The 256,470-nt window shown below is 41.7% G+C and overlaps 5 protein-coding genes across 26 annotated transcripts; 3 read left to right on the top strand and 2 right to left on the bottom strand.

Moving 5' to 3' along the window:
* Positions 1-700: 700 nt before the first annotated feature.
* LOC122772623 (matrix metalloproteinase-17-like) lies at positions 701-9,808 on the bottom strand. The gene is made up of 3 exons (XM_044030810.1): positions 9,789-9,808; positions 8,072-8,388; positions 701-939 (listed from the first exon to the last, which is right to left on the bottom strand). Exons 1-3 carry the CDS (start codon positions 9,806-9,808, stop codon positions 701-703), a joined length of 576 nt encoding a protein of 191 aa, XP_043886745.1.
* An 8,846-nt stretch (positions 9,809-18,654) lies between these two features.
* Positions 18,655-20,595, top strand: LOC122772624 (trans-1,2-dihydrobenzene-1,2-diol dehydrogenase-like). The gene is made up of 5 exons (XM_044030811.1): positions 18,655-18,663; positions 18,875-19,127; positions 19,506-19,630; positions 19,754-19,904; positions 20,281-20,595. Exons 1-5 carry the CDS (start codon positions 18,655-18,657, stop codon positions 20,391-20,393), a joined length of 651 nt encoding a protein of 216 aa, XP_043886746.1. The 3' UTR covers positions 20,394-20,595.
* A 1,221-nt stretch (positions 20,596-21,816) lies between these two features.
* On the bottom strand, positions 21,817-36,241 carry pkma (pyruvate kinase M1/2a). Of its 4 annotated transcripts, none has more exons than XM_044030536.1 (11): positions 31,777-31,946; positions 29,173-29,354; positions 28,365-28,456; positions 26,850-26,981; positions 26,555-26,741; positions 26,154-26,424; positions 25,862-26,012; positions 25,578-25,730; positions 23,474-23,640; positions 22,201-22,382; positions 21,817-22,090 (listed from the first exon to the last, which is right to left on the bottom strand). In XM_044030536.1, the coding sequence occupies exons 1-11, from the start codon at positions 31,929-31,931 to the stop codon at positions 21,984-21,986; spliced, it is 1,779 nt and encodes a 592-aa protein (XP_043886471.1). In that variant the 5' UTR covers positions 31,932-31,946; the 3' UTR covers positions 21,817-21,983. The 4 variants fall into 4 exon arrangements, with proteins under 4 accessions (XP_043886471.1, XP_043886470.1, XP_043886472.1 ...); XM_044030535.1 differs by lacking the exon at positions 23,474-23,640 and adding an exon at positions 23,982-24,148 and having other exon boundaries at positions 21,818-22,090; XM_044030537.1 differs by lacking the exons at positions 23,474-23,640; positions 31,777-31,946 and adding exons at positions 23,982-24,148; positions 36,195-36,241 and having other exon boundaries at positions 21,819-22,090.
* Positions 36,242-37,343: 1,102 nt separating this feature from the next.
* On the top strand, positions 37,344-57,613 carry LOC122772319 (protein mono-ADP-ribosyltransferase PARP6). 10 transcript variants are annotated; one of them, XM_044030267.1, is made up of 24 exons: positions 37,346-37,652; positions 37,738-37,794; positions 39,105-39,255; positions 39,613-39,730; positions 41,939-42,033; positions 42,938-42,998; positions 43,203-43,293; positions 43,478-43,544; positions 44,290-44,439; positions 46,080-46,230; positions 46,601-46,732; positions 47,012-47,107; positions 47,242-47,334; positions 47,530-47,655; positions 47,798-47,863; positions 48,589-48,656; positions 49,162-49,210; positions 49,369-49,481; positions 50,793-50,865; positions 52,372-52,441; positions 53,750-53,844; positions 54,111-54,174; positions 54,903-54,987; positions 55,503-57,613. In XM_044030267.1, the coding sequence occupies exons 4-24, from the start codon at positions 39,623-39,625 to the stop codon at positions 55,603-55,605; spliced, it is 1,956 nt and encodes a 651-aa protein (XP_043886202.1). In that variant the 5' UTR covers positions 37,346-37,652; positions 37,738-37,794; positions 39,105-39,255; positions 39,613-39,622; the 3' UTR covers positions 55,606-57,613. The 10 variants fall into 10 exon arrangements, 9 of the variants coding, with proteins under 9 accessions (XP_043886210.1, XP_043886202.1, XP_043886207.1 ...); XM_044030272.1 differs by having other exon boundaries at positions 39,653-39,730; XM_044030266.1 differs by lacking the exon at positions 37,738-37,794.
* A 37,304-nt stretch (positions 57,614-94,917) lies between these two features.
* Positions 94,918-213,016, top strand: celf6 (CUGBP Elav-like family member 6). 10 transcript variants are annotated; one of them, XR_006360816.1, is made up of 14 exons: positions 94,919-95,317; positions 104,314-104,396; positions 174,123-174,171; positions 184,535-184,663; positions 188,504-188,583; positions 196,131-196,304; positions 197,178-197,325; positions 198,518-198,667; positions 199,472-199,534; positions 200,119-200,199; positions 202,792-202,935; positions 206,252-206,401; positions 209,622-209,689; positions 211,974-213,016. XR_006360816.1 is itself a non-coding variant. In XM_044031048.1 (13 exons), the coding sequence occupies exons 1-12, from the start codon at positions 95,068-95,070 to the stop codon at positions 206,377-206,379; spliced, it is 1,476 nt and encodes a 491-aa protein (XP_043886983.1). In that variant the 5' UTR covers positions 94,918-95,067; the 3' UTR covers positions 206,380-206,401; positions 211,974-213,016. The 10 variants fall into 10 exon arrangements, 9 of the variants coding, with proteins under 9 accessions (XP_043886983.1, XP_043886981.1, XP_043886984.1 ...); XM_044031048.1 differs by lacking the exon at positions 209,622-209,689 and having other exon boundaries at positions 94,918-95,317; positions 200,122-200,199; XM_044031046.1 differs by lacking the exon at positions 209,622-209,689.
* The last annotated feature ends 43,454 nt before the right edge of the window (positions 213,017-256,470 follow it).

The following is a 256,470-nucleotide window of genomic DNA, read 5'->3' on the forward strand; positions in this document are numbered from 1 at the left end:
CTTAGCAGCTACAGTATAAACCTTTGAACAATGTGTGTCTTCTTGTCTGCGTCTGCTCATCCCTTATGATCTGCTTAGTTTACCACTTTAGCCGCCAGTCAGACAGAGGACAGAGTGACTCCAGAACACTACTTTTCAAGTGCATCTAACAAGTGCAATTAAAATGTGAACAAACATAAACAGATATACAATTCAATTGTTTTTATGTATTGTGTTAGCCTGTATAACCGAATGAAGTTTGTAACCCTGAGTGTACTTTACAATGACAGAAGACAAAAAAATTCCAACAATTAATCCAACAATTCCCTTGTTCTCATTTTTCATACATGATCCTAAATCTATAAACTGCCAGTTGTGTGATCCACGACGTGTTCTTTTCAATACTTTGTTCAGCCATCATGATTCATTCACCATGCTTTTTGTTATTACACCAGTGCAATCAACTGCATTATCTGCAACTGCACTGTTTCAGTCACAGTAACTCTCTCTCTGACCCTGTGCAGGTGTTAGCTTATACAGAATAGACAGTAACATTACTCATGCTCCTTTGGCTGTTCATCTCCTCTATCACCCATTCCCCTCCCTTTCCAACTCTAGCTATTGTGCTGGCCTTGATAAAGCAATACTTCAGCATATCATCCACCCACATTGCCATAAACGCTACATCCACCAGTGAGGTTCACACATTTAGAAAGTGTTGCTAAGGCATTTTGGAGTGTCTCAGATGTGATTTGCCGTTTGCATTACTTTCCTCGTGCCAAATGGGCACACCACTGCAGCGGACCTTGTCTTCATAGGGCAGGTCGTACTTCAGAGGGTCTCCTACCGGACCCTGGTAGTACGGTCTCATGATGGACTCTATAGCCGAAGTGTGGACCAGGCCGATGGCGTGACCAAACTCGTGGACTGCAACCGCAAACAGGTCCATCCCGTGGGAGTCTGAAGGAGAGAAAGACGGAAGGAGAACATTTGAACGAACAGCGATATCGTGTGTTTCCTATAACTTATAGGCTATATAAATGATAGTTAAAGGGCCAGAATCAGGCATTTACAGTGAGGTTATGTTTCTCCGTTTATGAACAACTCAAAAAAAGTTAAGGACATATTTGGATGGGATTTTCTGACGAAGGTAGACAGGAAGACATTTTACATTTTGTGCTGGTGATTCGGAAACAGAATTGTGAGAAGTGAGTGGCCTTGGTGGAGGACTGTGCTCTCCAGGTGCTTTCTCAAGAGGAAACAACGTGCAGAAAACAGGATGTGTGTGTGTTTAACCTCAAATATCAACAGAGAATATTTCTGAATGTATGCTGAATATCAGCTGTGCACCAATTTCTGTCTATGAAGGTTTTGTATACTCATAAATTCAAGCTTGAAACAGGTACTGGAATAAATGGCTCAATCCTCAGAACAGCTCCTCCCCCTCACTCTTCACTTTCAAACAAAAATAAACCTCCAATCCTTTTAGTAAACAACAAGGTAATTCAATTTTCCAACGTGACACGACATTATCCCGTTTCATATTTACGAGCAAACGCTGCCAGTCTAAGCGTTAAGCTCTCTCAGCTCTGACAGACAGACAGACAGACAGACAGATCACCTTTGCCGCTTAACGTTTGCGACTCGTGTCAGACGTGCGCGACCCCCATTTGCATGTTTATCCTTTCCTGTATGAGTGAACCCTGTACGTTGTAAGTTAAGAGGCATGACAGACGGCTCTGGTGGCTGTGAGTGCTGTTAGGCATGTGGTGTGGTGAGATAACTACGGTAATGCTGCCTGAGTCCTTGGGCTGCCAATCACAACCTGAGCGCAGAGAGGGGGGGAAAGAAAAAAAAACACCTTAAGAGGCTGCAGGCTGTTAAAGCACATTCCCCCTCGATGTTTCGGCTAAGAAAGAAAAGGAAAAGCCTCCAAAACTCCTTGTCTGGCGCTGTGAAGCAAAACAAAACCCCTGGCTTGGAGATTTGGATTTGCAAAAAAAAAAAAAAAAAAAAACAAAAAAAATGGGAGTGCTGGTGTGTCAAGCCAAGCTGGCTTAGAGTTCCTGGGTGGCTAGGCTCAAGACTGCCTACTGTTAACCTCACGTTAGCCCGGACTCTGGAACATCTCAGCATTGTGCGCCGCGGAAAGACAAAGGGACAATCTGAGACGCACACTTGTGCTCACAAACTCCTGGGACACTCGCAAAGTCAAGTGCCAACTCTAATCTGTGCCGGCGCACACGGCGCAGGGAGGAAGGGTGGATCAAAAGGATGAGGGATTGAGGGTGAGAGAGAACAAGGGTTCGGAACTAAGTAGGCACCGTGTCATTGTATTTTACGGTCCGTGCGAGGGTTGACCTGAAAAATCAAAAAATCCTAATGCCAGTTGGAGCTGAGCGATCGACTGAGACACCTATGGCAGAAAGAGACAGTGTGAAATAGCAGATTCCGTAGAGAACATGACTGGATTCCCGGGTCAACTGTGGAATATGTTGCTTAAAATGTCTGAACAAGATTTTCCTTTGGAATAAATGACACAATTCTCGTTAGACAAACGAGATTACAGCCTTTTTGGGGAGGTTATTTTATAGTATATTTAAAAGCAAGCAGAATTGCCGTGCTTCTTATTTAGAAGTCAGAGGTCTTAACTCGCAGAACACAGAGCGTTTTGGCTGCTTTTTTTCCATTACTATATATAAACGTACAATATATACAGAGGCTATTCGAATAACATTTGGAAATATGTCACAGTTCAAAGTCGGCTTGTTTTTATGAACAAAAAGAAGAAAAATACGGTCTAATTTTGTGACTTCTGCACAGTTATTGCTATTTTAGATCACTCCTAACAACGCGATCTAAAACACATAAGAAGATGAAATAAACACATTTTTTAAAGCCTGAATATGTGACCTATAAACACACACACGCCCCCCAGGATGTCCATATAAGGAGTTCAGTATTATTCCCACAGCAATTTACTATGGGACTAAGTGTTAAAGGCAACTTATTTAGAAGTCAGAGGTCTTAATTTGCTCAGCTAAGAACAGGAATCCTTCACTTTGCCCTCAAGGTTGGCAAATTTAAAAATAAATAAATAAATAAATATATATATGTATATTTTGTCTGGATTACATGAATTAAGTGAAATTGAGACAGGCTAAGTAGACCTTGACTGAATGCCATGGCGCACCGATGCAGACAGCATGATATGTTTGTTTGAGATTTGTCTGAAAGTTTACTACCCATGAGTTGAAAAGCCTGGAGGAAAATGTCAGAAAGGTTTATTTGTTTAATAATATTTGTAACTTATGTTCTACTCTGGATTGCCGGTCTGCGTCTCTAAATAACCGAGACTGGGCGTATGGCACAAGAATCCAAAAATAATAATTTATCAACCATTTGACATCACTGCAGCGCAGAGGGCGCGATCGGTGACACATATACGACGACTAAACTGTATTAAAAAGAAATAAAAAAAAATCTGTTATTCTGAAGCACAGCAAACTAAGGGGCTCCTTTTTACACGATGAATCCAGATTGCTACAAACACTGCCTGTAGCGTTTGGTTAAAAGTTTAATAAGGACAGCGTTGATGAAAAGAAGTGGAAGCGCTTCTCGCCGAGGGCTATGCTTCTCGTTTGATGTGTCCCTGTAGTGCTGTGACCGCGCGGCACTCTGCGCTGTAGTCACTCTCAACTCCATATTTCCATTATAATATTTGAGGTTAATGATTGTTTTTTTAAAAGCAGGTGATACCAAGGCCTGGGACGGCACATTCATTGTCTTTTCATTTCATGGATTTCATTCATCAGAGGATGAAGCCATTAAAATTTATACTTTCTGCCGCACTACTCAACAAAACATTAGCCCTGTGTTTCTCTGTCAGTGTTTTAATGCCGCCACTGTGGCTACGTCGACGTGGGTGAATTTAATTTGAGATGAAATTGATCTCTGTCCAGACAAAAGCTTTCGACTCTATAATGAAGTTCAAATTATTATTATTGCAGGAGCTTTTTTTATGTGACGTCCACAGAAATTTGAGTAACAGCCTGCTGCCGAAAATGTCTGTAATTCCGCCACTTTTCTTTTCTTACTTTCTTTTTTGTAGAAAAAGTCATGTGACGTGAAAGCTTTTTCCCAAAAGTCTCTATGGCAGAACAAGGACACAACAGATGGATGACGCTCTTATCTTTGGACTATCTGTCCTGCAGTTTATTGATCTTAATCTCTTTGGCCAACCAATCAATCAATCAATGAATCAATGAATAAATAAATAAATACATAAACAGAATCCTCCGTGCCAAATCGGTTGGTTGAATTAGACGTCGTAACTGTCCCCTTTCACCTGTTTTTCTGCGCATTTGAACACAACTTCTCCTTCTTTGACTTTGGTCTGCGTCAGTAGTGTGTGTTAATTGTTCAATTTAAAGTTCATTTAATAAGTAGTTTTTTTAAAGGTTTCATGGCCTGCAGTGGGCTTACCTCAATCATCAGCATCACCATTTATGTTCGCAGCAGGTAATCGTTTTCATGTAAAGCTAAATAAAAACATAACTCAGGCTCCAGATACAGCATTGTTGCTTGCTTGTGGTGAATTAAGCAAATAAAAAGTGTCGTAGCAACTTTATCAGAATCAGATTCATGTCAAATAAAGAGTATAAATCTGATCAAAACTGCATTTGTGATACTGAGAAATAAAGTAGCATCTACTGCAATTATGATTTCTGGTGCTTTAGTCCAGGGGTTTCAAACTTGCGGCCTGTGGGCCACATGCGGCCACATCCAGTTGATTTCCTGTGGCCCACCACTTCATACCAAGTTAGAATTTGCATTTATTTCTGCATGAAGATTAACTTTACACCATGAATACATTTTTATTTTTCAGTTATATATATTGTTCCATGTGAAATATCATCAAAAATATTGCTATTGCAATATGTTTGACATAAAAAGTTGGGAAATAGACCGGGCCCCTCCTGACCAGACTCAGTGCTCAGTGGCCCCCAGGTCACTTGACCTTGAGACTCCTGCTTTAGTCAAAAGAAAGTTGAAATTCCACAATTAGTAAAGCAGCGTTTGGACCCAGAGGTGAGTTTCAGATTGCGAAACACGTTGGGGAAGACGGTCAGAAACAGTATGAGTGTCAGAAAGATTGCAAATCAAAACACCGCTAAACAGCGTGGCCTTGTTTTTGTTGACACTGATTGGCCGTGGGAAAGAAACAGAAGGGGTTATTTAGGCACAGCCAAAGAGCAAAAGTCGGATGTGTTTTATTTCGGTATACATCTCACTGCTCAAGAAAGAAGCCTCGGAAGCAGAAACATCTAACGAGGGGGAAGAGGATTCACAGCCAGGAACCTTTCACTCTCAGTCAAAGCGCTGTGTTTTAACCCTATGGCTGTCTGCCACCGCGCCGCTGAAGAATTTATGAGGAGAATCAGGTTTTCTTTGTTCTATTTCTCCGCTTAAATCAACTATAGTCTGTGTTAGCGTTGTTCAAAAGACAGAAATAGATTGCCGTCGATAAATAAAGGAAACGCCTCCGACTCCTCCCTCCCTCCCTCCCTCCTCTTCCCTGCTCCCATTAATCAAACTCCCATCTGTGCCGTTAATGCAGTGAACGAGTGCGGTATTAAGGCATCATGTCCTCACACTGGACTGTGGAGAGGTCTCACTGAAGTGGACCGAGCTGTGGTCGACAGCTATAACCGGGCTTCAAACGCGTGTCCAAACTTCATCATAGCACACTCTGCTGCTACAAGCGCTTATTGAGGAGAGGAGGAGGACCTTTCATAATCAACAGCATTGTTTATTAAAGGGAGAGTTAAGTTTCCTCTTACTCTCCCGCACCAAAGTCCGTGGAGAAAATCTACGATTTTAAATTACAGCCACAAAGCAGTTGCTAATCCACTGCTGCCTGTCAGCGAGTTCAAATCATGTCATTTTGTGATTTCGGTGTGTGTCCAGATTTGCCTAAGCCACACAAACCTACCAAAGCATCAGCGGAGATCGACAGCTCCTGTGTTCCCACAGGCTAAAAATGCAGATTTTCTTTATGGAATTTGGTGCAGGAGAGTGAATGGTTTGTGATCTGTAAGTGGAACATATTTTTTCAAGATATCGCTATACCACACGAGAGGACATTTGGACAGATTTAGGTCCCGATCTGGCCCTTCCGACAATCGTGTGTCTATTGATTTTAGGTTGATTTAAACAGATTATTGGCCAAATTATCCTGTAGTGTGAGGGATTAAAACACGCGGTTTTAACGTCATCGGAGGCATCAGAGTCTTCCCGATTTCAAATCATAAGTTTTACATTTACTAAGTGCAATTCTACCTGGAGTTTGCATGTTCTCCCCATGTGATTAGGTAAATCGGACACTTGACCATAGGTGTGAGTGTGAGATTGAATGGTTTGTCTCTTTGTGGCCCTGCGATGGATTGGCGAACTGTCCAGGATGTACCCCACCTATTGCCCTATGTCAGCTGAGATTGAACCCTCATGTGGAGGACAAAGCGGTAGAAGATGGATGGATGGATGGATGATAGATTTATGTCTGAACAGCGATTGGAGCATGAGCAAAACCTCAAGATATCCAATGAGAGTGAGTTGACGGGAAACGGATGTTACGTACTTGTTTACGACCGTAACTAGTATAAACCAAGTTAATTCCATCTTCTCAGCCATGAATTCATCCGTATTTTTTTGCATTTCTCCGCACAACACATTGCATACAAAACAGCTACGAACTGATGACACAGACAGTTAAATCACAAGGGGGGGTTTCTGTGAGATCCCAAATCCCTGGAATCCCCTGGACACTCCTCCCTGAAAGCGTGTGGTCCAGTGTCTGGAGTCTGGATCCGCGCTTTCTCAGGATTAAAACACTGAAAATCGTTGACAAAGTGCGTTGTGTCTGTGGGTCTCCCACGTTTTTTGTTAAATGGCAGAAAAATCAGTTTGCGCCCCTGATCTCCACGATCGAACTGGATTCAATCTGAGAGCCGTCGTGTTGTGAAGTCCCAGCGCTATCCGTCTTAATCCTCTAACTTAATTCATTCTGAGCCATATGACATTTCAGGAGACAACTGTGTCAAAGATTTCAACGTGCTAACTACGGCTGCCAAGAAATAAAGACAACATAGAGAAATATGTCTCTGTAAGTGCAGCGCAAAGTAAGAAAAAAAAGACTTACAAAATGGAAAGACCGGAGTACATTAAAAGCTCACTTGCTTGACGAGGCGACTTTCCACCTCCTCTTCACTAGACAGACTGCTATTTCCGTGTGCCCACAACTCTGTGAATCTCATCCCTGTGTCATTGTGTCCAAATCACTCTTCTATCGATTGCCATAGGAGCAGCTGTTAGCTGACCTCGTGGATTAGTGTAGCTTTGAGGCCTTGAAGAGACATATTACTCTCACTCATTGCCACGAATCAAAGGAGACATTTCGCTGTCAGGTAAGAATACCTCGTAAAGTTGTGCTTTTCTCTCGCTCTTATTCTTTGCCGTCTGTTGAGAAACATTAAGAGACTAATTGTGATGAAAGTGTATCCATCAGGTGAGACCATCACATAAGCAAAATTCCGCTTCTTTCATGAATCGCTAAAAGAAACATGATATTTGAAGTGATTGTTTGCTAAGAGGAAAATGAAATGACAACTTTTATGCCTGCTTAATTACCACTGCTTTATCCCCCACTGTGTCCTGTACCTGAAGCCATGTTACATTGATTGTTCTAACGCATTCATTATTAATCACTGAATCTGGAGCATGAATAAAAGGTAGAGAGGCGCAGCGTGGCTCCCCCCCCCCTCAAAAAAAGCAGTCAGCGTTCTAGTTTTCAGATGCAGAAACCATTGCAAGCGGAAGGGGTTCAAACAGTGTGGAGGCGCTCTTTCATTTTGCTTGACAGTGACGGTTTAAATCTCCTGCCTTTGCAGCGTTGCAGCTTCTTACGGCGCGGAGAGATTCGGAGACATTTTTGGAGACAAGCTTCCCAGAATATCCACGTTCCCTCTTCCATTTTCTAACTTCTCCCACTAATGAATGCGATACATGCGTATTCAAGCGCTTGTGCATTCACCTGGTGATCTGAAGGTCCACGCCTCGTCGTCATCAAAGTGTGTATCTCCGGCTGTGAACCTCTCGCCGGGAAAGAACGCGTGTGCCACGGTGCCGCCGGGCCCATCGAAGGGGTATCCGTCATCGTGGTCGGCCTTGGTGAAGTCGATCTGAATGTCCGCATCGCTGCCGGCCACCTCGTGGAAGTTGAGGGGCGCGATGTCGCTCCAGACCTTCAAGGCGTAGTACATGAGGGCCCGGACGGTGTCCCTGCCCAGCAAGGCTGAATCCTTAGGGAAGGTTCTCACTCTGAAGGAACACAAAGAAAAGAGAAAGAAACTATTATTGGTATAAAACCATCTTAAATTCTATGTACATATTTAAATTGTCCTCTGTACCTACACATCTCATGAAAGTCCAGTATGCGAGGGTCTATGGAATTAGCATTAACGGAGAAAACAACACTTTTTAAGAAGCAAACTAAATATCGATTTAATCATTCATCGTCCATCTGGAACTCGCTCCCCAAGTTTTCCCTGTCGACATCCGACAAAATAATTCAGAAGTGTCCAACTTGTGTCAGTTTATAAACGTTAGATACTTACAGACAAATTATTTTGTCGGATGTCAACGGGGAACGAGTTCCAGACGCACTCCCAGTCCATGGAGCTGTCACTCCAAAACTCAGTAGCCAATCAGCAAGGCCTGCTTCCTAAGGCCCGCCCACAAACCATGGCGCAAAAAACAAAATCACGGAGCGCAAAGAAGAAGAGTATTTTCAAACAATAAAATACGATATTTTTGAATGATTAAATCGATATTTTATTTGCTTTTTAAAGGTGACATAGAATGCTTGTATCACACATATATGTTAGTTATGGAGGTCTACTTATATATATTAACTTGTTTTCATGGTTAAAAACCTCCTAATCGCTGCAAACGAGCCGATCAAAATATCTCCTCACTGACGCTCTCGTCAGCCGCGCTGTTTCAGACCAAAACCACACCCCCAGAACGTGGACTGTGTTGTGATTGGCCAGCCAACGAGAGCTTACCTACTGTCCTGTGATTGGCCAGGTACCTGGAAGTGACGTAATAGATAGGCCAGCTCTCAGATACACAGCTCCCCCTCTGGCAAGGTGGATGCTCTGCATCTCAGCAGCTACAACGAGAGTAGTTCTTCTTCTTCTGCGGTTGAATGTACGCAACCGGATGTGCCCGGACTAGTGCCCGCACCAGGAGACGTGGTGAGGATTTCTGATGACGACATCAAATTACGGAAGTGCCGATCCGCTTCGCAGAGCCCAGGAAAACAATACAACACTATTTACTCAGCGTTAGCTCAACTGATTGTTCTGAAACTTTAGGGCTTCATAAACGAGGTAATGACGCAGATACACACACAAAAACAGCGTTAATTGGAGCTTCCGGTCTATGTCGCCTTTAAAAAGTGTCGTTTGAAAATACTGACACTAATTCCATGAAGGTCTATGGGCAGAAACGTACAACCCATAATTAGGTTTGTAATTGTGTACAACTGCTTTAAAAAAAATAACTCACTTTCTTTCTTGTGTACACACACACACACACACGCTGGCAGCTCTGTCTGTAGTAGACGAGCGCTCCACTCGAATTCCATTCTAGCAGCGATTGTGATTTCCTCTCCTGGAGTTTGTGCTCTTTTATGTGTCATTGTCGTCTGTGAAAACTGACTCGTATATTTGTGGAAACCAGCAGACCTCCTCACGGTGACCGTCATCTTTATTGTCTCTTTTGACCAAAAAGAACAAAAAGCGTGTTGTTGTTAGTCCACACAGGGGACACGTACAGAAAAGGTCGGATGAAAAAAAAAAAGACATGCCACATGGACAAGGATTTATATGTAATTTGGACTGTGGAAGCAGAGTCTCATCATAAAATGTAATTAATTTTTACGCACTGGGCCTTTAAATTGCCTCAATTTTCCTGGAAAAGTAAAATACATTTCACCATCTTTATACTTGACCTCAAACATTGACATGCGAGCGAAGAGAAGACCTGTCTCCTTTCAGATCACGCTCGTTTAATGGAGCCTTTGACTGGATGAAATTTTTTTTATTTCGTAAGAAAAATACTTTCTAATACTTTCTAGTGATCTAATTCACTGGCGCGAGTGTTAAATAATGAACCCAATAAACGTTAACAGAAGTTAAAGTATGTTTGATGGGATGTCTCTGACCTTGAAAATGGCTGTGAAAGTTATTTTTTTTAACTATCTGCAAAATTAAAAGGTACGAGGTCACGTTTATTTGAAGGATTTGTGCGTGAAGGACAAAATGAGCATGGATTTTAGACAGGAAGCTGATTTACATCATTTTAACTGTTGTCTAAATGATTTAGACAATGAATGAATGTACAAGGAATCTACATTTTAACTCTGACTTTTTAACCCTTTAAAACCAAATCTTTTGCTTCTTTTAACCATGAAAGGGCCAGAAAATGCCCAGTGAGTTAATGGTTTTGTCCATTTTTATTGGAATTTACAGTAATTTACTGCATGTTAAAATAGTGTATTAACAATTTGAAATGAAGAAAAACTAAAAGTTTTGGCGTGTTAAATTTGACATTTGAACAGTATAAAGCATCTTTAAAGTAAATTTTTGTTTGAGTTTTTGTCTCCTTGTCCAAAAACAGGCTAAATGGAAAATATGTGGGCAGGCATTTTTGCAACTCTCTTTGTCTAATTTGTCTATTTCTCAACGGCTTCCTGCAACAGCACGCGTGAATTTACCGTCATAACCACACATTGGTTTTGACATGTGGTTGTTCAGAAACAGTGGTAATTACGGTAATGCAAAGTGCACCTCTGCAAAACACAATCTGCAGATTATTTTCTCGATTCGTCGAGTACTTGTTTGGTCCATTAAATGGCATAAAATGTTGATCGGTGTTTACCAAACGTGTAAATGATGATGTTCCCAAATGTCTTTAATTCAATTTTTAATGATTTCTTTGTTATATGGTACAAAGAAAGCAGAAAATATTAAAATTGAAGACGATGCAAATCAGAAAAATGGTTTTAACTATTGAGAAAACACTCAAACGCAGCCCTAATGTCAATCAAAAGCATGCACTTTATTTGAGCGGTGCTTACTTTAAAGGATTGATTCAAGTCAATTTATTCAATTCATTTTATCACTTAACTTATTACATCACACATCATTATTATGAGCATTACATTTTGAGTACAGCCTTTGAAGCTGTGTTATTGAAATGAGATATATCGACAATAACACACATTATTAAGTGATGAAACGCCTCCTTTGTGCCAGGTCTGCAGAGAGTCGACCTGCAGCTGAGTTTCACGTGCAAAAGATAACAAAACTCATCCAGTTCCCTCAACAAGACATCTTAAATAGTGGAATCCGGTTCAAAGCCAGGTTTAACCTCGCATGACCTGATGATGTTTTTATTTTCAGGAGTTAAAAAAAAATAGAGATCAAAGAGCTATACCGAGTAAGTTCTCGAGTCACAACTTTTGCCACCAGCTACATTTCAGGCCTTTCATCCCCACATGAGCCGGAGCAGCAGCTGTTTCAACGACTCAGCTTGTAGCTGAGGGTGACCGGACCTTTACTGTCAGACTTCTGAGCACCTGCCAGAGGAGCTCACACCAGCAAGAGCTCTTTAATCTTTAAAACCACTTCTCACAAGGAAACACTTGTACTGCCGCCGTCTTTGCTCCGTCTCTGTATCACATGTGCTCCCAATTACCACTGCTTACTGCTTAGCCATTTCACGATATTTGGTCATTTTATATGTTTTACTTCGTTTTGTTTGATTTGGTGATAAACCTCATACCTTTAACTGCCTTTTTTTCCCCCACATTTCTTCCCTCTTCCCCTCTTAAATACAACAGTGTATTATGGCCAAATAAAGACACAAGAGTCACAGGCCTTGGGGAAGTATAAAAAGTATTATAATGGAGATTTTCTGAGGAGGAGAGGAAAAAAAGTGCAAATTTACCAACCCTCCCACATCTGCAGGGTTTACATTTATTAGATTTTGTGCATTAGAAACTTCAGCTGAATGGACATATGTTAGCTTCTCGCTCATTAAAGGCAAATAATGGGCAATTCAAATGGTATTTTCTTCTCTCTTTTCTTAATATACACTGTTTCCTCGAGCTTCAGGATGTTTCCCTGCTTGTCTCGCTGCCTTCTACACCTGCCTCAGTGTGCCCCCCCCTTGCTCCTGAACTCATTCTCTTGCCTGCTGGTTAGTCACACAACTCCTCTCGCAGCTCAACCCTCTTTGGCTCCGTCCCGCAAAAAAACACCATTACCTCTTTGCCCTCAGCCTTTGTCTGCCCGAACACTCATCATCCCAATAAATCTTCATTTTATTACAGCTACCTGTGCTCTGCAATAAAGTTCACCCACTCAAATGTAACTGATACTGGGGCAGTATTTTCTTCACTGCTAAATCGGACTACAACGCTTTTTTTGAAAGCTTTCTTGTTCTCCTTTTTAAACCTTATGTCAACCTTAAAGATGAAGGGTTCCACAACAACCTTATTATTCTGTCATGCACTCAGTTTTCAGACACGGACTTCAGACCATGTCTGGAGCATTGGGTTTCGGACATCCTCTGAAGTTTGACATTCATGTATGAGGAAAGCAGTGGGAGATTATCCGAGTCAGGTGTGTTTGCAGCATCATAGCGAGAGGTGGCTTGATCTTTTTCCAAGAGATATGACGGGGCAGCTGGCAGGAGTAACTCTGGAGAGTGTCCAGAGTGACTCTTGCAGACATTTGTGGTGTCACATTCAGCCCCTTTGTGATAATATCTGGAAAATGTCCAAACTTGAGTCCATGGCTGGAAGCAGTTATAGGGTCTATGGAGACACCAATAATGATCCAGTAAATGTTGTGTAAAAAATGAACATGTTCATTTACAATGAGGTAAATGAACATGTTCACTTTTTAACCAAAGACCGTAAATAAAACTGGACATTGTTTTCTGGTTGAAGTGAAGTCCATGTTAACCACTGGGGGCGACTCTTGCTGGTTTGTAAAAGGACTATATACGAGGTCTATAGGAAAATGTTCCTATTTCTCACTTGATTTATAACATCAGTAATGGTACCTGACAAAGTGATACACAATACATGGTCCACAATACCAATATTATCACGATACAACAATTCTGTGATTATCAATATATTGCACGACAATCCTATAGCGATACATCGCAATATTTGTCTTAACTGAAGAAAACAAAACGTCTATGAAAAGTTAAAAGTGCATGGAGCATCTCTTAACGTAGCTTTCTCTTCTATTATCCCCCTTCTTCAGCCAGGCAACTTCTGCCCAAGTTTCCGCTCATTCATTTGAACAGCGCCCCCTTGAGGAGACATGAAGTAGTGATGCCCGGTCTCAAACTGGCGGGGACTGTTTACTTTAGAGCGTCTTCATTTGTCAAATAAAGTATCGATATTTACCTTGGTGTATCGATTTGTGCGAAGAAGGACTATGATATGTCACCATATCAATATTATGACCAACCCCAAGAAGTTAAGGGTATCGTATATTACACATCGTATATAACAGCTGGTATTGTCCAATAAGACCAATAGGTTTCTGGTTGCAAGAACTGATGTGACTTGCTGGTTAAATCACTAAGTCCCTATGTTTTTTTTTGTTTTTTTTTAATTAACTGACGTTTTCATCATCTTCATACACTCAAAACCCGAGCGGCGTATTGTGCTGCAGTTAGCATAATTGTTATGGACGCTCCCACTGATTAAAATGAGTCTATTAAAGCAGCAAATGCAATGCGTTAAATAGCAAACAACTCCATATCAACATAACACTGTCACAAAGTATCAGTAATCGTGAGGAAGCAGTTTTTTTTTAATTTTCCTCATTAAGGTGGAAATTTATGCCACAGGTCACACAATCTGATCAGATCACCTATCCTTAAGGTAAAGTATGAATTTTTCATGCCTTGAATTGTTCACTAAAATGTGGCTACACAGTCAATTTATTCACACTGACTGAATGCATGACCCCCACTGTTAGCCAAGGTCACTGCAAATAGCTCAACCGCTTATTAGTCCTAATTCAGAGGAACGAGGGAGGGCGACAGTGTATATCTGTGTAGCGGTGCGCGTATGTGTGAGAATGTTGATGAGAGAGAAAAGATGGAGAGGCAGAGAGCACTGTTTTGTCATTGTGTAGCCGTGTATCTGCATCCAAATGTGTGTGTATTGGTTTGGAATTGTCATCAACCAAGGTCGGCGCATTGGATTGGTGCCCTGCCTCTTATGTAAAGTGAGGAGTTCCAGGGAAGTGCAGAAGTGTTAAGTGCATAGAATATAGGTTTTTGACGGTGGAGGCTAATTAGGAAGTAAGACTGGATAGCCACCAGGGGGTGACTCTTCTTGCCCATGGAGAATTTAGCCTAATGTATGAAAATCACAACATTTCCCTGAGTGTGGCTCTCTGTTATTTACATTATTATGTGTGAGTGCTGTGTGTTTGCACACAGGTATTTATGAGACAGCTCCCCACGGAAGCGGTGGGCACTATAAATCTGCAGAGAGAGGGGAGACAGTAGAGTCTACCTCATGTACAGTAGAGTTGCTTGTATGTTGTCCCCGCTGCTGCAAACTGCAGCTGACACTGTCATTTGATACGGTAGGAAGCATCCCACGTTCGAATATAAATTAGAAATTTGGACATCGGTGTGATTGACAGCTGGTATCATCCAATCTGTGTCTGGTAGCAGGTGACGTCCGTAAATGTCTTACTTGCAAAACCTCGACCTGTCATCGACCCAATCGCAAATCTCAGGCTTTTACAGGTGACACCGCGACCAGTTGCCACTTGGTCATTCCTCAATGGTCGCCTCCACTCCATCTGAATGACATTACCCACCATAGCAGGGATTCTGTAAATTTTTTTTCTATTTAAACAACCTCATTGACTATGTTTTAATCAAGCGACCAACTGCGGTCAGAGCTCATGTTTATTAAAGAGCTCGTCCTCATCAAGTTCTCGCTGGCGTTTTTTTCCCTTTTAATCCATTTGTTCTGTCTTTTTTTCTCTCCGCATAAACTGTAACAAACAAACATAGACATAAACATTATACGTCATGGACCTCATATTATGTTCCTGTCAACCATTTGACGAATAAAGCTGTTCTTTCCAGTCAGTCAAATTCAAAGCCTGTTCCAAACTGAACTGAACCCACACTGAGATAGACCATTTATTTAGCATAGATAGATAGATGGTAGTTAACTGGCTAGTTAGCTATTTGGCATAGGTAGATAGATGATAGTTAGCTATTTGGCATAGGTAGATAGATGATAGTTAGCTATTTGGCACAGGTAGATAGATGAAAGTTAGCTGGGTAGTTAGCTATTTAGCATAGATAGATGATAGTTAGCTATTTAGCATAGATATATAAATGATAGTTAGCTGGGTAGTTAGCAATTTAGCATAGATAGATAATAGTTAGCCATTTAGCATAGATAGATAGATGATAGTTAGCTGGCTAGTTGGCTATTTAGCGTAAATATATAAATGATAGTTAGCTATTTAGCATAGATAGATAGATGATAGTTAGCTGGCTCGTTGGCTATTTAGCATAGATAGATAGATAGATAGATAGATAGATAGATAGATAGATAGATAGATAGATAGATAGATAGATAACACTAATGACAGTCAAAGGTTGTGGTGAGGCTTTCATGTGAAACACTGTTGGAGATAATTTCATTGTGTAGTTTTCTCTGCTCAACACGGAAACAATAAACTTGAAGCTGATCAGGCTGATGGCCTGTGTGATCACAGCGTGAAATGTTTATTTTCCACGTGACTGTGACTGATGAGCGGTTAGAGAGTGATAATCACACGAGCCAGCAGAGTTTGGAGGTTAAAAAAAAGTGCAGATGTAAGTGTTTTTAGCTGCGGCGTACAGCAGGAGCCATCAGTGGCTAAGGGGCTGTTAAGCAAGCGACACAGTGTGCATCAGTGACTCACAAATAAATATCTGAGAACAGAGTGTACTGTCAGACGTTTCCACATCAATCAAATATAATACCTACATAAAGAACTGCTTAAATCAAAGAGCCCCTCTGACACTACTGAGCAGGCAGTCATGGACAGCGTGTAAATCTTGCTCTGTGGTGCTGTACTGACAAGCTGAGGATGGAAGATGAGAAAACAGCAAGGCTAAGAAAAAGAGGAGAGTGAAAAGGGTTTTGTTTCCAGCTGATGGGAGCTGCATGAAGGTGTAAATAGAAAGAGAGGCCCAAAATTGGAAACACTTTAAAATACAGTATAACAATATAGTGATAATGTGGTAGCAATAGGTACATAACAGTACAGTAATAACATCTTATTTCTATAATTAATCACCACGTAATAGCTTATGATAATGTAATAACAGCTTGGTAATATCACCTGGGCAGTATTATGTGCAACTGCTTTAAATATTACATCATTGATTATCTAAGACAGCTTTGTGCTCCTGCAGACAGCTACACCACTATAAATTTAAATAGTCAATTCCATAATTGGCAGAAAATAACAGTCGCAAAACATGAATCATTTCACTCAAAGCCATCTCAGTATGACGGATAGCAGAACCAACAAAATAACACAGAATCACAATTCTAATGGTTTAGAATGAGCCACATTCATTCACATTTTACAGAATCATTATATCACAAAAATTATTTTATTGCCAAATCCTTACTTATAAACGATTTAAAATGAAATTCAAACTTGATGTTTTCCACATTTAATAACTGACGGAAATAATATCACACAGCCTCGCTCTATTGGATTTGTTTAAATCAGATCAATTAATGATTTTGTGGGATATTTTCCTTTTAATGTGTTTCCTTAAGTAGAAGCTCACACTTGAATGGGCTTTGGAACTACAGTGAAACAGTAGTTGTATTATTCTGGGTTCAGCAACACACGAGTGTAACATTGACTTTTCCACATAAAAATACACACAAAGATATTTACCAGATCATTTTCTTATTTCTCCACAAATACCATGCCAACAGTGGTAATCTGAAAGAAGTTGTTCCTGCTCTTATTTTGAAAAAACAAAACAAAAAAGAAAATGGACTTTTCAGGTTGGTGTTTCTTATCCCCCCCCCCCGTGTAATTAATTATTTGTGCAATTTAACAGCTGCCCATAAGGAAAAGTACGTAAGCCTAAAATGTGCACGTATAATTAAAAATACTCAAGAGTCCAGATAATGAGTGGAAAAATAATAGCATTTATACCAAGTTAATTTAATAGTGCTTCTACTTATCATTAATCCTGTGGTGGTGAGGAGTTGGGACGTGTTTTTCTTTTGGCAGAAATAAAACTTACACTTGTGAAAATTTCTCATTCTCCCTGCAAACTCAATTTTGTTAGCATAATGCAATAAAAGGGGGAAACTTTTTGCCATTACAGGCGTCAAGATGCAATAATCGTAACCCTGGGTGAAAGTGTTGAAAAAGTGCACTTACAAGCTTTTTGTTTTATATTGCGATCACTGCATCAGCTCAAATGTTGATGGAGGCGTGTTGCATGTCAAAGTAAAAGTATCTGTGCTTCTGTTGCAGATGAATCTGAATGTTCTCTGTGGGGCATCAGCAATATAGGAACCTTAAAGGGTAAATAAAAGCAAAGCAGACAATAGAAGAAGTAAAGGGTGTTGAGATTGCTGAAAGTTTGTGTGAGTATTTCTTTTTCCACAGCCATCACCTGCACACCAGTCTACCACATCACAAAGAGCGAAGCATAAGACGTAACCATATATTTCACACATTAAACAGAGAAACAGAAACTATCCTTCTAATGCTTTGCACTGAACCACTTTGCCTTAGATGACACTCAAACAGCAGGACCGTATAGAATATCAATGCGTTCGACAAACCATACCACATGGAGGCCTCGCAACGTGTAACTGAATATGAAATCAATCAGAAAATCCACACGTTTACAATAAAAGCACACCTGCTCCATGTTCCCGGCCGAGAGACGACACAAAAGACCACAAGGTTCATATATAGATCTCTTTTTTTTCCCTCTCTCTCCATTGAATCTTGGACTCCTTGAGCTGCTGTGTACAAATGTGAGAGCTGTGAATAGAAAGGTGTCTCGCTGGACTGAAAAGACGGGGCACCCTTTTATTTTTGCAAAGCCGAGTGAGGCCAAGCTCAATGCAGTGGAAGGCGTAATAATTGGCAGCAGTGGGGTTGGCAGTGGTAGAGCAGATAGAGGTAAAGAGAGCCAGGGATGAAAAAAAAACAACCCCTGCAACGTTCCAGTCATAAAACAGCAGGTCCTTACAGCAGCATGTGCACGCTGGTCCCCTCAAGCAGATGTGGACTCCATACAACACTTTTCTGTGCAGTGTAATCCTGGATTGGCGCCACCTGCTTTTCCAGGTCAGACGACACCTACGAGGCCTCCGATTCTCTGACTGAAAGCTCGCGATGGGTGGATGTGGGAGATTATTTCGTCAAGGCACACATTGAAAAGGCAAAACATGATGTCATGCCTGGGAAATGCAAACGTCCAAGATCTCAAGGACAATCACTTGGCCAGATGCAGAACGTGGGCGCCGATGGGAGAAGCAGCTCTTAAAAGTTGCCCTCCCATCTTAAGCTGTCAGCAGTCTGTCCTTAAATTTTAGGGAATTGGTCCTGGAAAATACTTAAAAAGTAATTTTGAATTTGAATATAACAAAACAAAAAAACCCAGAAATAACCCTTGAATGAAAATGGTAACTATATGAACTGCCTCCTGTTCTGTCCTTTTTCTCCAGGCTGTTTGGACCCGTTTCTTCCCAGCCTCTGTGGAGATCAGAAGGCTCCTGGCCCAGCAGCAGTTGGGGGAGGTGCAGATGGTCAGATCAGAGTTTGGTGTCCCTTTGATGCATGTACCGAGATCGTATCAGAAGGAACTGGGTGGTGGAGCAACGCTCGATCTTGGCATCTACTGCCTGCAGTTCATATGCATGGTGTATGGTGGAGAGAAGCCCGAGTGCATACAAGCCACAGGAGTCTGCCAGGAGACAGGTAAGTTTGGGTTACTCTTCTGTGCCAGTGTGCTCTACCACTGTTTCCAAATGGGAGTGTACAGTATCGGCACAATAAAACTTATCTTTGAACTTGTGACTGTCACTTCTTTTCTGTGTCAATGAGCACAATAAAACTCTGTAAATAGTATCAGTCAGCCAGGTCACGGTGTTTCTACGTGCTATATAAAAAGAGCTGAACTTGCTTGAGGTCATTGAAGACGTTTCTTTTTTTTCCCGTCTTCTTCAAGAGACTCCTATGATAATGTAGTGTATTTATTTTTGATATTACGTTTGTTTAGAATGTCCTGTAAACACTGCGACCAACCTCTTTTTATTCATCGAAAATGAATCATATTGTTTTGACATGTTGTTCCAGGAGTCGACGAGACTGTGGTCGTCACTCTGAAGTTCTCCAAGAACAGATTTGCTGTGTTCACTTGCTCCTCGAGGATACCGCTGCCCAATGATGCCATTATTATAGGTACAAAGGGCACAATCAGGGTAGGTCATCATTGGGGCTGGGCCAGGCCACATCATCAAAGAAGCATAGTGTGAAATGCAAATAATAGGATATCTACTGTACTGTATATGCTTTAGTGACATATTTACTGTTGCCGTTTATAGGTCCCTGGCCACATGTGGTGTCCCACATCGTTAGTGGTGAATGGTGAGGAGACTCGGTACCCAGTGCCAGAGCCGCATTTGCCTCTGAACTTCATCAACAGTACGGGGATGCGCTATGAAGCGGAGGAGGTTCGACAGTGTTTGCTCAAAGGTACGGTGATGTTTGACCAATTTCACTCTGCATCCGTATCGTATACAATTCAGCACTTATACTTATTATTATTTATGCAGACATCCACTTTTTAAAAAGAAAAGTCTGGGGCATATGTGCAGTATTTTAAGTAATAGATCATTTTTAAAAATCTTTTTCCATTTTCCAGTGTTATTTTTCAGGTTAATTTCATAGTATTACTGACATATTTATGCCGTACAGTGACATGGATTTGTGTTCAGGGCTGATACTTGTAATACATACTTCCAACACATGGTGGCATAAGAAACACTGAACTCTCCATAGCCATTTACTGCTTTAACACAGGCTTCATTATACACTGTATAATATCTCACACCTTGTTTTCTCTATGTAGGGCTGAAGCAGAGTGCAGTTATGTCTCATGCCGACTCTCTTTTGCTGGCTGAGGTTGAGGATGAGATCCGGAGGCAGGTGGGGGTGGTGTATGACCAGGACCAGGACCATTAACTGTTTGACATACACCCAGACTATATTTACCTCAAGTGTATAACGTACAATAGTTTACATTCACGTTGTTTGTGAGCACGAATGGTCAGTGGTCTTAAAAACCGTGGAATATTAAGCTCTTTCAAGTTAATTAAATAGAACCAGAACCTCAATGCACTGTTGAGCTTTGATGATTTGAAATAAAATTTCACTTGCATTATTACTTGGCTTCGTCTTAGTCTCTATATACTCCAGTTGAACCCATTGCTTCATGTACAATGTACTGCAGTGCCATTGTTACTCACTCTCCAACACAACACGAGTAGGCAGAGTGAAGGTAGGTGATCATCTCTTTTATTGATGGAAATCCAGTCTTGTTGGACACATCAGGACCCCTGCTAGTCTTTTTATAGAATACACCCTTACATTTAGTTAGATGTTGGACTCTAGCATTACAATCAAACGCATGTTAGATGCACAAAGAAAGCTACAGTGGATCACTGATGGGAGTTCTATCAATCTGGGAGAAGTGAGCTTCATCCCTGCACCAGTAACCCCTAGAAAATAAACAAACCTAAAAGTGCTCTTTCATATCAGACAACTTTCTTGACCCACAAATTTCTTAAGTGCTTACCGAGATATGGTCCAAATGCAAAGAAATTTAAAAGCCTCGACAAGTTTAATAACACAAATACAGTAACTATCTCAAACACCTCTGGAGAGGACATCCAAAACTAACATTTCTCTATAATCAGACAAAAATAAGTAGTATTGGATGTCCCGAGACAAGACACAAAAGTCAAGTATAATATATATATATATAGTGTAACATTGTCTGAGTAGATTAGGAGTGCAACACTTACAGATACACTTAAATACAGTGAAAGCTGGCATATGAGAGGACACTTCACAGACGACACTACGCTTGTGGTGGAGGGGGAGGTGGGGCTGCACTGTGGGAGAAGCCCTTCTCATTTTTGAACGCGACTAATTTGTTCTCTCAGGCTGGTGGAGGAGTGGGATAAATAAACTCTTGATGGAGCTCTATTGTGATAACTCCGCCCCCACCGGCAACCCCACCTAAATAAGAGCAAGTATGCACATGCACACAAAACCAGGAAGCATTCACTCTGGAACAATACAAGTGTCTGAATGAATGAATGAATGAATGAATGAATGAAGAAATACAGCAGTTTTGTAGTTGGGTGTATTAATCCGAGGCCTGAAGACTGGTGTGAGAGAATTGGTGAGAAAGGAATGGAGACAAAGTGGAATTATACTGAAGACTATACTCTCTCTTTATATATATATATATATATATATATATATATGCATATATGTATATATATGTATGTATGTATGTATGTATGTATGTATATATATATATATATATATATATATATATATATATATATATATATATATATATATATATATATATATATATATATATATATATATAATTTATTTTTATTTTTTTTTGCCTATATGATCATCAGAGGTTGGAATGTGTGGTCCTGGAGAGTGGATGTGAAAGGCTATGAGCTGGAGTGTGGGGTAGGGAACACTGAAAGATGGATGAAGAGAAAGTAAAGTGGTCCCGTTGGTTATTTAGACCACTGGAACCACACGCATGGTGTTGGTGTAACCAGAGCCTGGACGCCAGCCGGTCAAGATGATGACAACATCTCCCACTTTGAAGAAGCCACGAGCTTTGCCTGCAACACACACACAAAAAAAAAAATTCTACCAAACTGTGCTTATATAAGCTTGTTCTTATGCATTTTTTAAAACCACAGTGTCAAATAGTCACTAAGCGTTACTCAACCCATATCCAAGGCAAAGTTGACACGCATGTCTACGTCCTCTGCCCACACGTCATGGGAGGGATTAGTGTACATGACGGGGAAGATGCCGCGGTACAGGTGAGCTTGACGGGCTGTGCGGGCGTTACGGGTCACGGCGATGATGGGGGCGCGGGGGCGGTACCTCGAGACCAGGTGGGCAGACCTGCACAGGAGGAAATAAACTTGAGCATATTTTTCTCATTTCATTCCTGTATGAATATTTACTTCAAATAGTGATTATAACAGCATCAGCCAAGGACAACATCTGCTTAGTTTACTACACAGAGACAAGAAAAAAACAATATAGTATTGTACCTATATGTAGAGCTGGGCAGTATTTCAGTAACACATAGTATTTTGCAATATAATCTTAAACCAATATTGCCATTAATGCATTGACTTAGAAAACACTTGTTAAATGCACTAATGCACTGCCTGCTCAAAAAAAAGTCACCACCTACAAAAACACACACACTAATATTTTGTTGGGCCGCCTTTAGTTGTGATTACGGCACTCATTCGCTGTGGCATTGTTTGGATAAGCTTCTGCGATGTCACAAGATTTATTTCTGTCCAGTGTCGCATTCATTTTTCACGGACCACTGCGCAAAGCCTTCTCCAGCACATCCCAAAGATTCTCAATGGGGTTAACGTCTGGACTCGGTGTCGGCCAATCCATGTGTGAAAATGATGTCTCATGCTTCCTGAACCACTCTTTCACAATTTGAGCCCGATGAATCCTGGCATTGTCATTCTTTGGGCACATAATGCTGCTGAACCTAGACCGCACCTATTTGCTTAGTTAAATCCAGGTGGCGACTTTTTTTTTTTTTGGCCAGGCAGTGTATTTTGCAAATCTATTAAAGCTCCAGTGTGTAACTTCTGTTGCCAAAACCCTCCCCCCATTATTGGGTTTCTAATAATCTGCTGGTATGATTTGATATTACATGAAACAGTATTAAGTCAATTAAATCTTGTCCAGTTCCATTTGAAGCATTCTGAGCCTTACGTATACACCCTCCTGAAGAACCTGAGCTACAGTATATCTAGGAAAACTGAAGAGGAGACATTGGGACTGAGCTAATAACAAACCATTCTCACAATTTTTTGGTCTGTCACTACTTTAAAGCACAACAGACAGAAGCACATTCACACACTCAAACATAAGAAGAAACCTGAAAGTCCACATCCGATGCTGATGTGTCCTTTACCTTCAGGACCAGATCACTTCACCTCTAGCCTTTTCTTTCTTACCTCCCGGTCTTGGTGAGAACAATGATGGCACTAGCACAGCATTTAAAGGAGGACTCGACAGCTCCGACAGCGACAGCCTCTGTAGGGTCTCTGGTCAGTTGGGAGTGTCTCCTCAGCTCCTCGAACAGCTGTCTGTGAAAGATGGCTGCCTCGGCCTCTCGAGCTATCTGAGGACCGGAGGACCGTCGAGGGAGGAAAGGAAGGGTATGGAGGGGGTTTGAGTTACTCTCAGTCACACACTCACACAACCACCACCACTACAGCATGCTATATCGTTCACACTACTGGGAGAGACTGGCAAATACTGAGCTACACTCTAGTCTAACCTCCTCAGACAGCATTTTGCTCTTTGAAATTTGTTCACAACTAGTTGTCAGCTCAAGGTATTTGCTAGGCTCGCCCAGTTCACTTCAGTCCCTGTCTGGCCCTACTCTCCCTATCTCAGACTCCTTGAAACCCGATATCAGCGTGTCCTCATTGACCTGCCAGGATCAGGTGACCCGCCTACCTTCCAGAGCCCGTGAGCACAATGATAGCGGAGGCTAAGCTCTTAAAGGAGGCCTCGACCGCGCCGATCGCAATTGCCTCGGCGGGGTCTTTGCAGTACGGTGTGGAACGACGCAGGTCCTCGAACACCTGCCGGTGGAACATGGCCGCCTCGGCTTCACGAGCGATCTGGCACAAGTGAGGGCAAAATGTATCAAGCAACACACCCACACCAATCACATGCAGGTGTGTGATGAGGATGAATGGGGGTGGGGGGTGGGGAGAACAGGAACATGGAAAACAGGTAAACCATGTGACACAGACACACACATACACACAGGAAGAATAGGAGGGACATGGAGTGAACAGAGGAATGAGGGTGTGCAGTTAGTGTGGGAAACGGACACAATTCCACATTAATACATATCTAACATTATCTAACCCATAATTCCATATACCAAATAAGGTAAATGTTTATGACATGAAATGGTGAACACAGCACATTTTCCCCTGATTTTAAATAGAGAAAATTATGTATATATGTATATGTATATATATATGTATGTGTATATATATATATATATATATATATATATATATATAAAAATATATATATATATATATATATATAAACATACATATATATATATATATATATACATACATATATGTATATATATATATATGTTATACACACACATATATACATATATTTATTTATTATGTGTACACACAGGTGCTTTCGTGGAGATAAAAGGCAAGCTGGGAGTTAAATGTTCAATGCACAAGGAAAAGGGGTGGTTAGAAATAGTAGGAATGAACAGCAAAAGTGTTGGAAAGACTTCAGTGAATAAGAAAAAGATGAAGCTTGATAAAAAAGAAATGGAATTAAAAGGGTGAGTCCTTAATAAGTTAACAATCGAGTGTGGCCGAGGACCATGGAGGTTAGTCATGACAGGCCTGAACAATGGAAGACATGCCAGATAGCTGCAGTAGCCAATTATAATATATTTGCATGTAATCATTTATTGAGAATATGACTTAAAAAAAAAAAATAAAAACCTGTATTACTTCAGTCTGCCCCTGACTAATAGTTAAGAATACACATACATCATTCACAGGCGCGAGTTTAGTCACTGTAAACAATAATCACAGAGTGACTGTTAGATAAAGGGATGAAGGAAACAGGCATTTACATCAGTTCTGGTCGAGTCAAACATCCTAACTTGTCATTTAATTGTTCTCTTACTGTACAAACACTTATTATTGCAACATTATGGAAATTATGTAGGCCAGTGATTTAAACTCCACACAACTGGAATAAATGTGTTCACGGTGAATACTGGATAAATGATAAGCACTTCCATTTGGCCCAGCACTCCTTCTCTGTTTGAGCAGCTCTTGGGTCAAGTGGAAAAGAGATGCACCATTAGGCTTAGCTGCCCAACGGTGCATTAGAAGATGCATTCAGAAGAATCAGAAAATTAAATGTCTTTTCAGCAGATTAGTTTAAGGAATCATGCAAAATAAGTCGTGCAACATTTCAGAATGTGCAACCCCAGCCCGACCTCAAACCAGTTTTCATTATGGTCCCATGTATGATGTCGTTTTAACTCACCATGTGCTGTGTGCGCACTGCCTCCAGAGGGTAGTCTCCCTTGGCAGTCTCTCCACTCAGCATGATGCAGTCGGCTCCGTCCAAGACAGCGTTGGCTACGTCACTGCCCTCAGCGCGGGTCGGCCTGGGCTTCTTGATCATGCTCTCCAACATCTGAATGGTGGTGATTCACAGGATGACAGACAAATGTCAACAAAAGAGCCTTTGATCAAATAATACACTAAAGAAATACTATATAACGTGTAGGCTAATAGGATATAGAACATGCTTTGCCAGTTTCTGACCTGAGTGGCACATGTAATTGGCTTTCCAGCTTTGTTGCAGCGACCAATCATCATCTTTTGGGCTAGGAAGACCTTTTCTGTGGGGATCTCAATACCCAGGTCACCACGAGCAACCATGATGCCGTCGCTGGCCTCCATGATCTCATCAAATCTGCACCACAGAGATTATTTTAATAACAGTTTATGATTACAACTGATAAACGGCGATTGATCACAGACGGAACTTTGTCTTCAAATATCTAAATGACTGGACTGTAAAAACGATTGAATCTAAAAACACACACACACACACCTGCGTACACCCTCGTGGTTCTCAAGCTTGCTGATGATCTTAATGTCTTTGCCTTTCTCTCCCAGCACCGCCCTGACTGCATGCACATCTGATGCTTTACGGATGAAGGAGGCGAAGACCATGTCGACTCCCTGCTCCACGCCGAACTGCAGATCCATGACGTCCTTCTCCGAAACAGCAGGCAGGTCCACAGCAGCACCGGGGAGGTTCACTCCCTTCTTACTGCCCAAGGTGCCACCATTCTCAATCTCGCACAGGAGGAAATCAGACCCTGAAGGAAATAAAATTAAACACTGATGAGCTGGACACTTTCATTTGGGCATGTGGATGCCAGCAGCATTTTCACAGGAGATTGCACGGGCCAACCTTATTGACCGTTATGTGTATGGTCCTCAACTCACCAATCTCCTTAACCTGCAGGGACATGAGGCCGTCATCAATGTAGATTTTGCTGCCGATTTCTACCACATTGGTAATATTCTTGTAGTCGAGCCAGAGGATCTCGTCACTGCAGTTCTCCTGGTAGGCATCGTCCAAAGTAATCTTGATGATATTGCCCTTCACCAGCTCCACCTCAGCAGTGCCACTCTGTCATTTCAATTGACAGGCATCGTTTTACTTTCTTACAGGTCGACGTTCATGCATTATATTCCCAATATTTCTGGTGCCAAGTGTGAGAAATGATGCTAAACTCACTCCTTTGATGAGGCCAGTCCTGATCTCTGGGCCCTTGGTGTCCAGAGCGATGCCAATAGGCCTGTACTGGATACTGCCGGGCTCAAAGCTCTCACACGCCTCACGGACATTCTTGATGGTCTGTGCATGGTACTGCAGGAAGGGAAAAAGAGAGCATTGTAACAAATTATAAAAAGAAAAAGAAACCTTGAACGAGTGGACTTTGAACGCTCTTTGTATCCAACCCTCAGCTATAATGCACACACATAAAAGAAGTCACAGATTGTCTGTAGTGCTGGTGTAAGAGTAAGGTTTTATAATAGCATGACACTTCACACACTTACAAACAGAAAATGAAATCTCATTAAGTATAAACATCTGGAAAACAAGAAAACGGAGAAATGGTTGCAAAAATGCACTGAATGGGCAGAAGTGTTTTGATGCAGGAATTATCGAAAGTAGACAGCAACTGCAGATAAGGATATGGTTCAGGACGAGTTCAGTAAAATGGATGCAGCCAATTCTCCTTTCACACGGTTATCATTTATACTGGACAGACATAGCACTTCCTGGATTTTCTTGTATAAACACAAACTTTCAGAGTCCAGGAATGCAAGGTGGGGCAGGTCGCTACAACTGACACATTTATTGTCATTATACAACAAAGATCTAGTTCCCTTTGCAGTTTTCTGAGCCTTGACTAACCTTTGATATTGTATAAACTACACCCACACAAACCATAAAACATTTAAATATCTCAAACGGTTTCTTCCTGGACTTCCTTGAGCCAAATCCATTTTTGTAAGTTTTTGTTTCGTTCCCCATTTTCATGTTTTCGTGTGCTTTCTTTTAACTAGTAAGGCAACATCAACAATAGTTAATTCTTGTTTAGATGGATTTTTCCTACACAAGATAACTTTATTCTGTAACCTTTTCAAAGTATCTGTGTGGTGTGTCCACAAAGTGAACTTACTTTTAACATATCTGGCTTTTGGAGAAACTACACCAACAGATGACAAATTGACTAAATCTTATTCGTCTGTTTTTAAGATCAAATATGTATATAGTCAAAGAATCTTTGAGATTTGTCTTTGAATTTTACTTGAGCTTACTTATTAGTGTTCTCTGATGACCATCTGATTAGTTGTTGGGCAGATGACCCAAACATAAATCTTATGAAAGTAGCCCTACTATTTTCCCCCCATTCATGTGTAGCTTTGTTTAGTTTGAAAGCACCAATGTGATTGCATTTCACACTGAATTACGTGCTCAGTTACTATAGGCTTTGTTCACCGTTTTCTTTCAACATCCTTATTTTAAGCAAAAACTTGCCAAACCCGTGTGAAAATGCACCTAACAAAAGGGGAAGCAAAGATTTCCACACCAGCAAACCAACCAATGGAATTCTATGATAAAGCACAGAGCCATGTTTGGTGCAAACTATGAGCACAGTTTCTACGTGACTTTAACAGTCTGACTTGAGTCGAGTGCACCAGACGTGTTTCACAGTAGTGAGAGAGCTGTGGAAAGACCCACCTCATGTGTGCCGTGTGAGAAGTTCAAGCGAGCAATGTTCATTCCGGACTTGATCATCTCCTTCAGCAGGTCCACAGATCGGGAAGCCGGCCCTGCAGTTGTTGAAAAACAAAAAAAAAAGGAAACGACAGTCATTATCCTCCACATGAGGGTCTCGGGACCGCTGGAGGCAATCATAGCTGTCCAAAGGGGCGAAAGGCAGACTATTCACTCTCACATTCACACCTGATTGACATTCTGATATTTAATTCATCTGGTAAAATGGCTGCAAAATCTACTGTGTAGCAATTTTGTTTCCGAGATCAAGATCATCCAATCCAAGTGCATTATGTTTCTTTTTTCTGTACATAGAGCCACTTTATTCAGTCACATGTTTGTTATATCACCTTGTCCAGTCTTACTTTTATTAGGCCTGTACCAAAAATGTATTTTCAATTGATATAAATGGTCAATTATTTTCATGACGAATCAAAAAATTCACCAGGAACAACAATGTCCTCAAATGTCAAGTTTTGTCCACAAACCAAAAACAATCTATATATCAGCAAATAAAATCAGCTAAAAGTCATAGTTGAGGAGTCTAATGAAATACAATGACTGATGATCACTTATTATCAACCTCATGTCTCAGTAATTAAATGGACAAATATATATGTTTTGATTTAAATGAATAACCTTTTATTATGCTATGACTATGTATTTTGGGCAATAACGTGCAACAGTGTCACACAGAGGAGGGCAAATGTTCATTGTGTGTGAACAAAAGTAGAAGTTCATGAGTTGTTATGTGTGCAGAGTGCAGACCCACCAATGGTGCAGATGATGCCAGTGTTGCGCGCAGTGGTGGGCTCAGAGTCGATGTCCAGCAGGCACATGTGTTCAAGGAACGTGTCGGCCATGGCAGCGTTGAGCTGCTGTGTCTGGATGAAGGCAGAACCCATGTCTTGAGACTTTGACTGAGGCATTGCAAACAGTGTTCCTGGATTAGTCCTGCAACAAAAATGGGGGGAAAAAAATGTTAATTTAGAGAATATCAATCCAATACAGGGATAAACAGTTAATGAGATGTTCAATTGTGGTACAACAAGGAGTACGAGGGAGGCCGCTATACTCCCAGTTGATTTAACTTTCACTTCACCTGCCTATGCTTGGCGGTATCGCTTTGACGCCATGCCCACATGAGTGTAAGGAAGGGAGGTGCGTGAATGAGTCATTGCACAACTATGTCTATATGGCATTATCCTACCATGCAAGAACTTAAACAGTTATATGTATGATATGGTGCAACACAGCCCTAACTTCATTGTACATTCTGTTCCATCACACTTCTCCTGTCTGTCACCCATGGCAACAGCACCATCACCAAACTAATCCACCAGACCAGAACAGTAATCAACTCCATGGAACCCAGAGAAGCAAAAGATACCAGAACATGTGAATTTCCCCAGAAAATCCCCTACTTGTGTCTCTACCAAAGCCAATATCAGCCAATACTAATATCATGTGATAATATTGTGCATCCCTGCCGTGCATTGAAGTGTGACTTTTATCCTTTGATCTAACAATGAGAGAATTATGAGAGGCATTGTACATGCCATCAAGGCATGTTTCAACAAACAGCCAGCAGAGTTTGTGTATTTGAGTGTATTTCTCATGATGAGGAATGCAGCTACTGCTGATAGGGCAGCGACTGATGTGTTTACATAACTGCATAACTGAACAGACAGAGATGAAAACGGGTGATGTGAATGGGAATGTGTGTGTGAGTCAAGCAATAATTTAATCCAAGACCTAGCAAATATGCAGCTACATCCCATTCACTGATTTGCACTGGTTATGCAACTGTGCACATATGGGGAGAGTTGCACACTAGCCACCATTGACATGTTTTCATTAACAATATGTATTGAAGGTGAGGTTAAAATTTGACATCTCTTTCGCTTAACCACCTGTCCTTTCTAATTCCTTTGGCTCTCTTGGAATATAAGCAACAGCATGTCACAGCTAGGGCACCTGATGATAATTCTTGCACATGAATTATCAGTTACCAAGATGGAAAGTATCTGCCAAGGACACAACTACAAGATTGATGAATAATTCACTACTAAAAACACAACCACGGTTGCTTCCAACCATCTGTGACAGATGCCACTAACACCTTGAGGCCCAACTTCTTCTAACTCATCACATTCTAATTACTAATGGTGGGAGGTTCATGGAACAGCCACTGCCACAACAAGCTCCTTTACCAGGAGCCACTGACTAATGATGTAACAACTGAGTCAATGGGGCTGCCACAGCCAGACCACTGCTCTACGTGAGCTCTGTCACATCCAAAGTAGTGCAATACACAACCATGAAAAGGACAGAGGCAGAGGGGGCTCGTATGTCTGCACGGGGGAAACCACAGGCAAAGATTTCAGAGGGGTGTTAAGAGCTGGAATTGCCCTCAGTTACAGTAGAATTCAGTAATATCATGTCTAGAGTTGCTCAGTTAAACCATTTAAGATAAACATTTAAATATAATCAATCAATGCTGCCAACATTTACTGAGGGGAAAAAATGCATATATAATCTACCCACACATATCTTGAAAAGGAAATGGGCAGAGATCAAGTTTCAAGCCGTGCTCCTTACATGAGGTGTTTTGCCACTTGCTCCTGTGTACAGACAGGTGACATGTTTAACCTGTGGTACCACAGACCCCGGCTGGTCTCTAATGTCATGTAACAGGACACAAGCATTTAAAATGTGTATATTTGGCAACCCAAGGTGCTCCCACACATTCAGTGCTGTACTAATTTTTTCCCATTTCCCATGTGTTAATCATTATCTGTGTAAAAAGCAGGGATCACATTTAGCCAACATGTCATAGCCTTTATTCTTGATTGATTGTAATGTGTCATGTTATGGCAAATCAACCAGCTATACTAGTCTAGCTCCCCATGTAAGGTAGTATTTTGTAGTGAGGGGGAATATCACCTCACACCAACCTCTCTAAACTAATTTGCCAGCTTCAGGTTATGATTAAACAAAATAACAGCACTGACTAAAATGGTTAACAGAGACCGGGATAGCAGGCAAGTGAGCAGCAGCCACAGGCCAACAACAGCCATAGTAACCCCACCACAGGGCTAACTTTAGAAGTGGCTGCTAATAATCCACTCCAATCTCTTCCCCACACATCCTACATTCACAACACACTCTTCTTGTAACCCTTCATAGCAATCATGAAATATGCCGGTGCAATCATTAGCAATAATAGTAGCATTTCTCTCAGGTTCACATGACATTTACGATCATCTGCTATAGATGTTATGTAACACTGGGCTTTTCCAAGATGGCTCACAGTATGTGGGTTTTCAATCAGTCTCACTCAACCAAGCCACCATTTGAAGGATGCACTACATACCCCCAGTAGATTTTCCTGCTCCGTCTGAGGACAAACGGGCACGGCAATACCAAGGACCTCAACAACACACCCAGTGCACTGGAACTTGCACTGGCAATGACCGGACTGCTCCCAGCAACAGCAGTCCAAGCAGACCTCACCGGGGCAGCGTGCATACGTACGTAAGACACAAGAGTAAATCCTTTCAGCAAGGATAAAGGACACGGAGGATGCCTGCTCTGAACAGGCAATCGCCATGATCTGACACAACCGACACGCATGAGACTGCACGACGACTCACTAGAGTAGTGCCCCACCACTATTACAAGGCAAGGTCATACAACACTCCGGGGTCTAAAAACAGAGACTTGACTAATTATAAACACGCAGCATATAGAGTCTGTTTGTAGACACCTAATACTCAGAGTGTACGATGGCACTTAGGTCCAACTCCAACACAACCATCAGATTGCTTATTGTAAGGGTTTCTGAATAGCACAAAATGTAGCTTAATATGCATGTATTGTGTATTTAACAGACATCCTAAATAATTTGGCATCAATTTACTGATTGAATCAACTTACATCAGACTGGGTGCACAATGTTTAGTCGGTGCAGTTATTTGAATCAGCATTTACCAGTAACTACATACAAATAATTATATACAGTTAGTTAAACACTGCAGCTCACTGGGGTGGGACTGAATGGAAGCACTTCCATCTGCAAAATGCCAACTCTCCTGCACAAGAACTAGTTTAACAACAACAGCAGCAGCAGCAGGTCAAGGAGACCTCCATCAGAAACAGACAATAAATGGAGTAGTTTTCCTCCTTTTTCGTCTGCAAATGCCCAGCTGCCTCTTGAAGTAGACAAACAAATGCAACTAAAATTACAACACAACCAATCAGTCAGAAAAAAGTATTCATTTTGTGGACGGGTGCATTTATATACTGTTCATGTCACCGCCTGTGGAAGAACCCCTTTCAGCAGAGTTTGCTGAAAATGTAGAAACCAGGGGTGTAATCAAATGTGTTAAGACATTAAGATCCAGTTGGGAATGTGGTGTAATTTAAGACAACCAAGGCTTAGCATCTATCTGCTGAGAATACTTACTACTCCTAATCAGCAGCCTAACTTTATGTTTTAGGCATTATGACACTGAGCAACCTACGTGCTTAAGCTCATCACTTCAGTTCTTAGTCACTTGAAAGTAGGAACTGAATCATTCCCTGGGATTACAGACTCCATTTTGTCCACAGGGCCTTTGACAAGTCTTCAGAATTTTACTATGCACAAACCAGATACCCATCACACCATATATAGAGCTGTAGCGCTGAATATACGTGTATTCTACACCTAACAGTTTGAAAAGGGACAGGACATACTGAGGTAACATGCACATTTTGACATTTCATCTTCTTTCTGCTTTGAAGTAAAGAAACAGACAAACAGAAAGTGAAAAAAAAAAAACACAACTAGTGATGCAGATGGACACGTGCCTTGCTTCTCATTCACTCACAGGTACACCTGTTCAACTGCAACCAACTCAAAGTATTTACACATGGGCCAAACATGTACAGTAAAACATTTATAAAACAAAACAAAGAATGAATGTCTAGACTGTAAAGATGCAACTAACAATTATTTATATTCTCGTTTAATTAAGTACTTGTCTGGCCCCTGAAATGTCAGAACTTGTCAAAAAATGTTGATCAGTGTTTTTCAAACCTGGAAATAATGATGCTTTCAAATGTCATGTTTTGATTGATTGTTTTGGATTTCTTTGTCAGCTGGAGCAAAAAAGCCAGAAATTAATCCCTTTTAAGAAGCTGACAAAACTTATTTTAATAATGAAAACAAAATCTTATCTATCAATTAATTTAGTAATCGATTAATAGAGTAACTGTTTCAGCCCTACGTTATGAATTGAAACAAAAGAAAAGCAACATAGGTAACCACTTGTCACAACCACATGCAGGTAACTACATAGGAATACACGTGTCGACACTTCAAGCAGATGGGCCACTTCATTGAGTGACCTGTGTGCCCAACAGTGGTCAGTGAATGAATGAGAATATCCACTGTCATCGCCTGCAGTAACCACTGCAGCACGACACTGCAGTGACGCTGCTGAGGCAACGCAACACGGCACAACACATTCTTATAGATGGATATTTCCGACAACACAACCAACATGGCTCAACAGTGTTTCTGACTCAATGACACTGAGGACAGAAACATTCATTAACATGTTGTATGATATATACGATGAGCTAAACTGCTACATGACGGTTGTTTTTACAAATATATAGAGAGTTTGAGTTTTATCTCCGGTGAATTAATGTCATTTTTTTTGTACATCACGATGTTGTTAAACACAGACGATGCGCCACAGATCACGTTCTCATCCTGCGTCACATTTTCCCTGCTCTGTAAACGTCAAGGTGACGGACCAATGGGTGAGCGAGGAGGTAGCAACCCCGCACCCACAACAGGAAGTAACTCGGCAACGTTCTTAACTTCACCCATCATATTTTGTCGCATCGTGTAAGTCGTTTGTACGACTTGTATTTACGTTGATTAAAAAAAAAGAACAATACAAAGAACTGTAATCGATCCATTCTTCCATGATCCGCATTACAAACCACCATGATGTTGAACACGCACTGCGCCGACATCAGGGAACTTACATCCTATACCTGCGTATGTTACGACTATTTTACAATTAAATTTACTATACTGTATTTTAAAATACCACTAATATTTAAAAAAAATGGAAAAGATAACGAGGAGGGGGAAAAAAAGAGTTGGAAACGAGTTCGTTACGTATCCCCAGTCTAACCAGTTGACAGGATGTTGCTGCAAAAGTACTAAAGTCAAAGCGGTTAACGCAGCACAAAAGTCAGCTCAGGTGCCTCACACGCTATCAGGTCAGTCCGTGTGACTGGGAAACTGCAGACACACCTTACCTTTCAGTCAGTGCAGCTCGAATGGACCACTGTAACCGTGGCTGCTCAAGGTGATCTTCTGCTAGACCCACTCACTCCGCGGAACTACTTTCTAGGGATGCTGAGACATATCCGTCCGAGGTTATAGCGTTACACGATAAATGACACAGCAACTCTGGTTTCTTATCCACCTATATAATCCTATCCATCTAACCAACCATGCCTATTACCCACTGTTCAAATATGTGTTATATGTGAGTATTAAGCTCGCGCGAAATCAGGAAATGGGAGGAAAAAGGTGAAAAAAACGCCGCGGAAGGATCCACAGAGACGCGGTGGAAGTGCTGGGTGAAGTGAAGGAGCCAATCGTGGCGAGCGAACGCATCAGATGAGCACAACATGTGACTGTTGATGTAGTTCCGTACATCCGAGTGGTTTTATTCAGGGTTACTGGGTTTAGTTGCTGCTGGTGTGTCTCTGTGTCACTTATTGTGACTTAGTGTAATAAATAGCCCTTATTGTTACTATGTAAGTACGAATCACAGTACTATGAGCGTCCTTTGCAGTAAGTGTCACGTCACATATCTCAAGTAAACGTTTGAAAAGTAGCACACAAATGGAAAACAAACAAACTAAAATTCCAGCAACAACAGCCCCCGTGTCTGCGTTAACAGATGCTTGAATGATGATGAGTCAGTGTGAGGATGCCTTCCTCATGGTACCTCACCACAGAGTTTGAGTCCATACTGCCCTCTAGCGATGGAAAGGTGGTGTAACAACTTTAGATGCTTATGAACATAAAGAGTATTTCAAAAATGTCACATTTTAAGTTCACACAATTATAGACATGACATGAAAGGACATACATCTGATTATATTTATTAAATTCATTTAACCTGCCACATTTAATGGCATAGTTAAACCACATTGTACCACATGTTTACGTTGAATATATAGAATATAATATAAAGTTGCATATGATTATTAATGTGATTTGAGAAAAACAAAGCATTTTTCACCTTAGAATTTAACTTAAAATATAAATGGCTGCTCTAAAGAAAGCCACTCCAATGTAGACAATTATACATGAATGGATTTCAAAGTAATTTTATTCGAGAGAAACTTTCTGAAAGTCTTGCTTTTCAGTATTGACATGTGCTATTATGTTAGTGATGGACAATAACAACAGTCAGAGTGGCAGTGTGCTCAGTGTAGACATAATAGACAGCGCTGTCACAAATGTTGGATTAATTCTGTTGCACTGATAATCAGCTATGCCAAGGAGATGTCAGGCGTCCTTGACATAAACACAAATACCAACCAAGTCTCAGTCATAGCGACATTCACATTAGCAATAGTCAGACTCTGCAGGGGATTAGACATACTAATATTAATGCACTTTTACCCTGCACTGTTATCTTTCTGGGCTCATTGTGGCATACGATAACATAAGCCTACATCCCTTCTCTCATACTCACATTTTGCTCTCACCTCTTTGCAGCTGTGGTGCTTCCACTGCCCATGTTGCTGTCTCACCGGCTGCTGGCAGCCTGTCTGGATCCACTCCACTGCACTCCACTCCAGGATACCTGAGGCCTGTTCAGAAAAGGAAAGGACAGATGTCCTGTCTGTAGGCCAAGCCCCAGACTGTCAGTCAGCATTAAATTTACCCATGGGCCATGAGGTACTGTAAGACACTGTGGGAATATCCTTGGATAAATCTCACAGATGAGACATGGTGCTCCAATTCTGAATGTGTCATTACTGCCCTAGTGCAGTGTTGGTAGTATTCTTTAAAATAAAGGGCCAAAGCAACCAAACCTGCACAATATTAGATAATCATTACATTATGAGGATACTACTATGCAACTGTAACAGTGTTTTCAGTGGTGCATAGTTAGCAATCAAATAGAAGTGGAACAAGTTAACTTACCCCAAGAGGTCTACGGTATTTCTGTTTTCAATCTGCATTTCTAAAAATAACACAATGCTGCTGCTTTGTAGATAAGAGTGTTTGCACTATAAGGCGTGTGGAATATCTTTATTGATAACACAAACAAACAGGATGTACAGCATGTGTCCTTGGCAGACAAAGTAAACACTGCATTCCACAGCCTTTGTGTTTTCCAGATACATGTGTGAAGAGCTGGGCTGCTTTCCTGTGTACAGACAGTTGGCCTAACACCTGCTCATTAATCTGCACGCTCTTTATGTCAGTCCTTACTGATACCTTAAGACAATAGAGCTAATACTGATTAGCTCAAAGGCCTACAACCTCATTGCAATGACACAGTGTACCATAGATACAGATGGTAGTTATGAAACATGCTACTGAAACACAATTATATTATTGCAATTCATAGTTTATATTAATATAATAGAGAAAAAAAACGGTTTATAGTGGTTAGCAGTATTTAAACATGTAGACCGCAATTGCAATAATCTAATAATAGACAGTGACTCATGTAGAGTAGAGCAGAGTCTCTCTCTCTCTCTGTCTTACACATGCACACACACAAAACAAATACATGCAAGTAGAGGCTAATGCAGGAGCAGGGCCATTTTTCTTCCTATTTCACAGCAGCAGTGCAGTCAGCTGCAGGTCACATGACTGGCTTGGTTGTTCTCAGTGAGCATGCTCAGACCCCTCAGTGTTGTCAGGCAAAGTATAAGACAGCAGCAGCAAGAGCAGGAGATCTGCAATAGATAAACACACAGACTCACACAAACCAGCTTGCTCACAGACACACTACCACAGACTGAGAGATAGACGCTATAGATTTTAGGGAACTGAGGCTCTGGTTTCTCTGATTTCCAATTTTAATGGGCTTACACTCATCCACCGTTTCAGTGGAAAACAGCCACCGAGGGAGAGAGCGGCAGGTGCGCCCTTTAAGAGGGGGAGCAGCTGAGGCAAGGACAGCATCCAAGTCTCCATCCTCTGTGGAGGTAAGTGCTGAGGGATGGGTCGGGGGTGCAGAGCGTTGGGGGAGGGGGTAATCCGCCTGACTGCATCTGTGTTTGTGTTAAACAGTTATCAGAACGAGGAACGGGGACAGTGGTGGTGGTGGTTGGGGGTTGGAGTTTATTGGTATGTACGACGATGGAGACCATGGCATGGCGAGGGTGGGGTGGGGGTGGAGGGATGTAGATGCTAGCTGGGTTGAGAACATGGCTGAGCAGCAGACATAAACAGGAAAGAAAAGGAGAGGAGCTAAAAACCTAAAGAAGCAATAATGACTAGGAAGCCATGTCGAGCTGGGTTCAGTGAAATGGTGATTTTGGAAAAGATGCGAGCCTATTCCCAGCATAAAAAGAGACATATTTCAGACAAAAGGATTAGATTTTTTTTTAGACATGTAGAAATTTGCATGAGCCCATCGTCCTAAAAAATCAAATGCAGAAGCTTAGTCGAAATGGATAATTAAGGCTTCTGTAATTATAGTGTATTTCATGCGTGACTGTTATGTCAGCCATTCTGTCTTGCAGTGCTGAGCTATGTTGCTATTCAGTCTTTGTGCAAGTCTCAGGATCCGGTCCTGAGACATGTAATAAATTATGTATAGTTTTTGGCTTGATATGCACTAAAATGTGCAAAAATGCAATTTGCATTGTGACGTTGCAGTGCGACGTTAAAAAAATAAGTATCTCTTCATCTGCATCTTCATATGTTGTTGAAAATACATCAGATGTGTTGTGTACATGTCTGACACTTAATGTGATGGGCCGCTATAAAACACAGAGTGCTCTTTTGGTGCCTATGTTATATCCGTAATGTAACCCTTGCATTTATTCTTCCAAATCTTTTGACAGTATTTCAAAATGCACAAAAACTGTAACTGATCCTTTATTTGGTCATTTTTATAATTGATTATTATTTGACTTAACGTAGTGTCGTCACATTGTTCTGTCCTCATGGGCACACGGGAAATCACAAAGCATATTTAGCAGCGCAAAAATATCCTTGTATTTGTTTTTGACAGGCACATAAAAAGCAACAGTTTAATAATGCACTGACATCAGCATTATGTGTTGTTTTTGCTGCACGTCGTTATTGCTCAGCCAACCTTTTGTGCTTCAGCATTAAGAGATGAATTTAGTGTAAAAAAAATAAACACACACACAAAACAAAGAAATGGAGACATCTTGCCTGGATCCTAAATGTACAGCACATATCTCCCACACATTCTCACCACAGTGATTAATGCCACTCTGAACAGAGGCAGAGATGGCTGTTGCTAGGATACATGGCAAGGTGAATTGCAGACATTTTAAAGGGGAAAAAAAGAAGGAGGAGGGCACCATTTACAAAGCATGGCATCACTGGGTACGGTCGCTTTGTTTCACATTTTCAACCTTTATTGATTTTTAATTTCTCGTTCTACTTTCTGTTTCTCTGAGGTCGTGCAGTCCTTTACGGTGCAAGACAGAGAGACGGAGCTCTCTGGTTTTTCTTTTCACGCTCCTTCAACGTGGAAGTAGGCTGAAATGGTTGGCAGTGTTCTCAGGCCTAAACCTGTCTGAGTGAGCCCTATGAACACAAGACCCAATGGTAAGACAGCCAGGATTGTATCGCTGTAATTACTGCGTCTGAATACTAACGGACGTGCAGACTAAATTTAATTTCTAATCTAAATATATTACATAAGCACTGTCGATTTGTTTAACTTGAGATCTGGGGTTCAGGCATAGTTATTTTTGGTTCAGCCACTTCTTTTTTAATTCAGTTGAGTATTCTTTTGAAGGCTGAATTCATGTCTTTTGGAAATAAACCCTGCCTCTCTGTCTCTCACTTTGAGATGCTAAATAAAGCAGTGTTTTGATGCCCTTGAACAGGAGGCTAAATATGGACATGTGAGAAAGGATGTGAGATGAAGGGATGATAGAACGACGGTGCACTTTCTTTCAGCTCTACAATAATGGCCTTTGCACGTTCTGTGGGCCCACAGGACATCAAAGGCCAGTGTTGGACAGACGAGGAGTCGGACGGAGAGAATGAGTCGGAGCAGTTCCTGTATGGCATTCAGGTACAGAGGAGGCTATTACCCTTCTATAATCTCTATGATATGATGTGCTTTTAGAAGTGATACTAGTAAATGTTAACACATCTCAGTCATAAAAGCAATTTTCTGTAAAAAAAAACCCAATCGCAGTAAGCTCAAACTTGTTTATCATAAGGATATTGTTATGTATTGGATTATCAATATTATTTTCAACTGTAAAATGTTGACAAAAAGAGCCATGATGTGTTCAACTCAGAGATGATAGTGTTGCTCAAGCCTGATAAATACATATCATTTTAATCTGTGGATTATAATTCAATTCAATTCAATTTTATTATGTATAGCGCCTAATCACAACATACATTATCTCAAGGCACAGAAGCAGAGAAACCCAACAATTCACACAATGAGTAAACACTAGGCATCAGCGGAGAGAAAAATCTCCCTTTTAACAGGAAGAAATCTCTGACAGAACCAGATGTGCGGCCATCTGCCTCGACTGGTTGGGGTGAAAGGAAAAATGGGGGACAGAAAGGGGGCAGAGAAAGGACAAGAGGGAAGTGAGGTAGAGACCAGCAGCAGATATACAACCCATTTTAAAACCATCCACAAAGCATTACTGTAAGTGATGATCAAACCTTGTGCTCATTTGTTATACAGATTATGATATAGTTGTTCATATTGTAGCCCGATGGTGACACGACTTATCCACCTTCTTACAAACGTGAATAACCACTTAAGTCTTTTGACATATTTAAACTGATGGTGGTGCTGGACAATAAGTCAGACAGTAGTTGGTCACTGTAGTTTGGTCAGTAAAGGTTGAGATATCCTCTTCTGGAAATGTAGCACAGAAGGACCAGCTGCATGATGCCTTTCTGCATTAGGATACATATATAACGGCTTCTGGGCTTTGTATTTGTAGAAAACTGTCAAATATGATTTTAAACACTGAAGTGTGACTCAAGGAGCCACAGTACTATTTAAGTGTTACCACCCTACGCCACCTTTAGCATTTATCACAAGCAAAGCGATCAACTTCGTTTTCTATGGCCACCATTTAATGTATCATTTCATCTCGTTAAGTTCAGTGCCTCACTTCCAAATGGAGATATTAATCTGTTAGTCATCCTTTTTTTACTGTTATCTTCCCAGTCTTGTGATTGGAATTTAAATCCAGTCAGGGACTTAAAGCTCATTTCTGTGCACCCAGAGAACATAAAAGCAGTGGAGAGAAGATAAGGATGAAAATGTGGGATCTGCCCTATACACACGAAGCGGAGGAAATGAGTGTTAAGACACCAGAAGGATGTGTGACATGGGACTTGGGTCAACCATTACTATTGCAACACTCTACTCTTCATTCTCTAAATAAAATACAGTATACACATGGTTTGACTTCCGGGGTCATCCTTCCTTGTGTCTTCTTTTTATGGCACATTGTAAACTATGCAGCTGTCTGATTTTATTGCTGACATAAGATGTGCTTGATGTTGCATCACACCTGATGACGAGTGCTGAGCAGATCTAATGAATTACAAGCCATGCTGAACTGGACATCCTGTAAAAGACCATTCAGTTATTTTTACAACCATCTTGTGTCAAAAACCATGAGAATATGTTGGTTGTTGTTACTGGTAGAGAAAAAGCTATAGTAACAATTATGATGCATGTATCTGAATGTTACCGCTATCTTATTCTCATTTAACAGTATATTACAAAGAATACATTTACAATAATAAGCAATAGTTTGTCAAATAATAGAAAACAGGTTGAAATATTGATGATGATGATGAATGAAATTATGTATGAACCTTTGGAACCAGCTAATAAATGTAGGAAGAGACATTGGTGACAATTATAATGATAACAAATAAAAAGAAAAACAGTAGTTGGGAATCACTCACTCAGTATTCCAAACTAATAATTGTGTAAAAATATAACTATCACCAATTATGAGGTGTTGCTTTATGGCTAAGGATTATGGTTGAAGGTCAGAAATTAACAGCAAATTTAGCTTATTCAGCTAAATTGTTGTAACATCAACTTAATTCAGTTGGTAAGTTTGAGTAATACAGTTGTTTTTAAAACGGCTAAATGAAACCAATATAATACAATATCATTTGTTTTTATTATATTGATCAATATTTGTGGTTATTGTCTTGTGTGTAATAAAAACTAGCAAAAAGTTTCAAAGACCACATTTGGAACAACATATACTGCTTGTTGCAGGGGAGCTGTGCCGCTGACCTGTACCGTCACCCTCAACTGGATGCAGACATTGAGGCAGTGAAAGACATTTACACTGACAGTGCTGTCTCTGTCAGGTATGACACACACACACACACACACACACACGTTTGATCTTCATACATAGTGAGGACCCTCGTAGACATAAGCCCCTTACCCTAACCATCACAACTAAATGTCTAACCCTGACCCTAACCTAAACCCAATTTTGACCATAACCATAAAACCAGGTCTTAACCCCCAAAAAGCCCTTTAAAGATGAGTGAGGACCAGCCAAAATGTCCCCACTTTGCCCAAATGTCCTCAGTCCATATGGTTTATACAATTTTTGGTCCTCACCATTTCCTAGCCCCTTACCCTAACCTTAACCATCACAACTTAATGCCTAACCATAAACCTAAACCATACCTTAACCTATACCCAATCCTAAACCTAACCCATTACCAAATCTTAACCCTCAAAACGGCCTTTAAATTCATGAGGACTTAAAAAAAAATTGTCGTCACAGGCTACTACATGCAGTACATTTTAATACACCTGTCTTAGTGAGGACACAGTACCTCAGTAATACATTCCCCAGCCCCTTACAGTAACCAAAAGCATAACAGATAATTGCCTAAACCCCTTAATCTAATCCTAATTCTAACCCTAAAACAGGTCTTAACACATTAAGGTGTGGCAGAATGCAAGGGCCAGCCAAAATAAGTTTTTTGGTCGTCACAAAGATATAAAGGTTTACCTACACACTTACTATATGCAAAATATTTTTTGGGGTAAAAAAAGATGAAAATCTGCTGACTTTTCTTTATAGTACACAAGGGAAAAGTTCAAAGAGTACACATTCATTTATAGTATGTACTCACTATCTGGTGAAAACAGGAAAAGCACACAGTGTTTTCCTCTTACAGGGTTAATTAGGAGTGTAACGCATCTCCTTACTTTTGATAAATTGGCTGTATCTCTTGTTGTCTCCCTGAACAGAGAGTATGGAACCATCGATGATGTGGACATCGATCTTCACATTAACATCGGTTTCTTAGATGTGAGTCGGCATTATTCTTCTTGTGCCTACATGCCTCCTCCATCTTTGCCCATTACTATTCTAATGACATTTTGCAAAGTAACACATCATTTATAATGCAGCATGCGCTCATCATTTATTTATATAATGAGAAATGGCCTTAATTAGGGTCCTAACTCTGCATATGTGTATGTGTGTATGTGTATGTGTGTGTGTCTGACTCAGGAGGAGGTTGCGACAGCTTGGAAAGTTATCAGAACAGAGCCCATTATTCTGAGACTGCGCTTTTCTCTTTCTCAGTACCTCGATGGACCTGGTGAGTAAAAGATGTCAAGTGTGGATGTTGGTTTTCTGGGAGGGACTTTAGATATTTGTGCTACTCACTGAGCGTGGGAGGTGAGTACACTATGTGCTACACGAGAGGGAGAGTGAAAGACAGTACGCTAGAGGAAAAGTGTGAATCTGTTCACTTTGTAATAATGTTAGTCATCTTCACTCAGAGCCGTCAGTAGAAGTGTTCCAGCCCTCCAATAAAGAAGGATTCAGCTTGGGCCTGCAGCTCAAAAAGTAAGTTATGTAATCTATTATGTGTAACTCCCCATCACGCTTCATTGGGATTCCACACACTGAAGATTTCACGAGTTTACCCTTTAACAACGAACCCTTAAAAATGTCCGTCCAGACTGTTTCTTCTTAATTTAACCATAAAAGGACCAGAAAATGTCCAGTGAGTAAGTGCTTTTTGCCATTTTTCCAGAATGACTCACAATATCTGGCAGTTATTTACAATTTACTGCATGCTATAAAACCGTTGTAATACAATTTAAAATGAAGTAAAACAAAAAGGTTTATTTAGTAAATGAACAAGATTTCTGCGTGTTAAAATAAATTGGAATTGGAACAGTATGAAACCTATTTACAATAACATTTCTTGAGGCTGCGTCTCTCAATGCGCAAAAAAATGCAACTATGTACAGGTGTACAGATGCTGACTCAACGCACAAACCGTAACTACGGTAATGCAATGTGCGGCGCGTCAGCAATACACTCGGTGTTAAAGGGTTAACCTTAGTTTCCTGTAAACAAAATAACATATTGCAAATTCAGAAGTTTTGCGACGAGAATTAGAAACAACCAAGCAAGTTACAAAATAGATGACTCATGCATAAATATTTAATGTTTTGTGTTGTAATCTCGTACTTCTTGGCCAGTCCTCTTACGCGGGACAACAATGCACACTACTGCAAAAACAGAAGCTCAGCCAGTTCTGCTCACCTTCTTTTCTCTGCTTGACGGTTTTGTAACACGTCAGGATCCTGAGCACGTTCACCTCACAGCAGTGGAAGCACCTCAGTAATGAGTTCCTCAAGGCTCAGCAGGAGAAGAGGCACAGCTGGTTCAAAGCCGGGGGGACCATCAAGAAGTTCCGTGCAGGGCTCAGCATCTTCTCCCCCATACCCAAGTAGGTCTCTCTCTTACGCTGTGTCACTTTGAAGGCATCCACCCCATCAGGCATGTGTGCTATCAGTTTGTTAAAAAACAATGGTGACATTTTGATGCAGGCCATTTTGTCCCACACGGGCATATTTAGTTCCTCATTATGATGCTTTTGCCAGACACATTTGCATAAGTCTGGAACCCCTAGGTTTATTTTCACTTTCGCTGGAGTGATTTACACACTAATTAGAGCAATGGCGTGACATTTGAATGTAAACAGACGACAGTGTACAGCAGCTCTCTGTCCCTTTCCTTCAATAATGTCTTCAGGAGTGATTCAGCAGAGGCAGCCATCTTGGTTGTGAGGGAAAATGATTCAGCAGCGCTGCCATTCGGCACTCTGTCATCTTATCAAACCTGTCCCATTTTAATTGAATGGGTCCGACTGGCCTGCATGAGCAATCACATATGTGTTTGCTAATGGTTTTGCAGAGTGTATTTATTTCTAAATACTGTATAAATCTATTTGTCATAGTTATTAAGCAGTTATATAGCTCGAGCATAACGTCGGCGACGTGTTCTTATATTTTCAGCATTTGAAAGTGTTCTTGTGACTCAAGCAGTTCTGCATGCCTCTTAATGTGTGTTTGTGTGTCAGGGGGTCAGGGGATTTGGGATGCAGCTGGGTAAAGATAGTGACAAAAACCTTTTTCTACCTGTAGGTGTGTCTGTGAAAGGTAAGGCATAAGATAAGACGCCATGACACAGCACACAGTACAGATTGACTTAAATGCAACCATTTCAACGTACTCTTCCTGGCCTTTGTCTTACTTCAAGTTGCTTTTACAGTTATGGGTGCGCAGGGACAGAGTTTCAGCCTCCTCAGTCGATGTCAGCCTCACTAACCTTTAGGTCATCTTGACATTGTCATGACTTCACAGAAGTCTCATATCAAGAGGGAACGTGGATAAAGTCCAATAGTGATGGTGGAAATGAACACTGGTATATGATATAATATGATTTAGTGTAATATTGTCAGTCTAGTGCGAGTGACCGCATTTCTTTAATGTATTGTATGTCACTATGCCATCATAACACAGGGCAGTCTTAGCTCACTGTGTTACATCCGAGGAGTTTTTGCAAATATGGCTGACAGTTGAAGCTGCAGTTTGTAACGTTAGGTGATTCATTTTGTTGTTGTTATTATTTTTCTGCCATTGTTTGGTCCTAGTGAACAGAACCTGACCGAGGGAGCATTTGTTTGTGTACACTAGCAGCGCAAGGGCAGACAGGGGCAAGGAGCTTGTTAAAATGCTGAACGCCTGGGTTTTTTTGAGCTGTAGAATTCACTTCTGCTTGCAATCATCTCGCTCTACTAGCGCGATGTTGCTGTTTCTCTTCTTCAGTAGTAAACTCTATTGTGGCTCAGTGCTATGGCACTGGACAGAACCTGTTGTCAAGTCAAGGCTCAGATTCAAAGTGTGCTTCTATATTAAGCTTGAGAAGAAAGACGGCCAACTGAGATGTCAGAAGAACAAAATCAGCACCAGCCGAAGCACAAGTGAATTGCTAATGTTTTAGGATAAAGATAACAATGTTAGCGTTTCCTCACAGACATGTGAATGATACAGTGATGCACATGTTTTGTGTCTTGCTGTTCAACAGGTCTCCAAGTTTTCCTCTGATCCAAGATACGGTTATTAAAGGGAAGCTGAGCGTCCCTGAGCTGAGAGTGACCCGCCTGATGAACCGCTCCATCTCTTGTACCATGAAGAACCCCAAAGGGGAACTGTTCAGCTATCCCCCAAACAGCCAGGTCAGTGCCAGACGGCACGATTGCGCAGCTGTAAAACCAGTCAGAGACCTCAGATTAGCTTTGTTGTTTCTGGAGTTTTGGATTGAAAACACTGCATTACTGACAGCAAATTGTAACATTGGCGATACTGATTCAATCATAATGGGTTCAGCATCATTGATGATTCTGCTAAATGTGACGAAAGAGGTATTCGCTGTTTTGACGGAACTGTATATTGCTCTTGTCTTTCTTAATCCACTGTGACCCAGTCTGACCCTCTGCTCAGTCACCTGTCATCTGCACTCTTCCCACTTGAGCTTTTCCCTGCCCCTACCGTTCCATGGCTGCTGCGCCGTTTCCCATAATGCTTTGTCTTCACTTGACTCATCAGACTGTGGCTGTCCCGGCGGCCAGGGCCCCAGCGCAGATTACCACGAGGCAGCTGATTGAATTGTTTTTCTCATCCCAGGCGGGCGGCCACTGCAAGAACATCCCTACCTTGGAGTACGGCTTCTTAGTGCAGGTTAGACCCTGAGGAGACAAGAGTTCACTAAACAACGCAAATGTACATCACATCCTTTGAGATTCCTCTCATCTCTGTAGTGTAAACACAAAACATCCTGTCTCACAATCTACGGCCCCAGTGTATTCGCTGTTTATGTTATAGCCTGTGCATGTGCAAAAGGGCTAACACTGCATTTTTGTGCCCACCAGAAAGTTGTGCTTTGTTACTACTCTTCTGCCAACCACTATATACAGCAGTGCTGGAGGTGGGAACACCACTGTGCTTTTCTCCTGACAGATAATGAAGTACTCAGAGCAGAGGATCCCCACACTCAATGAGTACTGCGTGGTGTGTGACGAACAGCATGTTTTTCAGAATGGATCCATGCTGAAGGTAACACAGAAACATTAAGTTCAGATTTATCAACCTTTTCTTCATGGTTTCCTAACATTTTTTGTGGGAGGATTGATTCATGTCCGTGTAGGTTTCTAATGTACATAATTCTTTGTCTGGGTGTGTTAATGTAGCCCGCTGTGTGCACCAGGGAGCTGTGTGTGTTCTCCTTTTACACTCTGGGTGTGATGTCCGGAGCTGCAGAGGAAGTGGCCACTGGAGCAGAGGTGACTGCAACACAACAGATAGTATAGGATAATAAATCACGGTGCAGTCATTAAACTTTTATTTCCCACAGAACACAACAGTCAAACACTGATGCTCCAGAGGGAGACACATTTCTGATTATGTGTTCTTTATATGTTTCACATATGCATCAGCTAAAGGCAGGAAATGGAATTATGTAAAATCTGTCCTCCCAGGTGGTGGACCTACTTGTGGCCATGTGTCGTGCTGCTCTTGAGTCTCCCCGGAAGAGCATCATCTTTGAACCGTACCCATCCGTTGTTGATCCCAATGACCCCAAGACTCTGGCCTTCAACCCAAAGGTCAGCGCTCCCTCTGCTTGAATCAAGATGAATAACAATGTCAATACACGTCAATACACGTTTTTGATTAATAATTTAACGTCTGTTTGTTTTTCCCTCTTTCATTGCATACAATGATGATTGGCTCAACCAATGAACACAGAAGAAGAATTATGAGAGACTGCAGAAAGCACTGGACAGTGTCATGTCCATCCGGGAAATGACCCAGGTACAAGTGGGAGATGGGAGGGGAAGAAGGGAAGGATCATTGAGATCTGTAAAGCTTAGAGATTGTTAACCCTTTAACACCGTGCACATTGCAGGCGACAGGTTTGCGCAAGTGCACTTTGCATAATTACCGTAATTATGCAGCGGTTTGTGTCGGATAAATTCCAACTGTTTCTGAAAGCTGAGAAGTGAAAGAAAATATGTGGTTATTATGGTAATTTTACTCACGCATAGTTTCCATTTTCTGGCCTGTTTTTGGACACTGGGCCAAAAACTCAAACAAATGTTACTTTAAGTATGTTTTATACTGTTCAAATTTCAAATTTAACATGCAAAATCTAGTGTTCATGTATTACTGCAGTGTTTTATTAAATAAAAGTAGTTTTTCTTCATTTTAAATTGTTAATACACTATATTAACATGCGGTGAATTATACATAACTGCCAGATATTGAAAGTTATTCTGGGAAAAATGGGCAAAGGCACTTACTCACAGGACATTTTCTGGTTAAAATAAGAAAAAAAGTCCTGACATTTTGAGGGTTTGGTGTTAAAGGGTTAACATGTGTCCACCATAAACTGTTGGTTATAAAGTCCTGCATTTAGTCTTTTCCTCTGTAGTACTAAACTTCATGGGTGCAGGCTTTGTGACAGTTACTGTTACTAGGTTGTCCCCCAAGAAAACCAAACATCTGACAACAACATGCGGCTTTTGTGGTTTTCTTAGGGCTCATATCTGGAGATCAAGAAACAGATGGACAAACTGGACCCTTTGGCCCATCCCCTGCTACAGTGGTGAGTAGACAGGACATCTACTAAAAGTGGATTTATTCCTTTGAGTATGTCAACAATTGCAATATTTGTATGTGATAGAGTCAGGATCAGACAAATACAACAGACAAATACATAAACTGTAATAATAAACTACTAAACTAAACCAAACCTTTAAACTTTTTTTTTAATCAGTTGATGTTATTTATATAATATGTAGTTAAGTAGTAAGTAGTAGTCTGTGTTGGTGGTGATGGTAAATGTCTTAAATTTAATACATTTGTCTCAATGAATTTTTAATTTTAATTTTAAATTGTCATAGCATTTATCAGTACATAGTTGAGAAGTAAATTTGGTTCATTTCATGATGAGTCCTAAAATGTTTTCAGTTGGGAGCACCAGTGGTACGAGTGAAAAGAGTTAGTCCAGAGGCCTGGAAAATAATATACATGACTACTGTAGTGTTCAGAGAGAATGCCAGACCTTATATACGACACTGTGATACTGAGACTTTCCTTCTTTCTTTCAGGATTATTTCCAGTAACAGGTCGCATATCGTCAAGCTGCCTCTCAGTAGGGTAGGACACCAGAGGGACATCCCCTCAAGTCTCTTTTATTAAATGGGTTGTTCACTGTGCCTCATTGCGTCGTTTGATGGTCAGTGCTCACTTCTTCTCTCTTTCTGTTTGTCCCTCTCTCGTGCTCTTACTCGTCCCGTGTGATCTCACTGTGGTAGCAACTGAAATTCATGCACACCTCCCATCAGTTCCTGCTGCTCAGCAGTCCCCCGGCGAAGGAGGCTCGTTTTCGCACTGCCAAGAAGCTGTACGGCAGCACCTTCGCCTTCCAGTGAGTCCACTTTGCACTATTTCAACATGGTTTACATTGTATGGCTATTTCAATAGCTAATTCATTCAGAACTATATAAGAAAAAAAAAAACTTCTCCTAATGTTTAGCTTGTGGCCCCCAGAGAAAATAATAATCTGAGACGATTCAGTTATTGCGTAGTGTAAATGATGATGCTTACTAAAATACATACATAATTTAACATAGCAGTGGTGCACACATAAGTATGTCTCAGTGTGACACCCCCTCATTATGTTGTGGACAGAGGCCCCACTCGAGCAGATTTTATGGAACTATAACAAACAACAACAGCACAGAGCTGTGGCCAGGACTGTGAAAGCACCTTGTTTAGCCAGCACTCAGAGCCAGCAATGACTGCAAGTTTGACATGTGTACTGTAGCAGATGGGGCTCTGCTGAATATTTTACATACACACGGCCTAACAGTCTCTCTGTCTGCTGATTAGTACTTCAAACTTTATCAAAAATATTATATAATTTTAAATGACAGTTGGGGGAGATTGAGAAGATAATCAATGAACTATAGTGACATTTGTCTGTGTTGTGGGTGTGGGAAGAAAAAGCATACACAGATTAAAAACTTATACTATATTATAAACTGTATACTAGAGATTCAGGATATTGGACTTTTTGCCAATATATCTTGAGAGCTTGGGCCGATAAGCGATATCTATAACCAATATGTATATATGTTTTTGTGCAGAGGTCATTTAGTCACATAATATCTACTCATGTCACTGCAGATGTAGATATAAATGTACTTCATTGAGCAAAATAAAAAGCATAGACGTCAAGGAGGTAACAGCCTGTTTAGTCTACTGTTGTTGTCATTAACCATATCGACAGATGTGTGTATTTGCTGATATCAGATAATACACATTTAAAGCCAATATCTGCCGATACCGATATCACGCCAATAATGTTGTGCATCCCTACTGTATGCCATCAATACATTTTAGACTAAAACAGTGATATCCTATTTGTCCTTGCACAAATGCTATACATCTATTTATACAGTAGATTGAATGTAGTGGGGTTTGAAAAAGCTGCTTTTATTTGGTTCAATTACATTTCAAACACCTATATTTTTTTTTTTACATTCCTTAGTGGAAGGATTGTACAATGAATCAGAGCTCACAAGATAAAATGCACCAGTACTATTTTATTAGTGTTCTTGAAAAGCATGGTTCCGGCCAATAAACGTCGGAGGTTGCACTTTGAGGTCCACATATTACACTACACTTCATTTTATGGCTTTTTGTTCTTATTTCTCCCTCTCTCAACTTGCTCCAGTGGCTCCCATATAGAGAACTGGCACTCTGTTCTGAGAAATGGACTAGTCAATGCCTCCTATACAAAACTGCAGGTACGTAACCCTGACAGTTGGCTGGAATTTATGATGCATCTCCTCTTGGACAGTAAACCTGCTTTTGGTAAGAGCAGGCTCATTGTCCGGGTCATTCATTTTTGCAGTTAATGGATGCCAGCTTCCCTTTTCAACAGCGCTGCATTTGGCACTATAGCGGGCAGGGCACACTGGGAGAGTTGCCTGGCCAAATGTCGGCTGCTCTCTGTCTCCTTCGCCGGCAGCAGCAGACGGCACGTTTCTTCCCATTGTGGGACAAACGGAGGGGACTGTGGTGTCAGCTGTGCTGTCAGGAGGCTGCCTTGTGTGTCCTGTAGGGGTTAATCACCTAGAGCATTACGTAGGATGGATCTAAATCTGAAGGATGCAAAGGACAAGCTCCATGACACTGTGTCCTTACAGTGTATGAGGAAGTAAAGAAAATGGCACCACTTGTTATTTATTCAGACCTGGGTCAAAAGGTTGTCTCAGATCAGTAAAGAGATCATTAATTGATAACCGATGGGTAAATGATTGACCAAATTGGAATGATCAAGATCACTTGAAGACAGAAAAAACATGAAAGGATACTTTTTTATAACGTAAATTAAGAAATGATGAGGTGTGAGCCAGAGGGAAGAATGCGGCGGATAATTGCAGCTTGGCTTTTCATTGTTTTGAAGATAGATTAAACACAATTACGTCTGAAATCTCAAGGATCTGTGCGACGTCGATGCTGGCCGTGAGCGCTGTATCATGGTGACGTGCCTCATTTTATGCCGTCTTTGTTCTCCAACTTTTTTGAACTCCTCAATCTTTGATCTCGCCTCAGCGCTCGTCTGCCTCCTCTTTCTCCTCTCCATTTCACCTTGAGCATTGACGCCCGCCTCCCACTCCCCACAGGCCATTGTGTTCCACATGAGGAGGAGGAGGAGGAGGAGGAGGAGAAGGTGGTGGTGTGCGCCTCCAGCGCCAGCCATCATCACACCAGTCTTTCGTTCCTTTTGATTTCCTCCCCGACTTGTCACATCCTGACCGCCATCTTCCTCCTATTTTTATTCCCAAACTGTTACGTTTGTCTTGGTTCCTTCTCTTGTTTCTCCATGTCACACCTGCGGGCGTACTGTTTTCGTCACATCGGACATCCTTGTGTGAGCGCTCGTCGGCGCCGTTGTCAATCATCCTCATATCATCATCTCCAAACCAGCCCCCGTTGTCTCATCTCTGACTTCAGCATTCCTTGATTACCTGAACGTTTTACTCACAAATTGTTCTCACACTGTAGACAAAAAGGTGTTATTGTGCGGATTGGTGGAGATCACTGTCGTATTTTTGTGTCTTCAGTTTGCATTGTAGTGGTAGACACTACCATTATGGTATATCAGTGAATTATGCAGTTTTTCTCTCTAATGATTGAACTACACTGTGTCTCTGTAAATGAGTTTACCACACACCATGTGTGTGTGTGTGAAGTTGTGTTGTACAAGTGCTCGGTGACTCAATCCTTCCTTCCTGCTCTTACCCAAGCTGCATGGGGCAGCATATGGAAAGGGAATCTATCTGAGCCCCATCTCCAGCATATCTTTTGGATACTCAGGTAGGAACGGCTCATTCCTCATCACTCAGGCCCGACGACCCTCCTTTTTTTTTACACCATGTTGGTTAACATGTGTTTTCTGTGTGTGACATGGCCTGCTTATCATCCTGGAATATTTCATTTTCACATGTGAGAACTGTTCATGTTATCGTCTCTGTTGTGCTGCACTGTGTTGTACACGTATGTCCATTTTGGGTGCTGGGCTTTGGGCCCCTAATCTTGTGCTCCACCTATTCATACCATGCTTTTTGTTGTAGATGTATGCAAATGGGCTTTTAGTGGATTTGTGTGCGTGTTTATTGGCTTATTTTCTTTACCTCTGACCACCTTTACCAAGGAGGTTATGTTTTCATTGGTGTGGGTCTATATGTAAGTTTGTCTTTCTGTTAGCAACTTCCTGACCACAGTTAGTTTTTCATGATAAATTAGTGACGATCGCCCAAGTATGATCCCAGTCAATTTTGGTTATAGTCTACCTAATGATGACTTCACAAAACATTATGACATTTTCAATAGGCAAAACTGTAAAATCTGAACTCTGTCAAAAATCAAAAAACTCAAAACAAAAATTGGATTTGAAGGAAATCTGTGCTTATGCAGGAATAGTTTCAATTACATCTGATCTGGTGGCAATTTGTTGATAGTAATTAAGCAGATAAGGTCTATATAGATCCAGAAAGTCTTCTCAGTCCAGTGGATCAAAATGTCAGGTCAAGGTGACAAAGTGTTAAACCCTTGGTGGAGGTCTGCGTTTTTTTGAGTGCTCTTGTATTTACATTGTTTTCCTTTTGTTGGTCAGGGGTGTACAACGATTTACAACAAACCTTAAGCACCATACATGTGCATTTCTACCAAAACACAAATTCAGGATGGATTTCTAATCCTATAAAATAGTGTGATGTTTGTCAGCAGGGCTCACCTTCCCATCATGCCTATGGTTTCAGGACTTGTTTTTGAAATGTAATCAGTTTCAGTACTGTGCCATACTTAAGATTACAATTGGTAAAACTGCACAAATTATCAAAACAATAGATTTAATGCTTCTTTACTAATAAAAAAAAGGCTAACTGCCCCTTTGTTTATGATCCTAAATGTTGACATTCATTTGGCAGCTCAGTTTCTTTAATGCAGAGTCACGTAGTAGTTTTGCGCTAGTAAACGTCATAAGAAGGTTAGCACTGTGGGCAATAATTTATCTTTAATAGACATTGAAGACCATTAGAGGGAGAGTTTTGCACAGCGTGACTGACTCGAGGTAAGGTCATTCTGACGGAGAGTTGTTTACTCTCCGTGTGCTGCTTCTTGCAGGAATGGGGAAAGGACAGCACCGCATGCCCACCAAAGATGAACTGGTGCAGCGCTACAACCGCATGAACACCATACCACCGGTGAGAGCACAAAATGTACTACAGTTTACATACTACCTTTATTTACAGAGTGATTTTATGAAGTAATATATTGTTGGGCAGTAAATCAAAGAGGATATGAAAATAAGTTTCATGTTATTCAATAGGCATGTATGTATTTTAAATTGTATACAGAGAGATCAGAGATGACTTATCATCACCATTTCTAATTGTTACCATCAGCTCACTTAGATTATTGGAATTACTGCGGCAGCTTTGTTGCTCGTCACTGTTCTCGCTGTTGTTTTTTGTTTTGTCAATAGAGCCGTCCGATACAATCAAGGTTTCTTCAGAGTCGAAATCTGAACTGCATCGCTCTGTGCGAAGGTAATAACGCTATTTGATTATTATATTGTGATTTGTAATAAAAACATAAAATGTAAAAAAAAAAAATATATATATATGTATACTAACTTTTTATTTATTCTAATTAAACAATGTCAGTGAACACAGTTCAATTAATCACAATTGTAAACCTTTCAGAAAAGACATCAAAACAGGGGAAAATCCCATTATCCAATAATCTGGTTATTTGTAAAATGCGACTTGAGTTTAAAACGGGCACTGTGATCAAAATTTAAACTGTTGCTCCTTTACCCCTACTCACCAGGGACAAAGGTCTGCCAGTCCTAGTCTGTTAATTAGATTTTAAATGGTGAATATACAGGCTGTACCATTGTCGGCAAAGCATTATTTCAAGTTTTCCTTAATCTCTGATGACATACCATGTTCATTTTTATTAATATTCTTATATATTGAATATATACATACAGCTCCTTTATATCAAAGTGGCCAGTGTATTATTATGCAAAAAAATGTGTCCTGTCAGTTATCACACTACTATTATCATCATCAAAATGGGGAAAACATTTACAAATATACAGATTAAATAGTGCATCGATCAGGATGATGAGTTTAAAGTGCATCTTAAATAGTTTTGATAAATACAAAAGAAACACTACTATTGCAGCAGGGATCAAATAGTAACATGATGATAATAATAATAATAACAATAATAAGTAATTGACTTTTCATGAAACATCTCTGTTTTACAGTTATCACATCTAAAGATCTGCAGAAACACGGGAACATCTGGGTGTGTCCAGTATCTGACCACGTCTGCACTCGCTTCTTTTTTGTGTAAGTATTCCCGACCCCTTTAACTCCTTCATTAATTCCACAGAATCTATGCCTAATTACTACTGGGCACAGCAACAAGGCAGAAGGTTAAACGAAAATCATTATCATCAACGCTTAAATTATGAAGCTCATTGCTCAGTTGCATTGTTTTACCAGCTATTATTAAACTGCTGGACAGCGGTTTAATAGCAGATTGTGGTAGATGCTGCTGTTGTCCCTCATCACTCATTATCATTTAAACGTGGTCCTGAATGTATTGTGCTCACGTCTGATTGATGTGACCCTTCCACTTTTGTGGCTCAGGAAGTTTTAAGGTAATGTTTGGAGCCCAATTATTTACCAAAACAACAAGATAAATCTTCACTGCCTGATGAATAATTATAATAATACTACTGCATTCACCTGGGCCCCTTATACCAACAAATAAAAGACTTGTTTCCCAGAACTATTAATTGTACTCAATGAAAGATTCTCACACGATATGCAAACTCCATGTATGTACTGTATGTGCGCAGGTATGAAGATGGCCAAGTAGGGGACGCCAACATCAACACCCAGGAGCCAAAGGTTCAGAAGGAGATCATGCGTGTGATTGGGACTCAGATCTACTCCAGCTAATGGAGATTCACCAGCGACACATAGATGGATTTGTCTCTCTGGAGGAGGCACGCAGGCAGACAGGCAGAGAGAGCGAATGTTCAGACAAGACGACCACAGGCGTGATAATGAAGCGACTGAGGGAGCTCTTCAGCACATTATGTCTAGAGTCTTCTTTTTTTTTTTGAGTCTGTCTCTCTTGTTTTGTTGCTATTCCTTCATCGGTTACACACTACATGTTTATTTAACCGTACTGTAACTCTGCAGAAAAAAGCAGGGTCATCAATGGCATCCACTCATACAGAACACACACTTAAGGTCAAATGCAAGCTTGTGTCTCTCTTGCTGCACCTATACTGATCTTAATGATCTGTAATTATATTTTCTCTTTGTGAATTTCAAGTTAAAAGAAAAGAAAAGAAAAAAAGAATCATTCCAAACAACAAATCCCTCTGTGGTTGATGGATTTACATGCACATACATAGTTCCCTTACTGTGTTTATAAAGGCATTGTTTCCGATCCGTTCGTTTAATTTTCTGTCATTAACGTCTTATAATTAAGGTCTGAGACATAGTTATCTGTGGGACAGGTACTGCTCTGTCCTTTAGTCCTTGTCCCCTGGATGAAGCTGCCAGAATCCAGTAAGCAAGGTGTTGCTTGAAGCTGCATACACTATAGGCACTTTGATTACAAATGTAAAAAAAAAAAAAATACAAAATCTATCAAATAATATCGTTGTCATTTTTACAAGTTTATGACTGAAAGATGAAGCACTTTCAAAATCTTACAGCAACAAATGGCTTTTCAAATAATAATAAAAAAAACCTCCCCTCAACTTTTATCTGACTGGACAGACATTGAACGTGACAAGTTAAATAAGAACAAGGGTCATAAAATGTCCTTAAATCTTAATTTCTTCATATACTTGTTAACCCTGTAATTTAAAAATAGTTTTTACTGCCACTGATTACACTGAAAATTATCGCCCACCTGATTTCCTATTTTTTGATTCTCTTAATTCCTTATTTTGGATTACTAAGGGTAACTTGCTTACTATCGCATTAATTTCACAGTTATTTTTTTGCTTTTTTGTGTGCACATCTTTTAGAAAAGCTGAAACTTGGCACTCGACTACAATAAAACTGGTATCTGGTGCTACACGTACTAGACAGGTTTGAGCAGCTTGATATTTTTGATACAGTGAAAAACCAGTTTGTTCAAGTACACATCATTTAATCCTATTCTGGAATAAATTCCTTTGTGTTTCAATAACAATTCTCATCAGAATCACAAGTTACAAAATTAACTGTACAGAAAAAAGAAATAAAAAAATCATGGACATAAGGTGATCTCACCCTGACCTAACACACACTGGAGGTAAATTAATGTGCAGCTCCCTGGTTTCAAAACGGAGAATGGCAACCTTGTATAGCTAATCAAGTTTATCAGTTAGTCATGTAATGTACGTATGTATGTTTGTATGTGTGGGTTTGTATTTTCTTGACATTATACTGGACATTGCACTTATTCAACGTTTGCCTAAGCTGGAGAAATGGACTTTCCTTGGACCTGCAGTAGACACACTGGAGGAAAAGAAGGAGGGAAAAAAATATTATTCATGGAGCCAGGAAAACTATAATATCCAACAACAACTTAACTATATCTACTAATATGGGCTTTCACTGTTTCCTGGAACTAAAAACCCTGACTACTGAATGGACTTTGCCACACAGAAGGAGAATGAACTGTAAATAAGGACACGGGAGAACTCGCCGAGATGTTTTTTTTCAAAGAAGGAGATGTAGACGTACAGTTGACTGCTCAAACAACTGATGTCGGTTTTTTGCTAAGAGGTTGGAGCTCCGAGTCTCTTTGAGAATCTTATTTTCTTGCTCCCTGTCTCTGGTGAGCGACGTTTTCATCAAAGATGATGCTGATGACGATGATGGTGATTGTGATTATTATGAAATGTGAGAATGCAGGAGGGAAAAAAAAAAATAAAATAAAGCCTGATTTTGCACAGTTTTACATACAGTCTCCTTTTATGTCTCTCTGTGGAAAAGAGTGTTATTGTTACACGTGGCTCACGCCCGGAGCTGGCGTTTCAGTCACAAGGGGGCACCATTCCTCCACCAATGTATCTTTGCACCATCTGAGACCTGTGATCTGTTAGTCTTCTCTGAAGATTAAAAAACAGACCTTTTTCCCTCCATATTCACAAAACTCAACAATTTCTAGTCAATAATGAATCTCAATCTAATACTACTACTAATAATAATAATAATAAGTAGAATTTGTCTACCCTTTTCATTCAAATCCTAACTTATCCCGCACATTTCAGGGGCGATAATCAATCTTCCATCAGCACCTAATGAGTCATAATGTTCTGCATTCGTTTGAAACGTCATAGACACTTAATTGAGTGTAATTTGAGTTTAACAAAGCACGTTAGTCACACAGAAGAAAATGAGGCCCATTCACTGATTTTAATGTGAAAATAAGACACATTAATGCTACCCCCAGAATGCAGACAGAAATTACGCTTTATAGTAATTACAGACTGATTTTGAAAACAAGCGCGACCATCATCATAATCACCCTCCTCACCGTAGACAATGAAATACCACGCGCATAAACTACTGTGCTCCGCTATAGGTTAGGTGCAAATTGAAATGTGCAAATGTAATTGATTTACCTCAGGAGGAAGTGGTGCGAGACAACTCAACGCGCTGCCATATACAGCAGATCGTTTAGGCCAAAACTACATCTTAATGTTTGCACTTTATTGCATCACAAATTGATTCAAGTTCGCATTGATTTCTTCAAATCTAATCTCCGTGTTTACATGTAGCAGAGCGTATCACTAATAGCTGTTGACCAGCCAATTGCTCACTCACTCACTGCTCCCGTGTTGCCCTGACCACAGAAAGCTCTCCTCTTTCAAACCAGCCAAAACACATCTCACTGCTGCTGCTGCTGCTGCTGCTGCTGCAGAAGTCCAGGCTGATGGCTGTTTTGGCACAGGAGGCCTTGTATGTATACAACAAGTGCTGGGTGTGTGGAAAGTGGACATAATCATTGGGAAGCTGAAGCACTCATGGACTCTTGAAAGGCACTTTGTGTGTGTATGTGTGTATTTGTGGCTACGGTAATTGGGCCCGTCCCTTTTATAAGCTGACCCATTTGACAGGGACAATGGCTGCGCTCTTGTTCTGATATTTGCATGTGTGTGTGTGTGTGTGTGACTAGTGGATGATGTGTATGGTTCACGTGCTCACAATGATCTCTGAAACCCAGCCCTCATGTTGGACATGGTCCCCTAGTTTAGCTTTGTCCCCCATTACCAAAGCCAGCTGGCCGGTGGCACACAACTGCACGTTGCTTAGATTAAGCCGTGGCTTTCTCTTGTGTCATTTAATCACCGACCACTGAGGGGAGCTCTAGTGTTATTCCACTTTGGTTTGTTTCAATGACTTTCTTTGCATACTTAATAGACACTCTGGCACAGGGCATTAGGACATACACACACACATGCTGGTAAACACACACACACACACACAGCAGAGTGGTTGTTTGGTCAGATAAGGGAGTGGTGACGGGAGGGCAGAGGGTCACAGAGGGTGTCTGGCCCTCAGCGGAAGGGACTGCTTCAGCCTCCCTCTTTCGTGCCTCCGTAGTAAGAGTGACCGTTTGATTCCTGCAGAAAAGGAGCAATTACAGGGAGTTGTTTAATCACCCACATTTTTATTGAGCTCGGGGTCTCTTAGCTTGCAGCTCAGGCCCCCATCATCGGCAGCAGCGGGCGACAGGAGTGACAGGGAAGGTCGGTGGTTTAACGGGGCGCGAAAGGGGTCTCGTTTGAGTTAAGACTTTGCAGACTACGCTGCACGATGTGGAGGCCCATGGGACAGAGGCAAAGAAGCAGACGAGACCAGAAGACTGGATGGCCAGCCAGGCAGAGCGATAGATGGACTTAACAGGAAGATGCAGACGAGAGGGCAAAGGGGGACGCACTCTATTCGCTAAGCGAAATAAATGTGCAGGGGGTTTCTCTCGGTTTGTGCTGAGCGCCAGACAAAAAATTTATACAGAGACACAAAAACAAAAGGAGGCATTCAGGTACACGACAGTGTCTCTGCATTTGTTGAGCAGGTGCGTTGAATTCCCAGGAGTGGAAGAGAAACTGGCGTCTAATGATTATAGACAGAAACACAACAGTGTGAACAAAGCACAGGCATGATTCCTGAACCTTACTGGAAGTGTAGCGCGCAAGGACTTATGTGGACACTGTGAGCACAGGGATGGCATACAAAAAGGTTTTTTTTAACAAGGAGAGATAGAAGAAAAACAACAGAATTCGATTTTCCTACTTTACAGTCATCCCAGAGCCCCAGTAAGCCCAAACTCCCATTCAAAACAGTACCAAGCTCTGTCAGCGTCAGTGCTTTTTATTGAATTTTCAGCTCGGGTGTTACTCTATATTTGTGTGCATGCGGAGTGCCTCCTCCTACCTCCCCTTCCCTGGATATGAATGATGGAGTACAAGTCCTTGTCTAGTCCCTCAGTGATGGAAAGGATGGTGGTATGAGGCGAAGAGTATAGCTGATGGTGGCGGTGTTTGGGAGAGGAAGGGGGTTGTTGAGTTAAAATGGCACAAACTGGGAAAGAACAGCACCACTGCGCGGTGACCAAAGGGAGAGGGGAGTGCGTGTGTGTGTGTGTAGGTGGGTGGTGGGTGGTGGGGGTTTGGGGTGTCGGAGGGAGAAGAGGGTAGAAAAAGACAGAAGAGGATGAGAGGGAGAGGGAGGGAGAATCGGCGTACACCATTGCTGCTCATAAAGCCAACAGCTGTGTGGGTAATGTTTTGTGACACCGAGCCTCTCTGAGCCCTTCTGTTTCTCAGAGAGCTGGGAGACGCCATATTCCGTCGTCACAAATGGCTCTGTCATTCACCCCCTAAGTCTTAATTATCGTTCCTGGTTTTTTGGCCACGTTTTGCTCAGGCGTATGGATCCATCTGCAAGCTGTATAATTCCACTCCACAATTTACAAGTGGCATTTATTACAATGGCCTCGGCAGCATTTCCTCTTTAACACTGGCAGCTCTTCCCAGAAAGATGAGGGGGAACAAAAGAGCAGAGCAATCTGGTAGCAACAGTGCCCGCCCTCCATTTCCTAAAATCTCTCTCTCATCTTTTTTTTTTTTTCCATCCGTACCCTTGCTCTCTGTATGACTATCTCTCTCCACCCCCACGCCACTAATTTTTCCACTTCTTTTCTGTGTGTGTGTGTGTGTGTGTGTTCCCTTTGTTATTAATTTAATTTTTATGGGATTCACAGTACTCGCACAAACCGCCCCCTATCTGCCTTGAAGCAGAGGAAAAGGAAATAGCTGATGTTGTTTCTTTTCCTCCTCTCCTCCTCTTCATAATTCATTTTGGATTAATTCTCCCCGTCTTCAGAGACGATCCTAATTCTTTATTATTTCCACTTCACAGGCTTGATGACATCCCCATATCCACATATCATATATGGGGGAAACTTTACACGCAGCAGACTTTCTTCTTTTCTCTTCTTTTTCCTGTCTCTCTCCTTCTGTCTAAATCATTCCATCTTTTCATTTCAACTCTCTTTCTCCTGTTCCTAGTATCTCATTCTCCTCAAATTGTATATAATGTCCATAAATTTTTTCTGTACATAATGCACATAGACTATAGTCCTTTTTTTCTTCTATTTTTACCTTTCATTAATCCCTTGCTTGTTCTGCTGCTGTAACAAGTGAATTTCTCCTTTGAGGGATAAATAAAGTTTATCTTATCTTATCTTTAAATTAGCTGTTAGTTTTTCCTGGGTTTCCTGTGTGCACACACAGAGACTCAGACACAGTCTGGTTTCCACTTTGACTTCCGAGGACATTACATTGACTTACATTAATTTCCTGGAGATTTACTCTAACCTTAACCACAACTACCCTAACCCGAACCCCAACCTTAAACTAGATAAATCCCCATAATCTGTGTAAAGAGATTTAGGTCTCCATAACATGAGTAATACCTGAAAAACACACACACTGTTTGACATGACTTCATAAGACTTTATTGACTTGCATTCATTTCCTGGAGACGTACTCGAACCTTAACCATAATTACTACTGTCCTAATCCTAATCCTGACCCTAAACTTAACCTAAATCTGACTTCATCCTGATTTTTGTCTTCATGTCTTCACCTTAAAATGTAGTAATATACGTTATGGGGACTTCCTTTTTGTCCCCATAAGGAAGACAAGTCCCTATAATGTGACTGTGTAAACAGATTTGGGTCCTGACAACATAAGGAGTACCAGGTACACACAAACACAGACTCAGTCAATTTCATAATGTGGGTGTATGCGCTGTCCATGTCACGTCAGCTCATCTATCTGTATTCATATGGGAATAAAATTACACCGAGCATGTCTTTGTCATTCACGTGCAAGAGGAGAAAAATCAACAGTCATTTACAACTTGTCTTCTCTCCTCATGCAAGTGCTGTGCAATGCTTCTCTTTCACTCCCTCACACTGCTAACGTGTCAATGTGCTGTACTCTTGGAGATGTTCATTGGCAGATGGACACTCAGCTCCTCGTATAAATGTTGCTGCTTCTTTGTGCTTTTTTTCCTCTCCCTCTGTCCCTCTGATGTTTTTTCTGCCTCATCTACTTTCTCTGTCTTTTTTCTTTCTTTCTTTTATTTATTTTTTACATTTTTAAAAAATCATTTTCACTGCTGCCATGTGCACGCTCCTGTGTCACACACCCATAGCTATTCTTCTTAGGACGCTGCACTGGCTTCTATTCATTTCCTAAACAAAGCTAACCATAACCTAACAACGATTTAAATCGAAGCCCTAACCTTAACCACTTCCTTACAAATTAGGCTCTGCCTCATTAGAACCAGGTTTTTGGTCTCGATGAGGACTGCTTGTCCTGACCCATCTCCAATTCACTATTAAGTGGTGCCTGAATTTCCCCTGAGCTCTGGTACGATGGAAGCCGCCTCAGGAGTCCGGCTGTGCTAGATGTGTGGTCTGCTCCCTTACCATTCAATTACCCTCCTGTAATCTGACAGGCTCCTCATGGCCAGCACTGGGACAATCATCAGTGTGTGTGTGTGTGTGTGTGTGCTGTTTGAGTGCACCGCTCTCCCTTTCTGTCTCGTCCCCATGTGTCTGCCTATTGTTGTATCTGTCTCTGTGAGTGTGTCCCCGTGTTTCAGGTGCAAATAGACGCCAGGACCTTTTTGCATCCTGTGCTTTGCTTTACATTGATTTTGTCTTCCGAAATAACTGTCACTTGACATGAGGCTGTACTCGCAGAAACACACACGGATGGAATGAAAACATTTTATTCTAACCACAAATGACCAAATGACCCACACTTTAGTCTTTTATCTGCTCTTATTTTTCTTTACCCCCGTGCCTCTCTCTTACCTCCGCAAGTTCACCTTCACTGTTTCTTTTAACATCATTTTTATTATGCTTCGCTAATCACTGTCCCTGTGTTTTTTTTTTGTATCTTCATCCACCCCTCCCTGTCTTTGTGAGGCAGGCTGGCTCACAGTGTTGACCTGAGAAGGACTGACATTCAGAGGCCGGTCCCCTGCCTGCAGCACTGACATTTCTGCCAGACTTTGATGGCGCCTTTGAACAGAGATGTGTAGAGGGAAGAGCTGCCTGCCTTCCAGCAGCTTGGGCTCTATAGGTCGCCAACACTCAGTAAGTAAGATGTACTGTAGCGGGGCTGCTCTCCCATCTCACATGTGGGCAGACAGGCAGAAAACACGTGCATGTGTACATGAAGAGAACTGTGCGTTCACCTGAAGTCATTTACTTAGCCTCATTTACTCAGGGACTGCTTGTATGCACACGTTAATGTTGCCATATGCACATACACCACAATCACACAGACAAAATCATACACCGCCTCCTCGGGCGCCTTCAAAGACCCTCATTGCCCGCCTAAAATAAAGCTGGTGCAGGGAGAAAGGCAGAGGAGCATGGTGTTGGATGGGAACTGGTTATCTCTTGTCTCCCCTATCAATCCAACCCCCTACACCCTGCCATCCTCACACTGTAGTTCCTTCAAAGACACTGTGTCACTCCAGTAACCCCGTAACTCATCTCCTCAGATTCTTGCCCTTCATCTTCTCGTCTCCGGTATCTTCCAATCTTCTCCAACTTCTCCTCTGTGCATCGTACTCCCTTTTTATTACCAGCTTATTACATGGTACAAAACACATGCGAGAAGATAAATAAATAAATAACTAAAGAGAGGGAGACAGGAAATTGCTTGATGTAGGTTGCTCTTCTGAAAATCATTACAGCGTAATGTAAAAAATTCAGTTTTTCATTAAATGCCAGTTCTCTGCCAAGCTGCCTGCTTTGGCAGATCCCCCCCTTGCTTTCTGTTGTCACTGAGGGAAATGGGATTTTTCTCTTTCATGGGTTGAAGGTAGGAACCAAAGCATGTGGTGCTCTGTGGGTCTAATTAAAATGACTTGGCTATTTTGCCATGCGATGGAGCCTATGAGAGGTGGATAAGAATTGAAACACTCAATTTTGTTTTGCTCGGTTCCTCCTCTCTGTGGAGCTGGACTGAAGCTGAGCCTTGATGAGGGTACGGATTTGACAGCTGGATGCATATTTCTGTGTGTGTGTGTGTGTGAGAGAGAGAGAGACAGACAAAGAGAGAGAGACAGAGAGAGAGAGAGAGAGATCAAAACGTTCCATATAGTGTAAAAAGTTGGTGCCCTTGCCAAGCAGTTTCAGCTGAGTTTGAGTCTCACGTTGATTTTATTGATCTCCCTGGAAAGAGGAGAAAGTGATCTACTGCCAAAAATGTCCATAATGTATTATTTCACCTTGTTATCGCTCTTTTAATCCGTTGTCTTAACAGTGAAACAGTTTAACTTTCAGGGGACAAATACACCAAATCATCCAAGTGGTTTCCAAGTTACTTGTTCCGAGGGAAAAGTGGAGAGGACACATGTGAAACTCTGCGCAACACAAACATTTAAATATGCACGCATTTGTCCGAATGAACACCAGACTTTTGTTAAATGAATGAATTCTAAACTCAGATTTGTAAAAGATATGTAATCCAGGTTATTAAATTTAACGTTAATATAGTCTAAGTCCCCATTCGCAGTCACTGATAAATACAGCTTTTATTTGCTAAGCTGGACTGGAGGGCAGCTCCCTCCTCCGAGGTTGCCAACAGTGCATTAATACTCTTCACTTAGTGCTTTGATTTTATCAGCCTGCATTTCCTTGTTTAAAAAGAGGCAGATTTGAAGACTGAATTCGCAAGGTGGGTGTAATCCTTGCAGTGTTCGTGAGTATATGTGTGGAACGAGTGGAAGTGACAGGTCTAGCCCTGTTCAAACAGCCCTCTGGCCTGGCAGCATGGCATGATACAACCTCAGCCGTTCATTGCTTGCTTCCTCCCTCTCCTCTCCTCACTCTTCCCTCCAAACTGGGGGCCCCTGGGTGCCTGCATCCTGTCTGTATGGGATATCGATTGGAAACAGGGCTGCAGCTCACCTGCTAATTGAAAGCCGATTGGGGCCCTGGGGCAGAGCTGTAAATCAGGTCCCACATGGCATTAAAAGCTGAGGGCTGACAGGCCACTGTAAATCTACAGCTGCTAATAGTGGTAGTGTCTTTCCATCTGTGTTAGGGCTGGATTTGCATGTGAGCATATGTGTGTGTGTGTGTGTGTGTGCGCGTTTGTATCTTTGTTCTACTGCATGTGCACACACACCCATGATGTGCTTGTAAGAGTGTGTGCGTGTGAAATGTTAAGTGTTTGCGTATAGATTGCTGTTATGTTTGTGTGTGTGTGAGACAGTCTCGTCTCCCACTGGAACAGAAGAACAGTCTCATCTGTAACGGACACGTCCTTTCGTCTTTCCTCAAACCTCCTGACAACAGCAGCAACAGCTCTCCATGCATCCTTTCCTCGCTCTCTCCTCCTCTAGGTGTCCCTTCTTTGTCTTTGCACAAGTCACACCTGTGATCCTCCGCTGAGATATCAGCGCTTGAGCTGAGGCTAATGTTTTTCTTTCTCCTATGATCCTATTTTCCCTGGCAGTCTGCCACCTATCTTGTCTCCTCTCATTTTATTTGGTTCATCAGTGTGTGCACATACTATTATGTATATAACGACACAATACATATATAGGAAAAATATGTACTCAAGTATAATAAATAGGGCTGAATTATGAGAATAAACTCGTAATACTATGAGAATAAAGTCTTAATATCATGAGAATACATTTATAATATTATGAGAATAAAGTCATAATCTTTCAAGAATAAATCATAATATTTTGAGAATAAAGTCATAATTATGATTCAAGCAAAATCTCAGATGATCGGCTGCAACCTGCATCAAGATGAGGAACGTGGAGCATTTTGTGAAGTTGTATTTTGCTTTAAGTTTCACAAATATGGAAATACTTAATCTTTTGGCTCATCAGCACCACATTTTCATTAGCATCAGGACCTTGAAAAGAATTGTGCAAGAAACTGTTTTGAAGAAAGAATCACACAGACTTGGAGGAAATCATCTCTCTTGTGGAGGAGGAAATGGCTGGAAGTGGTCGACTGTAAGGCTACGGGCTGGTTACATCTGCGTTCTGTTGCTATTTAAGAATAATATTAATAATAAATTTAATTAAATAACAATTAAAAAAAAATTTTTTTTCTTGTAATACCTCAACTTTATTCTCATAACATTACGATTCTGAATGATCATTTAAATATATAAATCATTGAGGTACGTATTACATTTCAACTGCATAGATCATACGACAAGAATAAATAAATAATTAGCAGGCTTTGCGATGTGCTAATTGCACTGTTTCAAATCGCCACCAGATAAGTTCTTCCGTCTTTGTCATGGATTTCACCCCCGTTTGGAATCATTACATGCATTTTCTAAAATATCACTGGGTGTTGCAATGTTAAGAATTCCCTAAATTGTAATTAATGGCCCTAGACCAACCTAGATAAAAAAAATATCTCATTATGTGCACAGGGGTGTCTCCGCACTTTTGACCATATAATATATCTATCCAGCCATCTTCAATATCTTTCTCCATGTCTCAATAAGTTTTTCCTTCATTAAATCCCACTCTTCTTCTTCTCCTTCTCCTCTTCAGCCTCGCTCCCTCTCCATCCCCCTGTCTGTCTCTCTCTGAGCAGTGTGATTGAGTAGGGAGGGTGCTGCCTGTCCTGCAGCATGGCGCGTGGAAACAGAGGTTAATTGGATTGTAATTAGAACGGAGGTGATTAATTGATAGCATCTGTAAATTTGGATGTTTTCATTGTAAATGTGACAAATGAGAGAGTGGCGGGCCGGAGGAGGAGGAGGAGGAAGGGCAGAGGGGGAGGAAGAGAGAGGGAGAGAAACTGAACCAGTGTGTACAGAAAAAACGGAGATGCAGATGAGGAGACAGTAAATGTTCACCCTCAACAAAAATTATGTTGAAATAATATTGTTGTTTGCGTGTCCATGAGTACGATGACAAGAAAGAGAGAGAGAAAAAAGAGAAGACAACATCTACATGTCCTTTGGACGGCTGTGCTGCACATTTCTCGTCCTGCTCGCTCAACGCGACACAATCATGGACACACTGACAGCGGTGCCGCGAATGGGCCTCACTATGCACCTAAACACCACGGCTGTAGGAACTGGGATAACATTCAGTAAAGGGAAAAGAACACGATGGCAACAGAACTGTTTGACATTTGGACCAACTTCAAACATGATACAGCTGTGAGAGAAAATGTGAGTGTAGTGGAGGGTTGTTTTTTTTTTTTTTCAGGAGAAAAGCCCCAAGGCTACAAAATAACTGGCAAGAAAGCCCACACACCTAAAGAGACACATTACTTTACTTATAAAGCCAAATTAAGCAAAAATACTAAGCTGTGTAGCATTATTTATTTGCATCGTACAACAACGGGACCAGATATAGATTTAATCTTACTGAAAGTCGATTGTTAGATAGCTAACACACAACTAAACTGCTACACATAATTCAATGTCAGCGACATCTATTGGTTATCATAATAAACTATGGATTATTTGTTGAAAAGTATCAGACACTTATTAGCTGTAACTATTAATCTCTTGGATTACAATTGTGTACAAGTAGCATTTTCTATACAAGTTGAAATGACAGTGTACAACCAATACACAACTACTTACAGAATAAAACAGTCCTGACAGAACTGAATATAACGGGATTATTTCTTTCAGGGCATTATTTTCTGATTTGTATTCTTAAAATCTGCAGGATGAAATGTTATTTGAAAGCACTTTCTTAAAAATGTTCATTTGAAGTCTGGATTAAAACTGGAATAAAAAGTTGATATGTTTCTCTTTGACTAAATAAAGACTGAAAATGACAAATACATAAAGGGTAAATGTTGAGTAAATATTATTCCAACTCACATGGGTATCTTGATTTATCTCAGGATTAAGTAAATAACTTCATTTAAAGACAGACTATAAACAAAACACAGAAACCGACTCTGCCTTACAAACTTGTTTGCTTTCTTTGGAAGTTTCTTTACAGTACATTCAGTGAAGTGGCTCGGAAATTATTCTGTGCTACAATCCAGTGTGATCACGCATTTATTGGGATTTGATTGGGTCTTCCAGTGAATAACAGCTGAACTCATTACTCTTTAAATTATTCCGCTATCTTCTGTGATGATTACAGAACAGAGAAATTACAGTTTAACAACACAAATTGAAACGTTACCTCTGCTGTAAACAGTGTTTTAGAATCTCAATTGCATTGAATTGTATTATAATACAATACATGTATACATGTTTTACAAAACATTGTGATGTAAGAAAAGTGGCTTTAAGTTTAACTTTACTGTTCTTTTTTTAATATTATACTTTATTCATGGTTTTCAGTTCTTTTGCAAAAGTAATAATAATAATACTTTGTTATGTGTGGGGGATTCACGGCTATGTTTGATTGTGTTTGTGCCGCTGTGACTCGCTGCTATTTTTCACATGGAGCTACATATATGCTGAAATGTAACATGTGGGGAAAGATGGACCTTGATGATGAGTGTGGGATGACTTCATCACCAGAAATGTCTGAGCTTGTGCTGAGAAGCTACTCAGACCTCAGCCTTTCGCCAGGCCTCATTATATTTAACACCTACAGCGAGATGAAATGCTTCCAGGGGGGAATAAAACTGGCATGCACGGGAACGGACACAATGCAAGTTATCACCAGTCACACTGAGAAAACACAAGACCTGTACAAGCCATCAAATTAGGGCATCGTTCAAGCAGAGAGACATTAACATGGCTGTTATTTCCATCATGTGAGCACAGAATAAATGAATAACTTTTTATAGTCGCAAGTGCGCCGATGTTATTTCTCGGGCAGGTGTCAAAACTAATCAACCTTTGTCACAGAACGCTCGGCCGTCTCAGTCACCATCACTCGACAGAGCAAATTGTACATTAAATGTAGGCCTAATGCTTCAATAAATGCTCCACAAACATTGCTGTGGTGGTCCACACTAGGAAGGATGGAAGCTAATCAAATAAGCCTCCAGTCAGGTCCTATCAGACAGCTCCAGACTGCACCAAATGAGCCCACGTCGCAAAATTTACATTTCATCTTCCTCAGGGGACTGGTGGCATCCCGCCTCCCCACCATCCCCTCCCCAGCACCCAACAAGCATCTGGCTCCTGGAGGTAAAGGGTGGGAAACAGAGTGGAAAGAGGGATACGCCGGATCCTGGCTAAACCATGAAGCTGCAGAACCTTTCCTGTCACTTCCTGGGCACGCTTCCGATGAGTAAGGGAGAGAAAATGGAGAGGATGACAGCAGGGGAAATATTTGCTGTTGTGGCTAGTGCACCATTCAGATCCCCAAGAATGAGAGCCGGGTATATTTGCACAGCTGTCCATCTTCCAAGCGCTGAGTGTATGAGTTTGTGCCCAGTGCAGTCTATTTGTTTGTCAAAGTCACTATGCCTGCGTAAGTTATTTGTGCCTCTGCTTGTGTGTTACCCTATATGTGAAGTTATATATGCATGGGAATTACGATGAGTGTTTGTGTGTGACTGTTTTTGTTACCTATTCAGGACGTTTTCTGGCATAAACACTGACTTTGTCAGGACCAGTAGACCCCATAGGGACCAAAACCTGGTCCTAATGAGGTAGAACCTTACTTCTGAGTGCAGGTTTGAGGCTAAGACGTGAATGGTGGTTAGGTGAGGGTGCTACCCCTAACACTGTTTAGGCAATGCAGTGTCCTTTTAAGTATAGCTTCTCAAGCCTGTGTGTGTGTGTGTGTGTGTGTGTGTGTGTGTTTGAGGGTGTATCCAGGGAGAAACAAATCCATCTGTCTTTTTCGGATAAACATGCCAGAAAAGGAAGGAGAGATTCTGCTACAAAAGAGGCACCAAAAAGGAGAACGAAAAAGATGCCCTTCTAAGTCCTAACTTGTCACCTTGTAGCCTCTCTCCTTCCAGATGTTTACAAAATTCCCTTTTTTACATGGCATATACTGACCTACAATCACAAAAGAGAAATTATCCAGCTCACACAAATAAGTTATTTTCATATTTTGAGCTCATGACACAAGACATTACTGCAAACATACAACTCTTACTGTATAGTTTCATAATTAACCATATTGTCCTTTTTGTACAGTAGGAAACCTGCTGTACTGTTATTTTAGCCGACTGTGAGAAATGTGTATCCCAGCAAACTTCTCGGTTTGTTTTTAAATTGATTTCCCCCCCATGCAAATATTGATTCTTACAGTCTCAGAGTTGTTCCGTGGGATTTTTGTGCCACTTAAATTTTCATGCCCGTAACCTGATGACCTGCGATCCCACTGTGCCAAAATCAAAATCATCATACGGAACGTTGTAAATAATGCATCAGAGCATCAGATGTAGTCAACACAACTTCATTGCTGGTTAATACATTATTAATGTATGCTTATGTCATGTTTTTTAATGTATGAATAAAGACGTGATCACGGAGGATCCTCCCACAGAAGGTTTGAATCCCATTAATGCAATTAACACCTGCAGACTTGATACTTGATTAAGGATGACAGAATTTAATAGTGACTTCCTTTTTACACTATACAAGACTGGCTTCAGGACAGTCGATAACAAAGGGTTGTTAATTTGTCACTTATAACCATCAGCCATTAGGAGGGTTGCATTAGGAAGGGCATCCTTCATAAAACCTTTGCCAAATCAATTATGCAGATCACTGCAAACAGTGCTACCATACCGGATCGGTTGAGACCCGGGTTAACAACAACCGCCATCAGTGCTGATGGAAATTGGGCTAAAGACAGAAGAAGAGAAGAAGGGGGCGTGTTAGGAGGCAGCAAGACAGAAGGAGGGAGTGCGGAGGTCAGAGTAGGGACTTTAAATGTCGTGATTCTGACTGGTAAAGGGAGGGGGCTGGCTAATATGATGAGAGAAGGAAGGTTGGTATTTTTTCATTATTGCAACAGACCAGGTGGAAGGAAAGCAAGGCCAGGGGCATCAGCGGTGGATTCAAACTGTTGTTGTTTAGATAGAAAGAGGAATGGTGTATGAGGTCATCTTGAAGGAAGAGTTTGTGAAGAGTGTTGTGGAGGTGGCAAGAGTGTCAGACAGAATCATGAGTTTGTAGCTAGAAATTGAAGGTGTGATGTTGAATGTTGTTAGTGCTTATGCCGCACAAGTTGGTTGCCAGTTAGAAGAGAGAAGGGAGTTCTGGAGCAAGTTGGATGAAGTGGTCGAGAGTGTTCCCAGGGAAGAGAGAGTGGTGATTGGTACAGACTTAAACTGACATGTTGTTGAAGGGAAACAGAGGTGATGAAGAGGTGGGAATGGGGTTAAGGAGAGGAATGTAGAAGGACAGACGGTCGTCGCTTTTGCAAAAAGGATGAAAATGCCTGTGGTGAATAAGTAGTTCAGGAACAGGGAGGAGAATATGGTTGGCTATACCTATAAGAGTGGAGGAAGATGCTCACAGGTAGAATATTCTAGATCGAAGATCGAATCGGATTGTAGTCTGTAGGATGACTTTGGAAACCAAGAAGAGGAAGGCAGAGCTAAGGATTAAATGGTAGCAGCTGGAAATCGATGAATGTTGTGCAGAGTTTAGGAAGGAGTTGCAGGCTCTTAGAGGTAGTGAGGAGTTACCAGAGGATACAGCCAAGAAGATGTTTGGTGTTTCCTTTGGTCAGAGGAGAGATGACAAAGAACTTGGTGGTGGATTGGAGGATGTACAGGAAATGATCCAAAGGAAGAGGATGACATACAGTGGTACTGTATGGGGATGTTGGGAGTGGTAGAGACAAATGTGAGGGTGGTGCAGGACAGTGAGACAGTGGTGAGGTGTGCAGTTGGAGTGACGGATGGGTTCAAGGTGAAGGTGGAATTACATCAGGGATCAGCTCTGAGCCCCTTCGTGTTTGCAGCGGTGATGGACAGGTTGGCAGATGAGGTCAGGCAGGATTCTCCGTGGACTATTTTGTTTGCCAATGATATTGTAATCTGTATTGAGAGTAGGGGACAGGTGGAGGAGAGGTGAAGGTATACACTTGAGAGGGGAGGAATGAAGGTTAGTAGCAGCAAGACAGCATACCTGTGTGTGAATGGCAATGAGACAGGTGGTACAGTGAAGATGCAAGGAGAAGAGGTAGAGAAAATGGACGAGTTATGGGGTCAACCATTCAAAGCATTGGACAGTGCACTAGAAAGGTGAAGAAGAGAGTGAAGGCAGGGTGGAGAGGGTGGAGATGAGTGTCAGAGGTGATGTGTGACAGAAGGACAGTAGCACAAGTCAAAGGGAAGGTCTACAAGGTGGTAGTGAGACCCGCTATGATGTATAGTTTGGAGACAGTGGCACTGTCTAAAAGACAGGAGGTAGAGTTGAAGGCGGCAGAGCTGAAAATGCTGAGATTGGTTGAACTGTTTGGAAATAAAGTAAGAGACTCAGGCGGTTTGGTCACATGCAGAGGAGGGATAGTGATTATATTGGACAAAGGATGTTGAAGATCGCAGATAATATTCGTGGATGTTGTGGAGGAGGACACGAGGACAGTCGGTGTAACAGAAGAGGACACTAAGGGATGGGGCAAGATGAAGGGAGACGATCCACTGTGGCAACCCCTAAAGGGAGAAGCCGAAAGAAAGATATGCCATGATCATAACCTGGAAATCCTGACATTTATCTTCAAACATCTATAATGATGCCATAAAACACTCTGTTCCACTGTGGGAAGTAACCATTTTAGAAAATGACATGCAGTGCTAAAGGCAGGGAACACTTTTAAACAACAGAGCAATATACATGATAAACTATACATTTTACTATTATGGGCTCACCACCTGCAAGGGCAAGAGAAGGCGTCGCATGTATTGCCAGTGAGGCATGTTAAAAGATTTGACTTCCGTTTTATAAACTATGACAGGAGCTCTTAATAAGTAAAAAATGATGTGCGTAAATGAAAACATTAAGGAGTGTCTAAACTCTCTGTTTAAATGAGAACCAGTCAGTATTGACTTAATGACATGCCAATCTCTTCTGAAAAATGAGGCTGAAGAGAAACTTTCCATAGTGGTTTACACTGCACTTGGCTTTCACCGAGCTAATCTTGTTAGGAAGCTTGATGAGAAAATTTGCATAACAAATTAGCACTGACAAATTACCCATTATCAAGTTTAAATATGTTAACAGCCCGGTGATAGGTTTGAGCTCCCAAAGTTGTCAAACTGTGTTTGGCATTCACCGATCATACTTTAAACACATCTTCTTTGCAAATGCAATTCTCTCATAGCCACACCTATCTCCACGCCAGCGCACCACAGGAGAATGGAGAATAAATGATTGATATTGTCCGTACAGATTAGCCCCTGGATTATGTTTTTGCGTCCTTGGTGCAGTTTGGACAAATATGACCTCCGACATTGCACCAAACTTGTAGTTAAAAACCCCTTAATGTACCCTCTCTTTATCTCAGTTACAAATAATCTGAATTATGTCGGCCCTAACATATTATTGTGGTACAAAATAACAGAAAAACATATATCTGCCTTGGTTTTACTCATTGTCGAGGCAACAAGGAAAAATTGTAGTTTTTGGGGGGAAATGACTACTCAGTTCACAAGCTGCCACTTTTTCCTCCTGCATTCTAATATCTAATTTGTGGAAAGCAATACAGGAATTATTATGCGATGCACATTTGTTATGAAAGCTTTCCAGTATCACTTTGTGAAAAGTTCCATTTACAGCTATAGTTTCCTGTGCTTTCTTTCTCCTCTGTTATCTCTCAGGTGGTGTTGATAACTTCCTAAGGATTCAGTGTTGTGCCATAATAAGCCCAATTTCTTTTGGAGTAAAATATCTGTTTCCTTAGTGACCTCTACTGCTGCATCGTTATGCCGGTGACCAACTATTAATTACACCTAAATACCATTTTACATGCCACCCACAGCAGATTGCAATCAGCTCTGACAGCACTGTTGGCCATATTGCAACATGTGGTAAAGTTAATGTGGCATAGTTTTGTTCCAGCGGGGAAAGAAAACTATGTTTTAAAGGCCAGATGTGGTCAGAAGCTGTGTCGTGAGATTATATTATTTGTTGCACAAAAAGTTATTTTAGGTTTATGAATTACATTTGGCTACTAAAATAGAAAAAGGAGTAAATAAAGCCATATTTGTTCTTTATTTTGTTTTCTTTAATGGAGCCTGAATTTTTCTCTACATGAATACAGACAGTACATTCGTCTTTTTTCATGTTTTACAGCAGTTATTTCCAGTGTTGTAATTTAACAAAGTACAAATACTCCATTACTGGACTGTAAGTACAAAATTCACGTATTTGTACTTTAATTTGTTATTTGTATTTCTAGAAACTACATTTCTTCTAACTATCTTTGTTACTCGTTACTAACAAATTAAATTTGAAGAAGAATTGGTAATGGTATATAGCACTTTTCTAGTCTTGCTTTACACTATAGTTGCCATTCACACACCTTTCAAATGTTTCAACATGGGGTAAAGTGTCATTGCTCAAGGACACATAGACTAGCAGAGCCAGGAATTGAACCCACAACCTTCCAGTTGAAAGACAACTTGCCCTACCACTGAGCTACCTCAATCGTTACTCGTCACTTGTTTTAATACTTTTACTTCTAAAACTTGAATACATTTCATATCAGAAAATTACTTAAGTACAATAAATGTCATATACTTTACGGCTTTTAATTAAGTAATATTATAAAAAGTGACTTCTACCAAAGTCATTTTCTTTAAGATACTTATACTTTTACTCAAGTATCCCTTTTAGGTACTTTATATACGACTGTTTATTTCTGTCTTTTCAGTGTCTTACTTGTCTGTCTAAAGACATACTGTACCTTCTTTTTCTTCTTTGGTGTTTTACTGCAGTTAGCAATTGTAATGTTGCACTACTACGTCCTCCTTATTCCATCCTTGTCTCCAAAGGACTGGACAAGCTCAGCTTGATCACTCCACCTTTAGCAGAGGCCATTCCATTGATTCATTGTTGCTGCCTTTTTCTTGATTTTATTGTATTACTCATTACATAACACAAGTCATGGTATGCTGCCAAATATATCGGTGAGTTTCTAACTTTCGCCGTCCTCGGAGGCCACTTGAGTCTTTTGACTGTTCCAAAGTCAAGGTTAAAATCAACTTTTTGATTTGATTGAGAATATAATTTCATGCTGATCATCGGCACAATTTTAGGGACGGCCATTGTATAAACATATTCATCTGTTCCAGTTACGGCACTTAGAGGCACAGAGTGACTGTGAGACTGTAAATGACACCAGTATGTGTTATATCTAAAGGTCCAATATGCAAAAATCGGCCTGAAAAGATGTCTGGAAACAAATATTAATCTAATATGTTTATATAGAAGAGCGCTGAAAAAACACAGGTTTTTAAGCCCTTGTTTTTGGACTGCCTGTTGCATTTGAGTCAGAAATACTGGACCAGATGGGATTGTTTATGAGAGCAGCACATTTGAACACTTCCTCATCACATTCACAACCTTTTTAATCAACAGTTTTCTGAAAGCTCCAAGTTGTGCACAATTACCTGTTCCACTTGAATGGGTAATTGTCGACACAGCAAGTAACATGCTAAGCATTAATAGCAGGACGTGGTTCAATGTGTTCACTCTCCAAGTTCTACTTCCAAAGAAACCTCTTCTCCTCCTGAACTTGTAAGCAACTTTCAAATATCAACAAAAGACAGTAACATTTGCAGTGGCTTGGCATTGTTGCCTCACAGCGAGAGGGTGAATTGGACACTCTGTCCAGGGTGTACACCGCCTTTCTCCATATGTCAGTGAGGATTGGCTGCAGCTCTCCCTGCGATCCTCAAGTGTAGGATAAAGCGATAGAAAATGAATGTATGGACGGTAGTTACATTCAAACCACTGTCGAATGCGTCCACACAATGCTGATTAAGGCCATCAGCTCCACGCCTCTGTGTTTCTCAGTATGTGTTTTGGCGACAATGTTACACTGTGGACTTTAATGCATACATAATATTACAAATCTGCCTTCATTTTGGTGTTTCTGATGTGCAGGTGCTCAGTTTTGCATTTCATGCACCTTTAAATAATCCTAAATATTTGCAAATGTTAATAGTGTTATGAACATTGCTTCAGCGATAGCATTATGTGACGGTGCCGTATCTTGGAGGACAGTCTGGGTCTGATGTGACAAAAATTAAAGGTCCAGCTTTCATAAATGAAACGTGTGTTTACATGGACAGCGTGTGTGCATCGTTAACTGTGCGCGACGGTTTTTCAGCTCATTACACTTGAGGCAAGCATGCATTCTAATGACATTTGTGCATGGCCCTGATGCAGCAGTTGTAAATATTTATACCTGAGTTAAAAAAAAAAAAGAACAGCTATACCTCATTAAGCGTCGCTGAACTTGGAGGGCAAAGGACAAATGAGCTTTCATGTCAATAATGTAATGACGGCGTGTTTCTGCATTGATATTCCGCTGTGTAAACTCTGGTGACAGTGGGAACGCTTACAGATGAATGGGATTATGTCTTTTTGTGTACTGGAATAGGCATTATTGGAAAGTAATTTAATTCAGACAGAGATTACAAATTCCTCAATCCTCTATTGGTTATTACACTTCCCCTCCAAGCAAGTCTCTTGCCCGTGCTAACAGTGGCTACGAGATGAATGCAACAACTCACATGCACACAACACATGAATAAAGTGCACCGGCGATGTTACATTCTTCTGTTTAATATATACCAACACGCACACACAAGTCATACATACAGCAGCAGACGTCCCACAGCACACGCACAGTGGTTTGGCCTGCTCCTGTCATCAATCACATCTAATAGTCTTCCTCATTTGTCCATTTGGTGTTTGTTTGGGTATTGCCATTGCTATTATAGTTGCTGTAGTTTGGTACATTTCCCGGCAGCTCATCAATTAATACAGAGCAATGTAATTATTGTGACAAGGCGTCTAGTGCAGGCCGTGGAGCTCAGAATTGGATTGTGACGGGGTGTGCTTTAAGCTGTCATATACCCACTTTTTTAAAAACCTGGGTTAATCTCCAACAACTAACAGGGAAAGGAGGAGTCTGTTGTATTTAGGGACAGCGCCGACGATCGCGAGGGGCATCACAGACCGCTGCCGCTGTAGTCTATGGAGTAGGAGGCTGTACTCTGGAGACGTGTGGACAGAAATCAAGCCAAACAGTGCCGAATTCTAGATAAGTTAAAACTACTCAACAATCCTAAAAACGTGGGTTTATCTCCAACAACTACAGAAGTCTGGTGTAAAGTCACTAGTCACTCGTGTGTGTCGCGTATACAACGGAGTCACCGCAGTTTCACTCACAGCCGTGCAGTGATGACTCCGACCGTTTTTTGTAGTGGAGAGGCAACCTAATCGTGCCGTGTCGTGCCGAGGCGAGGCGAGTAGAGCCGGTGGAAACACGCCATAGGTTTCTCATTTTGACATTTCAGAAAATCCGTTGTAAGCCTGGAAACCAGACAGACAGCTTCAAATGAATGTGACCATGACACATTTGATTAAGAGAAAAAAGGAAAGGGCAACTGTATACCACTACGAATCACATAAACCACGGCAAATTCCTTTGCAATATCTTCCAGCATTTCTTTCTGAATTTGATCAAATTCAGTACAGAATTGTAGCTTTGTCGTTCGTAATTGGCGTCTACGGCATGTTACAAAGGGAACTCATGGCTGCTCTAAATGCTAACAATGTTCGTTGTACTTTGCCAACATGATTTCATCAGAGATGTCACCATATGCCAGAGGTTTATGAGTGGATGCTGTGTTGCTCCTGACATCACAAATGAATGCATTTGTCTTGAAGGCCCAGGAATATAAATTAATTATATTCATGTCTTTTTTTTCATCAATGTACCGTGACCTTAATGTACGGCATGTATGTTTACATCAGGAATATGGCCACAATATTCTGTCATGACACTCAAATGATAATTTTACACTGACATCGTGCATCGTAATCAGTCCACGTTCAAATCAAGGCAACACTATATAATATATTGGGATGAATTGCCAGGTTATGGTTCAAATAAATGGCTTCTGAAGTGTGGAAGTTAAGCTCCAAGGAACATCCAAACAAACAAACAAACAGAAATGTTGAGAGTCGGAAAACCTGCAGCCCAACTTTGAAGAAAAACCATGAAAGACTTTGTTTTCCACTCATAACAAGTCCCAGACTTTAAAGCAGATTTTTTTTGACTTTGCAATAAGCTGTGCCTTAAATAACAGATTTGCTCTCCTTGATAATATTTGTTTGTGGGGTCACGTAGGTATAACACAGACAGGAACTTTTAAAAAAGGGACACCGCTGAACCCAAGATGAAATACAAACCAGTACAGCAGATGGAACGGCATTTACTCCTTTTCTATTCTGAGTTTTTTGTTTTGATAGAATATTTTCAGTTTGCAATTTCATGGCCAACACCACAGAATGTAATAATACATACAGCTCATCAGCTGTTTTTAATGGAAATGAGAGCAACTCATAATTTGCTACAAAGCTACTGAATTTATCTTCAAAGAAAAAAAAACAAACATATTATATTAACTGACTCTCACTGTGCTGCTGTCCCTCCTAATCTCTAAGGATAAATGTGGGCCAGAGCCACTTTGGGTATTTGAGGCAGATTAGATTAATTATTTACACCTACATTTTATAAATATCATGTAAGAATGTTTTTTTGTTTTGTTTTCAAACTTGACTTGATTGACTCAGAGTCATAAATATCTAATGGTGTAGAAAACAGCACGTTCTCATCCGAGAGCATCATACGCAACTACGCCCTGTCAAAGCCTCGCCTTCCGGACGCGCTGCTGCATTTAAATGCTCAAATAAAAATGGGAGATGGGGGTTTGGGTAAGGGACCAGGATAGGACTGAGGTTAGAGTAAGGATACATATCCAGTGAGGCTTAGTGGATGTCCACTGTTGGCTCACACTTGATCTCAGCGTCTAAATGCGTCATCCGGTGCGTCTCTTTTAGACGTGGAAGAATACCATGTGTGTCAGAACGGGCTGGTAGAAACATATGTAAACTATGACACCAAGCTTTCTGGGGGGGTTTAAATCCCCCCATTTTGATGATTCTGTCTTCCTAATATACTACAATTAAATCAGATTGTCTCTCCCGAAATGCTCAGATGTGGGGTGAAATGATATTCCACATCATCATCATTCTGCTGAGAGAGGGAGAGCAGAGCCCTGTGTTTAAACAGAGCACTGAACTGTGTCTAATATGATTACATGACATTCCTCACATTTCGCACCAGGCCCAGAGGCCTTTGTTTGCCCCCGTGTTGACCTCTCTTTCCTCAAATGTCCTGGCCTTGACTCCTCCATGGCTCAGTTGCCTTGTCCTACGCACTAATTCTCGGAGTAATTTTACATCTTCCCCTCCCATCCTGCATCTATTTCTCTTTATCCCTCCTGCTTAGCGCTGTCCTTTTGCCTCATCTTGCCTTATCCTGCCAATCTCATGTCCTTGTTATCCGCACTTCTTTACCCTGTACGCTACCCCCCCATCTCTTTCTCTCCCTCCCTCCCTCTCTCCCTCACCCTCCCTTCCCTTGCTCCACTTCCTCTTCTTTTTCCATCCTTCCCTATGCTGTGGAGGTCAGCTGTGATGCGGCACCAGAGAGCTCGCCCATGTTTAATTACATTAATAAAACACCCTGTGAGGTAGAATGACCTCGCATCCCACAACTATCTCTACACCCCCCACATCCCTAACCCTATACCATGCTCCCCTCCACGCTGTTCTGCAGACTTAGGTCTATCGAGGCTCCCTGCAGGCCCAGTCCAATTGGTGCCAGGATGCATTTCATGGCTGATTGGGAGGCTTATGTTTCTCCCTCTTCGGCAATGGTTCCGCCCACTTCACTCGAGGTCATGTCAGATACTTCTCCCCTCATCCCTGACCTGCTGCAGGTGGAGAATGCAGACGAGAGTGCACTTGCAGAGCAGGACTTCTCTCCAAACAGCCCTAATGATGGACATGCCCTTCTGGACAAGTTCCCCGAGACGTGTAAACTCTTCCTTTTTATTCACTAATAGTGCTCTCTGACTTTGTCACCAGAAAGGCCATGGCGTTCCCTCTTCAACCCACAGATGAGGAGAAAAGTGCAGATTCATTTGTTTGTCTTCAAGTGCCCAGTTTTGGTTCACTTGACATTGGTGGAGGCTCTCTGCTCCTCGCATCGTAAAGTCAAATTCAAAGACACACAAAGTGCCCCCAGGCTAGAAGACAACGGTTGTAGGCACATAAATTATAGCAGAAACAGGATGGCATGTGACAGAGAAGCCGTAACTTAGTATTATTGCTTGCAAATGATGATGGCAATTCCCGTGGCAGCCAACAGGTCTGCATGATGTAATATGCATAGGATACATGCAAATGGGATTGCCTCACATATGTCAGAAATATCACCGGGTTGTATCTTCAAAAAGCAGCCTTATTTTCATACTGACAACCACAAACCTTAACGTAGTTTATGAATAGATTTTGTGAGCCTTGGGTCACACAGCTGGCACTTCCTTCAAAGAACCAAATAAACCTTCAGCTCGGGTTGAGACACGGGATTTACTACTTGGACTTGCCAGGGTTTTCAGCAACAGCAGGAATCTAATCTCCTGCAGCCGCCGACATGATTTTCATGAATAGTCAACAGCCTTACCATAAAAAAAGTGTCATCATCTCCTCCAAGAACATTACGGCCTAATGTAGATACATCACTAACATTTCCTCCACAATGGGGAAGCCTAACCCTGTGTGGAGAGTATGCTATGCTTTTTATGTGCCATATTTTTCCTCAGCGCACGGATGGCGATACTGTAGTGCTGCTGAGGCAAGTTGGTGCCAATTTATTGGAGGCTAATGGCAGAACCGCAGGGGCGCCCTGGTACCCTAATAGCTTTGATGGTTCATACTTTGAATTTGACTGTGAGAGCAACATGGAGTTAAAAGTGTTATATGCTGTGGGCAACACCAGTCTTTTCATTGTCAGCGAGCTGGGTCTCTTCCTTCAGCCATTTCTGTTCTCCGCAGCAGCATTCATCTCAAGAAAGGACATAAAATCTGCGAGAGCTGAACAGGATGCTCATGTTTATTTGATAAAAAGCTACTAAATGATAAAATAAGATTATTTCTTGTCCCTTCAGATCAGCTTCTAAAGCTTTCCCTGAAACACATTTCACGGATCCAGTGTTTACGTGTTATTTCTTTCTACCTGCCTTATTCCTACTATATAACTGCTTATTTTGTTGGTCTGTAATATGTTTTGTTTTTCACTTCATGGCAACTTATTGTTTCTTTTTGTGACTTTGAATTAGCGTTGGTTTGCTGTCTTTGAAACTTCAACCCGCCTTTAATAACTATAGTAACACTGTTTATTATTTCATATTCTCTTCTATGCATTGCTCGCCTCCCTTTGTTCTATTTCACACACTGTTCACTGTCTGCTTTGTTATTTGTTTGGAGGGTTTTCATTAGATTCCCCGACTCGCAATTACAGTTCCTCTCCAAAGTGATGGCAGAACAGTGACACTCAATATGCTGCCTCTTTATTGCATTGTTAAGTACCCTTCAGACGTGCGTGATTATTAATAACATCATCGCTAAATTGCGCCAAAAAGCTTTGCAGCTAACTAGGTTACCATAAGGTTTTGCTTTGCCTCAAAACATTAGGTTAAAAAGAAAATATTGCCTTTTGCCTCTTTCGCCTCTCATTGTTCTCTCTCCCTCTCTTTCCCCAGTTTGAATGTGGGCACAAAGAAAGGCAGAGAGAGAGAGAAAAGTTAATTAGAAAGAGGTCCGTGGAGGGGGTGGGGGTTGGAGGAGGAGGCACCTGGTAATGGAAAGGGCCAGTATGAAAACAGATGGCCCAGAATTTATTAACTTGCAGGAGTGCTTCAAGGAAGCCACTGCGACCAGACATTAGGCCAGTCACTGTCTGGGTAGGGGCTAGCAGGCGGCTGGAAACAGGTAGAGGCTGTCAGGGCCCAAAAATAGAAAACAGATTTATCTCTAGATTATTGCAAATGATCCATCATAGGAGAACGATGGATGCAGTCCAGTTCACAGGTTGATGGTTTCAGTGCTTTGAATCCACTCTGTGGATGCATGACTGGATGGCAAAAAAAACACCCAAAAAACCTTACAGAGTTTTATGTTAGATTTATTTTGGAAATTTCTTCAAAAGTAAAGTTTGTAAAGTCATCAGTCATGCGTCTACCTCTACCTTTAAAGTGTGTCCCTCTTCCGTATGAGCTGTTATGTAGCGTTGACAACCTGTGAATGAATCCAGAACCCTCACTTCTGCTTTTGTTTGGGTCTCAATTGTAGCCAAAAACTCCTCAGCTGTTAATAATCCTGTTAATCCTGTAAATAAGGCTACACAAATAAAATAAAGGGCACACATGTAACAACATTAAATCTGAATGGACTAAATGGAATGGCCATGTAATAAACAAGGTGCTTAAATGAGAAGGATAACACAAATACTTGATACATGTATGACTGAACGACAAATTAAGTTTAATAATAAACCAGCATGATTCTGCTCTGTCGCATCCATCTGTGTTACTGCACATAAAAAACTAAATGAGCAAATATATAAAAAATGTATGGACTAAAACTGCTAGCTTTATTTGTACTTTATCTGTGTGTCACTGCAGTTATACGATATACAGTGTACAACCTTGAGTGCTTACAGACACAAAATACATCCTTTAGACTGCAAAACAAACATACCCTGTCCTTCCAGCGCAATAAACAGCATTATATTGGATGGAAGCACACTACTGGGAATGGAACATTCTTAGAAAATAAGTAGAAAACAACAATATTATATTGAGCCCCTGAGGTCCTCAGACATCTTCAGAGAGATGGGCTTCGATTCTGCCACATACTCAGGCTGGTGAGTGAATCATATAGAGCGAACACACACACAGATGCACAGAGTGCCTTTAACGTGCATACTCTTGTGGGTAAAGTGAAAAGGACTTTGTACAAGCGAAGGACTAACCAGATGGTCTAGTGGTTAAAGTGGTCACCTTTGGAGGCTGGAAATTCAAGCCCCTGCCACAGGGAAATGTAGTGTAGTGGAGGTATTGTGATGGACTACCATGGACCACAATGATCTCTGTAATTGTTTTGTGTTATGAAATCTCCTTCATGGAGAAGTCCATACAGCCAACTACCTGTCACTTTTTATCAGATATTTGTTTGGGCTCGGGGAAGAGGGAGTTCAAACTCCCCAAAAAAAACCTTAAAAACACATTCAAATTCAAAAATATACAAACTAGAAGTGCATCCGGCCATCTGATGTAAATACCACACGGTACAGCGATGGGCGCTGAAAGCACAGCTTGGCTTTAAATTAATGAGAAAAATAAGCAAATATGTTGCCGTGAAAATGGAGGACACAAACCAGCTAAGACCACTTTTCAAAAATGAATGTGCTGTGGGACAAAAGCACTCACAGGTGGTCCAGTCCTCTCCTCGGGCAGCAGTCCCTGTCCCATGTTTACCCCTCCCCATCCAGACTGCAAATGCTGGCTGGCTGATCCGTAAACGCAAAAAATCTCTTAGTCTAAAATAAACACTCTACTGCACGAAAAACAAACCTAAGTAACTCTGCCAGAGTGTCTCTTTTGGGTTAACTTTGTCGGACCCAAGCCTGGATAAAGGAGGTTTACAATTGTGACTTTAAAAACAACAAGAATCGACAGAAGAAAGTTCATTTGTAGTTCTTAACATATAAAGGGTGTTTTTTTTCTCCTACAGCATCCATTACAATTACATACACGTGGGCAGTTATGCAAATTAGGGCGATGAAATAATTTAGCGACATTTGGGACAGCCAGTAGCTACTTTCCTTGCTGAGGGGTTGGCAACACTGCTTGTTATCTTGGCTGTTAGATCCACCTGAGTGAAGCGGCAGGAGGCAACACAAGAGTGATCAACCACGTGACTCATAGTAAGAGCAACATAAACAAGGTTGGCAACTTTCTTTGTGCGCAAGCGAGAGTGTGGGATGTAGTCGAATGTCCTCAAAGGAATAGAGTGTCATGTAATATTCATTTAAACTTGATTTCTAGGGGGAAAAAAAAGTGAGCTACTACTTTCTTCATAGTTAAATGTGCTGAAAAAGTGGAGTGTTATGTGTCTTTTTTTCTTCTTCTTTTTAATAAAGCTGTGCTGTTGTTTGCCTTTGATGGAAACTAATAACACCATTTTGTATTTAGTTTTTCCTAAAGCAGTGAACTGAAACATGCACATGCTTTACGAAAGCACCTGTTTGATACATGTGTTCATTTGTGACTCAAACAGACTGGAAGAAAGGAACCTCCAAATGTTTTAGGAGTTGTAAAGGGACGCAGGAGTTTTTGATGTACTGAGCTAAAACCGTTAAAGCGGCACTGCTGAAATCAAACAGCTTGCACAACACAGTGCTAAAAGCTAATGAAAAATAGATTTAGCGGGGAGCGTGTTACTTTCTTTCAGTCTCTCCAAAGCAGTGTGATAGAAATGCAGCATGTGTGACAGAACAGCTTGTGAACTAGTTGTGTAGGCTCTGTGAAGCAGGGTTGTTTGTGAGTCATCGGTGTGAGCTTCAAATGCCACACCGCCGAGCCTGCCGGGCCCCCACCGCAGTAAAAATAGACTGTGATGACAAGTTTGTGGTGCCATAACGACGCCCATTAACAATGAGTGTTTCTGGTGCTGCCGAGGGGGGCTCCTGATCAGCTCACCTCGAGCTGTCAAAGCATCATTCAGCAAAAATAAATAAATAAATACATAAATCCTTGATCAAACATTCGCAACCACATGTAGGATAAACAATATCCGAAATGACAAAATGCCCAGACTCTGTAAACAGAGGCTTAAGCAACTAACAAGGTTTGAATGGCTGCAGTGCCAGACTGTGTGTTACATCTGATGGAAACACAGAGCAAGCTGTTGGTGCTAGGCATGGCATCGAGCCTGACGATAGCGGAGTGCTGCGTAAGCTTCGCTGTGCTCGTTCTGTCAAGCTGCACATTAGCAGGGTCCAATATTTAGACATTTAGAGTGAGTTTGAGCTCGAGCCTGCATAATCACCTCTTTGTTATAAATAAAGGGTATTTCATCACGTAGCGGAGGACTGAGTGACAAACAAGGGACAAACAAGGTTGGGATCGGATACCACCAAAAACGGGATGACCAAAAGACGCGATGTACAGTAAAGTAAATAAACCACACAGCCACAAAGAGAAGCAGCTATAACCCAAAAAACAAACATCAAAGATGTGAAAATCATCCAAAAGGAGACGCAAAATAATAACACATTAGGTACACAATGACAAGAATGACACACAAAACAACCACAGTGAATACAAAACACATGTTACGAGGACTACATAGAGAAGTGAATCAGTAACAAAAGAGATGGCAAATGACCACAAAAGAAAACAAACACTTCGGGAAGAGGAGGGCTATTACATGAGTGACCAGGGGCTCATTATTTCATAATTTATCCATGGATGTAGGGCATTCGGCGTTACAAATAGCAGCTGTTTCGTGACAGCTAGTCTAAAGTCTGTGCCCCAGTCTGGCAATTTCAAAACTTTCCCAAATTTGCATTTGTATGAGTGTCTAAAAATAGCAACATTTTATATTATTCAGTCATTGAAAATGTCCCCATTGAAACAATATGACCCCTGCAGATCATTTATTTATTTAGGAGGACTTTATCATCGCCATGCCTCTATTTCTACGAGAGCTTTCATTTTGTTATCAGTAGGAAATCCAACGTTTTAATAAAAACCTGCAAATACTAAAGTCATCAAAGTTGACCTCCTTTCTAATTTCTATACTTACTCGTGCACATATAATCTATGCTTAATTTGCATTGTCATAATGTATTTCACCTCCTTTTGCAATTGTTGCCATATATGCCCCGTGAATCTCTGGAAGTTGCCATTCAGTCACAAAGACAAATCCCTGTGCATTTATTTGAAGTCTATGTGTAGTTTACTGAGGGTATTACTTTTTGACATTAAAGCATGAGGGGGAAACTCTTTATTGGTATTTTACTGAGCTAATCTGTGAGTCGTGTTACCTTCACAATTAGATCTGTTTATTGTGTCGTGATGGTTATGAACAGATAACCGATAATCGTTTTGATAACATTAATGGTGTCCTGCGTTCAGGGGTCTTCCCGAGCTAAATATTAAATGTCGATTTGAAACCAAAGGACACTGCAGTGCATCTCCATTTCAGTCTGCAGTCATTTTATGTATACAAAAAAAAAAAAAAAACATCTGTCAGACCACACACACCACTGCAAAATGAAACCAATTTCATTTAGATTTTTTTCAGATGCTGATGACATTGCGCTGATGTTTCCGTTTGGTAATGACAAGCTCAGAGGGGTGTTTATTTTACAGGCACTTACGAGTACAGCGTCGAAAAAAAAAAATAATCTTTTCTCTGCTGAAACATCAATAACTTTTACAGTCTACAGTCATTTCTTTGCCTTCGCCTGGTCTATAAAAGAAATACAATCTCAATCTTCAAGTGTCTATGTATTCAAATAAAGGTCATTCATAGCACGGTTACATGTAAGAGTCATAACTTTTACAGTTGCTGTTTTAGCCACTGACAGCCCTCTGTTTTATATACATTGTATAGTCCATACACATTAAGTCCTTTGACACACACAGGAAAGAGAAGACAGATGCAGTGATACGCTACAGATGGCAACTGCCGTTAAACGCCAAAAAAGGTTGCTTGTTGATTGTTAAAACCTGCTATTGTATCATCTGTGACAAATAATAAGGATTATTCTCTGTGCTTAAATACTTACACGTACATGCACGCACACTTTGCATTACCGTAATTACGTGAAGGTTTGTGCTATTGGAAAAATTTCAATTGTTTCTGAAAGCTGAGAAGTTGTGGTTATTACGGTCATTTCCCTCTTGCTGTTGCAGGAAGTCGGCAAATCAGCGTCTTTGTCACCAGAGAGGAGAGCATTGGAAAAAACGCCTGTACATAGTTTACATTTTTTGGCCTGTTTTTGGACATTGAGAAAAAAACTCAACATACAAACATCCAAAGGGGTGAAACAAAGTGATATGTTGATAATAATGGCAGATGATAAGACTCATTAATTAAAGAACATTATGGGCCAATGGGGGTATTATGCGTTAGTAATTTAATGCATATAAACTGTTGTAGGTGAGAACGGCACTGAAAGCAACCAATAAATTCCAGTCAGGCACTTGGCTACTTTATGTAGCAACATCAAGCTCCATAAATCTAATAGCTGCCACCTCTTATAGAATTAACAGCACAATAAAGCAGCGGGAAATGCAAAGATGTATAAACAACACAAACTCCACAGCGGCTGCAGCCGATAAACACTACTGCCAGGTAATGGAGTAGTTGTGGACGCCCCAACTGTGCGGTGACTTAGCACAGTCAGCCATTTGTTGCACACACCTGTCGGAAAGTCACTCTTTGAGTCTTCAATCTGCGTCAATCTGCTCTAAATCTCACGTCTTTGTTCTCACAGCAAAATATAACTCATGCTCTGAGCCTTGCCGTCTAACTGAGCTCCCCCCTGAATCTCCAAACAATGAGCTGATGGACAAAACAGCCACAACCGAGATGATCTAAAACAGCGGAAAGGTGAATTAATCTAACTCCCGTTTCTTTTGTGTTTCTGTTACCTGAGGGCCGACGTAGGCAGACTATAGACACTTCACACACTTCTTAACTAAAGGAGAGATGCAATTAAAGGTATTCATTTGGTTGCAAGCTACAACTTCACCTCGAGATGTAACTAAATCCTGCACACAGTGGTCTGATAAGAATACATAGATTAAAGAGTTGAGAAGTTTTTTCACTTTGAATGTCGCAGTCTTTAGATTAAAAAGAAAAACAGTCCGTATAGTCAGTAGCAGCCAGTGAGCATGTATATAATCTGCCCATCAGCACCTACAGAGCTCACTAATCTCTTGTTTGTGGATGCAAAACAATTAAAACATTTATGGGGGTTCACCGTAGGCTTACTTATGCAGTTTCCCTGCTAAAATAGAGTTGCACAATTAAACAGAGAAGATGTACCGTTATCAAGATTTAGAGCTACCAGTAGCAGATTTGTTCACTTTAGTTGGCAGGCTTGCCGTTTCTTTTTTATTTTCATCTTCGGACTGTCTTCAGCTTCGTATTCTACATAAAATATAGTAGCGAAAGAATCAAACTTCAAAAGTTAAACAAAAACGATAAGACCTCTCCGATTCTTCACGTCCCTATCTGCTCTTTCTGTCCAGAGACTTCCTCCTAATGAATGCCAGAGCAGTTTAAACTAGAATGTTGCCAATGCATCCCCAACCTTATCACATTTTCTGTCCAGTCAGCTTCTCTTAACATCCATATTGCTTTACACTTTGTTCTGCTGAGGCACTGTTTTGGTTAGTTAACTGCAACGTAATTGTCCTGCAATGGCCTCTCTGGTATTGGAGCATGTGGTGTGTGTGTGTGTGTGTGTGTTTTTCCAGTATTCCTCATAGGGACCAAAACATTCTCCTAATGAGGCAGAACCTAATGTCTGAGGAACTGGTTAAATGTTGGGCAAATATTTAAACTGTGTTTAAGGTAAGGGTTAGGTATTAACTGCTTATGGACTGTCCAAATGAACGGAAGTCGAAGTGACAGTCGGCGTCCTAAGAAGAATAGCAGCGCAACCCTGTGTGTGTGTGTTTTAGTGTTGTGTGTTTGAACAGTTCGGAACATGTGCGAGATAAAATAACTAGGCCAACTTATCAAAGTGAGATTGTGAACAATACAAGCTCATGAATGGCTTTGAAAACAGCTTTGATACATTTTACATCAAAAGGAAACACTGCAATGATATAATAAACCCCTGACACATTATTGCAACATCCACCACAGCTATATAAATGGCTATCTATTATTTTAGAGATAAATGCAGAACAGTATGTGGTTTCACTTTATGCATATAAAAGCAGTTATTTAAAGCTGTATGAGCTACAGTTACACATAACGTGCAAAAAAAGAGACAGCTGTGGGCACAGTGTAAGCCATATCAGAAGAATCTAGGTTGACAAAAAAGTGACATTAGATTTGCAACAACAGCCTTCGGGAAAGGAAGTGCACACACAACCATACACACACACACACACACACACACCCCTGTCAGTGCATGCAGTATTTCGCTATAATACCATTGAGATGTATACGAATATTGCAGTTTTCTACCAGGCTCTGTGAATTCAGAGGGCACAACAGTTACAATGTCAGCAACAAGTTGCGGCGACTGTTAGAGCGCCGCTTTTCTGTTCAGTTTAGTATACGACCTCATCAAACATGGTGCTGGCCAAACTTCCGCAGTTCTGTACCAAGGTTATCCATTACCGTCGTATATACAGTATATAATATATAAACTGATGCACCATTAATACCCTATCGAAAAGAAAAATGCTGCAATAACAAGCAATAGCAACAGTGGTAAACCTGTATATGAACGTAGCAACTGTGAGGCCTGCAGAGATTCATTAGCTGCTAGAAAGCAGATGAGTCATTGTGGTCTCCCTGACCTCGTATTTGTTTTGTTTCTTCCCCTCATTTATTCCCCACCTCGCGTCACCAGAGAGCCTAAACATGCTGCAAGACGCCTGCTTATCATTCAGCAGAACACCAACAGCAGTACAGATGAAACGCTACACATAAAGGGGAAAATGGAGATGTAATCCACCTCTTCAAAATAAAAAACGGGCAAAATTTAATTTATCGAAAAACATTGTTCAGGAAAAAACCAACAATCATTCTCGTATTTTCCCTACAGCACAGACGCAAATGAACTGGCAAGAAATTGTGTTTTAAGAGAAAATTATGGCTCCGGAGTGAGTGGTTCTTTATCTTGCGGTGCCCATGTGGGGGGAACAATGCACTCCTCCCTCAGGCAGAGACTGCAGTTGAGGTTGGAGGCGGCTCTGGTATTACCATATACACTCACACATTCACAAAAAAAAAAAGAAAAAACTGTCACACCTCATACTGGCTGTGCCATGAATATCAATGGTTGCTCTACTTTTGGACTCTACAAAACAGACAGTGAAATATGTTCATGCATGAACACATTCCACCTGGCCCACTCCATATATCCAGTTTAATGGGATAATGAAGGAACAATAAAAAGGAATTGTGCATGACACTGAGCCGTTGTGAAAACCGCTCCTTCACGAGACAATATTTTTGTAGTTTGTTTGTCAGATTGTGCGTCTGTGGCAGTCCAACAAGCACCTTGACAGTGACGTGAATAAAAACCAGACAGTAGGCAGGAAATACACTGATTCTTTTTCTCAGTGTTGTGGAAATGAGTGTGCTAATACAGTTATTATATTCAAAACAAGTCCTGATTTAAATGTATTTCAGCTCAGTGAGGGAAAATCCTCACTCATCACTCAGTTTTCCATTCAGAAATAGTAAGAAAGTCATTCGATTGAAAACTTTCTCTGGAGTGGAATTTCTTTCCCTCTGCTTTGTCCCACATCACAGATGCAACTGGAACCAGACTAGCATTCCAGGTGCTGAGCTTGGCACAGACGAGGAGAAGAGGAACCCTGTCAACCTTTCCGATACGCTTGCCTGTGTTCAAACAAAGCGGACGCTTACACAAAGGCATAATTGAAGAGATCATGCAGTACCTGCATCTCCTCCTGCCACGTAGTTTCCAAGTCTTCACAGCTGTGCAGGGAGACTATCCCGTGGAGAAATGACAAAAACAAGAAAAACAAAAAAAATCACAAAGCCAATAAGCAACATTGAAGCTAAATTAGCTCGGTCCTTGTGGGAGAGAATGGCCCTGATGTTACAGACAAGGGAGATCCGTTGCGGTTTTGATCCCTCTTCAGAACAAAACACTCTTTTTTTTCCTCAATTGGTCTACAAAGATATGACTAAATAGGAAATAAATAAAAATTGAAGCCAATGCAGTGCCAGATGTTACTGTTGTCAGTCCATCACAGGGCCACAGAGTGTTTAATTTGCCTCATCCACATATTGCATGTGTTTGGACTGTGGGAGGAAACTGGAGAACGCGGAGAAAACCCACATACACACGGGGAGAACCAGGGTCTTCTTGCTGCAAAGGCAAGAGTGCTAACCACTACTACTACTAACCACTACATGCGGGGAGAGCACTGCTGCATCTTTCTGTGCACAGCCTCCACTAAACTGTATAATTCCTCACTAAACACTTTGGTGACTTCTGCAGACATTGACTGGAGAACATCTCGACATTGTTGGCTGACAGCTTACCCGGAAATAGTCATGCTTGCTTACTGAAAACGACGGATAGACAGATAAACAGATAGATAGATGTAATTATATAATTATTGAATTAAAATATTCAAAAAGCGAAATATAAATAAATATAAGCAGCTATAGCGTACTAATTAGCAGAAGTAACAGAACACAATCAGTATTATTTAATTACATCTTTGTGCTAGCCAATTAACTCTGACCTAACAGAGGTTAAGCATGTCTGTTTAATATATTTTTAAGTAGCAGACATGTCGTTTTCCGTGATCCTCTACTGATCCCAGAGGACATCTTTTCTCTCCATTTGGCCGGTTCCACAAGGGAATCAAAGGTCAGGCTCAGTTATGGTACAACACCTCTGAACGTGTCAGAGACTCTGTGTCTTGGTAAAGGACACGTGCACAGGGCAGTTCTTGTTCCACTGTATGGTAACATGGCAGCTCTTATTAATGATTTCTATGGACGAGTTGCCACCTACAACCAATAATTAGTGCATGATACATTTCAATCAAACATAATTAATCATCACTACAAGTCAAACTGCCCTCACTTTGACATTACAGTCCCATCTGTACTAATTAGATGTATCTGTGTACAGAATACAGTGCTCAAGTAATACAACACATACAGTGCTCATGCTCACTCACATGGATAACACATTATTAACCATGAATGCAAAATTACAAGGGAAATAATAATATGAGCTAATAAATTGTGGACAAGAAAATGGACAGAAAGAGAGCTTGGGGAATTTGCAGTGGAAATATGTATACTGTAAAAAAGAAAAAAGAAATAAAACTGTAGCTCCAACAATCTATTTCATGCTCTCTGAAAGGCAGGGTTGATTCAGCACCACGGACAGCGACACAAGGCAGCTCTGAGTGTAGAGCTTTGAGCGAACATCATTTTGAGCCTGAGTGTTTCAGTCTCTTCATCTTTTCACATTGTTTTTATTAAGTGGAAAAAAAAAGCATTTATTGATTTATTTTATTTTTTTACACGTGCTCTACATCAAAAGCTGCTGTGAGTAGCTTTGCAGCATCCTGCAAAATTTTTAATTATGCCACTGATCCAAACACCTGTCCAAGCTTTAATTTTCTTTTGTAATGATTTTTTTATAAGTTGACAGACAAGGATGATTTGGTGAACCCATATATATATTATGCGCAGAGATGAAGAGCATTTTCATATATGAATATTGTTCTGCAGCAGTAAAATTCTTCCTGCTGTGCTGGAGAATGAAAATATGGAGATTTGAAATGTATTTGAAACAACTGCTGTGAACTCTGTTATCGGTGCCTTTAGTTACGTGATTTCTTTGACTGTTGGTTCGTGTGTGAAGGACATGTCTTTGAATGTAAGTGTATAGGAAATTGACCCATGTCCCACTTGATGTATAGCGGCAGTAAACATTTCCCTGAGAAGTTAATTGTCTCAGTCTCTTCTTCTTCAATAGAGATATGATATTAACTTAACCTAAATGATGCTCATATTTAGAGGAAAATAGATGATAAAGCGCAGCATAGCACGCATGAGTGGACACAAGTGTGATTGACAGCTGGTATCATCCAATAGTGGCCATCCAATAAACTTCTGTTTAGAAAACATCGACATGGCACACATCTCAAGGCTTTGCAATGGAAGTTCAGATTATTTTCTGTGATGTCACTGCAATTAGCCACTATGGTCTTAGAAGCAAGAAACGCATGTGAATCCTGATGCAATGGCCTACTAGGGGGACATATGGGGGATTGTAGCCATCTCCACTACCACCATCATATCAATAAATGAGGGAATAAGTCTTGAAAGACTCTTTTCATCCCCTGAGTAGAATCCAGTCTTGCAGAATCAATACCAAGGAACATTAAGCTGTTATGTCTAAGCTTGAAGATGTCTAATCTCTTACTGACGTTTTCATAACAAACAATGCCATTTTAATGGTAATGCTCAAAATTTTCCTTTCATACTCTAAGACTATGCCTTATGTTGGTATTTATACAGAAGTAGCTCATAGCCACAGTGAACTAAATCATGTGAGTATAGGCTGCCACAAAGTCAGTCCTTGGGAAGAGTTTTCTACCCTTCTGAGTAGTTAATAGCATTCACACAGCATACTAGGTGTAAAAAAAAACAGTCCCTGTTACATGGTTAGAATAAAAACCAGCCGAACCTCGGCGGCTCTCGAGGACCAGGGCTCAGATCCACTGCTGTGGAGAACATTTCTACAAGGCTTCACAGTTGTGTCTTTCATGAATCATCCTCAGGACTTACAGCCCCGCTGGTTTTCATTTCTACACTTTTGACAGGGTCTTACATTTATGCCCACAGTATACCACGTGTACGCAATTATTTACCTGACAGCATTTTAAAAGAGAAAAAAAAAGAGACATGAGCACAACAAACCAGAAGTGCCATAACACGAAGAGGGCTCCTTCGTGTCTACGAAAAGGATCATCCTTCATACAATATCCAAGAATTGAAATGCCCCAGAATTATTCATTACAAAGTGAGATAGTGAGATTCAAAATGTGTTTTAGTGAGAAGCATTTGATTGTTAAAGTCCAGACAGAAGGTCTGCAGCTCTCACAAGACATTATAGTTGCAGTGGTTCGGCCAAATTTTTTTATTACATTTCATTTTACTACCAAAGTTACAGATTTTTTCAGAGCTTAGTTTTAAATAAAAATACTCTGTCTTCTCCCTCAGACCTGTCAGATAAAAATCTGTGATGGCAAAGATTCGCTTCACAAAGCAAAACAGCTCACGCTCTGCACAATCATCTAACCAAGTTGATGAAAAAGTACGTTGCTTATGTCGTCATAAAGGGCGACAATACAATACATGTACAATTAAAAATACAACACAATTAAACGAATTTCCATTACAGCTACAATTATCCCCCAAACTGGGCCTGGATTCTGCCTGTTTGCTAAAACAGAAGTAAAACGACATGACAGCAGCGCAGCACAACTGCTGCCTTTGCACCATTGAAATGTCCCGAGCTTTCCTCTCTACACAAATGTTTGCATTCTTACTCTGCCCTGTGGGACCCTGCCATCCTGCTCTCACGCGCTCATTATGCAAATGAGGGGGCGGGCGGGCGGGCGCGCGGGGGTTTGTTCTTAAAGAGTACGACGTGACGTCACGGGTAGAGTGGCGGCTGAGTGTGTGATGGAGATAACATAAATAAAATGAAATAAAATGAAAAAAAAAGAACGCAAATAGCAATAATTAGGCTGATTCCAAACACGGGGCAGTAAAAGAGAGAGGAGTAAAGAGAGAGCAGGGAGGGAGACAACAGGAGGAGGAGTGGAGGGAGAGAGAGAGAGATAGATAGAGAGAGAGGGAGATATAAGGGAGGGGGGAGTGTGCGCTGTGCAGTTAACTACAGAGAGAGAGAAAACGAGAGAGAGAGAGAGAGAGAGAGAGAGAGAGAGAGAGAGGGAGAGAGTGAGTGAGTGAGAGAGAGAGAGTGCAGCCCGCCGGCCCCATTGAGGAAAGATGGCTACAGTCACTGCGAACGGAGTGCAGCAAGAGAATGGATTCAGCACCACGAACAGCGCCGGCAGGATGAACGGGCTCACCATCGGCCAAAGCACCATTCCAATGAAGGACCACGACGCCATCAAGCTTTTCATCGGGCAGATTCCCAGAAACCTGGAGGAAAAGGACCTGAAACCGCTGTTTGAGGAATTCGGAAAGATATACGAACTCACTGTACTGAAAGACAGGTTCACGGGAATGCATAAAGGTTGGTTATCTGTCAATCTTTTACTTTTGTGTTTCTTTAGGAATGAGAGAGAGGGGGAGGATATATTCAAATCAGGGGCGTGAGAGAGAGAGAGAGCACGGGAAGTGTGTTAATTAGCAGATGTTCGGGACAGAGTGGAAGCCTACACACACACACACACACACACGTATATGAGGCGTGATGGAGAGAGGGAGAACACGTGGAAGTGAATGGCTCGCGAGTGCAGGGTTAATTGTTCGCGCGCGTCCTCGCAGTCCACGTGAATACTACAGCTGAAAACGCCTTTGTGTGTTTACATTGACTCTCATGTGCTGCTGAGCACATCCCAGCATAAAAGGGGGGCGGGACACAGCCGGAGGGGGATGCTGTGTTATTTCTGTAGCTGCAGAAAATGTCATCACAACTTCAAATAATAATGGTAATAATAATAATAAAAATAACAATAATAACAGCAACAATAACATTTATTTATTTGTTTGCGTAAAGAGGTAAATAAATGGTTGCAGGGGGAGCAGAAAATGCAAAAACCATTATCGGGCAATCAGCATCGGTGATTAAGGTGGCGCTGGCACGCTGCTGCTTTTGACCTTTCAGTGGGCTAATAATGCAGCAGACTTTTTCAGACGTCATTAGCTGTGGAAAATACTACGTACACGGCAGCTGTATTGTAATGCTGCTGCTCCGTGGGCGGGTTGCAGTCAGGAAGTACAAAGCAGGATAGTAGAGGCTGCGATCCAGCGTGCATCATCACCCCCCTCCTCCTCCTCCCCCTCCTCCTCTCCTCCCCTAACCTACTCCTCTCCAACCCCCCCATTGTCTGAAACGTCCGGGATCGGTATTCACTTTGTAATTAGTCCGACAGGCTTCTGATTATCAGGGATCGATCAGCTCCACGGCCATCCTCATCAGCATCATCATCATCGTCATCAGTGTAATCATCGTGGCTTTAAGAGTGGATGCCAGAGTGCTGTTAGAGCCGCAGGATTTTTTTTCAGCTACAAGATTAACATTATCCAGACCAAGTGAAAACAAAAATAAATCTCTCTTTCTTCTTGTGTTTTATTTATATTATTATATTTGATAAATACAGAAGCAGCTTCAACAGTAAACAGTACCAGGATGCTGTTTTTGCATGTCAATCTTTGTTCAAATCTTATCTCTGTCAGTCTTTTATATCACTGTGAGGAGTCTAATAATTATTCAGTAAGTAATGACAACATATTATTATTATTCTTGTTATTATTAATCTTTCATTACAACAGAAATAAGGTCACATACTATTTGTGTATTAAGCACAGTTTGTTCCAGTTTGCTATGAGCTTAAGAAGATGTGCTATATTTTAAATTTTAAATAATCATAACAATAACACTACTACAATAGTGCTCCTGCTCCTAATTATTTTCCTCTACTTTGTAAATTATAAAAAACACACTGGTCACATGCACAAACAACTTGCACGAAACGCCTTCGATTTAAATTCAGTTCAGTCTGAGTGAAAATAATGTTTTCAGAATGCAGGCAGATTATGTATCATACGTAAGTCAGCGTCCACAGTTGAGGATCTTATTGATCTGCTCACGTAAAAAAACACTGTTGTTGGAGGAAATGAGTGTGGGCTCAGCGTGACTTTGTTGCGCGTGCAGCCCCACAGGTCCGCATGCACCACCTGTTCCTCCAGCCATCAGTTGCTGGCACTCCACATGCCTTTTTCTCGATTCTCTTTGGAGCCCGATGATCGATTAAAACAATATTTCTGATGCTCGTGTTGTTTACGCCTGTCCTCAACCATCCCTGAATGTCAACACTCTGGAGGATGGTTGCCTCTGGGAAGGATAATCCTGTTCCAAAGGCAGACACTATGCCGGCTCAAATCATCCTCCACCAAGGCCACTCTGATGTATGCAGTATGCCCACTTTATCCTGCGTGACATTCAAAGTCACTTTGGGAGCGTCGGCGTACACTTTTAATAAGATTTCATAAATGCATTATATGAATGAGTTTTCCCCATTGGCAATTCATCTAAACCATGTTCATGCCTCCTGCTGTGTTGATGTCTGATACCTGTGGACTGGAGCAAGAAAGAACAAGAGCAAGGAAATGGGATTAGTGTTGTTAACAAAACATAAGTAGGTAGAGTGCATCATTAGCTGCGTCACTCAAGGAGAGCCGTTTAAAACACTGTCTGAATGGCCACTCTGAAATGGATAAAAGCTTTTCTTAAGGCGAATGAAGATAATATTAATCACTTACTTAACAGTGAAAGTTCTTTGAATTTACTACTCAAACGGCGTTCTGCTGCAAACGCCCGACTGAGTTCCCCCACAAGAACCTGCAACAACATTTACAACTTTTGAATTAAATTGTGATTTACGCTTTCAAAGCAGTCCGCTAAAACAACAACAACAGACAAAACAAAGAAAAAAAAAATGATGTTAGGTGTGACCTAAACTCTACAGCGCTATTGTCCCTATTTCTTCATGATCTATCTGTGTTTGAACAAAGGATTTGAGGTTTCGGACGTTTCGTGAAATAGTTGTATAGAAGACAGGGAGAATAATCTACTATTCCCATCTGATTTGTGGCTTAACACCGATCAGGATCGGGTTCCTCTGTCATAGTTTATTCCGCACGTCAATAACTCGCAAAGACACTTCAGCTGTCCGCATATCCATTACAGTACAGTGTCACAGAGTACAATCATGTATGTATAGTATACAATCACGACAACTTGCTTATCAGAGGGTCCTCGTGTAGTGATGATGATGATGATGATGGAATTATAACCTGACTCTGCCTCTCCCCTCAGCTCCACTGAGCCTTTTTGGCATCTTTCAGCTTATTGTGTTAGTTTTCAACCTTAATTCTGCTGTTGTTTTTAAAGCTGTTTTTAACAATAAAAACAACAGCAACTGTATTTTAACTGTTAAGGAACAAATGACGTATCGAGATTAAGGAACTATACGCTGAATTTGTTGGAACATTACAGCAGATTATACAGGAAAACAGTAAACGAAAGAGCTGTAAAGAAGAAAAGAACATTGCAGTTCCAATAACTCGATGGCAGGAAATGTGACTCTAATGCTGATGTTCTGTGTTTGTCTGGCGTCAATTAACAGCTAGTCAACTTATGGTTGTTGGTGGAGAGGCCAGGATAATTTAAACCCTCTGGGGTGGTCACATGTCAGTGGGTCACATGACAGTTTGAGACACACTGCTGGGGCTAGCGCAATTTAATCAATTGAGCTGATGTTTCTGACACACGTATGCGTGTAGTGAAGTCTTAAATTGACATGGAACAATCAAAAAGGCAGAACGTTTAAATTGCAGCCTTTGCAATCTGCTAATTGCGTTGTTGTTTCAAATTGCCATTTTGATTTGCAAAAGGAAAAATTGTTCAGCCCCACTCGCCGCCACTCCCTCTGATGAGTGTTGATACATCTTTATTTATGCAGCAAAAGACAAGTCCTGATGTTGCAGTGCCTAGATGAATGGTTTTAATCTGCGCTGACAAGTGTATCTATGTAATGATCGTCCACAACGTTTGGTCATTTCCTCCTCCTGTGCCAAATATTAAGTTTTGTAATAATCTTTTTTTTGCATTTCTTTGCATTTGTGGCTTAAATAAGTGGCTTGCCTTCAGTGTGGTCACAGTAATGCACGATGCGCCATTGAAAAGTGGTAAGATATTGTGTCAAAAAAAGCTGGGAGGCATCTAACGCAACATGACGAATTCAAGTCATATTTTTATCACAAGCAGCAACACAAACATTTTTCTTGGCTGCGAACTGTACAACAGAAGAATGGTGGATGATATTATCAGCTTGGCTCCACAACACTGCCTCCAAAAATAAAAGTTCATTAAGATTTAGTGCAGCGCCATATATTTAGTTTGACTACTAGTTTCAAATGACTCGTTAAACTCAGTTTTTGGCTTGGAAAGATTTGTATTTGTTTGGGATGGATGATGAATATGACTGCGGGTATCAGATGGTGAACTGTACCTAATGGATGATTTGCAGCAGTATACCTGACACTAGAATTAAGGGCAGATCAAAATATGTCTAGTTTGCTCATGACTAATCCATCCATCCATCGCTTCTTAATGCATCAGTTGCTTTGTGAATTCTTACTTTGGGCATTGAATGCACCCCCAGGGACTTGTGTGAATATCTGGGGGATTTCTGCGCGTTACATTTTCCTGCCCAACTCACACTGGAGTCATTCATTTCTTTTCACTATTGATTACAACCCACTTTGCAGTTGTTTGATGCTGTTGTTTTCAATGTCTGTCTGATAGTTCGCGTGCCGTCGGGGAACCTTAAACAGTGCGTGGGATGACTTGACACTATTGGTGGACATGGTGCTCATCAGTGTGCGGCGCAGCCAGGTCGTGCTGTTAAACATCCATCATTTCACGGAGCACTACATTATCATAACACTTAGTGTCAGTGCCAGAAAGCATGCGATGTTCAGACATGCTGAATGTTAGTGGGGGGCAAATCTTTTGCTTGAGTAGCATTATCTATCAATCCGTCTGTGATGCTGAGAGGAGGGACTGGGAGCTGCACCACACAGTCAGGAGGAGGAGATACAAAGATGTGTTAAATATCCCCATCTATTCTGCTCCCCTCTGCAGGTCCATGCAGTGTAATTGGCTATAAATAGCCTGTCGAATTGACATAAAAAAACCCAACAGACCATGAAATGTCAAAAGTAAACCTCAGTAGAGCCCTATAGCATCTACTCACAATTGACCCAAAGAATATAACAACAAATCTTTGTCAGTGTCTGCACAACAAGGATTGTGTCAATTCTGTTGACTTACAGCGATGGTACCAAATTTACAGGCCTGTGCTGCTTCTGGGTCGGTTATATTCTATAGAAGTGCTGCAGAGGTAGTGGTGAGCGGTGATTGACAGTTTATCTAAGTTGAGTGACAGGTGTAGTTTAAGTCTACAGAAGACCTGTTTGATCATTAGAAACGGGGGAAGTGTGTGAATCTGACGGCCCACTGCTCTGAACAGGCCCGCTCCGAGTGAACGATGGAAAGATGCTCTGCCGGTAACCGTTAGAATAACAGAGAAATATACTGTAAGCCATATTTTTCCTCACACGCAATCACGTTCTTTAGCATCAAGTTGTTTGACATATATATTTTTCTGCACCTCGATTTGATTTTTTTGAAATTAATTTGCATCCTTCCTCCGGTTTAATAATCATTCTTGCATTAGACACGAAGAGAGTGAAGGAGAGCCAATTTGCTCACGATTCACAAATCCACTGCTAATGAATTCAAATTTTATACAAATGTGTTCTAAAGTTATCTCAATTACAGGTACCTGACGCTTTAAAGAAAAGCACAATTTACTCGTAATGCCTGAATGCATGCAATTGTGAGCACATACTAATTTCCATTTTAAAACAAAATAAGAAGCGTTATAGGTGGAAAGGTTCTTTGAGTAATTACCAGAAATGTGTCTCGGAAGTGCAAAAACACATTTCCTACTTTGTCTTTGAACCACTTTGCAGGGTTTACTTTTTCATTTTCTTTGAATATAATTTGTTGAACCCTTGTGCACAACTGGAATTAGCGTGTGGTAAAAAGTCTCTGATTACCAAAGTATTATTTTCACCTCATTTAACCTGCTCATCACAGGAAACCACAAGTCCCTCTGATCAACCCCCATCAGAGCTTAGCCTTCATTTCAGAAACTTCTCCTTCTCTTTTTCTTCTCTTATAGAAACTGATCAAACTTTTTCCTCTGGCCTTGAGAATATTACATTAATTCAGACATCAATTGACAAAGAAAAGTTAGAGCTACTCGCTGCATATTTGGCTGAAAATTAAAACATCAAAGTATAAAACCCATTCGACTTAAAGCTTTTTACTTAATGCATGGCACCGAAGACTAAGGCTGCTTTTAGTGTCCTAGTTCAGTGTTTGCTGCAATATTGCGTTCCAAATCCTTTGAAGTTCCCGTCGTCTTTTTGTCGTCCCTGTCTTTTGAAGGGTCACTGCGCCTTGGTTGCACATGGACAGGACATTGTTTTGGGATAAAACAAAAATATGAATGTAATCCAATACCAATGACCCAACTTAACATTTTAAAATGACAGCCCTAACTTTCTCCCAGCTGCTGCATCCCTGTTCCCTCTTCAAATGATAACCTTGTGCCGCTCTTCAAGCTCCTCATGCTGAATGCTCATTTGTGCTACAACTGGCTTTCTCAGTCACTGACTCCTTTGGGCTTCAGATGTCCCTTGAGCAAACAGTGTCGGATATGAGGCTGACTTTCCACTGCCTTGAAGAAGCTGAAGGAGGCCATGTATCAGGCTACAGCGCGCGCACACAAAAACATCCACTTCAACAAGTCATTTAAACTAAATATGCATTTTCTTTTTTTTTTATGGCAACTGGATGCAGGCTCACTTGTTTTTAATAATGTTCCAATGAAACCCTGAGCAATATTAGGTCCATATTTAGATCAAGTAAAAGTGGCAATATCATCCATTAAAAGTGAATGTTCTGCATTGATAATTGAACTCAGCTGTCAAACACTGACTGAGACGACTGAGAACCTTCACGCATATAAACTCATTTGTAAGATGAATAGCGATATATGCGTCTTGAACTCATCAAAGGTAAGCATATTCACACAGGTGATTTTATTTCTATGATTAATATATAAGTGCTGCTTAAATGTTGTAGTTGCTCATGGTTCAATTGTTTTTTAATGCTTCATAAAACAGCTGGGTAGTTCATGCCTCCTCTTAAAAACAGATCAAATGTTTCTCCAAGTGCAATACTTATTCTAATGGCACCTACTGGAATGTACATAACATAAAAAAAACATGAACGGATACAGTGCCTCTAATGTACTTAAGGACAGCTTTTTTTAATTCAGTAATCAAATAAATTAATTAATTAAATACAAAAAATGGGTAGGTTTCAGGAGAAGGCTGAAACCGACACGTTATTTAAAGGATCGCAGCCAAGAATGTGACCCGGTTGACTGGCTGATTAGCAGAGAGACCCAGAGAGCGACGTAAACAAGTAGGGAAGCAAGTGAGCCACAGAGCATTTCAGAGGCGGCAGGCATTGGCCTGAAGGAGAACAATAGGCAAAGGAAAAGTGTTAACTTCAAGGTTCAACACAAGAAAAGCAGCTTTAGCTTCCCCTCAGTCTATCACCAAGTGCAGTGCTTGAAGGACAAATTGGTTCCGACGCTGCTTCAGGATGTTGTGTTGATTGGACTATGAGGTGTGGGGAGAAAACAGGATCCAGAACACAGCAAACCACAAAAAAAAGAACAAAGATGCAGAGGGACTGCAAACAAAAGGTTAAGATACCAAATCATTTTTTCCTCGAAAGACAATTGAGGCAAACATATTAACTCAAGAGTCTTAGCAACAGTCAACAGCTCTAGCTTCTGCTGGAACATGGTCCCCGGGGGCCTTGGATCTTGTCACACAGTTTTGTAATGTCACAAAAGGATGGAGAGTGTTTCCCCAGGCTCCCAAACTTTTCTGCTGTGCTGTGTGGTGTGCAGTTTCATCAGTGTCATTTAGGTGATTTTTCCTCCTGAGTAACTGCCTAGTTGTGGGGAAGGTCGAAGGTTGTCGTGAAAAGGGAGCTCTGTTGGCCGAGTGCCAGAGTGTGTTGCTGTGTTTTGGGCTTGATGGGTGCTATGTGCTGCATATCATCTGTATGTACGTGTGTGTGTTTATGTGTGTGTGTGTGTGTGTGTGTGTTCTCCCATGGGAATCCTTGGCAGCAGGTGTGACATGTAGTAATGGGAAATTATGCTGCATAGTGCAAAACCTCCTCTGAACAGGGTCACCCACTCTCAACTCTGCCAAGCACGTATAACAGAGCAACTACTCTCACTCTTTAATAAAAGTTGACATATTTACTGATGTATATTCATTCCGTTCTTCCGGAAATTTCCCAACTAAAGAACTAAGTGGCCAGCAATTCGAGAGGCAACACTTGCCCCGTTTTTAATTGTTTCGCAGATGAAAATATGCATCGTCGTTGGATTTGTCCTGTTGTGCCTTATTAATAACTGTGAAAGTGATGCGCGCATAGTTTTCAGTTATTAAAAACAAATATCTACGGCATCGGTGGTGTGGCGAGAATGCATTCCCTGTCACCACTTTTTGTTCTATTAAAATAGAAAGGGAGACGACGAGATAATAATAATGATAATACAAGCAGTATAGAAAATGTTTTATTCAGTGGGAATATGCACAAATTCAGTAAATCTAATCGGAGACAGTTTTCATATTTTGAAAATTGTGTAAAATATTAATCTTACCAGTGTGTTATTTTCTCTGAGAGTTTAGAGCCATTAATGTCAGAGAGCCACATCCCGGCTGTCAGCAGAGCGTATGAATTCTATTGTAATGTAATGCATGATTTTGGCAACGGCTTGTAAAACCTCGAGTAAGTTATATTACAGCAGTGTGTAGATTGGAATCACGTCAGTGTAATCACAAACCTCTTTGTCCACTTGGACAGCTGCAATGTGTTTTTTGGTCGTTGGCTGTGGGGATCTGAACAAACATGTCAGTGCAGGAGGTTAGAGCTTTCCAACGCTAATTAGATCTGTATTTGAATGTACACAAGGTAATTGATGACCAGCTGCTGGGGAATATACTGTATACATATATATGTATATTTATTTACATTTGTTATATGACTTGTACATTTACTTTCCACAATCAATATTTTAAAATGTCTCGATAAGGGTTTAAATCCTCACATGACAACATCATAATGACCTTATCTGGTCATCATTATGCGACCTTATACTTTTTGAATTTTGTTTTTCATGTCCCCTTTGATGCCCTGGAAAACAGTCACTAGGACTCTTTTCACATCCTCCTCTCCTCCTCTTTCTTCTTTTTTATAATGAATTGCTGTGTAAGTGTGTGTGTGGTTGTGTAGCTATCGTCTGGTCGAATAAGCCTTTGTTCCATGTCTCCCTGTAGGATGTGCCTTTCTAACATACTGTGCCAGAGAGTCAGCACTGAAGGCCCAGAGCGCCCTCCACGAACAGAAGACTCTGCCAGGGGTAAGTGCCCCCGATCTGCCCTCTGTCATAGGCTAAAGCCCTCGGGGCAACACAGCTTGGTATGGATATCTACATTAACATAGGAGTTATGCCAGTGTTGCACACACACACACACACACACTGGAGCATGCTGGGGCAAATGGAGACACGTTATACATTAAGACGCACAGTGGTGGCGGAACAGATGGGAAGAATCACTCGTAAATTCTCAGACTTACGCTCATCGTCCTTTTTTGTGCTTTCTAACACACACACACACACACACACACACACATAGCAGAAGAGTACACGTGGCCTATCTCACCTTGCAGTGTCTTATTACACTAATCACCCCGGCAGAGATATTTGATAAGCACTCCTTCATAACAGCCCATGCTGTCCTTCCCCTGTCCTCTCACAATATGGCTGCCACAGACACTAATTGCCTTGAGGAATCCCACTCTCATTATCACGTATAATCAAACAGTAAGTATAAACAATCATTTTTACCATGTATATCACCATCTGGTGTTTTTGTTTTATTTGTCCCCTCTTCTTTTTCTCTTTTTTTCTTTGTCTTCTATGATTTGCCTTTGGCGAGCAGGTAACTTTTTCAATTAAAATAATGGCCTCTTCAAACAGCACAAGTGACAAGTACCCAGCAGTGGGCTCTTAAGCCCACCCAGGAGGAGACCCTCAATCTGGGATGAGCATGAGCTTGTGGTGTCTATCTGCGCTTGATGTGAGTGAGGGGGATTCGTCTCCCACATCGGGGGAATTATCAAGGTGTGATTGAATTACCCCCGCGGGTCTCTAAGAAGGAGCTGCTCCAGTTCCCGGGCTACTACACCCCCACCCCCCCACCACCCTCTTTCTTTTCACCACATAACAAGACATCCACCAAGTTTTAATCAGAGCCTGAGGTACGGTGAGAGAGAAGTAGATAGGAGGAAGGAGGCTGGTCTGAGAGGAGAGAAGGGACAGACAATGGTGGGAAAAGCAGGTCCAGATTGTGTTGTGGAGCTTCATATATTGTTCCTTACTGTTGTTTGCACTGCGCTGAGTGTTAGATACACTGGTGCACTGTGGTAAAAGGTTTCGGGTTCCAGGTTGGTTATTGCCTCTCCCAGCACCGTAATGAGATGATTGCCACGATGGTCTTGGATAGGTGTTCCTCTCTTTATTGCCCTCATTCATGTTTGCCTTCTATATAGAAAGAGGTTAATGGCATGTTCTGTGGAGCTTGGGTAAACATTTCCCCTGTTGATCTCACAGCGAGGGGTCAGTCCTGCAATCTCTGCCTGCATACAGAAGGCTAATATAGATGTACTGAGAGAGAGATGATGCTTCTGGACAAGCCTCAGTCAGTGCAGTTGAAGTCTGACTACAACCGTACCTTGCCTTTCAACTGGACCTCTGCCTCCACTACTTTAGGTGGCAATACATACACCACCTTTCAGCTTGTCAGTGTCTGGCAGTTTGCAGTTTGAGTGTTCAGCGCCTTTCCCAACCCTCCAACTATCAATGAACTTTAAAATATTCCAAACTTTAAGCTGACAGAGCATAAAATCAGTCTCAGAAAATGTGCTGGCCTGAATGTCGTCCTGCTCATTCTCATTCTCATGTCTCGTTCTTTTTCCGTACAGGATTCTTCTGTTATATCTAGTTATAGCAGTGGGTGGGAACTGCGGCGCATGTGTCAGACAGGGTTGAGTCTGACTCTGGTCTGACTGAAGGTGTGCGTGCAGTAGTAGCTCGACTCACGATCACATTATCTGGATGCAATTTTGAGAAGGACAGTTTCAGTCGGACTAGTTTACAAAGTCCACATTTAGTCGGATCTTTAGTTAAACAATAATTTGTTTTCTCTGATGCCATGTAACTGCACTGGATGTTGATCTATTATATATCACAACCATTTCACTGGCTTCTATACACAACAATGCTTGTCTGTCTGTCAAGCAACCGAAATGCATTCTTTTTTCTCCACATGATGAGGCATCTGCCATAAACCAAAACAAACACAAAACACATCAGCACCTCTCTCACACATGCAGAACAACATAAACATAAAATATGAGATAAATAAAACAAGCTAAAAATGGAGCTGTTGTGGGTAAATCACATTTCCAATAGCAGCGGCACAGTCGTGTCATATGAGGTTAAATGCAGATTAGAGTAGGTGTTGGCTATGCACCATTTTTATTTAATTTTTTTAGATAAGGTTGCATTTCGAGAAAGCCAAACAAAGATGAAGTGTGTGTGTCATCCTCACTTAGGCCAAAAAGTCACAGTTTCTATAAAGCTCAGGAGCTCGGAGAATGATGGATTTCACTTATTTAACTCCGAGGTTTGATCCAGGCTATCCATCCATCAGCTACACCACTGTTCCACTTTTGGAGTCACCGTGGGGACTGGAGACGATCCAGGTACTCCCTGGACTGTTCACACAGCACACTATTAATATATGAAGACTAATAACTTTTCGTGCTTCGCTATGGATAATGGACCTAAACCAGGAGAGGAGGACATGAAGACATCGCAGCAGGACGGTTCAAATGTAAACAATCTGTCGGTGATATCACAGCTTCAAACACTGACCCTGATCCGGAGTACCTTAGCTTTTAGCACCTGGAGATTCAGCTGGTTCCTGAGTTTGGGAGAGGATGTAAATGGTCAAAAGGCAAAGTAGTCTGTGTTGAGCTTCACAGTTGTCATGCCATGTTTCCATTTTTATTGTCTATTTGCTGCATAAATGTTTGTCAAAGACTAGGACCATTAGTGGCTGCATATTATTACAGTGAAAACACAAGCTTTTTATATTATGCCGTGTTTCCACTACATGGCCCCAGCTCACCTCGGCACGGCTCGACTCTCCACTGTCTGCTTGGTTTACAATGTAGTACCTCCTCAACGTGGGCAGGGTCACCACTGCAAGGCTGCATGAAAGTGCCGTGACTTTGTTTTACACGCGACACACACAGACTAGTGACTTGTAAAGCAGTTGTTCTCAGTGTACTGAATCATTAGAATTAGTTAATTAAAAAGATCTGTTGGGTACTTCCTGCATGACGGGAGCACAGACTCCATGTGACACAGTCACTGATCTGAAACACAGCGGCAGTAGTTGTGATGCGGCTCGCCGCTCACGACCGCAGGCTCTCTGCAGTGCTGTCGCTAAATACACCCTCTGACTCCTCTGTCAAATATTGAGATTTTAGACATTTCCGTTTTCAGGATCGTTAAGTCTTTTTGACTGATCTAAAGTTTGGCATTATTCGGTTTGATTCTTGTGTCGGAATTCTTGCTCATGCCTCTTCCCGTGACGGCACTCTGGCGACGACGTCGCACAGAGTATCAGCTCGGCTCACTTGGAACCAGAGCAGGTACTAAAAAAAGTACCCGGTACCAGGTGCTATCACTAATGGAAAATCAAAATAACCGTGCCGTGCCGAAAGCGAAAACAAGCTTTAAATATTTCTTAAAATCATAAGCTACTACTCCAAAAAGAATTTAAAAAATAAAAGAGAACACACATACAGCCACATACTGTCAGTATTAGAGCACTGTATTGCTTGTGTGTCCTTCATATTATTATTTTGTTGTTTCATATGACACACTGTGCGTTTGACCAGAGTAGCGGGGAACAACAGTGATACACAGAGGAGGCAGACATATGTGTGTATGTGTGAAAGAGAGAGTGCGTCGTCTCCACAGGAGGCTATGACTTATCTCTAGATTGGATGTGAGTCTCACACTGTTTTTCCCCATCATTCACATTCCTTTATTTACTAAATCGTGTACCGCATTTGAACCACCACCAGGGAGTCCGGCTCTGTGTGCTGTGGCTGAAGTGAGCATTGTTTACATTGTTTGATTAATTGCATGTAAAGAGCGTAATGAGCTCTTGATGTCCTTTGCATCAGATCCCGCTGCTACAGTGTGTACAGTAAATGTAATCAGAGAGTCAGCCTCTTGCCCTTGGTGAGCTTGTAGTGTTGTTGTGTTAATGTGCACATTCAGCATATTCCCTGATGTAGGGCAGCATGGTACTCTATGTGGACAGGTTAGGTCATGTCCGTGAATGATTTCTCTCTGGACGTGATTAATTTGTGGGATGTTAACACACAGACCTGGGCCACATTGTTGCTTGTGTACCATCTATTAGCATTTTCCCTTTACATAAAGACCAGGTAAGTTGATGTTACGAAGTTCCCAATGAACATCGAGTCAGTGCACTCAATGTATTTCCCTTTTGTCACCAACCTCTGGCAATAAAACGAGGTGGGAAGTATAAATGGTACTTTCAAATTGCCGTACCACAATATTAGTTACAATTTTTCCGACAACATGCTGCCGATTGGAATTGTGAATCCTCAAATAAATCGCGCTCTCTTCTTCCAAGACCAATTAGCGCTCTGTGTTCACATGTAACAAGCATGCTAATTGGGTGCTAGTGAACCCCCAAAGCCTATTAGAAACATCCAGGAAGAAAACATCCACTTCTTTTTGTCTCTCTTTCACTTACGCTGCCTTCCTCTTCCGACCCTTCTCATTGTCATCTCTCTTCCCCCACTCTTTTCTCCACATTATCTATGAGATGTGCTGAGTTGGTGATGGCACCACAACCTTATTCTTGTCATTTACAACAAAGTTTCTGTGGAGGGACGCACTCCTCTCGGTTACTGAGTGAGAGCACCAGCAGGAAGCACCCCGACCTGATGACGAGAAAGCCAAGCGTAACAAAGAAGAAGATAGGGGGTTAAAGTTGCCAACCCCTACTTTCTAAAGTGTCTCTTGTCAAATGTGAGGTAAGCCTGAAGGATTCACCAAAGCAACTAGCAAAATGGTTTGGTAGTAGTTCTTCCATACATGAAAAGTACACATAATTGACTTCAGCGTGTCACACAAAAACGGGTCAGGGGGACACACACCAGTGCAACACCAGAATCATGTGTCACTAAGCACACTGCCGTGGATGAGTGCATCTGTGTTCTTGACACATTGTAGACCTCCAATATGTCTTTGTCTGTGGCTCAGACCCACTGAGGGAAGGCGACCACTGTTTAGTTCCCTTGTCATTTTAAGATCCAGTATCGGTGTTCAACCAAAGATCCGTCGATTTGGGGATGTGTTCTCAGACACTTTATTGTGTCATTTTGCTTTTTAATAATGCAACCTCCCGGTGAACTTGTGAGGTGGCTAAAGATGCAAGCTCACGAAATGGTCCGCTTCCTTTATCTAGTTGATATATTCAGTAATAGGGATTTGAGAAGCCTAATCCAGATAAGAGTATACTTTATTTCTTACCTCTTCAGAACCTTTTCTGGTATATATACTGACCTTGTCAGGACAGGTAGTCCTCATGGAGGCCAAAACCTTGTACTAATGAGGCAGAACCTAATTTCTGAGGAACTGGTTATGTGTATTGTGGTTCGGTGAAGGTTAGGGTTAGGGATAATGCTTTGTTTAGGCTGTCCAAATGAAAGGAAGTCAATGCAGCATCCTAACAACAATAACACACAGTATACTGCAGGATCAAAGGAAATACTAAGCTTCTCTACAACAGCTCCACTTACGGACAGACATGCTGCAACTTAAACCAATTACTAAGGCCACAGAGAGAGTTTTCCCCCTCTTTTAAAGAACACACTGTGCTCTGTTGATGATCAATTTGTTCCCTGGGCCAGATTTGTCAACCTCCAGTGTCCCTGAGCAGTTGCCATGATGAAGCAAAAGAGAGAGAGGGAAAGAAAGAAAGAGAGAAAGAAAGAAAGAGGCTCCCCCCTGCTCACCTCATCATCAATTATGTCTATATCATTTTCTTTTTGTTGCCCACTTTAGAAAATAAATTAAAAAGGGCCATTGTTTTTCTTATCCCCCTGGGATGAAACCATTTACTACGCTGCTGCACCATGCTCGGCCATCCTGCCGATTAGGGAGTGAATGGAATCACAATCAAGGGATGCACTTGGCATTGTCTCCGATTATGTGGGAGCCCTGAATATTGTGCAAAATGAATTTGGTTCCATCTGATGGGATTTTTAACCTTGTAGAGTGCAAACTGTTAATCCTAGCAGGTGGGTGGACACTGTGGAATGTCTGGATTTGTCTGTGGTGATTGTGGACAGACAGCGCTGGTCAGAGGCGAGAGAGAGAGAGAGTGTGTTTGAAAGGCCACAGGACAGAGAGGTTTGGATGTTCTGGGGAACGGCAACAATTGGACCCATTTGTCCTTAAAACCTTGAACATCCAGTAAAACTGGTATTTAGAGTGAAAAATATACATACATAAAGTTTACTGAGAGATATGTGTGCAACAATGCCAGCAGTAGTGGCGACATCCCAGCACTGACCCATTTTATGTCTCGACTGAGCAAGCAAGGAAGAAAAAGCACACAGTGCAAGCAGGGCGGTGCCGTCAGGGTAGGCACTGCCGGGCCTAACTTATTGTCCAATATGAAATTAATTTTCTACACCTTACTATGTGTTTGAATGTGGCAGCATTTGGTGCTTTTCACAGCCTAATAAAAATGACTCACTATCACTATCATTCTGGCCTCACGGCAGCTGTATCGGCCGTCATGTTCCTGCTTTCCATTACAGAGCAGGCACAACTCTGCTCTGCCTTCACCTGTCATATTATCAGAACATTGTATGTTCAAGCGCGCGCAGTCGGTTCCCATATAGTTCAATATGTACATCAAAAAAGGCATTTCGTTATGCTGCATTCAAACGTTGGCCCGTCCTACGCTCGTGGTGATGTCGTGAGTTGACGTCGTCAGTTCCTCCACGTGATTCATATGCTAAGTTTAAGTGGGCAGGTGGACATGATGACACCACGACCAAAGCTGAAACACTTTTCACGGCTTTCCTTTGAGGGCAAACTGACAGGAGACCACCAATTTACGCGGTCTTCAACAAAGAGACAGAAAATTGTTCATATGTACAGTTCAGGCAGAAAAGGAGGCCTCAAATGAAGTAAGCTTTACTAAATGCACTGTCAGTCTCTCTCTCATCATACACACCAAGATCTGGCCATTATTTAATTATTCTTTCAGTGAAGACCAGTTTAGGGCTCTTTGACTCATTTTTGTTTTGTTTTCTTTCAATTCCAACTTCCTCTGTTGTTCTGGGAATGAGACACGTATCAAATAACACATTTATCTCTGGAAATTAGTAAAAAAACAAACAAACGAACATATATTTCATGGGTGAAGTGGCATTTTAATCGCTGTGTGTTGCCTGTGGTGATGTTGTGTGCCTGTTACTGACATTGCTGTTATGGATTAAATTAATGTGCACGCTACACATATTTTTGCACACTCTCTGTCATGAGCACCGTAACTGACACGGCGCTGTCTGATTTCCTCTGTTACTCACTCACGCACTGGACCTTTAATATCTGTCACATAAGATTATCATCCTCCTATCATATCATTCTGCGTAACAGGTGACAGGCTTTTATTCTGTGCTGGAAAAAAGTTGAAAAATATGGAAAGCAAAAGATTTTTTAAGACAGAAATGAAATACTAGATTGTACAATTATTTAAGTCCTTGGCTGGGAAAATGTAAAAAACATTTCATGGAATTTGTATCTGCTTCACTGTCTATGGGCTGTTTCAAAACACAACCAGAGCCTGTGAGCTTAGCAGCTCCTTCACACTCTTCCCCCCTACGCCGACACATTCACCATCTTTCCCTCGCTGACAGGTGGCATCGGACTCCGCTGTGCATGCTCTCTTGCACTAATTTATCCACTTCTTTAGCTGTAATGAGGCAGAACTGGTAAATGTGGGGACAGCATTGTTAACATTGCTGCTTCACTGGGGAAGAGGAGAAGGCTGACAAATAGCGAAGAAAGATGGAAATGAGGCGCGGGTGCTGTCATACCTCCAAGAATTATGATTTCAGACTTTTACTTGGCTGTCTGTTTGGCTGCAAGCGGGAATGTGACATTTCCTAAACCAATTAAACATCAAAGTTTCCATTTGCGTCAGGATCAGGTTGTTTTTTGGCAATAACAGCTGAGAGGAAAACTCAAAAACAAACCAAAACCGAATATTTGATGCTGGTTTTTTTTTTAAAACAAAATCATCAAAATGCTGCGGCTTTGCGTGACAAACTTTCATCTACTTGGTTTTAAGACGATCAATGTATTAAATCTACTTTTAAAGTTGTGAGATGCCACCAACTAGTTTTAGACATTATAAGATGTCATCATAGAAATAGATATTGACATCCAATTATTATATGGTAGGGACAGAAAAGTCTTTTATTTAGACAGCTGCATTGACAACTAAACAGTTTATTATTATCCCACTAGTTTTTCCTTTCCTTTCCTTTCCTTTCCGCAGTCTTACTCCCATCCCCTGCATCCCCATCAGGTAAGTTAGTGGCCTTTCATTGCCATTCAGAATTCATTCATGTAATCACAGGAGACACGCGGGGCAATCTGCACACATTTGTTCAAAGACAAAACCGGGAAGTAACGAAAACACGATGTTGCTGAGTTCAGCAAATCAGCCCGAGTTAACAAACTCTGCAGGTAATCACGTGTTGACGAGTTAAAGTGCTGATTTGAAAAGACGGGTCTGCGCGTGCCGTCTCTCTCTCACACACACACACACACACACACACACACGGAAAGAGAGAGAGAGAGAGAGAGTGATGTTTGAGAGTGTGATTTGAATGCATCTCAGGGTTTGTGAAATATATGATTGAACGTTTGACATTTTCATGGGGGAAACAGATACCGGGGATGGGAGGCAGACAACAAGGAAAAGAGAGGGAGGGAGAGAAAAGGGGAAGAGATAAACTGATGAGTCATCATGAGAGAGTGCGAGAGGAAGAGAGAGAGAGATAGGACACACATTCTTGCATAATTAACAACCGAACATCAACAGGACAAACTCCTCCATCAGCGTGTCCAAAGGATTAACTACGGCACACTCCCCCTTATCTCCCCCATTTAGTTTAAGAAAGAAAATGACCTTGCACTTGTTTACATGCTGATTAAAGAACGAGGGGGAGAGAAGGGGACAGACAGAAAGTCAAACTGTAATCAGAGGAGTTTGTTAGAGTAGAGTTTGTTTCTGCACGAGGCAGAAACAGCAAGCTGCATCCAGACTATGTCGTAGTGTAGTACAGCAACAAAGAAACAACCGCCCGATGTAGCAGCTAACAAGCAATGAGTGGGCTGTGAGAGAAGAGTGTGTGTGTGTGTGTGTGCAACTGTTTATTTGTGAAGGTGGTGTGTGATTAAAAAAAAGAAGAAGTATGTTTGGTGTGTGGGTGGTCCCATTAGTTTGTCTGCCTGTTTTATTGTACTGGGAATAGCTGGTGTTTCTTGGCTCCGATGAGTCAGTCTATATACACTTTCTGTATGTGAGTGAGTGTGTGTGCGAGTGAGAGAGTTGTGCAGGTGATGGTTGTATTCTTTCTACTATAAGAACCAGTCTGGATTCAAGAACTCTGAACTAAATGGCATTTGTGGAGCCAGTTTGGCATTTCTACATATCTATGTGTAATTATAATGAATTCATTTTCCTATTTACAGCAACATAAAAGACAGAAACTGTTATTGAGACCTAACCCTAACCCTCTCTGGTGTTACTGCTGTGATTAGTGTTTCAAACTTGATGGCCATGTTTCCTAATCCCTTTATCTGTTTACTACAGTGGATAACCTTTGTTTTGTCTGTCAGCAGCTGCCGCTTGTATGTCTTTGTACCATGACGCCGTACAGTCAGACAAACTTCAGCATGGAGGTTGTCACTTGGTGTTGGTAGAAAAATAATCATTACTTTATTTCATAGATTACGTCTGTCTGATGTTTAACCCGTAAGAGTAATGGATGGAATGAAATGGAGCATTTCCTTCCTTCCGTCGTCAGGAGTGTAGATAAAGCACCGCTGACAGATCGACAGAGATTGAGCAAAGAATGCAAATACATTAGGTATCTAAATGGACAAATTTAGTCTGATAAACAATATAAATATATAAATATGTCGCCGACTATACAAATCAGTCGTTAAATTATATAAACATATTTCACATTTTCACTATTTGAAAGCCTCGTAGCACTGAGAGCATCACATTAAAACTAACCGTACATTTATGCACATCAAATAAATCCTTAACTCATTTCTTCAAAGGGCCCCCTCCCCCCCACACACACACTTTCATATCGTATGCAGGTACATGGTAACACTGGAGCAATAAAGAAGAGTGAAAGGTAAAATGAGGGTGTGCACAAGCCCCCACTAGTTCCTGTTCAGTCAGGCCTGCCAGTGCAGAGGAAAGCTCTGACAGCAAGGTGTCAGAACTAGCACCAAGGCTAACACCTCTCCTCTCGCTTATTAATGCATCACTCTCGTAGCTACCACCATATCACACATGCAGTGCACACATATGCACGCACGCACATAGACTGACAGACACGCGAGAGAAGAGGCAACACCGATCAGCAATGTTCTTACAGCTCCTTCATTTGTACATATGGTTAGTGAACACACGTGCACAAATACACAACTGGGCACGGACACACACACAACACTGTCAGATCAATATTTATAGCATTGCTGAGGTGAAGTATGTTCTCCTGTGAGAGGCTACGGTGATGGGTGTTGGCAAAAATCTCTCTTTTGTCTTCAAGTGGTAAGACACACAGTAGAGATCTGAGGAAACGTCACGATTCTGACAACCAGTTTCATCCTCTGGTTTCATCGCTGTCACTCCATCATCTCATCCAAGGCTCCGAGTGAGATCATCTGGGCAGCATGGGTCTGTGTGTGTGTGTGTGTGTGTGTATATATACACTGGAATATGAGTAATCTACTGGCATGGCCATTAGCTTAACTTCCTGCAAGTCCCATAAAACTACAGATGTTCATATATGAAAAAGCTCTTTATTCATCATGTGCACACACGCACACATACACACAAACACACACTCTTAACAGTCTACATGTAGTGGCAAACTACTACGGATCCTATGGGCCTGACCCTGACTATTTCAATTCCTCAATCGCCAAGGCAAGGAAGAATCATGTAAAGAGTTTGCACATTTATTTGCGCTTGCAGTACATGCAGGTCACATTTCCATCCACATATATCCAAGCGTCTCTCGGATCAAGAACACATAGAAATATTCCCTTGATGTTCCGGGTTGTAAATGACAATCTATTGATTTGACATTAACATAATGGTCAAAAAACCTTTTAACACCAACCCTAGCACTGCTTTCAAACAGACACGTCCACTAACCAAAAATACTTGATACTTTCCAGTACATATCTACCTGTTCCTCTATCTAGTATAGCTGTCAAAGGTATCAAAGGGTTAACGGTACCCTAGAGGTTTGATAACATCAAAGTTCCACAAGAATATTTACTCAGAGGCTTAAAGCCAACGGTTAACTACTTAAACTGTTCACAAATTGCGCTGTAAGAGGTAATCCTGCATTAATCATTTAAACTAAACTAAATTAACTCAAAACTTTAGGTCAAGTTCATCTTTTTAAAATGTAGTTTTACCTTTAAATAAGGTCAAGTTAAAATTAGTCAAGGTCTGAGAGCTCCATTTGTGCTGTATAATAACCCAACTAAATGCACGTACGTGATTTGATTGGCTACCGGTGCCTCTGCTGGAATATTTGTATAATGTGACATTTGTGCTGATGCTTATTTCAACTTCCGAAGCAACAGACACACACACACACGCCGTTCAGCAACAGTCGATCCATTCACGTGAATGAGAAGCGTTTCAGTCGACAGTTGCCCCCGAGTATGTGCGAGTCAGCTGATTCAAAAAAAAGAAACACATACACTTACACAAAAGCCCCACAAAAAGGCAACACAAATAAACTTTACAAACTTCCAAAAATCATGCTGAAGTGAGCGTATCAGTACATATTTGTGTGTGCTTGTTTGTAGACCAGGGGGAGTGGAGTCCTTGGTGCTGACTGAAGCTCCAGCTTTTTCATTTAAACTGTATCATTAAAATGGGCAGAGAGGCGAGGGAGATGGCCCCTCCACACCTCATAAAATGTGAGTGCCATGCCAGGCGAAGTGCCACGCACCGCTGCGTTTACGGCGAGCCAAATGCACTTTTTACACACCTTGTCCTCTCTCTCTCACTCTCTCTCGCTCATGCTCGATCACTATGAATATCTGTTTATGTGACATTACTCACTCTCTGCTTTCCTACTTTTCTGGTTTGCCCCTGCTAAGTATTGACCGCTATTTCAACTGCCCCCTTCGGGTTCCTCCTCTCGCTCTCTCTTTTTTTTTTCTGTCAAATTTCTCCAACAAGGAGTTGAAGCGTAACATTGAAAGGGTATAATCAATGGAGAAGCACCACTTAGGGAGCCCATTTGATGCATACTGTAGGGCAGAGTTGATTCAAGGGTGTAGATTGAGTCAAGCCTCATTTCATATCCTCCCCAATTAGTCATCCAGCCTGTGCCCTCTATAACCCCCTTTTCTCGAGTACCAGACGGGCTTTCATTTCCCACTAAACTATGGATGAGCTATTTTTTTTTTTTTAACCTGCTCAGTCCCAGAGCTTTTTCTGAAAGAAGATAGAGCCATATCTTTTTTTTCTTCCCCTTTCATCCTGCTTCTCACCTTTGCTGAGATAAGCTGAGGCAAAACCCGCCTCTCCCCTAACCTCCACATCTCCTTTCCTACCTCTGCCTTTACTGCCTGGCACTTGCACCTCTCCAACTTTTCTGCTCGTCTACCCTTTTCCCCTCCACCATAAATCTCTACCCAAATCCCACTTAAACCTGAATCATCTGTCCTTAAAACTCCATTATCTACAATTACTTCAGCATTAGGGAGCGGGAGCACACCTGCCCCCACGTGAAAGTGCCCTCAACTAAAAATATTATCTGCCCAATCCCAAATAGGATATATATATATGTGTGTGTGTGTGTGAGTATTGAAAGTATTTTTGTATCCTAAAGTGTCATGGGTAATGGGTGGCTCTTATAAAGCTTCACTGGACAAAATGAGAATGGAAAAGAAAAGAAAATTAGATCCCATCATCAGATTAACTATATTATATTATATATAATATACACATATTCTGAGAATGTGTAGAAAAAGTATTTGATTACAGTGCAAAATCAATAAAAATGACCTTTTATACCAAAATCTACTTACTATTTTAGATTTAAGTAACCCACAGGTCCTGAGTCATTACTCTAAAAGGTGTAACCAGTTTGCATCATGAATTTACAAAAGCAAGTCTGACTACTTTTACTTCACATTGTTTGAGTTATTTTTCATTTCTTACTTTGCTTCTGTGTACAAGCTAAAAAAGAAGAAGGTATTTTCACGGTGTAAAATGTTTTGTATAAATAGCAATTGCAAAATATCTAATATTAATAATGAGTACAATCCTGACAACTGAATTACTGCTAAACTTTGCTTCATTTCCCTTGAGGAAAATTTTAATCACAATTAATTTACACTGACTCTTACATTTGCCATGAGCAGGTACATGAACAGATCTGGTAATTAGCTGGTAGAGATGCAAAGTTTAGTCTTTACATGTAAATGTTGTCTTACAAAGGGCGAAGCTTTTGAGGTCTCAGTGCAAGACAGATGTCAAAAGAGAAAGCCTGTTGGAGACAAACTTGACATTAAAAAAAACGTCGACGCTGATGATGGTAGTAATTTGGTTCTTGAATTTGCATGTGTGAGGAAGACGCTCGGGGCTCGTAAAACATACGGATGCAGAGCGGCCAGTCGGTTGGGGGGGCGAGAGGAGGAAAGGGCTTGCGTGGACTCAGCTGTAGGTTGCCTGATCTGCTCTGATTGACAGTGATGGCAGATGAGGTGCTTGTGGCGAGGGGAATATGAGCAGAGCTGCAGTCAAAGATAAGGGCCAAAATTAGTGCCCTGCCATGTGACACGCAGAGGCAAAGTACAGCAGAGAGGGAAAGTATTGCACACAGAACACAAAGGTCTGAATAAAGACTGTGTGTGTGTGTGTGTGTGTTCACCATGTAGTATGTACACACCCTGTTGAGTGGAGGCAGCCCAGTGGGGGGGGGCTGGTGTTGGGGCTTCAAGGAGGAAGGCAACTAATCAGCTCATAATCCAAACGGCTGGCGTTTCCAGGGCAACACCGCTGTACACTCATGCGTGGCAAACAGATACACTCTCTTTCTTATTTCTGGCGCTTGCTTTGTTTCTTTCACATCTTTTCCTTTCCCTCCCTGGCCCAATTTTCAACCCAAATATTTCTTATCCTCTCTCTCAATATCTTCCTCTCCTATAAACACAAGACCCTTTCCTGTCTCTCTACACGCCCAAATGTCTCCCTCCATCCCTTCTGCCCGACCCATCCCCTTTCTCTCTTAAGTTATTCTCTCTTCCTTCCTTTTCTACACATTATATATGTATGTATGTATACATATATATGTATATATATACATATATATGTTATTTCTCTTTCTCACTCCCTTACTATTGCAAGGGAGCATATTTCTTAATTTCCAGTCCCCCTCACATCTGCCCCCTGTAAACACAGGCAGCTTCTTTCCTCCATCTTTCAGCTTTCTACTTTTTAATTTCCTTTTTCTCCCCCTCCCATTTCATTTTCACTCTCCCTCCCTTTTTCCTATAAACTCTCTTTGTCTTCACCCCTCCTCCCTCCCCTTGTGCCAGGGGGTCTAGGGTTGGTGTATTTGTGCAGTGATGTTGGAGGCCTTGATGATCACTCTCTAGGAGATGATTATGTGGTCAGGGCCCTGCAGGCTCTCTTCCTGCCCCGCACTGCTGGAGCCCTGCTTGGCTCCTGTCTGTCTCAGTGTTTGCGTGTATATGTGTGTTTGTGAATATGAGATACTTTGTTTGATTGTGTGTGTGTGTGTGTGTGCATAGGCACTGCCTTATCATCAGTGCATCAGTGTAGGTCACTAATACATATGCACAGACTGTTAAATATTTGACAAGACAAAAAAGGACGTCTCCAAGACAAAATATTTACAGAATGCCTGCATTTTTTATAGGTTGAATACTTTTCATTACATAGATTGATGGTTTAAATATTAATGTTTGGTGCTTGCTTTGCACACCACTCTATGCAAAAAAAGTTAGCTATGTGTTGTTGTGAGAGTTCAGCGTGCAGTCTCCCTTTCCCTTTATCACGCCTGTCTTCAAAGGAGGGAAGCCCCCCCCCTTGGAACAGTGATTAAGTCTGACTTAAGTGTGAATAAATAACATACAGCGTAACTATTTGCTTCCCCACTGCTTTCCTTTCCTCCATTTGTTTTTTTCCCCTTCTTTTGACCTCTGTCTATTGTGTTTTCCTCTCTCTCTCTCTACTTCAAACTGTCCAGCCCCTTCCCAAACAAAGCAAACTGATACCTGGCATAGCTGGCATTTTGACTAGCTGTTCTATTTTTAAGGGACTGGACTCTCTGATTACTCTGGTGTAAATGTGAAAGAAGAATGAGTTGTGGTGTTCCAGCCAGTCAAATATCTCTCTCTCATACACACACACACACACACACTCTACTAAAGCAATGGCCCGACTGTGCTCATCGCTTTCACCTAGACGTATAAACAGAGGTTGGGCTGCATCTCCACGCCACCGAGATAATCAATTGCTTTCATAAAATAAAATGGTGGAAATTAAAGCAGCTTAATAAATGGCAGGCTGTTTGGCCCTAATTGCAGCCCTTTAAAATGTCTTAGGTGTTGATTTGAGCAGGCATCGACTGACGTTCCTCAGATCAAAGTGAAGAGAGAAAGATTAAAATGCACTCGCTGGCTGCGTCGTAACGGCATGTCTCTGACTTGCGACCCCACATGGCCTCCAGCTCAGGAGAACAGCCGATATTCTGCACCTTACAGCCAAATAAATCAAAGTCTCCACAGAGAGCTGTCTTATCATGAGTTATGTCAGTTCCTGGATCCTGTTGCAGTTAATCATCATCCTTCAACCTCAGCCTCATTATGGCTTACCAGCTCAGGATAAACATAAAAAAGATGGTAGTCGAAGAAAAGGCAAGGGTTGGACATCGGACGTGCAGAAGCGGCAACCGCGGACATTTATTGATGACAGCCGACAGGAAAGTTGTGACCGTTGATCATGTGACACATGAGCCAAGAGATCAAATATTAATGAAGACAGACAAACGAAATGGGGGCACTGATAGATTGAAGGTGGGAAAGTGAGGGGAAAGGGGTCGCAGAGATGTGATGGGGTTAGGTCAAAAGGAGCCATTAGGACGATGCAGGGCAGTGAGGACGGGGAGAGCGGGGAGCAAGTGCTGGCACGCATGGCTTTCCCCTGAGCCGACTCAGAGACGAGGTTTAATCAGGCCTGTAAACCTACGAGACTAAGGTCACCCCAGCACACTCATTAGAACTGATGGGAGCACTGTAGCACAACAGATGAGTGCAATCTTTACGCTGTTCATCCATCTCTCAAAATACTCACATATAATCACCTTGCCCCTAACGGCTCATCTCTCCTGCCTATTATTTGTGTGTGTGTGTGCGTGCACACATACACAGACGCAAATATACACATACTTACACACACAGCTTTGGCTCGGCCTCTTCTTTGTGGCTTTTGACTGAGGCTACATTTGGGTAAGAGCCAGGATCTCCAGGAAAGATGAGCCTCACATTTGATAAAGTAGACAAAAGGAAATGACTCCGTAATGGATGGCAGAAGGCTCACAGAAAGAAATAAATACGAGACTCCAAATGCACCGTCACATTAATAGCAGTTAGTTGTCCTCAAGTTTAATTTGCTGCAGCTCTGCCTTAAATACATTCATAAAGACTAAACACTGTGTTCAATCAATACGGTCTGCCATGTGGAAATGGCGACGCCTCATGGAGCAAACCCGATGAAGTTGGGAGAGTTGAAAAGGGGTTCAGCGGGAATGTTTGCTGAAGCTAAACACACCGCACTGTGTGTTCAGGAAGGAGCAGAGATTTATTACCATGCAAATGACAACCCACGGTGCATGCCAAGGAGTTAATTACATGCCAACCTATCAGACGAGTTACATGACAAAATAGACTTGGCATCGGCAGGTTAGGATGGAATTAGGTCAAAATATTCCCCCGAATTTGTCACAAACATTCAGAATTAAACTGGACACACACACAAAAACAGTCTCTCAGAAATTCACATCAAATACGTTAGCCTGCAGTGCTGTTAGTGCATCCAGTGTTAGAAAGAAAGGCAATAAGTAAGTTGTCTGTGTTTTATTGCCTCTGTTGCCTCTCCTTAACCAGTTGGAAATATCCATGTTGTTTATATTGCAGCAATTCTTCTGCCGAATGTGGGTTATTGAAACTGGCAAGGACAAGAGCTGTCAATATAATGAGACGCTATTCACACCCCCTGCACTCAGAATACAATACAGAGTAAACACGTTTGCATAGACATCCAAGAGCAAATAAGAGTTTCATTGCCTCTTTGCAAAAGAAAAGTTAACCTCTGCAAAAGAAAAGAGGATAAAGCACACTTTATATTTCCCTTACGAAAAGAGCAGAGACTATCCGATAAATCCCAATTGTGACAGCAGTGTAAATATTTATGTTCACAAGCCAGATTGAGACTAACAGCAGAGGACATTGTGACTGGGTAACTGGGAGTGTAGCTCTATCCCGCTCAGCACATTAACTCAATATTCATCTTCCTCCCTCGCTCTATTTCTCCCAGTATCATCCCTGCTGCAGACCACACATGTATATTCATTACTGACCTCTGAGTGTCTCGACCGTGGAAGTCGCAGGCCCCGAAGGCCGGTGCCATGGCACCGTGAAGCCCATCATATGCGTGCAACATCGACTCCACAAGAAGCTTTAGTGTGTCAGGAAAATGAGAGGTAATGAATGCAAGCACGCGCTGTCTGGGGCAGCCATTTGTATCTTTGTTTGCTTCGCTGTGGTTCTGCCAGTTCCCTTTAGGGCAAGGGATTTGGGTGGACAGAGAAGGAGGTGACAAAATGGGAACAGACAGGATTTGGTAGATGCCGGCGAGAGATGTTTGCGGAGGTGATGGGAGGCTGCCAGTGGATACAGTGGGGTGGATCGTGAGAGACAGAAGGGGGCAGTTGTGTCTTTGTTTTAAAATATACTGATTGGTATTGACTCGTCGTCGTTTTGGCTTTTCCATTAGAGATAGTACCTGGTGCTTTTTTAGTACCTGCTCCGTTTAGGTTCCCAGCAAGCTGAGCCGATACTAACACGTGACGTCGACAGACTGCCGGCAACTGAATGACAGTCAACAGCATGACGTCCCACATAGGAATCGCACCGAACAATGTCGAACTGTATATCAGTAAAAAGACTTCAAAATCCTAAATATGTGTTCATCTCAAACATTTAGCAAGGTCATTTCTGAAATCTTTTTTTTTCCGTCATACCAAACCGAGTAGAGTCGAGTCAGGTAGTGCTAGAACTGTATAATGGAAAATCGCCATTAGTGTTACTATATTGCCTCACTGAGTAATTAGCTCAATGAACCAGAGTGTTTAAGGCTCAGTCCCATTTAATTCTTTGTAGTCAATTGTAGTCCAGCAGTGCAGGTGTTGAAGACGTGTCAATCCTCAGCACAGTTTCCTTTGGGATTAATAAACTATTCTGATTATCTGCTTTGCTGCAGACAAGCACATGAAAATGATGAAGATGAAGATACTAAAGATGAATACGGGATCTTTCTTTTTCATGACAACGTCTGTTGTGTCTTTTTTTACGTGATGGTATGTCATGTTCTCTAAGGGGGGTCCCATTTTGTAGGAACAGCTCTTAACCAGTGACCCTTGTGACTCGGGTCAATGGGTTAAGGGGCAACGACTAGGGTGAATAAAGAGTAATGGTATAGGGCTGTAGTGTGTGTGTGTGTTCTGTTTGCACTATTTCTTCATTTTCGGGGCATTTTGAAAACAATGTAGTTAAATACAGTAGTTTTTGGCTGAGTGTGTGTGTGTGTGTGATAAGGGGACTTTCTGGCTGCTGGGAGACAGGGGGTCTAACAAGGATGTATGGCTGTTTCAGCATCCATCTGCAGACATTTTTCTCCAGTCATTCACTCCTTCTGTCTCCCCCACAACACACCTCATCCCACCTTATCACACACACACAAACACACAACCCTCTCCGTGCCATTACGTCCACTATTACAGCATTCTCTCAGAGCTGACAAATCTGAGGCGTGCTGGGAATCCAGAGCTGCAGTGACCCAAGCCTTGTCTTAGCCCCTGTAATGGAGGTAAGACCTTTATCAGTCGAAGCTGCCAAAGTCCCTATCTGTTCCTTACCTCTGGGTTATTTAGATCTATTTCAGTTCCAACTGTTCACACACTGAAAAAGTGTGATCATTTCAGTCTTTGTGTAACGTCATTGAATAGAGAGGGGGATATGTGCAGTGTGTTTGAGCTTTGTCAATCTTAATGCATGGAATAATAATAATTGCTTTGAGATGAAGACAAATATAGACAGAGACACTAACATGCACTTCATTTAAATGTTTTTGAGCTAAATCGTATTAATGATGGGTGACGTCCGCCTTAACAAGGACAACTATTGAACTCGTTAGGGACAGAACAAACACAGTGTGAGGGCCCTATTTAAATTGAAAAGGTGTATATTATATTTGGAATCTCTCCTCATATTAACATTGTTCAAGTTTTCATTTGGCTTTGTGTAAGGGCCTTTTTCACGTGATTTGTTTCCCCTTCAAACAAAACATAAAACCGTCCGATCTTTACAACTTGTGTGTACAATTATGGATATAAAATTTCATTTCCATGATTTGCAGATCTTTTTAACATTTGTCGGATTTGCCCTAAAAGCAAAGCAAGCTGTACCATAACACCCCTTTGATTGTGCGGCACTTGCATTTTAAAGCCAAACATGATAATTATTTGGATGGATTGAGATATTCAGCACACACACACGCAGAGTATAGTTTTATACCTTTAGCCATTTTAAGACAGGCAGGCACAAGACTTGGCAGGTGATCCCACGTTCTCACCCACATAGTTTAACAGGCAATTCTGAGCAAAGCCATTCATGTCAGTGTTTGAGCAGGCGCCCAGTATTTACAGAAGGTGTGACAGCTCAGACACTTGTTGATTTGCATTCATTTAGGCAGCTGTGTAGTTGTTTCAAGCACAGCTTGGCGGGTGGAATCTTATAGTGTATATTTACATGTAATGTTGTTTTTGGAAAATGTAAGTTGAGAAAGCCTCAGGTTGTATTTGGGATCGGCTGTTTTCATTCCTGTTTGAATTATCAATCTTAAATACCTCTGTGAACATGATTTGACAGACTATTACTATCTAGAAATTGCACAGACAGCAAATTGGAGTGTTGACTTGGCCTAGCTTTGCAGCACCTGTTTTTTCACAGCCCAGCTACATTTGGGGTGTTTATATAATTATTTCATTGATTTTATACAGAGTGGAATGTCATCCATCTGGAGAATCATCAGCACCATTTCCACAGTCCACAAAGAACCACAGGGAACAGCAATCATTTGGTTTGGCCATGTAGAGCTCACTGACGTATACCACACACCGCTGAATACACAACATTCCCCTTACACAATGGACAAACAAAAAAAATAGAAATAGAAAAGATTATACAAATGGTCTATTGTTGTTTACCTGTTCCCTTGTTATAGCTGAAAATTAATCATATTAAATTTCACAGTCTGTGCTTAAATCTCCACTAATCCCAATACAGAGCCATGGAGCACATTTTAATTAAGGCACTGGGATCCCAATACAGAAATAGTCTGGTTGAGGTGAAAGGTAAAACTCACGCAGACAGAAGGAAACATCCACTTCAGATGGTGTTCTCTAAATCAACAAACAGGAGTGACTGATTTGCATCTACTGTACAAACACAATCAGTCTCTGTTGCTGTTTGGGGAGAGAAACGCTGCTCAGTGTGTTCCACTCCTCTCATTACTCATAATAATGCAAGTTAACATATTTTATCAGCCAAAACAATGCAAGCCGATTAAAAACAAATTATGATGGTGCTGTTTGTTTGGACGGCTAAGACATTATGCCAACGTATTCAGCTCAATTACTATAAGACTAGCCTGACTTAATGAATGAAATTGTCAGAGACCAAAACTGTCTGTATTTGAGATGAATAACTCACAGGGGATTAATTTGTCATCCCGAGTTTCTTAAACACACAGTGATCCTCTTGTCTAGCTTCAACGCACGATGCACAATTACATTTATGAAGAGTTGGTTATATGAAGTATTAAGTAAACAGTATGCAAAACTGCAGGGACATAACATCCGATGTGACATATCGAGTCATTTGCACCCCCTGCTGTAATAACAGATTATTTGCTACCAGCTGCAGCTCTTCATCCCGAGCCTGGTGATGTCATTGACAGTAAACTTAAGTGTGAACTCCACGCCACTTTTCCTTTTCTTTTCTTTTCTTTTCTTTCCTTGTCTTCAGATTAATTTCCCTCTGATAGTTCCATCTGCACCACGTTCAACCACAGATGTCTGGTTTAATCAAACGATATCAGCGTGCAAGTGAAACACCCCGGACAATAAAGAAGTATCTGTCGCGCGTAGCTCGCGCATTCAGACAGACGCAGACCTATCCCTGCTCAGCACAGTGATACACACAGACACACACATGCGGCTTCTCAAGCTCCTAAGCTTCCTTTTTGCCTCGGTTGGGAGACTGTGCCTTGCTGGCAGTGGTGATAAAGCATTTCCAGGCTGCTCTGCGCAGACCTAACCTTCTGTCTGTGTCTCTTCCTGCTCCACAGACCCAAGCCCCTGCTGGTTAAACCTATTGATTCCCACAGCCACACAGCTACACCCAAGACAAAGCCTCTCTCCTTCCTGCTCTTTCTCTCTCTCTGTCTCTCTCTCTCTGAGTCAGAGACAAAGCTGAATTTGCGGCAATGTTTATTCTCTCTGGTGTGTCAGCAGTGAGGATCTGTGAGGATCTGAAAAATGTCTGTTCTTTTGTCAGCGTGTGTCTCGTGCGGCTCATCCCTGCACAGGTCTGATACAATTTCTCTTGAATATTTGCCCATGTAAGTTGGTCACAGCCATGTCTATGCCCTCAAAGTCTGATTGCAATTAAAAGGCAGGGGTGGGGTGGGGGTGACTGTGTTAAAATGGCACTTAAGGAGCTGGGAGCTCAGCTGGCTAGACCCATTTCTGTTAGAGTGGCCGCTGACGACTCCCAATTCTCTCAACCAATTATCTGTGCACTCATCTATGCACAGTGGGGCCACTCCCCTACTTTGACCAATCACAAACCTGAGTGCCTGAGGTTACTCACTGTGGCAAATTAGCATCTTAACACATGCAGTCCCGGTCAAGACGCTCAAACTAGAGCTACGATTACAACTGTTTTGAAAATCACCTCGACCAAAACCCCCGATGAGAGCTATAAATGTAATTATGTCATTTGAATTCAAAATACTGAATAACGATAGCTAAAAGTATCACTGAAATTAAAAACTACAAGATCATTTAATATTTAGGTCTGTTGTTTGTCATACAAAACAGGAAGTTCTGCTGTTTAGATAGAATAATACATGAAGTAGAGATGTCACTAAATAATAAAAAAGTAGAATAAACCATTGCAATTATGTATTCAGAGTAAAAACAAATTGGCATCATATTGAAGTAAACATAATCTGGGTTGTGTTTGGGACTTCACCATGCTTCATGGAGATTATGAATATGCATCCATCCATCTAGTCTGTCCTTCCGTGGGTGAGAATTGGGGTAAACACCCTGGACAGGTTGCTGGTCAATAAAGAGTTGACACATGGGGACAAACAACATTGACGCTCACTCTCACACCTGTGTGCAATTTGCAGCCGCAAGTTAATATAACCTTTATGACTGTTTGACGAAGATGGAGAACATGGCAACTCCACACAGAGAGACCACAGCTGACCACTGCACCACCCCATTACCCTATAAACTAAAATATATCATATGGTGTCTCTCTGGCCATAAATAATGCACTGTAGCTAGATGGTACTTAGCTTTTTTTTTTTTTTTTTACACATTCACAGAATATAATGTTTGTAGTTTTCACCGGAATTTAGAATAAAAATAAAGAAAATTAGGAAAACAAAACAATACACATACAAAAATATGTGACTGACTAAGATTTGTTATGTATGGAAAATGACACATTGCAGTTCACCGCTTCAGATCAATATTACGTTTCAACGTCACCTTTTTAGTGCTATAGTATGTGAGGAGACACTCACGCATAACAGCACACTGCATGTGTGTGGCACTCACATGTGCCGTACACCGTCATGCAAATCTGGAAAAGCTGAGCTGATGATGATTTCCACATTATATTGAGGACATCCATTTTATTGGAGGCATAGAATTAAAACTTCATCCACTGGCAAAGCGGGTTCTGTGAGTGGCAATAATTTGGGGAATATTGCCTGTCTCAAAGAGCGAGCCATGCCCAGAAAGTAATTTCATTTTTCTGCCCATTACTTGTTCCTTCTTTGTCTTCTCCCCACCCCTCTTTGTTTTTGTCTGAATCAAAGTAATGTTGAGCTGGTGCTTTGAGACTGGGGGGATAGAGCTGGAACATGTGTGGTGGTGTGTGTGTGTGTGTGTGTGTGTGTAGGAGAATTGGGAGAGGAAAAGCACAGAGATGAGTGAGACTGATGTGACCAAGGGAATTACCTGAAAGGAAGATGTGGAAAAGTGAGAGGAGGGGGACATTGATGGGAGTGAGCGAGTGCCAGCATCAGAAGAAGATGGGCCAAGAGTGATATATATGTCAGAGTTGTGTGTGTGTGTGTGCGCGCGTGTGTGACACTCCAATAATCTCAAACCCACCCACCATGCCCCACCCTACTCTCGCCACTCTTTTCCCATCCACTTCCACTCTTCCTTTTTCATTCTTCCCTCCCTTCCTCCCCGACTGTTTACGCTGACAGTAATTTGACAAGCCTGGGGCTGACAGACTTGAAGGCGGTAGGGTAAGCGATTGTCAGGCCTGGCGTTGTCGGGCAGCTGCTGACTGGCTGAGGAGCTGGCAGCGAGATCAAGAAGCTGCGACTCGCCACAGGACTGATGGGGAGGCGAGGGAGAGCTGTCGCTAAAGTGATGGGATGGAGTGGGATAGATGGCCCTTGAGAAGCCCAGAGGGGGGTTTCGAGGGGGTGTCGCGGTGCAACCTCAGTTCAGCTCAAGACATCGAAGCTCAGCCCAAATGGTCTTGTCCGTCCCCAGAAGAAGAAGAAAAAACAGCCCGGGGGATGGCTGTGACACCGTGCCACCTCTTTGATTACTGCTTGGCAATCTCACACAGACAGGACTGAGGCACCGCTCGTACCTTAACCTTCACGCAAATACTTTCCCATCAGTCATCATACTGAAGAGGAATATGGACAGTCACAGATATTTTCTTTTGTCTTGGTACGGTGGTACCGCTTAGATTCGATCTCGCCAGCCATAACAACAGACAAGCACACCATGAAAACACTGAATGAAAAAAAAAACAAAAAACGAATTGTCTCAGCTGTGACATAGACATGTTTCGGCTAAGTCCTGTTAGTCATAGCAGTTAAGACAATTCATAGAGCAAAACAAAAATCAATTAAAATGAAGAAAACAAACAATATAAATTGTAAAGCTGAAGGAGGGGTTGGGGATGGATAAAAACCCGTTTTTTGACAGAGTTGAAAGGCAAAGCCAGGAGTGGGAGCACAGTGCCAGCTGGACCCAGAGTGAGGGAGTCCCCTGAAACGTTCGTGCATACTTATGTAACCCGTTGATAGATGGCCAGGTGGGCACACACACATACACGGTGCATAATCAAGTGTTACTCTCACCCTATAGTGGCACACACGTGCATATGATGCCAACCTGGCTTGATTTCACTAGTGAACAAATAATCTAAACAATATCTGTTTACACGTACACATTTGCACATTAGCAGTGAGGACAATCACAGACATAATTCCATAGCCCCCAACTTTAACCACCACAACTAAATGCCCCAATCTAACCCTAAGCCTAAAACTAAGTCTTTTAAGTGGGAACAGGATGTGAGGAGCAGCCAAAATGTCCTCACTTTCCCAAAATGTCCTCAACAATATGGTTTATAAGTGTTTGTGTCCTCACAAAGATATCCATACAAGAACACACACACACACACAGCAACTTCAGCAACCCAGAGGAAATCAGCATTACTTAGGATTAAAACAAAGGGGCCCGAGGCTTTGATGTGCATGTTTTCCCATCTATCCTAATCTCTTTTTATTTATCTGGTAATCTGCAATCTTTATGGCTTCTTTTCTGTCCCCTGTGACGCAGCCAAGTCTGCGGCCATGTAACCCACTCTTAACATAATAATGCAAGCTTTCACTAACAAATAAGACCAAAACACCTAACACATAGTTACATGGTTTTATCCACCATCAGCAATAACCCAGTACTGCTATACCTGTGGACACATCAGAGGGGTTTATGGGATCTTTATTCCTGATTGCACCCTTGTGAGCTGACAACGGCATAAATCTCTGTGGTGCTTTAAGCAGCAGCATATGCAGCTATGAAATGCTCAGGGAGGTTGTTACAGTGAAAAAGAGGGAGAGGAAAATTCACATCGGCCTACGTGCTTCTCCAGAGAATCTCGTGCCTCCCCACTGCAAAAAAATCTCTCCGCGAGAAGTGAGTTGTATTTGATACAGTGATAGTACACTATGTACACTACATGTGACTAACGGGACACGCCGTTTATCTTGCACTGTCATTGTTTCTGCTGCTTTGGGAATTTATAAACACTGACATCTATTAAATATGGATCAAGCAAAATAAGTGGAAATTTCAGCAAGATTGTATATAGACAAAATTGTATATAGAGTAGCTGTAATTTATGAGTTTATTTAGGATTAAGCTAATCGTTTACAGTGATCGCATTAATACCTTCTAGCCAGACAACTTGGGAAGAAGGAAGCTCTCTGGATTTCCATTAGATAGATACATATAACATGTCCAGGTCTTAAAACTTAAAATGTAGCACTACTTAATACCAACACATAAAAAAGTGATGTAAAGCACAATTAAGAGCAAAAGTGATTAAGATTAAAAGTTCCATTGTGCTGTGCTGTGGTGCATGTATCACTTTTTTTTTTTTGCAGTGTAAAAACTGCCGCTGTATTGTCATCGCCGTCATCACTTTGGCTTGCTCCAGCTCGCACCTGCTGCTTCTTCACTAGGCAGAACTGAAACCTATTCCCATCACTGTGTCTTAATCAACACTGAAACATCAAGTAAGGCTAACTCATTTTGTCAGAGGTGCCCGGTGCCCAATGTTAACACCTTCCCCAGTGCACAATTGAACATATTTCCTTAGGCCTCTCTGTCTCCCGTACCTCCCCGTACTCCTTGCTTTGCAAACCAAAAGCATTTTCTTGAACACTGTAAGCCCGTCAGGGGGCACTGACAGAAAAGACGAAACAGGCTCTTTGAAAAAAACCATGTACATGATCTTGAATTTGAACTGTTCTCCCCACTTACGTTGCGGTACCTTCAATAAGGAAATGGAGACATGATTTGCAATGAAAATGATGAGGCCATTAATTCATTATTTAATTAAATTGCATCCTCTCTGTTCGTGCTCATCTACTGGACGGCCTCTCCTCCCAGTGGTGTTTTCTTTAACGAGGACTTTTCTGTAATAGACCCTTAACGAGGAGTGAGCCTCCCTGCCTGGCCCAGCATCTGTGCTCTGCCGTGCTGGGTAGATTACGCCATGCTCCAGCCAAAGAGCCCATCACCACTCCCTTGCAGCCTGTTACTCCATCCCTAATCCAGCCTGCCGAGACGCTGCACTTTCTCGACTCTCAGGCCATATGCTCACCTAAAGATCAACTGAGATGGGAGGTTGAAGAAGCACAGCTTGAGCCCACTGCTTTCTGACTTAGGCTACGGGCTTTTCCCAGACTGAGCGAGCTCCTCTTCCATTCATTCCTTGTGATCTCTCTTGATGAGGGAAGTGAAGGTGGGCATGGCCAATAATTCATGGCAGCAGATGGAGATGTCAACTCTTATTGTTCTCCTGTGCAAAGTCTGGACAGGACCAGTAAGCTACTGTTGCTAATTACAGCCCGGCGCACACACAGAGTCTCAAGTTGATCTGGTGATTACTGGGGACGTGGAGATGTCTGACATTATGGATTCCACATGCTGGGAAACCAGACTGGGGTTGGGGCTTCACGGAGTCTTGAGGGAACCAAAGCTGTTCTCCCTATTACCAGATCCTATGGAGAGCAGCAGGAGAGGCTGACTGCCAGGGACCACCGGTGAGCTGTGACCTTTCTACAGCCTCTTGTATACTGGTGATGTACACAGGCCTTGGAGGTAGAACAGATTTTTTACTAATAAAATAATTTATGCAAAGACAGGAAAATCAGGCTGTTTAAAAACATAAATATTGAGATAAGCATTTTGTTCCTGAACATTTTTTGATTAAAATGGTCAGATAGGCCAAAATCAGCAATTCTGATTCAGCTATAACTTTTCCCAGTCTTGACTTCAATCTCTTGGGTAAAGAAAAAATAATAGATAGCTGACATATCCGGGGGCTGTCTTCGATCCAAGTGAGCTAAGTGGCATTCAGTTTGTGGTCTGCATTCTCTTTACATTTGGATTACTGAGCACTAAGGACCTTTACGCACTGTTAGCTGAATAGGGCTTACTATATATTTGTCTGAATAAACAGGATACTCTGACTGGAAGGTCAGAACTGGAAATACAGGCACTGTCAGCCTCAATTATAGCTCTGCTCTCTCTCTGCAGTCACTTGTTTACCTGCTCCAAATCCGTTCTCGGGGAGAAATCCTTATTTCTTTTGTCTTTATCATTATATCGCACATCTCCCATCGCGCCCCTCCCTTTATTCTCTCTGATGTTCTTTTGTCCTCCATTTTCATACCACTGTTTTCATGAAGTCATGTCGAGATGAAGAAATCCTCAGATGATTGCGGCACTTGTGTAGGGGGAGTGCATTGAAAAGTACGTGTGTAGGGGAAGAGAAGGGATATGTGGAGTGTTTTAAAGATTGAAAGGTCAGGATGGTAAAATTGCCTCTCCGTACATGAGTCTGACTAGTCCTTTGAATATAATGTGTAGGATTAATCCATTCGGCTGCCCTTTTGTGCTCACAATGAGCAAGAGAGTGCATGATAAGTAAGGGACCGATTTTTGGAACAGTCTGAACGTTTTCTCCTCCTTCTTAAGTGCTCTTTGTAAGCATAGACTTGTGAAGGGAAGATCCTGCTGTGAAACGGATTTTAAATACAAAAAATAGTTGAAATGAAAGTCTATTATATGTCCCGGTTTGATTTTTATATAAGTGGGGGAAAAATACAGCAGTTATGGGTGCATGTATAAGCTGTGAAATGTCTTATTTGCGGTATGAATACATATAGATGGGTCGGTCTTTTCTGCAGACGGTCCTGCGTATGTCCCTCCCTCCCTTCCCCTCAGTATTCTGTGAGCGGCCTGGCTGATATCTGTGGTGGGCTTCATTTTCATATAATTGAATTGAGGCCTTTCCCACTGCGAGGCAGGATTTGGTTAAGCTGAAAGTCCTCCTTGACTGCTGTTACCTTTGTGCAGATTCAGTTACAGCTGTTACCACGGCAGCAGCCTGCCAGGGCCTGTCTCCGCGGATACCTTCCGTAATTACTGTGTTTATTGGAAATTAAAGATATACCAGCTAATGAAACGCGGCAAACATTACCGCCAATGCAATGTCATTAATTCTAGCCTGGCTTCCATCTCCCATGCGAGGCTGAGGCGGAAAGAGGTGCTGCACATTAGCATAAATATGAATTTTACTCAGCTGGAAAGCACTTGAATGAAGAAAAAAATAATGAAAAAGGTGTGTTTTCATTTCCCTCTTTATTTTCTGGATCCGGATGCATAAATAGATGGTGGTGGACTGGGCGCAGCAAAAGCAGAGGAGACAGATAAGACTGTAAGCTTCTCTTTATATGGCCCCTGAAATGTATGGATATTTGGCATGCAGACATAAGAGGACCTGGAGGAGGGCCTGCATGGTTCTTATGTGGAGTGTACTATATCTATGTGGGCCTCTGCCAGTTTTGTCCCCAAACCCTATTTTGGATGGGAACAAGTTGAGTTAAGCACTTGCCTGTCAGATAATTTCTGTTGAACTTGTATTGGTTTTAAAAGTTCCCTTATGATGTTACAGTGTTTTATTATACATAAGTTGTTTGTCTTGTGGTGATATCGGCATATATCTGGAAGTTTGGATGGAGCTTCCTGTTCACTGTCATGCTCAAGGCCTTTGTCCCTGTTGAATTCCCAAATTGAACCTTGAGGATAGCTATGACGCCATGGCTCGCTCTGACTATCAACCTCCTGGGTCGTTTTAAGAGAAGTCTGTTTTCTGTGTTCAGGGGAGCAAACGGTACAATCATCAGTGCCAATGAGTGATACATTCAAAAAAGATAGAGACATTAGTATTAAAAATACAATTTTAAAATAAATACCTCCTTTTCCTTTTTTAAAGGCTCATCAATCAACAATGTGCCAGTTATTTTAAGACTTATGCCACTAATGATAAATAGCGTGCAATTTTTTTTTACAGTAAATTTACCAGGTTAATTACACATTACATTTCCCATTTTCTAAAAATGTATTTAAAATCACAATGATTATCCATAATAAAAACTGCATCCCATTATATAAAGGATTATGACTGTAAAAGCAATCGTCATTGTTTTTGCAATGTTAAGAGACATCTTATTAGTTTGAAAGGTACGTGTAATTTTACATTCTAATTTAATGTGTAATTGGCTATATAAAAAAAGTTTATTACAGCCACGCTTTATCTCATTTCTATAGTTGTTTTTTGTTTTTGTTTTTTAAAAAAAAGAGTTCTTTTGTTATTTAAAGATAAAGAGTGAAGTACACACCATGCACCATGTGTATTTACTGTGTGTCCTCTTTCCTACCACCTTCACTCTCAGGGACTTTGAGATGACAAGCTTATTACTTACCCCCCACACCCATACCTTTTATGTTCAGAGATTTCATTCATAGGTCAGCATGGGTCACAAGATAGGTCCCTCTTGCACATTCATATGCATGCAAGAATGTGTGTGTGTGTGTATGCGCAAGCAGACACACACACACACACTTTGGGGAATATTCAGTAAGGTTGTATAGTAGGCAGTGCATGGACTGATGTTCCACACCTTTCTCTCTCTCTCTCTCTGGTTTAAAGCTGCAGTGTTTAACGTTAAAATATGAATTTGTATTCATACCTTCAAACTATTGTCAAATGAGTTCACACAATGCAGATCAAGCCTATCAGCTTGTCTTGAGTCCATCTGTGTCTCTCAATATAGCGGTGTTTAGATCTTGTGTCATCGGGTGACATAAGTGATTTGTTTCATATCCCGACAAATGGAGGCAACACAAAACACCGACATGGCTGCAAAAAAGGGTGCCCACAATAAGTGAATTCTAATGCTCAAGAACAGCCAGTCATTCAGCAGACAGAGAAATCCTTCTTGCCCCTGCACTGTCAGAGTACACACAAACACTCCCTCAGTCATATCTGATAGTTTTGCTTGACGGAGCCTGTTTTCACGGCACACAAAGCAAGTCTTATTATTTCTGTCCACAAAAACCACACAGAGGAAGACGAATAAAATCAACAACAACAAAAATCACCAAAACCCCAGTGCTACCCCGTTCTTTCATGACCTTTTCATGTCTTTTCAAATCATTTGCATGGTGTTACAAAGAAAAAGAGGAGCGTCAGATGAGCATCAAAGATGAGGGAAAAAAAGAAAAGAAGAAGAAAGCAGATTTCACTTTTCTTGTGAAAGTTTGTTTCTTCTTTCTTTTTGTGGCCTGTGAGAAGTTCCTCCCCCGAGAGCAATGCCACTTAAGTGTCATTCGGAGTGGACACAGGAACTCTGGGGACTAACACTCTCTTCCAGCTTCCAGGGGAAAACTAGTGAAGAACTGTTTTATCACACAGGCCCCATGGAGAATCCTTCCTTTCCTGCTTCCTTTGTTTTGATTTTGAAAACACGTAGGAGGAGAATGTAAGGAGAAGAGATCAGAGGATGTGAGAGACAAACGTGTGGGATCTTTTTGCTCAGTAAAGATGCCGTCTCCTTAGTAAGAGCTCAAGGATATGCATCAGAGGCCGTTTCACGTCGCGTTCTTTGTTGTCTAGTCGATGCTTCAAAGCTAATTACGTTTCCCTGTAGAAAGTTATCGTCGCTCTGCGTCTTTAAACAGTAAACACAACTATCCTCTTTGTGCAGCGCTGTAGCCTAGCATCCCTGTGGTGGCTCGTGGTGCCGCCTTGCCCATCAGTTTTGTCCTACACACATTTCCTTGTGTGCAAATGTCCTCTGCACACCTTGGAGCTGCTCTGTAATATGATTAACGCAGAAGTCGTCCCAGCAGTGGCCCATGCTCCAGAGCACTTTGCTTGCCCTTTGGACTGTCTACAGCTGCAGTGATGAAACCAAACACATTTATCAGCAGCACTGATATTAAACTGCGCCAATTTCATCATCCTACTGCCAGACACCACACCCTGCAAAATACAAATAATAAAGGCAAAAACCAATTTGATAAACCAATAATTGGATTTAAAAACATCTGAGTGGAGATGCAATTCCACATTATTTATTTAATGAAGTCTCGTGATATTGGCCATATGTAAATTGTTAAACATGGGAAGACTTTTTAATAAATCCCCTGGTACATTGGTAGGGAAGCGGTAAAAGGAATATGATGCTCGGTGTTGATGAAACCCTCCTGGTGTGGGCTGTCAGTTACATGGGGTGCATGATAAAATTATCAACTGATTACTGGTTATGAAGAAAGGGCCTGCTTGAAAATTAGGCAAGGACATGTTGAGGGCCAGAAACCCAAGGCTTTGTAAATGTTCCCCGTCAGTCAGCCCATGACTGAAAGCTCTCAATAAATAGGTAGGGCAGGACGGCTGTACCACGGCGCTCTGAGGTAAAAATGGGGACAACTTGTAGAGATGTCCCTTTCTCTCATCCATCTTTGCCCCTTTTCACTGTTTAATCCCGCTATCCCACCTGGGAGGAGCTGAGATTGCATGCCTTCTTCGTTCTTATAACTTAAGTCCCAATGAAACTTGTCCCCGGTGACGGTTGGCTCTTCACAAGCTTTGATTAAAGCCATTCTGCCTTGGGACAGCCAGCGTCTATATGATGATGGCTCATTCCAGGAAGGCCCATAATGGTATGGGGAGTATGGACTCTATGGGGCCTTCAGTGTGTAGTAGTATTAATCGCCCATATAGCAGAGAATATGGACACCCCCTGCTGTTTGTCTTGTGCGAGTGGCCTTGAGGGACTGATTCTCACACACCCCGGATGACAGGAGCTTGAAGCTCGTCAAAGAGCTCTGAAGTGAAATTTTAATGAGCTTCAGTATGCATGACCCCCAGAGAGATGTTTCAATCTGTTTTTTAAAAGTAGATGCCTGCAGATGCAGTCACTGAAACTATCAGCGGTGCGGTGAGCTCAAGCGTGCAGAATGGCATCTGACCTCTGTGTGGTGGCAAGAGTGGACCACAATTGTCTTGTTTCTCCCAATGTTCTCTACAACCGGTCCCCCGTCTACTTCCTCTCCTGGCTGCGGTAACCTCTCTGACATCCTCCCAGGCTATATATTGGCAGTGTGACCTGTTTCCATCAACACCTCCCTATCCCACTTTTAGGCCAGAAGCTACACAGCTCCGAGGGACGTGGAAGGAGGATGTGCTGTTTACTAAGCCTCTGTCCCCTCCATGTCTTTAGTAGAGGTCACTGCAGCACGGGCTCTCTCTCTCTCTCTCTGTCTCTCACTATCTAACACTCAGACAGTCTCATAAGGATACATTTATACAAGCACATGCTGAAGTAGTGACAAAGGAAGATGCTTTACATTTATGAAGACACATATCTGTGAAAAAAAATCCTCTTTTTTTTTATTATTTTGAAGATGATTCCCTTAATAAGCACCCCATTTATCTTCACACATATTGCTCGCTGTCCTTCAGCCCTCGTAACTTTTTTTTGTAATTCCAAGTGTGTCATTAAACACCTTCAGATCGGAGCATCTAAGAATATTTCCTCTCCCAACCACACGGAATCTGTTCCCTGTCTAGTGTACCAGTGTCGAAACCAACGGCGAGACAAAGACAGAGTCAGGCAGGGGGATCTTACTTTGTTAACAGTCCCTGGCTACAGAACAGGCCGTCGCCTGTTTTTGGAGGGTGATTTTTCAGCCCCCAGGTGTTAACCTGCAGGATATGCATCCCTCCTGAGAAACACATCAGTGTCACACACTGGCTGGGGGCAGGCACATCGCTCAGTGCTGAATGAGCGAGGGAGCGCGACAGCGAGGGTGGGGCTGGTGGTGGCAAACAAACACAGAATTGAGGGCAGCGCTGCTTTGTGCACAGCCCTGCTGGAGCTCAGACTCATTAGGTATGAAGCCATCATGGAGCAGGCATCTGTATCCTGTGAGACATCCAACCAGAGTCTGCATTGAGAGAGCTATCAGGATTTTTTGTTTTTTTTTATCACAATACATTCAGCCCCCCCAGTTCCATGCTGCCTAAGCCGTCTGCAGCTGCTGCATGGAGTGGAGATAGGCATGTTTTGTTCACTTATTTTGCCCTCCACATGCAGGCTGTACAGTGCAAGTCGCAAATGTAAGGGGGAATAAAAGATGAGTATCTGCTTGCATCTGATGAAAGGTTTAAGTGATACAAATGTGTCCCATTTCAGTGATCCATCGAGCCCAGTGCCATTGCCGTGATTTGTGGGAAAGGTCGTGCAAGAAATGACTTTGACTACTTGGTGTGGCAGCCCACAGAGCGATGGGCTGGGGAGATGGGCGTCTGGTGCAGGTGGTGTTTTTGGAGGATAGGGCTGATATATCATTTGCCAAGGTCGTACTCAATTAGGCTATCTGTTGAGCATAGCTGCATGAGGTTGGTTTAATCAACCGAGGAATGGAGACAACAGCGACAAAAAAGCAAATAAATTAGGCATGGCCAGGCCACACTCTCAGGCATGCTGGAGAAATGCTCCATTTAGCTGGCCGTTTCCTTTCCCAGAGAACCCACTTTCCTCGCATGCCACACACGTATACACACACTGTTCATTTCTTCTGTGACTTTCAGTTCACTACAACTGAAACAACCTTTCTGAATTATGGCAGGCTACACACAAAAGGTCAATTATTCCAGATGGGCACAATTAGTAAATAAATTAAAAACCAAATAGAATTTGGGGAGAAAACTGGGAGTGACTATAGCTGTGATGTGTGGCATACATCAAACAAAATGGCACTGCCATGACAAAGAAACAACATTTGTTTACCCTGATTAAGCCAAGACCTTGAGGGGTGCTGAAGCACCTGTGCAAGTGGGTACAGCCCTGGAGGAGAGGAGTCAGACTGTGTTAATAGTGAAGCAATCAGTGGCCATTCAGGTTAATGGGGTTTCAGCGAGTCGGCCCTGGCTAATGTGTGATTTGGAGGGTCAGCTCATAGCTCAGCAGCAAACACCGATCACATTCAACCTCGCCACATGCTGTCGTTGAAGACTTTAGCCTTGCAGACACTCCCTCAGGGTCCTCGGCTGCTTATGACAGTAAATATTTGATTAAATAAATGAACGTTGATTAGTTCTCTGGGGGCCTGTATTGTGCTCAGGTGCGGGCAACTTGGGTTTCCGTTTCTTACTAAGGGACTGTCTCTAAATTACCCAGTGTCTACATAGCTCATCGGCTCAGGGTGTGAACTAAGTTACAAAGTGAGCAGCAGGATTGGAGGGTGACGCCAGATGCACAAAAACTCCACAGATAATGCGACAGCCTTGCCACAAAGATAAGATGTAATGCATTGATCCCATCACTGCATTTCCTCACACTTACCTGTACTTTTCTCTGCCTTCTTCTCCACTTCTCTCTTCCTCACCCGCTTTCTCCGAGACCTCTTAAGCTGTGACATTTCTGTTTCCCTGGAGACAGAGCATGCCAAGTGGTTGCCATAGCAACTCCTTGCTCTTTAAGGCCCGCACAGCATCAGCCCAGCCCACCCCCCCATCCCATATCAACGATGTGGGGTATGGGAAGTGTGGACTCCAGAGAGAATGCACACCTGCTGGCTTCTTGCTAATTGGCTATTTCTCTTCCGACAACTTCCCCGTTTTTGCTTTAACTTTTTTTTTTTACATCCTGCCTCTTATTTTGTATCACTTTGCTTCCCATACGGTGTGGATAAGGTTGTGCACTTGTGCTCTCTCTGTTGTTTTCTTACATTTCTTGAAATCATTCTTTAAATCATTCTTTTGCAGTGCTTTATATAGCCTCCTTTACTTCTTTTAGAGGCCAACCACAACTCTGGCCTTCAGCAGTTGGCATTTTTCTTCATGTGACTTTGTCAGTTCCCTCATCCTTTACCTATTTATTTCATTTTATGTAGCACAACTCTTTTAAATTGTCATCCAAGGACTCTGGTGCTATGGTTCTGACCCCTGAACACAGTGTGCTTAATATTGGTAGCTTGTCATGTTGGTGATATACCAATTTAAGCGCACTCACCTTATCATGCACATCACAGTGTAGTTGGCCATCATTCAGGCTCAGTCATGGTGTGAATGTGTCAGGGCTATGGTTAGTTGGTTTGGCTCATCTCCTCCTGGTGACCGATCCTCGACCTCCGTGGATTAGAAATCATCATCTCTGTCGCTCTCCAACTCGGCCACTTTGTCCTCATCCCTGCATATCTTTGCGGCCGCTCTTCACATGCACACCTCCATCTGGCAACCTGCAAAGCAAGTATTTCTAATTTTTCCACGTGTGCTATGCTGCCAAAATGCATGAATACTCATCAAATGACAAGTTTGTGAATCGATATTTATGGGGTGCATTGTCTTTTTTACAGCACTTTTATCAAACCCATTTGCAGGGGGATAATGTGTCCTCAGTGCCATACAGCTTAAGCATGGATAAACATGTTAACTTCTATACGAGGTGGATACAGGCGGTTCAGAAGCCCTTTATTCTGTTCTCTTCCCGAAATCTGTTCCTAATGTTTTGCTTGGGGTTTTGTTCTTATTAGGCTCTTGTCACAGGGGGGTGACAGGGTGGTCTGGCCACCTGTCACCTCACAGGCTGGTGATATTTGAGCGATATGGAAATGGCTTTGCGTGCGCGATGCCAGGGCTCAGCTATTCCTATTCAATTAAGTCCATGAACAAACCTTCTGTGTGTTTTCCTGCTGATAAAGTCATAGCTATTGGCATGTGAGCAGTGCTAGTGATGATTATGAAACCTGTTTGCTGCCACACAATGAATGCTAAGTAGTCTGTTTGTGTATTTGCCAGGAAAGAGATAGGCAAATGTATGGTTTTATCTGTCAAATGGGACTGGGGGTGAGGGGGATGGAAAAAAACAATAGTGGCAGGATTTAAAGGCTAAATCCTGACCAACAGACCTATAATGCCACACATTGGCTTGAATATATTGGCTGTCATATCATTTGCAAAGGTAATTTTTTCCACTGTCAGTTTCTGTACATCATATACATCGCCTGGAGCACCTGTGCCTCAGTGAGATTTATTAGCACTGAACTGTTCATTCCCATAATGACACATTTTGTTAACAGATACTTAGAATCCACATAAGGACCATGACCTTTTTTTTTCCCTCCTCTGCTCTAGCTCAGTCCACCTGGCCCATTTAGCTTCAGCACCTGGAGCTCCCGATTACACTATTGATCCATTGACTGGCCAGGTTTCATTTGTCCAGCCCATCCAACTTTGAGCACTTCAATTATCAGAGCCATCACAGGCCCACTGCTGCGAGTGGCAGCTTGTCCCACACTGTAATCTGTCAGGGAATGAGATCCCAACAGCAATGTCAGAGCAACACACGTTCCCCCATATTCACCTTGGTCATGAAGAACCATCAGTGGCTGACGGGGCAGTGAAAGAGCCCGACTGGCCTCAGAGATCACTGCCGCTCATCTCAGCTTAGTTGCTCAATTGGAAATGTTTGCTTTCCATGATTCATTGATGGAAATTTAAGTAAACAAATAGACATCCTTGTCTCTATAAGAATTAATATTCATGTTATAACATAACAACTGAGGGAAAAAGAAAATGAAACAGCAAATATAACAGCCAAAGAAGCTCAGTCTCCAAGTCAGATACTCATGCTTCCACACATGAGAGCTACATTCCAGACATCCCAGTAAACCAAGGTTAGTTTTACAATCAACCAACAAAAAAACTTTATGAGCGAAGGCAGACGTGAACAAGGACTAGTTTTCAGAGGCAGAGTTGTCTCTGCCCGGAGCTAGTCAGCCAGTGGGGGACAGGATAGTGATCTGAGATTCAGTCTGAGTTAGGTGAAACAGCACGGCTGTACTGTCCACGCCTACGCACAGCGCTCTATAAAAAGATCAGAATTCTTTGGGGGTAAGGTGGTGACAGGGAGTGTGACGGAAAGAAAGAGAGAGAGAAAGAAAGAAAGAAAGAAAGAAAGAAAGAAAGAAATTCAATTAACTTATAAATAAGATACACAAATGATGTAGTGAAGCAAATACATTATAAATAAATAAAAGACATGCACTTCACCAAAAAACTTTGTCTCTGGCGACAAAGACGCTGATTCTCCGGCTTCCTGAAACAAGTAATTAAATTACCGTAATAACCACATGTGGGCTTTGACGTGCAACTTCTCAGCTTTCAGAAACCACTGGCATTTTTCCAATAACACACACCGTCGCGGAACTATACGGCAAACGTGTCGTCAGCGATACGCTCGGTGTTAAAGGCTTAAAATATGCCACTTTGTTTTTTTTTTTTTTTTTACTTTTCCTGCATTTAAAACCAGTGATATAAACTAGTTTGTCAAAAAACGAGTCCACGCCGACACACAGCCGCTCTATAAAGAGATCGCAATTCTTTGGAAGTAAGGTTGTGAGAGGGAGTGTGTAACAGAAAGAAAATAAATCATTATTGTGCACATGTGATTATCAAGGTGGTGCTTGTCCGTGCGTTTTTAAATGTGCCCCACCAGGGCGACTCCAGATGAGCGACTCTGGTCTGGAGCTGCAGTAATGGACAGAAGTGGACTAAAAGCAAAGCGAAATGGACTGCATTCAAGGCACAAATTAGTCACCGCAGTTTCCCTCTGGACACACCACAATGGTGCTACTAGTATTGACCAGATAGAAATGAGTAGAGCCAGTGGGAAATGTCCATTTGAGGTTGTAAATAAATATTGAACCAACATCATATATAAAAGCATCGTTTGAATATGGTGGGAAAGCATCAGAAAAGGAAAGGTTGTCCCTGACATGTGAAAGGACATCACACTGATGTAAATGTTTCATATATTTCTCAAACAAGCGTAAGGCTTCGTTTAATATCCCCATACTTTCTCAGTCTGGTATGACACAGACGTCCCTGAAAGTTCACAGCAGTTTTCAGTCGATTAGAATTATTATTATGTCTTTGTTCGTTTCAACGCTTTGATTTGAATTTCGAATCAAGCTTTATTTACTCTTCGAAGATGACGAGCAAGAAAACACAGCGTTTGCCCAAGTGAATTGCTTACTGAAACTTTGGCCCGTTCATTTGTTTCATCTACATAATTTCACTGAGCTGCAATTACCATAACAAAGATTTGGTGTCCTCCAGTGACATTGCTCAGTGAACAAATTCAAACTCAATAGCTCTCAAATAACATTTAATATACATGGGATTTGGTTGGGATGGTGACAGCTTTATGATACGCAACAAATAAGGTGGGAATACTCCAGATTAGAGCTATTTGCCGCTGAAAACACAAAGTAGTGACAGTCTTATCTTTGCTCGATAATTCCACTGCTCCTCCTTAGAAGAGTGGACTCCCTCACTTCCTTTCTTAAGGCATTTGTAGAGACACCTTAGTTTTTTTTAAATCTATAATTTGTAAAAAAAAGTGCTACTGGTTTGTGTTACTCTCAGCTCTGGTGTCAGGTGTTTGCCCAAGTGCTGCCTTCCTGCTGAGAACTGTGTGGCTGTCGCCGAAATACACACATTTTAAGTGGAGACTGGTGTTATGGTGAGTTAACACAAATGACAACATTGTCAGTAGCTCAGTAGGAAAGACACTTTGCGGCGTGGTAGTATTTTGTTCATGTGCTGTGACTGAGACACCAGGAAAGTAGAATATTTTATTTTGCTTGTCCAGGTTTTGCCCTATTATTTACAGTATGTGACATGCTTTGCAAAAGTGAAGCTCTGTCAGAAAATAAGAATCTAATTCATCAATACATATTATCCTGTATATTCACATCCTTGCACATGTATCCAAGACAGAATGTCGCAGCAACAACTGTCTGAAAAAGTCATTTTAAAAAATCCAGAGAGGATATACAGTTGCTTTGTTAGAGACCGGTGCAACTACGACAGACACCTGTACAATTCAAGTAAGCGATGTTATTCTGAAAACAAAACAAAACAAAACAAAAAAAAAAACACATTTCAGTTAAGGTGAAAAAAAATCATGCTAAATGCCCGGGGGGAAAAATAACCGAGTCAATGTCAAGAGATCAAGGAATTCCTTTAAGTGGTAAAGCTAGAGTGACAAGGCTAAGAAAAGAATTATCAAGATAAACCGGCCCCTACTTCGCCCCTGTCGTGGTTAAACAGGCACTTTGCTGTGAAAATTGCTCTAAGCCACTGTATTTTCTACCTTATCTCCCACGTATCATGAAACTGTCAACATTCTACTCCATTTTCATTTAGATTGGATTTTATTTGAGAGCCAGTGAATTTGAATTTTGTTCTGTTAGGGTTCAAAGTCTTTGTTACGGTAAAGTCAGCCCAGTAAAGTTACACAGGAGGGCACACAGTGGCTCAGCAGTCAGCACCGTTCCCTGTTCTGCTCCTTTCAGTGAGACACTCGTAAATTTTTTACTGTGTTTGCAATGTCACCTCGGGGTGCTGTGGTTTCTGATAGGCAAAAGATGTTGATGCCTACACTTACACTGAAGAGTCCCAGATATCGGACCGCTGAAACGCCACTTTGAATAAAAAGAATAAGCTGTGTCAACTGCACACGGGCTGTTTCTTTGAGTTTTACAGGTTTTAAAATTCCTCTCACAAGTGACAATACATTGTAAATACTGTATGGTACTAATAAAATATCTACCCTATACAATATAGTCATTTCTGAATTTATGATACGTGCAACACAGTTGCTACCTTTAATTTGAGATGATATCTAAATGAGGTGAGGCTTCTAAATGTTAAAGGATGATTATATGCGTAAGAAAAAGTCTCCTATAACCCAAGTAATCATGCTTAATATTGTTAGGTTCCGTGTTGAGTTTTTCTTTTGTATATATATATATTCCAATCTTTAGTTAATGTTCATAAATAGCATAACATTTGACTAAATGCCTACATTTTCATATCCAAAATCTAAGAAGATTGCCTCATGTCACTATGTTGATAAGATACCGATATTGCCAAGCCCTGCTTGTGCTACGCAGATGTTGCATAAACCGTACAGTGTTACATATGAGGAAGACTCTCTGGATTTGTATCTGTGCATCCTCTTTATCCAGAACTAACACCTTTACCACGGCACCAGCCGCACAAAACAAACAGTGGCGGAGCCTCGTAGCATACAGGGACGCAGCACGTTCCACAACATGCGCACTCTGACTGTGCCTGGGTGTCAACAACTACCCGACTCAATTACATTAGTCTGCAGCGCACCACTAATCCTCGCCCCCACCCCTCCCCGACTCCTCCACCATTATTCCTGTACATCAACAGATTTGCATGTACTTTCACGCCACTATTTAGTTTGTTGTTTATTTTTAGAAACCCATGCCTAATTAGGAGGAGCTGGTGTAGAACACAAGCATAAATGGCAACATTAGCACTGGTGCTAATGAGAGAGGAATTTGTGGGTAAAGCTCAGTAATTTCATCCTGTACTGTAATATTATTTTTTCATTACCAGCTCAGCGGATGGCTGACCCCTCTATGTGTCTTACTCTGCGAGAAAACGACCGAGTTGTCCCGCCAATGGCTATTCTTCTTATCAACCGTAACCCACCATAAACCCTTTTGTCTGTGATGCAGGAATCCCCATCCCCAATCAATGTCTGAATTCATTTTTAATCGAGATAACGCTCATCAGTTAGCACAACACACCTTGGACGCCTGTTTTCCATGCAGACGCTGATGGTTCTTGGTGCAGGGTGGTGGGATTGGATGGGGAGGAGGGGGCGAGGGAGCAAAGAGCTGTATTACACAAATTATCTGTCACACAGGCAACGTGTCCGTGGAGGCAAAGCAGGGGATGCATTGCTCTGGGCAGTCAGCTGTGCTGGCTCGATGTGAGCCAACCTTTCTGTGGGCTCATTATCTTTACCAGTTTGCTCCTACTGCAGGGACAGTAGTCAGTAGACAGCGTTTCAAAAGATAAATCTCTGATGGGCATAATATGCCGTCTCCCTAGTTAGTATGCAAACATATCCATCAAGTCCTAGATATTTCATTTCATCGCCTAATGCTATTCTGCCTCACGCAGAGATTAAACAACTACACATATATATGTGCCCGTTATGAAATGGACCAACCTGACGCACACGCGAAAGCCGCTTTTCACAGAACATCATGCAATCAGTGTAATTTTTAGCCAGGATGTTGACTTTTTTTACCTTCTTCTTCTTCTCGCTTGCATCGGAATGATGGAAAGTAAAATGAAAGAGTTCACAGACTCATCCTCCGTGCAAGAGAAGACAGTCTGCGAGTTGTCATCTGTTACCTGGTCAGCGGTGGCAGGAAGCTGTAGAGCTGCGAGCCGTCACGCCTGTCTCCCCACTGCCCTCTCGCGCTGAAGCCCCACTGTGCTCCTCTGCCTAATCAGGCTACTCAGTATGCAGAACAAGCTCCCTGACGGCCCCAGCGCTCAGCCCCCAGTCGCTGACCTCCCCTAAAGCTATGGAGCCGAGCTGGGCTGAGCTGTGCCTAGTCAGCCGGTGCCAGATGTCAGATGGGATGGATGGCAGCGATAGTTATGCAGAGGAACAAGCAGGCCTGGATCAAGTAATATTGGCTAAGACTTTTTTTTCCCCCCCGTTTGCCTACTGGTGAGCCAAATGGAAGATGCTTGTTTGCTTCAGAAGACAACAGATAAGTGTCAGAATGTGGGGAATAAAAGCAGGAAATTGTTTTGGGTGATAAATGACCAAATATACATTTGTCTTTATCTTTTTTTAATACGCCACTTAACTTGTGTAAGGACATTTCATCTTTCAACCTTTTTCATTTTTCTTTTGTTTCAAGTCAAAACTATTGTTTTTAACAATAATCACTCCATAAGTACACAACACCCAATGGAAGATACTAAATAATGACTCCATAAAAGATGAAATCTTTGCTCCAGACACCCAGTCGCAGTTAGTGTGCTATATCTGGGAAGTGGCCGACCCTAACAGACAAAATGCAGCTTTGACAACAAATAGAAACTTTCAGTTACATCACATGGGGACAGTTAAAATTTGAATAAGTGCAGATGGGACCCCAGTGATTCTTCGGAACACCTTGTATTCACTATTGTGCATTAGTGGAGTCAACGTTCAGTTGCTGTGGATAAATCTATGTAATGCACATAAGTCCATGTTGGTCCTGTCTCTCTCTCTCTCTGAAGCATTGGGCCTAGCACTGTGATTTGCAGTTGTTTCACTAGACTTAGTTGGACTGCTCTTGTTGTTTGGGATTTTGGGTTTGGGACTAGTCGCAGAAAGATGATAAACATATGTTAAAATATGAAACTAAAAGGACATTTCTGTTACTTTTAAACCAATCCATTACATATGAATTGTGCTGCACAGATGAATAAAGTAAGAACTGTAAAGTACTTAAAGCGTGCTAGCATGTATAGTTGACTCCCATAGTGACCCCCAAGTCACATTACTGTGCACATTCACACACTCTCTAATGAAGATAAGGCTGATGTAATCCAGAGTAACACAACACTAACCACATGCTGATGTTCACACACCTGCTATATGTCAGACAATTTCACCAGAAATTCATATTAAAAAAAGGAAAAAAACTCCGCTCCCCGGGAATTCAGAAGTAGAATTCCTTGTCTGCCTCTCAACATGTCACACTTTAAAAGGAGTCTGGGTATTGATCTCCAGGAAGAGTCTGTCAGATTTGCCATGTGCCTGCTCCCGGCTCCCAGCTCAGCCAGAGCCCAGAAAGGATGTTATCCCTCGGGGCTGATTAGAGGCATTTCACTGGGAGACTCCCAGGTCACTCTTTAAGCTCCCTCCTCTCCTGCAAGCCTGCCATGTCAGAGACCTGAGACTCAGGGAGACCACTCCTGAGGAAACTGACATTTTTACAGGTTACTCCTGTTTTAGCCATTTTTGTGTGTGTGTGTTTGTGTGTTTGAGAAAGTTCTAAATGAGTTACTTCTGTTAGTCTAAGCGCGCGTGTGTGTGTGTGTGTGTGTCTTTCACCCGTTGGTCCTCATTGTCACCACACTGTGCTCTGATTGATCACATGGTCTGATTCTGTCAAACACCGGCTTCAACCCACTCAATGCTTTGAGAGAGAACCTGGGGTGGTTCGCGAAAAAAGAAGAAAGACTAATCTATTTTCATTGTTGTCACATCATGCTTTGTTAGTTTTACAGCCGTTATCAAATCTGTGTTGTATGAAGTGTGACAATGTGTGAACTGCTTTCTTTTATTTGTTTTGGAGGTCACAGTAAGAATTACACCAAGAGCAGACAAAAGACAACAGTGCCAATATGACAAGTGGGATGAGTGGAGGAGGGGGTGAAGAACAGAACGAGGAAGGCAGTGAAACACTGCCTTGGCATTTCTCTTTGAAAAGTTCTCAGAACAAGAAATTTTACGATTGCCTTTACACCACAGTTTCAGAGGGCACACAAATTGTGGTTTAACATTCTGGCTGCAAAAGGGAAAATTAAAAAGGCCGTTAGTTGGTTGAATTGGGCCAGAAGCATCTGGTTGACCTGAACAAGTATCAGTGCTGAGAAGAAAAAAGTCTCTCAAGGTAGAAAACTATGCTTAACAACATCAAGCTTTCCTTTTTGTTTGTGTTCCTTTTAAAAAAAAAAAATACAATACTTTTCTTATTATATGACAACAGTGTTAGCGGTTTATTGATTAAATGGAGTCAAATTTCAGTGCAGCATATTCACTGGCACGCGTAGCTTTGAAACCACGATAAAGAGACAAAGTGCAGGAACTCGCCAAGTCTCCATCAGACGCTTTAACATTGCGGTGTCATGCCTTCCGTCTCTCAGCAGGTCAACACAGGGACAGGGTGTCCACCAGGGGCAGACTGACCTTTACCTGATTGAGTTAAGCATGATGAGATTACAGAACAACCTGAACTGCCAGTGCCATTACCATCCTGTTCTCTGTTAGTGACCTCTGGCTGGGACTTCATGTACATGCATTCAGACTGTATCAACAAACACACGCTTGTGTTCGCACACGGAGCCATGAACGCCGAAAGCCATACATTCGCATTAAGTTTGCATTTTACTGTATACCCTCGGTATGTGTGAAAGGTTGAAGTGCATGCATACATGTATGCATTTACGTGTCCATGTCGGTGTGCAGCGTGTGTGTACGAGTCTGTATTTATTGTGCAGCAGAGCTGGCTCGTGGGTGAGCATGCACTCTCCCTCTTTCGCCTTGTCGCATTTGTCTGTTCCTATCTGCCTCACAGCCTCCTCTGCCTCCCCCACACTCTGCCTGGGGAGTGATTAAATCAGTGTACGCCTGTCCACAAGCCAAAGAGATTGGCGCTCTCACACACACACACACACACACACACCACAAACATCCACACAGTGACTTAAACAGAAACACAGTTACACACACTTTGTGGACACAAAACATGCAGATGCATATTTTTACCCACATCCCAAGTACTCAGACTTTAATGTGGTCTGCCACAAGATCACAATCTCTCAGCCTGTCACATTGACACCAGGTATGGTAACATAGAGTCACGTGTGTGTGTGTGTTTGAGAGAGAGAGCTACATATTTGACATGTGCACATGAATTCTCCGCAAACTTTACAGGTCGTATCGCCCTTGATGACCTGTTGTGTGTGTGTGTGTGTGTAGGTGGCGAGGCGTCCTGTTTGTCCATGATTGCATTTCTGTGAGGGCGTACGAGTTACTCTCTGTGAACATATGCATGTGTGAGTACATGTGGCAGCACATCCTTACGATAAGTGGCCCCCAGGCTGATTAAAGAGAGCCCGCGCTCTCTCCGTATTGAACACAGGAGATCCATCAGCCGCTGCCTTTGAGGAACACCAGGTGCATCAGCAGCTAAAGTGCCTGTGATCTCTAGGATTTGAACCATCGTTGATTAACTTGGCAGCATATTAAGTGGAAAGGTATTGAGCTGGCTGGAGGAGTAAAAAAAAAAAAACACATCAGTGAGAGTCTTGCAGGCAATGGTACAAAGTCATATTTGCATATCTGAGCAAAGTTTAAGTGCTTATGTTTGGCAAACAGTGCAAATATGATTAGAGGTTTGCAGGTCAGATGAGTGGGTCGGAGTATTATCAGGCTTATGTGTGCCCGGGTCTTGGAAAGGAGGAGGGAATATGCACTTACATTTGCTCTGTCCATTTTACAAGTTCACCAGCATATTTAAAAATAATCACATTCCTTGAGATTCAATGGTGCAAACAGAAATGTGATGTACAAGTATACACCTACACTTTCAAACATTTCTGTATACATGGCAGTAAATTGCATCCCATTATTTCTATTCTATGATGTTTTTTTCAATGAGTGTATTGATTTACCCTCTCATAATATCCAACCCTGTCTTCTGAAAATTGGATTTCAATACAACTACTAACCATAACAACAACGTATTAACACAATTTAACCTGAATTACACTTTTCTACCAACATAGTGGAGATAAACTCCTAAAAAAAATGTATGTTGCCTCAACTGGTAACTGTAATTACATATTAGATGATAGTGTGCTTTTTTTTTTTTTTACAATGAATCACTGCATTAGTTGGTTCTTATTAAGGGAAGCAGCAATGGAAAATGAGGTGGTTTACAACAACTTAAGATAATCAAGTGTGTGCAACTGCATTTCAACTTCCATCAAAAGAAAACTATACAGTATCATCTGGATAAGTCGCGTGCAGCTTGATCGGATTTCATTTGTCTTCACAGTGACAAAGGTCATTCTCATAAAATGGGTCTGGAAATGTCTGACGGTCCCCAGACTTCCAGGGGGGAGATGCGGGAGTTAAAAAATGCAGTGAGGGCAAATCGGGATTCAGCGTAAATGTACAAAGGTAAACTTCAGGGGACTAGTTCTGTAGTTCTGCTCTTTTATCTTTTATTGGCCAGTGTGCTCTTAGCCTGCTGGGAGTTGTCCCACTTATTCCACCATACACACCCTGCCACGTAGGTGAACCGTCCTAATATGTGCCTCTCCTGCAGCCCACTTCCTGATCTGATATCAAGCCAGCAGGATGATTTTTTTTCCCACATATTCACTTCAACTACATTTCCCAGAAGGTCTTACTTGTGGCTATACTAAACTTGTGCGCGCAAGCCTGGAGAAAGGTCCTCAAATGTGATACCAAACATGAGTAGAAAAACATGAGGAAATGACACAAGGAATTCATCTCCAAACACGTAGCAAAAAAAATCGCAAGATCATTTTTGAGAAGTGGAGGAATTGAAATGTCTCAAAGTCAATGTCACCCAACTTTTCCTTTTTCCCTCCAGTCACTCATGGATTGTCGCTCCCCTGTCATCATGGGTAATTTGTTTCCCCCGTGTTCAAAACATTAGACACGGCTTTTCATTAGACATTTTGTGTTTGGAAGTGAACCCATCTTTTCAGCTGCAGAGGGCATTGAAGTGAGCCCCGAGACTGGTGAACTAGACATAGATGTCGAGCCCTTTTGATCACGCAACAAAGTGACACATTCATAAAGCACACATCCAAATCTCCTTTCCCTTTTCCAGACCCGTTTTGATAAGGCTAATTTTGTCTCTGTGGTGTGGTTTCCCACTGACACTCTCACCCTGGATTAAAATCCTAATTAACTTGAGCATAAGTCTTCAGTTGAAAAGGCAAAGGCAGAGGAACGAGGGGGAGTTTGGGGGATTGTGGCACATGTGATCATGGGATGTTTGCAAGTCTACGGCACGGGGCACCGTTCCTGTGGCTGGCACCGCTGCTCTGCTTTGTCTGTAGGACCCTGCCCCCTCTCAGCTGACCCCCATCTCACAGTGTGTTTCTGTCTATCTCCTTGATAAGCCCTCATACTGCAGAGGTTAGGACATAGAAGAGGGGCAGATGGACAGCTCCGACTTGGCAAAGACAAAAAAAAACTGTAGATCTCTCTCAGAGCGTGACCTCATGTTATGAGACTGACATGGCCACAGAGTAAAGATTTAGCTCCAGTTTTACTTTGGAGGGTGAGCCAAAAGCGTGAATGTTAGCCATCACTCATCACCACATCCGCGAAACACAGGCTAGTCTGAGTGGTCTGATCTTGTGGGTCACCTTCGAGACAGAAATGACACGCCTGATCAAAGGCTGGCCATTTGCCGCTGGGATGTCTTAATATTTGCGTCCAGCTGCGCCTGCCTGCCTGTCTGACCTTGGTCTGGCGTCATGAAGGGTCTGTGTGGCAAATAATGGCTAATCTGACCACAGCTAATGCTCCTTTGGTGTCCCCTTCATCCCGTGTTTTATAGGGTCATTCTGAGCTATATACACTGATGAGGCTGTTTGAACGACAGATAGGTGGATATCGTTCAAACACGTAGAGTGGTGTGTGGTGTTGGGGCTGCAGTAAGCAGTAATCTTGATAAAAGTACAGCACAGTCCTTCATAAACTGCTAATGACAAAAACTGACAGGTTGACTAATCTCGGCCAATATTTTGCCGGTCTGGGTTCGCATTGCCAGGGGACCCATATTAAGTATCTTGACTGTAGATGGCGCTGTGCTGGGCCATCATGCTGGCATTTCTGTAAAGCAGCCATCTGCCCATGATGGGTGGACCTGCCATAGACATTAGCAACATCACTGCCACTCTCACACCAGCTGCCTTTATCTCCACAGCTTTGTTTCTCTGTCAGTGTGAAATACCATTTGAATTCCAAATGGAGTGTAAACAACCCATAATCTCAGTACAGAGCATAGCCTTTTTTTATTTGTTTTTAATTCTAGTATGACAGAGCTTTTATGTGCTAAGGCTATTCTATCAGCTTCCTACGAAAGCCCTGGTGTTTTTTCACCCTGTAAGCCCTCAGCTAGTGATCCGATAGGCCTCCCACTGCAAATGGCAAATGTCTCTACCCATTTAAAGTGCTCATAGCTCTTTATTGGGGATCATTGCTCTGGCAGTATCTTTCAGCCAAACATCAGCATTACCATTCAAACGCTGAAATTAATTCTGCAGCCAGGGTAAAAAGGTGAAAAGCCATAACAGTAAGGTCTCTCTCGCTAGCTCCCGCTTTGTTTCTGCCTTTTATATAGCCAGGGGCAGCTTTTTTCCCTTTTTCTTTTCCCTTTTTTTTACAGGCTTGCATCTGAAATGTGCATTAATGCACCACTAAGGTCAACCCAGCGCATTTAAAAAAAAAACAAAGCATCCAGTGAGTTGCGGGTCCACGGGTCTGCTGGCACACGGGAACGATTTATTGTCTGCCCCGCGCTTGTGCTGCTGTTCCTCGTTACCAGCCAACTTTGACCCCGTCTTGCCGACTCCGCAGAGATGCTTTATCTCCACAGACAACTTCTGTATGAATAGATTTGAGTCAATATGGCGTGCCACAGAGCCCAGACTAGGGCCCTGGCATGGGTTGACACCACACACAGCCAAGAGTGTTAGGTGTGAGAGGGAGACAGGGGAAAAAAGGGAGAGACATCTGCTGTGGTCACCCACCCTGCAATGCCCTATTGTAGCAGGATGCATAACATCCCTGTGGTTTACTCTTTTCCTGTATGCATGAGCGTGCGTGTTGTTGGAGAAGACTGGAAATGGGAGGTGGGACGGGGAGCACACGGGAGAGAGGGGATGTTTGCCATATGGCCAATTCCCTGCTCGAGGTTGAGAGAGAGGAGCAAAGGGAGTGCGCGCACTAGAGACAAGCAGAGGAAGCAATGTGGCAAAATGCCTATTTTTTACAAGTCATTTAATCTTCCATTGCTCCAAGGATCTTATTTTCCGTAAAATCAGGAGAAAAGCTACCAATGTTGCGAGAAATCCGTCTTCTTTTCTTTCGACTACGCTGACATTAACCAGCCACATTTAAATATGCAACAACGTGGTCTTATAGACGTTGCCGAGATTAACATTTAAAGTAATTGGTGAGCAAATGAAACATGCTCAATAGAAGTTCAACATCGACCCTCATTTAAATTCAAAAAAAAGTTATGTGATTATTTTAGCAGTGTAGGCAGTAAAGGAGAGCAAAGGGTGAGAGTCACACAAAGACCCTTTATCTTGCCATTGGTTCTTCTCTTCCAGAACGTGCCCAGAAGATGTAATGATCATCAAAACCCTGCCTCTCTTTGTAGGACACCAGTAAAGCAAAGCTTTGACAAAAGTGAACTCGGCAGTAGATTAAAACTTTTCTAAACATATGGAATTTGTGTGGATGTCAGACTGTAACGACCTAGAAATGATGGATTGTTATTAAGTGTCATTAAATCTCCACCCAAACCAAGAGAGCTAATGTTAGATGACAAGGACACAGGGGGTTGATGGGATAAAAGTAAAACAGAAGTACATTTTTTTTATTATTTTTTTCCAGGGAAAATGACTGGACGTGGTGACTCACAGTGCTCCTACAACAGTAGTTAGCAAATTGATTTTGCTGTGGCAAGTTATGATTGTCATTTGCTGATATTTACGAATCGCAGCACCGGACCTTCTACCAGCATGACGTCTTTCTCCATAATGACATTAGGCGGCTTATCTTGAAATGTTTCTGACTCTGCATCACAGTTGTATTATTATTGAGCACCATTTCTGCAATTTCTATCTGCTATTATCGATGCTGTGCGAGGTACCGTGTCATTTTGAGGGAGGCATTTCACAATTTCAATCGATCAATCTAAAAAAAACACATAGGCCAAGGATTAAATAATTATGGCACTTGAAAACTCATCTTGATTCGAAACTTTCCGCGTCCTCAACAAGATGATGATGATTTTCGCAAAGGAAATATTAGGGGGAAATTAGCTGTGACAGCGAAATGCCCGATTCCATCATTTGATGAGGCTTGCAGCTGCAATTGCAAAAAGAGCTGTTTACATATATATAGGACAGGCTTGACTGTTTCTCTTAATGTTGGTTTTAACTTAAACATCAGCAGTTGTCTCACACTCATATAGATATTTGTAATCAGATGACAATTCATAAAACTTTTTAAAGACACATACAGCAGTCCAATATAAAATGTTTTGTAATTTAGAGCATGTGTGTCAGGTCTATGTGGCAAACAAAGAGATTACAATGTGATTACGGAGTCCTTATCCTGTGATTTAGTTTTCTTTTGTACTTTAATTCATACTCGTGATCAAAGCCATACGTGAAAAAAACAAAACAAAATGGAAAAACAAAGATACACAAATAATGCTGAAAATAAAAGCCAAGGTTTTTGAATTGACATATCTACTACAGGACAAATCGTATTCACGTACAGCTCCACCACTGACTCACGATCGGTGCAACAGCAGACCGAGCTCACGTTAGATCTGCAGAAATTCAACTATCCAGCGTCGTAAAATGCAGCAGCACTCGGTGCCACTGTGCACTGATATTCAGAGTGTAGAAAGATCACAGTGAAGGACAGACACTCAAGGGATGTTTTTTTTTTTTTACCTTGTCTTTAAAGGTGAGAACACGAGACAAGGAGATTCAGTGGGGAGAGAGAGTTGCAAAAAAAAAAAAAAGAGACAAGGAGAAAGACAGAGACATTTAAAGGGAGAAACCAATGATGCTGCTCATGCATCGGGATCGCCACGCCCACTGAGCAGCCCGGGGCTCCGGAGTGAAAGAAGGATCTCATGTGTTTTATCTCCTGTCTTCTTTTCTTTCTTTTCCCCCCCAAAGTTACACAGAGAGCAAGTCCCTTTTTCCCCGCCTCACTGAGGCAACGATCTTAATCGCCCCTGACCATAATCTACCAGAGTGGAACACTTTTCTTCAATAGACAAAAAAAAACAACTGCTTATAGATACTGCACCGTGCAAGGGTATAACATCATTGGGTTATGATAGGATGCGGAGCGAGTGTTTGCATGTGCACGCTTTGTCCTGCATCTTCCTATCGCAGGAAAGGAAGGAACACAGCATATGTGACTCCATTCAACTTCCCTGCAGTTCTCTTTAAACATATCAGTCTTAACACTGCTGGGGTTCATTTGTGGATATACTTCTGCAGGGATCAATTATTTGCGCGTACACCTGGAACAAAGTCAAGCACTACTGCCATTTTTATCCTATTTTAGTCGCCACGAGCTTGAGCTGCACGACTAATTGCAGACGTAGACTCCCCCACACCCAGTGAGTATAGACGCTGGGACACAACAGAGAAAGAAATTGTTGGTGAGGACTGTACGTGTGACATTAGGGGAATATTTTTGTTGACATCTCTAGAGGCAATTCAGATGGATGACAGTGCCGCAACATATCTGCCTGTAACAGACAAATATTTGTTTTGCTTTAATCTCCTTGCAGTGTGATGGACTGGGATATGACAGTTTAGAACGTTTGAAAAGGCAACTTATTTATTTACAATTGACAATTTTGTGTCTTTATTTTTTTTTATTATTTGTTTTGTTTTTCTGGCATGTGCATAGTCCTAATGTGGAAGATTCATCCATCTGGTGCTTGGAGCAGACTAAAACTGACACTATATGTTATTTGCACAGTGAACTGCAATCATAGCGATTTGATTTCTGTTGCCACAGCCAGTGCTTCTTTATCTTTCGCTCTTTTTGTCAGATACTGTGTTTTTCCTTCTATTATTGTACTTTTAACATCCCTGTCACCGAAGTTTGTTCACGTCACCTTGGTAAAGCTGCTTCGCTGTCTCGGTGTTTTCTTGTTCTTTTGTTTCACTGTTACTTCGTCTCTTGGCAGCGAGTTTTGTCACTTCTTTCTTGGTTCCTGTCTTTGTCGTCCAGGTAATGTATGAAACGGGGGTGTTTTTGTCATACGAGCCAATATTAGAATCTGGGTGTTATTCAACTTATTTTGCATATTAATGATTCCCATTGAATCGTGTGTAAGTGCACAGGTGCGTGTCTACCGGTTCGTCTCACCAAATCGGACCCTCTTTTCTCACAGCAGACATTTTGACTTGTCACAAGAGCAAAGGTCCACCTGTGCTTTTCCCTGCTATATGTCAAAATGTCATCTGTGAAAAATGCCTGTCAACATCCATCCTTCTTTTGTGTTTGTTACGTCGCAACAAATCATTTCTGTAGTTGTTCCAGTCAATGCTGAATTGGAAAACGACACACTCTGTCTCACTGTGATCCTTCCTTGTAAATAAAGCGCCTGTGTTGTCCGCGTCTCCGTGAACAGTGTGGATTGGTAAATTGGATAGAATCTCATCAGGCGTTGATAATGGCATCTATCTGTAAATAGTGTTGGAGCAAGGGAGCAACAGATGCTGCTTCTGGTGAAGGAGAAAAGCCTGCTTTCCTCCACTGAGCCTGCTCACCGCATGCTGCCACTCACGTATTTGGCTTCCATTAACACTGATCTATATTAATTCCTTAAAAAAAAAAAAGAGGAAGAATAAGGAAGTTGATTAAGGAAATGAAAATCTATTCTGCTGAGCCGAAGCTCAGTGTGTTCCAGTCTGTTTCACACTCTGGGATTTTTAAACCTTAATGGCTATCCAGTTAGTCACAGATCAGCGAAGCAAGGCTGGGATACAATGTTTATTTATCCATCTACTTTCTTTTTGAACATTTAACCCATACGCCTCAAGACGTTTGTTTTTTCGATATATATCAGCGAAAGAAAAAACACTGAAGTCGTATCGAAAACTGACAACAATTCTGTTAACGTTTGACGAAGGTGAAGTCTCTCTGAGCAGCTTCCGATCTCATATTCTGGATGTGTACGCTCAACAAAAACAGTGAGCTACAGTAGTTTGATGAAATGCACCTGGCATTCATCAATAGCTGGAATCCAAGCTAACGCCTTCTCGTGTCCACCGAGGCTTGTATACTCCCATTGATTTTTAGCCAAGCATTTGCTCACCCCAGCCAAGGTCCAAATGCAATTTAAGTGTTGTGTGGGGACTCGTCTCTAGCATAGAGCCTGACACGGTGTGGTCAATAGCCCCGGGCAGTGAATGAGCTCTCAAGTGGTATACAGCAACAGCGAGACGTATTTCCTCTTCCAGCTCACCTCACGCCTCCTTGTCAAATTAAACGATAAAGGCTGGAGGACACTTTCTGCAGGCCTTCGGCACACTTTCACCCCGCCCCCCCCGTCTCTGAGACGACAAGGCAGGCACACGAAAAAGCACCGCTGCGTACACATTGAGGGGGTTAAAAAATGCTTTCAATGATTTTGTTTAAAATGGCATCAGCTCTCGACCTTCCAGGAAATTGAATTTCAAAATGCACCACAGTCATGAGAGAAAAGCAAAGGTGTTTGGTGATTAATAATACCAAGATTTTGCAGAATATGGACAATGAACGCAATCATTTGCAAGTTGTTTTCAGCGTTGATTTTGTGTCATTTATCGGAGTCAAGTTAACTTTTTTTCTCGCGTATTCTCGCGACACATGAACAGTGCCAACAGCCGAATAGTCACAACAGGGTTACAGGGTTTTTGGCCGATGACGACGATAGCAAACACATGGCAGCATGAGCCGCTATTACCATATGCTGTGTTGAACAGTAACACAAAGCACATAGACATATCAAAAATGGCACATCCTTTGTTAAAATGTGTAGACATGCACAAAGGCCGTCACCAGCCTTAGCATCCAACCTCTCAGTTGGGAGAATAATTGCCGCGGGAGGCTGATGGACTGTCAGGAGTCACACGAGCTTGTTTCCTCTGTTCTCCTCTTTTCTTCCTGTCGAGCCCGGTGACACAGACAGACGCCACGGAAGCACCTTGTGTTTGCAATGCATGGAGATAAACTGCATATTGCATTCCGTTTCAAGTGTTACAAATCTCTCGCACTAATATAATAAAAGATGTATTATTCATCGCCTGTACGGCGACGTGTGGGGGTGGAGGTGAAATATGCACATGGAACACGTGCGATTTCAAAAAGCCAGCACCGGGCAATGTGTGACTGGGTGATGAGGGAAAATCACATCGTGTCTCTGGTGTCATCAAAAGCTGGAGGGGAGAGATTAGTTGAGTGAAGACAACATGGGCAGATGCATGGCCACTTCATGGTTGGCAAAATGACATTCGAGTGTAAATAAGCATCAATTTTTAATCTACTGTATGATGAGAATCCATTTGTGGTCCCCAGGTGTGACAAACAAAGGGTTCGAATGTGTTTGTTCCAGATCTGTCAAAATGGTTTTGCCTTATTTCCCATTGAGATGGGGTGTGCAGCGAGTGTGAGATTGGGGTGCTGGGGTTGCCAACTGAGTAAATTTGCAGCCTACACTCTGCAGAGGGTATAATTGCAGACCTTAAAAATACTCATTCTGATTTTACATATGTGAAAAGCTGGGGTTTGGGGGTTGAGGGGTGGGGCCTTTCATGTTTGTGTGGGTTGTACAAAGAATGCAAGAATAAGATGTTTACGACATACGCGCAGGTGTAAAATTATACATACAATGTATATTATTGTGGGAGAATGATGGAAATATGTGTGTCCACTGTTTCATTTCAAGAAACCTCATCAGAGCAGAGTTTATTTGTGAGCTTGGGTAAAATGGACCACAATTTTACAGAACATATTCTATTTTAGTGATTTCCAAGTGTTTTTCTATTGGCCTAGGGGCCTGCATGAATGAGTAATAGACAGAGTAATGGCTTCATCCTCACTCTGCTAAATTTGTTTTTCTTCCTCCCGCTCTGAAAATACAAAAAACTGCCAAAAAAAAAAAAGATAAATAGCTGCTACCCAATTACTCTGGCATCACCGTATTCAGAAATTCATGTTTACATTATCACGATGTACCACTGCTCTGCATGACAACATCTTGCCACAGAAACAAATGGCATTTACATTTCCTCTGGGTGAGAGCTAGGTGCAGGGTCCTCTTCATTTAGCCAGTTTCCCTCCTGAAGTAATGGGAGGCCCTGACCTAGAGCCTCTCTGTCAGCCCATTAGTGAGTGTGGAGAGCATTGCATCGGCGCCACTGCTGTTCTGCCACTCAGAAACACCCCCTAGAATCAACACAAACAAGCCCATAACGCAGCCCCTCCTGCTCACACGCACACGCACACACACACACACACACACACACAGAGAGCCCGGCGCGATGAAGCTGGGGCATTGATTTTATAATGATGCCCTGGCTGCTTCCAGCCATAGAGGAATCGGAGCTAGCTGAGCTTAGCTCTTGGTGTGTGGAGAGTATTTTGGATGGGAGCCCTGCCAGTTTGCCAGGACTAGTACGGTGGAGAGGTTAGGCCACAGACGTGTGCAGTCGGTGGATCCAGAGCATGTAGAACATGGAGAGGCAGCCGTGCCCAACTTTACAGAAGCACCCGGAGCCAAGCGTCCCTCCTCAGCACACACAGACCTGCAACTGCCAATCAAAGCAGCCTCAGGCGCTGCCAGTGCCTTGTGTGCATAAATTAGCATGTATTTGCATAAGAATCCACTCGTTTAGCAGACCCACTTGGCTCTCCCCCCAAATGGCATTTTCTCGCTCCCCCCCACTCACACTTTCCCTCTCCTTATTCCTTTACAAGCACCGATAAGAGCTGGAAAATAGTGCATTGACTCTTTTCCTACCAAACCTCTCTTGACACAAATTACATGTGTGTGGGCATGATTCAGTGTGTGCATATGCTTGTTTGTTGTGGGTCTGCAAATGAGAAAATGCAAGCAACAAATTATTTAGAAAACAAACAAACAAAGGTATGCTATTTTTTTGCCATTGTTGCACTGCAGTTTTTTCATCCATCCTTAAAAACTGTGCCGTTTATGTTCGTAATAAAAACGGCTTGTACTTCAAAGTTAAACTGCAAGCCACGAGTCACATAGCATTAACGACAGCAACGACGTGAAAGCCTTTGTTTCACATGGTTCGACCTCAATAGCCCCCGGAGAGCAGCCGTCCGTGAATACCTCTCTAAATTACTGCTTGGAAGACCGAAACACTCAGTTAGCGGTCAGCAACAGTAACAAGGAAGGTGAGCGAGACAGAGGAAGAAAATGAGATGACATTAATATTTCACTATGAACAGTCAATCAGGATGCAATACAGTAAGCCTGCCAGGGATTAATAAGTAAAGAACAGACAGGGCCGCCCATTGCCCTAAGCACAAGTTTTTGGAATACAGTAATTGGCTAGCATTGTACCTTCAGTGTCAACTTGCAGCCATACATGAGCCTAATGAAGGTTTCTCTGACTTTGTGCTACTTTTCTGAGCCATTCAGCTCATTTTCAGTGCGGTCCACAGTTCCCATCAGCTAAATTATTGAGCGTGTTCTTTGGTCCGCAAAGCTGGATACGATAGCTAAGGTCTCTGCTACCAGCTATATTCAATGAGTGATTAGAAAGCATGGATGCCTTAAACAATGGAGGGAGCATTCAAACACGGTGCCTTATTCATATTAATAAAAGCAGCTTGCCAAGCACATGGACGACACTGAAACAAGTTTGTCTGGCTTAATTCTACTACATGAAACGACCAGCACGACACCAGCTTTTGCTTGGGTCTGGAAAGCAGTATCTCGACGTTTTGAAGACCCAACCATCAAGGCATGAAAGGTCATTTACATTCATTACATTGGAAAAGCTAGGGCAGCAATGGTAAAGACCGGACTTTGTAGCACCGTACGTGCTGCGGAGAGCAACAGACCCAAAAAAGTGCCCAACTACGATACATGGGAAAGATGAGAGAGACTGAACTTTATGCAGATACCATCTGACACAGTCGGAAGGGCCAGCCAGTCAAACGCCAACAACTGTCCACTAGGAGCAGTAAATGCAAATGACATGCTCAACACAACAAACTCTTGATAGCAGCAGATTCATGAGAGGCCAAATACTGCCAATGACTCTGTCTGTGTGCGCGTTTTCCTATAGCTACCACATTTAGCTCCGTCTGATATCCAGTCTACATATGTGTCTGTGTTATTAGTTTTACTTTCGAACAGCAGCTCAAACCCCAGGAGGTTGGGCAGTTGCTCAGGGGGCTGCTCTCCCTCCATCTCTCTCTCTCTCCATGCTCCCCGCTGGTCGAGGCAAACAGCTAAGCTCCCTGTCACCATCTCCAGCCTGTGTTTCCTCCTCTTCCTCATGTCTAATATGAGTCACACAGATTCAAAGAAACACACACACACACACACCCAAAGGGCTTAGGCTGCCCTGTCTCATCCCATTTTCTCTCGTGCCTTTGATCCCCAAGTCTCCCAAAAATACATTCCCAATCTTGCAGTGTTAAGTTCCTGCCATGCTATTTAAGTTCCCTTGTCAGCCTGTGGCCAGGACAGCTTTGGTGATAGCTGTTGCTGTCTCCACACGACGACAACAACACAAGAAGAGCAAGCTGGGGGGCTGTTGGACAACAGGAGCAGGACAATAGGCCCTGAGGAATGGCACATAATATAAGGATGGCTCATTACTGTTGAAGGGAGGGTTAATGTTCACAAACGGTTCTGAGGGCCCCTCCCCAAATACTGCTGCTTGTTTTAAGAGCTAATGATGTCAGCGGAGGGCTCTGCTTGTTGATTAGCTTAAATGGAGGACTAATAGAAGTTTGTGAGTGTAATTAATGACTGAGGGGGCAGTTAACAAAGACAAGAGCTGTGGTAGTAGGTGTTTCTGGGCTGAGTGTGTGTCCCTGGACAACATGGCAGGTTCACCTCATCAGCTGCCTATGCTATCTCCAATGCCATCCCATGCCATGCCCTGCTTTGCCATGCCGCGACACCCACTCCAGCTCCCAGACAGGCTAGTTTTTTTTTTTTGTGTGTGTGACCAGGCCTAATTAGCTGTCACAGCAGGTGGAGCAGGGACCAGGGACAGTCTGTGGTCTGCTCTCTGACAGCCCAGGTGCCCACAGAGCTCCCAGACACTTGAGTGCACAGCAACAATTGTGTGCATGTGTGGCTCTGAGTGCATGCATATATAGGCATACACTTGTACATGCATGTGAGCGTGCGAGAGCGCGTTGTGATATTGCACCGGGGATTTCAACCTAAATACACGCTAACCTGTGGAGACTCATGTCATCGCAAGGACATACACTGAGGCGTTCAAGGAAGGTTTTGGTTTGTGGTCAGAGAAACCCCCCGGAGGGAAACTTCGTTGTGTGTGTTGTAATGGGAAAACATGAGTTTGTCATTTTTGTGTTTTGCCAGTGAAAGATGCTGGTGAGAATCACGCACGTCACAAAATGGATTCTTGCAAAGCAACTCAGATGAGTTGTGTTTGGTTTCAGTTACAGAAATAGCACAACTGTGAGTGTCACAAAAGATGCACTTTACAAGAAACTTCTCTTTTTAACATATTTCCAAAACAGTCTCTCCTTAAGATTCTGCATCCTGTTGCAGTGCAGCGTAGGTCTGACGGTTGCATGTAGTACGTATCTATGTTCAGTCAATTCAGTGATGATTGAACTGACGACACATATCGTGACAGTTGTAGACCCTAGAATACTTAACACTGTTCAACATATTGTTCCATCCTATGACAAACCCCTGCTTTCCCATTACAGTGTATGCATGTAAGAGTGTGCTCAGGCTTAAAGTTGAAAAAGACAAAGAGAGTTAAAACAAAAGGCAGTACATGTGAATTATATGTCAGGAAGCAGTATGCATATATTCCCTGACAAACAAGTAGGAGATTTTTATTCTAAATGTCAGGAGAGGAGGGTACAGTGTAGGCGTGTGTGAGACTGTCAGTCTGTACATTAGAGCTACACCACGCATTAGACTAGAACGTAATAGAAAACAACAGAATATAACACAGCAGAGTAGAAAAAAAATGTTACATTATAGAGTCGTGACACTTAATACATAATACATGCTAGAGCACATAAACACTGGAAACAATCGATCAAATAAAAGACAAAACCTCAGTCCCGTCGGTCTCTTTCTGACAGATTTACAGGCCAAAGCAGATGTTGTGATTTATACCGCATGCAAATGTGGTTGTACTAGATGCCACAAGAACCCTAAACAAAAAGGACACGGAAAGGTAAATAGCTAATTTTAGATGCATGGCTGTTGCAGCCAATCATTCAGCCTTCCTTTCCCTTAATAGTGGCCCATTTACACACTTGCAGTGCATCATCAGACCCCTGTCACCCTCCTCCCAGCACAGCACATTACTTAGTGTGTTTCTCTGTGACCCCCTGCTGTGTTGTCCCTCTTCTGCTGCTTTGTGTGTTTGTGTGTGTACATGGAAGATACAGTGCATCCTGGTGTTCGCCTCTGTATGCTAAGGCCTGTGTAAGCTGCAGTAATACTTCTTTACTGATAGCTCTGCTCACACACACACACACACACACACTGCAGCCCTTTACACTCCCCCGGTTTAATCTATTACCATTTTTTATGTGGCTCAAATATTCAGACCGTGTTAACCAATGCATCATTGTGAGGTGTAAAACTGCAAAAGCCAAAGGAATTATGGGCTTAAATAAATTATGTGATGTGATAGTGCAGGTTTTATGAGTTACAACTATTCTTTAAATTTAATACAAATAATAATAATAATAATAACAATGATAAAAGACAAGATTTCCCAGGAACCAAGAGTGGTGAAAGAAAGAAAGCCCACCATTAACTGCACATCTATCACAAGCTTTACAATCATCTCTCACACATAAGATGAACTGATAGTGTCATGTGGTGTGTGCTTTTCATCCTCCTTGCTTTAGCACCGGTGCCATCACTTCCCCCCGATGTCCTACTTGTGTTCCCCTAATGTATCGCAAATAATTTTCTATTGATTGTACTCATGCGCTGTGATGGCAAACATTATACCCGAGCACCCAACAACAACATGCACAATGATGTATCGTGCAATTGCAGTGTAATGTGTTTTACACATGGTCACTATACATCACCTGTGATGCTGCGTGAGTAGGTGAATTTGATCCCATTTGGCAGATGGATCCAATTGTCCTGGCTGATATTGGGTTGTGACAGAAAGCAATCAAATGGCAGGCTCATTGATGATGATGAGTTCTGTTCCATTGCGCTGAGATCCAGTCCAATTTCAAAAGCAAATTCAGCCATTCATCTTCCGAATAATTGTGGCACTTTATCAATTTCTCCCAGTCTTTTATCTATCACTTCGATTGATGTGATCATTTTCACAAACAGCCTTCTGTGCTAACAGTGTCTTGGAACACACTTAGGGGGCTGTGTGTGCACGCGCGAGTGTGTGAATGTGTGTCACTGCTACGATGCGTCTGAAGGCATCTCTGCACGAGCAACTCAGCTTGTGAGCAATGTGTGTGTGTGTGTGTGTGTGTGTGTGTGTGTGTGTGTGTGCAAGAAATGTGTGCACTCTTTGGCAAGTGAGCATGTATGTGCTTGGACACATTTGTGTTATTAGTAATAACTTAGATTTCTCATTACAGCAGTACATCTTCTGCCCTATTAGTATTATTATTATTTTATTTCTGTGTTCATTCTGCTGTGTAAATTTATGGCACCATTTAAATATGATAGTGTGTTTCATGGTTCTGCCGTCCATTACTTTTATTGAGCCAGTGTGTATTTGTGTGAATGTGGGCCAGTTTGTAAACATGTCGTTCGTGAGCATACAGTATGTACTCATCAGTATGTGTGTGTGTGTGTACATTACATTGTACATTAAACGCGTCAGCGTCAGTCAACTACAAAATCTTCAAATGTACCAAATCAGAAACAAGAGAATGAAATTCTCATAAAGTAACATACCCTTGTTTGTTTGAGGCACTTTGTATTGCACCGACCATTTTCAAATACCTTATTCTGTAAAAGACGTAAATATACACATTTAAGATATCGTTTAGCTGTTAAATGTGAAGGCAACACGCACATATCATATACATACTGTATACGAGACACCGTATCTCAAACACATGAACATCTTCATTAACTCAACACTGCCCACGTTATGTGTCAAACAAGTGCAGTGTTTGTCTAGTTGTCAGAGTCAGTTCCTGCTGTGATCACACCGAGAGTGATGATTTGTTTTGATCATACCGTTTTGACATGAATCGATGGTGATGTACCATTCGTGGGTTGTTTTTTTTGTATGTGTGTCTGCGTACACACTGGGCCTTCAGAGCCAGACTACCGAATGTTGTCATTGCCCACAGCAGAGCGAGTCAAGCTCCATTGTCCCCTTTGCTCCGCGCTCTATACGATTGCTCACCGCTGACTCCTCTCATCAGCATTGTGGTGCGTACGGGCCAGAGCGCAGGCCCGGCCAGCGGCGATATGAGAGGAGCAGAGTAGGATAAACACTCATAAATCTGATAGATGCATGGTGTTTGTCATTACATTCCACTTGTTATTATTATTCGCTCATTCCTCTTTATACTGTGAGCCGCTTTAGTTGTTTTCCTGGCCTGATTCAGGAGCATGTGTACTGTGGCTGTGTGGAGTGATAGATGCACCCAGGGACGCACTAGGTAATTCCTACTCCTGTTTTATTGTTTGGGTGCGGGGCTTGGATCGACAGCAGAGTGTGTATACTACAAACAGTGGGAGAATAAGTTGTTATATAGATGTGCAGGGATGTCCACGTCCAATTACAAGCTGCTACATGGAAAGTGAATTAAGTAGGCTACTTCATACGCTGCCATTAAGCCCCATCCATGTGTAAAAACTGAATACAACAAAACGTGTACATAATGGCTGTGATAATAATGCAAAATGAAAAGATATTTTTTGCCAGAATAACTTTCAAAGTCAATGTACTGCATGCTAAAATAGTGTATTAACAATTTAAAATGAAGAAAAACATTTGATTTAAAAAAACACTGTAGTTGTACATGAACACCAGATTCTGCTTGTTAAATTAAATGTCCAAAGACAGGCCAAAAAAAATGAAAACTATGTCCAGCCATTTTTCCAACTCTCCTCTATCACTGGCGGCAAAGGCGCTGATTCTCCAGCTTCCTGCAACAACGCAAGTGAAATGACCATAATAACCACATGTTAGCTTTCAGAAACCGCTGGAATTTTCCCGATAGCACAAACCGTGAAAGGGTTAATACACTATTTTACTTTTTTACCTCTATCATATATATATATATATATATATATATATATATAAAAATATACATATATTTTCTCCGGCTTCCTATTCCACCATTTCCTTCCTACCATTTTAAACACACACACACACAAATGTGTGCTAGTGAACACACAAACACGGCCCATGCATGGTGTCTCCACTGCCCGGGGTAAGCCAGACTAAGAGAGGGAGAGAGAGAGAGCAGCAGTCACCTCACAAGAGCAGACCTCATAAAACACCCTGTCACTTTGACTAATTTGTTAGTCTTGTCTCACTGTGTTGAAGCGTCTCCCCGCCCCCTCCACCCAATGCACCTCTACCACAACTTCCCCTGTCCTTCTTCAATGCACTGCCCATTGGTTGCAGTGATCTACACGGCAATCTATCTACAGTGAGTGGAAGAACAGAGGCTTTATGGAGCAGAGGATAGCTTGATGGCTCGATTTCTCATCCATTTTCTGTCTCTGTCTGCCACTGTCCCACCTCGAGAGGAGGCCTGCTGCGCACCAGTGGAGTAAAAATAAAAAAAGAGGAAGGGAGAGTAGGGCTATTATGAATGTAGGCTGCGTAGAGAGATGATAGTGATTTGGACCAAAAAAAAGGACAGCATGATAAAGATTGGTTCCGATGTTCAGCTGGGCCCCTACGGACCGAGCAATCATTGCTCGATTCAAAGAGACGCAACACAAAATTTAGGAAAAAAAGGAAAATAGGTCAAAACTTGGACACCAAAGTATCATACCAGGAAAAACTTTGCTAATTGCATCCACCCTCTTCTTTTCTCTTTTTGCTGCTGCCCCTTTCTTTTTCCAAACTGATCCAAAGTACCTAGTCTTTAAATAGGAGCTCGGGCTCAGAGCTAAAAATAGGTCGCATCTCACCACCAGCCGCCCTCAGCCGAGCTGTCAGCACCCCTTCTCCCTCTTCTTCTCCTCCTCACAGTGAGGCAGACACAGACCCCCTTCCTGTTTTGTTTTGGGAGGGAGACCGGCAGTGTGATCACTCCAAATCAAACCCATCCCTTTCAAGAAGCACACGGCAGCCTCGACCTCTCCTGACTCACTGGACTCACAGGAAAGGTGCCGTGAACATGTTCACCAATTTAAGAGAAAAACTCATGCCAGCTGCAGCAGTCATTTGGGCTGGTAGAGTGCAGGCTGTTGTGGATCAGAGAGTTTGCTTACCATTGAGGTAAAAACAAAAATAACTTAATAGATTTGTCTTATCAATACAGTTCAGTTGGGCTGGTGCGACACAGACAAAAGAAAAACAGACAAATAATCTCCTTATAATCACTCTCTAAAGTCAGCATTGACAAAAATGTCAATTTGACTCAATGAAGCAGTCAAATACTCTCTAATCCCCCAAAGACTCTGATGATAATAACAGAGGTAAGGGCACTTGCTGTGGTTTAGTCATGGTTAAAGGTCAGAATCTCCTTTGGAAAAGAGGTCCCTGTCTCAGCCGGCACCACTGTCTCTTCTTTATTGGCTCTTGAAGAAAAGTCAGTGTGCATTAAATATCTTTAATTGTGCTTAAAAGGCTGTAAATGGCATCAAAAGCTCCAATGAATTCACTGACGGCGCAACAGAATGATAATGAGAGGCATCAAACAAAAGATGGCCTATCAAAACTTGAAAACTAAATGGTATCAGATGTGTGGGATGAAATGAAGGAACAACAAAGCGGAGGAATAATGTTTTTTTTTTTTTCTGCGTTTAGTCATCTGTTCGAGCTGTGAGTGTCCACAGAAAGAAGAGACATGAAAGTTCACTGTTTGCACTACAAAATAGAAGTCTGAGCTTAACAGGTCTTCTGAGCGCTGCTGTAAATGCAACATTTACCTCAATCACAAACCAGCAGAGCAGAAACAATGGTCTTTAGAAACAAACACGCACAGAAAATTGTCCAAAGTCAAATGAGTATGTTTATTTTCTCGGACTTGAGCAGAGTAATGCTCCAGTTTTGGAAGTTAGAGCTTGGTTTTTACATTCGCATTGCAGACAAAAGTACGTGACTGAATAGAATATACTCAAGCAAAGACACTGTGACATTGTCTTGTTTAAGCGTAGCACAGAGTTACACTGCACATTTCCCTGTAAAACGCATCATTGTCTCTTTCACAATAAAACCCTGTTTTAGTGTCATGGTGAAAGTGATGATGACCAGACGTCAGATCAGTTGCCATTGGTGCCTAGTTTGCACGTGTGCCCCTCATCACTATGAAAAAAAAGAAAAACACTTTTTTTTTTTTAATGCAGACAAATTGACGTACACGCTTCCCTTCTTTTCATGAGTGATATTTTTCTCGCGCGACTATGATTGGCACAGCTGTTTAAAATATACAAGATGAGTAATGTGACTGGCTGAGAAGTTAATTATTCATCACCAAACCCTCCTATTAATACCTCACTTCACCCCGCACTATCGAGCCTGCATGCTCGCTGATGAACAAAAATAGCAGGTGGTGCGCCTGGATATGTCTTCATTGTGCATGATGTACAAACGATGATTCTTCCAAGGAATAATGTAAATCAAGACATAGCTTTTGCATAAACACCATTCATTTCATACGATATCCCAGTAGCTTGCTGAGTGACTTGACATTTACTGCACACTTTTTTGTGGGTTTACCCCGGTGCTCGCATTACTAAAAACCTACTCAGACAACCTCAGAATCATCCGTGAGTCTGTTTTTAGTTCTGTCTGGTGCACCAATGATCCAGACAGCTTCTGCAGACTGCACAGTGTGGAAGTGACGAGGGTGAAGAGTATCAGTGCTCACCCTTTTGTAGTGGGTTTTAAGAAAACACTTTTCTGTATTCAGTCTTGAGAGATAGCATTTCTCCCTGCAAAGCAAGGTCAAACACGGTCAGAGGCCAGCAGCATCCCTGTCTTCCTTCCCCTCCACTGCATTATATCAATCAGACACACCAGCAAATGGACTGACTAACTTGAATGCATGCACACGCAAACGCACACGCTCTGAACGTTGCGCACAAGTTGTCTTTTACTGGGAATTGTGAGCAAGTTCCTCTCTTCCACACTGTTGGCTCTCCGCCCGTCCGTGCCTTCAGCTGACTTTTATTCATCATAACAGAATAAAAAAAAAATATAGATTTGACCCTGGAGATTAGAACAAAGAAAAAAAATGAATGTATGGACATAAAGGAAGTAGAGCATGAAGCGGGGGGGAAATATCGAGAGGGAGAAAGTCAGTGAAAGAAACAAGAAAGACAGAAAAGGGGGACAGTCAGGAGAAAGAGAGATGGCCTCTCTAAGTGCAGCAGCACACAGGCACAGAGCTGAGAGAGCCTGGGCAAGACAGCATGAGCTGCCTATTTGTCAGCATTGATCAACCCATTAAGGGGCTGTGGTGGGAAGCATATTGGTTTTGGAGGCCAAAGGGGCAGAGAGAGACAAAGATAAAGCAAGACGGGGGTGGGTGGCGGGGTAGGGGTTGAACTCCTTTCAGCATCGGCAGCCACATGTCTACAGGATGAAAAAGCCTGTAGTCGTCCTCTCCAGCGTCTCCGCAGTTCATTTTGCGAGGCCCAATGGGAAGGTGGTAGATGTCATTTGTCTTACTGCGTCCCTGGAGGCCCCACTGTATGTTTTATCTTAGCTTACAATGCTAATAAGGAAGTATATAGCCTGTCAGACAGATATAGGGTGTCACTTGTCCTCTTCCTCAGTGTGTGCATGCACTTCTCTTCACAATGGGAGGGTGATGGTGGTGGTGGTGGCAGGTGGGTGGGTCCTGGCCCAAGGGGAAAGTGGCTCTGCAGTGGAAGCTGCCTCTTCGCCCAACCTCTGATGAATTCATATAATTAACTCTGTCTTGATCTGTTGGCTAATCCTGCACTCAGTAATAAGGGATTAAAATGTCACCTAAGCCACCTGCTGTTATTGAGCCTCAAGACTTTTTGTGCCTCTGTGTGTGTGTATGTACATGTGTGTGAGAGAATAAGAGAGTGTGAGAGAGAGAGAGAGAGAGAGAGAAAAAGGAGTTGATGAAAGTCAACATCAGACTACAGTACAATAAACTTCTGCGCTAAAAACATTCCCTCGGCTTGCTTGAGGAAATATGCAGCATAGACAGATATACAGTAGATAAACATAGCAGACATTTTAACTACCGACACATTTAAAGGTGTGTTACTCCCAGCTCTTTTGTCTGGCATCAAGCTGAACTAGTAACAGAGCACGTCATTTGGCAGGAAGATGGAGCAAAAGTTGCATCAGTCTTGCTCCAAAAACTCATTGTCAGAGTCACCAAAAAGGGGACTTGAAAGTGGGACATGCTGGAAGGTGGGAGTTAAGAAATCTTTCTCTTTTTTCTTTCCTCCCTCCCCGCTCACTATGACCTCCTTGGACCAAATAAAGAAAAAAAGGAAGAAAGAAAGAAATGAGTGCCAATTGGTTGGCAAACAGCCCACAGACCAACAGCCAGCTCACCTTGTCTGCCTGCCGGTCAGCTCCGTTTGGTTGCCTAGCAACCCCAAGCATACTTTTGGGTTGAACACTGACTCTTGCTGCTGTAGTGGCTCATGGGCTACTAATGAAGCCTCCTGACCACTCACTCGCGTTTAAGACCTGGAAGCTGAGTGATCACTGGGCAGGGATCTTGGGACTACCCTACCCTACATGAGCTGCTGCTTCTACAACACACACACACACACACACGGAGCACACCTTAACTTACTGCTTACAATGCTCAAACTGACCTTAATTCTCTCCAACACACACTGACTTCCATTAAGGATTCAGCTGAACCTCACCTTAGACACATAGAAGGCTGTCACCCAGATATTGTGTTAAAGTCTTAACAAAGATGAAATGATTGTAATAATAATACTAAGGTCCATGCTATAGTTCCTGATTGACACTAAAACACAACTTGACAGGTATTCTACATTCACCACATTCCACCAGAGCCTCGGGGAACCAAGCTGAGCTGCAATACAGGCAGTAGCTGAAACAGCTGGACTCACACTCCCCCTTGAGACCATGAGAACATTTCCCTTTTCAAAGCTTTTCTTTTTTTTAAGTTTGAAGGAAGTAAGTCACCTCTAACCATTTTGTGAAATATAACAGCTGAAGGAAATATGAAATGTTTATTCGGGGTGACTAGCAGTGCGTCAGCAAGTCAGTGTGTCTCCCACTGATGCTTCATGTCATCAGACGCCGGCAGCTACGGAAAGTAAAGCGTATATGACCTTTGTTTTTCCCACAGGCAGGAAGATGCCCATTCTAGTAAGGCAGCATCATAATATAAAACAACATTTGTAAACAACATGCTAGTTGACAGTATGTTTTTTGTCTCTTGCCCTCACTGTCTGAAAGCCCATGCCTCCTATAACAACAGTAGAGGAATAATATAACATTTGTTTTGTGTTTTTTTCCTGTTGCTGTGACTAAAATCAGATTTTTCTCCGGGCTCTGTGGACACAGAAATCCCATCATCAATTCAGATTTCCAAATCAGACTTGTGTTACTTCTGTATGTGGACCTAGAATGAAAACACTGTATGTCTTTAAAGTGGCTGTGACATGAGCGATTGTAATGATTGTAATTTATGCATCTTTTTTTTTACGTCATGTATGCACTGAGCTTTGTTGTCATGTACAGTACATGTAGCGGAGCAGCGGGGAATGTGTGCACGTGTGTGCTGGTTTAGAAGTCGCTTGCGTTTCATATGAAAGTTAGATGCAAGACACTCGTAGTGATGAATGTGAACCATCAAATCTGGTCTGCACTGAATAAGAAGTGGATCCAAATTGAACAAGGTGGCTGGTAATGTGAATACAGTCCAAGTGATGTGTGATGGGTGTACGGGGCTATTTGCATGTGTGCTACACCCCTGAATCTGTGTGTGTGTCCATCATCTCTAGCCACTTCAGTGTCACAGCAAACGGCTAGGCCAAGTCCTTAACATCCCCGAGGTATCACCATGTATGCGCTTGTCTATACATGTCCACCTCTCTTTGCTCTATATTTAGCCATGGCTCATGCGAATGTCAACTGCTGTCAAGTGCCTCGTAGACGGGGGGCCCCATACACACTGACTGATTTGAGGGGGCAGAACCGTGTGCCATTCACTGGCTCTCACATGGAGCTGTTGGTGTGGCCTAGTTAGAAAGATAAGCCCGCTATACCAACTGAATACAGAACAACACAATGCCGGATATGACCAATGTGTTAGCCTCAAAAAGCAAGGGTCTTCAAAGGTAACGCCCACCCATAGAGGTAGAGGGAATGTTATTCTTGTTTCAGATTAAGGAACGATATTGAGTGTTTCTCTGTTGCCACTGTCAAACTCCGGGAAGCAAGTAAAAAAATAAATAAACCATAGTCAAGGGAACAAAAAGAACCAGGGGAGTTTTATTCACGGCAGGCAGTTTTTAAAAGGGTTGTTTTATGGTGTCCTTTTGCCTTCACCTCACAATGAAATGGATCTTCAAAGGTTGTTTATCGATTCCCTACTGTTAACCTTTCATGAGCTGTTTCACAGCCATACGCTGTTTGGTGGCTCTCAATAGTTTCCAGGAGGAGGAGGAGGAGGAGGAGGAGGAGGAGGAGGCCAGTACAGGGTGGGGTTGGCTGACCATACCAGTGATATTCATCGCAGGTTTACAAAGGGCTTCTGGGTAGAGAGAGGAGGAAGGGATGGAGGCACATAAAGAGGGATTGCTGTGGGTCAGGGATGAGAAGAATAAAGCCGGTGACTGGGAGTCTGGAGCCGGGAGGGGACAGGAAGAGCAAGGGCCAGCCAGAAAGGACCTTCCCCTGTGGGGCTGGGAGTGGCTGATGTAATGGCATTAATCTCCACGTGCCATCTGACGACCAGTGTGGCTCCGTCATTGAAAAGTGCTAATTCTGCTGAACTGTGAGGGGAATTCAGGCATCTCAAGAGTCAGTGCCCTGGCTTAATTAAACACTTTGGCATACAGAACATGCACATATTTTTCATTTTTACAACACTGTCACTGGTTGATTTTTGTGTTTAGTCCACAGAGCTGGGAAAAACGTTTTCGCCAGGAACACTGCCACATTTCACTGTCTCTCTTCCAACTTTTACCCATTGCAGGAGTTGCTCCTATGGTTGCGTACTAACCAGGGATTTCCCTTCTCTGTTTTCTTTTTTCTCTTCGCTACTTCTCTCCATCTCTCTCTCTCTCTCTCTCTCTGCAGATGAACCGGCCCATCCAGGTGAAGCCGGCTGACAGCGAAGGACGAGGAGGTAATTAACCTTCTCCTGGTCTCTGTTATGCACCCACCTTAAAACACAGACACACACACACACACACACCCAAAAACACAAAACATAGACTGGACTAGCACACATACAATCCTTAATATTCTGCTCTCACTGGAGACACACTGGGAGTTACTAGAGTTGCCTGTAATATAGGTCACTTGCTTCTATTGACTTCCCATCTGTGCCAGCAGAGGGGCTGTCTCAGGTTCACAGTCACTGAGAGCAGTTCAAAGACAAGGCCGAGACATGGAGAGAAGGAGACAGAGAGGATGGACAAGAATGTGGAAGGAAGTCACAAACGCACACACACACACACACACACACAGACAGATTAGTATAAACACAAACAAATAGAAATACTGTCAATTTGACTAAATGTATCACTTTATTATTCTCTATGTGAAGGAAAGACGCAAAAACAAGACAGAAGAAAGACAGTTCAAGTCTCCCAAAGTGTGACATGATTTATGGAACTTGACAGTGCAATGTGTTTTGTTTTTGTCTAGAAATCTACACACCTAGATGGCAACCAATCGGCCTCTCGCTACCAATCTATGTATCAGCTTCATTTATTGTCCTGCCACATGACAACACTTGGATTACATTACATATAGTAAGGTACACCTTGCTGCACAAACTGAAACTTAAAAAGATTTGGTGTGAGTCAGTGTTTTGGTGTTACGACTTTACAAAGTAAATGAGATCATTTATTGCTATAGGCATGAGATTAACGGGAGTCTAGGTGAAGCTGAATCGCATCGGTGTTTCGACCACGCAGAAATGGTGACTTGGGAGCCCTGGAATACTAATCTTTGAAATAGCGTCTCAGAATATCAAAATCTCACAACCAATAAGCTACTTTAGGAAGACGATGGTGTCATAATCCCACCTCTCTACGCTTGCATTCCCTGTCCCTCATCTTCGTTGTTGTCGTCGTCGTCCTCTTCTTGTGTTAGGAGATTGTTTGGTTCTACTTTCTTTCCTTGGTCACCCTGGCTTGGTTCATTCTGTCTCGGTTTCTCTGATTGTATACATTCTAATGTATACATTTCTTCTCCCGTTTTGGTGTATCAGCGTTACTGCACCACGTACATGCCTGGCATATGTACTACAGTCATTTTGGGAGGGTTTGGTGCGGATGAAGACGTTTCCTGAAATGACGCCATGTTTACGGAAAACGTTTTCAAAGACTGTTTAGTTTTGACTCCGATTCTGATTCTCCAGTACTGCCTCCTCCCTCCATCTTTAGTCTGTCCGGCACGGTGATTGACTACATCATTCAGAAGCCATTTGTGCCTGACACCACTGAGGTTAATGCAGATTAAGCCAGTTAAAGATTTACATGGTTGGAATTTGATCTAATTGGACCGGTCTGTGTCTGTGGTGATTTAGACTGCCTAGGTCAGATGAGAGTGAGCCACTTTGCTGATTTATGTTATCAAGTGTGAATCAGATGGCCCATTTCTAGTGCCACACACGCCCCAATGTAGATCTTGTTTTTTTGTCATGGCAGTACTTTAATTAACGGCCATCTGAAAACAGGCAAAGTCTGACCAACAAGGCCTGGGCAAAAGCCAATCGACATTCTCGCCATGATAAATTGGATCTCTGGGCTTAAGAGAGGAGGATGGATGGGTCCCAATATCAATTACTAGCCCTTTTTCAGCAAAAAGAGAAGGACGATGGACAGGCAGTGCGAATGAAATACAGAGGGCTCTTAGGCTGGCACAGCCCCTGCTTGTCTGTCAGATGAACTTTCTATATGGGAGGACAGGATGGGACACAGCACAGAATGAAATAAGACCAAGCAGACAGGCCCCAACAGAGATATTGAGCGTTAATGGCAACAGGAAGTCAGTCGACAGGCCAGGGAAGTAAACCACAGTCGCAGCTGACAATGAAATGAGATTTACTATGAAGGCCTGTGGTTAAAGGAAAATACACAGCCCAGCGAGGACTGAATAAAAGAGAGAACGTTTCCAGCGGATTCATCCGAGGAAGGATGCAGACCAGTCAGGTGCACCAATCCCAGTGGGGCCTCTAGATTGTCAAACCTGGAGTTGAACTGGGACATTTGCACCTCCGCATTTATCACTACCAAGACATCAGCAATTATCTGTCATAGGAACTTGTGCTGGGGTCTCAATTATGTGCCTGCAAAGGCATTAGGGCCCATTACTCCACTATGAGACTCCAATAGCCCTTCTTTTGTTCACTGTACCTTAGAGACATCATCTCCCTGGGGGGATATACGAGTGTCAGGAGAAAAAGTAAAACCAGAGCTCAGCAAATGACTAAGGAGGCCTGGCGCCGCACAATCCTGGCGCTCAGTGGCCATTGTGTATCACAGAGCTGATTCTCTGGTGGTCTACTTCAAGACTCATGTTTTATTTAATTTGTTTCCTCAGATTATCTAGAGAAAATAGAGCATAGACAGAGCGCTTCACAGTCTTTAAATATATGTTTTGTTCCTTGAGTCAGTCAACGTCTTCCCTGCAAAGTCCGCATTTATCTGAGGTGCTGAACACCATTTTTCTGCCCAATTCCATCAAACCATGACTTAGACAAAATGAGTCATGGGCTCATCACTGCCCTGAGGTCAGACCAGGAGCAGACAACCGCCTGTATATAAAAATGGATGTAGTCTTCAAGTTTTAAAAGTCAAGCCCAAGAACTAGGATGGATCTGGCAGTCGGCCACCAGGGGCGACTCCACTGGTTCTAAAAAGAACTCAGTTTGAATGAAGGTCTATGGGACAATGAGCCTTCTTCTCTTGATTTATAATGGCAGTAAACATTTTCCCTGAGGAGGTAATGGTCTCAATTGATAGTTTCAGGTCCTCTGCAATAGTACATGATGTCAGTTTTCTAAATTACTTTTCCATTGAGAAGAAAATAGATGGCAAAGAATGGAACATATGTTTTATTTATTTTTTAATTTAACCTTTATATAACCAGGAAAATCCCATTAAGAACATTTATCTTGCTTCTCATTAAGAAGGAGATTAAGAAGCTTTTTTCCAAGGGAGTCTCAGGGAAATACTCAGTTAAAACACAAGCACGAAGTCGTATTCAAAGGTTGAAGATTGAATTTACGAGCAGATTATGAAAAACAAGTACATGATGTGCAGTCAGCCTCAAGAACTCTCAGTCTGAGTGGGGACCAGGACGTCTTACAGCTGGTATCGTCCAATAGGTGCCCAGTTACAGGTGATGGTGCCAGTCAAATTGCAAATCTCAAAAACGGAGTTTGTCTTGTAACCGGAAAACAACATCTTTTTAATAAAGTCTATGGAGTGGGCACGATACTAAAGTATATACACTCATGAAAGCTTGCTTAAATCCAAAAAAAGGCCAGAAATTAGGAAAAACAGACACCTCGTCCTTTCATCCTTTGTTCCTCTTCCCCTTCTTTGTCTCCTTGGTACTGCAGTGCAAAAGGAGAGATGAAGCGAGTGATAGAGAAAGAGTGGGGATTCAGTGGAGGGTCCGAGGAGGAATGAAAGTGTGTGAGAGATAGAACACAAGAAAGAGCAAGAGTGGAAGAGACGACAGGATGAGAAAGTTAACGGAGGGTGATGGAGGCAGCTGAGTGAATCTCAGCAGTAAATCACCTCAGAGCCGCCCCGTTCCTATCTCCTCCCAGCCTCGCCAGGATTTTTTTCCCCCTGACCTTGTCTGCCACTGTGTCTGTGAAGAAAAGATGGGGCCAGATTATCTATGATTGGAGATGGGCATTATCTAAACACAATCTTAGAGCCAGGTCCCACTCTTCTAGTGACTGCTGTGAGACTGGAGACCACACTGATGAGAACAGAGATGATGGGTGAGCCCGCAACACCCCCTCTCCCTTTATTAACTCTGATAAGATGGTTTCAGCACTTTCTCGAATAGCCCGGTGACCGCCATCAACATTGACTATTTCACAAAGTGTCACTCACAGTGCATTTGTCCACACTTTTCATAGTCCACTTGTTTATTAGCATCTCCATTTTGTTTTGTTTTTGTCCCTGTGGATTCCCATACAGTGCCAGCAGCATTGCAGTGCATGCATTTGAAAGTCAGCAGCCCGGTGTGAGTCTTTTTAATATCTTGTCCGTGCCTTTTGTCTGTCTGGCTGAGGGGAGTCATTGTGAATGGGTCATGTTTGTCCTTGCCAACCTGCTGCTCTTCAGAAGGTTGACCCCGGGCGGGCAGCGGAGAGATTGACAGGACCTTATAATGTCGTGCACTGTGCTGTCATGCCCCACCCCAGCAGGTAGGGAAGAGTGAATGCTGCTGGCTGGTTCAGTCTGGCAGGCCACAGGGGAGGGACTGTCTGGAGGCACCTCACACCCACAGAGGAGCACGCTCCACTTTACATGTAAATGAAGCCAAAAGATCCCTCTGTGCCTCTGGACACGGTCATGCAATGCTCTGAATAGTCAAGAGGAACCCTGGCAGTGGTTGATATATGTGTGATGAGAAATACAACCGAGACTGGAGACACATGGCCAGACAGACGAATACAAGGCTTTCTAACACTTACAAATGCAGCGTATTAACCTTGTGTGAAAAGGCGTTAATTTAAATGTCTTTTTGTTTGCATAAGAGAAAAAACACGCAAACATTTTGGACAGAGACCACAACAGGAAATATCTTCACATGTTCCCTCAGTTGTTCTGTGTTTTTGATGCATATCAAACGATTTACAGCTCCCCTCTCGTTCCCTGGAGTAAATGGATGTGATGGCTCTGGAGATATGAGTAATGCATTTACAAACACAAAGACTGTGTTCTTTCATTGTCCCTGATGCCCTGACAATATGAATGTTTGTTCTCTTCTGATTGTTTCATCTACTAACTCACTCACTCACTCACTATGTTGGATAATCCACTCGCATCAGATTGGGACCAGCAGTAGAAAGTAGTAATGTGGGGTTGCGCAGCATTTTCACAGGGATGGGGTCTAATTACTTCGGTTAGCTGGACAGGAACAAAACATGAGTCAGATGTAGAATGGAGCTTCTTAAGTAGGTGAATAGCGAAGTGTAAATGCTGAAAAGGAACACTTGTGGGGGTTGAGGAAAAACAGCTGTACAGAAATACACCCCGTGTCTCTTGTTTTACAATGATCTCACTACATTATTTTAACACTCGCTACATTAACCTCAACACTGCATATTAACACCAAATTATACATTATTCAATTAAGTTTGGGTATTTCTCAATTCTAAAATTACACCAGAAATCAGAAAGAAAATTGACTTGCTGCACTGAACAAGGAACTGTTGTATTTCACCCACCTCAATGGTTCAGTGCTTCTTGGATTCTGTTTCTAAGAAAAGAAAGTTACATTAATGCTAACACATATTTTATTCTAAGTAACATGGAAACAACTAGGAAATTCAGCCAACTAGGAAAGTGAGCTGTGGCAACCTCCATCTGCAGCAGGAGATACAGAGTTCCTTTCCTGATTACACTGCTGATCATTCAATTGCTCGACTATCCACTGACGTTGTTAATAGCAGCACTCATGGTGTTAAGTACATCTTCAACATCACTTTTGAAATGCTGTGTCGGCTGAAGGCATCAACCATATGGGCATCCTATCGTTGGACCAGTTCCCGTGCTGCAAGGAATGATGGTAGCCATATTTCTGATGGTGACCCATAGTTGGCACAATGTGAGACATAGTGTACAGAACTATATGCTGCATCAGAGACGTCTTTGGAGATAAACACGTTACATTTTCTACATGTTCTTTCCTTCTCTATTTTTAAGGCCATATATCATTCTTCATGTATGTAATGTGGACACTTTCCTGTCATTCTTATCGTTCATTGCATTGCATTTGTTCTGTCAAATCATTTAGTTTTTCGAAGTGATAGCTTGGCAAATTTGTCAATCTGTTAGCTTCAATTCATTGTTCTCAGAAAATGTGCGTGTGGGTTTTCTTCAGGTTCCGGTTTCCTCCCACAGTCCAAAGACATTATTAGGCAAGTTGGACAAATTGACCGTAGGCGTGAGTGTGAGAGGGGATGGTTGTTGTTGTGTGTCCCTGCGATGGACTGGCGATCTGTCCAGGGTGTACCCCTCCTATCGCCCTGTGTCAGCTGAGATTAGAACAGCACCCCCGCCGCGACCCTCATGTGGAGGATACAGCGGTAGAAGATGGATGGATGGATAATATAGTGTCCAACATGTGATTATTTCTTGGATATTATATTGTTTCTCTCACATGGAAAAGTCTAATGGTCTATATCTCAAAAGCTTAGTCTAAAAGCAGATAGCACTGTTTGATTCCAGTCATGTACCCTTCATCATCTACTATGTTTTCCAATGAGAAATTAGATGAAAAATGAATAGTGTAACTGAATAATATAAGGCCATTCACAACATTTTGTAAAGCTAGTCTGCAGAGTCTCTCAGGCACCAGTGCCCCCAATGTCAGGCTTTTCTAATGAGACGCACAACTTCTCTGTTGTGCTGCCTGGAACATTACTCTGCATTTGAAATGCACCCAGTGGCCTAGCAGGCATCTTTTATCGTTGGATGCAGCTGTCCATGCTTTCTGAGCACTTACTACTACTACCAAGCTTCCCTGACTACTGCCAGTGGCACAAAGTAATAGAATCAAGGAAAAATACGCAAGTAAAAAGAAAAAAAGAAATATTTACCCCGATGCAGGTGAATAGGAGTTATAGTTGAAAGAGAATATTCCCATTATTGGAAAACAAAAGTAAAAGTAGACTTCACAGCAACTAATTCCATGCCTGGAGAGAAACAGCAGGCTGAGTGGTGACTATGAAGGATAAAGAGAAAGTTACAGAGGCAGTTATAGATAGACAAAAAGAGAAAACTGCAGGAAAAGTGCACTATATATGCATATACTGCAGCTTGAAACACAAGTACCACTTTATTCCAGGGAGAGATGCATCAAACTTGACAGCATATGGCGTCTGTGCAAAATCCATTAATTTTTAATATACCGGGCACTGAAATGAAAAGGCTTCCTGAGACAAGCAATTGTCAGATGTCAGTAGTGTTTTGATAACTTTTTTTGATCTCCTTTTTTATTTGCATTTATAAAATGGGGCTGTCCACATGCCACCTCAGTTTGGACATGGCTAGAGACTGACATGGAACCATTTTCCACTTGATTGCTCCCACCTTCAGGCAGGAGATGAAAACACTGGGGGGAAACAAAAAAGACGAGTATAATGACGGTGTGTCTGTGGGAGGAAGTAAGAGGGTATGGGCCAAAACCTGCTCCAAAACTTTGTGTCTTTAATGTGTTGTCCTAAAACCAATTCAAACAGCGTAGAATAGCAGAGATCAAGATACGGAAAAAAAAAGGTGCACACACACAGATTATTGAATACCCACATCCAACAGACTGCTCAATAAGGTTAGTCATACTTCTGTATTCACAGTCACTTCTATAGGAAGACTCCCCCCCCTCCCCCACTAAATGCAAATACATGAATACACAAGAAGGGACCATTCTTTTTTCCTCCACGTCCCACTTTTAATGGATAGCTCTGTGGGGTCGTGGAGTCATCTTGTACAGGGGGTGCATTACAAGATATTTATTAATATTCATAAAATGCCAATTTAATGCTAGCAAGTGGCCATAGGAGATGAGCGGGAACTTGCAAAATCCAATAAGAGCTACTTTGGAGACAGGTGCAAAGTGGACTAATTAATAGCAATCTATACTCTGGCCAGGGCTTGCAGTTGGCCAACTGAGACACTCTTAGGTCAGGCAATGAAAAGATATCAGCTCCAAATTCATTTTCTCACTGTGGCTTTCCCAAAGGAAGGCTTGGAAGTACACTCACACTTCCTTTTAATTCCTTCACTGGGGTGTAATTTATTTTTGCATTTGCCAGCACATTTGAAAAGTTCATTACCTCACTCATGGCTTGTTAATTAGCCTTGTAAAGCCGCCATTAGATCTCCTCGGGCCAGGACCGAGATGAGACTTTTGTCCCAAAACATTAACACACTGCAGGAGGCCTGTAAAAGTGCACTCTGGACATTTAAGGTGCAACAGTGACACCTCGGTGGGACAGAAAAAAAAAAAGAAAACTGAAAGATGGAGGGGGCCATCATGGAACATCCACATGCTGTATTGGCTGCTGCCAGTTTCACCTCTGCTGGCACACACAGGGGTCAGGCTCATTTCTCTTACAACACCTGTTCAGGGCTGACTTTATAGCTACTCAACTCATCCACTGATGTCCAATATCCAGCTTGATATCTATCCTCCTGTCAGCCTTAGCTAAATCCCAGTCGACAGTGTGCTGAAAGTGGCCGACTCTGTGGCGATCTCCTCGTGGTCCTCACTGACTTTCAACCCGAAGCTCCAAAGGAGGAGGAGGTATAATGAGCAGTAGCATTGGGCTCAGCTGGTGGGTTTCACAAGTACTGCTGTGTGAGGTGTCACAACAGGAACATGAACTGACACCACAGCCACAGCACCAGCGGTAGAGACCAGACAGCATGGCCTTATTGATTATGCAGGTGCTCATTTATGTGGCCAAGTGAGTAGCGGGCACGTGTCCTATTTGAACTTCACAGCAGTGGAACAGGATTCCATGTCCCCACTGCAAAAAGGAAGCCCTGCTGCTTTATTTTTAGAACAACTGCGTCTAATGGGGCCTGGCAGGTACAGGAGGCGTCACATCTGTCGAGGCCCAGGTGATGCTCTTGCCCCTCCCCTCCTCTCTGCTCCTCACCCGCTCCTGACTAGTCAAATGACTCACGCTAAAGATCAACAGTGTCATTTCCAATGAAATCTTCCTCCTCTTTCTGCCACTTTCCATCATTCTGGCGATGAGTTCTTGCTAGTAGCCATCTCATCCCACAACAGTGCAGAAGAGGGAATGCATAATGTAAAAGATGTTAAGGAGATGAATACTCTGTCTTGTGCTAGGCCACCAGGAAGATTAATTGGAAAAATCTGGCTTTCTGACTTGCCAAATAGTAATGCTATGGAGCCCATATATCTGAGCCTGAGTGCCCCCCTCTGATGCTTAGGAAGCAGCTACGACAGGAAGCAGTGGCGGAGATACTGGTGTAGATAGATCTGCCCTTCAAACTTAATGAAGAGCAACTCTGCAAATTTCACTCCAGCTAAATCTCGATCGGGAAATTGGGAAACGTGAGTCAGCCTAGAATTTAAAGTCGCACAAGATTTAGTCAACACATAATGCTTTTCATACTTTATTACTTTTCCTTGACCGCTTACAATGACCTTAAAGATCACAGGATGTAGTCCTTATATTCAACAGCAGTAATTCACTTATGTATTATACTTTATTATGTCCCTTAAATAGATCTCATAGCCAAGTGTTTTTTTCTATATTTGACACAACAATATGTCATTTATTCACACTTCAAAAGTAAGCAAACCAATCAAACCTACCTACTGTGATGCCGTGTGATTCTGCGGCATGATGACTTTGCAATGATCAGTACTGACAATATCTGGCACTGGGTTGAGAAGGAAGTTGGTTAGGGTTACTTGGAGTACAAAAATAAATTGTGTACACCCTTTACTTTAAAAACAACACATAACAACAACACAACGCAGAGTTTTTCATCTACAGAGCTTTGACTGATAATTACCCACAACACCAAATTACTTGTTCACTGACTTTATCTTACTCACAATCATACATACTGAAGAAATACGAAAGCCCTAAACTTTCCATGTTTATATAAAGTGCAGCATAAGGGCAAGCCAATATATACTGGCTAAGGTGATGTCGAGTTGTGTTACTTACTTCATCTTTATCTTCTGAAAGACTTTGCTGACATTTTAAAACTCCATTAGATATATTCACTTCCCAGCAGCAAGCACCTCTGACACAGAGTTTACTGTTTATTTACTGTGCTTCCGACTGCATTGGTAATGAGAAAATATAACGCCAATGCTCTGCATGTTCTCTCTCATCTCAGCGATTTAAGCATTGAAACAATCAGTTTGTCAACCTGGGCAAAATATCGCTGCTCCCGTTCTACCTTTACCTGAAAATAATAGCTCTGAAAACATCATCAGTACCATTAATTACTGTGGCACGATCTAAAAAAAGCTCACTCTAAATGGAAACATGTCTCACCCTCATACAAGCACGGGGTGGCACGCCACACAACAGTTAGATCATCATCAACAACAACAACAACAACAGTGGCAGCAGCAGGTTCAACACAGCAATCAGCTGCAATAAAAGAGGGAGAGGGCGGTGTTGAGTTGCACGGGTTCCTCTCACTTCAGCAGAACGGTGCCATCAGCTGTAGCATTTGTCTGTTCTCTCCTCTCTTCCTCCCCCCCCACCCCCCAACCCCCCCCCTATCCAGAAGACAGGAAGCTGTTTGTGGGAATGCTCGGCAAGCAGCAGAGCGAGGACGACGTCCGGCGGCTGTTCGAGACCTTCGGTCAGATCGAGGAGTGCACCGTCCTGCGAGGGCCTGATGGGGCCAGTAAGGGTCAGAGCCCACACTCCTCCCACTCTCCCACCTGTTGCCCTGTCTGTCCCTCTTCATTCCTACCTGTCCGTCCGTCCGTCTGTCTGTCTGTGCATGTGCCGTCTCTCCTCCCCTTTCCCCTCTTAAGATTCTTAAATAAGCTTCACCTGCCGTGCACTCATTGACATCAACTGCAACCCACTCCACTCTTCGCAGTAACTCCGCCTCCCCTTCAGCTATACAATTTTCTTTCTTCAGCACCACTTACCGTATGTGTCTCACTTGCATTTCTTTCATACCTCATTGTCACTGCGCTCCGACACCTTCTCCTGCCAACTCCCTTTTTCGCACTACTTCCTTTATGTCCCTTCCCCTTTTTGTTCACACGCTTTACCACTCACACCTTTTTTCCCTTCCTCTCCCTTCCAAACTTCTTTTACAGTATGCCGTCTCTTCATCACAGCAGCTCATATCTCCCTGGGCTTGTTTTGAACAAATACATCATAAAACACCTCGTCTTTCTGCTCACCCTCTCCTCCTCCTCCTCCTCCTCTTCCTGTGATCTGAAAATGGGTGTAATCATGTTTGTTTCCCACATTCCTGTCATCCCTCCCCTGAGACACCATTGGACAATAATGGTCCCCTGTAAATAAAGCAGCCAGGTTCTGGCTTTCTGTTGCCGTCACTGGGTTTAGGAATAGCTTACACGTTTATGTGCTCGTGTGCTACTTAGCATGTGGAGCGTGGTCAGATTAAAGATGGTTGTCAGAACGTGTGATACAGGTGGGCATGTGAGAGACTCTGAAATAATCTTTTGATGGATCCCATGTCTTGCATCCATATTTGGTGTGAGAAGGCCAATGATATTTCTCGAAACCTAATCATTCTTTGTCTCTGTTGACAATGATTTATTCCCCTATGTGAAGCACATGAATGTGTGAGGAGAATGTGAGGGAGGGTGAGGAAAAGGCATCGGTTGAGCCCTCCGAGTATATGAAAGAGTAACGCTGGCTTTACTGAACCACACCTATCTGTGTCTGCATCTGCTCCTTTCACTGCTAATCCAGGGTGTATTGCTCTGCGTCACCCCACCGGCCCACCACCTGCCTTGCTCCCTGGCTTGTTTCCTGTTTCACTGTGACGCTCTGCCTCTCCCGCTCCTCGCCTTCCTGTCTGCTCAGATGCCTCACGCCGACTGACGGCACATAGAACGAAATAAGGCCAGGCCAGGGCTGCTGCTGTTTCAGAGAGAAACCAGTTTCCGACTCATTCGCACTCTCACTCCTTTTCACCTTCCTCCGCCCAACTCGCAAACACGTTTTCTTGCTCCTGTCTTCACATGCCATTACTTCTTCTGTTGGTCTTTGTCTTTTTTTCTTTTTTTTTCGTATCAGTGGCTTGATCGCTCACTTTTCGGCAAATCTGCACCAATGAATGCTTTCACGAGACAAAGGTCTCATACAGTACACAGATCTGGTCCTATCACGCAAAGGTGCAACAGTTCTATACAGTCATTATGGGATGTTACAGCAAATTATTTTGCCAGCAATCTCACTTGGGGATGGGGTCTCTGTAATTTGAATGAGACAGACCTTGAAATTGACAGCGCTATCTGTTGCATGATAGAGGCTTTGTCCCATGTTGATGTAAATTTATGCAACTCGGAGCTTTTCAGCGCCCCCTCTTCACCCAATAAAAAGGGCCAAGAAGTTTAACATCCATCTCTCTATGCCGTCGCTCCTCAAAGTACTTTCAAAGTGCAGCGCTTGCTGCCAGAGTTGAATAGAGCCTCAAGTTGTCAGGAATAATAGAGAGATGGCTTTTAGGTCTATAATTAAGTTGTGTTACAAATGTCATCCATCCAGTGGGATGGAATTCATGCATACATATTATTACCCCGGGAATTCAAAAGGCAGCGTAGAGTCTCTCGCTTGAAAGCAATACAACCCCCCCACCCCCCCCCCCAATACATTCTGAGCCATCAAATTCAAAAACTCAATATGTGCACTATAATTTATGAGGCTGTATCACTTTCACTTCTTTTGAGATGTTTTGCTCGGTGTCCCTTACTTTTTTTTTATTATTATTTTAGGTCAGGAGAATCAAGGCTCGAGCGTTGTTTCTTTGAGGACATTTTATGCTCGGCATGACACGGTCATTGATGGTGTGCGCCAAAGCCCTGCAGTTTTGAATGTCTCTCTGTTTGGGTTGAGCTGCCAAGGTCAATGGGACCCTGGCACAATATCCAATAGCCTTGCCAGTTAACTAACAGCAAGTTATCTTGCTTCACAAAAGCAAAAGGCTTTTGTGAGAACAAATCGCTGCTCATTATTTCAACTAAACACATTTGTTCCTTCAAATACAGAGTTGCAGTGAATTGGCACAGTCAGCTGATGAACAAATGGAGACCTTCCCTGTCTCCATCAGGAGGGACGTCCATGTAAAGTAAAACAGTGCCAAAGTGCATCAATCAATGGCTGTTTTTTGGCTTGCCCCTGTAAATCTATACAACTTTGATGTCATTTGACAGGACAGAAAACACACGGCCTTTACTATTCACATTTCTGCACACAGCACTTTTCAAGTACTTTATTCATTTATTGTGTGGCAGCAAAGTGGATGGATTTAAAGGTGGAATTTGCCCTCCACTGACTGTGCACATACTGCATGTCCTTTTTGCCGGGAAATCACTAATTTGTACACCGGGGGAAGCAAAGCTTCTGAGACGTACAATAAAAGGATCGCTGTCAAAAACCATCTCCTGAGCCTACCTAGCGAGATTTGTAATTTAAATGAATCATCATGACTCCTCTGGGAATGCAGCCTGAAAAAATGTATATGAACACGCGAACCATTTCGAACAGGTATCAGCATTTCTCAAGAAACCAGGCACCGAGCCCAGGAAGGCCTGTCTGGTTCTATGACACGGGAGCGCCACAATTATGAAAAAGGGGCAAAATTAATCCAAAGGTTTGTTAATTAGGCATCTCCTGACTTAACACATGAGCTACCTGAAGGCGAGGATAAGAATAGGACTGGACAAAATACATCTTGCAGTCTCTGACGACCATAAAGCTTAGAGAAATAGCTCCTGTTTAAATTTAATGGCTTCTGGAAAATTACCACGTTTCGGTTCCACTGTGATACAGTTCACCGGCTTCCTCTGCTCTCACGTTGGAGTTAAGTGCCTGTCCTAACCGACACACTGACACGCTGTTTAATCATGTGGTGAGGATATGTAAACTTCAAAAGCACAAACTGTGCAGTATTATCATAGACCTGAATCATTTTTAATATCATTTGAAATGTTAATGCGGCGACGCTCCGATACGCTGCTGTCGACACCCGATCCTTTGTCTGCCGGCCAACTTCTGATGTTGACTTTTCCTTTTGTGCAATAACTACACAACAGATTTAGGATGATTTGAATGCCCCTTGAGCAAAGCCCCGCGCCGTCTGAAATTATGTGTGTGCAAATATTCGGTTAGATGGGCAGATTATAATACTATTCTTTTGTCATCATAATCTCTTTTATGAGTGACTGCACACAAATCACAACGTGTAAATATTAAACAGATTAATAATCACAAACAAGTCAGGATAGAAGGCGCCTTGGCTCCATGCTCCAAAGGGGAGGGGGTGGAATTAGAAATGGGCAAGGGACAGAGTGTTCCATGCACCCAGTGCCTTCACTACAATTAGACTGATTTACTCAAAGTTATGCGCTGAACACACCAGTTGCAGGATATTTACAAACCAGATCACATGAAAACAAAGCTAATGAACAGTTTTTCCCCCTCATTTCAAGGCCACTTCCCTGATGTCGTTCCCCTCTGTTTCTCTCTCTTTCTTTGTTTGCAGGCTGTGCCTTTGTCAAGTTCTCCAGCCACGCAGAAGCACAGGCTGCCATCAACACCTTGCACGGTGGACAGACTATGCCTGTAAGTAATATATGCATGTAAAACGAGGTGCTATAAATGAGTCAATGTTATTGTGGAACAGTTTGGAGCGAGTTGTGTTTATGCCAGCCGGTTTTACGTACAACAATAGGCAGACTTTCACAGTCTCACATACATTCTTGCTATGGCATCACACAAACGTGCTCACCGTCAGCATCCACCACCTCGCCGCCGCACACAGCTGCACACTCCGTATCTATTTCTGTCTCCCCCCGCTCGGACGTAACATTTCGGCAGATTGATAATGAGGTATTTACATTCACAGCCTTATCAGATATTACGATTGAGCAATGCACACACATTCTTCAATGTATTAATATGTCACATTACAGAGAAGTAGGGACACGAGTGCAGTGATGGAAGTAAAACAAACAAGGGGGGTCGGGGGGGCTATGTAAATAAGGAGCAGGCACTGAAAATAATGATAAACGCATGACTTTGTATAGGTTTGTCTATTTGATATACATTTCCTTGACTTAACAGAACATTTTGCTGACATTTCTAGAGCTGAAACAATTAGTTGATTACTAAATTCATATTTAATCCATCAAACTATTTTGATAGCCTTTTTCATGATTAAAACAAGATTTCCGATTGTTTAAGCTTCTTAAATGTGCATATTTTCTTCATTTCTTTGCTCTGGATAACAAAAGAAATCATTAAAGGTCAATCATTTTGGTTTGTGGACAAAACAAGACATTTGAGAACATCGTCATTTCCAGACACCGATCAACATTTTTGAAGGTTTTCCGATATTTTACGGCCCAAATGATTAATCAAGAAAATAATCGATAGATTAATCGATGATGAAAATAATCGTTAGTTGCAGCTCCAGAAATGTCTCTGAATTGTTATCAGAGAAGACTATATGAATAATATGATTGACTGCAGAGTGTATTGCACATTTGGATTCCTTTGATTTCTTCAAGATGGAGCTCTGAAGACGTGCAGGGCACAGTGCATGTCAACATCTGACAATTATGAGAATGGCTTGACAGATTTTGAGCGTTAGATCAAAAGTGTCACCAGAAACTTTGTTTTTAGGGACAGCGTGTGCTGCTTTTCATTGTAAACATTTCCTCGGAATACGTGTTTGAAAGAATGTATTAACCACTCGCCATCACTACGCGACTACAGATTAAAGTGAAAAAAGCATTGACCAATGAATATGTTCTCATATGGTGTGGACAGATAAGGGAGAAATGACTTGAAAACCTCTCAAAGTGGACTCATCATTAACAGTGACAGTTTGGCCCCTGTTAGGGGACTTTGCTTTGTTGAAGAATATTAAACACTTTCGCAAACTTTTATCAAGGGAGACTTAATTACTCTGACTAGAAGGGAGGTTAACAAGGATGCCAATAATATTGAAAAGCACCCTAGAGTTATGATAGATGCTCAAATTGAGGTCAGATTAATAAGCTCCCTTTTTGTTTCATCAACTGCGCCCTAATATTTCAGCCTGAAGTCTTTCATAATATTATGGGACAGTTTTAGTTTATCAGCCTCCCATTAGCTTTGGGCTTTTCTATATTTATCCTTTATATCCCGAGAACGGGGGCTATGTATACATGTTGTGCTATAAATACATGTTATATTGCTGCTCTGCAGAACTGTAAAACAGTCAGCCCTCGGAGGCGCTTTGTTCAATTACAGACACAGAACACAAATACAGGTGGCGTAGAATCATTCATTTAAAGTGCTTTCCTGCAACGTGAACTATACTATTGGATGCACAAGGACTTGTGGAACCCAGCAGCGGGATTGCGAGATGCATGAAGCATAGGATTAGTTGGTGCTGATCTCTTTAGTTGTGGAAAAAAAGGACACCTCCAAACCTATAACTCTTGTCAAATTGCAGTTAATTACAAATTGGACATACTTCATAGTCAGGGTTGAACAGGGCCACCAAAAAGTAAGAGAAATGATGAATTACGAAGCACCTCACTGCCAGCGCTGGATGTGTAATGACTGGACGTGGACACGAGCACACACTCTTTCTGGCAGACACCCGCACCTTCACACATTTCACTGATGCTCTGCAGTAAATATTTACGGATGCTTCCTGGCAGCCAGATAGTGTCCTGGAAGCCAGATGTAATTTACACATTTTTTTGATGTTGCCTCATTTTGCATTACACTGAAGTGGCGAGGAAGGGAAGTAAGTGTCGGAGTCGGTTGGAGTTTGTGTGCAGTCGCTGAGCTCAGCACACACCAAACCTTTTGGCTTGTAAACCATGAGGGTCAAATTTTCATCAGTTGGAGACCTCGAGCCCGACCGTAATCCTGCTCATCAGGCACACTTTTTTGGAAATTTGATCATCACTAAAGACATTTCACTTGAATTCAAAATATTTGTCGACTCAATCAATAAATGTTTACATCCAAAAGATTAACATAATTAGACTCCTGTGAGGCGTGCTGTTTGAGACTCACTCAGAACAACATTTGGCTCACAAGGACAGCGTGTGCGTGTGTGTGTGTGTCTTGCTACAGCCCAGGCACGATTCCATTATGTTGGGTCACAAAACCACCTGAGGTTCGCAGCAGATGAACTGTCCGCACAACATATGGGGCTACAAACAGACCTCGGGCGGATCACCAGCCATCCAAATGTTTATTAATAATCTATATTATCCGTACCTCTCTCCTTCTATCCCTGCACCTGTTATCGTCTTCTGCCCAAATCCAACTTCCTCTCAGATTAATAGGCAAGGTGGCCACTAGAATCCAACTAAGGCTTTGGTACCAATGAGGGATGCAGTTAATTTGGATAATATCACTGCCACATGTTGTCAACAACAGACTAACAGGAGGCAGGATTCACAGAGTGGTTTGCACTGTTCACTGCCTGCTGCCAGCTGTGAGGTCTGGATGAACCTTGAACAAAGAACTGTCTCTCTATCCCTCTTAATGTTCTCTCTATAGCATCTGTGTTACCTGGCACACACACACACACACACACACACACGTACACCATATATGTAACACCTGGGAAAGGGTTCTACGATGCTTAAAAACAAGAGACGCCACGCACTAGTAGATTGAGTCACCGCTTTAATCGATATTCCGTGTAAATTGCAGGCGATTTTTTAAAGCGGGAACTCTCACCGCATCACAGTGTCAGGCGGCAAAGACACAGGTGGGAAAACTTCAAAAATGGGAAAGCCGACGACAGGGAGACAGCACCCAGCAAATTGCAGACATTGTCATGTTCCATGTCACAGCGTGGCTGACGGGGCCTCTGTAGCTCGCTGGTGTTGGCAGCAACAAGACCACGCATGTGTGATACAATCACTCTGGATTAATGAGAGATAAGACCAAGCCAGAGAGCACCGTCACTGCCATACACCAGTCCTCAAACACACCGCAGGCAGCTATTGTAGACAACATTGGCCGGCGTGTAGCTGACACGCTATATGGAGGTTTTGTTTCTTGCGCACGTGAGAGTGAAACGTGCTATTTATGGACAAATATAAGTACTATGTGGAGCACATTCTACATGCAGAAAAGAGGCGGCATCATCTACCGTTACTGAGAGTTAAACAGCCACCACTGGCGGCTCAGTCAATTACCCGGCAAAACTTGTTATGGTGTATTCAATTAATTTTCTAACCGATTCCTGATGCGCACTGTTAGTCTTTAAATCTGTAGAAAACTAGAAGTTTCATTGTGTCTCTTAAACGTAGCAGCATTCGTTTGCTGAATGAGGGAAAAACAAGGTTCTCACCATGTTATTAGCTGATCATTAGCATGCTTCAGAAAACGACAGTTCCCCTTCAACGAGTATGAATATCGCTGTAAGCCTGTGCAGAGGAAGGAGGGTGAGTGCCTGTTTACCTGTTGGCAGACACTTAACGCCAGTCTTTGTATCACAGTAATGCCAAGATAAAGGAATAATGCCAGTTGACTGGCATAGTTTAATGTTAATCCCTCAATTACCGCTGTGTATTTTCCCCACATCTACACATCCAGGGCCTATACAAATCCAATATAGGAGATTTTCAACAGTCAAGTGTGTTGCTGAAGAAATTTGATTAGTTTTTGAACCCATGACAAATTCCTTAGTTGTAACTGTCAAAAGTGAAGGCTCCCTGTTGGCCCTTATCAAATTCAGCAAATTCATTTTCTCTCCAGGTATAGGAGTCATGCCGGTCGAGGTTATTATTCTGTTTGTTTGTCAGCTTGTGATTTTCTGCTACCAGTGAGGAGTGGCTCCTCCTTTGCATCTAGTGCCTGCTGCCACCTGTTCCTTCATTACCTGGCCACATATTACTTTTTCTTTATGTGGAGGGGAACTTTTGATCTGTGAGGGTGGCCACACTCTGAAATCTGCTTTTCTGATAAGGCCTTGGATTTTCGACAGAATACATCAGCTCGAGATGTAAGAATATGGCAGCGACGATAAGATGTTTGCTTATTCATTTATTCATTATTTCAGAAGGGTCATTTTACCTTCATGTGGAATGCACAAACGCTGGTCCGACATGAGTGGCAGTATTGACAATACACTCACACATAGGCCATTGTAGTGCTTCCGTGCTGCTGCCAAGACTTTTCAGCGCAGACACTGCAGACGGGGTTTGCTCCCGCCGCTGTCGTCTACAGCAGAGCACTCTGCTGGGAGAAGCCAGACCAGGCTTGCCTCACAGTCTGGCCTTGTCTGGCTCAAGTCACGGTGCAGTGAGCACAGGCTGCCTCTGGCTTTCACGGTCCTGATGCTCACAATGCATTCTTCATGAGGTATTAAATGAATATAAGAATACACAGATACACAAGGCAGAAAATGAATGTGATCTAAATGCCAGGGCCCCATGCTGTGTGCAGGCCTGAGCAACATCGCTGGAGGAACATGGTTGCTCAGTGCCAGCCTCATTAAATGCAGCAGCCAAGTCCTGTCAACTGGCCCACAACGTTGAAAGGGAAGTGAAAAAGGTCAAGAGGTGGGAGGGAATGAAACAGAGAAAAAGTGTGCCGTTACCGCCGCCACGTTGGACCATCGATTTAACTAATTGAAATGGCTCCAAGGGGGAAACTCCAGATGGGTCTCCTTTGGCCTGAGGTGGGGTGCTGACTGGCTCTGATAGGATCCCATCTGAGACACACTGTCCCTGGGGTGCATGCTGATGCCTTCCTTCATTCCCATGCCTCTTTTGTACAGTTATCTACAGGCAACACATTCTCCTGGTTGCGTTACTTCCACATGGGTTGGTCTAATAGGTTGCAAAAACAAAAAAAAACACACAAACAAAAACAAAAAAAAAACATATTTTTCACATGCATATTTGTCATTATTATATAAAAATGATAGTCCGGCAAACTGCTGTGGGTGGGACAAAGCCGAAGAAAATGATGACTTATAGTATTGAGTGCTGCTGGGAGGCAGGATAAATAAATAACTAACTAAACTATGTTTTATGAAAAGATTGCAGCAGCAGCCTTGACGAACCAAACCCCTAAAGCATCAAGACCACCCCGGCAAACTGCCCTCTCAATGACACTTTCTCTTTTCCTGTTTAAAATTTCATGAAAGGCTTATGAAAATGGGACACACTTTTTGTATGAGTTAGAATGAAGTAAGGCTAAACTACAGTAACGCAGACTGTGTTTGTTATGTTGGGGCGTAACACACAGTCTCACGGCGTCACTGCAGTATTCAGCTTCACGGTGGGGGCTTGTTTGTTTCTGTAAATCATATGTTTAGATAGCCGGGTTAGCCATCTATGTGAGAACTTTGAGTCATTTCAGATTGTACTTCAACACAAACTGAGATACCTATACAAGAAACATTTGGGTTATATTTTGTCTTCAATCTGCAACCAAGAAGAATGGATATGAAAGGAAAAAAAACTTGGTGGTGGAATCTTATGAAGAAAAGTTGCCAGCAAAAACAGGAGTCACAAAGAAAACCTTTGAATTTGGAAACAAAAATAAACGGTTGCATATAAAAATAAAAAGTAACCATAGTTTTATTTGTGTAAATACAGTTTTTGCTTTCAAATCCATTCTGTTTACTTCACTCCAAAGGAACCAGGGTGCACCACAGAAACAGGTGTGTGCAGCCTCACAGGCACAGTGTGCCCTACTACAGTTGACCAATGTCTATACCCAAAGAACATATGGAACTATTCATTAAAGCATGAATACGAAGCAACCTTTTTTAAGATGAAAGATTTTCCAAGAGATGGATCCAAGTTGTGATTATGGGGGCCTTCTCTCCTCATGTCTTTGCTTTTATGATCTTACTAATCATAACCTAACTGCCCCCTGGCTGACTATGTCCTTCTAACCTGGTGGTGCTCCGTGCTCTTTCCCAGCATGCACAGCCTATAATTAAATAGGAGCCTGGCCTTTTTGACAGTGACTGTAGCTGTTTTCTCTGCCTGGCAGCCTCCCCCCTCTCTGTCTGTCTGTCTGTCTGTCTCTCACTCACTCACACACACACACACACACACAGAGTCACTCTCCCTCCCTCTTCTCCTTGCCGGGATGTCACATGAGGAAGTGACTCTGGTCTCTGTCTCTCAAATGATTTAATTGGATGCAAACTCAGGAGCATGGACATCAATATGGAACTATATCTGCCATAAGGCAGAGCCATTAGTCAATACTTCGCCCTCCACATGCCGAAGGCTTTTGTCAGACCTAATTACCCAGGATGGTATTCAGTGGAGCTTCACCAGTGGGGTGACTAGGACTCCTGAGGGATCTGCTTAGGATCACACTTCACTCCCAGTGTATACAGTGGAGTTGGAAAGTTCACAAAAGCAAATATCACTCACTATTCTCGTCCATTTAATGCTGACAGCTAAGTGACTGCAGTAATGTGCATATTCAGCACCACTGGTTCATGTGGTTAGAAATGTCGGGAGTTGAAGGCTGAATGTTATGAACCATAAGTTTCTGTCCGACGATCAATCGCTTCACCGTCCGACGGGTCACTTGACGGGCTTCAAACCCGGTGGCAGGCAAATTACGGAGGGCACCAGTGTGTGCAGAGATACCGGTGAAACCGGATACTGGACTAAGAATCTTTGAATCTTTTATTATGTAGGCAACATTTTGTTTACCAAGTCATTGTGAATAAGCTACTTTCAACCACAAAATGTATTTTTGTCACTGGACTTTTTTGTTATGGTAAGATTTGTTATGTTTAACGTGTTCATATTTATGGGCACATGCTGCTAATACCTTTCATATAAAGCCGAGCAATAGTCCTGTCAGGTATGTGCCAGTCGATGACATAAGTAATTCATTTGCTTTGACGCGGATTGAACGTAAACATTGCTGTTGCAAAGCGAGTGTCATTAGTTTGCCTGCTTTGTTGAAACCGACAGCTCCATGCATTATATTTAAATTTCTTTTCACTTGATCGTTTGTTTATATGTATGCCTTGTTATTTCTGGACAGCAACTAAATATGAAAGCCATCACAAGATTGCAAGACTACAAAGTGCAGTATACGCAACTAATCTACAAAACTACAGTTGTGTCTCTGTACCAACCTTGTGAATATACTTGTCTCGCCAGGGTGCCTCATCCAGTCTGGTGGTCAAGTTTGCAGACACGGATAAGGAGAGGACCCTGCGTAGGATGCACCAAATGGCGGGCCAGCTCGGCATCTTCAGTCCCATGACCATCCAGTTTGGGGCGTATGGCGCCTACTCTCATGCTGTAAGTCTCAGCCCGGCGGGGGAGGAGACGGTGAGCTTTAAAAAAAAATAAAAATAACAAAAACTGTTGTGACTTGCAGTTTGCACTCATGATCTCTCCCACTAGGCACGTTATTCACACTATTAAGCTGATGTTAAAGAGTCCACATTTACAGGAAAACGCTGCACTGCTTTTTATATTGTCTTTTTATCCCTTCATTTATCTAGGGAAGCTGCTTATCATGGATGCTCAGCACTACACTGTTTTACTTTCATACTGTTGCATGCATCCACCTTACGCTCATTTCCCATTCCCACATTTCCCGACTTGCTCTTTGAAACGTTTGTTGCATACATCACTCACACATAACTCCTTTACATTTAAACACAGGTGCGTGTCATTAACAAGAGCACACACCCCTCGCCTCTCTCCCTGTCAGCACCATCTCCATCCCCACTTCATATTCACAAGTGAAAGTCACAGCCTGAGATAGGAGTCTGTGAGGTTTTGCACTCATACAGTTGCTAATAACTCACGCTGACAGGTGAGAATCGCCCACTCACGCACAACATCTCTGCTAACTTTGCCACTGCTGCATCTTTCCCTTATACACATATTCATACGTGCATGCATTGCATATACTGTATATGGGTGTATATAATCTCCAGCTTGCTCAACTCATCTTTGCTCACAGCCTTTATTGTGTGTCAGTATAATGAGCACAAGTGGTGTGTGAGTGGCTGGGAAGCAGCGCTGCAGGGCAACACAGACCACTCTGTTCAAGAACAAGGCATGGGCCAAGCAAACAGAGATGTGAGAGTAAACATGTTCTGGTCCTGCGGCTATTTCACCCTCCTTTCCTTTTCTGTCCTTCCCTCCATCCCTCCATTCGCCTCTCCTCCCCACTGCTCTTTAATCCTACAGCAGATGATGCAACAGCAAGCAGCCCTGATGGCAGCGACACAAGGGTCCTACCTGAACCCCATGGCAGCCATTGCTGCCGCGCAAATGCAGCAAATGGCAGCTTTCAATGTCAACGGCCTGGTGGCTACTCCCATGACACCGTCCTCAGGTATACACAAATAGGCACACGCACATTACACTTGGCATGGATGTAGGAGCAAACACACACACATACACACACACAGGCAGAACTGCCCTCTCAGTTGCACTCACTTCATCATTAGCGAGAATTATAGAAACAGTAGTAATATGTCTACTGAAGGCCGTTCTACTTTTGCCCTTGTTACATTTTTTAAGATCTAGGCTCCATATTTAAGACTGGAGAAGACAAAGACCTGTTTCAAATTAAAGGAAGTGGAGCCTTGCATTGAGTGATAGGAGAAGATGTACAGCATTCCTTGACACTCATTGGCAGCCACATTATAGTCGCTCCCTCTCTTCCTCTCTCTCATTATCTCCCTCGGTCTGTCTGTCTGTTCTCTCACTCTGTGTCTTAATGACAGTGTGTGTTTTCTGGGAACACAGCCAATCCGATGACTTTGGATGCAGAGTCCTTGGCTTATACAATGTAAGAGCAAAGATTTGCGGGAGATAATCCCGGGCCCCAGTCTGATCTATCTTTTTGGTCCTTGTCATGAGGAGCTGTGAAGGTTCGACACTAAGTAGGCAGGCTGCCTGAGGGCAGGGTCATCGCAAATGTATTAAATAAAAGAGGCTCGATGCTGTTCCTGGCATCTGTAATCCACAAGGCCTACATAGACGTTGTAATGCCCATCACACATAATCCTACAAGACCTAAATGCCCTTCACCTGGATTACAAAAATGATGAAAACCCATCAGTACACAAAGGGGCAATGACAAAGTGACAGTCTTCACTACAGGTGGAATGGTAAACAGAAGAGGCGTAGGCTTCTGCATCTTCTCTAAATAGGTCAATTGTAAACATGTATTTTTTTAAAATTTTGAAATTGCAGTCCTGTAAAAACATTTAAGCATAAAGAACTGTTCATTGTAGCCTCATACCTAAATTAGATTGGTACCTTGACTGATTTTTGTACCTGAACCTTTAGTCCTGGTTGAGTTGGTACCAATTTGCACAAACACTGGCCCTCCATTGTGGGTCAAAAAGCTCAGAATTTGTACTCGGGAGGACCCATTATTTGCCTGTTGCGCAGCACTACATTTATGAGAAAATGTCTCCGTATTAAAAATAAACCCCACTTGTTCTCACATTTTTAAGGATTTATCACATGAACCAAGCACCCCGCCGTTTCCATAATGACTTTGTAACTATTCGCAGGCACCAGCACACCCCCAGGCATCTCTGCTACAGCTGTGCCCAGCATAGCCACCCCAATAGGGGTCAATGGATTCAGTGCACTTCCACCTCAAAGCAACGGGCAGCCCACCTCAGAGCCCATCTACACCAATGGTATTCATCCATACCCAGGTGAGCCAATCAAGGTTAACATAACATAACCTGGCATGTATGTGTAACATCTACTGTCATGAGACGGGTGCTCTGACCCTGACACTCCTTACGACTCGCTGCTTGTATGAATGCTTGATTATTCCAGCGTTGCACTCGATAGGAATAAGAACGTCTCTGAACCGCCAAAGTATGAGCTCCACATGTCTGCAGCGGCAAACCGAATCACAGGGCATGCTTCTCGAGGTTGACAGGAGACCTCTCGACGTCACACTCTCGTGGTGACATCTATTTCTGAATGGAAGTGAAGCTTTTAAGGCCGGAGGGTCAATCAGCAGCATCTTTGGCAGATTTTCTGAGCAGCCAGCTCCAGTATCATGATGAATCCATCAGTTCATCCATCAGTCCATTATGGCTAATTTGATGCGTCTCAGCCTGTCCTCAGCTTCTTAATGTTGTCTGGGACTGAGTCCTGAAGAAATGACAGACACGCACTTCTCATCCTGCATTATGCAAAGGCGGCGGCAATTGTAATGAACTACAAAGTGGTTTGTTTGGCACATTGTTAATATTTGATGCAAACATCTGGGGCAAACAAGCATTTTGAAGAACTGAGAGATATGACATGCCACATTTCTCCCACTCACTGTGCAATCCCAGCCCCCCCGACGGTTTGTGACTGATAAAGTCCATTTCTGTCTCGCTGACACACTTCTCTATTTACAGTATCTTTCTTTGTGTCTGTCCTGACCATTCTCTGCCCTTTTATTTATGTTTGTCCCCCGTCTCCCCACTTTTGCTGTCTCTCTTCTCATCTCTCTGCAGCACAGAGTCCAACAGTGACTGACCCTCTCCAACAGGCTTATGCTGGTGTCCAGCACTATGCAGGTGATCTGTCTACCCTACCTCTTCTCCTCTCTGTCTCTCTCCCCCTCCATCTGTCCCATTCCCTCCGCCCTCTCCCTTTTCCGCTCGTCATACCAGCAGACACTATGGCAGGTAGAGATAGCCGGACAACCAGCCAATTTCCCCCTGGATTAGGTTGCTTTACATTAGGATTGTGAAAGGATTTCCAGTGGACTTGATTATATGCCCACACAAAAAGTCTTAACTCTAAAAGTACATCATGAGCTCAGGATCTGAACCTGCCATATCCTCCAACATGAGGAATGACATAGACCTCTCAGGCGACTGCATTACACCTCGTATAAGCTGTTATTACCGAGGTGTAAGTCTCCCTCTCTTCCTTTGTGTGTCTGCTCGGTTGATCTGTCCTCCACTCCCTCTTTGTGTGGTGCTCCGCCAGCTAATTGAACCCCAAACTCCCCGTCGTGATGCATTTTATTGATATGTTGTATTGAGGATGCCAATGACCAAAATGGAACCGAAATGATTTCAGTTTTTTGTTGTATCAAATATGAAAATGGGGAAAAAAAATGAAAAATTCCATTTTGGTTCTCCCTTTGTAACAGCAGCCTACCCCGCCGCCTATGCGCCAATCAGCCAAGCGTTCCCCCAGCAACCAACCATCATTCCCCAGCAACAGAGGGAAGGTAAGAGCGAGCAAGCGCGCCCACCCAAGATAAAAGGTGATAATTGCCATGTTCCATTCTAATGTAGCTGCACTGCTTTGAATTAGCGAGGGAAGGAAAAAGCTGGCTGGGGAAAATGAGAGAAAAAGGCTTCCCATTTAAAGAGAAGAACATTAGCAGTGAGATGGAAAGTTACTCTGTCATTATTCAAAAACTGCACTAATTCAAACTCGCAGCGTTGGACTGCTTAATCAGTCCATTACAATGTGTTTAAGTGGTTATAAATATTCATCAGATTAATTAGCTGCATGCATAATCATTTATTACCACTCCTGGTCTGGTATTCATTCATGTGCCACAGCATCAGATGTAATAAATCCATAGGTTATACAGTGATTATAAATCACACTTTTGTCACACATTTGTCCGTATCAATTATTCATCTATATGATTGTATGAGACAGTGCAGAGTGGCATGAATATTTAGAATAGCAACGGAGAAGTTGGGTGTTTTACAACAACGCCGGGAGAGAAAGTTTGATAGTGACAGCGCGGGACAGAGTCGTAGTGCATAAATTCAGTGCAGCGACACGTAAACGTTGCCACTTTACACACATAAATGTATTTGTTACGTTCATCCCATCTCTCACTTCATACGGTTGGAACATTTTAATCATTAGAAAATCTGACAAGTAGAGAGAGAGAGAGAGTGTCTTTACTCTGCTCTTTGCAAATGTGTCTTTCACACTTCAGCTAAGAGCATTAGGCAGAACAGTGACATGTCAGTGCTATACGGCAGCGCAAACTGACACGGCAAACATCAATACGGCATATATTATAACCCGCAGCAAAGCGGTATTGTCAGCTGCTTGTGGAGAAACTGAATACGGCTCAACTTCAAATCAATAAAGCAAATTCATTTGTTGAACAGGAAAAAAGTATCAAGGATTTTCCTGCGTTGAAGTTTTAAAAAGGTGGCTGCCCTGTGATGTTCAGTGCCATCGAACAATGCAGTCCATCGGAATGCATCTCCGTTTACTCTCTGCAATTGTGAGTGTCCAAATCATTTCACAAATGAGTTCGTAACGGCAAGTGGTCATTAGTCTGCAACTGTCACGATAATGTTATAACCTATTGCACTATTAATACTGCAGAAGAAACTAACTGTTACACTCATATTGGCTGCGGACGGCGTAACAAAGAATCTTCTTTTCGCCGCCACGCTGAAACCTGGCACTCGCATTAAATGATGCAACCAACTTCCAACACCTCCGTTAGAAAATTCACAGCAACATTTGCCTCAAGTCTTTAGCCACAAGCAGAGACGGGGAGCAGAAGTCGAGCCGTGCTCACTCGCATCGAATTCCACGTACGTTCATTTTCAGACCAGTAGTATTCAACCCCTGCCGATGTTACTTCAAGTTTCATCACTTTAGGCAATTTATAAGACTGCGCTACTCCCTCCCTCTGGAGCACGAAAGGGCTACATATAAGCAGTGCTTTGATGACCACTAAACAGCCATGTATTTTTAATAGTTACTGCTGTAAACTAATAACAACAACAACAGCATCGTAATAATAAAGTATGTGTGTGCATGTGACTCGTACCAAACTTAAATCCTAAGCTGTGTGGATAACTATGCAATCATTATGTGTCCGTGGGTAAGTAGTAGATATACAATCTAAGCAGTGTGCAGAAAAATAATACAGTGTGTGTGTGTGTGTGTATTCCATTTCAATGTAATGTAAAATAAACATAAAGCATGTTTGAAGCCAGCCTTAGTCTCATCTCATCATGCCATCACCAGCCAGCCTGCACACATGCTGTCCACGAGTCCGTCACAACTGGCTCCATGTCTGTCTCTCTCTCTCTCTCTCTGTCTGCCTGCCTGTCCATGGCTCCATTTCTCTTTCTGTCTCTCTCCAGTGCATTCCTGCCTTTTCTCAGATTGGCCTGTACAATATGTGGCAGCTGGGTGAATGAGTGTGGAGAGGTGGAGAGAAATTGGAAGACAGTCCTACTGTCACACAGTAATTGGGGCAAACACTCGGCTTATGTCTTAATGCATGCTCTGCCTCCTCTTCCTCCTCTCCGTCTTCCTCTGTATGTGCTTCCTTTTCTCAGGAAAAAAAAAAAAGTCTTGGTGTTTCTCTTTCAATCAGCCTCTCTTGGGGTTTTTTGTTCTTGCTCATGTTGTCTCTGTTTTTATCTGCGGCTGTTTTTTCTCTTTAACCTGCTCTGCCTCTGCCTCTCTGTGGCTGTTTACATGCGCACAAACCAATTGGCAGCACATTTTCTGAGTCAATAGTCAAATATAAGTGTATGGGATTTAGTTAGGTGCCACCAGTCCATCCAGTTACGCTGCGCAATGAGGTCCTCGAGAGGATTCAAATGGAAAGGGCTGACCAAACAAACATGTGAAATGTACTGTTATGATGGTGTGTGTCGTATCGAGTGAATACTACAGTAATATAATCAGTGTTTCTGATTTACTTGATTGCTTTTTTAAGTACTTATTCATTTTTCCCATCCATGTGATGATGGTCAGTGTCTCTCTGAGCGCCGCCTGTTCATGCTCCTGTGTAACCCCGTTGTCTCTCTCCCATCACCAGGGCCAGAAGGTTGCAACCTGTTTATTTATCACCTGCCCCAGGAGTTCGGAGATGCGGAGCTCATGCAAATGTTCCTGCCTTTCGGCAACGTCATCTCGGCCAAAGTCTTCGTGGACCGAGCCACCAATCAGAGCAAATGTTTTGGTGAGTCAGAAAGTGACGTTGAGGAAAGGAAAGTGGGGGGCGGGGGGTGGAGGGAGGGAGGGAGGACATCATTAAAATGAACAGAGTCACACGGTGTATGTGTTTGGCAATTATCTCGTGCCTCTTGTTGCTTTCCTGCAATTAGTGTTTGCTTTTGCTTTTATTCCCAGTGTCTATTCTAATCAAGTTGCAATTAACATTTTAAAGTTGCCGTTACATGCCACTGAGCAGAGGGGAGAGAAGCAGGGGACACGCGCTCCCTGGCTTCATCACACAGGCATATCTAACAAGATAGTGCAGTTCGGCAACGGGGGGGGAGGGAGGGGTTTCTGTGCGATGGGGGTGGGCACTGTGAGTGAATGAAGCCCTCATCTTGCCACTGACCCAAACACCTTCCACAATTGCCCCTTGCTCCACACATCTGTTCATCACACCGTTCCTAATACAATCAGCATCGCCTTCTCCACCAGTTCCCTGGCTCCTTTACCCAAGAGAATAGCATTTTCCCAGATCCCCCCCGGCCCCGCCCACCCCCAGTCCTCCAGTCGGGCAACCCATCGGCATCACACCCTCCTCCTCCTCCTTCTCGCCTCCCACGCAACACACCAGTTCGTCAGGGTGGAGGTGGTGCAGGTGGAAACCATGAGCTTAAAGAGATAATAATAGACTGGTGTGGGCCTTGTTGTTGATTCAGTTGGACAGCAGCACCCAGGAGACAGGCATGGGGAGAGAGAGCGAGAGGGAGAGAGAGAGAGAGAGAGGGAGAGAGAGAGAGATACTCCCATTGTAGACTTTCTCTCTCTATGGCATGGCACATGGAGTATCAATGAAGTTGCATTCCCATGTCCATCTCTCTCCGTCCCTCTTAGGACAACATCTATTCCTCTTCTCTAAATGTGTCTCCGTCCATCACCGTCGGTCAGTCAACTAAAGGGGAGGATAAAGGGGCAGTGACTTCAAATATCTCACCTGCTTATTTGCCACGGCGAGTAATTAAGATCTCGAGTGAAACGCGGGCAAATTGGACAGAATTATTCTTCTCGTGTGCGCTTCTTTTTAAACGCGTCTCCTTTTTATAGCAGAAGCCTTGAGGCTCTTTTGTAAGACATTAACAAATTAGACAGACGATGCTGTGAATGAAGAGGGGGAAAAGTTATTGGGCTTTAAAGAAATTTAAACACTTGATCTCAACAATGTGTGACTTTATCCTTGGTGGTGTTATTAGAGGGTGTAGTAGACATAGTGGTTGTAGTAGTAGTAACAGAAAGCCATTGACCTTACTGAAGTAAATGTAAATAATTCACTGAAATAATACATATCTATATATATACAAGTACAACAAGATAACATAAAACCTTAGGAGTTATATCAATCATGTGCTTTGAAAAAACTACACTCCATAAAATATATGACTAGTCGCTTACTAGTGTTTCTCTTTGGTTGAGACTTTTTTTTCTTCTAAATGTGATTTCAAACACTAAAGATAAGATGAGGAAAGAGCAAATATTAATAAAATAATTCACCTCATAGTTGAAACATACACTGGATACACTGGTATAAACTGGGATGGCACGACTTTGTAGTAATCTGTATATTAGAGGTCCAGTGTGTACGAATTAGCGACATCTAGTGGTGAGACTGCAGACTGCAACAAGCAGAGGACTCCTCGACTCATCTCTCCTTTCCCAAGCTCTTTGGAAAACTACGGTGGCCTTCGCATACCAAAAAGGATGTAAACCTGCTTTTCCAACTCTCTCCACTACTTAAAAATCCCACAAAAAAATACACAGAGTGAAATAATTGATCTTAAGAGCTTCTGAAAACAGCATATCTTCTTTTTCTTTGTTTGTGGCTGTTTTGCTTCGTTGTTCTTGAATGTGATTGCCCGTACAGGGTTTTTTCAGCAGAGCATTTTCATATAGTTATATAAAGATACACCATCCTAACAATATGTCTTTAACATCCACAAAAGTCTCTCATCAAAAAAAAAAGAATCACCTGGAGGTCAACTTGCTCTCAAGGAGTCAAGTGGGCGTCATGTCGGTGCTTTTTCTCTGCCTTTCAACAGAGACCTCACCCCTACACTGCAGCCCCCCCTGCATTTCAGAACACCCGTCACCATCAGTGCATACAATCATTACATAGTGTTACGTCGTGTTTTTCTACTGCACTCTCCACCACTCAGCCTCTCCATACACTTGTATGGAGAGGCTCCTCCTCTGGAGGAAAACCGTAGAAAGTAAGAACCGGCTCAAATATCCCATTCTGCTTTTATTGCCGTACACGTGGATTTCGAGCAATTTAAAGTTCGCAGCACATTCTCCGTCATCCCCTGCTCTTCTGTACTTTGAGCTAACCCCCACACCCCACACCCAGCTATCACCTTTTTCAGCATGTGGATGTAAATGTGAGGTATAGAAAATCATTAAAGCCAGCGATAGTGTGAGTGTGTGCATGTTTCTAAGGCTGGGGAGAGGGGGGGATCACTGCCAACTGACAGGCGCTCCCCCTGTATAGTTTGTTTAAAGGGTTTGTAAAAGAAGCAGCCTTATCTCACCCGCACTGACAAAAGCCTGCCCTCTCCCCCCAAATTAAATTGGACCCATAGCGGTGTGATCAAATCAGCTGGCAGGCGGAAAATTTGGGCCGTCAATCACGGAGGTGTCTGATAAGAACAGGGAAGGAGTCCTGGTGTGGAAAGCCGTCGGCTCATTCCGCCCCGACACCCAGGTGATAACTCAGAGCAGCAGGAACCTCAGTCCGACATACCGTGCTCCTAGCATCTCATTACGACCCCAGTGCCCTTTACTCTTTACTTAGATACATGTTCACTGACACACACACACACACACACACACACAGACCTGCCCCTCAATTTCCAGGCACCGATTTTGTCCAACAAATCCGCAGAAAACATGAGACGACTTTTTCTCTCTCGCTTATCTTTTCATGTTTTTTGTTCTTTGTTCAAGTCTAATTCTAATAGCTCATCTTCGTTTGATTTTTAATATCTGTTATTAGCCATTGTGGCATTTTATGTAATCGTTTTATTTCAGAGATTTTCAATTAATCTGCCGAAAATGGAAAACAAAGACCCATTGTTGTGTCATTGTTGAGCGTTAAAAAGGGTCTTCTTCTTCTTCTCCCCTTTTTTCTTTCATCTTGCCTGTTTTATTCTCCCCGTCTTTGTCCTCCTCCCTTTCTCCTCGTCCCGTTCCTTTTTTCATCTCCCCTCATTCTTCTCCTTTCATGTGTTGTCCCTTTTATTTTCATTTTCCCATTTTCTCTGCCCCATCACTCTGTATTGTTGTCTCAGGCTTTGTGAGTTTTGATAATCCATCCAGTGCTCAAGCCGCTATCCAGGCCATGAACGGGTTTCAGATAGGCATGAAGAGGCTGAAGGTGCAGCTAAAGCGGCCAAAGGACGCCAACCGACCTTATTGACTCGTCTACTGTCAGTATCCAGGTACAGTATCACTCTTACTATTACACACCGTGGCTTACTACATCCTTTCAAACTGTCCACTTGGCTGCTTATAAGAATGACTTTTGCATAGTCTTGCTGCAACAGTAGATACAACTGACTCCTGTGAGAAGTTTTTTTTCCAAAATTTTAAGTAGGGTTAATATGTCTTTACTTTATAAACTTAAATAGTACATTTGCATTTCACCCCAAAAAAGTATTTGTTTTTATTTATATTTTAAAACCTTTAACAGTTTACCTTTTTGGTTTACAATTTCAATTCCTTCATTATTTTCTCATCTATTTATGTTCCTCCTGATTTGGGAAGTGTTCAGCGACGTCCAGTATTAGCACGGACAAATAAGAGAGAGGTGATCATTGTAGGGTGAGATGCTCAGAAAGGAAATGGACAAACTCCCAGACATCCCCTTCAAATAACACCAAATATGTGTGTTTTAAGTCTATTATTATTATTATTATTATTATTATTATTATTATTATTAATGTTGTTAATTGTAACATTATCAGCCCTTTTTCACAAAAACAGCCTGATTTCTGTACAGGTTTTCTCTTCTTCTGTGGATTAGAAGCTGATTTGTTCCTCTGTGACACTTCGGCACGGCTCAATGACATCATCAATGTCCTGCTGGGTATAATTAACCATCCACGAGGGACGCTGTCGAAAATACATTTGAGTTGTTCAGCTACAAATTTGTAAAAACCAATCATTCCTACCCCAAATTAGCTCAGTATTCATCCTCTTTCTTTCAGTCAAGAACAATTCATAGAGGAGATCCAGAGGAGGTTTAAAGCAATACCAGGGACAGCATGGCAAGTAAATGCAGGATGTTTGAAAGAAAATGCTCTAACAAATAAATTAAAAGACTCATAATCTTTTCTTTTTTTTTTTTGCAAAAGGCAAAATATCTTGGCAGTTGTACTTATAAATGACTTTGTTTGGACATTTCCTTGAAATGAGGACACATGACATGCCATTGATTTTGTGAGTTAGGCCTGGACAATATGGCAATATCAATCTAAAAACATAAAAAACACATTTAAATAATTTCTTCAACGATCAGTATGGAGGAGCAAAATTAAATCTTTAGTCATCTGACATTATCACAATAACTGTCAATACCAACTGATTAGAAAGTTGTTTTTTTTAAATCATGACACCACTTTTGACCATACCGTCCAGCCCTACTCTGAGTGCACGTCTTCATGCCTCACTTTAATGAACTATCTATATACTATATTAACGTCGTAGCAAAAAGATTAAAGGGGCTTTGATTAAGCCATGAAATGTAAAATGTTATAATGCAAAAAGTAAGCACACGCTCACCCCTCACTTCACCTACTGCAAATAAAACATGAAGCTAGAGCAAGTGCTCGAAACTATATGATGTCAGTTTTATGCCACTGTAGGGTCACAGTCAATTTAACACTGAGCAATTTACAGAACTCTTGTAAATGCATGTTGCTTTTAGATGTGATGAAAAGCCTGACGTCTTCTATATTCAGCTGTGCCTCCTTTGGAACTTTAAAAAAAAAAAGCCAAACAAAAAGCCAAAAGCTTTCATGCAATTTAATGAAAAGATGGTTTACTTAAAAGTTGCAGCATCCCTCCATAAAGACTAATTACAGTGTGTCGGGCCTTATCGGAAGAATCATCACCCATCTGTCACAAAGTGCAGCTGCCAGTGCAAAAATAATATAGATGCATGCTCTCTTCACCCAATTGGCTAGACAACTTTTCATTACAATAACATAAGCCTAGATTATGTTCCTCCATAAATAAAAGCATGATAATACCATTTGTTTGGTTTAGGTTTGACTCTTTAAAAGCCACAAGATGGCATTAATGGAAGGTGGTGTGCATTATAAATGATAGATGCTGCCTTTATCCCTCGCCTGGTAGTGTCTGAATACAGCTCTGCCCTGCTAATTGAAGAGAAGCTTTCAAAGTAGACACCCAGAGAAGGCGCACATCGATGGGGGACAAATGGAAAATGTCCCGCAACAGCGTCCAGTGACAGCACAGTCATTGAGATGTACTCAGATTATCTCCGAGTGCAGACATTTCTCACAATAACATCCTGTCACAACCAGGAATTGTGTGCATGTGCGTGTGTTTGTCTTTAATTTTCCTTCTACATCTTCCTTCTTCCCTGGTCTGGTTCTATCCATCGCTGTGTTTTTTTCCCTCTGTTAGTACACCATTTTATGCTGTTGAGTTAAGGAAAACCAATAGAGCAAAACCAAGAGCAATTCTGTGAAAACACGGAGGGGGAAAAAAAAATACACTACTGAGGCTTCTGGAGCTGGCTCTGTATCAAAGCTTTAGCTTTATAGAGTCTTGTATGAAGACTGAGTATTTTTAAAGATTTGACCAATCTACTTCTTTGCCTTTCATTGTGGCAAGACAGTATGCTGAAGTCTTGAGCAACAGACTGAAATTAAAAGCAAAGTTCAGCATCAAAACCTCAATTTTCTAAATCCAACAATACTTTAATGATGAAAAACTTTGCTTGAAGTGTGTGTGTGTGTGTGCACGTGTGTTGCTCAGGTAAAGAACTTTAACATGCAGATAACTTCTTAGGCCCCCTTTATTTCCTCTAATACGGACAATTTCACTTTGAAGTTGCATTAAAAACACGATCAGACAGCATCCTCCTCTGCTGGTCTCAGGAGCCCTACTGCACTGAAATTGCATTCTGTGTCTTAAAGATAAACTTAATGCAAAAAAAAAAAAAAGCTGGAGTGCTCACTGTACGGCCGACCTCATAGCAAACAATGCAAGGCAAATCCAATTATTGTAGACAGGACAAGTTTCTGAAATATGCATTTCTGCCTTAAGGGTTATCTTTGTGAATATAAGAACATCAATTCAACCCTTTAACCTGCACATGTTGTCAGCTTGAGAGTATTTCACCACCACACTGACGCACAAGAAAAGGCCGTTTGTGTGTGTGTGTGTGTGTGTGTGTTCTTTGGTGCTATTTTCTGTCATTTCTGTTTCACTTGTCAATTCTTCATTGTTTTCTGTTTTACGGTAAAAAGCATAATAACCTCATCTGATTTGTCAGGCAGAATAAGTGAGGGTGTGGAACAAATATGGAAGGGTGCTTTGAATTTTGACTTAAAGGAAAAGAAAATCCCACTGTTTCTTTCCTTCTTTTGCACCCCCACCAACCTGGCAACCTGACACGGCCAATCACAGTGTGAGGTGGTCTTTCTCCGCTATAGCCACACCCTGTACACCTGTCACGGGGCCGAGTTCTTACAGCTGTAAGTTGAACCCATGGTGTCATTTTCTTTTGGATGACGTCATGTGGTGGGACTGTGACTGCGTTGCATGACGTGGCGTTGACTGGTATCTCTTAACTCTATCTCTTTATATTCTGCCCTCCTTTCATATATATCTATATATTTATACTGTATTTTGTACATTGGCAGTTTGTGGAGTGCAGTAAACTGATGCCTTTCTTGGCTGGTACCTGTTGTACATAATGTATCTCACGTGCTGACTGGTGGATTATAACTGGAAGTGGCCTTTGACTCTTTGTGCTATTGTACTGTGTGCCCTTGTGACTTGTTTTACTTTCTTTTTTCTTGTGAGGTCCGTGTGTATGAGTGTACTGTTCTTTTTCTATTCCTCCGTGTCTCCACACATTTACTTCCACAGTGTTTTCCTTTTCGAGCAAACTATGATTTGACTTTTTTCTTTTAATTAATGTCCGGCGCGAGGAACTTTTTCTTTTTTTTTGTTCCTTCTCCCACGATCGACAGCTGTTTAGTTGAGGTAGCCAACATGACCCTATGTTTGTGTAGCCAATTAAATCTCCACTGTTCACACAGAGAGCACAGGCAAATGTTGACACTCCACTTCTCTGTGGATTCCATCTGCACAGGGAGTACTTCGGCAAGATTGCTTTGTTTGCCTAACATGAGAATCGCTTTCCATTTATTTATTTATGAGGCTGCAAACCAATTACATTGTGATAGCAGAGCTGCAGGCTGTATTATAGACCCACATGGCTAAAATCTGTCCACAACACGGACCATACCAACTATAGGTGTGTGTAAGCAAGGAGCAGAAATAGAACACAATACCTGGGATGAGTATTTGCAGCTGCCTATTGAGTGGCATAAATTAGCGGCTGTGTTTTTGTTGTACAAGATAATTGCTATTCTGTGTGGAAAAAAAAGGGGAGCCAACAAATTTTGAGTGAAAAAGGTCTTTTCTTTTGAGAGTGCATTCGTTTCTATCCCTCCAGGCAAACCCGGATAAGAGTTAGTTGTTTTCATCGAACTTTTTCTGCCCGATTCGTTCAGAAGCCCTGCAGGTGTCTCTGCCCTCCCATAGTCTACTCAAGGAACTCAGTGGGGTGGGGGGGTGTTTGGGAGTGGAGGGTGTCTAGCAAGGCAGGCCGGAAAGAATGAGGTCTTTCTGGCATCAACTGTGCTTCTTAACTGCCATTATCTTTTATGGAGCCGTCTAAGTAGGTGGCAGTGGGAGGGAAAGGCGTAGTGCTGGGACAAAATGCTCATGGAGGGAGGGTGGAGGGAAAAAATAAATAAAAATTAAAAGAAATCCGTTACTACCTGACAAATTTGGGAGGTGATGTTCTTAAAGATGGAGGAAAAAGATATATTTTGAGGCTAATGTGTGTCTCTGCAGCTCTGCGGTAGATGCATAGCGCAAATCACCGGATTATAAAAGAGGACATCAGTAATGGAGACCGTTATTGCTTTACGCCGCTAATGACCGGGCTCGCTTTGGCACAAACAGGCAGAAAAGTTAGAATCCCTGCTTCCACGTCTAAAAAGGCAGATCTATTACGACATGGTAACAAGCTCATTTGCAGAGATGGAAAGGTAGAACAAAGAGGGCGAATGCCCCCCCATAGACTCCATAGACTCTCTTCACCCACATCGTAGCACACTACATATTAGCAGCATTGCCTGTAAACAACATACAGTATATACCTGAAGCTCAGCAACACAGAATTTTAAGTAAAGGTGCAGCACATCCACACAACAGAGGGGTAAACGCTAGGGCTTTTATGGGAAAAAATGTAGATGCCATTTCATGATTTGTTTATTTATTTATTTTTTTAAATTGGACCCTCTCATTATAGTCACACACATATACCTCATCCGGATTCCTTTTTGATCTTATGGTATTTTGTTTGTTAAGAATTAATGACATGAATGTCAGTAAACTCTTAAGCTGTATTCCCCCCCCCAACATGTAGCCAGTTTAAATGAGGTCTTCTTTGGATTAGTGCTGTCACAGTGTCGATGTCTGTTCCATATGGTTAAAACACAAATCTCCCACCCCACCTCTTGCCCACTTATTTCTGGTTTTGATTGACATACTCCTTTTTTTTTTTCTTTTCTTTCCTCTCCTCCCCGTCTGTTTCTCATGCTGTTGGCTGTGCCTGTCAGTCTGTGTGATAACCAGGAGCCAGCAACTCCGAGCATGTGTGCAGCTCTCTGAATCAACTCTCCTTATATTCCCCTCCTCTCCATTTCTCTCTCTTTACCTCTCTCTATCTCTATGTCACAGGATGAAGGGCCACATCACCTTATTTCCACAAGTGCAGTAAAAGTACAAAGACTTCTTGCTCTGCTACATATCATGAAGGAAGGGTGGTCCCTTGATCATGCTGGAAACCCGTTGAAAGATTGGGTGACTAAGAGAAGAATCCCAGAGTTGATTTTTTTTTTTCCTCTTTTTTTTGAATGTTTCATTTTTTTTTCTTTGCAAATGCCTCCTTTTTTTCCCTGTTTTGCTTTGGCGTCTGGGGAAGAAGATTTTTTGCAGAGACCAACTTTTTGCTGCTGTTTTTTAGACATGATGGGGGAAAAAAAAACAACCTTTATAGACTCATTATGCTCAAAGCATGCATACTGACACAGGATATAGATAAACACACATTAATGCAGATAACAAACCAAACATACACACTTAAATATGCTACACCCAAAAGAAAAAGGAAAAAAAAACAAAAAAAACTACTACTTTGTACATGTATAAATACGTGCAAATGCCAACTCAAGTACTGAAGCAAACACATGCGTGTACGCAAACACAGACACACTCACACTTACACACAAACACCCACACCAGCCTGCTGCCATTTTGGTTTTTGTGCCTACACAGGTGTTGTGCTCTGTGACAGGGCAAGCTCTGGATCGAAGAAGAAGAAAAAGAAGAAGAAGAAGAAGAAGAAGAAGAAGAAGACAAGAGGAAGAGGAGAGAAGAGGAGAATCCAGGATAATTTACATGCATCATTCCTTAGGAAATAGGGACCAAAGGACTAAACGCTTTTTAAAAGAATATAAATATATAAATATATAAATATATATTTAAAAACTCATACCTTGTAGCTGCAAGTATTACAATTTACTCGTAGTAAAAAAAAACTAAAAAAAAAAAAAATCATTAAATCAATATCCAGTGGCCTACTGTAAGTACGAATAAAAGAAAATGGAAATAATGTACAAAAAAGACATGGAATCGTAGTATAGGGGCTGATCTTTTGCTCTGGATGCTGATTTAGCGCCAGGTTGTAGAATAGTAAAATAGACTAGAGGAAAAAAAAAAAATGTAAATTTGCTAACTTTTGCTGTTGTTTGAAAAAAAAAAAATAATAATAATACTTGAAGATGTAATGAAAAGGATGTGGGGCAGGGGTGAGGGAGGGGGTGGGAAGGGTAAAAAAGGAAACATTTATGTGCCCCGGTAAGCAACAAGTCTCTTTTTGTTGGATGTAAAGGTATCAGCCACTGGATATCTCGCCCACCATGATGTACAAGTCACTGCACTCTCTGACAGACTGTTCTGGGTGGAAAAAAAGAAAAAAAAAAAACAGAACGACAGGAGGACAAAAAAAAAAAAAAAGATCTTACTGATGTCTGTGCCGGACAGGGTGCAGACGTTTGAGGCTTCTCACTCGCCTTTGTATTCAAGCGACAATCCACTGTAAAGACCAAGCAAAATGGACATGGGGTGTCTTTTGTTGTTTCACTTTTGTTTTTCTTTTTTTTCTTGAACTTTGTATTGCAACATGAAGGGTGATTTATAAAGCCACCAATTGTGAAAAGGAGACAGTTCTATAAAGAAAGACGGACAGAGGGATAGTGACAAAACGAGAGAAGAGGATGAGGAGTAAGGTGACAGCTATTGAAACTGCCAGCAGAATGAACTCAAGTACACAAATGAATTTGCCCTTATGACATTGAAGTCCCCCTTAAAAACAGAGTGCACACATGCTGTAAGCAACCACGACTTATACAAGAGACATGCCAAGGATGTGTGTGTCCAAATCTCCTGACTAAGAAAAGCAGAACCTCACCTTTTAACAGATTCAAACATTTCTCCAACGACAAACTCAATTATTGATGGCAAAAAAAAAGCGCAGGTTCATTTAACGGTATCAAATCTACGTTCCCCGACCTGCTTAACAGATCCATAGATAAAAAACAACATACATGCCGCTAAAAGCAGACTACATCTTAATTAGATCTAACTGTCATTTTTAACCATCGCTCAGCTTGCCTGTAGCCTCTCAAACACTGATGACAGGCGGCACAGCGTGAAGCACTGCAGTGAGTCCTGCAGCCTGTGTTTTGACTGTTTTAGAGCTCTGGGTGTAGTATCGTCCTTTAGAGCAGATCAATATGTTTGAAATGTGGCTAAAAGGGAGGAGTAATGCTGTTTTAGTCATTCTAAACACTTGCTCATTTTCTCTGTCTGACACTTTTGAGTGTTGACCGCTGGCAGTCATTGGCCGCGTGATGTGGGAGAGAGGGAGGGAGGGAGGTGAAGAGAGGAAGCCAAAAACCAACAAACATTAATTTCTTATATTTTAAAATATAGAAATTAAAAAAAAGGTATATAATTAAGCTTCAAATCTCCCATAAAGGGAGATAAAGGGATCAAATAGGCTTGGTACCTTAAGCACCAGTCCAAGCAATTTCTGTTCAACACCAAGAATCTGCTCCAACTTTTTTTTCCCCACTTTTTAGAGAGAAAAGATGACTAGACTTAATCAAAATCACTAGACTCCGACTCGTTCCCCGAGCAGACGGTCTCGATTTAAGCCTATGATCTCTGTGTGCCATGTGTCCCCACTGTTTCCCCTCTCCTAAGAGCAGGCGTGCTCCCTCTCCAGACCTCGGTCCAACAGTTAAGTGGCTCATGCCTTAACAGAGCGTTTTCTAACCCGGCTAATGTCTGCGCTCACTACCCTTCAATTATCTCCTGTGCCATATTAGACATGCTTTTTCACCTTTCCCTCTAATCACTCTATAATCACCGCCCTCTATACATTAGCGGTAAAGAGTGAAAAATCACCACGATAATCACTTGGACCAAACGATGAGAGAAATAGTCCCCTGCATGCACATGGATGACAGATGGAAGATTAGGGAGAATTATGTTTGTGCCTACTCCTTGGCAAGGCTTCTGACAGCTGACCTGGCACCAATAATACTGCCAAATTTACCCGAAGAGGCAAAAGATGTGAGATGAAACTTTACATATCATAGCAAGGTGTAATATTGGGAAAAGACTGACATTACTAAACTTTAAAAGAGTGGAGAAAAAAAGATGGATGGCAAAATTTTTTTTGTTTGTTTTCTTCCACCACCAGTTGTTTAAATTTGGGTCAACACAATTTCACTGGAAATCCTCAATTTTGCAGAAGCAGCTGCTGTGAGGCCTATGTTGTTGTGTCTCCTCTTTCAGCACGTAATTGTGTCTCAACAGAGGCCACCGTGTTTCACAAAACAACTCGCTGCACACAGTTTTCCCTCTTCTGCCTGTATCCCTGCAGGGACACCTGCGCAGCACAGTGCGTGTTCATCGTTCACCTCAGAAATAATATTTGTGAAACACAGTAGCTCTTCAAATTCAAAATAATGCCAATTTTTAAACAACCTTATGTACAAACCCAACCCTCTTCCCCTCAGCCCTCAAGTTCAGGAAGCTTTATTAACGATTGCGAAGTAGGTCCAAACAAAACCAATATTCTGATCATTTTTCATGTGAACCTAAACTATTCCATGACAAATCTAATGTTCATTGAAGGAGTACATTCTGCAAGTGAGCACGAACATGAACCTCGTATGCCCACTCTACTGTTCTTCTCCGTCTTAGATCAGATGTTGTACTACTTCCCACTACTAATGGCAGGTTGAGTCCCCAGTGAGCCGAAATCCAGCCAAGCCTGTCCTGCTGTCTGTTTGGATAACAGCAGTGTTCATGTAGCATCTCTGCTCTGCCAGAGCTTAATCGGGCAATGTGAAATCAGCATTTCAACACTTTTAACAAGGGTGTCCGTATTACTTCTAAACCCCCCGAGAGGAAGCTATTGAAGCGTCGTGTATTAAAAACAGAAAAAGCAGAGAACCAGGCAGCCAGGGCTTCTTAGGGCTACTTATTGTGTTCCCAGCACAGAGCCAGCCTAGTCTGTAATCCAGGTTATTTTACGTATAACAGCAGTGACAACCGTCAGCCCAGCAGGTGCCATCCAAGCTCCGGCAAGCAACTACTTGACATCTGCCCCCAGTTTACAAAGGGAAATTGTAACGCTGCATGTACAAGGAAAATATAATCAATCCAATTAGCTGCAATCATACGACTGAAAGCGGTGAGGTGAGATGTATACACAAGTACGGCAAGGTCTTATTCAATAAGCGTACAAAGCAGACCACGTGATCCTCTGCCACTGATCCACGTACCTACTCTAACCTTGTATCATTAAATAAAAAAAAAAATGGGTGAGACCCAGTTCCTTAATTTGCCTCGATACCACTGCGCACAAGGTCAGTCCTCAAGAGGAAGGGTCACCGCCAATGGCAAAAGGGCCAAGCATAGAACGGCGAGAGCATGTTCGATTGTTCAACCCTCTGGGTGTGAAACACTCACCCGAAAATAGCAACGATTGTCAAGGAAAGGAAGCGAAATGTAATTGACTGAAAGAGGAGAGATAATTAAAGGGAACCTGTTGGACAGGAGGGAAGAAATTAATGCCTCTCCCTTTGCTGCTTTGGGAGAGCGCTGTTCCGTCATCTCACTTTAGTGCAGAAAGGGTTTTGCTGTGGAAATGGGATTTTTGTGCGGAAAAAGGTGGAGGTGGTAATGGGCGCTGGGTGGCCGGGGTGCTGTGTGCTAAACTGAAACTCCACAAAATCACTCCCAATACTCAGGGCATCAGTAACTATGATGTCATGATTAGTGGAGAGGTTCAGAGCCTTGTGTTACCCCTAATCCCGAAGGAGCACGAGCTGAATCACAAATATGAGGCCAGAGCGGAAGGGCTGGCGAACCGTGCGAATTGTGCTTTGGATTTACAGTATCATCATTCTATTCCAAGAGTAGGAGTAACAATCAAACTAACAAAAATATCTCCGTTGTCCATCTGAAAATGCATAGTTAACCCCTGGTGGTTTAACAGCATGGCTGAGAGCAATGAAGACAAAGATTTTTTTTTTTTTTTTCTTGATGTAAATAGCCTATAAAATACAAAACAAAAGGAAGGTTGTATAGCAGCTTGTGTTGAAGAGCCCAACTCTGTGGGACAATGATGTCACTATAAAATGTGTCCGCAGCAGTGCAGGGATCTTGGAGAGTTTTAGTCCTTTTAAGCCCCTTAGGTTTGGGTTGTGAACATGCATCTTACAAACCTTGGCGTTGGACGGCGGCTTAGAGAGGAGAGTGTTTTCATTTAATGTCAAACCTAAGCCACAGACCCAAAGTGATCCGTTAATTAAAATCTCTGTGTACATGTCATGGTTTTTCCTGACAGAAGAAGGATCGCCTGTGCAGTAATTGGATTAGTCCAATTGGAGATGATGAACAGATATGACAGTAGAGTTCATCCATCTGCATGCTTACTGCTCGACAGTGTGGCGAAAAAAGGGAAAAGGAAAAAAAACAGAAAAAGAGAACATCAGCCACCACCACCATAACATTTTCACAGTCCTTAAAAGTGAATGTTTGGGGTTTTGGACATTTTAAGATGCTAATTTTACAAAATGAAACTCCAGGTAACAGTTTGTTCAATATGTACATAAAGCATTTTTTTTTTTTTTTGTGGGGATGAATACACACGGTTAAACTTATACATACTGCACAACATGGTAAAGCAGAGATTGACAGCAGTTACTATAGATCCCAGCAAAAACCCCTGCCTGCCTGCTTGACCCAATCTGCCACTGCTCTCCGTACAACACAGCTGCGTTACTTCTGTACATACAATATAGCTTATTTTTCAATTCTGTTGAACCTTCTTTATAGGCCGTACAATAGATCATGTTCAAACGTTTTAAAAAAAAAAAAAATTTAAAAACATTTAAAGAATAGTTAATATATTTCAGTGAAACTATGAGAAGGAACCTATGAAATAATTTATCAAAATCAGAGGATAAAATGATTTTATTTCTTGTACAGTAAAGCACTGAAAAATTTTGATTTTATACTCAAGATTGGTAAACCGTTGTTTAGTTTCTCTTTTATTTTGTTATTATCCGCTGAAGCTGGGAAAGGCCCATTGTTATGAGGTTATATTTGGATATGCTTTGATTTCATTATTTCGGCTGCACAATCCATATAGGAAATTCCTCGTGGGACAGCAATTTCAGAAAGACATTTTGCCACTGAAAGCTCTTAAATCAATACAAGAATTAACAATCTGCACTGTAAAAAAAGGGATGATTGATGGTAGTGGTCATGTGGATTATAAAAAAAGAAAAAAACAAGAGTCCATTGCACAGTTGTGTTCAAATGTATTAACATTGCATGTTCAAAAACAATCTCATCTGAGGCCTTTGTTTTCAGAAAAAGACAAAAAAATATATATACCGTATATAAAAAAATAAACTTTCCAGTCAGATTGGTCCTATGCTGTCATATTCAAGCAACGGATGGATTTCTGTGGTGTTCCTCTCATTATGTGATTGTGCTTTTCTTCTTTTTTTTTTTTCTTGTTGTTTTTTGAAGGGTTGTTGGTCACCATTGACATATCTCTGGTTTTCATTGTCTCTGTTCTTATCAATGGGAAGTTTCCTCCACAGTTTGTTATCTAATGTGACTTCATCCACTGAAGATTATCGTTCCAACAGTGACAGCGCCATATTCTTTTGCTCCACTCAGGTTGATTTGTTAATCTGAGGAGGGAATTCTGCCTTAAACCCAGCCTGTTCTCTTTAACAGTACTACCTGTGAACAGTGGTCGGACACACTGTATTCTGGGGATGCCAAATGTTCTACTTTCAAACGTCAAAAATATGTTGTGAAGACAAACATTTCGCCAGAGTCCGTTTTTTGCCTCAAGCCCATTCTGACACAAATGAGAGTTGTGGTCATGCATCTCCATTTCCATTGGTTACAAGGACCAAAATGTAAACAAACTCAGCTAACTGAGCAGTTTGCTCCAATCAAGCATTCAGTGAGAGCCTTTAAAGAATTCACATTTAGCCATATGTAAGTTTGCATCATTGAATCACGACATTCCCAGCTTCACGACCTTAATCCATCCTCTTTTTTATTTGTTGCCATGCACAATGCATTCATCATAGTATATTCAGCGATCTATATTCACAAGGAACTGAAGAATAATTTCTTTGATAATTTGACTTAGAAAAAAAAAGGAAAAACTGGGTTATTGTTTTGTTTTTTTCTTGAAACAGATGTAAATTGAATAAGCGTTGGCTCGGGTCCGTTTCCCAGATTCGGAGTGATATCTCCCTTAGTGCTCCTGAACTCTGTAGTTCTCTAGTTCATTATATTCTGCTTAGACAAAAATAAAGCACAGTCCTGTAGAAAATGAGCCTCCGTTGTCATTTCTATCCATTCACATTAAATGAAGCCTGAACGTGCGGCTCTATCTTGGCGAGCACGCATGACCCTGTTTGCAAAGATGTGACATGTTGAGTGTCCTCTTGTTTGTGGAGAGAACACATTTTAAGACTTGTCATTGTATTAATTGAGCTAACAGCGCTAACCATATCCGAATACCAAATTAGATGAGACGGTTAGTAGAAAATCGTTTAAAAAGGGCCGAATAATGCATAATAAATGGAAGGGAGATTGGGAGAGGGAGGGAAATAAATTGTGCATTGATTAAAGGGAAATGGATATTCAGCTCTTGTCTCGTTGAGGTGTTACAGTGGGGGGGATAAAAAAAATCAGGTGCAATGGGTCCTGCTGGTTATAATCTGTGCATAAGGAGCAGGATTAAGCATTGATTAATCAGAGGTTTTCCCTCATGCTGCGTTTTATTGACAAAGACGTTACGGTAAGAAGGGTCAGGTCACATTGAAGCCTGTGGTCAGTGTCCTTTTTAGTGCCCACAGTCTCCTCCTCACTCATTAACCCTCAACACTCACTATACACCGCAAAACCTATTACAGTGGTTGGTCGAGCCGGCGCCCCTTGGGACGAATGGCCCATTGCAGCAACGCGGGTTTGATTCCACCTGTGGTCCTTTGCTGCGTGTCTTACCCCCTTCTCCCCCCCCCCTTAATGCTACTCTGTCCTATTCAATAAAGGCAAAAAAAAATAAAAATACCTTCAAAAAAGTAAATAAATAAAACCTATTACAGTGAAAAGTCCACACAATATTGTGTCCTACAACTAAACTAAACCACCTTTTCACAATGGGAGAGATAAATTCCACTTGTTTCTTTTGCAAATCAACATGGCTCAACAGTTCACGGCAAACCGCAACTGTCCATCACAACAGACGGAAAGCATCAAAACTGCCTGACAGTAATTGTTCCAAGCCTAAAGCATGACACTCCAGGGACCATGAATGACAAAACCTTCCCGAGACACCAAACATCATTTCTTGTTTATGGGCCTCTCTGGTGCATCTGTGTAGCAGAGTCGGTGTGGAAAAAGATTTATGGCTGCTAAATTTGCAGGTGATAAAAAGGAAAAGAGTGGCCAGTTGGGGCACTAACTCTTGGCCATTCACATGTTGACTCCCGTGCAGAGTCTCGAGGGAACCTTTCTCATTGTGCAGCAGACACTCCATGATTCCACATGACAAACTGGATTGTTCCTCGAGTGAGTCCTGCTGAATTATTTTGGTCCTTTCGATTGCATCTCCTACCCCTGAGATTTTCCTCTACTGTTGCCTTTGAGCTATAAGCCTCGATAGCCACCGTTGTCGATACTCAATCTGTTCTGTAACCCCTAAAGCTGATGAAATGTGCTAACAGGGGTTTGTTTGTTTGTCTCCAAGAGGGGGGCAAAAGAAAGAAAATGGAACAACAAGACTCTTTTGACAGTTCCATTTTTCCAATGTTTTGGAGTGGGGGATAATCATGAAGTATGGATTGGAGAGAGGAAAGTTATTACATTTTGTTGTCTTTATCCTTGTTTACGTTGTACGAGAGAAAAAAAAAAAAGGCCAGATTGTTCCAAACAAGGTTCTTTGCAGTTCCCTGGTTTATCCTCTATTCTGTTCCTCCTACTCTAAGTGTGAGAGAGGGGGAAAACAATCAGTTTTGTCACATCTCACACTCAATCTTGTGTCCCTCTAAATCTTCAGTATAAATTTGACAAACACACATCCTTCTCCAGCCTGGCCGGGCTGCAGTGTCTCTTGTGTGCATTTACTTTATTGGTGCTGCTGATTGGGATTGGGGGAGCTCAAAGCTCAAGTACTGCAGCGAACAACAAACACACAATACACGTCATAAAAAAAGCCTCAGTCCTTCTGTGTCTTCAAAACAAGTGTCTTTAGAATTCTGGCATTACATAATTCAAATCAACAAGTCAGACACAAAAGGGCAGCGTATCAACCAGTGTCATCAATTAGCAGTTTTGATGGGAGCCGTATTCTTACGTAACCTTAAAGCAGTCATAGCAACTCCTCAGACGCTGTAAAGTCCGTATAAATATATTAGTTTATGATTTTATATTCGTGTTATGTACCTTATTGTGCCAAGGAATGACTTGTCTGTAGGCAACCGCACGTGATGGCCTCTCAGCTTCTTAAATATGCTCTGCACAAATATTTAGCACATTGACTAATCACTTGCCACACATTCAGCGTTCAACTTTTATTCCCCATTAATCTATCAATGCATCCATCGGGGACGCAAGTGTTCGGCAGTCTCCGCACACTCCAACGGGCCTATTAGCATGTCCTTTAATGGAAAGCATATCGCAAACACGAAGCATAAGCTATGCCACTCAGAACGCTGAATCGCCGTCAACACGCTCTAAATTGTACATTTGCATAGACGAATCTTTGGGCTTTGTTTCCTCCACTTCTTTTTTTTTTTTAATTACCACAAAAGAAGACCTTTGTCACCTCAGCGCCTCAGAATGACGACGACAAAGGGTGGCAAATTTCAATTCCATCCCTCTTAACATGCAGACTCCAAAATAACAAAAGATTATAAGTAAATGAAAGTGTGGCGAAGACCTGGATAAGCAAAGCTGCACAATCCCTTTGATCCTATTATGTATTACAAAAGCTTAATCAATATCTAATCAAGGGGAATATAGCATGCCATGTCTTACAGAGCTCTTTGTTGTCAGAGGTGAGGTTGCCATGGTGACTGGACAGGTGTGGAGAGCTTAGACTGCAGAGGTATTGATGGAAATTAAGAAGCATTGATGTGACTTGAAGATGCTGGGATTGGAAAGGGAGATAATTAAGGAGAGGGATGCAGTGGGAGACTTGAGGAAGGCGTCGACCAAAGAGATTTAGGTTGGTGATATCGGAGGTGATGCAGACAGGTGCAACTTGGACATGTAACAGACTTATCGCCGGAAAAACCGGCTACTGCGGAGATGAGTTCTGTGCAAAAACACTGTTTAATGAGACACATTAAAGTTACACGTGAAATAAAGTTGAATATCACACGAGTGTTTCAGAAATGTCTTTCTTCACATTTAACAATTCACACCAATTCATTTAACATCACATTAAAACCGTTACAATGGCAGATAAACACCACCAAAATACCATGAATGACTACAATTCATGTTTAAGGCCATTAATTCCAAACTGTGATTACTAACCCAGTTATTCAAAATGAATAAATAAATTGAAAATGACATCGAAACCACCCAAGGGCTAAATTTTTATAACTCAATTTCTTTGCTGTTTCCGTTCAAGGTTGGTAAAACTGTAATGAGAAAAGACAGAGCATGGTGAGAATGAGTGTTACAAAAAAATGCACCAAACCATTGAAAATAAAACATGATTTCACCTCATTGGGCAGACAAAAAAAAACAACCTGTTGAGCATCTGCACTCTATGTGTCGCTCAACCCCTTGACGCGCCGCAAGTGGCAGAACTCCAGGAAGTTCTGTCCATTCTGGCCTTCAGCCGTGCCTGCTCCCACAGAGCACACTCTCTCTGTCAACACCTGATTAACACTTGGGATAATAGGTCATTAAAGTTCTCCTTCAATCAATGAGCCCATTTGAGTAATCAAGGTCGAGACTGAATGAACCCAAACCGGAGCGGAGCCCTGTGGGAGTGACCGGCCCTTTAATCAGTATTGAAGAAAGTGTTCCTTTCATCTGTAGATGTATATATACAAGGATTCTGCTGGGGTTACATTTGGTTAATACTCTATATACTCTATATGTATACTATACATACATATATATGTATGTACATACATATATATATGTATGTACATACATATATATACACACACACGTATATATATATATATATATATATATATATATACACACATACATACGTATACATACACACACATATATATATGTATATATATATACACATATGTGTATAGATAGTGTATAATAGAGTAACCGATTAATCGAGAAACCGAGACGCAGACTTAGCCGATTATCACGCTTCATGAATCCCAATTGTGCGTTATTTTAAATCAACCAAAGGTCTACTTTATGGGAGGTTGGTATAAGCAGATTCCTGCTCATCTCAAAAAAGGGTCTGTACGACCCGCAGATGCCTCATGCTGTCCCGAGCTCAGTGACGCACACAAACCCCACTCTCCACCCCTCTTTGTGTCTGTGATGTATTAGCTTTGGCCTTTGTTTAAATCTCTCTTGGCATTTGGCAGGTCAGTGTTGTTTAACCTGCCACCTTTCAGATGGGAAATTTCATCCATTCCCATAAATCACACTGAAGTGTCATTATTTCCTGATTACCGTCTTAATCACACAAACATGATTATTGCTGCTCATAAGCGTGCCAAATTGCCACACAGAGATATACGTTACACATCTCTGAGACATGATACACGCGGAGCGTTAACTGGAGCGTCGCATCATATGTTCGATCACCATTTTTAATTATTATGTACAAGTACGCGTACGGGCCTGCCACTTGGATTGTGGGAGCGTGCGCCTGAACACTCCAGTGAGTAGCCATTGCTGGGTGACAGCTGAGCTGAGCTGAGCTGAGCTGAGCTGAAGTGAAAGCGTGAGGCCGGGAACAGAGAGATCAAGCATTATCATCAAAAACAACTCCAGTGCTCCCTACTGTGGCCTCACAGCTTCCTCCAGTAAAGCTGTTCATTTGTTTGTGTGTTTGGTGTGTCAGTGTGGATGGATGCTCCATTTTTTTTTATTATATGAATCAATGAACTTTTCAGCTTCAATTTCTTGATCAGGGAAGAAAAGAGCAGAGGGCAAGGCAGGAAAGATGATCGAGTTCAAGAAAGAACAAGGCAAGGACCGCCACCAATTTTGAACTCTGTGAATCAGTATTCCCATCCGATTTCTTAACGTCCAATTCACAACTTCTTTGCCTTCTCTCGTGGGAGAAATGAATCACAACCAGAAAAAAAAAATAAATTAAAAAATAAACATCTGTCTCCTGCTTCGCTTCCTACATCACTTTACAAGAAATAGAGGCATCCATTCCTCCCACTACCTCAGCTGTGGTTTAATGCTGCAGGAACTGGCACACATGATGCCAGTGTGGTTCATAAAAAGACATATCACTGCAGGGAAGTGTGCCCAATTCTGCTCTAGTGTAGCTCTCGTAAAGAGACATTGTGGCTAGCCTACTAATAGATCTGTGAGGGGAGAATGATGCAACTCAGAGGCAATGCTTTAATTTGCCCTTGGTTTTGCACACTCGTCTAGGAACAGCCACTCTGTTCCGAAGCTGATTGGCCCATTTACCTTTAGACATTGGCCAACCACTCGCCTCTAAGCGATGAGGTAGTTTTTTTTTAGGAAGTGTTCAGTTTTGTTTCGCTGTTTTTTCTTTCTGGTTCTCGTAGGTCAAATGTGGCAGATGCAATCACTACAGTTGTGGGTGCAACGCTGCAGAGTTTTTCTCCCTTTGTACATTTAGGGCCATGTGCCCTCCACATTACTTTAAAAATCTTTAACGTTTTTTTTTTCCCTTTTTTATCAAAGGATGTTTGCAGTTCAGTCTACTGGGTCCAGAACGCTATTTGTATCTTAGCAACCTGTGCAGCAACAGAGGAAGATCAGAGAAGCTACTTATTAATCTGTTACTATGACTACGGTGGTAGGCAATAACTCAGAAGATGCTTGAACCCTTTTTCTTGAGACGGCCGACCCGGTCAAGAGACAGACGGATAATGTTGTGAACATTTGGAAGAGGGAGGGATCAAAGCCTACGTGTTTTGGTTTTTTTTCTCCTTTCTCCATGTATCTGATGTCATTTATTTTTTCAGACAACTGTTTTGTGACTGAGCATGTGTATTTGTGCGTCTGCCTGTGCGTGCACCATCTCCACAAACACACACACAAACATTTTTAGTTTATTTCCCTCCTCTCAGTGTTATATTTTACGTCTGAAACGGTGCGGATGCCTCCCTTTCTTTCTCTGCATACTTCCAAACGGGGAGTGAGCGGTGACAGCAGCGTGCCATACACAGGCTGAAAGCGAGTGACAACTGATTCAAATTGATGTTATTCCAGGAGAAATCAATGCTTTTTTTCTTTTTTTTTTACCAGCTGCAATTAAACCCCTCACGTTAATTCATCAAGAGATTTGCATGAGGTAATTGTAGGCACCAAGTCCACTGATGCATTTTTATTACATTTCAATTAGGAATTGAATCCAATTAGGGAAGTCATTCCAATCAATCAACATGGGGTCCCTGCTCAGGGCTGAGCCTTCGTTGTGAGGAGGCTGCCGAGCAGAAGGACAGACAGAGCCGACATCCATGTGTTGTTTCATCCAAACATTGTAGTATTTGTAGTGTTATTACCCCTCACAATGAATTTTCAACAGCAATATGTTAAATCACTGTATCAATCAGCCACAAAGCAATGCCAACGTTGCACTTGCTATTTAATTTAATATTGTGTTTTTAGTGAAAAGTACAAATCACAAACTAATAAGAAGTCATTCATTTCCCTCTGGGTTATTTTGTGTTGTGTTTTTTTCCCCAAAAAATTTCCCCTCATGTTATTTGAATTTGACTTTATTACATTAACACATCCAAGCACATCTCACCAGGCAGCCAACAATTGAGATTACCAATTGATTCACTTTGATTAATAACAACAAACTGTACGTCACTTCATGTGGTTTTTATGACAATAAAGTCGAAGTAAAATCAGCTTCAGTCAACAAATGTATGTGAAACTAACAATACAACATTGCAGTTTAAATCGGAACCACCGTCAGTCAGTGTCAATGCGCGTTGATTTTTTTTGGTACCGCTGAATGTAATGTGTTGCTCAGAAAGTAATGGCTGTCAGTTACATTCACACATCAGACACCTAACCTCCAACTAACCCTGATATTTGCTCCCTGAGCAGACGACACAATATCAGTGAAAAACACACACAATAACACAACCTGAAAGGAAAGGCTCACAGGGGAGTCGCACACTGTTTATTTGCTTGTGAGAATTATTTTCCTAATAACATTGTCAGAGGCAAAAGGCACGGGCGGAGCTGGGCTTTCTGTTCAAAGAAAGCTGAAAGCCTTTGCTTTTGACGTTGATTTCTCATTGTGTGACATTGTGTTAATACACTTTTTTTTTCTTTTTTTTTTGGTAAAAACTGCAGAAAATGTGTCCAGAGGAAGACAGGCCAGTGCTTGCTATTTAGGCATGCAGATCTCTCTGCTTTTGATCTCAGTGCTAAGTTTGCCCGGTGGTCGTGTGCACGGTGCTACTGCCCCCTGGGGGAGAGGCTGGGGATAATTGGAGCAGGGAGCGGCAGATGGCTCCTGCAGCTCCAACACCAAAGAATACTCGTGTTATATCTACCAACAAGAAAACTCGGGAAAGTACTCCCATGGGTTTCTATTATCACCATACTAATCGGATCAGCCTTGGAAAGAAAATATGACAGCTTGTGCAAGTCAGGTGGTTATGTGGCCGTGAGCACTAATAAACAGAGAGCTTTACTGTCTCTGTACGCAACATCTGGAGGAAAACGTGGAGATGCCGACGTATAAAAAAAAAAATATCAGCATCATAATTAAACTGACAAAAACATGGATGTAATAATGTCAAAGACAGGAAAAGAAACTTGGAAGTTTTTTTCCAGTTAACCATTCTTTGGGGGGTATAAAAAAGAAAAGTCTCCAAAGATACACCAATTTAAGTCATGAAAGCATTTTTTTTCCCCTTTATCTTTCTCCCATTTTAGCCTGATAGCAGGCTTTTCAAAGAGTCAAAGTAGATTCCGCCATCTTCCTCTCTTTTTTTCCCCACTGGCACATGCAGGACAGAAAAGTACACACAGAGACAGACACACTAAAATGTAGCTGCAGCAAATGGAGGTGTACAGATTGCCCACTTAGAGTGTTACATTATCCTTTTTGTGTTTTCTTTCATTCCCTGCTATAATTTCCAGCCCTTCTTCAGTGCTCTTTTCTGTTGCCTGCGCTCGCACAGCCTCTTTCAGGTGTGTGTCTATTTCCTGTCCTCATTGTCCTGTCTCTTGTCATGCTTTCACCCGTCCCTCATCTCTCTGCCATCATCAAGGACCCGGTGGCCTCCTACGTAGCACCAGTGGAAAGAAGGGTCTGTATCTCGGCAACGCACCTAGCAACCGCTCCTCGTAACTATGGATTATAACCTGTTGCCACGGGAGACAGAGATGGAGGATTGATTTTTTTTTTTCTTTTTTCTTAGAGATGAAATTCAAAGTAAATTAGATGCATTAATAAAAACTGCTTTAGGATAGGGCTCATTGACAATTATGAATGTGGCTTCATTCAGTTACAGTTGTATCAGATAGATTTATACTTACTTTTGATAGAAAATGGCAAAAGATTTATAACAGACGTACGTTTTTATGAAATGTCATGGTAAAAGCCCATTTAATTAACAAAATGAAGCACTGTGTATACTCAATTTGTATTTATTTGTAAAATAAATTTGACAAAGGAGTTATTTTTTCTCTATTAATTTAATTATTTAAAAATGATTACTGCTCTCTTGTGTGATATACATTATACTACATCAAATACGGTGCTAACAGATGAAAAACCTGCAGGACAAAGGCTCATATTTTATCCCCAATATCTACAACAATTGTTGTCTTTAAAAATAAATGTTCTCCACTGATATGAAAGTTGGCACACTTGGAGAACACAGCTCCGAAGAGAAAAGGGGATAAACACGGACTCACACACAGTGACAAAGCCTCCTCCCCTCTCTTTCTTCTTTTAGGTGCATCTTGCCCATTCTCTCTATGGCCACATCTCTGATGAGTGCTTTTACATGGCCATACAGACATGTCATTAAATTAAGCCACTATTTTCCTTCACCTCTAAGCTAAATTATCACACTCTGCCTGGCATCCCGTGGACCCGTTTATGGGTATGAAAGCCCACAATTCCCCTGCTATCGCCTCTCTGGGCTTTCACAAGCGCACTAATGATAGCCTGCCACAGGAGAGCTGGTGGAATGGAGCCGTAATGTCCTTGGAAAGTGCAGACTGGTGAGCGTGCTGTGGAGAGAGACCTGCTCTGTCTCCAGTTCACTCTGTGTTATTGGGCACATCCTAGCTTGAACCCTGACGGAGACATGTTTGTGATGGGGCCCAGAATTTGACAGAGGTCCATGTTGTTATCCTTCTAGTGAGAGTACCGCAACGGCCACATGTATCGCACACACACAAACACATTCCTACACCACTGACTCAGGATTATATAATTCAGTCTTCATTGAACATCATCAACCAATTTGAGGGAAAATACCCATGTGCTTTCAGTCCAATACTACACACTTTGTTGAATTGAACACACAATATGCATTCAATTTAAAGTATTGGTAAAAATTCTAATTTGCCATTTATGTGACAATATATTGACCATATAACACAAATAATGTTGTGTTACACTGTATTGTGCAGTACTGATAAGAGCCTGGCTCTCATATCTTGTGTGTCCAGTGAGATGCCAGTCATTTTGCCAAACACTTCATGACTGACTTTCGTTAGTTATCTGGAGACAGAGGGGTAGGTTCAGTCGGACCAGCCGTGAGTTGGTTCAGGCCCCGTGCCTTGCTCAAGGACACTTGGAACACAAGTGAAAACATGACCACACAAAGGACAATGACCCTGACTCTGCTGCTCTCCTGCACATATTTATTTGTTTAGTTTCTGCTTTTTACTATTTATCGGGTTTTTTTGTGTTCTATACTTGTGGTCTGTCTTTATGCTGGACAATGTGAATTGACAAATAAAGTATCTTTCCATCTATCTGGTCTTATTCTGACTAAGATTTCTCTATTAATATATCACTGGCTATATGCATAGTTAAAATACATAATATAATACATAATATACTATTACATAATACATAATACATAATATACTATTTGTTAATGTTTATTTCACACAAGAACAAACTGCTGCTAGAAGTTGACTTTCTCTACATTGTTTTACAAAAAAAACAAAAAACAGATGGTTTTGCTTTATAAAATGTAAATAATTTCACACCTGGTATGTTTTCATAAAGAGACAGTGTGTTTGTTTCATTTGAGTTCAGCTGCAAAGGAATATCTCTGCAATATTTCTTTTAAATAGAGACAATAAAGCGAATGGAGATCAAACTGTGGCTCCATCCAAAGTAGGGTGCAACACAGCCAGAAAATGTTTTTTTTCATGTTAACAAAAGATGTACAAAAAACAAAAACAATAGTCTGTTTTCACTGAAAAAAGAAAGACTAATTTCTGCACTCACTATAGAAAAAGACAGTGGTTTACCACCATCTTGTGGCCACTGGAGGATACAGCCCAAAATCTGTATAACTGTGATTATTAAATTAAAAGGAAATGTTCAGTTTTTCTTTTACACATGAGAAACAAACTAATATCTGTTAAAGTTAGATATCTGAAGTTTAAAGTTAGATAAGTCTCTTCTGTTCATGTCCTGTACAGAGTGTGACGTCATATATTCCTTTATTCACTGTGCATTCATTGGGATTTTCTGAACACATTTTAATGCGGTTCCATTTAGCTCTTAACATGAACTAAATGCTTCAATAATCCGCTCAATTGATGGATGACGTGGAACAATCTTCCACAGCATGTTAGACACGCCCCTTCACTGTCCTCTTTTAAAACACATCTTAAAACCTATTTTTACTCTTTGGCTTTCAACGCAGTATGAGACAAAGTTTTTTATCTTTTTATAGTTTTATTGTATGACTTTTTTTCATTTGTGTTTTTGTTCATACTTTCTAAAGTATTGTATTGTTTTATTGTATGTTGTCTAGGCCTATGATGTCATTTCATATATTTTATTTATCTCTGTTGCACAGCACTTTGTTTCAGCTGTTGTTGTTTTTTAAAGTGCTTTATAAATAAAGTTGGATTGGATTGGATGCATTCGCAGGCCCCACACCAGAAATACGGCCTATTATTGAACACCCGCAAGTACCGTCTTTGCCAATATGCAATATGCCCTTACACCACATGGTGGCAGAAGGAGTCTGTCAGAAATACAGAGTGAAGAAAGTATAACAAAGCCCTCATGGGAACAAAGGATTAGTTGGTGGTCCAGCACAATCAAAAGAATGTTGTATGTAAATCATGACAATTCACTATGGCAGAGGAGGGTTATGCCAGTCTGATTTCATGCCCAGTCAACCCATACGGAAGCAGACCACAGGCCAGCAGACCCACGGCTGAATAGTTGGAGGGAAAAAAGGGGACATTGTACAAAGTCAGGCAGCGACAAAAAAAAAAAAAAATCACTTTTCTCTGCACTTGTTTTGTTTTTATAGTTTTCACTTGGGGATATGTTTTGGATTTCCACGTCTGTTCAGACTGACAACAGTGACTGTTGCCCAACTGTTGTACAACAACGAGCAGCTGACAGGTAAAAGTTAACAGCTGTGGAGTCGGTACACAGCATCCAAGAGGGCCGTGTGGTTTAATACTTAGGTATTCAGCTGGTTGTGCCTTCGAAACAATTTTCCAGGGAGCAGAAGAAAAAAAAAAGTCAAATTATGACAGGCAAACGCATTTCCATTCCAGTCAGGATCAGTCACCTGGGGACAATGGGAGCTTTCGCAGTGACGGTGAGTGAGTGGGTAAATAATTTGGGAGAGGAGATTGGGACACAATTAAACTGACACATGTAAATGTTGGCAAAATGGGCCGCGTGGAGGAGAGGGAGCCTTCTCGAGCAGTTAATTGATCAATTATGTAAACAGAGGCCACTCCTGGAGAGGTGTTGCAGGGAAGCTAAAGAATGGATGGGAGGCAAGAAAAAGGTGCTAATGATTCATCAGCTGCTAAAATATGAGTCTGGAGATGAGAGTCCAGCAGACATGGCTGTGGTGAGACAACACGGGAACAGCTGGTGGTCAGAAACCACGCCACAAGTCACTATCACGGGATTACCCCAGTGTGTGTATGTCTCGGAAATGCTAATTGTTGCGTTATCATTTTATATTCATGATATTTATTGCATTTCAGACAGCATTCGTATATTCCTTTGAGCTGCCATGGCACTTGCTGCAGCAACAGAATTGAGTTCATTCACACCCACAAAAAAATGTGCACACTTAAATCCTGCAGCAAGTCTATGCAAAGGTTGATACAGAAGGATCAACCTTTGCATAGACTTGTGGAATGATTGAAGTTTTCCACACGCTAGGTCCTATATGAAATCATTTAACTGAGCGAGTCTGTAATTGATCGAGAAGAACTTGGGAAAACAAATGTGGGATTAAATATGGGTTTTTCTATGTCCAATGCAGATGTCGACCTTTACAAAGCAGTAAAGCTGATATATGATTACGATTTTTTTTTCCCCTTCCATCTACATAAATAACAGTTTGACAACGTGTGGTACATTTGAAAAAAGCAGTTTCTCCAAACTACATTTTGTGTCTGCATCACACGGCATTTATACAGTATATTTTACATACAGATAAAGTATCAACTTAATATTAAAAATTTGAAACATTAAGATATCAAACTTTGTCAAATAATGTTTTGGATGAAAAAATGATGTTTATAGTAGCAGCAGTGATCGGGTTTATGACAATAAAACTGTGTAAACTTACATCAATAAGTATGAATCAGCTGATTTTGCTTCTAATGGAAATGATAGGAGTTGTGGATTCTCATTCATATGCTGTTTAGCTGCCGTGTCCTTAATGTACTGCTGCAAGTTCAATCAGGTTAAGTGTTTCTACATCAATATGCCTTTTCACTGCAATGTAAAATACATTTTTTGTCATTTTGCTGAAAATATGGTACAAATATAATTATCTTGATCTGGCCTGAAAGTTCCAGTTTGAAGACTGAACGTCTTTGACTTTGACTTACTTCGATGATATCTTGTCTCATAATGGGGTCTATAAACGCGCATTATATCCCCACGCCTGCGAAGAGGAGTAATACATTAACAAGAGATGCCCCGTGGTTCTAAATGTGAGGCGTAAGTGGCGCTGAACAAGACGGGCTGCAGTGGTGACAACCAGGTGGACAGGTCCCCACCCTCATTCCCTCCGTCTTTCATTTGAATAATGCATACTAATTACCTACTTGCCGAGAGCCGAACTGTCACCTCACAGGCCCAACAGACATTTCCATACACATACAAGCACGCACGCAGACACACGCGCACACTCAGTGGCACACACATGCACATTAGCTGTCACTGCAGCAGCTCTTCTCATATTCTAAACACTGGCACATTTACAATAGAAACTTCAGAGAAGCAAGTTGATAAATTTAAAGAAAATCCTTATACAAAAGCTCCTGTCAAGTCGCCATGTATGCTAATGATAGAGTACATCCAGCGCTCTGCTGGAAAAGCTGAGCATGGCACTTCTTGAGCTACACCATTGTACATCCTTTTTTTTTATGTCAAAGAGATTGACAGCATTTTTTTTTATCTGTGTTAACAGTGCACACAATGTAATGCAACTCCAATTTCGCCGTGTACAAAGTCAAAAGAATTCTGTCTGCTGCACTTTTGTAAATCCTAAAAAAAACCTTGACAAAATGTACAACTACTGCTTTTTTTCTGTAAAGCGTTGAAATACACTGTACTTCTAACTAGAGAAATTAGAAAGTACAAACCTTTACCGCTTACTTTCCCACAGAGACAAGATCTGCCTTTTGACCAAACTACGCAGTAATCAGTATCAGAATTGGTTTTAATTGCCAAGTACATTTAAACATACAAGGAATTTGACCTGGTTTTTAGGTGCATTTAAATAGAATAAAATTAAAATCGAGAATAAAATAAATAAAAACCAAAATAGAAAAATGTAAACAGCATCACAAACACAAAATATGTACATAAGGTGCAGTGCGGTTATAAGGAATTATTGTTGTTATTTCTATATTAATTAATATAATGATATAATAATATAATAATACAATACAGACCTATATGAGATGTATGAACTACAATTACATGATTTTTTTTAGTCCAGTTATTAATAAATAATCTTTCAAGGGTAACAATTGTTTTTTTTATAAAATCCTGAATCCGGATCAGCATACAGATCACCAGCAAAATCAAATAATTTCTTCACTAAGCCTCAACCTACATCCCCAGAATAACTTGCTGTATCTGTATTTGTCTTTCACTTTTTGAGTTATGCTTAAAGACAAACAGACATATCAATAGATGTGAAATAAAAATGTGTTGACAACTGTATATACACACACAGGAATACAAAAATGTGCTTTACACACATTCAGAATTCCACCGTCAATCCCAGTCACGTGCTAACACACAACGACGACTATAAACAGTGGATATGCATACTCCCATGGTAGGAACTTTCAACCCATTCATTTGAGGTTCGATAACACAGAACAATCCTCATTCTTCCTATGATGACCTCCCTGGCTGGAGAGAACTCTGGTAATGGTAAACTATCCACAGGTGTGGGGTGTAAGTGTATGAGTTCATTGGGGTGTACGTGTTCCCGCGTTCCGTCCATTCTCACAACAAAAACTGTGGGCAATCATGGACAATATGTGCCTCCTGCCAGTGTGCCTCTTAAAGGCCCGCCATTGGTATGCAAGGCATGGTGCGCCCTCAACAATAATTTGGGGATAAAACCAATGATGCTGCCAGTGAATGTCCAATGGTTTTTACTGGCGCCATCAATGACTTTGGGAGGGTGCGCGCCGCTCCCTGACACAAAGGTTTGACGGATCTTCAACAGCTGTGTTGGTGGAGGGCCATGTGCGGATGGGGATGAGGATGTTGACAAGGCTGTCCATTAAAGCTGCAAGAGACACATGAGCAGCAGTAAAGCTGGTCGTTCCCATGCCTGTGATCACTGTCATCAGTTTGCCACAGTGGAGGATCCGGGCCTGCATTAATGGAATTCCTACTTGACGAATTCCACTTGATCGCATCTCAGTTGAATCTCCATTAAGATGTCATAGCGGTGGTTAATGCATCTGAGATTCTTCCCTTCGTCCTGCTAAACTGTTATTTATGACACTTATTAGCAAGCGTAACCTGGCCATCAATTAATGTCCTGCAGGCTTGCTAAGCAATTGGGCCCACTGGCGTCATACCAAATGTACTGGAAAGTCCATTAATACTGCAATCCACACACACACACAAGTGCTCACATTCAAATGAGAAGAGTCAGGGACACACAAATGTTCTTTTTTTAAGCAAAGTACTATATGCGTGGATGTTATTTTACATTATTTTATGCCACGATGTAGAGGGCAGAAAATATATACGCACCACTGACACTACATTCTAAACCTTTATAGTATAAAGGTCAGATGATGAGATTGCATGGTGTAAAATGTACAAATAACTGTGAGTCTGTGAGTATGACAGTGTGACAATAAAATGCCTGGTGGCACCAAAATAATGACATTTTAAGAGCATTTAATTCTGTCGACTGCCTTACCATTCTATCTTAATCTCCAGCATATGTGCGGCTAAACGAAAACGGTAATTCCAAATGTAAAAATGTATTGCTGTTTTTTTTATTATCATTATTATTATTATTATTATTATTATTAACTAAGAGAAGCTGGCACTATGTTTATCACCTAATTTGGAGCTAATTTTAATTGTTTTCAATGTGAGGAATAAGTAAGAGCAGTGTGCATTTAAAGTATTTCAGGCACACCGTGCTGCCTTATGAACGGGAAACTGTAAACAGTAACGGAGTGACGGATAAAAATAAAAACCTGGCTTTTGAGAGATACATTGACCAATTAAGACAAATGTATATAACAGATTTTTGTAATCAGAAAGATGAGGGAAATTTGTCCAACAGTCCATGAAAGACTTATCAAGATAAACTCAGCAGGGAGGGAAACTGTACCTCTCAGGCCAGCCCCATATATATGTTCTGGTTGCCATTTGGTTGACAGCAGGAGGGAATAAGGTATACAGCTTGCACTGTCATAGCTCATGTAAGATGGCGCACTATTCATTTATGTGTGCCATGTGTTAAAAGCAACATCTCACAGCCTAAACAATAAAAGACAAGAGGAAACACAAGCTGTGCATTGAGAAAAAAGTGTTAGGTGAGCATTTACATGTGTGAGCATGTAAATGAATACACATGCCTCCCTAATATACCGAAGATGTAGCTTTAACCAAATGTTTTTGGTTAACATTTAACATTCTATGTACCCACCATAGAATCTAAAAGTAAAAGAATAAGGTTTTTATCTTAATCTAAAATGATAAGAGTGAAAGGCATACTGTGTGATTGCTGAAATATGCCACATGTATCAGGCAGTCACCGTGTTTTCATGATGTCTGTTGCAAAATATTCAGTATTATGCGTGTCTTTTGATGGTGTGAGACACAATGTTTTAATTCCTCGGCTCATTTAGTCCATGTTGTGAGATGTAATTTGCTTCCCATGAAGAAATGCAGAGTCTGCAGCAAACGTTGGTAAAACAACCAGCACTGTTTAGGGTAGCTTTTCTCGGCCCGCAGACACTGTTCACTAGGGCTGCAACTGACGATTATTTTGGTAGTCGTACCAATCAGCTGATCATTTATTTAATAAAATGAAATGCAATAACACCAAAATCAGAAAACGAGCCGTTTCCTGATTACCATTTAGAAATAGGGAAATCAAAAACCAAAAACTACATCATTGAAAACAGAAAGAAAAAAAACATCCAGTATCTGATTTTCTTGGATGTGCATATAAATGGAAATCGGGAAACAAAACAAGTGTGTGGAAATTAGTTTTTTGATTATGCATAGCTTATTTTGTTGCGACTCGGAAACTGTCACCACGGCGCTACACCTGGAAGTCAGGAGCACTGCGTTGAATCGTCATCACAACCAGGTCTTGAGTGACACAGGGTTTTTCTGAGAGGAATTTTGGTTTTATTTTCTCAAAACAAATCCATTGGCTGTTGCCTATAGAGCTCCTGTAGCTTATGTCACACAACCAAGGTAACGCCCTCTGACAGGAAAACAACTGTTCACCTCTATAGACTTATGCACTAGACAGCACAAATCAGGCAACATGTCGGACAACTGACGAGAACAAGTTTTGTGACGTCTCGGTCGATGGCCATGGATTTAAAGTGGACAGTGAACGGGTTTTGTTGCATCACGATGGTGGTTCATAGAAACCAAGTCACGTGACATCCAGATCTCTATAGGGGCTGAGTAAATTAATTGATTAAAAAAAATAAATCAATAAAATGTTAATAATAAATGTCGTCGATTATGCAACTAATCATTGCAGCCCTACTGTTTCACACATTCAGCTGTTACTGCAGGTCTGCTACACATGGTGTACTAAACTTTATGGACAAACAGATGCAAACAGCAGTGTCTGAATTAGAGCTGCAACTAACGATTATTTTCATAATCGATTAATCTGTTGATTATTTTCTTGATTAATCAATTACTCGTTTGGTGTTCAGAAATCAGAAAACCTTAAAAAATGTTGATCGGTGTTCACTTTTGACGATTTCTTTGTTATCCAGTGCAAAGAAATTAAGAAAATATTCTCATTTAAGAAACTTAAACAATCGGAAATCTTGTTTTAATCATCAAAAAAATCAATTCATCGTTTCAGCTCTAGTCTGAATACAAGGCACAGAAATGAAAATACTTATTTTGGCCAGTTCCCAAATATATGCTTCTTATCTGAAGAAAAAAAATACATACATACACATATTAACATATAAATACTGTATATTCAATACATCAATAATACTAGATTGAGAATTTGGATGAGAATCTGGATGTTGCAGTACATTGTTGCATGGTATTTTGTGACGCGCATCAAAATGCATGAAGCCGATTTATGGATAGCAAGTCAATCTTATCAGCTGAATAACAGACATGGCATATATGACACCAAGCTGTATGCATTCAATTGTAAACCACATGCTTTTGTACTCTATGATTAGTACGGTCACAACAAATGTAGCCTCGTTTTTAACAGCCGAGCAAAACAGTAATGCTGTAACTCTCTTCTAACAGCCAATTGCCGTGATATACTATATAGTAATAACGAGGTTTACAGTAGTTCAACTACTATTCAACATTAACTCAACCAAACCTTCATCATTTAGTTTACCAGTTGAAGGCATACGTTACAATTTCAAAATGCAGGCACCGGCAGCAAAGACAAGTATTCAGACAGAAAGGTCTTGTCAGCTACAATAGTATGCCTGATTTCTGCTTTCTCACATCCACAGCTTTCTATTAATTTTCTGTCCGAAACTGTCGACTCAGCTACAGCTGGTCTGGCTCCAAGCACAAGTGACTGAGGCTATATCCAAAAGCACTCCATTTGTATTTAAAAACACAAATATTCTGCCCCAGATTTGCCTGCTGTCCGCACCACAGCAGCATTTTCCAAGCGTGATAAAACAGAAGTTTGCATTTTAGTCTGGGCAGGTAGAAATGGGCAGAGACATTTAAAAACCATGACGCAGTTACTTTAGCTTACTGATATTTCCTTATCAGCCACAGCTCGATGATCAGCTGTGAATTACAAGCTCAGTAAAGACTTATTTTGAGTATCAGTTTCACCTCATTGTCGGTCTCATTACAGAAATCCTTATTCTTACTTCCCACACATGTTTTTGGAGTACTTTTTGGATCCAAGGACAAAATTTGGCCTCTTCTCTCCACTAGTGTGAGAATGGTCACATGATTTTTTGAGGTGCGTTGAAGATGAAGATATGAGCCCATCTGGAGGCAGATCATTTTTTTGTTCTCAAATGAAAACACATGGTTGTAGCCCCAGTAAGGAGGCCCAGACCTGCAGAGCAAGCCTATGCTGATTCCTTTTAACCCAGTCTTTAAGTTAAATTTTGTTTAATTGTTGGTAAACTTGTGAGAAAACACTCAGAAATTCATTCATTCATCTTTCTGTCCGTCTCAACCTTAACCCGTAAAGTTACATACTTGTTAATTAATTGTAATTACAGCATCTTCATTATTTCATGCATTTGACCTAACTATTTCATTTATAGAGACAAATTAATAAATATATCATTGCAGTGACCATGATTATTAAGGTTATCAGTATTATTACACTGTTGTTAATAGGTGCTGAACATTGGATGTTTCTGGAAGACTGTTATTAACTCTCTTTTGCAACTTGTGCGTTTGTGTGTTTGTGTGCGTGTGTAGACCTGACATGTTACAGTATTTTTGGTTGGTTTGTTTGAAAACTTAACGATGTATAAATAATGTTGTAAATAATAACTGTGGAAAGATTCATGACCCTCACCAGAATCTGTTTTCCAACTTCAAAGGTCTGTACCACATCACGTTATGCTGCATCAGTAGCTAAGCCAGGCCCGAGAGACATTTGAACCAATGTGGTTCAATCATTTTTTATTTAGCGAGTTGTCGAGATGCTTGTAGTTAATCTGCTTCTGGCAGTAGCTCCTTATTAAGATATCACAAATGTATCGTCCAATCTAACCTTGAGTGGATAAGAATATATCCTAAAATGTTCGACTATTATTAAAAAGTCACAAACTTTTCTCTACATCCAATTGTTTACAATAAGGCGATCTCCATGAATGCTACTCCACTTTGAAAGAACATTTTACTGACTGTCAGTACATTCTACTTAGATACTAATCGACAGGCAATCGGACAACTTTCCAAGCCAAGAAAATTTATTTATTTGCTGTGTACGTCTGACTCCGCCCCAACAGGTGGTGCTGTACCTCAATAATTGCATATTGAATCAGTTTCCTGTTGACCTTTACGTCGCAGAAAATCAAACAGAGAATAGCGAATGCAGGAAAAATCGGACTATAAATCACATTATCCAGGTATGTGAGTCCGATTAAGACTAGCTGGATTTTAGTCCGCCTTTTAACATTCATGTAAATGCACCGACTGTGTTTATGTGCAGGTCCCTGGCCTGTGGGAAGTTTCATTTCTTGAAGGTACACCTGTGTCTTCTTTCTGCTGCACTTGTCTGTGCATGTGTGTTGAAGTTTAAATGTTGTGTTGTGTTGCAGGCTTGTGTATATGTGTGTGTACCCATGACCTTTGGGGCAGAGGGTTCTGTCAGGCCCACAACGGAGTGATGAATTTATGTGCGGCGAGAGAAACCAGGTGCCAAGAGCATAGACAAGGACTACGTGCACGTTTTGTAAGTTTGAAAGTGATAGAGACTAAGTGTGAATATGTGGATATGTATAGATTTGATATGCATGCATATGCTAGGTGTTAAGGTATCTACACATAAATTGGTGTAAGGTATCTACACATAAATGTGTGTGTGATTCTGAAAACAGGGCAAGATAATACTTCTCTCTTTCTCATCTCCCTCATCCTCGCTCATCCTGACACCCCCCATGCCCTCTCCGTCACACTGCTGCCTCTCATCACAAACCTAATCGTCTCACCCCCTCGGCAAGTACGTGCTGCGTGAATTAAAGTGCCCCTGCCCTCTTTTTCCTCTTTCTTTTTCCTCTTTGTCTTCTTCTTCCTCCTCCTCCTCCTCCTCCTCATCCTTCTCTTCTACCTAATAATTTTCAGCTTTTGGATGAAATGGGTGTCTGGCTTTAAGTGGCCACAGCATTTCAATAATGTGTTTACTTATCTCCATTTAGCTATTGAGCCTCTGACATTTTCAATTTATGTTTACAAATTACAAACATTAACATGTAAATGTGGATGATGCCTCACAGGGCTTCCGTATTCAATGAAAAGGGGTCATGAAACCAATAATAGCACAGCTTGTTCTGAAGCATTTGTGTGTGTCAGCGGCTGTTGTGTGGCTAATGGGTCTCCAAGTGTGCGCACTGACAGTGGGTACAAAGGTCATAGGCTTTAACTTGAACTATTTTATACCGTGAATACACATTCATGTGTAAACACATGTAAACACACGCGTGTACATATAGCAGATACGTCAATCAGTCACATAATTGAAATTACGCAATTTCCATCTACAGCTTCAATTTCATATTCTTGTTTGTTTCATTTTCTACACAGAATTTAATTGCAACGATAACTTGTTTGTTTATTAACATGTTTGTATACAATCCTAAAATACACCGAAGTAAAAGAATTTGGCTGCCATTTGTCTGTGATACAGTTAAGCAACTAATTCCAAAGCTGGACCAATGCATTTATTTAAAATATATATATATATAACACAGCCACAATATTAAAAATAGATGCAAGAACCCAATCTTGATATTTAGAATTGTATTATAAATCACTAATATTAATAATTTTTTCACTGTATTTCACTCTGTTATTTTTATTTTTTATTATTTATTTTCACTCTATTAGTGAACTTAGTGATAAGTTTGGTCGGGCATTTCTGGCAAAAAATGCTATTAGAATATGGGACTGTATTATTTGATGAACATTTAAATATTGTAAACTCAAGCGCATGACCGCATGTTGAGCAAGCGTGTTCAGTTCAACATACTATGGACCCCACAGAAGTGATTAAATTTACCAGGGTCTTTGAACGCATCTCATTTCCTGCTCCTCTTACCTATGAAGAACCCTGCATTACTTTCACTAGCTCCCATGTGCTGTAGTTTTTTTTAGACAAAATCATGTAAAATTAAGCACCGATGCTTTGTTTTATTATTCCTCATTAAGACCATGGTGTTTGAAGAAAGCACACTGCTGGATCTAAAAGAGTTAATGTGTGGAACAGTTATGTTGAAACTTGCTTCACATACACTGTCAAATGTCTCATTTTATATAAAGTGTCACATGGATCATTTCCATCTGTCTTTCAACCATAAACACTCAAAGAAGTGGCTTGATTAAGAAAATGAAAAGTAATAACTAATAACTGAACGTTGGCCAATACAGAGACGTGGATATCTGTTTTATAGACTATTTAATATTCATATTTTTCTATATTTCTGGCACCATGTTGAACATAGAGTCACTGTGTGACTTTCTTTTGCAAATGAATTTGTATACATGTGCCTAAATAAATTTACTGAGGTTACATGAATCTTGACTGCTATAACAAATTGCTCCAGCAATGAGATCCATCTTGGATGTTCTTCTTATATATTAAACCAACACACAGTTCCTAACACACATGTGGTAATGCGTCGGGTTAAAAACAAAAAAAAATCAAACACTACGACTGAAACAGAAATATTGCCAAGTGAAAGGGTGTATCATGAACCAGCCAGCAGCAACCCTCAGCAGGCTTTTCAATCAAGCAAGAATTAATTTTCTCCTCCAAGCTGCAGTTGGTTGCAGTTGAAACCACAATTACATGGGTAGACAGAGAGACTTAATGCCCATGAAAAGGAAAGAAAAAGGCAAAGTCTATATTCAGGAGTTCAAACTGTGTTTGGTGCAAGTGTGGCTCTGTAGAGTGTAACAGAGACTGCCTGTGGCTGGGGAGAGTAAGGCAGGAGTAATCTATAACTGAGAGGCTGGTAATGAGAAAGATGTGCCAGCCGTCTGCTTGCTGTGATAAGATGGGGAAGTTCCCTCAGGGCCTAAAGCATCTCTGACCCAAACAACAAAGACAACAAACGGGTTACTGCCCAAACCATTCCCATTTCTTCCCCTTCTTCTCTTCCACCCACCCTTTCCATTCCTTTCTGCTAGCCCCCCTTACAATCTTCCACCTTCCTCTCCTTCTTCAACAATCTCTCGCATAGCCTTTGTTTTCAGCTTTTTCTCTCTATACTGTCTCCCTCTCTTTTTTTTCCCTCACCCCATCTATTCATGCCTAAATCTAGAACCGTACAAAAGCCCCACTGCCATGTAATCGGTTTCATCAGCGTTTTTTATTAGCTAAAGAAGAATACATGGTAATTAAGGGGAGCGCGGCCAGCCGTGACCGGGAGAGGCTTCACCCAGCTGCTGATGTGGAACAAGAAAGAACGAAAGAAATAAAGGCGGCGGAGGGAAGAGAATGAGGTGGCAAGGACGGAGGGAGAAAATAGAGTCAGCCAAGAAAGGGCAAGACAGAAAAAGGGAGAACAGTCACGAAGATAAGGAAGGTTTGAATGGTGACAGGAAATGAAAGGCTGGGGCGTGAGGGTCACAATGATTTTGGTCATGTGCTGCAGTGTTGAGTAGACGTGCATGCTGTTAGAATGGAAATGAGACTAATGTCCTGTTAATGTGGTCCGAGTCACACTGAACCAATATGAGGCCATCATCTGCCTAATCCCCTGTGTCCACTTAAATGGCCCATTCAGGACAAGTGTACCACGAGGGTGCTATTTGGACGAGGGCTCTGCAGTTGTTTCATGCTACGTTGATTTTTATGTTCTTCATTCTGGCTGAATGATACATGTGTTAATGAAGTAGATGAAGAGATGCTTCTCACTGTTGAGCAACATGATATTACCGAGGAGCACTGGGACTCAAAACTCTCAAACTCTCATTGCATTTCTTTTTAAAGTGCTATTGAATTCTTAAAATATTACACTTTTGGCAACCTATAATTATAGGAGCACCGACTATTTTTATCGTCATTGTGAAAACTCTGTTTAACACTGCAATCAGGATATCACAGCAATCTCCAGCTTTGTCTCCGCTGACATACATTTTGGGTAAACTACTACTGGGAGTGTGCACACAAAAGCGAGGAGCATGCATTTCCTCCACAAAAGGATGCTCATTTCACACACAGGGAGAGTTGCAGCAGAAGCCAGTGGACCAGAGAGACCCATCTCTACATTTCCTGAAACATGCCGACCATTCTGCCGTCAAGCTGTGCAAACATTAATTTTTTGCTGAAACAGCCACTGGCCCACGAGAGCAAGTTTGCCCAGAGCTGAAATATCAATTATACTGTTCTCCCCAGCAGAGAGCGCAAAGCTTTAATCTTCACTCAACCAATCAAAATGTTGTCTGGACTGAACTGAAAGTGGGAATTGTTGGCTATGCTTAAAAAAGGTCAGTAGTTTCAACACTGCTAGCTAATGCTCACACAAAGGAGGTCTGTTGGTGGATTGCTTTTTGCTGCCCTTTCTCCGTATGACACACAAATTCATCCACTCATCTATTTTCTATACCCTCTTATTTAGAGCAGGGTCATGGGGCTGAAGCCTGTACCTGCATGCACTAGGGTACAACATTCATGCTCACATTTGCACAACAGTTGCCAGTCCACCTACGTGCGGTTTGGCAATAATTTATATGATAAAACTTTCTTCAATCGCCATATAGCAAAGATTCAATAGAAATTGAGTTGGGTTTTTATGTTGCCATTTCGTCCATTTCGAACATTAACTCATTTTATTCCATTACCTGACAGTTCTGGCATCCTTGAAGATCCAGTACATACATTTTAGGTGAAATTCAGCTGCAACATGCAACTTCACCAATAAATACTGCTAAATTGTACACACTGTACCTTTAACTTGTTTCAAACCTGAAACCAAAGCGTCCTTTCAGGAAGAAAGGCTTCAACTCAAACCGGTTTATATACAAACAAAAATAACAGAATACATATCACAAACGCATACTGACTCCACACGGGTATTATACATTTTAAACACCCTCTCAAATTCCTCTGTCTTCTTCCCACAGCACTGGCCCCCACTGAGCATCAGCAGCAGCAGCAGCAGCAGCCTTTCTGGCTGGCATGTGAAGACTGTAATTTTCCACCACACTTCCCCTGCTGTTTGCTGGCTCTTTGCTTGGTGCCGTCGAGATAGCGGGCAAGCAGAGAACAAGGTGTGGGCCACACCAGCTCTTCTGCCTCCATGCGATTATTAATGCGGCAGCAGCCAGCATGGCCGCCAGGTTAAAGCTGCAATCAGCACACACTAAATAAGATCATTCACAGCCTCTTTAAAAGGCAGACAGGCAGAGCTGCAGTGAGACGCACACGCGGACACACAAACCAGCATGCATGTGGATGAAAGAAGGTGCTGGTGAACGGAAGAGGGTGTGTGCACACACACTCAACTCTACAGAGACCATACATCTAAACACAGGCTATGATTGAACAGAAATATGTGTATATTTACGTTATACATGAGAGAGTCTGTTGCAATTTTGACCCGACTTAAAGAGGCTATACTTAAATATACACACGTTCACACGGTGTAATATATCACAGATCACCAGAAACAAGCATAATGTACATGCACAACGCACTGTTTCACCCATATATCCTGCAAATGCAGTAATAAAGACCCTGATGATCATTTTTGTCAATGATCATTTCACTAAACAATGATAACTCAAACCTCATACGTAACAAATTAACACACAGACATAAACACAGAGTGTACTATTAAATGCCAAAAAAAGTTTTGTTTCATTTTAAATGTTCGTGCTCCTTTAAAAACTAACTGATGTCCTTCGGGGAGGTGCTGTTTGTCAGGCGGTGCATGTCGAGAATGGAAATCAATGGAAAGGGGGTTGAAGTGTAAACAGATTATTAACACTGTGTTCTGTGCCCATTTCACTGTATTACATACCTCTATGATTCCCAATAGATGACCTGAAGCACAATAGATTTTCAGGTGTAAGCTGTGCAGAAATCCATTGGTAATTTCAGCCTGATCAATTACCCAGTCAAGCTTATCACATTTTCAGTTTGGCTTGTTTTGACGTGCTGCCATGTGTAACAATGACAGACTACTTACTGTAGCTGAGTAGATTTGGAGAGAAACTGGATTTTGTTTTTGAAACCCTGTGCTGTTAAGTTGATATTTACACATGATTCAGTTTGAGGTGAAAGGGGAGTTTAAGAAACTCAACTTTTAACATTCTTGCAGTCTGATGTTCATACACCTGGGGCCTCATTTATAAAGCCACTTCCTATGCAGTTTGGGATTTATACAAAACAAACTTGATGGGAAACAAGTTCCACAGAAACTGCAGACCCATGCGTACGCACATAAAGGGGAGAGAGGAGAAACTGAGACTACGATGGCAGCATGAATAAGCAAAAACTGTTTAAAATGGAGCCACTGTGTAAAATAAATTCAATTATTATTACTGCTCATAACAAGATTTTATTTACACAAATGAATAAGACAAAAAATAAACGAATACCTGCTTGACTGATACTTTGTGACACCGACATACACACCAAAAACGTAAAAAATAAACATCTGTTATTGCAAGATAGAATTTGAAATAAATGCTTTTGTGGTATGGAGGGGCTGTTTTAGGAATAATAAGGTAAACAAGAGGATGGATTAAAACGATAGATTGCATTTGCACTGATGCAGATTCTCGTGCTCCAGTGAATTTTCCATAATGTGCTTCTTCTTCAACATTGTTTTATTGTGAAGAATGTTGTAAAAGTATTTTGATAACACACGATACAAATTGAATGTATCAATTATTAAGAATATTGATTATTATTACAATAATAATAATAATGTCATCATTGTGCAGAATAGTTTATGATTAGTTTAACTGCCATATCTGAAGGTGTTCCGACTCAATCAAATTGGGAGGGTATACAAGGGAAAGTAAACAAAATGCGTAATGACGCAAAATGTTTTTTTAGTGGATGAGGCTTCAGAGAGAGAATTTTCAGACAAGTAAGAGTTGCTGGTAATCCAGTGTTAGATAGAAGCGCACACAGAAACAGACTTCTAGGTATGGCTATTACTGTACGTACTAATCCACTTTGACCAACATCCCCTCTTACATTGTGTAAACCCTCTAAACATTGATTGCAGGCGACAGTGATACCCATTCAAACAGTGTCTACTAACTCTTTTTTTCCCCAACCCACAGGAGTGGAACTTAAATGTGTGCTGTTGTGGAACGCGAGAATGGCCTTGTGCATTTACAGCATCTGCCACATTCTGTCACCCTGATGCCTTTTTTGGCATTAGTGATGCCAACTGTGTGCACCAAGTAAAACTTTTTTGCACCATAAACTTCAACAACAAGTGCCTCGATTGCTGAATGTTTAAAATTCCTGATTCCTCAATTCATGATCAATGAATATTAATCTGGGGCATTTTTCTGCCTATTTATGGGCAACTATGGGCGTTACCTGACACTCACAAAAGCTGGTTTTCTAAATCTGAATTGCCACGGGTGGGCCTAGCTGGGCCTAGTACCACCCACTTTCATAAGAGGCCCAGCCAATCAGAAGACTCTTTTAAATCCAATATCAACACTGTTCATCTAACCTTAGTTAAAAAAAACAAACCTGTCTGAGCTGCGAGCTTCTCAGTCAATCAGTGGCTTCTACCCCACTTGTGTTGACTCTTGCATCTTAACCGTCACATTATCTAATTAAATTAACATGTTGGTTTTCCCGTGAGTTGGAGCAGTGTCAACCATAGACTGTAGATTTCAACCAGGGGTGTAATCTAAGGCTAGTTAGCGACTGTACCCTTCTGTTCCCTTCTTCATGTATAGCCTAATTCTTCTGAGGAAATGTTTTTGCCGCTTTAATGACATCACCTACACTACATTAAACCCTCTTATCTGTTATGCTGAGCGGTGAAATAAATGGAGAAAGACGGACTCTTCTAAGGATGTGTTTCTTGTGTCTTTGCTTTCGTGTAGTGTAGTGAAAACGGTTGAGTTAGGCGCTGTCCACTTCAGCACCACGGACAGCGAGTGACACAAGCCATGAGACACAAAGGTGTGTTATCTCCGTCAGCACTGCTGCGCCTTGGCAGAGACACACAGAGACACCCATTTCATGCGCGCGGTGCAACTTTCTAGAAGCTCAACTATTTTCGTCTTGAGTCGACACAAAGAAAAAATGTCCCTCTCTTTGTCTGTGATCCACAGATTATCTCATCTTTATGCTTGACCATCCCTTAAGGGTTTGTTTATGCCATGTCCACTTGTAGGTATGTTTTTCATCTACCTAAAACTATTATCTGACAAGGCAAGCAAAGTTGCTTAAACGCTCATGCCAAAATCAAAAAATATATCACTGACCATAATCATTTGATCAGTGGATGAAAACCAGGGATGGAGAAAAATATGATAGAATGGATGTTTGCTGATAATATCGTGCTTAATTTTATTTCACCAAAATCTAATTTGGGTCATTTTTATTAGTTGCTTCGTCCACCAAACTCTGTTGTGGGTGTGTGTGATACAACTCAAGCAGCAAGTCAGCATTATATTTCAACCTCTTACTTTGGCATGTTCAACACAATAACTCTCCTAAAGACCACAAGTCTTGTGAAGGTCTTGTATCTTGTGAAAGCTGCTTGTTTGGCAAACGAACCCCATTGACAGGAAAGGGTCTGAGGGGGCGAGCAGAAAGAAAGGAAAGAAAATAAATAATGGATGATTAAATCTAGAAGAAGGCAGTAATGTAACATTTCTGATGCCAACTGCCATAAAACACTACCAACAACCAAGTCTGCTACCAAGCACACACTTTTCTTCCCCCAAGCACATTCATCCTTGCAACTCATATAGTATAGCACATTTCAAGCTGTAATGTCATTATATACCAGACCTTTTCATGCCTGTAACCATGACCTACACATAAATTGTAGGCCCTAACTGATGTTTAAGACAAAACAAAGCACTTTGAGCCATGTCTTGTTGGGAATAAAAGTAGAGGGTGAACAATAATAATGCCAACTGAACACCCTCATCATCACAGTGATCTGCAGTGATCCACTTCACAAAAATGGATAGTTTGATACATCTCAAGTCAGAGAGGGAAAATTTAATTTGAGTGTCCTTCAGCGTTTTTGACAATATATTGTCCAATATTAATAATTCACTCCACAGTGGCAAACTGACACTTGAGGACAGCTTTGCTTTGTCCAGCCCAGGCAGATCCACAGCAGCAACCCTTTACAAAGGCTCTTTCTGAATGAGGTTTGGGCTTCTTAGCTATTAGTATGCTCACCATAACTCATAATGGTTTAACACCGTCTCTGCGGCACAATGTGCAAATTGCATGTTGGGTACCCACTAGGACTCACCTGGATGCTTTAAATTCAGATTCAGTCAACGCCATTTCAATACCAAGCCACCATAAATAATAATCAGGGCTAGTGCCACTTTTGATCTGAAATGTGTTTATCCGTTTGAACTTGGGAGGGTTAAACTCAAATCTTAACACCCCGTTTGATTTCAAAGTAAACAGCCCACACACGTCTTCCAGCAGAGGGTGCTCGGAGGACAACTGCTCCTTAGATTCACGATGAATATTCTCTTAGCCCAAAATACAGTGGCCAAGCTATGTTGTTTTCTCCGTTGAAAAGTGAGGACAAAGCATCTGAAAAGCAGCATGTGGAAGCATTTATGGTTTTACATTATGGATAGCAAAGTAACCTGCAGATTTAGCTATTGTAGCTTGTCCAGAGTCAGCAGAGGAAGCATCTCAGATTAGAAAACTATTTCGGATTCAAAAGATTTCCGATTCAAAATTGTAAATTTGAGGGTCTACTCAAATTTACAGCTAAGGTCAAGATTAGGTAAATGTAAAGCAAATAGAGAAAAATGTTTACATTTGTTTAAGCTAAACTTGTGCATACTTTGGCTCACGTAATCATAAAACTGAATCCTTTGTTTTATACCATGCTGTAAGGGCACAGGTGTCTTCAAATGAAAGGGTATTGACATGGTAGAATCTAGAAGCCAAGCTAGCTTTCCAATGCATCACTCACTGTTGTACTGTTGCACGACAGAGAAAACTGAAGATAATGTTATTTGAAGAAAAGAAAAAGAAAAAAAAAGTTTGGAACTTTTTAATCGATTTGCAATCTTTGAGGGCAACAATCATTTCTTTCACAAATCAATTGTTTGGACCACTAAAAGAGTGGCAGAGCTGTTATAAAATATCATGTTTGACATGTACAAACTCAAAAATCATTTCAGCTATTATGTATGACTTAGGTTTAACACTCAACCACGTAGTGAACATATCAAAAAAAAAAAGGAGGTGAGGTGTAATTTTACAGCACTCTGCACTTTTACAAACGTGATGGAATTGAGCAATTAAAAGAAAAAAAACTGCCACAAAGAGCGATGTCAAGTGAAGAGATAGCCCGAGCAGGATGGGTGGGGGGGGGAAAGGTTGGTGATTGTGTTGAGCCATCCATGGTGAAAGCATGAGTGTTTTTCCTACTCTGAGAAAAGGGAAGAATAGTCGCTGGACAGATGGATGGGAGGAAAAAGTGCCACTGTGGCACTGATAAAGTGACTGAGGACCACTACTGCCACACTTGGATAATTCCAGACACAATCTTCTCCCCTCTTTTTTCTTTTTCCTCTGCTGCCAACCCCTGTTCTTGCAAGCATAATAATGGCTGTTTCTGTCCCCTGCTACACACACACACACACACACACACGCACACACCAAATACACACATAACTCTGGAGTGTTTGTCAAAGATGCAGGGAAAAGAAGGAGGGGAGCCACTTTGGGATACTGTGAAGCCCCTGACAACCTTTCATTAAACAGGCAAAATTAGAGGTTTGTAAACCTCTGCACACCCCAACCTCCCGAGCTCGTCCACCTCCACCTTATCCTCTGTGGCCCTAGCCAGCAGACTCTATCTCCTGGCTGTCAGAAGACACTATCGCTCTTATAGCTTGTGAGCAAGAAACGGTTTCTGATCTGCTCTTGCACATTATCACTGAGATGGAAAAAATGCCTTCAACGTGAACACCACAACCTCAGCTGAGGAACCAAAGAAGACATTAGCGCAGAGGTTTGCAGTTGATGGCATGCAGATGTTCTGATGCCTGTAATTAAATAAGGCCAACTGGGTGTGCAAGAGTTGACATTGCATATAGGTGTACAGCCGGGCATCTGCATAAAGAGCCTCTGCTTCTGCCAGCAGCCATCATGGCCTTGACAGATTAGAAATTGTGTGTGTAAGGATTCACTGCAAATAATGAGAAATGAGTTTTAAATTGTAGCTCAGGCACTGTGGAAAAATGGGCCCTGTCAATATGTGGTGTGTGTCATGCAAAGAGAGGGGGGAAGGAGTCACAGAGTGTACTAAAGGATTTAGGGGGGAGAGAGATAGGAGCGACAGAGACGGAGAGAGAGAGAGAGAATGAGGGATCAGGGGATGACTTTGTTTTGGTTTACTGCTTATTACCATCATAATCCTTTGTCCTGTTTTCCACTCTGCAGTCCGGGCACACCTCTCGCCTCGTCTCTGAGTTAGACACTGTGATTGCCTCGTATTTAAGAAGCCTTCTGTGAGCCCCTGTTTCGACAAATGCTTTTCCAATACCAATCACAGCTGAGTGCACCTCATTTGAATCTGTGAAAGGGGTTTTGATTCCATCAGCAGAATGCTCCACCAAGCGCGGCACAAACCATTCAATACTGTGGCAACGCGTGAAAGCCTCAGAATATTCTCACCTAGTATATGCATACACTGTAAAGGCTTTGAAAGAGGGCTGCCTAGCCTCTTCAGCCCGTGTTGTTCATTAATCCCCCTTTTATTCTCTACATAGGACCTCATTAGCTGCTCTCCTTTATGGCATTTGGAAACTGTAAGCTGTGCTCCGTATGACTTTCAAACGTGCAATGAAACACAAGCATTTTACTGATCATAAACTTTGATGAGGGAGGGAAAGGGGCTAATTGTACACTCAGTTCTAGTGTTTATATCACTTGGTCCCCCACTAATGTGTATGTATACAATAAGTAGGCCTGCATTTTATTGCAGCTGATTGCGCGTGGTACACACCAGCTGCTGATATCTCTACTGCAGCAGCTTGTTGACCTTCAAACTTATCAGTGCATATCTTTTTGTAAGAGCAATTGCCTGCCTTTTGGTCTGTGAGGAGTTTGGATAATGCATCCAAATTAAAATCTTTTGTACATCCCAATGCTTGATTGCTTGAGTGCCACTGAGAGTTGTTAAACATTAATGGTGAAGGACTTCCTGATTCCCAAAGTCATTTTCTCTTCATTATTCCGGCGTGTATTAGTTCTGCTTGTTTTCTACATAGACCTGCCACTAAACCGCCTCATCGTCGGCTCAGGAGACAGGTCAGCAACATCCATTTATCTGTGTCACTGTGTCCTTGCTTATGTATTCAAATCTACTGTAGTTTTGGCCCTTTAAGCGTGTGGCTTTAATTTAATCATACCTAAACTGTGTAAGATATTTTTACTATAACAAAAAATGCAGATGTTTGAAGAGTGTAGCTGAGAAAATAAAGTTAGCGTTGTGTTACACACACGAAAAAACTCTAACATAACCATAGAGATTGATTTTACAAGCTACCGTTTTAGCCACCTGCAATGCAGAGAAGTGCAGACAAATCACCTGATATCAACGTTATAAGCACAGCAGCTGCCTGCCATCATAAAGTCAGCTGTGTGAATATATTAAGAGTGCAAAGTGTGCAAGATATGCACTATGTCACAATATGTATAGCTATCAGAATGACTTCCCTTATGGGTGGCAAACTTAACATGCAGCATCTGTTCTTACACATCCACATAAAGAAAACTGCTAAAATGATAAAAGGGAGTTTTTCAATGGACTGCACAGATCAATTCTGAAAGAATTTTAGCACAGGTTTATACAAACCTCTGAAAGCTGAAGGGAAAATAAGCATGGGGAGGTGATGAGTAAGAGTGACAATTTTGTGGGTATAAATGTTTTGTTTACAAATGTGTCCACACAACCACAGCACTATGAAATGCTTGTCATTCAAGTTTCTCAATTCGCTCGAGTTGAATTATTTCAAATCAGGCGAAAATTTGGCCTCATCCAATAACGCGAAAAACCGATTCTCAGACTGACATCACATCCCTGTCCGACGGTGGGACACTCTTCAAGACGGAAGACATGATGAATGTCCCTGTGTGCAGATTGTACTTGACTTGACACCCGGAGCTGCACAACTGCAACACTTTCCTACAGAGACTGACTGAAGACGGCAGTCAGGCTAGCTGGTTCTGAAATTAAGTATTTGTTATTTGTAGCACTTTTGCCTGAAGCTATGTTAATGGTAAATGGTTTGTATTTATGTAGCGCTTTTCTAGTCTAGATGACCACTCAAAGCTGCAGACACTTACATACAGCGCATCTAGGTGCAGCGCATTTTCTGTCACTCATCTTAATTCAGCGGCAATGTAGGGTTAAGGCACATAGACTAGCAGAGCAGGGAACTGAACCCACAACCTTTGAGCTGAAAGACAACTTGCTCTACCACTGAGCTACCGTCGCCCAAATGTTAGCATTAGACCCAGTTCACAACAGTCAAGTTTGTGTGTTTGTGTCTGGCTTATTGTACTTATTAAATTCAGGTCATCTTGTGTGAGAGCCTGTCGGAAGAAGGAGTCAGGGACATGGATGTGAAGGAAAACAGGAAGGATACAGTAAAAACAGTTCAGGACGAATCTGGAGTTAGTATTATATGTACATGAAGTGAAGTACATTAAAATAAATAAAATACCACATAATTTCATGTCTCCAAGTGTATTACATGTTCTTATGGATACATAGTACGTGCTGCAGGTTAGTGCGAACAATAAAAAAAACTATAACATCATCTTCATCATGTACAGATTTGCTAGATCTGCTATCTGCCCAGTGTGTCTTGCTGCCGCTGTTTCAGCTGCAAACAGACCCACAGGTGAATACATGACAACTATTTCCACAATGACAAATACTGTACTGATTGTCATCGTATTAATTATGCACTGAATTCACACAACATATTTCTATTTCATACAGCTGCAAAGAAGTGGAAGAACGGGAAAGAGAGAGAGAGACATTCAGGGCTGCCTCACCTGCCCCACTTGCTTCAACTGGCCCCACTCGAAATGTTGATGAAATGTTTTTACTCTGCCTTGTTCATTCCCTACCAAAGATCCACACATTAATATTCAAGAGCAGTCATTTTGTTCTCAGTTTGGAAGCATCGGAATGGTTTTGGTGTGACTGGGGTTGTTGCATGGAAGGAGTGAGGCTTTCCCCATTTTCTTTATACTCCTACTGTTTGTTTGTTTAGCCGTTTTCCTTTATTCAAACAATGCAACAAAGTCTTTCCTCCCTAATGTTACTCTAGAACTCTCTGGGATAAGGTCTTGAAAAGCTATGGAATTCAAAACTGCCTCCTAATTTCAGAGCAGGTGAGTCAGGTGATAAGGTAAATTATGGATTCACAAAAACCCAAGTGGCGCCCACTTAGCTTCTCAAGCTCACAAAAAGAACAAGGAGAAGCAGCATGCGAACCGGAGAGCTAAGCGATATAAAGCACTATTACAGCTACAAGCACATGGGCAGATTCAAAATGACAATTTGTGCAGGACTTTGTGTGTATCGAGCCACAGAAAAGCTTAAAAACAGACATTTCAAGTGAAATCTTGCAAATGAGGAGGAGCGCTACCTGGAAAATAAGAGTTCATTTTGCTAGTGTGATGTTGTGTTGCATACATTTATTTATGTTACTAAAACAAGTGTATTTTATTATATAAAATGCTTTATTATATAAAATGCTTGGTGAACTCTGGATATTGTTTTGTTGCTGTTTTGCTTTTTATGTTGATGTGTTTGTTTGTTTTTTTAATAGTCAGTTTTGTTTGTTTTTCTCTTTGACCATTAATGTATTATGCTCTCGATGTGTGTGTATCAAATACATCTTTGCAATACATTTCATTGCCAGTGTTTTCACAATTGTAACAATGGTCTTTTTAGAAGTGTTGCATCATAGGTCAATTATTACCTTAATGTTTGGCCAGCAATTGTTCATGATCAGATAAATGAAGTATGAATCAACTCGCTGCCACACTAGTTGACGAGTGGCGTCTTCATCTGATTACATTGTCAGATGGTTATGGGAAGGTAAGAAAAATACAGTTAAAATCCACTCTCTATTTGCCTCACAGGGCAATCACTCCCAAAAATGTGAAGGTCCCTCTTTTATATAAAAGCCCATTGTTTTGGCTTGGCTTGTCAGAATCCTTCTCATGTTTACAATTAACCTATTGTGCATCACCTTCACAGTCTTCCACCGTCTCTTTACATTCATGCCAATTTCCCACCTACATTCATGTTGTGTAAGAGAATGCAAAGCGCAATCAAGCAACAAAAATGATATAACACCGTAAGATGTATACCATGTTTGTCATCATACAGTATATATCATTAAACTGTATAGCTCTGTAATGCCATCCTTGAGATATGGAAAAAAGAAACATTCAGTTTAGCATTTTACAGATAAGGTTATGGTAAAATCTCTGTCATCTCTAAAACAAGGTCTACAACTTTGGAGTCAAAACAATAAATGCACCAAACAAAGTTAAACGACAGTGCAGTACACATACAATATCTGTCGACTGCATTCATTTTTCTGTTGTATCAAACACAATTTCATGGTTGACATGGTGAAAGAGGATTAACACCCAATTTATATACCTTTAAAGGAAACAGACTGCTAATGCTGTAGCTCTTAATCCTCCCAGAACTCTCGGCAGGGATGTGTTCCGTCTGCTAGTTTGACTCCGGGTGTGTTTGCCAGCCTGGATAGCTAATGAGTAAAGCAGTGACTGAGGAAGTGCAAAGGCTAGAGGGAAATCAAGAATTGTTGTACCCAGCAGCTAAGAGAGGGACTTCACAGTGTCAAAGGATTACGTACTGTGGGGCTAACAATACTAATGGCACTTCTTTTGCATTATGATAATTGCCAAGACAAAATTGCCATCTAATTTCCCCCTGTTTCTAATTATTGGGCTCTTCAATGCAAGCAGGCAGTGGGAGAGAGCATTGGCAGGCAATTAAACTCCAGCAATTATGGTTCTATTGTAAAGCACAGCTTTACAGAGGATTTGTAGGGCAGAGAGTGATTGCTCTCCGACGCAATTATATAGAGGATAAATCTGGTGTGGACCTGGGAACAGACCTCTTTAAGTTCACTGAAACCTGAAGCAAGTCTCTAAAGGAGGTCAGAAAAAATAGCTACACCTACCAACCCATGGCCACAGGTCAGTTTCAGCGACCCCAGTGGACGCACATGCCTGCAAGCAAACAACCCCATCCACATCCCCCACTGAAAAAAAGTTGCACATACAGAATAATTTGCAGGGAATGCATGTAAGAATGTGTGCTCCTCTTCCTCAAGCGTGTCTGAGTGAGTGACCTGATGAAAATGAATAGGCTTGGAACTTTTAAGCTATAAACTATGGGATATAGAAGATCATGGCCATCTAGAAATTCAGTAAGAAGGCTTGTATAAGAGAATAAGATTCTAAAGAGCCACAGCGTACAATGCCTTATTCTGTTTTTACAGTCGCTACTGATCCAGTGTTGTTAAAAGGCTGATTTAAGACTCAGAGGAAGAAGCTGGTGTCAACACTGAAGACAAAAAAACAATTCATGTTTCGATGAGAAGGCAAATCCACGCCGTTTTGGCAGAATGGGATGTTTTGTGATATGTAAATTAAAAAAATTAAACATTAATATGATTGCATAGATTACACTTGCCCAAAGTCTGCTTTTCCAAAAACAATATACGTATACATAGAAATGTAATCAAATATATTGGGGATATATTTAAATAAAGTTATTACAATTAAGGAACAGAAAGGTTAATTATTAATTAAATTAATAATACAGGGCACCACCCAAAATAGAACAGCAGTATCACAATCCACGACTGAAACACTTATTTAGACTGTATGTGTGTACGTGAGAGAGTGTGTGCGTAGGCGAGAGAGTAAGGAGACAGAGTAGGGAAGAGGGAGGAAGAACTACTACACAACTACGGCACACACAAGTCCTGGTTGATGAAAGCGACCACGTGCCATGAGCAGGGACGTGAATAATGGCGTCTGTGTAGATAACACACGTCTAACACACGTCTTTGATTTTGATGCCTTTCCTTTATGGTCAGTCTTTGAGGGTAAGATACCAAATTCAAGGTAATAGTCAAATGTGAATGGTACTACAGCTGAGACTATGGTATCACCACATCTTTCTAGGCCCGCTCCACTTTTCTGGAAACCCCAACCGTTGGTAATGGTGTCCTGCTGATGGTCAGTCCAAGTGTGTAGATTCTCATTTATACAAGTTTTAGTTATCCAAAGGACATAATTTAATCTGTAGCAACTCGATTTGACTCGAGTTGTCTTGAGGATGTTCCAGCTCTCACACAAAAGGCTTCTTCACTTTTGAAAGTTGGTGGTGAAAACCGGGATATGATTCTCCAAGGATTGTCAGCAGTAGTCAAATAAGTCCTAACCACAGTGTGTCCAATGTGAAGTTATGACACCCAGGA

Source organism: Solea senegalensis, linkage group LG7 (genome assembly GCF_019176455.1).
Source record: "Solea senegalensis isolate Sse05_10M linkage group LG7, IFAPA_SoseM_1, whole genome shotgun sequence".
In the NCBI taxonomy this organism is placed as follows: domain Eukaryota; kingdom Metazoa; phylum Chordata; class Actinopteri; order Pleuronectiformes; family Soleidae; genus Solea; species Solea senegalensis.

What these genes read in the sequence shown, in the direction of transcription:
- LOC122772623 (XM_044030810.1), bottom strand. Translation starts at nt 9,808, where the DNA reads ATGACGGTCACCGTGAGGAG. An exon ending in ATGACGGTCACCGTGAGGAG is followed by an intron (nt 8,389 to 9,788) that starts GTCTGCTGGTTT and finishes TACCAATAATAG; the next exon opens with TTTCTTTCTCTTTTCTTTGT. An exon ending in GTGGACCTTCAGATCACCAG is followed by an intron (nt 940 to 8,071) that starts GTGAATGCACAA and finishes TCTCTCCTTCAG; the next exon opens with ACTCCCACGGGATGGACCTG.
- pkma (XM_044030536.1), bottom strand. Translation starts at nt 31,931, where the DNA reads ATGCACGCTGCCCCGGTGAGGTCTGCTTGGACTGCTGTTGCTGGGAGC. An exon ending in TGGCATCATCTGCACCATTG is followed by an intron (nt 28,457 to 29,172) that starts GTGGGTCTGCAC and finishes CAACAACTGCAG; the next exon opens with GGCCGGCTTCCCGATCTGTG. An exon ending in GTTCTCACCAAGACCGGGAG is followed by an intron (nt 22,383 to 23,473) that starts GTAAGAAAGAAA and finishes CCTCCTGTGCAG; the next exon opens with GTCTGCCCACCTGGTCTCGA.
- LOC122772319 (XM_044030267.1), top strand. Translation starts at nt 39,623, where the DNA reads ATGGCCTTTGCACGTTCTGTGGGCCCACAGGACATCAAAGGCCAGTGT. An exon ending in CCTCCTATACAAAACTGCAG is followed by an intron (nt 50,866 to 52,371) that starts GTACGTAACCCT and finishes CTCTTACCCAAG; the next exon opens with CTGCATGGGGCAGCATATGG. An exon ending in CACCGGTGAGAGCACAAAAT is followed by an intron (nt 53,845 to 54,110) that starts GTACTACAGTTT and finishes TTTTGTCAATAG; the next exon opens with AGCCGTCCGATACAATCAAG.
- LOC122772624 (XM_044030811.1), top strand. An exon ending in GTACAAAGGGCACAATCAGG is followed by an intron (nt 19,631 to 19,753) that starts GTAGGTCATCAT and finishes TGCCGTTTATAG; the next exon opens with GTCCCTGGCCACATGTGGTG. An exon ending in TCGACAGTGTTTGCTCAAAG is followed by an intron (nt 19,905 to 20,280) that starts GTACGGTGATGT and finishes TTCTCTATGTAG; the next exon opens with GGCTGAAGCAGAGTGCAGTT.
- celf6 (XM_044031046.1), top strand. Translation starts at nt 95,068, where the DNA reads ATGGCTACAGTCACTGCGAACGGAGTGCAGCAAGAGAATGGATTCAGC. An exon ending in GTTCACGGGAATGCATAAAG is followed by an intron (nt 95,318 to 104,313) that starts GTTGGTTATCTG and finishes GTCTCCCTGTAG; the next exon opens with GATGTGCCTTTCTAACATAC. An exon ending in TCCCCAGCAACAGAGGGAAG is followed by an intron (nt 200,200 to 202,791) that starts GTAAGAGCGAGC and finishes TCCCATCACCAG; the next exon opens with GGCCAGAAGGTTGCAACCTG.